Source organism: Anomaloglossus baeobatrachus, chromosome 1, assembly GCF_048569485.1.
Source record: "Anomaloglossus baeobatrachus isolate aAnoBae1 chromosome 1, aAnoBae1.hap1, whole genome shotgun sequence".
Classification (NCBI taxonomy): domain Eukaryota; kingdom Metazoa; phylum Chordata; class Amphibia; order Anura; family Aromobatidae; genus Anomaloglossus; species Anomaloglossus baeobatrachus.
The window spans coordinates 96775655-97064012 of NC_134353.1; the positions used below are offsets into that span (position 1 = coordinate 96775655).

Sequence of the window (288358 nt, forward strand, 5' to 3'; positions counted from 1 at the left end):
ACACTATAGCCTGGGAATCAGAGGTCTGCTCCCAAGATACAGTGAGTACAGAACAGGAAATGGTCTGCAGTGATGCCCAGAACCTTTGTGACTCTGATTCAGGCCGTGAGGACCAAGTTTCTGAGCATAATGTTGACCCTTTGTCACAAACTGTAACACCTGTGGTTATAGACAATGAGGAACATACTGATGAAGATGAGACTCAGATACCCGATTGGGATGACAACTTAAATATTCGGTCAGGGCAAGAAGAGGCTCAGTCTGAGGGGGAGGGGAGTGCAAACACAACAATTGATGATGAAGTTCTAGATCCCACCTACTGTCAACACGCAGTCAGGCACTCGAGGAGGTCAACAGAGGTGGTGGAGGAGGATGCAACTGATGACGAAGTTACCTTGCGCCTTCCTGGACACAGTCGGAGTACTGGTAGCACGTCTACAACTGCATCCTCAGCCACCACTCTGCCTCTGAGCATTATTCGGGGTGGATCAACAGGTCGCATGGCCTCTAAGCCTTGCCTAGCCTGGTCCTTTTTTGACATAGAAAAAGATCGCCCAAATTATGTGATCTGTAAAATTTGTCATGGTTCTCTTAGTAGAGGTCAAAACCTCAGCAGTTTGACAACTTCTTCCATGAATCGTCACATGAATAAATATCATATGGCCCGGTGGGAAGCTCACCGTGCTGCAATGCGGCCTAGCGGAGCGAACCATCCACCGCCTGCCCCTTCCAGTGCATCCGCGCGCTCGTTATCTTCTAGGACTGTGGGGACAGCTGTCACACCTGTTTTTCCACCCACAACTTCCACCACTGTAACCGCAACAGGCAGTTTGCTTGGTAGGTCGTCAGTTGGTTTGGAAGGGGAAACAAGTGAGTGTGTACAGCTCTCTCAGACATCGATAGCACCAACGTTGGATGAAGGCAACATCATGTCTCCGCCTGCACTTTCCTCACAAACCTGCATTTTTCCAGGGACACCCTACTCAACACCGTCTACACACAGCAGCCAGATCTCTGTCCCTCAGATGTGGTCAAATAAAAGGCCATTTCCTGCGACCCATGACAAAGCTAAGAGGTTGACTCTATCCCTCTGTAAGCTCTTGGCTACCGAAATGCTGCCTTTCCGCCTAGTGGACACACAGGATTTTAGAGACCTTATGTCTGTCGCTGTGCCCCAGTACCAGATGCCTAGTCGCCACTACGTCTCTAAGAAAGGTGTGCCCGCGCTACACCAGCATGTCGCACACAACATCACCGCTTCCTTGAGAAACTCTGTGTGTGAACGGGTGCATTTCACCACCGATACTTGGACCAGTAAGCATGGACAGGGACGTTACATGTCGCTGACTGGGCACTGGGTAACTATGGTGATAGATGGTGAAGGGTCTGCTGCACAAGTCTTGCCGTCCCCACGACTTGTGTGTCAATCCTCTGTCTGTCCAAGTTCCGCCACTGCTTCTGCCTCCTCCACCTCATTTGGATCCTCCACCTCCGCCCCAAGCCTGCCTGGTCAGGCCACCAGCGTTCTCACTGCGCAGAAGGAATCACGCACCCCTCATTACTATGCTGGCAGCAGAGCGCAACGGCATCAGGCGGTCTTTAGCTTGACATGTCTTGGGAATAAGAGTCACACAGCTGAGGAGTTGTGGTCAGCTCTGCGGTCCGAGTTTAATAAATGGTTGTCTCCGCTCAACCTGCAGCCTGGTAAGGCCGTGTGCGACAATGCTGCAAACCTGGGTGCGGCCCTTCGCCTGGGCAAGGTGACACACGTACCTTGTATGGCTCACGTGTTGAACCTTGTCGTCCAGCAATTTTTAACACACTATCCCGGCCTAGATGGCCTTCTGAACAGGGCACGAAAACTGTCTGCTCACTTCCGCCGTTCAAGCGCCGCAGCTGAGCGACTTGCATCGCTCCAGAAGTCTTTCGGCCTGCCGGTTCATCGCCTGAAATGCGATGTGGCGACACGCTGGAATTCAACTCTCCACATGTTACAGCGACTGTGGCAGCACCGCCGAGCCCTGGTGCAATACGTCATGACGTATAGCCTGGGCCAACGAGATGCAGAGGTGGGGCAGATCACCCTGATGGAGTGGTCTCAGATCAAGGACCTATGCACCCTTCTGCACAGTTTCAACATGGCGACGAATATGTTTAGCGCTGACAATGCCATTATCAGCATGACGATTCCAGTCATTTACATGCTGGAGCACACGTTAAACACTATTCGGAGTCAGGGGGTGGGACAACAGGAAGGGGAGGAACTACAGGAGGATTCATATGCGCAATGGACAACAACATCACCAAGGTCCAGACGTTCATCATCACCAACGCAGCAGGCATGGGACCATGGGGGACAGAGATCAACAAGGGCGCATAGTAGCAGGCGAAATGTTGAGGAAGGTGCAGGAGAACATGAAGAAATGGAGGACGAACTGTCCATGGACATGGAAGACTCAGCGGATGAGGGAGACCTTGGTCACATTTCAGTTGAAAGAGGTTGGGGCGAGATGTCAGAGGAAGAAAGAACGGGTAGCACCTCTATGCCACAAACACAGCGTGGACTTGGTCTGCATGACTGCGCAAGACACATGAGTGCCTTTTTGTTGCACTACCTCCAACATGACACTCGTATTGTCAAAATTAGAAGTGTTGATGACTACTGGATTGCCACACTATTAGATCCCCGGTACAAGTCCAAATTTTGTGACATAATTCCAGCCATAGAAAGGGACGCACGTATGCAGGAGTATCAGCAGAAGCTGTTACTCGATCTTAGCTCGGCTTTTCCACCAAACAACCGTGCAGGTGCAGGGAGTGAATCTCCCAGTTGTAACTTGACAAACATGGGACGGTCTCGTCATCTTCAACAGTCTACCCGTACCAGTAGGACCGTATCTGGTGCTGGTAACAGCAATTTTATGGAATCTTTTCATAATTTTTTTAGACCCTCTTTTGCAAGGCCACCAGAGACAACAAGTCTGACACATAGTCAACGGCTGGAGAGGATGATACAGGAGTATCTCCAAATGAACATCGATGCCATGACTTTGCAAATGGAGCCTTGCTCATTTTGGGCTTCAAATCTAGAAAAATGGCCAGAGCTCTCCAGTTACGCCTTGGAGATTTTGTCGTGTCCAGCTGCCAGCGTTGTCTCTGAACGTGTCTTCAGTGCTGAACAAGTCATGGATCCAGAAGGAATTTACTACCCCTGTGTCATCCTGGAGAGAGTAAATGCTTGTGGATTTTGAATGTGCTTGATGCAAATCAAAACATCCTGTTTGCAACTAGGGCACAACTGCTGCCACTGAAGGGGTGGGTGTGTGTGGGGCCCAATTTTTTGAAAAAAAGGGAGACTCCGCTTGGAGTAACCCTTGCTTGCTGTGTTTTTAAAAGAAGCCAAGATGAACAGAGCTGGGATCAGGAAAGACTTTGCTACCTACCCTGGTGTCATCCTGGGGACGGTTAATTATGGCGTATTTTTGAATGTGCTTGATGCAAATCTAGCTGTGAAGTGTACAACTGGGGCACAACTGCTGCCACTGAAGGGGTGGGTGTGTGTGGGGCCCAATTTTTTGAAAAAAAGGGAGACTCCGCTTGGAGTAACCCTTGCTTGCTGTGTTTTTAAAAGAAGCCAAGATGAACAGAGCTGGGATCAGGAAAGACTTTGCTACCTACCCTGGTGTCATCCTGGGGACGGTTAATTATGGCGTATTTTTGAATGTGCTTGATGCAAATCTAGCTGTGAAGTGTACAACTGGGGCACAACTGCTGCCACTGAAGGGGTGGGTGTGTGTGGGGCCCAATTTTTGGAAAAAAGGGAGACTCCGCTTGGAGTAACCCTTGCTTGCTGTGTTTTTAAAAGAAGCCAAGATGAACAGAGCTGGGATCAGGAAAGACTTTGCTACCTACCCCGGTGTCATCCTGGGGACGGATAAGAATGGCGTATTTTTGAATGTGCTTGATGCAAATCTAGCTGTGAAGAGTACAACTAGGGCACAAGTGCTGCCACTGAATGGGTGGGTGTGTGTGGGGCACAATTTTTGGAAATAAGGGAGGCTCCGCTTGGAGTAACCCTTGCTTGATGTGTTTTTAAAAGAAGCCAAGATGAACAGAGCTGGGATCAGGAAAGACTTTGCTACCTACCCTGGTGTCATCCTGGGGACGGTTAATTATGGCGTATTTTTGAATGTGCTTGATGCAAATCTAGCTGTGAATTGTACAACTGGGGCACAACTGCTGCCACTGAATGGGTAGGTGTGTGTGGGGCCCAATTTTTGGAAAAAAGGGAGACTCCGCTTGGAGTAACCCTTGCTTGCTGTGTTTTTTAAAAATGATCCAAGATGAACAGAGCTGGGGTCAGGAAAGACTTTGCTACCTACCCCGGTGTCATCCTGGGGACGGATAAGAATGACGTATTTTTGAATGTGCTTGATGCAAATCTAGCTGTGAATTGTACAACTGGGGCACAACTGCTGCCACTGAAGGGGTGGGTGTGTGTGGGGCCCAATTTTTGGAAAAAAGGGAGACTCCGCTTGGAGTAACCCTTGCTTGCTGTGTTTTTTAAAAATGATCCAAGATGAACAGAGCTGGGGTCAGGAAAGACTTTGCTACCTACCCCGGTGTCATCCTGGGGACGAATAAGAATGGCGTATTTTTGAATGTGCTTGATGCAAATCTGGCTGTGAAGTGTACAACTAGGGCACAAGTGCTGTCACTGAATGGGTGGGTGTGTGTGGGGCACAATTTTTGGAAAAAAAGGGAGACTCCGCTTGGAGTAACCCTTGCTTGCTGTGTTTTTAAAAGAAGCCAAGATGAACAGAGCTGGGATCAGGAAAGACTTTGCTACCTACCCTGGTGTCATCCTGGGGACGGTTAATTAGGCCGTATTTTTGAATGTGCTTGATGCAAATCTAGCTGTGAAGTGCACAACTAGGGCACAAGTGCTGCCACTGAATGGGTGGGTGTGTGTGGGGCCCAATTTTTGGAAAAAAAGGGAGACTACGCTTGGAGTCACCTTGCGGTGTTTTACATGATTTTAGAAGGGCGTGCCATGCCTATATCTGTGTCTTCTCTTTTTCCTTGTCCTGCTCTTTTGTTTTCGCATGAGTATATGTCCTTGTCACTTTCCCATGTGTTTGTGTTGTGTTGTGAGTTGTTTGTCACCTTTTGGACACCTTTGAGTGTGTTTTCTAGGTGTTTTTATGTGTTTGTGATTGCCTGCCATTGTTTCCTATGCAGTTCGAGTTCGGTTCGTCGAACGTTCGACGAGCCGAACTCGAACGGGACCTCCGTTCGGCGAACCGACCTCAAGCCGAACCGGGACCGGTACGCTCATCTATAGTGGTCAGCTCGGATGTTTAGGTTTTGAAATCCAAGAAAGTGTAGTTTGTAAAATGAGCAGCTTCTTGACAGTTGCACTGGAGCAGATAATATATTCATAGTTTTCCCCTCCCTGTGTTAGAATTAGCATAAGCATTATAGAAACGACTCACTTTGTCTAGCAGGACCTGTGGTGAGGTCATACCCTATAAAGAAATGTGTTTTTTTTTCTCTGGACAGATTATTCATTCTCAAAATTTTTAATTCATGTTTAAACGATTTTTTGTATTTCTGAGATAAAAGATGACAGCTGGTGCTCATAAAGTTCTATGGAGAACTATAACTGTCATTTCAGTAGAATGTGCAGAAAATTATCTGTGGCTGCATCTAGCTCCTCCCTCCAAAGAATTTAAAAAATTCTACCTGTCATCTACCTATATCAGTAATGGGGGAATCTGTCTTAGGCCTGTGCCACACATCCGTGCCTCCGGCACGTGTTTGTCATTTTTTACACGTACCGGCGGCACGGAGACACTTTAACCAATGCTACCCTATTGTAGCAGGCACACACACGTAAAACCACACGGAACGTGTGTCCGTGTGCGTTTGTACGTGTGTGCGTTTTTGAAAGCGCTGACATGTCAGTGTTTTCTCCGGCAGCACGGGTGTTACACGGCCCGCACCCGTACCACACGGGTGTAGTGTGGATGCGGTCCCGTGTGACACGCGCCGGAGTAAACACACATGTCAGGGAAAAAAATAAAAAACATTAACTCACCTTCTCCAGCACTCCTGTCTCTGCCGCTGCTGCCTCTTGCTGCCGACCGCCGCTCATTAATCACATAGAATATTCACTTCACAGCCTGGCAGCAGCAGCAGCGGGGAGACGGGAGGGCTGGAGCCTGAGGATCAGCACCACGGACAGCAGCGCGGACATCAGGAAGGACCAGGTGAGTATAATAATTACTGATTCTACGTGTGCTATCGCGGATAGCACACGTAGAACACACGTGTCACGCACGTACCAGAGACACGTACTTACCTGCACACAACACGCAGGGAAAATACGTGTCTCTCGGCACGTGCGTGAAATTCACGTGAGTGTGGCAGAGGCCTTAGGCCTGTGCCACACATCCGTGCCTCCGGTACGTTTTTGGCATTTTTTGCACGTACCGGAGACACGTGCTGATGTTGACATACTATTTTTAATCTAAAAAGCCTCACGTCAGTGTTTGCGCACGGAGCGTGTGTCCGTTCCGTGCGTACGTTTGTGCGTGTCGAAAAAGCGCTGACATGTCCGTTTTCCACCGGCATCACGTCCTCACGGATCCATTAAATCCTATGGGTCCGTGTTTACACGTACGTGATACGGATGGCCTCCGTATGCTATCCGTGTGGTCCGTGTCCGTGTTTTAATTAGAAAGTTTGTTACACTCTGAAATACTTTCAGGTGGCGTTGCTAACATATTTTCTTGCACAAAACTAACTGTGCATTTGCAGAAGGAGTGAGCAAGCAAGAAGTTGGAGTTCTGTGTATTGCAAGATCTATTTTGAGCAAACTTTCGTCTTCGAAATATAATAATGGCACCACGGGTGGACACGGAGAAACTTATAACAGCTGTCGAGACTCACCCACCATTATGGGATACACGTGTAGATGGTTACCATGACCGACTGACTGTTGATCGCCATTGGAATCAAGTAGCTGAGGAAGTGTACCCCAATAATGCATGGTCTAGATGTTCTCCTGCAAAGCGTGCTAAATATGGTAAGTTGTTGTATTTTTTTATATGTTTTAATTTAATATCTATATTTGGATTTATTCATACTTTCAAACTGTGATTGTTTTGGCATAGTTATGTTGTCTTTTAGTGTAAAATCCTATGAGAAGATTTGGTGTATGTACTACTCAATATATTGAGTTCCTGTACACTTTTTTCATAGTATCACCAAACTTTCATCAGTGTAAAAAATCGAAGTATACTAAAATTTGTAATCTGACTTGGAATTCCTCATGAATTTACTTAATTAACTGATTAAACTGTCATGTGTTTTAAAATTCCCTGTTGGATTAGTCAAAATTTAGTATCACACTTGAAAATTTTTTTTTTTTTTTTTTTTAAAATAATTGATTAAAATGACATGTCAATATCATTACCTACATGTATCAAATAATATTTCGAGTAATTTTTAGCCAAATGTCATTGCAAAAACACCGAATTATAATTTAAATATAGATGACAATGACTTAAAATATAATTATTCAGAAATATTATTTGGTTTTGTGTGAATGTCTAAACATGTTTTTGAATGAAGAATATCTAAATAAATTATATTTCATCCTAAGTATTTGACCAACATAATTGTGTTAAATTGTATATTAAATTTCGCAAACATTATTTAAATTAATGTGTGCAGATTTATGGAGAATGTTGCAAGTGACATATTTGTTAATTTTCCCCAGTTGACTTGGTAAAAAGGCGTTGGCGTTCAGCCCGTGATCAGTACCGAAGGGAGTACAACCCTATGCCATCCTCATCCAGCCAAGGCCGCAAACGCAGATATGTCTACTATGAACAAATAAGCTTCCTAGCACCCATCTTAGAAGTTACACAGTAAGTTTTTTTTTTTTTTGAATAAAAAAAAAAAAAAACCCCTGAAGAAAATTGGACAAACATAAATGTTAAGATTGTAATATGTTTTTACATTTCTTATAGAACGGAGGATAATCTTGACGAATCTGATGATGAACCAACAGCAGGTCCCTCTGCTACAGCCACCTCAGCATCAGAACAAGAACCTGCCAGAGAAGACATTGAAATTCCTGAGACTCAACAAGATGCAGCAACTGAATCACATGAGGGTGGGACAGAGAGTGCACAAACCAACACCCAAGGCTCATCAACGCAACAAACAACCACACCAGCTACACAATCAACACAAACAAATGTACTTCCACGTTTTGCACCACAACCTCTACGTGCAAGAAGAATCCGCAGACCTGAGGAAATGAGATCCTTACCGGAAATAATTGACACACGCATTATTCACATAATGAACACTTTAATTCCAGAAACAGATGCCGAGCGTTTTTGTCGCTCTTTATCAACTAGCTTAACCAAAATTCCTTCAGATAGACAGGAACGTGTAAGAGCTGCTATGCTGACCCTACTGTCAGCTAGTCAGGCAGAACAGGAACCAGTGAGAGTGTATGAGGCCATAGAAAATTGGCGTACCATTATGCAACAACATACAGTCCCAAACACAACAGACAATCAAAACACAATTTCAACACAAACAACAATGGCAACTGTAATAGTCAATAATCCACTATTACAACAATCTGGACAACCTTCAATGGCTTCAAGTACGTTATTCCCAACACCAATTAGACAAGGGTATGTTGCAACCAATACTGGTGCCTTAAGCACAGTACAAAGTGCTACCTCTCAGCAACCCTTGAACTTTATGAATTTACAACCAACTCAAACTACTAGTTACTTTACTCAACCCACAAATATTGGTGGTTTACCTAATTTGTTTCCAGGTTCAACATACCCACAATCATTCATGATGCCTCATTATCCAATCTCAACTATGTTACCTACACCACACTTACAAACCTCAGTCAACTATCCTCAAGGTCAACAACATACACACACACAATACCCAATTACCCATGTAGATCCACAGGTCTACTCAACCACAGGCAATGTGTTGGGACAAACCAGCATGCAACAGACTGTTCCACACACTACTGTAGCTAGTAATAGGAATGTTGTTCAGCAAACAACTGTTTCCATTCCTGAAAATACCATTTCTGAGGCCACACAAAACAACATACTCAGCAACACTCAGGTTACTTCACTAGAAGATCTTGTTGACTTGTGATGCACATTTTTGCTAATCTTAACAATCAAACAACAAATCTGATGAATGTGTCAAAATGTTAAAAAAGAGGGATTTCCAAAAATGTGCAAACTCAGAGTTGAAAAGATTTCAAAAAAATGTGTGATTATACTTAGTGACGGATCACATATATGTTTTATGGCCTTTATGTTTGGAAATGTATTAACACAGTTTTACCCAACCAATTTGATGGTTAGATTAGTTCTAATATTCTGAAAACACAGCTTAGAATTTTTTGGTCTATGTCAATGTCCAACATGATAGCAACTTAATTGGCCGACATTTTTGAACATTGTAAGCAATGCACACATTTTCTTTACAATGACTCTTGTATGTAAAGTATATTTTGTATGTTATGAAGATTAGCATTAAAATTTTCGTTTTGAAAAATTTAACACAAAATGAACAATATGTACATTTTTAATGTGGATGTGAAAAAATAACATCCTTAATTTATGGATTAATATGCTTATTCGTAATAAAAGATTATGTTTTTGAAGAAAAAAAACATGTTTTTTTTGGATATTTAATAATAATATAGCATTTTTTCAATAGACGATTAACATTATTAATGTTGTAAGTTACAAATAAGTTTCCTAAAACATGATATTAACACAGAAATGTACATACACATACATACAACATTCAGAAAACCATGTTGCTAACAGAAATGTCAGTTTATGATTAACGCATTTGCCCTTTAATCCTAGTTTGATTTAAGCTCAGAGATGTTGAGAAAAATTAACCAAGTACCTATAATAAAATAATTTGATATTTTTATCAACAAAAAACCATCACAATCTTAACAATCATCACTATTATTATTATCATCAAAACAATTAAAGTAATCAGTAAATACATTTCTAATTTGTAAACCAGATGTCACGGAATTATGAGACATAGGTTCACCTGTGGGATTAACAACATGGTTTATCTGAAATTCATCATCCACATAAGTTCCTCCTTCATGTATCCGACAGTAATTGTGAAGCACAATGGTAGCCTTGAGTACAGATGTGACAAAGGTTGGCTGCAACTGAATCGTTGTCTGATAAATGCGCCATTTGTTAGCTAAAATACCAAATGCACACTCCACATAACGTCTTGCTTTAGTTAGCCGATTATTAAAGTACTGTTTCCTGTCATCAATGGATCTCCTTGGATATGGTCGCATAACATGTTTGGATAATGCAAATCCTGCATCTGCTACCATCACATATGGTGCCAACGGTCCAGATGTACCAGGTAGGGCAACTGGAGGGGGGATCAATAATGAATTTTCTTGCAGGCGTTGGGCTAATCTGGATGAACGGAAAATACGGGCATCTGAGGCACTACCATAGGCCCCAATGTCTGCATAAATAAATCGGTATTCTGTGTCAACCAATGCCAAAATAACAACGGAAAAAAACTTATGAAAATTGAAATAACGTGACCCAGAGTTTGGTGGCTTTTTAACTCTGAAATGCTTGCCATCCAAAGCTCCTATGCAGTTAGGAAAGTCAACAGAGTCCTTGAAGCCCTTAGAGATTTTCAACCAATCTTCTCTGTTTGGCTGAGGCATCATTTGTTCTTTTAAATGTTGCCATATCATGTCGCATGTGTGACGTACTATAACGGCAATGGTTGATCTCCCCAACAAAAAATCAAAATGTAAAGCACTAAAAGATTGACCAGTCGCCAAGAATCTATGAAAACAAGACAAAGAATGATTTACAATTAACACTATTTTTTTAAAATTAAAACAATCATAAGAAAACACAAACATTGAATCAAAAATGAGATTACATCAATAAGGATCAATTACACATTTCACTGTGAAAAATAACACATTTACACAAATTACAAAAAAAACAAATATATTACCTCAGAGTCACCATAAATCTCTCCTCTGGGGAAATGGAAAGCCGCATCCAAGTGTCCTGATGTTGCAAATGAGGTCGTAAAATATTTAGTAAGTAATCAAAACTCTCAACTGACAACCGGCAGTATGAAAAAAACTTATCTGGGAAATTCCGTAACTCAAAAAATAAAGTATGGAAATGACCATGCATAGGCCGCATCATCATTAGTGGATGCACCCACAATCTGGTTCTTCTTACATTATCATAATGCAACATGTGCCGTCTAACGCCAAAACGACGAGATATAATCCAACATAAAAACACTAAGGCCTCCGTGGATAATGGCATTGCCACAATTTTGTCTCAACACATAGGTGCTCCAAGACATAATACAAGCAGGAAAGAGCTTATAGTTAACTTATATTTATGTCCTAATCACATACACCTATGTGTCATTTAATTCCAAGTAATCACCATTATCTCAATGTGTGAAACATGTGAAACACGCACAAAAAACGGACTGCACACGGAACACACACTGACGTATTTCACGCACAGGAAAACGCACACACGTACACACGTATGACACACGATATGCATACGGACACCACACGGAGGGGAAAAACGGACTGCAAATACGGAACACGGACACAAAAAACGGACTACAACAAACGTACGTTTTTTACACGTGAGTGTGGCAGAGGCCTTAAAAGCATTTTGTCAGCAGGTTTTTGCCCCCTCATCTGAGAGCAGCATGATGTAGGCAAAGAGATTCTTAATCCAATGCTGTATCACTTAGATTACTGGGTGCAGCTGTTCTGATACAAACAGAATTTTTAGTTTTAGTCATGGAGCTGTTCCCAGCCACACCATATACTTTATTTATATATATATATATTATTTTTTTTAATTTTTTTTTTCAGACAGAAATAGCAAATATTTGTATAGCTTCCGTCTAAAATGTCACATGTGTATTACAAAAAATCTGTCAACTGGATTTCACTCTCTCCTTATCTCTCTCTCTCTAAATCTATCTACGGTATATCTGTCTATATATATATATATATATATATATATATATAATGTACACATTATACATGTATATAATGTACACATAGCCCTTTCAAAGACAAATCCAGTAACAGGCTGTTCCTCCATTACTGAGAAATCAGAGTCTGAATTTATATGTAAATTAGGCTGTAGATCTGAAGCTTCTGTCACTCCAGCTCTATTCCCCTCACAGCTCTGCCTTCTCCTAACTGACAGTCTCTATGATGTGTGATTTCAAGCAAAAGAGCCATCAGTCAAGCAGCAGGAGGAGGAGCGTATTTTGGGGAATAGAGTTGGAGTGACAGAGGCTTCAGATCCACAGCCTCATTTGTGTATCTACTAAATTACTGATTTCTCAGTAATGTAGGAACAGACTGGCAATTTAAAGACATTGCTGGACTTGTCTTTGAAAGTGATACTTGGGCATATTAGTAGATTGTGGGTATGGGCATAGGGGCAAGTGAAATACTGTTGACAGATTCATTTTAAACAGTTAACTGCTATAAGAGGGCAGATTCAGGAAAGTGTAAGGATGATGCTGCTTTAAATCTACTTCTGTGGAAAAGCCATTATGTATTTTACAAGCTCATATTAGAAGTTACAATAATTATGAGCTAATTACGCGTTATGTAAATGCAGTGGTGCATGCTAAGAAATATTGCGGGATAAGCTCAGCTCCTCATTCTGCATTTATAGGTTGTTAGAACCATAATTGTATACTTATTCCAGAGTCGGAACCACTAGCAAAAAATGTGTTAGGGTTGGAAATTACCTTGTGTGTAGAGTTAAGCGATGTTCGAGGTTCGCCAATTTCATGTTCGAGTGACTTTGGGGGGTGTTCGAGAGGCTCGACGAACTCGAACTTTTTACTAAAAGCTCGACAGTTTGAGTTACGTTTGAAAACGGTTCGAGCACCAAAAAGCCAAGCTAGTTACTAGCTGGCTTTTCACTGTAATAGTGTGAGTCACTGTGTGAATGACGCTATTATCAAAATTCAGCATATAGTGTGCAGGTGGGACGAGGTTTAGATCAGTGCTGCTGCAGAGTGCTGAGATAATGCCGATCGACATTTTTTTTTTTTCCCTAACCGCGCGTACAGTGGGGCGGGCCAGGATGTCAACAAATCACAGAGACACACACTGCACAGTGGATTTTTGCCAGACAAGCAAGGGCTTCTGTCATAGGCTGTGCATGTCACATGTCTTTGCTCTATAAGACACGGCCATTTTCCCCGTCGCCGCCATTATCTGTGTGTGGGTGACAGTCACTGCTCCCGCTGCTACTGCTGCTGTGTGCGCTATAGAGATACAGTGCAATCTACACAGCGCTTTAGGGATTAGGGACTACTGGTTATTTAAGCCCTTTTCAGGGCTGATTTAAAGGCGATCATAGCCATAGCTGCTAGGCAGGTCTGTGCAAACGCTGTGCTGGGCTTTGCTGTCCTGCTACCTACAGCACCCGTGCATTCTACCCACCTGGCCATTTTTTGCCACGCTATTTTATTTCCCCAAAGAGCTGACACTTTTTGTGGCATCCTAAAAGTGTCTGGAATACTAAGTTAGTGTTCCTTTGCTGTCCACTGATCCACAGCACTCGTGCATTTTACCCACCTGTCCATTTTTTGCCACGCTATTTTATTTCCCCAAAGTGCTGACACTTTTTGTGGCATTCTAAAAGTGTCTGGAATGCTAAGTTAGTGTTCCTTTGCTGTCCAATGACCCACAGCACCTGTGCATGCTACACACCTGTCCATTTTTGCTACGCAATTCTAATTGCAAACTGTGCTGCCACTGTTAGGGGCATACTAAAATTGACCGGGATACTCAGTGTTGGTTCTTCAGCTGTCAATAAAGCCAGACCACCTCTGCAATTTACACCACCTCTCCATTTTTGCTACCACATTTTAAGTGTCCAATCTTGTTGCTAACAAAATGAGTGGCAAAAGGACAGATGCTGGTGGAAAGGGGAACAGGCATGTTGGAAAAGGAAAAAAAGTTTGTGTCCGTGGGGTAGGTGGGAAACCTACATTAACATCACAGTTTGGAATTTTTAGTGCTTAAGTGCACATTTAGTGCTGGCTTTTTGTTTTTTCTTCATTGAATTGGTCGGTGGCTGACCCCCACCTTGCTATGCACCCCAATTTGGGATGTATTCCACCTGTCTAGATTTTGGCGGTTGGTGACTGTTCACATTCAGTCATCAGGCCCTGTCCACAGGCTATTTACTTCATGCAGCATTTGCTTGGACCTGTCCCGCCCACAGCCATGACTCAGTCATGGGTACGGGATTGAAATAGACCAGGTGAGTGCTGCTAAGAGCAGTTCTACTATTCATATGTGAGGCTGTATGGCACATTTTATAAAAATATTTTAGTGTAGGACTGCCCCAAATAAGATTTGCCGTGACGTGGTGGGGTAGCTCAAGAAATTGTAATTTTTTGCCAAAAATCTCAAAATTTTTATAAGCACAGTTTGGAATTTTTAGTGCTGAAGTGCACATTTAGTGCTGGATTTTTGTTTTTTCTTCATTGAATTGGTCGGTGGCTGACCCCCACCTTGCTATGCACCCCAATTTGGGATGTATTCCACCTGTCTAGATTTTGGCGGTTGGTGACTGTTCACATTCAGTCATCAGGCCCTGTCCACAGGCTATTTACTTCATGCAGCATTTGCTTGGACCTGTTCCGCCCACAGCCATGTCCCAGTCATGGGTACGGGATTGAAATAGACCAGGTGAGTGCTGCTACGAGCAGTTCTACTATTCATATGTGAGGCCGTATGGCACATTTTATAAAAATATTTTAGTGTAGCACTGCGCCAAATGAGATTTGCCGTGACGTGGCGGGGTAGCTCAAGAAATTGCAATTTTTTGCCAAAAATCTCAACATTTTTATAAGTACAGTTTGGAATTTTTAGTGCTGAAGTGCACATTTAGTGCTGGCTTTTTGTTTTTTCTTCATTAACATCTGCTGAAGAAAGGCCATCTTCCAGCAAAAGTAAGATGCCTACTACTTTCCGTGGCAAATCTGATGTGCTCCCTTTTTTACGGAACCGAACAACTCTAACAAAGGTAGATGATGCACCAAAAAAGAAAATGCTTGAATGGATCGCAAGTGCTCCAACAAGTGGCCTCTCCTCCACCTCAACTTCAACATCCAAAAAACAACAGTCCTCTGAGTTGTCACCCCAATCGCACTTGCTTTCTCCCAGCTCTCAAGTCCCACCCGCCCTGCACAGTATGGTGTAACAGAGATGGCTGAGTCTGCAGAGCTGTTCAGTCACACTATACCATGGGAATCAGAGGTCTGCTACCAAGCTACAGTGAGTACTGACCAGGAAATGGTCTGCAGTAATGCCCAGAAGCTTTGTGAGTCTGATTCAGGCCCTGATGACCAAGTTTATGAGCATAATGTAGACCTTCATTCCCAAACTGTAACACCTGTTGGTGGAGATAATGAGGAACATACTGATGATGATGAGACGCAGATACCTGATTGGGATGACAACTTAACTATTCAGTTAGGGCAGGAAGAGGTTAGGTCTGAGGGCAAGGGGAGTGCAAACACAACGCTTGATGATGAAGTTCTAGATCCTACTTACCGTCAAACCACATTCACACACTTGAGGAGGTCAGCAGAGGCAGTGGAGGAGGATGCGACTGACGACGAAGTTACCTTTCGCCTTCCTGGACAGAGTCGGAGTACTGGAAGCACGTCAACAACTGCATCCTCAGCCACAACTCTGCCTCTGAGCACAAGTCGGGGTGGCTCTGCAGGTCGCATGGGCTCTAAGCCTTGCTTAGCCTGGTCCTTTTTTGACCTCGCAAAGGATCTCTTAAATCATGTGATATGTAAGATTTGTCACTAATCTATAAGTAGAGGCCAAAAGCTCACTAGTTTGACAACTTCTTCCATGAATCGTCACATGAATAACAAGCATAAATCCCAGTGGGAAGCTCACTGTGCTACAATGTGGCCTAGCGGAGCGGGCCAACCACCGTCTGCCCCTTCAAGTGCATTCGCGCGCTCTTCTTCCTCTATAACTGTGGGGACAGCTGTCACACATGTTTTTCCACGCAGACCTTCCACCTCTTTAACCGCAACAGGCAGTTTGCTTGGCAGGTCGTCAGTTGTTTTGGAAGGGGAAACAAGTGCTGGTGTAGAGCTCTCTCAGACATTAAGAGCACCAACTTTGGATGAAGGCAACATCATGTCTCCGCCTGCACTTTCCTCACAGACCTGCAGTTTTCCAGGGACACCCTACTCAACACTGTCTCCACACAGCAGCCAGATCTCGGTCCCTCAGGTGTGGACAAATAAAAGGCCATTTCCTCCGAGCCATGACAAAGCTAAGAGGTTGACTTTCACCCTCTGTAAGCTCTTGGCTACCGAAATGCTGCCTTTCCGCCTGGTAGACACAGAGGATTTTCGAGACCTTATGTCAGTCGCAGTGCCCCAGTACCAGATGCCCAGTCGCCACTATTTCTCCAAGAAAGGTGTGCCTGCGCTACACCAGCATGTCGCACACAACATCAACACTTCCTTGGGAAACTGTGTGTGACAGGGTGCATTTCACTACCGATACTTGGACCAGTAAGCATGGACAGGGGCATTACATGTCGCTGACTGGGCACTGGGTAACTATGGTGGGAGATGGAAAAGGGTCTGCTGCACAAGTCTTGCCGTCCCCACGACTTGTGCGTCAATCCTCTTTATGTAGAAGTTCCTCCACTGCTTCTGCCTCCTCAACCGCATCTGGGTCCTCCACCTCCGCCCCAAGCCTGCCTGGTCAAGCCACCCGCGTTGTAACTGCGCACAAGAAATCCAGCACACCTCCTTACTATGCTGGCAGCAGAGCTCAACGGCATCAGGCGGTCTTTACATTGAAATGTCTTGGAAATAAGAGTTACACAGCTGAGGAGTTGTGGGTAGCTCTGCGTCCGAGTTTCGTAAATGGTTCTCTCCACTAAACCTGCAAACCTGGGTGCAGCCCTTCACCTGGGCAAGGTGACACACGTGCCTTGTATGGCTCACGTGTTGAACCTTGTTGTCCAGTAATTTTTAACACACTATCCCGGCCTAGATGGGCTTCTGCACAGGGCACGGTCACTCTCTGCTCACTTTCGCCGTTTAACCATCGCAGCTGACCGACTTGCATCGCTCCAGAAGTCTTTCGGCCTGCCGGTTCACCGCCTGAAGTGTGATGTGGCAACACGCTGGAGTTCGACTCTCCATATGTTGCAGCGACTGTGGCAGCACCGCCAAGCCCTGGTGCAATACGTTATGACGTATAGCCTGGGCCAACGATATGTAGAGGTGGGGCAGATCCCGCTGCTGGAGGGGTCTCAGATCAAGGACCTATGCACCCTTCTGCACAGTTTCAACATGGCGACGATTATGTTTAGCGCTGACAATGCCATTATCAGCATGACAATTTCAGTCATTTACATGCTGGAGCATACGCTAAACACTATTCGGAGTCAGGGGGTGGGACAAGAGGAAGGGGATAAAGTACAGGAGGATTCATATGCGCAAGGGATACCAACATCTACAAGGTCCAGACGTTCAGCATCACCAAGGTGGCAGGCATGGGACGGTGGGGGAGAGGGATTAACAAGGGCACATGGTAGCAGCCAAAATGTTGAGAAAAGTGCAGGAGACCAGGAAGAAATGGAGGACGAACCCTCGATGGCCATGGAAGACTCGACAGATGAGGGAGACCTTGGTCAAATTTCGGTTGAACGAGGTTGGGGGGAGATGTCAGAGGAAGAAAGCACGGTTCTCACCTCGCCGCCACAAACACAGCGAGGACTTGGTCCACATGGATGCGCAAGACACATGAGCGCCTTCTTGCTGCACTACCTACAACATGCCCCTTAGATTGTCTGAATTAGAAGTGATGATAACTACTGGGTTCAACCAGCGACCAGCACGCTGCGCCTGAAACCAGCGCTACACGATAACCATCAGCACGTGAGCCACTGAACCTAAAGGTAATTTGAGGGCAGGCAGTGCAGGACTTGTTCTCGTTTGTCTGCATAACTACTGGGTTGCCACACTGTTAGATCCCCGGTACAAGTCCAAATTTGGCGAAATAATTCCAGCCATAGAAAGGGACGCACGTATGCAGGTGTATCAGCAGAAGCTGTTACTCAATCTTAGCTCAGCTTTTCCACCAAACACCAGTGGTGCACAGAGCGAGTCTCCCAGTTGTAACTTGACAAGCATGGGACTGTCTCGTCATTATCAGTCAAACCGTACCTGCAAAACCTTATCTGGTGCTGGTAACAGCAATTTTATGGAATCATTTCATAATTTTTTTAGACCATTCAATGCAAGGCCACAAGAGACAAGAAGTCTGACACATAGTCAACAGCTGGAGAGGATGATACAGGAGTATCTCCAAATGAACATCGATGCCATGACTTTGCAACTGGAGCCTTGCTCATTTTGGGCTTCAAATCTTGAAAAATGGCCTGAGCTCGCCACTTACGCCTTGGAGATCTTGTCGTGTCCCGCACCCAGCGTTGTCTCTGAACGTGTCTTCAGTGTTGCTGGGTGTGTGCTGACAGATAAGCGCACGCATCTGTCCAGTGACAATGTGGACAAACTAACATTCATCAAGATGAACAAGTCATGGATCAGCAAGAACTTTACTACCCCTGTGTCATCCTGGGGAGAGAAAAGGCTGGCATATTTTTAACTGTGCTTGATGCAAATCTACCTGTCAAGTTTGCAACTGGGGCACAAGTGATGCCACTGAAGTGGTGTCTGTGGAGCCCAATTTTTGGAAAAAAGAGAGACTCTGCTTGGCGTACCCTTGATGTGTTTTTAATAATGAGCCAAGATGAACAAGTCGTGGTTCAGCAAGGACTTTGCTACCTACCCCAGTGTCATCCTGGGAACAGTTAAGGCCGGCGTATTTTTGAATGTGCTTGATGCTAATCAAAATGTCCAGTTTGCAACTGGGGGACAACTGATGCCACTGAAGTGGTGTGTGTGGCCCAATTTTTGGAAAAAAGGAAACTCTGCTTGGAGTCCCCTTGATTTATTTTTAAAGATGAGCCAAGATGAACAAGTCATGGTTCAGCAAGGACTTTGCTACCTACCCTGGTGTCATCCTGGGGACAATTAAGGCAGGCATATTTTTGACTGTGCTTAATGCAAATCTACCTGTCAAGTTTGCACCTGGGGCACAAGTGATGCCACTGAAGTGGTGTCTGTGGGGCCTAATTTTTGGAAACAAAGGAGACTGCTTGGAGTCCCTTTGCTGTGTTTTTAACAATGAGCCAAGATGAACAAGTCATGGTTCAGCAAGGACTTTGCTATTTACCCCAGTGTCATCCTGGGGACAGTTAAGGCTGGTGTATTTTTGACTGTGCTTGATGCAAATCTACCTGTCAAGTTTGCAACTGGGGGACAACTGATGCCACTGAAGTGGTGTGTGTGGCTCAATTTTTGGAAAAAAGGAATACTATGCTTGGAGTACCCTTGATATGTTTTACATGATTTTAGAAGGGCATGACATGCCTATATGTGTGTTTCCTCCTCTTTTTCCTCGTCCAGCTGTTTTGTTTCCGCATGAGTATATGTCCTTGTCACTTTCCCATGTGTTTGTGGTGTCTTGGGAGTTGTTTGTCACCTTTTGGACATCTTTGAAGGTGTTTTCTATGCGTTTTTATGTGTTTGTGTTTGCCTCCCATTATTTTCAATGGGGTTCGAGAAGTTTGTCGAATGGTTCGCCAAACCGAACTCGAACAGGGCCTCCGCTCGACGAACCGAACCGAACTCGAGCCTTTAGAGGATGGCTCATCTCTACTTGTGTGTGTCCTATTGATTTACGTCCATAAAAAAATGTTAAATATTTGATGATTTTATTTGATCCTAATGTGTTTCAATATGAAATTATGAATTGCATGTTGTTGTTCTTTGTGGGTGGCACTTTATCCTGTGATTGATGGCCACAGTGATATTCAGGTACTATGTCTAGTACCATTTGGGAAAATTGGGACTTTTGCCATGTTACTTATTGGAAAGTAAATTTGACATCATGTTAGAGAAGGAGCAGCTTTGCTGGCTGGTTGTGAGCCTGTAATGTGCAGCGTCCCCTCTTTCCTGAGTGAATTCTTCGGGGATCCAGAAACCAAGCCATAATATATTGTTTAATGTGATGACGAATGGCGATTGACTTCTTTTTCGTGTGAAGACGAAAGATGAAGATGTGTGCTGCACTAGTAGTGCATGCTAGATGACACCTAAATATCTACAAAAGAAGGAAAAAGCTAGCTCACCCCTAAGTCCATGAAGTCCAGTGTGCACAGAACCACAATCTGTTGAAACGTAGAAAGGACATGGAGAGTAGAAAAAATTGTTCCAGCTCCTGAATGGAATTAAAGCGCACCAATCACCAGGAATTTCCTATATACCCTAAAGCCAGTGCTATACTGGCAATATCATGCTGATTCTCGTCATACCTGTAGTTGTCAGCTCGGCTGTTCAGTATAGGTTTTAAAATACAAGCAAATAAAGTTTGTAAAATGAGCAGCTCCTTGATTGACAGCAGCTGCCGATCAGCTGATAGCTGGGGTTGGTTTCATAGTTCATTCTATTATGCAATAATTTTACTTTGTGACTAGTAGGACCTCTGATGATGTCATACCCATGTAACCAGAAGGGGGTGGGGCCTCAGCCAACATAGCTGATACCATGAAGCAACATTATTTTTCTGTTGGCTGAGGCCCCACCCCTTCTGGTCACGTGGGTATGACATCAGCACAGGTCCTGCTAGTCACAAAGTAAAACAATTGCATAATAGAATTAGCATAAATAACAGGGGGAGGAGATAAGTATGAATACCCACTACAACTATCAGCTGATCAGCAGCTGCTGTCATTCAAGGAGCTGCTCATTCTACAAACTTTACTTGCTTGTGTTTCAAAACCTATAAATCCGGGATGACAACTAAAGGTATGTATAAAATCAGTATGATAGTGCCAGTATAGCACTTTAGGTTATATAGGAAAATCCTGGTGATTGGTGTGCTTTAAAATTAATTGCCCTTTATTGAAAAATTCTTTAAAAACATGATAAAGTAAGACATAGGGTGAGAGGCAACAAAGTGACGCATTTCGAACACTAGTCTGTGTTCTTTGTCCAATCTTGAAAGAAATGTAAATAACCCTGTATGGTGATCATGATGTCTGGCAAGTGGGAAAGGGGATAACAAGGGCTCGTGCAAACTACCGTATTTTCAATTCGAGTGCTATTCATTGGAAAAATTGGATCGTATTTGGACCAATGTTATTCAATGAGACTGCGCATGTCGGATTTTTTCCTTGGGTCACATTGTCTGAAGGAAAGAATTGCAGCGTGCACAATTTGCCTCCGAAAATCAGATTGTTCTTGACCATTCAAATCTATGAATATGATTTTCATGGACTGACAGAATGGAGAAACGTTTTTTTTCTTCACCTCCAAAACCGATCCCACTCTGATAAAACTCTGATCATAGTCTGATTAGTATTGTAGTGTGCATGTGCGGGTGGTCACAATATAGTTCTTTGCTCTGCCCGCAGCAGGACAAAGAGAAGTGTGCGTGTGCAGGAGTGCAATGGAGGACACTGTGTGGATGATGTAGGACGTGTCATCCACATGAAGCAGGGAAAGAGGACGGCGATCACAAGCAGAGAAGAGGTGACGGATCAAGAAAAGCGATGCCCATTGGACTGGACCACACCACAGGTGGGTATAATAAAAGATGTTTTTTATGTTATACAGATAGGATTGGGAACTTATATACAGACTTCTAGAATGCTATATATATAAGAGCTTACTGGTGGTGGCCGCAGTTTATATGGAAAAACCTGGCAACAGGTTGCCTTTAAATGTCCCAAAACTACTGTGAGAAGGTGACCAGGTTCCTGCCCCTGAAGACAGAAGCCTATTGATATAGAGTATAGGAATGTATGTGATATGTAGGAATGAAGGTATGTATAAGATTATACTGTAATGTAGAATGAGATAGTACATAGTATATGTGCCGACCCCACGTCAGTAGTCCGGCTGCGATCTGGATCCGCAGTGGCTCGAGGGGTCGCATGGACACTCAAATAAAAGGGGGCGATATGTGTACGGGGATTGTTGTAGATACTTTGTGACGCCACACACGGTGCGTGGTAAGAGGGAATACCACCGCTGCTGTTGGGGAGCACCCAGGGGTGATGGAGTGGCAGCTGGATGTTAACCCCTCCGTGGGTAGGGGTGGATGTCCCGGGGCTCAGTGTCCAAAACACAGGAGGTGATGGCTGTTGGTGGTGATGCACCGGGCTGGACCGGGGGATGTTGGTGTATTCACGATTGAATAAATGCCCATGAGTCTGCTGGTAAACCAAGGTGTCAGTGGCCGGCTGCCATGGCCGGGTGTACTCGGTTCCCACACCGGGCTGATGTACCAATGTCCCTTCCTCCGTCACTCTGTACTTTCCTTTGATTTTAGACAACCTCGTATGGAACGGGGAAGTCCACTCCCGGTTTGGTTTTGGTTGGGAGACATGCCTGCAAAAACTGACACTCGGGATCTCAGTGGGTGTTTGCGGATACCCTATCCCCCACAGTGGGCTGCCGTTTCACTCTATCTGGGCTAACACTTCGGAACAACGTCTGGAACCTTGCTCCCGGCCTGGTGAATTAGAGAAGGGGCATGCAACCGTCTTCTAACTAGGGTTCAGGTACCCCACCTGTGCACGGTTTCCGGACCAGATCTCCGCGGTTGGTACCGGCGGGCTCCAACCCTGTCCCGGTCCACTCTGGATTTCCCGCGACCAGACTTCCATCGCCTTTGGACACGGTCCACTGCTTGCCACCTAGCCAGTAGACCAGGGCCACTACCCTGGCTACCCTGCACTAGGCTCAGCCTTGACCTGCACTGTTGCTAGGACTTGAACTTAAGACCAACTGACTGGTTTCCTCCCCCGGATCCTCAAGACCCCTAGGTGGGCATTCCCAATCCACCTGGTCCCGCCCACTGGTGTGTCCTTCTTAAGCTGAGGGGGGTGGCTAGGATTTTATGGCTGATGGAACCTGGTGTGGATGGTGTTGCATGGGGTGTAGTGTTTCTCTGTGACCACCTGGCAGCGCCAAGGCGTCACATATAGGTCAAAATGTAGCAGTTAAGAATGTAAACATTAGGTTTTTGTTATGATAGCAACTGCTCAGTAATTAGGTGATAGCAGGGCAAGAAGTAGTTAAGTTGTGGTATTTTTCCACAGGGGGAGGAGCCAATGACTAGGGTACAGGACTGACTCCATTATAGATTCAGATAGGGTTTGACTTGAGTTTAGAATGAATGTGCAGATCAAGTTACACTAACATGCTGCAGTTAGTTGGTAAGTACGTAGCTCCAAAGCAGCAGAACGATGGTGTGGAAGTGTGAAGTTCTCCGAGAGGTAGCAACTATTGACAAAAGCCATGAGAGCTAGAAACGGACTAATGGCCCTAAATCTAGAGACTGTGCTAGTGGACATACTGTAAGCTAGGCCTCTGACCTTTCCTGGCAGGCGTTAGCACCAGCTCCGATAATAATGCAGGGACCACCTTTGTGTCCAGAACCTTCAGCAGCGACTGTGAGCTTATAGCTCCTTGCTGGAACTATGGCATTCCACTGGCCCTTGTCTTTTCTGGAGATGAAAGACACTCTCAACAAAGATGCTGAGAGTATACTGTTCATTCAGTCCCCTCCATAGTTCAGAAACCCCTTGGAGATTCTCTAAAGAAAAGGGAAGTGAAGATAGTCTCATGGGTAAAGAACATTATTTGAGATATTTTATTGTTATCTATCTGAAGATGTACAATGAAGAAGTTGTGCTAAAGATATGTGTCCGCTGCCATGTTTGTAAATTTGTTTGGCTTGAACTTAAATGTTAAAAAAGAACTTTGTGCCTCATTCCTTCTCTTTATTGTAGGGACGTCCTGGGTCGCCTGAGTCATCAGCAACATTAAGAGTTATGACCTACATGACACAGACCTATTCACCCAACTAGGTCCACACCACCACCAAACACAATATCCAGGGCGTCCGAAGACTGAGCCTCGACAATGGCTAAGACCCCAGGCCACCCTCACACCACAATAAGGGATATTAAATTTGTACAGAAACTATTGAAATTTCTAAGGTTAAAATAAACACAACTAGATGAATTCAAATTTTACTTGATACACTATTATTATTGTAGTGCTGTGTCTGATTTAAAGTAAAATACATTTCTGATCAACCCTGAACCTCGTTAGAGCCCTATCGGTGTTGCTCCGAGATTAGAGACTTCAGCATTGTCTTCTGACATGTTTATGACATATTTTATCAGAAGATCATTTTACTTCTATATAGAAAAATAAATGACTTGTTTTATGTAACAGAATGAAGTGGCTGAGACTGAACACATATAGGAAAGAACATTGTCATTACGAGGTTTCCATAATGGAAATTTATTTCAGAAGAATGTGAAAAATGTGGATATTGTTAGCGGGAGGATTCTCCAGTTGTTAAGATTTGTGGGGCTCTATTGATATAAGAATAACGTGTGGTGACATGTTTTTTTATGTGCATAGCTTTCAAAAATTAGAGTGAATTCTAATTTTTATATATTTCCTATATATCAATGCAGATAAAACATCCATTATGTTGACAGGTCCGGACATACAACGCTGTATAACAGGTCTTTGTATTAACCTTGTAGGAGTGTGTGCAGTAATGAAGTTTCTTTGAAAGCTGTGTTTAGAATAATTTTATTTGCCTTGATCCAATGTGATACAACCTATACTGACAAAACGTTTTCCATACGGATTGCATTGATTTGTGCTTTCAAGCATGCAACTATCTTCAAAGGAGATCTGAAAAAAATTGAATTACTAGCAATATTAGTAACAATTACTTGTTAACATTTGTTTTTCACTCCTAACTTTATGGTCGCACCCAATTACATAACATTTCCCATGACATTACCCTATATCATTAAAGGGAACCTGGCACCAGATTTGGCGACTATAGCAGCAACCATTCTAACATGCTGTATATAAGAGCCCAGGCCGCTGTCTACAACATAAAAAACACTTTATAATATTCACCTGGAAGGTTGCTTCGGTGCAGACTGGTCGAATGGGCATCTCCGTTCTCCAAGACCGGCACCTCCTCTTTCGCCTATCTTAGTCCTCCTTCTTCTGAAGCCGGTGTGCATGATGCCGGTATTGAGGTCCTGCACAGGCGCACTACAATACTTTGATTTGCCCTGAGCAGGGCAGTTCAAAGTGCACCTGTGCAGGACCTCAGTGCCAGCGAGTGTGTATGACGTAGGCTTGAGAAGAAGGAGAACAAAGATGGCCAAAAGGGGAGACGCTGGTCCCGGAGAACGGAGACACCCATTCGACCAGTTTGCATCGGAGCGACCTCCTAGGTGAATATTATAAAGTGTTTTTTATGTTGTAGACAGCGGCCTGGGCTCTCATATACAGCATGTTAGAATGCTGTATATAAGAGCCCGGTGGTAGTGGCCGCAGCTTATAGGCCCCAAATCTGGTGCCAGGTTCCCTTTAATCTATTGATTGTCTTTATGTTATCTGAAACTGAATCTGTCAAAAGCAGAGTAGCTTATTAATTTATTTTACTCGCTTTTGTAGAACTATTAATTCCACAGCGCTTTACAGACATCATCATTGTTGTTCCCGTTGGGGCTCCCAATCTAAATTTCTTATCAGTATGTCTTTTGAGTGTGCCATATAATCCTCCATATTATTGAGCTCTGTAAGGGCTGGTTCACACTAAGCGACAGCGACAACGAGGTCGCTGTTACGTCACCATTTTCTGTGACGTAACAGCGACCTTGTAAGTCGCTGTTATGATAGCTGCTTAGCTGTCAAACACAGCAGCTGAAGCAGCGATCATAACCGCGAGAGCAGGGAGCCGCGCACACTGCTTAGCGCTGGCTCCTTGCTCTCCTAGCTACAGTACATATCGGGTTAATTAACCCGATGTGTACTGCAGCTACATGTGCAGAGAGCAGGGAGCCGCGCACACTGCTTAGCGCTGGCTCCTTGCTCTCCTAGCTACAGTACACATCGGGTTAATTAACCCGATGTGTACTGCAGCTACATGTGCAGAGAGCCGGAGCCGGCAGCACAGGCAACGTGAGAGCTGCGGAGGCTAGTAACTAAGGTAAATATCGGGTAACCACCTTGGTTACCCGATGTTTACCCTGGTTACAGCTTACCACAGCTGCCAGATGCCGGCTCCTGCTCCCTGCTCGCTTCATTTCGTCGCTCTCTCACTGTCACACACAGTGATCTGTGTGTCACAGCGGGAGAGCGCCTTTGAAGAAAACGAACCAGGGCTGTGTGTAACGAGCAGCGATCTCGCAGCAGGGGCCAGATCGCTGCTCAGTGTCACACACAGCGAGATCGCTAATGAGGTCACTGTTGTGTCACCAAAACCGTGCCGTAGCAGCGATTTCGGTAGCGATCTCGCTATGTGTGAAGCACCCCTTAAACTCATCTCAATAATGATAGAAAGCTTTCTTCCTATGCAAAGTGTACACAAAAAGCTGTGGTCGGGGCTATACAGAGCTCAGCATTTAGAGAACTGGTAGATCTACAGCAGATAAAAGTGATTTTTATCAAAACTGCAGCAGGCAGCCCAGTAAGTGATGCATCACTGAAATCAAGGACTCTGCCCCTATATCATGCTGCTCTCAGTTAGGGTAAATTAAACCTATTGACAAATTTCCTCTAATAATTAAAATGCCAATGATTCATAACCTTAATTATCTGTTCACCCCCCCATATAATCTATGCTGAACAGCCAGACTCATATACAGTGGGTACAGAAAGTATTCAGACCCCTTTAAATTTTTCACTCTTTGCTTCATTGCAGCCATTTGGTAAATTCAAAAAAGTTCATTTTTTCTCATTAATGTACACTCTGCACCCCATCTTGAAAGAATAAAAACTGAAATGTAGAAATGTTTGCAAATTTTTTAAACAAGAAAAAACTGGAATATCACATAATCATAAGTATTCAGACCCTTTGCTCAGACACTCATAGTTAAGTCACATGCTGTCTACTTCCTTGTGATCCTTCTTAAGGCTATGTGTCCACGTTGCTTTTTACCTGCTTGTTACCTGCTTTTTTGCTGCTTTTTCAACTGCAGCGTTTAATGCCAAAATGGATGTGTTCTGCTTTTCAAGCAAAGTCTATGGGATTTTGGGTTTCTTGTGCCCACTATGCAGTTCAAACTGCAGCCTTTTTGTGGCAGAAATTTGGGCAAAAACTCTGCTTTGCAGTTCAAAACGCAAATGGCAAAAACAATTGACATGTCAATTGTTTTTGCCATTTGGGTTTTGCACTGCAAAGCTGAGTTTTTGTCCAAAGTTCTGCCTGAAAAAAGGCTGCAGTTTGAACTGCATAGTGGGCACAAGAAACCCAAATTCCCATAGACTATGCTTGAAAAGCAGAACACATCCATTTTGGCATTAAACGCTGCAGTTGAAAAAGCAGCAAAAAAGCAGGTAAAAAGCAACGTGGACACATAGCCTGAGATGGTTCTACTCCTTCATTGGAGTCCAGCTGTGTTTAATTAAACTGATAGGACTTGACTTGGAAAGGCACACACCTGTCTATGTAAGACATCACAGCTCACAGTGCATGTCAGACCATATGAGAATCATGAGGTCAAAGGAACTGCCCAAAGAGCTTAGAGACAGAATTGTGGCAAGGTTCCTAAGAGCACAGTGGCCTCCATAATCCTTAAATTGAAGAAGTTTGGGACCACCAGAACTCTTCCTAGACCTGGCCATCCAGCCAAACTGAGCAATCGTGGGAGAAGAGCCTTGTGAGGTAGGTAAAGAAGAACCCCAAGATCACTGTGTCTGAGACCCAGAGATGCAGTAGGGAGATGGGAGAAAGTTCCACAAAGTCAACTATCACTGCAGCCCTCCACCAGTTGGGCCTTTATGGCAGAGTGGCCCGACGAAAGCCTTTCCTCAGTGCACGACATATGAAAGCCCACATAGAGTTTGCAAAACAACACATGAAGGACTCCCAGACTATAAGAAATAAGATTCTCTGGTCTGATGAGATGAAGATAGAACTTTTTTATGATAATTCTAAGCAGTAAGTGTGCAGAAAACCAGGCACTGCTCATCACCTGCCCAATACAATCCCAACATTGAAACATGGTGGTAACAGCATCATGCAATGGGGGTGTTTTTCAGCTGCAGGGACAGGACGACTGGTTGCAATTGAAGGAAAGATGAATGCGGCCAAGTACAGAGATATCCTGGAAGAAAACCTCTTCCAGAGTGCTCTGGACCTCAGACTTGGCCGAAGGTTCATCTTCCAACAAGACAATGCCCCTAAGTACACAGCTAAAATAACAAAGGAGTGGCTTCAGAACAACTCTGTGACCATTCTTGATTGGCCAGCCAGAGCCCTGACCTAAACTCCAATTTAGCATCTCTGGAGAGACCTGAAAATGGCTGTCCACCAACATTCACCATCCAACCTGACGGAACTGGAGAGGATCTGCAAGGAAGAATGGCAAATGCAAATCCAGGTGTGAAAAACTTGTTACATCATTCCCAAAAAGACGTATGGCTGTACTAGCTCAAAAGGATGCTTCTACTCAATACTGATCAAAGGAGCTGAATACTTATGACCATGTGATATTTCAGTTAATAAATTTGCAAAAATCTCTACATTTCTGTTTTTCTTCTGACAAGATGGGGTGCAGAGGGTACATTAATGAGAAAAAAAATGAACTTTTTTGAATTTACAAAATAGCTGCAATGAAACAAAGAGTGAAAAATTTAAAGGGGTCTGAATACTTTCTGTACCCACTGTATATCAAACAGCTACACGTTGTGTCCATCATGTGCCAGCCACTGCATTGCTTGTCCATTTTATTCATCGCCCTCACCTGACTGTGCTGCACACTCCTACTAAGGAATGGAGCTGTGAAGAGGTTTGAGCCCACAGAACATAGGGTAAAACAGTAATGGAGGAAGATAAACAGACAATCGGTGTTATTCACCTGGACGAGATTCGTGAGACACAACTACTGAGTGACTATAAAATGCCAGCTGTGGCTGTCTCATGGCTGGGGAGGACATCCACCAGAAGAACTTAACCAAGGTGGACGAAGCTTATAAAAGGCTATATTGCTGGAGTAACAGTCTCTTGATGTGGTAGAATAGAAGGCTTTTATTAGTATTATGCATTTTGACGCTGAATTTCACGTGAAAAAAACATTAATCATTGTTTTTTTCACTTGAAAAAGATAACAGTTTGTTGTTAAAATGCATAATATCAATTATAACTTTATATTCTACCATGTCAAGAGACGTTTACTCCTGTAGCACAACATATTTAAATGTGTTTCCTTCCATCTTGGTCAATCATCTAGTAGTAACATCATCCATAATGCAAATCTCCCACTCCTGCCGCCAAGACTTTCCTCAAGCTGCACCAGCTCTCTAGAATACACTCTCTGGCCAATCAAGTTACTTCCGAAAGTCCAACATTTTAAATGTGCCGGAATAATACATCAATTGGGTAAGTCAATCACAATTAGAAAATTTACTCCTCCTCTTTTATCACCATTACTCATCAGAAACCTGTGTGTAATATCTCTCACACTCATGTAATTCATTTTTGTGGACACAAAGATACCGACCAGTGACCTAATCATACTTATTGAAGTCACCACAAACTTCTTAATAACATATATACAGTATATATATATATATATATATATATATATATATATATATATATATATATATATATATGGATGGTCAAACAGTTAATGGTGAGGCAGAAAAAGATCAGTTCTCAGAGCACAGATACAAAAGGCTGACTAGCACCACTGAGCAGAAGACTAAAGGCCCCGTTACACACAATGACATCGCTATCGAGATATCGCTGGGGTCACGGAATTCGTGACGCACATCCGGCCTCATTAGCAATGTCGTTGCGTGTGACACCTACGAGCGACCGCTAACGATCCGAAATACTCGCAAAATCGTTGATTGTTGACACGTTGTTCATTTTCCAAATATCGTTGCTCGTTCTGGACGCAGGTTGTTCGTCGTTCCTGAGGCAGTACACATCGCTACGTGTGACACCCCGGGAACGACGAACAACAGTGTACCTGCGTCCTCCGGCAACGAGGTGGGAGTGACGTTCATATGGCTGATCTCCGCCCCTCCGCTTCTATTGGTGGGCCGCTGTGTGACGTCGCTGTGACGCCTCACTAACCTCCCCCTTAAAAAAGAAGTTGTTCGCCGGCCGCAGCGACGTCATTAGGAAGGTAATTTGGTGTGACGCGTACCAGAGATATTGTTCGCCACGGGCAGTGATTTGCCCGTGACGTACAAACGACGAGGGCGGGTGCGATCGCTTAAGACCCACAGAAGAAATCGTGACAGTGAGATAGAGAAGATAGATAGCACAATGTCTGGATAGATGGATGGATGGAAAGATAGATGGAACGATAGATAAATGCGAAGAGAGATAGAAAAATAGATACATGGGAAGATAGATGGAAGGATAGATAGATGATAGCTAAATAAAAAGAAAAATAGATAAATAGATGGAAAGATAGATAGGTAGATTATTTTCACTGCTTGTTTCCATGTTTGTAGCGTTTTAATTGGATGTTACGGATACAGTAATGATTTCTTATGTGCTGGTGCTCCGAGGTTGGGATCATTAGCACAATCATGAAATAATTAATCATGTTTCTATATCTGAAACAAAAACCTCTTTTTCTAAATCACTCATGACCGTATTGTAAATTGACGGAAAGTGCCTTAATACATTAGCGCCATCAGAGGCGTTAGGCATCCAATTAATGAGAAGGCAGCTGTTTGTGATTCTAGATATGGGACATGACCACTATTAATCAGTGGGAAGAAATCTACGTTCAGTGCTTCTAGGAATGGACAAGATTCTGAATGAGTTCCACTGTAATTCCTTCTGCTGCCTATTTTGTGATTGTAGTAGTGGTTTTTTATTTACAATTAGCTACATTTTGAACAAAATACTTTTTTTTCAAGGAAAATTAGCTTAAATTAACTCATCATGAAAAAACAAATAAAAAAAACTAACAGATAGACTTAGCGATAAATGTCTACATGTCAGTTTTGGCTACAGCAGATGAGACACATCATAAATCCATGTTTAGTATTATTGGGCGTCTATGTGACCATTCCACACCAAATTATCTTGTATTGTGTATTCTACTGATGGTGGTGATGGAAAAATTCTTTTAAGTCTACGAATATCATAAATGGAAGGAGAGTCCCATTCTTAATTATAAGCTGGACTGTCCGAAAAAATTGGGCACTTTTTTTACGCTGTCCTTAAGTTGTTCATGTTTTTTTTATAAGATGAAAAATTCATACAGATTATTTTCACTGTCACTTTTAATCATCATTTTACAGTTTACAGTGAAAGCAGCTGATGTGCTCATATCAGAATTATGGGCTGTACAGTCATGGACAAAAGTTTTGAGAATGCTACAAATATTAATTTTTACAAAGTCTACTGCTTATGTTTTTCTAATGGCAATTTGCATATACTCCAGAATGTCATAAAGAGTGATCAGCTTAACAGCAATTACTTGCAAAGTCAATATTGGCTTGGAAAATGAACTTTAACCCCCAAAACACATTTCAACATCATTGCATTCCTGCCTAACATTGTTTTAGTGATTGTTCCATTAACACAGGTGTGGGTGTTGATGAGGACAGGGCTGGTGATCAATCAGTCATGATTAAGTAAGAATGACACCACTGGACACTTTAAAAGGAGGCTGGTGCTTGGTATCATTGTTTCTCTTCAGTTAACCATGGTTATCTCTAAAGAAACACGTGCAGCCATCATTGCTCTGCACAAAAATGGCCTAACAGGGAAGAGTATCACAGCTACAAAGATTGCACCTCAGTCAACAATCTATCGCATCATCAAGAACTTCAAGGAGAGAGCTTCCATTGTTGCCAAAAAGGCTCCAGGGCGCCCAAGAAGGACCAGCAAACGCCAGGACCGTATCTTAAAACTGTTTTAGCTGCGGGATCGGACTACCAGCAGTGCCAAGCTAGCTCAGCAATGGCAGCAGGCTGGTGTGAGTGGTTCTGCACGCACTGTGAGGCGGAGACTGCTTGAGCAAGGCCTGGTTTCAAGGAGGGCAGCAAAGAAGCCACTTCTCTCCAGAAAAAACATCAGGGACCGACTGATATTCTGCAAAAGGTACAGGGAGTGGACTGCTGAGGACTGGGGTAAAGTCATTTTCTCAGATGAATCCCCTTTTCGATTGTTTGGGACATCTGGAAAACAGCTTATTAGGAGAAGAAGAGGTGAGCACTACTACCAGTCTTGTCTCATGCCAACTGTTAAGCATCCTGAAACGATTCATGTGTGGGGTTGCATCTCAGCCAAGGAAATCGGCTCACTCACAGTCTTGCCTAAAAACACAACCATGAATAAAGAATGGTACCAGAATGTCCTCCAAGAGCAACTTCTCCTAACTGTCCAAGAGCAGTTTGGCGCCCAACAATGCCTTTTCCAGCATGATGGAGCACCTTGCCATAAAGCAAAGATGATCACTAAATGGCTCATGGAACAAAACATAGAGATTTTGGGTCCATGGCCTGGAAGCTCCCAAGATCTTAATCCCATTGAGAACTTGTGGGCAATCATCAAGAGACAGCAAAACATAACGGCGACCACTCTCTGCTTATTCTTCTTGACCTTTCTGCCGCCTTCGACACTGTTGACCACTATCTCCTTCTCTCTATGCTCCATTCTATCGGCCTAAAGGACACTGTTCTTTCCTGGTTCTCTTCCTATCTTTCTGGCCGCTCATTCAGTGTATCATTTGCTGGCTCCATATCTTCTCCTCTTCCTCTCACTGTTGGGGTCTCTCAAGGTTCAGTCCTTCGCCCTCTTCTTTTCTCCCTCTACACTGCCCCAATTGGAATGACCATCAGCAGATTTGGCTTCCAGTACCATCTTTATGCTGATGACACACAGCTATACACCTCATCCCCTGAGCTCACCCTCGCTGTACTACAGAACACAAGTGACTGCCTGACTGCAGTTTGCAACATCATGTCTGCTCTCTATCTGAAACTTAACCTTTGTAAAACTGAACTTCTGCTTTTCCCTCCATCTCCCAACCTTCCTAAACCTGACATCTCCCTCTCTGTGTGTGGCACAACGATAAGTCCTAGGCCGCAGGCCCGCTGTCTGGGTGTTATACTTGACTCTGATCTCTCCTTTACCTCCCACATACAATCTCTTGCCCGCACCTGCCGCTTGCACCTCAAGAACATCTCTAGAATCCGCCCCTTTCTCACAATGGAAACGACAAAAACCCTCACTGTGGCCCTTATCCACTCTCGCCTTGACTACTGTAACTCTCTATTAATTGGTCTCCCCCTAACTAGACTCTCCCCTCTACAGTCCATCCTTAATGCAGCAGCCAGGGTCACCTATCTGGCTAACCGCTACTCGGATGCCTCTGCTCTGTGCCAGTCATTGCACTGGCTGCCCATATATCACAGGATCCAATTCAAATTGCTTGTTCTCACCCACAAAGCTCTCCACAGTGCAGCACCCCCCTACATCTCCACCCTCCTCTCTGTCTATCATCCCACCCGTTCTCTACGCTCTGCAAATGAATTTCGAGTAACATCCACACTAATTCGAACCTCCCACTCCCGAATCCAAGACTTCTTCCGAGCTGCACCAAACCTCTGGAACGCTCTACCCCAAGAAGTTAGGACAAATCACAACTTACTCAGCTTCAGACGCTCCCTAAAAACGCATCTTTTTAGGGCGGCCTATCACACTCCCTAGCCAAACTAATTTCACCTAATCCCTCTATAATTTCTCAGAGCATAACCCCACGTCAAACTCCATGGCACCCAAATGCATCTCAAGGCTCTGGCCAACTGGTCCAGGAAGCCATTATCTATCCCCCATGAGATGGCTAGATTGTCATTTTAAATAAGCACTTGTACCTTGCCCCTCCCCCCATATCATTGTAGATTGTAAGCTCTCACGAGCAGGGTTGCCATTTTTCCCTTTAAATATTGTATCTTCTATAATTGTTACTTCTTTGTATAGGTTTATGTATATGATATGTATATGTATATGAGCCTCCTGAATTGTAAAATTGTGGAATATGTTAGCGCTATAGAAATAAAGATTATTATTATTAGACAGGTGGACAAACAAAAACCAACAAATTCTGGCAAAATGCAAGCATTGCTTATGCAAGAATGGACAGCTATCAGTCAGGATTTGATCCAGAAGTTGATTGAGAGCATGCCAGGGAGAATTGCTGAGGTCCTGAAGAAGAAGGGTCAACACTGCAAATATTGACTTGCTGCATTAACTCATTCTAACTGTCAATATAACCTTTTGGTACTCATAATATGATTGCAATTATATTTCTGTATGTGATGTAAACATCAGACAAACACAATTAAAAACCAGAGGGCAACAGATCGTGTGAAAATATAATTTTGGTGTCATTCTCAAAACTTTTGGCCATGACTGTAGACTTGGATCACTTATAATGATTTATTTTGGTTTTCCAATGTGTCTGTAAAATATATTGTCTGTCTGTCAGTTTTTGATAAGCTGTCAGGAAAAAATAAAAAGTTAGGTTGGCAACCCTGGAACCATTCAGGATCCTCCTCTATAAACTAGAAGGGGCTCGCCTCTGTATGAGAGAAAGTTTCTCTTATATTACATATTTGAATGGCTGTCAGATGTTTGATTAATTATGGCATCCCCTCATAATATTACATTATCTGTTTGTTAAAGGGTTTGTCCACTGTCATGGTTCATACATGGCTCTGCTGCCACTGAGCCAGTCTAAGCATCCTCTTTCCGAGGTTTTAGGTCTCATGGGAGGGGCTTGTTCCATCCTGCCTCGTTCCGGAGGTTGTGCCACCATATCTTGGTGCTGCTACCTCTGGGACGCTGCTAATAATATTTTCTGCTTTGCAGCGTGCACAGTCTGACACTTTTTCATCCCATCTCCCAGCTACCTCATCCTGACCTGTGTTCTTTCTGTACCGCTTTTGCTTCCTGACCTTCTGACCCTGGTTCGATCCTGTGTCCTATCTGTCTGCCCCCGATCTTGTCCTATGTCTCCACCTCCTCAGTACATACTTTGATCTCCCGGCTATTGACCCTGCTTTCTATCCCTGACTTCGGCTTTGTTTTTTCCCTTCTGCCTCTGACGTTACTTCCAGGCCTCCGACCCCATTGCTTCCACCTGTTAGTGGCTTGCTTTCTCCCCGGTACTGGTGAGACATCCTGGTATTAGACTTTGGCTAGCTGACTATTCTTTTGTGTGCTCATTCACCCTCTTGTGGGTTTTTTGCTAACTGCACCTTGCTGCCTCTCAAATTTGCTCTAGTGTTCCCTACAAGTGGAGCGTAACATCCACTAATTGTACATTGATGGCCTAGCCTTAAGGCCCCGTCACACACAGAGATAAATCTTTGGCAGATCTGTGGTTGCAGTGAAATCATGAACATATTGTTCCATTTGTACACAGCCACAAACCTGGCACTGATTGTCCACAATTTCACTGCAACCACAGATCTACCACAGATCTGCCACATATTTATCTCTGTGTGTGACAGGGCCTTTAGGATTGGTCATCAATGTCTGATTGGCTGGGGTCTGACATCTCGCACCCCCGCTTTTGGAGCTGCTTCATCTTCTTATAGTGGCCAGACCCGGATAATATACATCTGCCTTTAATGATTTGAATAGGAGGCGAATGTGCAGCCACCACTATCAAAAGACGGGGCAGCTCCATGATTAAGCATTTCTGTCTGCCTGATGCAAGTAGAACAGGTAACAGCTGATCAATGGGGGTGTGGGATGTTTGACCCCGGCTGATTAGACATTAAGGACCTATCCTAAGGATAGGCCATCAATGTAAAAGTAGAGGATAACCTCCTTAAAGACTTCTATCGGTGGTCTTCCAGATCAGACAACTATGTTAACTAACATTAAGTTTGATGATAATATACATAAAATGCATTAGGTCTTATGCAAATGTGACGCCCTGGGCAAGCCAGGGGTCACAGGTCACAACATCACACGCACCCCACATTCCCTGCAGGAACACCAAGGCTAACCCAAAATCCTTGTTGCCTTCCTCCAGGGGCTGATGTCCACACCAAGGGATGGGCCAGGCGGTTGGCTCCGCCCACCGAGGAGTTCACAGCCCTGGAGGCGGGAAAACCAGGCAGTTGAAGTCTAGCTGAGGGCTAGAGTGGAGAACAGAGAACAGCTAGGGAAGTGAAGGAGTAAACAGTGAAGTGGTAAAGGAGGACAGTAAGAGTGGCGACAGTAAAGAAACAGTTAAGAAAGCCTGAAGTTAGTCCGGGTGTGTGCCCCGGACTGTGACAGCAAGGTCAGCAGACAGCGGTGATAGTCTGCAAAGGGACTGCTTGGAGGTTGCTGGAAGGACCGCGGACGGGTGGTGACCCGGCGGTACTGGAGCAGTATACGAAGAACAGTCAGCACCAGGGCAGGGGCCTTTCGGATCCCGGCAAGGCTAGGAGTCGCCATAATTTGCTAAATCCGTCAGTGAAGGGGACCTCTGTCTCCTAACAACCAAGTCCCGATTGAAGGCAACAGCCCGACCATGAAGGGGAGACACCGCCACCGCCAGGGCACCAGTTTCCCAGGGCCAGCGCCTGCGGGCAAAGTAGGGCTCCTTCGGCCCAGATTGAAGCCGAGGAGTGGGTAACCGGTGGGGACCCAACGCTACCAAGAGACTTTACATAGGTGCAGGGAAGAGACCGTCACCGCTAACTGCAGGGAACCGCAGCACCGTAACCGTCCGAGGGACCCGTCCAACCAGCCGTTTGTTTACTGAGAACTGTGTCGTGTTTACTGTCTGAGTGAGTACCTCCGTGCCGTGCGGCACAGCGCTGCCCCTGCGCCCCTGCACCTCCACAGGCCCCATAACCGTCTGTCCACCATACCAACCCCATCACTGGGCCCCGGGAGCACCAAGACCCCTACCCACGGAGGGGCAAATCAACAACTGGCTGCTCCATACCAGCACTCCCGGGCTTCCCAAACAGAGCAGCGGTGGTGTCCACTCAATCACCACAGCCGTGGGTGGCGTCACGGACAATAAACTATCCCACAACCCAATCCCCTTTCACTCACGGGCGAGGAGCGCCGCTCGAGTCCCCGGGATCCGGCCCATCGCTCGAGCCACCGAGCAGCAGCAGGCCGCAGCAGCCACGGCAGCCGGACCTGAGCAGAGGGAGAGCGCGGCGTCCCCTCCTCCGCCCGCGACACACACTGTCATATTGAGACTGCACAAACTCAGAGCCATAATACTGTAATATTATCTGGTTCTTTGTACCTTTTTGTTTCCAATTTTTTGCAATTTTTTTTCTGTGAAATTTAGGCCCCTTTCACACGTCAGTGATTCTGGTACGTTTGTGCTTTTTTTTAAACGTACCAGAATCACTGACATACGCAGACCCATTATAATGAATGGGTCTGCTCACACGTCATTGATTTTTCACTGCACATGTCTCCATGCGGCGTACCCGCGTGTGCGTGTTTGCCGCACGGAGACATGTCCATTTTTTTATGGCATCACTGATGTTCCACGGACCACGCAGTGGTGTGGTCCGTGAAACACGTGCCAGAAAAAAACGTGCTTTTAAAATAAAAAGCATTTTTACTCACCCCGCTCCAGCGATGCTCTCTGCAGCCCGTTCTGCCGGCTGCTTCTAAGCCGGCTGATTACTGTCACGCATATTCATTATGCACGACAGAGCCGACCCGGAAGCAGCTGCTGCGGGGGTCAGCGCCGGCCGGATGCTGCACCGCGGGAGCTATCAGCACCATGGAGAGCGGGAGCGCGCACAGGTGAGTTAATCTCTAAGTGCAATCACGGGTCACGGAGAACGGAGCCCGGATTGCACTTAGACAACCCACGTGAGCCATGATTCACGGCACACGCAGGGACATGTGCGTGTTTTACACGCCAGTGAAAAACGACTGTGTTTTTCACTGACGTGTGAAACGGGCCTTAAACAAAATCAGACATTTAAAAATTGGGGCATGGGTTATTGAATTCCTTAGTAAGAGATATTCTGCCTTAGTGTCTACATCTCCATAAGCCATAGTACAGACATTGGTGTCACAGAGCAGTCTATGTGCATGAGCCCCTGAATGAAGAAATGCTACTAAATTAATCCAAGTAATGAATATATTTCAAGAATTCTGTATTACCATTGTGGTTGTTTATTTTTTATTATTCCAATTTCTTTATATGAATATGGGGGCAGCCTGTTTAAGGCCATGAATGATCACACATAGCGTAAATACTTGCTGTTATTTCTGCTGCTTTATATTTACATTTTCTGCAGGTGATCACTCAGATCACACAATAATAATCTGCTTTGATTATTGTATTTTTTGCTGTGTATTTTTTTAATCTGGTTTCTGTTTTTTTTTGGATGAAATTTTTAATGCAAATTCTGAGCAGTGTTTTTAATGCTCATTTTTAAAGCTTTGAGTCTGCACTTAAAAACTCAACTTGCTTTTATCAGATATATATTTTTATGTAAAAGATTACATATATATATATATATATATATATATATATATATATATTTACCGTATATATAGAAGAGCACCAAATAATGCACAGATGAGCAGTGTCTTAAAACGAACAGAGGACAGGAGTTTTCAAGAGATCACATCCCTTAACTGCCCTACTGCAGAGGCTCCCCCCCATTGGCTCAACACCAAACAAAACCCCCTTTATCCCACCCACTAATAAACACGCAACACCATTATTTGGATAAATTGGCCAAATCGGCCCGGTTTATTAACAAACATTATAACAAATAAATAACTATAAATAACCATTTATACCAATGCAAGCGCGGTTTCTGGAGTCTCAAAACCTGGCGGACACCAAGTATTGTTACCAAACCATCCGGCATATTTTGCCACCAGCTGCGACCACAAGCTCGGGGGCACCACCTTTTGCTGGAAAACAGTGTCCCTAACCGACTCTCAGGAGACCCCACCCCTGGAGAGCCACCCAAGTCCACCAGGCAATTACCATATCAGAATAAACAAGGGGGGTGGTCCCCCATCTATCCGATGTACCACCCCCCACCCCGACATTACCACCGACTCCAAGAACCCACCTTGCCGAAATGACACACATTATAGGAAGGTAAATTAACTTCAACTCCTCCATCATCCCCTGACAAAGATTAAACATAGGGCGGGAGGGCGGGACCTTTCTCTATAGGTACCTCGCGCCGAAGTGGTGCCCCCCCTCTCTCTCTGGACATATATATACAGTCCCCCCCCATTCCCTCAACTGGCCCTATAAATCCACCCCTTAATCTCCTGACCCAGCAGCAAGCCCGCTCTTTTCCCAGAAATACAATTAACCCCTTGGTTGCCCTGCAAAGGTGAGTCATGGGTCACTACGCCCACGACTCTGCCCTGGCTCCGTTCAGCCTTTTGCTTCGACAGTTTAAGGCTCTGTGTACATGTTGCATTTTGTGTTGCGTTTTGATGAGTTTTTTTATTGCAGATCTGTCACAAAACTGCATTCAAATCCTGATGCCAGCAAAGTCAATGAGAATCCTGTAGTGCAGTGCAATTTTTTTTCCATGCAGATTTGGAACAAAAAATAATCTGTAGCATGTCAATTCCTTCAGCATTTTGGTCTGCTCTTTTCACCATTGAAAGCAATGAAAAAAGAACGCATGCAAAAATGTATCAAAAATGTTGCAAAACCCCGTACTATTACGCTGCCGTTTTCCTGCCAAGAGATGCGGAAATGGTGCAGAAATTTCTGCAACCGAATACTCAATGTTTGCATATACCCTAATGCAACAGATCTTCTAAACAACAAAAACACATCAGAAAAAAAACAATATTTACTGTATGCTACCTGGGAATTTGCTCATAAAAACTAAGCAACATTATAATATTTATTTCACAAATCAATAATAGTTAAGAAAATAAGAGAGTTTGTAATATATCTTATTTGAGAATTCTGCTTCTTTTTCTTTCTGGACTGAACTTTCATTTTCTTTTCATGTGTAAAATCTTTATACAGTTAAAGGTAATCTGTCAGCAGGTTTTTGCTATGTAATCTGAAGACAGCATGCTGTAGGGGTTAAAAAACAAAAATCAGCTATAACTCTCTTATCAGGCTGTGTGCTCTTGTTTACTTAAACTAAAGGCTTTATCACTTGGTGATTATTATTGCTGGATCTAGCTGACCCCCAAATCAGACTGACACCTCACAGTAAATACACAATCTCTATTTTCTAGATCACTTATATATAAGTGATCTAGAAAATGGATAACCATGTTACAATAATTTACAACAATCAAGACTGTATATACCATGGAGGAGACCGGTTGAATCCATGAAGATAGGCTGCCCCTGCCAAGCCCTGATGGACCTAACCTAACGTGCTCTAAACTGCAAAATTCAAACATTTTATATTATCTTTAAATCTTTCCCACCCTGAAGCTTTTTTGGCAGTTTTACTTTTCTTTTTTTATCTTCTGCCAAAAGTCATAACGTTTTAATTTTTTCTGACTAAAGGTTGCTTTACACGCAGCGACATTGCGAGCGATGTCGCTCGTGAAAGCACCCGCCCCCGTCGTTTGTGCGTCACGGGCAAATTGCTGCTTGTGTGGGACAAAATCGCTAGTTCCTGTCACACATATTTATCTTCCTACCGACGTCGCTGTGGCTGCCGAACAGCCTGTTTTTTAAGGGGGCGGTTCATGCGGAGTCACAGCGACGTCACACGGCAAGCGTCCAATAGAAGCAGAGGGGCAGAGACCAGCCACATTAGCGACATGCCCACCTCGTTGCCGGCAGGACGCAGGTATCTTGTTGTTCGTCATTCCCGGGGTGTCACACGTAGTGATGTGTGCTGCCTCAGGAACGACCAACAACCTGCGTCCTGCACCAGCAACGATATTTGAGAAATGAACGATGTGTCAACGATCAACGATTAGGTGAGTAATTTTGATCGTTAACACTCGCTCATAGGTGTCACATGCAATGACGTCGCTAACGATGCAGGATGTGCGTCACGAATTCCGTGACCCCGACGACATATTGTTAGCGATATCATTGCGTGTAAAGCCCCCTTAACTCAATTTACTGTATAATGGACTGGAAAGTAAAAAAATATTCCAAATGTGGTGCAATGGCTAAACCTCCCCCCGGCAATGCTACCATAAATGGGGTTTTTAAGGCATTCATTGTATAGTAATAATGACTTGGCAACATGATTCTCCACATGTGGCTGTGACAAGCCTGTATAGATCTTTCTTGTTTCATGGTGAAAAATAATATTTTCTGAGACCCAGAACTTACTTATTTTTCTGTCTATGCAGCCAAATAAGGACATGATGTTGGTGTGGAAAGACAATGTTTTTATTGCTACTATTTTTAAGGTAATACAATGTTTTGAATTTTTTTCATTGCATGTTTTGTAAGAAGAGCGACAACCGAGAAAAGGAAATCTTGGCATTTCATTTTTTTATTTTTTTTGTTTTATGACATTTACTACATGTGTAAAATAAAGTTATATTTTGATAGATTGGCCTTTTTCACATTTTGTAATGATTAATCTGTTTAATTTTTTAATATCTTCATCTTTAATAGGGAAATCAGGGAAGGGAGGGTGATTACAATTTTAAAGTTTATATACTATATGTTCTTACATTTTTTTATTTTTTTTTTAATTTCAGTACTTCAAAGGTGCTTAAAGGGGTCATCCACTACTAGGACAGCCCCTTCTGATTCCACATGTTTTCCCCAGGTGATATATTAAAGCCTATACTCACCTCCTATGCCAGTCCCATTCCGGCGGTGACGCAGCTTGAGGTATCATGGCTCACATGTTGTTGTGACATCACGCGAGCCTTGTGTCCAATCAGCACAAGCTTCTGTCTCTCCTCCTTCGGACCAAACAAGTTAATCAACAGGAAGTGACTGTGTTCACTTCCTGTTGATTGCGCGTATGGTCTGAAGGGGAGAGAAGGAAGCCAATGCCGATTGGATGCAGGGCTCACATGACGTCACAAACCCACATGAGCCCTGGCATCCTAGAATGGGGCGAGCATAAAAGAGCAGTATAGGTTTTATTATTTTACCTGAGGGAAACGTGTGGAATCAGAACGGTTTGTCCTAGTAGTGAACAACCCCTCTAAACCTGCAATTGTCTAATTGCTTGTTCTACCTACTGCAATACCAGAAAATTGCATTGTCTAGCTAAAATCACAGCCTCTTATAAACGTCACAGTAATAATTCATATAGTCTAATAATATCATCTTTTATGCTCGCCCCATTCCAGGATGCTGGGGCTCATGTGGGTTTGTGACATCATGTGAGCCCTGCATCCAATCAGCATTGGCTTCCTTCCGCCCCCCTTCAGACCATGCGCGCAATCAACAGGAAGTGAGCGCAGTCGCAGCACTCACTTCCTGTTGATTAACTTGCTTGGTCTGAAGAAGGGGAAACAGAAGCTTGTGCTGATTGGACACAAGGCTCGTGTGACGTCACAACAACATGTGAGCCCTGACACTGCAAGCTGTGGCACCGCTAGAATAAGGCTGGCATAAAAGATGAGTATAGGTTTTATTATTTTACCTGAGGGAAACATGTGGAATCAGAAGGGTTTGTCCTATTAGTGAACAACCCCTTAAAACCTGCAATTGTCTAATTCAGTGTTTCCCAAACTCCAGTCCTCATGGCCCCCAGCAGGTCATGTTTTCAAGATTTCCTTCACATTGAACAGGTGATGGAATCATTGACAAGATATCAACTGTGCTATACTAAGGAAATCCTGAAAACCCAACCTGTTGGGGGTCTTGAAGTCTGGAGTTTGGGAAACACTGGTCTAATTGCTTGTTCTACATATTGCAATACCAGAATATTGCACTGTCTAGCTAAAATCACAGCCTCTTATAAACTTATAAACTTCACAGGCATAATTCATATAGCAGTGCTGGGGGTCTTCAGTATCATAGCATCACAAGGGTACTGGTGGGTGCCTGGAATGGTGCAACACTGGGATTGCGTGCCTTTTTATCTAAAATTTATAGTGGCATTTAAGTAAATTCCAGCAGCGATTGTACTTAAAGCCGTATACATATTAGACGAATGGCAATTAAATCTACGAATATTGGAGGCTATGATGGTTTAATATGTATAGAGGTGCTGGCCAACTGATGTTTGGGAGAAATGTCTATCGTACAAGTCCAATTTTGGACTTCCAATCAAATTTTCTTCAGAATGTTTCAGTCAGCAGATTTCTCATAGAGAACACAACAGTGCTCGGCTAAGCGCTCGAGTGTATGGGAGAGTTCGTATGTGTATGGCCACCGTTAGATTTCCTTCTTGCTGTTACAGGCACTAGCTGACTGTATTAGACAGCTGGCATCTGACTAGTATGGTGCACGTTTAGCACATGAGCCCACTTCATAATCTAAATACACTTATTATTGATTTATTTTTTTAGAGCACAATTGATTCTACGGTGCTGTATATCGGAAGGGTTAATGAAAAAATGGAAATATAAATTGCAATCAACAAGCTAACATTGAAAAGCCTGAAAAAGAGGAGAGAGGATCCTGCCCTCATGGGCTTACAGTCTATAGGATAATAAGGAAGGAGACAGCAAGTTTAGGCGTTGTGGCAGCTCCGGTGGTCCTGAGATGACAGTGGGGTCATTGCAGGCTCTAAGCTTTTATGAAGAGATGTGTTTTCAAGTTGTATTTGAAAGTCATCAATATAATGGATAATTGGGGAAATCTTGGAGATGATTGGGAGATGAGCGTACAATTGTGGAAGAGAGAAGGATGTCTTGGGAGGACTAGAGATTGTATGTGGGAAGATATCAGGAGACTAGTTTGGAGATATATGGAACAGATTGGACAGCATTGCAGGTCAGTGTCAGTAGTTTGGACTGGATACGTTGGGTAACTAGTAGTTAATGAAGGGATCCGCAAAAGGGAAAAGAGGACTAGTGAGGGGATTAAGGATGGTATGGAAAGGTGCAAGACTGTTAGCGGCAAGGTCACAGAGGAGGATATTGCAGTACTAAAGGCGAGAGTTGATGAGGGCATGAATAAAATTTTAGTTGATTCAATGTTGAGGAAATTACGGATTCTAGAATTGTTTGGTGCAGTTTTAAAGATATTATTTGAGATTTTCATACATCTTCAATACCTATTGGCCAAATATCTATTCCTATCATTCCTATCGATCTACTCCAAAATGTACATATAGTACAGTCTATAGTACGTGTGTGTGTGTGTGTGTGTGTGTGTGTGTGTGTGTGTTTTAAAGGGGATAGAGTGGCAGCTTATCTACTGCCAAACATATATTGGCTAAACATGTTATTCATATTAGAACCAGCCAACATATGTAGTTTAGGACAACATTAGCCTTATGTGTCTTGCCACTTTTAAAGGGAATCTGTCAAAGAAATGTGAGTAAAATTATACATTGATATGTGCGATCTGATGTCTCGTTCCAGAGGAATCTATATGTTTTTTAATATGTAAATGAGCTATTAAGGTCTTTGGGCAAGACAGAGATCTCCCTGTGAATCTGCCTCCAGAGTGATACCAGTGCGAGCCATGTAATGACTGACAGTCTGCTCTCGTTATCTACATGTCTCACACTAGTAATGCCCCATTTTATTTAAAATAAACACTGAATTCAAATTCTAAAGGAGATCTATGTTCAGCTTAAAGGCTCATTTTCATATTAAGAAAATTTTGGATTTCTCTGTTATATGATATAGCAGAAAACAAGCTATAACCAGCTTAGGAGGGTATAGGTCACTTAGGTGACTGCAGACTTGATATTCCTTGCATTGAGCGTGGCTGTGCACCTCTAGTCAGATTCTGGACAGAAATATGCATATCGCATAATTGTGGCCACATGACCGCTATTCCCAGCTCTATCACCAGAGAATCCTGACAGTGGACAGTGACACACAGAGTAACTGCAGACATATCATTTTAGACTAGTCTTTTGTGTATACATTTGGAAAATCTAAAAAAAAAAAATCAGAAATACCAAAGTGCAGAGTTATCATCTAATAGTAAATTCTGCGACTGTTTGTAGAACTGGGAGCCACTCCCTGTGTGTGGGAGTGTTTGAGAGTGTTTGAAAAATTGAGTGTCAGGTTCAGATTGCATGTAGCTACCGTATTTTTCGGATTATAAGACGCACCTTTCCACCCAAGAATTTGGGGGGAAAATGAGGGGTTCATCTTCAAATCCGAAGGTAGCTTACTGGGGATGGTTGAGAGGGGTGACAAGAGGCAGGGGCAATGTTGTGCTACTCTGTGCAGCTTGGTATGGCAGGCGGCACTGCTCTGTATGGCAGCCAGCGCTGCTCTGTATGGCGGCCGCTCTGTACGGTGGCCGGCGGCTACACTGTGCAGTTCTGTATACCAGCAGGTGGCTGCTCTGTGAGGCTCTGAACGGCGACCGGCGACTGCTCTGTGTTGCTTTGTATAGCGGCCGGTGGCATTGTGCGGTGGCCAGTGGCACTGCTCTCTGTGGCGGACAGTGAGATACAGGCCATTCTGATGATTTTGGCGGTGAGGACTTCAACTAATGGCGCCCAGAGTCCGTGCGTGCACAGATGGAGCTCTGGGCTCAAGATCTCACCTGTGTACGTGCCACCTATAGGTGTCATTTCTTTGAAGGCCTCACCGTCATCATCTTCAGAATAGCCAATGCCTCACCACCCGCCACACAGAGCACAGCTGCACAGAGCAGAGCCACACAGAGCAGAGCCAGCACGGTGCAAAGCCAGCATGGAGCAGGTACAGCACAGAGCAGAGGTGCACAGAACCAAGCCACCACAGAACAGAGCCGCACAGAGCAGAGCCAGGACAGAGCAGAATGGCAGAGCAGAGCCAGGACAGAGCAGCGCCTGCAGCCCCAGCACAGCGGTAAGACACCACCAGATTATAAAACAGACTCTATATTTTTTTTACCTTTTTTTTCCTCTAAACTTGGGGTGCGTTTTATAATCCAGTGAATCTTATAAAATAAAAAATACGATACATCAGTATTTGGGTTTTGGATATTGCTCTTTTGCAATCTTTATGAATCTATATAGTGTGAACAATATGTTCATAAAAAAAGTTGTCCAGATTAAAAGAAATATTCACGTGGTGATAAAATCTAGAAGTCATAGTTAAAAATTCTCCATACACATAAAATATGGAAGAAGTAGAACAGTTTCCAGAGCCTGTACTTGTGGTAATGTTATATCAGTTTCTGCATGAGTAGAACTAATTAGCGTTGTGGCTTCTGAGTTCATATACTGTGAAGTGGATCTACTAATTGTTGTACCAAGTAATCAGATCTATCACGTATTTAAATTTTTCTCAGCCCACGGGAGAAAGGCTAGAAGTGTCTACACGCTAACCTTTACAATGTAGTCATAATTAACTTTTACAAGTGTTGAAAGGCCTCCACAAAATGCCAATACAATCATTGATATATTAGGTATCGTTAGTCAAGCAAGTCTTTATTACACATAGGTAGTGGTTTTATGTCTTACCATGTCCTATTAATTTAGTTGCTGAGTGGGTACAATTCAGTATGTAGTCTTCAGTAAAACCTTGACCTGAATAATGGCCATTCCTAGTATTTTTTATACTTAACCGTTCATAAAAATGTGGAATGTCAATTTCAGATCTTTGATTTTTTTTCTGCCCTGCGTAATAATGGAACTGTGTAAATCAGGATAGGTTGGGTTCACTAACCTTTTCAACTTGTACTTTCTATTACTAATGTTAATTTTTATTTAAATTGACTTTAATTAGTGTCATCTCTGAAATGCGCTGCCTGGGGCCTCTATTGTGATTTGCAACTCACCTCGTAAATGGTGGCCTTTGTAATGAGCTGTTTAAACAAGTAAATTATGCAATCCATTGATGACCCTATCTAAATGTTATTGCATCGAAATTTTAAACTATTTTATTCTTTTGGCTGTCAGACAGGATAACCACAGCTTAATAGCTTAAAATATTTGTTAGTGCAGAGCCAATAAGAAATTCTCTTTCATTTTTCTCATGTGAGCTGGCTGGTTGTCACGATGACTATGAAGATAGCTAGAAACTGAGGCAACTAATCTGACCCTCAGACTAAGGGCCCCTAGTTATCTCTAGTCTCAGGGATACCCCTAAAGGTCTTGCCTTTCTATTTTTGTCTTGCTTGAATGGAATATTTTTATTATCAATAAAGAATCTGTTTTTAAGAAAATTCTACTTTCTCCTGGAGTTGCTGGAATTTCTCCTTTACCCCTAAAGGTCGGGATGCCTGAGTCTCCTTCCTGGTCCTGCTCCTGAGCAGTCCTGATCTGATATCCCGTCCCCCAGGGGGACCAGGACAGAAATGAAATGAAATCCACAAAAATAGACAGACATTGGAAACCAAAGCTCTGTCATACAGCACATGCTCAAAAAGGTATAAAGCAATAAAAGATAAGGAGGAAAACAAATGCAGAGAGGAAATAAGACGTCAGATAAACTACACAACCACTCCAGGCAAAAGCGCAACTTTCCAGATAGTCTGGGATACCTAAACACACAGACCAACACATTATAACCTATAGCTTGCATAGGTAGAACATTTCATCCAGCTTAGATATGAGAGGAGCAGATGTGATTGACTTCTTCACAACATGTGATTAAAGGGGCCCAACAATCAGGCTAGCAGAGGTTAACTAAGGCTAGCCTGACTATGACTGAGCACACAGCAGGTCGATGCCTGAGTCTACTTGTCTTGATCAGAGACACCAGAGAAACCATTCTGTGGAGTGTCAGAATCTGCAATATGAAAAGAGCCTGATGCTGCCATGACAGTTGGCAAAGTCTGTGCAAAACTCCATATGACACTGGTTTATACAAGAGACCAAACCATACAAGAGACCTTGGATGATAGCTAAATGTTCGTTTGGCTGACAACTATTCACGTACTTCTTCACCGTCCCGGGTCTAATGGCAGGAATTGTCCCAAATCTGGAGAGCTTCCTCACCATCTCAGGATATCAAAGATATGTTCAGACTTCAGCTGTTTCTGTCTCCTGAGGATAAATATCAGAGCTGACTGTGTATTGATATAACAAAGTCGAATGCGTGTACACATAATGAATATGTCACATTGGGGCGAGGGAATGCCTGGTGTGTGGCACGAGAGGAGGGGTGCACCAGTGATGATGTAAAGTTGGACCCTAAGGACAGGGAGAGAGGAGAGGAGTCACCATCTAATTCACCTGTGGCTGATCCCTAATGTTCTTGTTTTTTTGTGTCCAGCCAAATACAACTGGACAGCTGGGGATTGGAATCCACAGCGCAGGTTGGCCCCAGCTTTCTAGGCCTCTCCGCTGCGAATTTCAGTCCGCAGCTGCCCCAGAAAATAGCGCGTTCATAGAAGCACCATCTTCTGGCGCTGTCCAACTCTTCCAGCGGCCCTGGTGCCGGGTGGCACGCTGGGTAATAAGGGGTTAATACCAGCGTTGTTTTACTAGCTAGTATTAAGCTAGAGATTCTTAATGTCAGGCAAGTTTGACCCGGCCTTAACGACAGTGGGCAGTAATATTATGTCCTAGCAGTCATAATGTTACTGCCCGCGGTCTGCCGACGACAGCATGCCACGATCGGCGCACAACTCAGCTGATTTTCACAGCTGAGATGTGTGCCTGCTAGGCACGAGCAGAATCGTTATCTGCTTCTGCCATTTAACCTCTTAAATGGTGCTGTCAATATGTCACAGCGCCATTAAAATGGCATCCGCGGTAAACTTTTACTTACCAGCCGATACCGGAAGTTACGTGATGTGATCACATTACTTCTGGTGGTTGTCATGGTAGCACAGGGTCATGTGATGACTCCTGTACTACACATGAATTGCTTTCAGTTTCACTCGGCCTGGAGCCGAGTGAAGAAGAAAGTGAGTATATCTGCTGTTTACAGCTGTATAGCTATGATCAGCAGATAGGGCAGAGCGATCAGATTGCTGATCGCTATAGCCCCCTAGGGGGACTAGTAGAATAAAAAAAAAGTAAAAAAAAAAATTTTTTAAAAAATTAAAAAAAAAAACAAAAAAAACTAAAAGTTGAAATCACCCCCCTTTCGCCCCATTGAAAATTAAAGGGTTAAAAAAATAAAACAATATACACACATTTGGTATCGCCACATTCAGAAACGCCCGATCTATCAAAACATAAAATCAATTAATCTGATCAGTAAATGGTGTAGCGGCAAAAAAATTCCAAACGCCAAAATTAAGGGGTTTTTTTCGCCACAACTTTTTGCGCAAAATGCATTAACAGGTGGTCCAAATGTAGCATCTGCACAAAAATGGTACCATTAAAAACATCAGCTCGAGACGCAAAAAAGAAGCCATCACTGAGCCATAGATTCCAAAAAATGAGAATGCTACGGGTCACGGAATTTGGCGTATAAAGTGCGCCACTTTTTTCGGACAAACTTCCGATTTTTTTTTTAACCTCTTATATAAAAGTAAACCTATACATGTTTGGTGTCTATGAACTCACACTGACCTGAGGCATCACACCCACACATCAGTTTTACCATATATTGAACACAGTGAATAAAGTATCTCAAAAACAATAGTGCTATCACACTTTTTTTTGCAATTTTTCTGCATTTGGAATTTTTTTGCCATTTTTCAGTAAACTATATGGTAAAACTTATGGTTTCATTTACAAGTACAGCTCGTTCCGCAAAAAATGAGTCCTCACATGACCATATTAACTGAAATATAAACAAAGTTAAGTCTCTCAGAAGAAAGGCGAAAAAAAAACGGAAAGCGAAAAATCGGCCTGTCGTGAAGGGGTTAAGAATCTCCAATAAAGGGTTAAAAATAAGACACCACACAGAGAAAAAATACTTTATTAGAAATAAATACACAGACACTTTATTAGAAATAAATACACAGACACACTCAGGGGCTCCATGTTAATTACTCCCTCTCACCCTTCCACGATCCTGATCTTCTGTCTTCTTTCTACTTCAACCCATGCAGCTCTGCTATATCAGACAGCACAGGGGAGGAAGACTCTTCTGCTCCCCCGTGCTGTGTAAACACTCAATTAGTGAGCAGAAGCTGCGGGTTGGTAAGCGGTGACATCACCGCTGCCACCGTTGCCATAGCAACCTGACAAGCAGGTTACTATAGCTACGGTGATCTCCGATCACCTGATTTCCGGCGCCGCTATTCATCACTGGCTGTGGAAGCCAATCCCTGCATGTGGGCTGACTCTGTAAAGAGCGCCGACATGCAGGGATGGGGAGCCAGCCATGTGCCCAAGCATCTCGCCAATACACGGCACTCGCCGAGTATACCGAGTACTGAGATGCCTGGGTGAGCACCGCATACCAGTGAGATAAACTGGCAGAACCTAGCATGACGTCATAGCCATGTGACCAGTCCAGTCTGTAGCCAATGAGATAATACAACATTCACATGTGACTGGTCACATGCCATGACGTCATAGAAGGTACTTTGGTTACCGAGCGACACATTGATGATCGTACTCGGAAAGAGAAGTGACGGGAAACAGAGTCTGCAGGACGCGTCACGGGACCAGTAAGTATAATGACAATGTTTATTATTAGGCCGGGACCACACGGGGCACTAGTGCAATGCTCGAATGACACTCGGCTCGCACTGGCAGCACAGCAGGAGCCAAGTGTCATGCTAGTATCCCTGCGTCTGAGGTCCGACTGTGCGAGCGGACCTCAACTGCAGGGGGGGGAGGAGGGCCGGCTCTGAGGAGGGGCGGGCCGGCACGTAGAAGGGGAGGGAGAGATTTCTCTCCCGCTCTCCTCCGTAGCCGGCTATTGCGATTCTCGCTCTGCACTCGTGGTACACCGGTGTACCATGAGTGCAGTGCGATTTTTCTCTTGTCCTATTCACCTGAATGGGTGTGGGAGAAAAGAGTCTCGCAGTACAATCGCAGCATGCTGCGATTGTTTTCTCGGTCCGATTAGGGCTGAGAAAAGAATCGCTGTGCACTGACACACAGGCTAGAATTGGTCCGAGTGGAATGCGATGTTTTATCACACTCCACTCGCACTGATTTTCTCACCGTGTGGCTTAGGCCTTAACTGTATTCTTTATTTTACAGCCCAGCCACCCTATCACATAACTGTAAAGCCCAAGTTTGGGGTTCGGACGCAAGTTCACGTTATATCAGAACCCGAACGCGAACTTTACAAAATGTTCGGGAGAAGCTGCCAAACATTGGGGGGTTCATCCATCCCTAGTGATAACACTTGAAAACTGCTGTTCACAGATGGTCTCCTTCCAATCTTACTGAGCAAGAGCAACTTTAAAAAGAAGGAAAGGCAAAAATTTCAGCCTTTCGATGTGCAAAGCTCATACACATATACCCCAAAAGACTCTTTGTTAACCAGTCATGATGAAACACCAAAATAATAAAATAAAGAACTTCATTGTCTTGAAGTAATAATATAGTAAAAATTATTTTTTTAAAATGACTAATCTAATAAGATTAAGATCGGCATATCTGAAAAAACAATCTTCTTAGCTCAACATACAATATATCTGCTTCTAATTCTTTTCCATGGCTCGAAGGAGATGCTACAAGGTCTGAACGAAGTGTAAACCTAAAAAAATATTATTATTATTATTACAGAACTCATTAACATCTATGTCCAAGTTGAGTTTATTAACCTATTTGTGAATGTGAGCAGAAAATACCTAGAAAAATATATCCCTTTCTAATGCCAATATTCAAAACTACCGAGAAACAATAAAGACTTGTAAAGCATACATGTTAGTTATTATTACAGACAGGTACAAACAAGTATTTGTAATATTGTCAGCACATCGGTGATGAAACTCTTCGCACATTCTTCTATAACACTTTTGTTGCCTATGTATATTAATATTGTTCATTTAGATTACATGACAAAAGAGTTTTCACAATATTATCATAAATAGGGTGGTATACAATTAAGTCATTGTCTAAAATTATTTTTTGTTTTCCAAATATTATGAAACAATTGATCTTCAAAGTGTTTTGTGATCATAAAGATGTATAACATGTCAGTTATTTTGGGTGCTATGTCGAGCTCACATAATTTTGTAGCCAACTCTCTCATGCATTAATGGGGGCAGCAAACCATTCTAATAGTTGTTGGGTCCTTCTCTTAGAAACTGTTCAATGAATCCATTTTTGACAGTTAATTTAATCCTTCAGCCCCCAGCCTGTTTTCACCTTAAAGACCCGGCCATTTTTTGCAATTTTGACCAGTGTCACTTTGACAGGTTATAACTCTGGAACACTTCAACGGATCCTGGCGATTCTGACATTGTTTTTTCGTGACATATTGTACTTCATGTCAGTGGTAAATTTAGGCCGATATGTTTTGCGTTTATTTGTGGAAATTTGGCGAAAATTTTGAAAATTTCGCAATTTTCAAAATTTGAAATTTTATGCCCATAAATCTGAGAGATATGTCACACAAAATAGTTACTAAATAACATTTCCCACTTGTCTGCTTTACACCAGCGCAATTTTTGAAAAAAAATTCCGTTAGGAAGTTAGAAGGGTTCAAAGTTAATCAGCAATTTCTCATTTTTCCAACAAATTTTACAAAAAAAACTTTTTTAAGTACCACATCACATTTGGAGTGATTTGAGAAACCTAGGCGACAGAAAATACCCCAAAGTGACCCCATTCTAAAATCTGCACCCCTCACTCTGCTCAAAACCACATCCAAGAAGTTTATTAACAATTTAGGAGCTTCACAGTAACCAAAGCAATGTAGAAGAAAAAATGAAAATTTTACTTTTTTAACACAAAAATGTTACTTTAGCCATAAAAATAAGTATTTTCACAAGGGTATCAGGAAAAATGCATCATAAAATGTGTCGTGCATTTTCTCCTGAGTACGCAGATACCTCATATGTGGTGGAAATCAAATGTTTGGGCACACGGCAGGACTCGGAATGCAAGGAGCGCCATTTGAATTTTTGAGTGCAAAATTAGCTGCACTCATTAGCGGACGCCATGTCGGGTTTGAAGACTCCCTGAGGTGCCTAAACAATGGAGCTCCCCCATAAGTGGCCCCATTTTGGAAAATAGAGCCCTCAAATATTTTTTCTAGATGTTTTATGTGCACTTTGAACCCCTGGGGGCTTCACAGAAGTTTATAACGTTGAGCCGTGAAAAGAAAACATTTTTTTTTTACCACAAAACTGTTGCTTCAACCAGGTAGCTTTTTTTTATCACAAGGGTATCAGGAAAAAATGCACCATAAAATGTATTGTGCATTTTCTCCTGAGTACGCAGATACCTCATATGTGGTGGAAATCAAATGTTTGGGCACACGGCAGGACTCGGAAGGCAAAGAGCGCCATTTCACAGCAAAATTGGTTGGAATTATTAGCGGACGCCATGTTGCGTTTGGAGACCCCCCTGAGGTACCTAAACAATGGAGCTTCCCCACAATTGACCCCATTTTGGAAACTAGAGCCCTCAAATAATTTTTCTAGATGTTTGATGTGCACTTTGAACCCCTGGGGGCTTCACAGAAGTTTATAACGTTGAGCCGTGAAAAGAAATTTTTTTTTTTTACCACAAAACTGTTGCTTCAACCAGGTAGCTTTTTTTATCACAAGGGTATCAGGAAAAAATGCACCATAAAATGTATTGTGCATTTTCTCCTGAGTACGCAGATACCTCATATGTGGTGGAAATCAAATGTTTGGGCACACGGCAGGACTCGGAAGGCAAGGAGCGCCATTTCACAGCAAAATTGGTTGGAATTATTAGTGGACGCCATGTTGCGTTTGGAGACCCCCCTGAAGTGCCCAAACAATAGAGCTCCCCCACAATTGACCCCATTTTGGAAACTAGACCCCTCATGGAATTTATCTAGCTGTTTAGTGAGCACTTTGAACCCCTGGAGGCTTCACAAACGTTTGTAATGTTCAGCCGTGAAAATATTTTATTCTTTTTTTTACCACAAAATTGTTTTTTCAAACAGGTAGCTTTTTTTTCACAAGGGTATCAGGAAAATATGCACCATAAAATGTATTGTGCAATTTCTCCTGAGTACACAGGTACCTCATATGTGGTGGAAATCAATTGTTTGGGCGTACGGCGGAGCTCAGAAGAGAAGGAGCGCCATTTCACGGTAAAATTGATTGGAATTATTAGCAGACGCCATGTTGCATTTGGAGACCCCCTGAGGTGACTACACAATGGAGCTCCCCATGTGATCCCATTTTGGAAACTAGACCTCCCCCCCATACAAAAAAATTAGTTTGGCGAAATAAAAAATACAAACATCAGTAAAAAAAAAAATGAATAAAAAAAAAAAATGTGAGCGCCTGCCACTAAGACCAGTGCCAAACGTGAGAGCAATGCACGAGTCTCGCATCGCATCATCCACTCCAGTCTGGAAGCGAGCAACTGCGCTGGATAATGCGATGCGAGAGGGCGGGGCGGCAGATGAGAAAGGGCGCAGCGGATGAAAGATGAGAAAGGGCGCAGAGGATGGAAGATGGGAAAGGGCGCAGCGGATGGAGGAGCGGCAGAGGATGGGAAAGGGCGCAGCGGATGATGGGAAATAGCCCAGCGGATAGAGGATGGGAAAGGGCGCAGCGGATGGATGAGCGGCAGAGGATGGGAAAGGGCGCAGCGGATGATGGGAAATAGCCCAGCGGATAGAGGATGGGAAAGGGCGCAGCGGAGGATGGGGGGGAGGGAGGTGAGATGGGGATACCTACCTTACAGGATGGATCTAGGCAGCAGGATCACAGCAGACAGAAGAGGCAGCAGATGAAAGAGGCAACAGATTGAGGAGTGTGAGAGGGGGCAGTAGATGAATAGGATGGGAGAGAGCAGGCAGCAGATCGGGGAGGGGGGCAGAGTCTGATGGGAGAGAGAGATGGCACATGGAGGAGGGGGGCCCCAGGGGGTGGGGGGGCCCCAGAACATGGAGGGGGAGGGTGGCCCCTAGAACACGGAGGGGGGAGGTTGGCCCCCAGAACATGGAGGTGGGAGGGTGGCTTGCAGCACATGTGGGGGGAGGGTGGCTTGCAGCACATGGAGGGGGAGGAGGTGTAGTGGTGATGGAGAAGGGGCAGCCGATGAAGGAAGCGGCGGCGGCCGATCGGGAACAGTGGGGGCCGATTCGGGGGCAGTAGCGGCTGAAAAAGGTCAGTGCAACGGCGGCGGGGACAGTGGTGAGCGTGGCGGCGGGGACAGTGGCGAGCATGGCGGCGGGGACAGTGGCGAGCATGGCGGCGGGGACAGTGGCGAGCGTGGCGGCGGTGACAGTGGCAAGCGTGGCGGCGGGGACAGTGGCGAGCGTGGCGGCAGGGACAGTGGCGGGCGGGGCGATCGGGGAATAGCGGTGGATCGAGAGCAGCGGCGGGGCGATCAGAGACAGCGGCGGGGCTGGCGGTGGCGATCGGAAACAGCGGCAGGGCGGGCGGGGCGATTGGAGACAGCGGCAGGGCTGGCAGTGGCGGGCGGGGCGATCGGAGACAGCGGCGGGGCTGGGGGTGGCGGGCGGGGCGATCGGAGACAGCGGCAGGGCTGGCGGTGGTGATCGGGGCCGCGGCGGGGCTGGCGGTGGCGGGCGGGGTGATCGGAGACAGCGGCGGGGCTGGGGCTGGCGGGCTTTGCGATCGGAGACAGCGGCGGGGCTGGCAGTGGCGGGCGGGGCGATCGGAGACAGCGGCGGGGCTGGCGGGGCGATCGGAGACAGCGGTGGGGCTGGCGGTGGCGGGCGGGGCGATAGGAGACAGCGGCGGGGCTGGCAGGGCGATCGGGGACAGGGGCGGGCGGCGGGGGCAGCAACTTACCGATGGGCACCCTCAGGGACGGAAACAGGTCACCTTGGAGAGATCGGTCACAAGACCGGTCTCTCCAATCAGAGCTGGGGGCGGGTGAAGCACCGATCACCCAGCTCCAGCCAATGGCCAGTGCTACAGCAGCACTGATCAGGGCTGGATTTCAATGTTCCAGCCATTTTCAATGGCTGGAACATTACAGTGACTGTAATTGGCTGAGCGGCGTTCGTCAGCCAATCACAGCCTCTGTAGGTTCGGGGAGGAGGCACCACCCCTCCTGAGGTCAGGCAGAGGTCCCCTCCTTCCCGAATCTACTGTTCAATTAAACAAATTGGACTCCCCGGGGCTGCGGGACCGCGATTTTGCCATGACGTACTGGGTACGTCATGGGTCGTTTAGCACCATGTCACCATGACGTACCCAGTACGTCAAGGGTCGTTAAGGGGTTAAAGAGTAACTAAACCTTTTTTTAAGTTCATTATCTCGATATTCTTAATGGATTTTTTTAGCTTAGCTTGCTTTCTTGTCTTCCAAGTACACTGATGCAGTGTTGTTTTGATGCTCAGTTCATGTTCCTTTAGAGCCTGCTTCCATCTGCTGCTCATTAAGGATCTGTATATTATATTCAAACAGAGTATAGGACTTCGTTGTCTGAACCTCACTTATCCTTGTATTCAAACTGCTCGACTATGGTGTACAAGTTCTTGCCAAGCAGCAGTTAAAAACAACTTCTAAAGAAGCATAAAGTGGAGATTGAAACAGCACTGCAACATAGTGCTTGGGAGATAAGGAAGCAAAATAAGGTAATAAAGTTTAATGCAAAAATGTATAATTTTGTAATGCCTCATTAAGAAAAAAAGAAAAGTTAATCTTTAAAGGGAATCTGTCAGCAGGTTTTTGCTATGTAATCTGAGAGCAGCATAATGAAAGGACAGAAACCTAATGTATCACTTAGTTTAATGAGTGCAGCAGTTGGGAAAGAATCACTGTTTTCTGTACTGCAGATCTAGCAGAGCTCAGAATGCTGAGCTGTATATAACCACTGGACACAGGTTTATTGGCAACTTTTAGTGCACACTGTGTATTGACAGAAAGCTATTAATTAGTGTTGGCGGCTTGGTTTGACTTGACAAGGAGGCGCACAACACCTAGTCCTCTAGTGATAATTTTCTGATAATAAAATACTGACTTTATTGAAGCAGCAAAACATAGTCCAATAAGTGACATCATTGGAATAGAACTCTCTGCCCCTATGTAAGAGTGGTGGACTAAAGTTGTCATGTTCCTGCCCCTGAAGACATCAATTGCATTATTGTCGTGTAATAAGAACAGTATCCTGCGTCTTTTGTAAATATTCTGTTATGTGAATTGCATTGTGAGGCAGAGTGTGATAAGCTATAGGAATGATATGTAGAGTGTAAGGCATAATGTATAGTAAGTATTGTATGTGGTAATGTATTGCATGGCCCTTGTGCAGGAAATTTTCAGACTGTAAAGTAAGCAAAAGTTAAGCATTGGGACTGGGTCCTCATGGGAGGGGTTAAGTGGAAGGGAAAGTAACAGTTCATTCTGGGGAAGTCAGTGAAGACCTAGTGAGCAAAAGTGACTGACGTATAGTTGGTTGGTTTTATATGTCTCATACAGTGGTTGGTTTGTATCAACAAAGGATGAGGAGAAGAGACGGAAAGTGAGATAGCATGAACCTCGAGTATTGACTAAGACATGGAGTGCAAACAGTCATGAAAAAAGAGACTGATCCTCAAAAGAAAGGGACTCAGATCAAAGGAGCCAGACGACAGGACTGTATGGGCCAGGCCCCTTAACAGTCAAGGTACTGGCATAACCTTAACTGGCATGTGATTATAGACCACTACCCAACATTCCGGAGCACCAAGTATTACTCCAGTCATGATAAGACCCTTAACCCTTATGGACAGGGTCATTTTTAATTTTTGTGCTTTCATTTGTTCAAATAGGCAATATTTGGATAACCTATTATTAGATTTTTTTCTGTTGTTTTGGCTGCCGAAAAACTGCAATTCTGTCTTTTTAATTTTTTTTTCATTCCGCTGTCTAACGATCTGATTAATTTATGTTTATATTTTGATCGATCGGACTTTTAAAAACACAGCAATAACAAATATGTGTATTCTTTATTTCTTCATTTTCAGAGTGGTGAAAGGGGGGGTGATATCAATTATTTATTTTTTTTCATATTTTTTTAAAACATTTTTTTCTACAGTACTTTGTTTTGTATTTATTAGTCCCTTTACGGGTCTTGAACTTGCAGTAGCCTGATCAATTGTTGTCGAGTTGAAACAACCAGAATTTTATATACAGTGGGTATGGAAAGTATTCAGACCCTTTTAAATTTTTCACTCTTTATTTCATTGCAGCCATTTGGTAACTTCAAAAAAGTTCATTTTTTTTCTCATTAATGTACACTCTGCACCCCATCTTGACAGAAAAAAACAGAAATGTAGAAATTTGTGCAACTTTATTAAACAAGAAAAACTAATATATCACATGTTCATAAGTATTAAGATCCTTTGCTCAGACGCTCATATTTAAGTCACATGCTGTCCATTTCCTTGTGATCCTCCTTGAGATGGTTCTACTCATGCATTGGCGTCCAGCTACGTTTAATTAAACTGATAGGACTTGATTTGGAAAGGCACACCCGTGTCTATATAAGACCTCACAGCTCCCAGTGCATGTCAGACCACATGAGAATCATGAGGTCAAAGGAACTGCCAAAGAAGAACAGAGAGAATTGTGGCAAGGCACAGATCTGGCCAAGTTTAAAAAAGAATTTCTGCAGTACTCAAAGTTCCTAAAGGCACAGTGGCCTCCATAATCCTTAACAGGCAGAAGTTTGGGAGCACCAGAACTCTTCCTAGACCGGGCCATCCAGCCAAACTGAGCAAGCTCCATAGATGCAGTAGGGAGATGGGAGAAAGTTTCACAAAGTCAACTATGACTGTAGCCCTCAGGCCTTTATGGCAGAGTGGCCTGAAGGAAGCCTCTCCTTAGTGCAAGACATATGAAAGCCTGCATAGAGTTTGCAAAAAAACACATGAAGGACTCCCAGACTATGAGAAATAAGATTCTTTGGTGTGATGAGACGAAGATAGAACTTTTTGTTGACAGTTCTAAGCGGTATGTATGGAGAAAACCAGGCACCGGTCATCACCTGCACAATACAATCCCAATAGTGAAACATGGTGGTGGCAGCATCATGCTATAGGGGTGTTTTTCATCTGCAGGGACAGGGCAACTGGTTTCAATTGAAATAAAGATGAATGTAACCAAGTACAGAGATATCCTGGAAGAAAACCTCTTGCAGAGTGCTTTGGACTTCAGACTTGGCTGAAGGTTCACCTTCCAACAAGCACACAGCTAAAATAACAAAGGAGTGGCTTCAGAACAACTCTGTGACCATTCTTGACAGGCCCTGACACAACCCTGACCTAAACCCAATTGAGCATCTCTGGAGAGACCTGAAAATGGCTGTCCACCAAGGTTTACCATCCAACCTGATGGAACTGGAGAGAACCTGCAAGGAAGAATCCCCAAATCCAGGTGTGAAAAACTTGTTGCATCATTCCCAAGAAGACTCATGGCTTTACTAGCTCAAAAGGGTGATTCTACTCATTACTGAGCAAAGAGTCTGAATACTAAGTTATGACCATGTGATATTTCAGTTTTTCCTGTCTAATAAATGTGCAAAAATGTATATGTGCCGCCCCAGCAGCGGATCGAACTACTCGGATCAGGGATGAGTGTCCATTCGTGGCTCGAGGGTCTCCAGGCCCGGGGGCTTACTGGCCACACTCTAAAGTAAAAGGAGGGTATTTACTGGAGATTTATAGTTCGTGATGCCACCCGTGGTGTGCAGAAACTGGGAGTACCGCCGCTGCCATTGGGAGTACCCGGGGTGATGGAGTGGGACAGCTAGGTGACGTTGCCCTCCACGGGTAGGGGTAGGCCCCGGGACTCTGGATGGAGATGCGGGGACACAGTGCAGGGGGGGTCACTCAGGTACTTACTCAGCACATAAGCAGACGCTAACAACCGGGTAAACCAAGTCTCTGGGTGCCGCTGCCTCTCAAGGGGGAGCTCATCTGGGTCCCATCCCCTGCAGTACTGCCTGGTGATCCGTGACCTGCCTCCTGGAACAAAGTTTAGATTCTCCGTAGTGGCATGGTAGCTTGAAACTTGCCAGGCCCCGCTCCCCACTGTGGCTAAGTGAGAGAGCCTGCTCTCAGGGGCTCATGCTTGGGATTTCAGTGGGCCGCTTGTGTGGAAAGCCCTATCCCCCTCGTTGCGCTAGTGCCCCCGATCTCTGAGCTGGTGGGAACAGTCCATAAAAGCCCTGTTGTCTGCATGTTAATTGCCGGGTTGCCTGAAGCTTCTCCCCAACCTAGGATACGTGTACCCCGCCGTGCCTTCGGTCCCAGAATGGAGATAGGACCAGGCTGCTGACAGTCCTCTTTGACAAGTCCCTGGCACCTAGTCTCAATCCCCTGCAATCGGGGGTCCGACTCCTCTAGGTCCAGACCACCATCTGCAACCTAGTCAGATTCCCCTGGGAGCCACTACTCCCAGCTTCCTCAGAGCTCCTCTCAGCTTGAAGGCTACTACACTTCTCTCCGTTCACACTCCCCACCTCCCTTGCCTGACCTCTAGGTGGGCGACCCAATTCCGCTTAAGCCATCCACTGGTGTGCCTGGTGGGTGTGGTGCAGGGTGTATCTAGGATTTGATTTGCTGTTGGAGGCAGCACTGCAAGATGGGGCCCCAGAACCATGAGGGATTTGAATACTGCACGGGAAGGACAGTTTGTGCAGTACCCTGTGACGACCTGAATAGTCCAATGGCGTCACATTTATACATTTCTGTTTTTCTTCTGTCAAGATGGGGTGCAGCGTGTACACTAATGAGAAAAAAAAAACTTTTTTGAATTTATTAAATGGCTGTAATGAAACTAAGAGTGAAAAATTTGAAGGGGTCTGAATACTTTCTGTACCCATTATATACTATTTAAAAAAGTTAAGACTTACACTGTGTGAATTGGGTCAAACATTTTGAATATCCTTCCACAAGCTTCTCACAACAGTTGGAAGGAATTTGGGCCCATTTCTACTGACAGAATTGGTGTAACAAAGCCATTTTTGTAGGTTGCCTTGCTCGCACCTGCTTTTTCAGCTATGCCCATACATTTTCAATAGGATTGAGATCAGGGCTTTGTGATGGCCACTCTAAACCAGTGACTTTGTTATTTTTAAGCGACTTTGCGTCCATTTGGAAGACCCATTTCCGCCCAAGTTTTAAAGTCCTGGCTGATATTTTCAGATGTTGCTTCAGTATTGCCACATAATTTTCTTTCCTCATGATACCATCTATTTTGTGAAGTGCACCAGTCTCTCCTGCATCAAAACAATCCCAAAATATGATGCTACACCCCCGTCTGTCACAGTTGGGATGGTGTTGTTATTCTTCAAAGCTTCTCCCTTTTTTCTCCAAACATAATGATGGTCAATTTTAGTTTTTCTCAGACCACCGGACATGTCTCCAAAAATTAAGGTCTTTGTTCCTGTGTGTATTTTCAAAGAATTAATCTGGCTTTTAATGTTTCTTTTGGAGAAATAGCTTTTTCCTGGCAGAGTGGCCTTTTAGCCCATGTTGATACAGTACATGTTTCACTGTGGATAATAACACAATCATACCAGCTTCCGCCAGCATCTTCACAAGGTCTTTTGCTTTTGTCTCTTGGGTTGATATGCACATCTCTGACCAAAACATGTTCACCTCTCCTTACTGAGCGGTATGATATCTGCACATTCCCATATTATTTGTACTTGTGTCTAATTGTTTGCACAGATGAATGAGGCACCTTTAGGTATCTGGAAATTGAAGCAAGAATGTGTGAGGCACACATGTCTGCTGTTCAAATCAGCAGACGTGTGGGGATTGCTGCTGGCTCACCAAAGCAGCCAGCGGTGATCATCCCTTTAGGATGTTTTGTTTCTTCCTAGGTTATAAAGGGGTTAAAGAAAAAATGTTTTTTCCTTTCAATGGGATCTTTAAGGGGTCTTCTGCCTTCCACAATCCCTATGTGTATGAAAACTCTCATGATACTTCTTCTACATTTTTTCCCTGCAGGGACCCATAGAAATAAAGCAGTCGGCTGTAATCTGTGGAGAAACCTCATTTCCAGTGTTCAATTTCTTGGTAGCGCCACCACAGGGTAAATTAATCATCATACAATGTCCATTCCAATCAATGTGTGTAATGCAGGACCGGTCTAGTCTTCAAAAGGGCGAGATACTCTTTACTTAAATTAAAAGGTGATCTTGAAAAGTGAATCACCCTCTATTAACCTAAAATTCCCTAAAAGGTATATGAAAATGGATTTTTGAAGGAAGACAATGCATTTAACTACATATTGGTCCATTATGTCCAATCCGCAGACTTTTTTTAATTAGCAAATTGAACTCTTTCTCATGCAACCCTCAAAAGGTTGATGTCTTTTTATTTTGCTGTTATTATTATTTTTCTTTTAGAGCTTTTATCAATGAATAAAATCTAACTCAATAATTTGGTTAGATTTTTTCAATCCTTCAGTAATTACCTTTAGATTTTTTCTGAAATGAAGCACGGTTTTATTGTGAAGACTTGTACTCAGAGAAAATTCAAATTAATCAAATCCTCATATTTAGCAGCTTGTCTTAATGCACATCTAAAGGTTATTATAGACAAGCCCATTTGTCAGTATTCAGTACAATGCGCTCAATCACTCTGCCACTAGATCAAAAAACTCGTGGGACTGAGAGTGAAGAATGACAGAAAGATCCAGTTCTGGGGTGACAGGCAATATAGGTGCCTCTGAAGGCCTAAAAAAAATCTAGTACACAATCTAAAATTCCTTTTATTCCTGTGATTTACCAGTAAACATGAGTGATGAGCACGGCAGTGATGAAGAGAATTGTAAATCGGCCTACATTAATCATGAATAGGTAATTAACGCTCTAATTATAGAGCAATTATGACCAAGGTAAACCTTAACCTTGGCCCCTTAGAGAACAAACTTTATGGTAATTAGTACCATATATTAGTACTAATGGGCATCTATATATTTGGTCTATACTGTGAAGATTTCTATAATAGAAGCTATTCTTCAGAGACATGAGATTTGTATGGATGTATATATTTACATATACATAATGTCAAGGATATATGCAGGACTTTGCAAAGGTGGAGGTTAACGGTCATGGATGTGCTTGATATTCATAAGTACTTACAATCTATAAGGAAATAGTGTGTGGTGCAGCCATCAATATAATAAATGAGGGTATTCATAAGTTTATAGGTTTACAAACACATATATACAAACTGTGACACATACACATACTGTCACGATTCAGTTGGGACTCTGCTGCTGCAGAGTTGTATTTGTCACCTGGTCCTGTGGTCGGTGATTCCCTGTGCTTCGCCGGTGGGAGGAACCTATTCTTCCATGCCTCGTTCCCGGCATCATGCAGCTTTATCAGGATCTCTCCTCCATCAGTGCGGCGCTAGTTATAGCCCTGCTCTTCAGCGTGCACGTCTGGTCCCTGTAAGTTCTCTTGATTCTACCCCCTACCTCCTCCGACCTCCCTGACTTCTGTCCTCCCTGTTCAGTCCGACCTCCCTGACTCCCGTTCCCTCTGTCTTGTCATACCTTCCGGTCTTCCTCTCATGCTCCCTCTTTGTTGTTCCATCACTGCACCCCCCTCCTATGGCTTGCTCTCCCAGTTCCCGACAACCGGGTCGCTCCTGACACTTACTCGGCCTACTTCCTTGTACTGCATGACCTCCTAGCTCTGACCCTACTTGTACGACTTTTCTGAGTAATTAATTTGTGATTACTCCTGTGACACCTTGTGAATCCATAGTCCTGTTACACACACCAGTGTTCTGTCTCTCCCTAGTGGTGACTTTACCCATACATGCAGTGCCTTGAAAAGGATTAATTCCTTTTCCATTTTTTTGTTATGTTACACCCACAAACAAATTTATTTTATTGAGATTTCATGTGACCTACAAATACTAATTAGCAAGTATTTGTGAAATAAAAGGAAATGATGCATGGTTGTCTACATATTTTAAAAATAAAAATCTGAAATTTGTGACACGCAATTGTATTCAGACCCCTGTAGTCTAATACCCTTAAGTAGAATCCTAAGTGAATAAGTGCTACTAGATGTCACAAATTAGTAAATTGAGTCTAATTTCTTTTCACTATAACTACAGTTGTTCTCTGAAGGCATTAGAGATTTGTTTGAGAACATTAGGGATCAAAAAGCATCATGAAAACCAAGGAACACATCAGACAGGTCCGGGATAAAGTTGTGGAGAAGCTTAAAGCAGTGTTACTTTATAAAAAAAAAAATAGCCCGAGCTCAGAACATCTCACAGATCACTGTTCAATCCATCATCCAAAAATGGAAGGAGTATGGTTCAACTGCAAACCTGCCAAGACATGGCCGCCCACCTAAACTGACATCCTTAGCAAGGAAAGCATTATTTAGAGAAGCAGCCAAGAAGCTCAGGTGTCAGAATCTGTCAAGAGAATAACGATTAGTCGTCTATTCCTGAAATCTGGCTTTTATGGAAGAGTGGCAAAAAGAAAGAAATTTTTTAAAGCAAGCCAAAAAAAGTCCCTTTTGCAGTTTGCAAAAAGTCATTATATACACACAAAGCACCGTGGTTTAAATTAGTGTCAAATGGGTAATTCTGATGGTACTCAGGAAATGAATAAACTCGGGGGACAAGCACTCTCCTAAGGCATATAAATTAAGGAAAAAAGGGGAGATTTAAAGGTGCAATACATATAATCTTTATTAAATATTCATAAAAATCAGAACATATATAGACAGTGGTTAAAGGTTAAGAAAAGGGCCACAATGCCAGCACCTCACCTATAGTAGCAATAATAAACCTAAATAGTCAAAGGAGACACTAGAAAGTGCTAGTGTGCAAAAAAGTGCAAAATGCAGTAACAATTTAATGCAGGCATATTTAGAGGTGTCCTACCCAGTTCAGCAGGGGCAGGTGGTAGGGCACAGGGGACCCAGGTAAGGAACCTGACAGTTGTTTCGTGAGATGTCTGCCCGCTTCCTCTTTGAGGCATATAAATGCAAAAACTCATGTAGGGGACACAACTGGCATGTGGAAAAAGGTGCTCTGACAGATGAGACCAAAGTAGAACTTTTTGGGCAAAATGCAAAATTCTATATTTGGTGGAAAACTAATATCTCACATCACCCTGAAAACACCATCATCCTCACAATCAAACATGGTGGTGTCAGCATCATGCTGTGGAGATGCTTTTATGCTCTGTGATAAGACTTGAATATTTCTGCTCAGAAACGCTCTTCATCCAATCTCACTGTACTGAGTTTAGGCGCTGTCTACTGACAGTGAAATGGCCAGGATCTCCACCATCACTTCCATACTGGAGTTGATGATTGACTTAAGGACATGTTAGTACAGTTCCATCTCTACTTCTATTGACTCAGCAATGTGCCTGCCAATCAATCTAGAAAGGCAGTTGCATGAATGCAGACAAAAATCCACTGCTGACCACAACTCCACTCAAAAATCCTGAACTCAATAGGCAGCCAATACAGTTTGGTGTAACTCAGTTCTATGAACAAGCTGTCAAGCGTCTAAAGCTAGATCAACTTAACTATTGTGAAAAGTAGGGATTAGGGATGAGTGGACCTGTGGAAATTCAGGTTCACTAGGTTAAGGCAGTTTTTAGATAAAGTTCAGTTCGGGACACAGATTTGACTTGATCTTGATCCTGAAGATCGAACCCCATTGTAAGTGACTAATTGGGCAGTTTTGCTCTCTGTCCACATACAGTCAGCTATAAAGATGGGATGGCGGGGTTTGTTTTTTTTCTGGTACACACTACATTTGGAAACATGTTTTTTACCCCCATGTGAGCCATTTTATGGGTGAAAAAATGTGGCAAAAATGCTGAAATAACTGAAATTCTTCAGATTTCAAAAAGCATTTCAGTTCTTAAATTCAGTCAGAAAAAAATGTAGCAAAATATACTCTAAAAACGCAGCATGTGAACATAGCCTTGCAGTAACATAAACCTGTAAAGGAATGTTAATAAAATACATACCAGTAAGAATGCACAGTAGAAAGGTCTGACTTCTCGCTTTATGTATTGGAAGATGTGCTAGTGGAAATTCTGATTAGAGATGAGCGGTGTTCGAATCGAACTGTTCGCCAATCTCAAATTCGACCTGTTTTAGGCGATGTTCGAGTCGTTCGACGAACGCGAACAATTAGCTTCAAGTTCGAGGTTATGTTCGATAATTGTTCGATCACAAAAAGTGTAACTGGCTTTTCACAGTAATACTGTGATTCAATATTAATACAGTGGAACCTTGGTTAACGAGAACAATCCGTTATGGGAGTGTGCTTGTTAACCAAGTTACTCGTTCAGCAAAGCAAGATTCCCCATAGGAAATCATTGCAATGCAGACAATTCCTTCCACAACTTGTTAAATGTCCCATCCTGGTCCCCTACTGTGCCATTCCACACATGCACAAATACACACAAAAATGTACAGTACAAACACACACAAACATACACAAACACGAACGCACACACACATATTATGCTCACCTTACCTTCCGTTCCATCGTCGGCCTTCTGGGACTTGCAGTTCACCGGTACAAGATGTTTATCGGGTAACCATCGTGACTGATGCCAGAACTTCCGCTGCCAGAGCACTGACGTCAAAGGCAGGAGCCGCTTGCCTCTGATTGACCAGCACGCTGCCTTTGAGTAGCGTCTGACAGAGGAAGTTACTCCCTCGTCGCGATGGTTACCCGATACACGTAGTTCGCCGTTACAGGATGTGTATCGGGTAACCATCGCGACAAGGGAGGAACTTCCTCTGTCAGAGGCTACTCAAAGGCAGCGCGCTGGCCAATCAGAGGCAAGCAGCTCCTGCCTTTGACGTCATCGCTCTGGCAGTGGAAGTTCCGGCATCGGTGCAGTTGACTTGCTGAATGGGAACCAGACAGCTGAGGAGGATTGGCATTCAGACCAATCGTATTGGGCCTATTTAACTGAGTAGTTTCCTTCTGTTCCTTTTTGGTGCTCAATGTATCTCCTGTGTGCTAAGGACATTCTGAAACCAGCCCTTTTCTCTGTCAGATAAGTTGGTCTTTGTACCTCTGCTTATGGTTTCCACGTTCTTGTTATTTTGCCTGTGTGGAGTTCTTGGTGGAGTTGGATCATTCCCTGCCTGGAGTATCTGTGTACCTTGCTCCATGTTTTGCTATGTATTGTGTTTTACCATGCTTGGTACAAAATTCAGTCCCTCCTCTATATCAGTCTTTTTCTTGGATCCCAGTAATACCAGAGTACTGATATAGTGGGGGAGAGCCTGTGTAGGCTCAGTATTTTTCCATATCAGGCGTGCTGGTATTTACTAGGGTTTTTACTGCTGTAGTCAGTGCTCTTTCCTATCCTTTCCTATTCAGATAGTTTGGGCCTCATTGCTGAATCTGTTCTCTAGCTATGTATTATGTTTTCCTATATTACCATAGTCTTTATATGTGGGGGACTATCTATATCTTTGGGGACTGCTCCGAGGGAGATTAGCTTTTCTACATTTCGCTCTGTAAGAATATTTAGTTCTCTGGCTGTGTCGAGGCGACCAGGTCATCGTAGGCATGCCCCAACGCTACTTCTAGTTGTCTGTCAGTATTAGGTCCGCAGTACGTTAAGGTTCCAGCCACTCTGGTTATTTTTTGGGTTTCCGAGGTTTTGTCCTTTTTCTGATCCTCCTCGGTCACTGAATCATAACAGCTGTCCACTCGGTCTTGCTAATCTAATACTGGAGATACCAAGAATTTTGAGATAAGAGGGCACTATAGTAATAATCTAGGACAGGTTTCTGTTAGTGTTAGGCCTAAGCGACATGGCATGAAAATCAGTGCGAGTGGAGTGCGATAAAAAATCGCATTCCACTCGGACAAATATTAGCCTATGTGCCAGTACCCATGAGCGATTATTTTCTCAGCAATAATCGGACCGAGAAAACAATCGCAGCATGCTGCAACTGTAATGTGATCCTGGTTTCTCTGGCACCCATTCAAGTCAATGGGGCGAGAGAAAATTCGCACTGCACTCGCGGTACACCACTGTACCACGAGTGCAGGGCGAGAATGGCAATAGCCAGCTATGGAGGAGAGAGAGAGAGATAAATACCTCCCTCCCTTCCACAGCACTGGCCCGCCTCTCCTCAGTGCCGGCCAGCCCTCCACAGCTGAGGTCCGCTTGCACGATCGGACCTCAGTCGCAGGTACACTCGCATGACACTTGGCTCTGCTGTGAGCCGAGTGTCATGCGAGGGGATCACAGTAATTTCCGTGTGGCCTGAGCCTTACAAGATGATGCCTATCATAATTTTATAATGATCACCTTTCTATACTAAACAAGAGTGATTTGCTAATTCAATGTAGTTAGATATTTCTTTTTTTCCTTTACTTTTTTATATTCCTGGAGAACTCCTTTAAACTAACCTAACTTTTTTAAGTATGTATTATATTGAGAATGTCAAAAGCGGAAATGCTGATGACACTCATATTTTGGTGAGTAAGACCACTTGGTTATTTCTTAGTATTAGATCTTCTGACTCAAATAGTATGCTGTCATTGATTTGTATATTTTACCGTATGCCAAGATAATCTGGAGCATTGTAAGTAATACAGCTCTAAAATAAGAAGCCATGCCTGATTATAGCAGATTTGTTTTCACATGGGAATATTAGTCCAGGAAAGAAGTGAAAATAGAATAGAAGGAAACTATTATTTGCCATTCACGATATCATGTCTTATACTGTATCACTGCCCACAGCTTCTGTCATTTCTTATGTCCGGTCTATTAAACTATGGTATGATAATATAATTAGTCAATAAGGTAAAAAAAACCCATATTTTATCCATTGATTCTCTGTAAATAATACAATAAAAAGAAATCAAAATTCATTTACCCCAAATTTTAAGCGGGCTTTACATGCTACAACATATCTAACGATGTGTCGGCTGGGTCACGTCGTAAGTGACGCACATCCGGCATTGTTAATGGTGTTGTAGCGTGTGACAGCTACGTGTGACTGAGATTGAATGTAAAACCGTTCATCGCATACACGTCGTTCAGTTCCTAAATTTTACACGTCGGATTGTTCAATGTTCCCGAGGCAGCACACATCGCAGTGTGTGACACCCCGGGAACGATGAACCGATCTTACCTGAGTCCCGAAGCTCCCGCCGGCAATGAGGAAGGAAGGAGGTGGGCGGGATGTTTACGTCCCGCTCATCTCCGCCCCTCTGCTTCTATTAGCCGGCTGCCGCGTGACGTCGCTGTGACGCCGAACGTCCCTCCCACTCCAGGAAGTGGATGTTCACTGCCCACAGCGAGGTCGTATGGAAGGGTAACTACGTGTGACAGTTTTTAATCGTTTGTGCGACACGGTCAACAAATTGAACACGCCGCACATACGATGGGGGCGGGTCACATCGCATACGATATCATATGCTAAATTGCAAGGTGTAAAGCAGGCTTTAGTCAGTAAAACCATCATCTCACTGCCCAAAAAATAAGCTCAATTGACAGAAAAATAAAAATTTATGGTCTCGAAAAATCACAAAAGAAAAACATATTTTTACAAATGTTTGAATTTTTTTAATTGCTTAATTAATTCACCATTTGGCCTGTTTTCATCTTCCTGACCCGGCCAAATTTTACAATTCTGACCAATGTAAAATTATGTGGTAACAACTCTGGAACGCTTCACCAGATCCATGTGATTCTGTGAATGTTTTTTCATGACATATTGTACTTCATGTTAATGGTAAATTTAGGATGATATTTTTTGATACTCCTGTAGGGAAAATAATGATACACTGCCTATTTTGCAAGTTTTCCCACCTACAAAGAGTGGAGAGGTCTGTATTTTTTTATCATAGGCAACTATGTAACTTCAACTGTGGCAGATAGAATACAACCAAAAAAAATCCCGAAAATCCCATTGTATGATACTTAAATAATTAATTTGCATTTTATTGCATGAGATGAGTATTTGATACAATAGAAAAACGGAACTTAATATTTGGTGCAGAACCCTTTCTTTGCAATTACAGAGGTCAGACGTTTCTTGTAGATCTTGACAAAGTTTGCACACACTGCAGCAGAGATTTTGGCCCACTCCTCTATACAGACCTTTTCTAGATCTTTCAGTTTTCGGTGCTGTCTCTGGGCAACATTGAGTTTCAGCTCCCTCCAAAGATTTTCCTTTGGGTTCAGGTCTGGAGACTGGCTATGCCACTCCAGGACCTTGAAATGCTTCTTACGGAGTATCTCCTTAGTTGCCCTGGCTGTGTGTTTCTGGTCATTGTCATGCTGGAAGACCCAGCCATGACCCATCTTTAATGCTCCTACTGAGGGAAAGAGGTTTTTGGCCAAAATCTCCCCATGCTTCATGGTTAGGACAGTGATCTTTGGGGATTGTACTCCTCCAAACACCGCGAGTGGAGTTGATACCAAAAAGTTCTATTTTATTCTCATCTGACAACTTGAACTGGATTCAACTTGACCTGGATACTTGACCTTGACATGCCTCTTCTGGATCATCCAGATGGTTATTGGCGAACTTCAAATTTGCCTGGACATGTGCTGGAATGAGCAGGGGTACCTCAGTACCCTGCAGGATTTTAATTCATAAGAAAAGGGAGCCAGCACGATCTAAGAGTGGCATTCATCATATAAAAAGTGAAAATTCACGGATTTATTCCAACTGCACGATAATACAAAATGAGATTTTTAGCAAATAATTGATCAATTCTTTGAGCCACCCCTGTCAAAGAATTGATCAAATTAAAAATGAAGTGAACCAATTCTGTGGTGGCCGCGCTCCCCGTAGTAATGATTTTAAAAACTCTTGTCCTCAAATGGAATTTATTACTCAAACATACGGAAATAAAAACCGGATACAACGCGTTTCGGCGGGAACAACAGCCTTCCTCAGGTATCTAAATAAAAATGCATCTCACTCTACTTTATAGATAAAAAAATAATTACAATTTACCTGGTATTCAAATAAGGGTGTGGATATAACCACAGCTGTATAATCAGTTTCTTAGTTCACTTCAACTCTAGTGGTAAATTAAAAACAAATCCACAAACAACAAATCACTTAGAAAATCATAAAACTAAAAACACTGTAAGCATTTATCAATAAAATTACTATCAATAAGATTTATCAAATAAAAGGTAGTACTAAAAAAAAAATTAGATAAAAATTCTTTAAAAAACAAATTTAATTTTTTTTTTCTTTTTCATTATATTTAGACAGGGATGTATACTATATTCTTTCTACAATATCATTAAGGCCATTAGGATGCAATGTTTGAAGGCGGTAAATCCAATATGTTTCTTTGCGATTGAGCAAAGAATTTCTATTGATCGTTTCCATAGGTATCTGTTCTAGAGGTGTCACCCTTACATTAAAATTCTTTTCATACTTGAGTAGTATATGTCTTGATAAACTATGTTTTAAAAACCCATTTTTTGCTCTATTTCTGTGCCCGTTCATACGAGCATGTAACGCCTGTGTCGTGCATCCCACATACTGTAGCCCACAGCTACAAACGCGTTGTATCCGTTTTTTATTTCCGTATGTTTGAGTAATAAATTCCATTTGAGGACAAGAGTTTTTAAAATCATTACTACGGGAAGCGCGGCCACTACAGAATTGGTTCACTTCATTTTTAACTTTTTCACCTGTGGGAATCCGAGGAAGGACCATACACAGGATCAATTCAAGGCAAGCAGCAGACCCGGATAAGGAGACTTTGGAAAAGTCATATATGCCTGAAGTTTTGTGGCAAAAGGTGAGTGCATAAAACTTCAGTAAAAAAAAAAAAGGGCACCCGAGAGCCGCTTTGATAACGCGCTGAGATTGGCGCCGCGTGTTTCTTTTTTATTATATACCCTGCAGGGAATCACCTTACTTCAAAGAATTGATCAATTATTTGCTAAAAATCTCATTTTGTATTATAGTACAGTTGGAATAAATCCGTGAATTTGCACTTTTTATATGATGCATGCCACTCTCAGATCATGCTGGCTCTTCTTTCTCTGATAGGTTGTAGTTATGCTGCGTTGGTCAGGTGGCTGACCACCACCATGCCATGCATGTCTGACTTTGGTATGCGATATATTCCTTCTGTTGGTATCTGTTCACATTCAGTTGCCTCATCCTTTTTCCACAGGCAATGTTAATTAAGCACCATACTTAGATCTGATCCATCTTGATTTATAGTTGCGGGTCTGGTACTGGGAAGGTCAGTTCTGATATTGTCCTGGCGTGTGTGGTGTCTGCTGCGCACATTGGGACCTAGGCTGGTTTTTATTCGCAGTGGCCTCTTTTTGCGACATGGAAGCGTTTATATATACAGTAGGTTACAGGTATGTGTGCTGTAATATGGTTCTGCTTTTAATTTATTTATCTAGGAGGACGCATGGCACATGAAATACATAATATAGCGTAGGACCCCCCTATCAAGATTTGTCGTGAAGTGGGAGGGGTGGCTCAAAGAATTGATCAATTATTTGCTAAAAATCTCATTTTGTATTATAGTATAGTTGGAATAAAACCGTGAATTTGTACTTTTATATGATGCATGCCACTCTCAGATCATGCTGGCTCCCTTTTCAGGATTTTAATTCATAACAACTTAGTGTTTTACTAACAGTATTGTTTGAGACTGTGGTCCCAGCTGTCTTCTGGTCATTCGCCAGGTCCTCCTATGTAGTTCTGGGCTGATTCTTGACCTTTCTCAGAATCATCCTTTCATCCACTAGGTGAGATTTTGCATTGAGCCCCAGACCGAGTAAGATTGACAATCATCTTGTGTCTCTTCCATTTTGTACTAATTGCGCAAACAGTTGCTGCCTTCTCACCAAGCAGCTTGCCTATTGTCCTACAGGCCATCCCAGCATTGTGCAGGTCTGCAATTTTGTCCCTTCTGTCCTTAGACAGCTCTACGGTCTTCGCCATGGTGGAGAGGTTAGATTGTGATTGATAGTGTATGTGGACAAGTGTGTTTTATCCAGGTAGTGAGTTCAAACTAATGCATTAATACAGGTATTGATTGCAGAGTAGGAGCTTCTTAAAAGAAAAATAACATATCTGTGAGAGCCAGAACTTTTGCGGATTGGTAGGTGATCAAATACATATTTAATGCAATGATATAAATTAATTATTTAGAAACCATACAATCTGATTTTCTGAATTTTGGGGGAGAATTCTGTCTGCCAAGGTTAAAGAGTAAGTATGATAAAAATTACACACCTCTTCATTCTTTGTAGGTGGGAAAACTTGCAAAATTGGACATCTATCAAATACTTATGTTCCCCAGTGTATTTGTGAAAATATTAAAAATTTGGCGAAAATTTTGCAATTTTCAAACTTAGAATTTTTATGCCCTTAAGCCATATAGCTATGCCACATAAAATAGTTAATAACATTTAATAATAGTTAATAACATTTAACATATGTCTACTTTACATCAGCCCCATTTTTGAAAACATATTTTTTTTTTGCTAGGAAGTTAGAAGAGATAAAAATTATCATCAATTTCTTATTTTTCCAACATTTACAAAACCATTTTTTTAGGGATCACATCACATTTGAAATTACTTTGAGGGGCCTACATGACAGAAAATATCCAAAACTGCCACCATTTTAATATCTACACCCCTCATACTGGTCAAAAAAACCCTCATTAATAAGTTTATCAAGCCTTTAGGTGCTTCACAGTAATTAAAGCAATGTGGAAGAAAAAAAAATGAATATTTTACTTTTTCCAGCAAACATTTTGTTTTAGCTACACATTTTGCAAAGGTAACAGGGAAAAATGGACTATACAATTTGTTCTACAATTTATCCTGTCTGTGCCAATGCCACATATCTGGTGGAAAACTACTGTTTTGGAATGCAAATTGGGCTGGAATTTATAGCAGACGCCCTGTCATGTTTGCAAAGTCCCTAATATGCGTAAACCGTGTAAACCCCCACAAGTGCCGCATTTTGAAAACTAAAACCCTCATGGAATATAAATAAATGTGTGGTGAGCACCTTGAGCCCCCAGGGGCATCACATAATTTTATAAAATTGAGCAATGAAAATAAAAAAAAATCACATTTTGCCCACAACAATGTTGCTTTAGCCCCAATTTTTTGTTATTTTCACAAAGGTAACAGGAGAAAATGGACTATATAATTTCCTGTGCATTTTCTTCTGAGTACGCTGATATGTCATATGTGGTGAAAAACTATTGTTAGGGAGCATTGCAGGGCTCATAAAAATATGACCACCATTTGATTTTTAGAATGCCAAAATTGGCTGGAGTCGATAGTAGATGCCATGTCACGTTTGCACAGTCTCTCTCATGTAATTTAAATAGGTGTGTGGTGAGCAGCTTAAAGCCCCAGGGGCTTCACAGAATTTTATAATGTTGAGCTGTAAAAATAATCACATTTTCTGCACAAAAATATTGCTTTAGCCCCAATTGGTTTATTTTTACAAGGGTAACAAGAGAAAATGGACCCCAAAATCTGGTGTACAATTTCTGATATCCCACATGTGATGGAAAATTACTTTTTGGGTACACTGCCAAGCTCCAAAAGGAACAAGTGTTTTTTAGGAGCACATACATTGAGGGAATTGTTTGTAGGCACCATATCACATTCACAGAGCCCTTGATGTGCCAAAATAGGAGAAACTCCCCACAAGTGACCCTATCTTGGAAATGATCTAGGGTTTTTATGGTATGTGAGTACATTAGGTTGCCATATGTGACTTGTGTAGAGTGCGTCTGATTGGCATATCTGCCTTATAATAAATTATGGCATTGATCGCTACCTCCTAAAACTGAAGGAATGTGCCAGTCTGGCTTGCACATCATCAAAGCATGTAAGCATTACACAATGCCATCTGTACAATGTGCACAGCCAGCTTCTGGTACCACACCTTAGTGTGTGCATGTCACTGTAGGGTTGGAGGACTTGATAAGAGAGATCAACTCCCTTTATATTGTCATTGTACTCCAGGATGCAGTGTTGTTTGTGGACCTGTGTAGCGGTACCTCATACAGCGGTGGGGGTGCTGCTATTACCATGTATTGTGATCAGGTAAAAGGACATCCCTCATGTTCTTATACTTGACCACCAGCATGTGGTTGCTACATTGGGCTCTGCTCTCAGCCTTTCTGAGAAGCTGCCTAATATGAGCGTGCAGGTACATAGAAACACAACAGCCAACACGCTCCTGTTAGGAGATTGTGCGGCTCTGCTGGGTGATGCGACGCGAGACTCATACGAGTCCCTGGCAAGTGTGCTTCCAGCCTAAGAGAAACCACACTCGACTTTTTTTATTATTATTGAAGCAAAAAATTAAAAAAAAACAACATGCGGTCCCCACAATTTTGATACCCAGCCAAAATAAAGCCAGCTTGGGGCTGGTATTCTCAGTCCACATCCATCCATTATTTAATGTGACAATCCTGGAGCTTCACCAGCTCCTCTCGATTGCCCTGGTGGCAATCGGGGTAATGAGGGGTTAATAACAGCGCACAGCTGCTACTAAACCCTAGGTTAGTCATGGCAGGCGTCTATGAGATACCTGCATCACTTACCTGTAAATTAAAGTAAATAAGTACAAACACAGAGAAAAAATCCTTTATTGGGAATAAAATACAAAAAATCACTCTTTCACCACTTTATTTACCCCCAACACACCCCTCCAGGTCCGGCGTAATCAACACGAGATCCCACGCCGCTTCCAGCTCTGCTACATCTCACAGCGAGTGGCCATAGAACTTGACCGCCATTTGTGAGCACAGACAGTCACTAAGCCGCGATGCATAATGAGTGCGGGCAGACACTGTCACAGGCTGGGGGCGCGTCTGACTGCAACCAATCACAGACGACAGGATGGCCGGTGGGCGGGGAAAGCACGGAAGGCTGTGTGTAAGTCTTGAGCCTAATGCGCAGTACAGGAAGGGAATGCACGACCCAGAAGTAGTTTGCTGCTATGTCTCTGTAAGTATAAAATGCTCGCTTAATTCTTTTTTTCTTTATTTTCTTTATTTTTCCTTTAATTTCCCCAGTGCCGAATCTGGATCGTACACTTAGAATCCGGGGCCTGGGTCCGGCACCCAGGCATCTTTGAAACCGAGTGGATTCGGTCTATAACAGTCCGGGTTCGCTCAGCCCTAGTAGGAATATGTGGATCGGGTTTTGATATCTATTCCCACTCATGTCTGCCTTCCTGGTTTATATGTAATACACTTTGGAATAGATTTATTAATGCAAATTTCCTAGAATTCTGTCTCAAATTAATCCCAAATTTTTGTGAACATATAAAGACAATAAGGTTTGGTTTAGTCAAGAATAGAAAAATGGTTTAAGATGCTCAAAACTCCTGAACATATGGCAAAAAGCATTGTCTAAAAAAAGCCAAATTAAACTCTGGTATTAAGATAAACATGTATAAATCTATGTCAAATTCATCTTCCAGTATGAGTAACTCTGATACATTTGCCTAATTCTAAGTTGTCTAATTTTAGGACAGAATTAATAAATCTGCCCATTAATTTTATTTTAACCAATTTTTCCTTTTCAAGCATTTTTTTTCTGAGTTATCACCGACTTGTGATTTTATCTGAGTTATAAGATATACAGTATAACTTTCAAAAAAATAAAAATCTTTTTTTTTTCTATTTCAACCCGATTTGTTTTCACATAAAAAGGATCCCAACATTAAAATTCATTGACCTCATCAGATGGTAGACACTGGGAATATTCACTAAGTAACATGATTATTGCATTGCTTAGCTGCAAAACCTTCATTTTCATGTTGTCTCTTGAGAGAAGAACAGTAACTAGCCAGCAGATGTTAAAGGATGAGAAGAAATATGAAGAAATGCGGAGACCGAGCAGGTAAATATTCAGTACAAACCATAGAGAAGTACCATATCCTCTGCAGCAGTGTATCATCCTGAGTTAAAGGTCTACCCCGTGCAGCGGTCAATCGGATCAATAACCGTAAACCCTGTTAGCACTTGAGTCACAATCTAAGAGCTTTAATCTGCCCAGTTAGAGTAGAGGAGTATGGGAAATCTATGGCACTGCTAGTGCGGATGATTATAACTGGAAAATGAATACACTCAAGGCTTACATTTCCCAATCAATGTCAAAATGGAATTTTTGTTTTCTGATCCTGCTCCTCAGATGCTAATCCCTTTCAGGATATATTCAGAATATGTGCAAAGGTAAGGATCTAACAGAACCAAGAGAAAGTAAGGCACTGCTGTGTTTGCGTCTCCCAATTTTTTTTTGTTTTATAAATATGCGGCAATTTAAACTGTAGAACATAACGCTATGAGATATAGAATTAACTTCAAACTATTCTTTCCACTGCTGTATATCAAATGCACAAATCTATACATATGTGTCCTTCCTTACCTTTTCATCCAGAAACACGTGGTGAGATTTAACAAAAAAGAAAAAAAAAATCAGAATTTTATGATACTTTGTCAGGAAATGTTTACGCAACATGCATATATATTTGTCCATCCAGTGGTTGTAATGGTCATTGCTTCTCATCAATGTTTAAAAGAGAACATTTACTTTTTTCTGTAAAGTCTTGTGAGCAAATTGTTTTTTTAAACCCTTTCATTTTCTGCCATTCGTTTTGAGCCAAGAGAAAAGATAAGAAAGGACTAGGGATGATCGGATACTTTGATTATTCGGCTTCGCGAATACTTTTCGAATACCTCACCGCTATTCGACTATTCGATGCGCAATGTAAGTCTATGGGAAGCCCGAATAGTTCCGAATAGTTGTTATTCGGGTTTCTCATAGATTGACATTGCACATCGAATATTCACGAATAGTCGAATAGCGGCAAGGTATTCGGAAAATATTCGTGAAGCCGAAAAATCGAAGTATTCGATCCTCCCTAGAAAGGACTCATGTATAATTCCCTCCAGAAGCAAAACTGTGATCAGTAATAGATGAATAGAGATGCTCTGCTATTGTCATTACTATCTTAAAGGGAACCTGTCACCAGATTTGGTGACTATAAACTACGGCAACCACCGCTTGGCTCTTATATACAGCATTCTAATATGCTATATATAAGAGCACAGGCTGCTGTGTAGAACATAAAAATCCCTTCATAATACTCACCTAAATGGTCGCTGCAGTGGAGTTGGGTCATATGGGCGTCTCCGTTCTCCGATGCCAGCGCCTCCTCTTTCGTCCATCTTTGTTGTCCTTCTTCTGAAGCCTGGGTGTATGATGTGTTCTACGTCATCCACAGTCGCCGGCATTGAGGTCCTGCGCAGGCGCACTTTGATCTGCCCTGAGGAAAGCAGATCAAAGTATTGTAGTGCGCCTGTGTGGGACTGGCAAGTGTGTATGACGTAGGATGCGTCATGCAGACAGGCTTCAGAAGAAGGACAAAGATGGCCGAAAGAGGAGGCGCCGCCACCGGAGAACGGAGACGCCCATATGGCCCAACTCCACCGCAGTGAGCGTTTAGGGTAAGTATTATAAAGTGATTTTTACTTTCTACACAGCGGCCTGGGCTCTTGTATAAACCATGTTAGAATGCTGTATATAAGAGCCCAGTGGTGGTGGCCTCAGCTTATAGGTCCCAAATCTGCTGAAAGGTTCCCTTTAAACTGTGTATAGAGAGGAGCACAGTAGACAAACTGGGAAGACCATGGTGCCAATAGGCAAAAAAGGAAAATTCCCGCATCACATTCTACTTAAGAATATAATTCAATAATATTCAAGATTTATTTACAGGTAAAATATATCTTTGTACCGTGTTAGCCAGTAGAGATTGCTGGTATTGAAAGGGAATTTCAAATCCCAGAGAGACAGAAGAGTCTGGGAATACAAACTTATGATGACCTTTGACACATTCAGAGTAGAAATGAATGTATCACATGGATTTATGTCTTTTTACATCAATTAAGAAATGTGTTCCTCAGAGCATCTGGGGGCATCACAGCTCTGGACCAGACTTCAATCAGAGGTCAATAAAACTTTCACACTCCTTATCTATGAACTGCTGTAATATTTACAGCCACAACAGTTTGTCCTCTTGCGATGCTGATAGTTCTGCTTCACATAACTTGATTTATTTACTGCTCCATTCTATGCTGTTGTGTATAAATATGTGACTCTTTAGATTTTGTGTTATATTGAGCCTGATGAAGAGACCTGAGTAGTCTCAAAACCTTGCTATTATTACCATCTTTTCAGTTAGCCATTAAAAGATATCAACCACTGAGTTCTTTTAAACAATTTTTTTTAAGATTTATTTATTAATTTAAAAGGCTAGCATGTGGTCAAAATTATGGGAACATCTTACGCATTTCTATGATTAAGAACCCCTTGAGAGTTTGAAATGCATAAGATGTTCCCATGGTTTTAACCACATGCCATCCTTTTAAATGAAAAAACAAAGCTTGAATTTTATTCTTAAGTGGGACATGATGCTGGAATTTTCCTTTTTTTTGTACATGGATTTCTGTGCCTTTTTGCACATGAGGCTCCTACCATGCACCACCCCAGATTGATTGAACGTCCAAGTATACCATCAGATGGGTGAGCTGAAAAAAAAATGACCCTTTATTAGATGACACCAATAGGGTCTTTTCTGGGTTAGAAAGTGCACAGAAGACACAATTGTGTGCTCACCTTGTGTGGTTGTGTCACACACATCCACTGTAGAAGCATAGAAATGGCTGCAGGACCCCCATGTAGAGAAGTAGCTAGAGTGGAAGAAAAAGGGTTAATCTGTGCTGCTGTGTAGGAAATAAAATGGCGCCTGAAATCCTGGCTTATTTGATTTTAATGTCAACGCGTTTCAGAGTATAACACACTCCTTCATCAGGACAAATCACAGAAACAGCTATTTCTTTGATTTGTTCTGGTTAAAGAGTATGCTATACTCTGAAATGCATTGACATTACAATGACATTGTACTGGATTCCAGGCTCCATTGTAATTTCTACACGGCAGCGTGCATTATCCCCTTTTCTTCCACTCCCCACATATGGAAAGGAATGGGCATAGGCAACCAGCTGTGCCATTTAAATCCTCCTGGCAGCAGTCGTGTAGCAAAGGTAAACTAGAGGGAAACATGGATATGATCCCTTTCTGATGACTGGTCCTAGAGATTCGAATCATACTAACCTAAATAGTATCATCTATCCAGTTGATCAGGTTCTCTGTGCAGGTACCATCACTTCCCTAGTTGCCACCAGGGAAGTACAGATATTTCATTTATATAGGCAATAGTATTAAAACACAGAATGTTTTGTCAAACTGTACATTTGTCTAAGAAAATCAATATTTTTTTAAGACAGTCACCATAAACTGGATAAACTGCTGTCACGTGAAAACTTAGCAGAATTGGGCAGTTGTACATAGACTTCACAATATGCGGAAAAAAATAGCATGTGCTTACAATTAAAGCGCACCAATCACCAGAATTTTCCTATATAACCTAAAGCCGGTGCTATACTGGCCGTATCTGGCTGATCCTATACATACCTTTAGTGGTCAGCTCGGATGTAAAGGTTTTTAAACACAAGCAAGTAAAGTTTATAAAATCAGCAGCTTTTTGAATGACAGCAGCTGATAGCTGGGGTGGGTATTCATAGTTATCTCCTCCCCCTATTATTTATGCTAATTCTATTATAGAATGCATTTACTTTGTGACTAACAGGACCTGCGCTGATGTCATACCCATGTGACCAAAAAGCTGCTGATTTAACAAAGTTTACTTGCTTGTGTTTCAAAACATATACATCCGAGCTGACCACTACAGGTATGTATAGAATCAGCATGATAGTGCCAGTATAGCACTGGCTTTAGGTTATATACGAAAATCCTGGTGATTGGTTCCCTTTAAGAACAAAGAACCTCCTGGTGATTTAACATTTAAAAGCAAGATGTAAATGAGCAGGAATTTCTCTGACAACAAACAATGATATTGTAAATAGCAAAGAATTGAAATAAAAATATATTAGAAAGTTGCAGAAATTGCACTTTCCACTAAAGCAAATTATTAATTTTAATAATTATTAATAATCATCCTTAGCATGACCCACTATTACAAATGTGTCTAATTCTTAACTGATGATATTATATAAATATTATGTTTAATTATAATTACATTTGTAATAATACAGTATTTATTTAATAAAGAAAATGAAATGATAAATTATGGAACTTTCCAACTTTCGAGTTCACATTTTCTTTTACCTCAATATAGAATGTAAATGTCTCCGATTTTTCCTTTCTGCCTTTAACTTGTAACATCTACATAAATTAAAGTCTGAAAGTTGTATCTTAATCGCCACAGCTTATCCCGCATTACCCAGAGGAATAAACAGCGCGGTAAACAACACCTTGCATTCAGCATCTGGTGATTTAAGACATAAATCAACAAAGCGCCATTTAGAGAAAGGACTTTATTTCTGCTTTCAAATATTAATATTAATATAGAAAAGCTTCATTGTGTGTTACCTTTTCTTAGATTAAATAAAGTCAAAAGAGATTAAATAAAAAAACTTTAGGATTCCTTCTAAAATGTGCGTGTCTTTGAAAATAATTTCTATTCATTCCATGCTGTTCTTCTCATTTATCAGTTAGTAACGTGAATGCTTAAGTATATCCACCCAAAGTGTAATATCTGGAAATATATAGGTAACTCGAAAGTTAGTTACAACCAAAGTTTGTTAAAGAGAATTTGTCACCACGAAAATGCAGTTATATCTGCAGGCCTTAAGCCTGCTTTACACCTTTCAATTCTGCATACGATCTCGTATGCGATGTGACACGCCCCCATCGTATGTGCGACACGTTCAATTTGTTGACCGTGTCGCACAAACGATTAATTGCTGTCACATGTACTTACCTTCCATACAAACTCGATGTGGGCGGCGAACATCCACTTCCTGGAGTGGGAGGGACGTTCGGCATCGAAGCGACGTCACACGGCAGCTGGCCAATAGAAGCGGAGGGGCATAAATGAGCGAGACGTAAACATCCCGCCCACCTCCTTCCTTCCGCATTGCCGGCGGGAGCCATGGGACGCAGGTAAGATCTGTTCATGGTTCCCGGCGTGTCACACACTGCGATGTGTGCTACCTCGGGAACAATGAACAATCCGACATTCAATTTTAAGGAAATGAACGACGTGTATGCGATGAACGGTTTTACGTTCAATCGCAATCCCATGTAGCTGTCACATGTTAGATTTGTTGTAGCGTGTAAAACCCGCTTTAAATTTCAGAGCAGCGAAGTTGAGTATATTGATATATAGTTTTTTGAGGAATAATTAGATATAACGAGTGTCTTAATAAATTAAAACAAAATAAAGACAAAAGGAACAGCTCACTGTTTTGTCTTGAAGTAAAAACTGCATATGCTCAGAGCCACTCTGGCCAAGGTCAGAAGCAATACTGAAGCAAGCAAGAAATTTCCAGCAAAGAGGCAGCAGATAATGAAAAAATCCATTTTATTGTGATCCATTAAAAATGTATGCACAGGTAAACTGCTAAACCTCAGCTGAAGTAGACCTACGTGTTTTAACGTCAGGCCTTAGTCATGGTCTCGTGCCACTGACTGTCCGAATAGACCATGCATGCATTTATTCATGGACTTCATTACTGACCTGCCTTCGTCTTCGGTAAAGACTATGATTTTTTTGTACATATACAAATATGTTTGTAGATAGGTTCAGTAAGATGACGCATTTCATTGTGTTGCTAGCATTTCTAAATGCCAAGACTCTAACTCAGGTGTTAATTAATGTGATCATGGGGTTTCTTCCAATGTGGTCTCAGATCGGGGAACCCAGTTTGTTTCTAAATTTTGTAGAGCCTTTTGTGGTTGACTGAGGGTGCAGTTGTCTTTCTCTTCTGCCTTGCATCCTCAGTCGAATAGGCAGACCAAGTGTATAAATCAAAATTTGGAAACTTACCTTTGGTGCTTTGTCTCCGAGAACCAGGAGGATTTGGCATGTTATTTACCATTGTCCAAATTTGCTTTAAATAATCGTCATTGACAAGTCACCATTCTTTGCTGCATACGGTTTTGATCAGAAATTTGTTACCTTTAGTTTTAGGAGTGCTTTGGGAGTTTATGAGGAGAAGCATTTTGCCTCATTGCTCTATTCTGTATGGCAAGGGATTCAGAATACTTTTAAGCTCATTGGAGACAAATACAAATGTACAGCTGACAAAAAATGCTTGCCAGGTCCAGACCTAAGTGTCAATGACTATGTATGGTTGTCTACCAGGAACATAAAGTTGAAGATTCCTTCCTGGAACTGGGGCTTAGGTTTATTGGTCCCTATAAAATAACCGCCATCATTAACCCAGTAGTAATTTGTCTCGAATTACCTCAGGCTTTTAGGATCCACAATGTGTTCCACAGGGCACTACTCAAAAAGTATGTGGAACCTTTGGATCTATTCCCCTTTCCACTGGCCCCAATCATGGTTGATAGTAATATGGAATTTAAAATAGCTAATACTATTGACTAATTTTTTATGTAGTTCCCTTCAATACTTGGTGCTCTGTAAGGGTTAAAGACCAGAAGAGAGGATGTGGGTTCCAGCATCAGATATGAATGCCAAGATCAGTTCATTAATTTTGTGCTGCCCATCCATATAGGCCTGATCCTGAGTATTTGGAGACCACTCGTAGAAGTGGGAGTACTGTCATTGGTGACAGACAGTCATGTGATTTCTGGCAATAGAATGTCACAGCATTTGGCTGCACAAAATGCTCCCTGATATTCCATTGTTCTTGCTGTTAGTATTCATTGTATTAGGAAGCTTTCCTGCTTGGTTTTAATCTCTATCCCTTTAGGACAGAGCAGAGCCCTCCTTCCAATCAGATGCTGATTATCAGTTTTCTCCATGTGCTTAAATACTGCCATCTTCCCTGGACTTGTGCTGGTGATATTATTCAATTAATTCAAGCTCTGGTCACATGAAGGTAGCTTGTACTCATCTGTGATATCACTGCTGAAACTTGGCTGAACTTCTACCTGAGTCATCTGTGGATAAGTAGTTCATGCATTTTTAATCCTCCTTTAGTCCTCCTTGTGTCTTCTCTAGTATTTAGTGGGGTTGACGAAGAGCTCATCCCAACCATTTTCTATTTATGGTCAAGCAGTAGGGATACCTAGGACCTATCCGGACAAGCTTTCATAGTTACATAGTTACATAGTTACTTAGGTTGAAAAAAGACCTAGGTCCATCTAGTTCAACCTTCCTCCACCAGTTCTACATTTAGTCACTAAGTCATTTATAACCAACAATGTTTTGTGTACTGAGGAAATCATCCAGCCCTTTTTTAAAAGCTGTTATAGTATCTGCCATTACTACCTCTTGTGGAAGGGCATTCCACAGTCTGACTGCTCTAACTGTAAAGAACCCTTTCCTATTTAGCTGTTGGAATCGCTTTTCTTCCACTCGCAGTGAGTGCCCCCTGGTCCTTAGTACTGTCTTTGGAAGAAATAAGTCATGTGCCAGTCCTTTATATTGACCACACATATATTTATACATATAAATGAGATCTCCTCTGAGACGTCTTTTTTCTAAGCTAAACATATCTAACTTTTTCAACCTGTCATCATATGGGAGGCCTCCATTCCTTGTAATAGTCTAGTTGCCCGCCTTTGAACTGACTCTAACTTCTGAATGTCCTTTTTAAAATGTGGAGCCCAAAACTGGATCCCGTATTCCAGATGTGGCCTTACAAGTGATTTATAGAGGGGTAACAATACGTTGGGATCACGGGATCTAATCTCTCTTTTTATACACCCTAAAATCTTGTTTGCTTTAGCAGCTGCTGCTTGACATTGAGTGCTGCTGCTCAGCTTATTTGTAATGAGAATACCCAAGTCCTTCTCCTGTTCTGTAGTCGAGTTTACTTCCATTTAATGCATACGCAGCTATAGGATTACTCCGTCCTAGGTGCATTACTTTACATTTATCAACATTAAATCTCATTTGCCAAGTATCTGCCCATTCTGACATCTTATCCAGATCTTTTTGTAATATTGTACTATCCAGGTCAGTTTTTAATATCCTACATAGTTTGGTGTCATCGGCAAAGACTGACACTGTACTATCAATTCCATCCGAAAGGTCATTAATAAAGAGATTAAAAAGAATCGGTCCAAGCACAGATCCCTGCGGCACCCCACTGCTGACTATAGCCCATTTAGAGAATGTACCATTTATGACTACTCTTTGTTTCCTATCTTTTAGCCAATTCCTTACCCAGTTGCATATTGTGTCCCCTAGTCCTTGCTTCTGGAGCTTTAGTATAAGGCTATTATGTGGTACAGTATCAAATGCCTTTGCAAAGTCCAAATAAATCACATCAGCTGCATTACCAATATCCAGGTTTGAACTTACCCCCTCATAGAACCCCAACAGGTTGGTTAGACACGACTTATCTTTCATGAATCCATGCTGTTTGTCAGTTATTATATTATTTTCTGCAATATATTTTTGCATGTCATCCCTTAAAATGCCCTCAAAAACTTTGCATACTACTGATGTCAGGCTTACTGGACGGTAGTTGCCTGGATCTACCCTCTTACCTTTCTTAAATATCGGTACCACATCAGCAATCCTCCAATCCTGAGGCACCAACCCTGTTACAAGTGAGTCTAAAAAGATGAGATACAGCGGTCTGTCGATTACGGAGCTCAATTCCCTCAATATTCGTGGATGAATGCCATCTGGCCCTGGGGATTTGTCAATGTTTAATTTACTCAGACGTAGGCGTACTTCATCTTGTGTTAAATTAATTATATCGGGTGGTGAACTTTGATTTTTCACTTGTTGAATGATCCCTGGTACAGTCAGTTCCTTGGTGAATACAGATGAGAAATGCCTATTTAATATCTCAGTCTTTTGTTTGTCCTCTATAACTAACTTGTTATTATATTTTAAGGGGCCGATACTATCCTTTGTTTTCCTTTTGGCATTAATGTATTTATAAAAGATTTTGGGATTTATTTTAATGTCATTGGCGATTTTTGTTTCAGTAGCTAATTTTGCTTGTTTGATTTCTTTTTTACATTTCCTATTGATATCTTTATACTTCTGAAATGCTATTTCTGTATTCTCAGCCTTTAAGATTTTAAATGCCCTTTGTTTTTGTTTTATTATACTTTGTACAGTCTTATTTATCCATAGTGCTTTCTTTTTATTCCTGGACATTTTATTACCAGAGGGTATACGTTTTTTACAGGACTCTAGTAGTATATCCTTAAACGTACCCCATTTATGTTCGGTATCCCCAGTTATTATGACTTTGTCCCAATCTACACATTTAATCTCTTCCCTTAATTTGTTGAAATCAGATTTCCTAAAATTCCAGGTTTTAGCATTCCCCCTTTGAAATGTTCTATTGAATATTATGTTGAAGCTTACCATATTATGATCGCTGGTGCCCAAGTGCTCCCGGACCTGTAGATCTGAAATTGTATCCGGTCTATTTGACAGGACCAGATCTAGCAAATTATCTCCCCTCGTCGGTTCACCTACCATCTGAGAGGAAATGGTCTTGAATAGTAGATAAGAACTTACAGCTTTTAGCAGAACCAGAAGATTCTATGTCCCACTGAATGTCTGGATAGTTGAAATCCCCCATAATAAGAACCCGATTATTATTATTAGCTGCCTTTTCAATTTGTTCCAGCATTTCACCCTCTATTTGTTGAGGTATGTTAGGAGGCTTATAGCAAACTCCAATTAGCATTTTTCCATTATTCCCCTCCCCATGTACATTTACCCATACTGACTCTACATTGTTGCTGTTCCCCTCAATGTCATCATACAACACAGGTTTTAGGTTAGATTTAGTAAATATACACACCCCACCACCTTTTTGGCCTTTCCTGTCCTTCCTAAATGTACTATAACCCTGTATGTTTGTCACTCAGTCATGGCTTTCATCCAGCCAGGTTTCCGTAATGCCCACCACATCATAATCCATGGTTGACATAAGAGTCTCCAATTCATTCATTTTGTTTGCAAGACTTCTTGCATTTGCCAGTAGACATTTAATCCTATTAACACCTTTATTACTCCTAGCCTCCCTACATTTCTTGCATGTCCCATCCCCCCCTAATCCTTCATTGACCCCTACCGTCTCCCTGTCTCTATCTGCTCTATCTATCCCCTTATTTGCTCCACTACCCTCCCTCCCCCCCGATCCTAGTTTAAAAGGTCCTCCATCCGTCTGACCATTTTCTCCCCCAGCACAGCTGCACCTTCCCCATTGAGGTGCAGCCCGTCCCTACCGTAGAGCCTGTAGCCGACTGAGAAGTTGGCCCAGTTCTCCATGAACCCGAACCCTTCCTTCCTGCACCAATTTCTAAGCCACATATTTATCTCTCTAAGCTCCCGCTGTCTTTCTAGTGACGCTCGTGGCACCGGTAGAATTTCTGAAAACACCACCTTGGAGGTCCTGGACTTCAGCTTCTCTCCTAGTTCCCTGTAATCATTTTTAAGGACCTTCCACCTGCCTCTAACTTTGTCATTAGTACCAATATGCACCATGACCGCTGGGTTTTCCCCAGCCCCACCCAGCAATCTGTCTATCCGATCCGCAATATGCCGAACCCGAGCACCCGGCAGACAACACACTGTTCGGCATTCACGGTCTTTCGGTTTGGTAAGGGCTCACTATTTTCTCTACAGTTTCAACGTTCACTTGGTACTTACCTGTAACTACATGACAATTGCATGTAATAAATATTTGATCACCTACCAACCAGCAAGAATTCTGGTTCTCACAGACCTTATTTTTTTCTTTAAAAACCCTCCTACTATGCAATAATTACCTGTATTAATTGCATATGTTTGAACTCATCAACTGTTTAAAAGATACCTGTCCACAAAATCAATCAAACTACAACCTCTACACCATGGCCAAGACCAAAGAGCCGTCTAAGGACATCAGTGAGAAAAATTGTAGACATGCACAAGGCTGGTATGGGCTACAAAACAATAGGCAAGCAGCTTGGTGAGAAGTTAACATCTGTTGGTGCAATTATTAGAAAATGCAAGAAACATAAGATAACTGTCAATCTTACTCGGTCTGGGGCTCCATGCAAGATCTCGCCTCGTGAGTTAAGGATGATTCTGAGAAAGGTCAGGAATCAGCCCAGAACCACATGGGAGGACCTAGGTGGCCAATAACCTGAAGAGAGCTGGGACTACAGTCTCAAAAATTACTAACACACTATACCATTATGGATTAAAATCCTGCAGGGCACACAAGGTCCCCCTGCTCATGCCAGAGCATGTTCAGGCCTGTTTGAAGTTCACCAATGACCATCTGGATGATCCAGAGGAGGCATATGAGAAGATCATGTGGTCAGATAATCAGTGTTTGGAGTATGAAAAAGGAGGAGTACAACCCAAAGAATACTGTTCCTATCATAAAGCTTGGGCGTGGAAACATCATACTTTGGGGGTACTTTTTTGAAAATGAGGCAGGGTAACTACACAGTATTGAAGGGAGGATGGAGGGGGTCATGTATTGTGAAATTTTGGCCAACAAATTCCTTCCCTCAGTAAGATAATTGAAAATGAAGAAGGATGAGTACAACCCCAAGAACACAATCCCAACCATTAAGCATGAGGGGTCAAAACATCCTATTATGGGAGCTTTTTTCTGCAAACGTAACAGGTTGACTGCACCATATTGAAGGGGGGATGGATGGCAAGATTTTGGCCAACAACGTCATTCCCTCCATAAGAGCATTGAATATGGGTCGTGGTTGGGTCTTCCTGCATGACGATGACCCGAAACACAAAGCCAGCACAACTAAGCAGTGAGAAGTAAGAAGCATTTCAAGGTCTTAGGTGCACTTTGCACATTACGACATCGCAGCTGCGAAGTCGGTGGGGTCAAATCGAAAGTGACGCACATGCGGCGTCGCAGTCGATATCGTAGTGTGTAAATCCTTTTTGATACGATTAAGGAGCGCAAAAACGTCCAAATCGTATCATCGGTGTAGCGTCGGTCATTTCCATAATTTCGGAAGGACCGATGTTACGATGTTGTTCCGCATTCCTGCGGTAGCACACATCGCTGTGTGTGAAGCCGCAGGAGCGAGGAACATCACCTTACCTGCATCCTGCGGCTCACGCCGGCTATGCGGAAGGACGGAGGTGGGCGGGATGTTTACCTGAAAGATCTGGAGAAGGTCTGCATGAAGGAGTGGGCCAAAATCCCTGTTGCAGTGTGTGCAAACTTGGTTAAGAACTACAGGAAACTGTACTAAATATTAAGTTCTGTTTTCTATTGTATCAAATACTTATTTAATGCAATAAAATACAAATCAATTATTTAAATATCATACAATGTGATTTTCTGGATTTTTCTATTCTGTCAGTCACAGTGGAAGTGTATCTACGATGAAAATTACAGACCTCTCCATTGTTTGTAGGTGGAAAAACTTGCAATATCAGCAGTGGATCAAAATATTTTCCCACTGTACGTATATGTAATTATAGCAGTTTCTTAGACCATTTTCAACATCTATACATAAGGCATTCTGTATGTGTATTCCCCTATAGCAAACAGTTTTTGACTAAGAATTACACTTGAAAAATTGATTTTAGAAATAAAAATAATGAATGACTTCTTTTAGGAAATAACATGCTTTCTAAGGTTTAAAAAATATTTGTGCTAATTCCTTAACTAGGTCTTTAAAGGGAACCAGCCCGGCGCCTGCACATAAAACCTCGCTGCCGGGAGAAAATGAACTCTAATCCACCCTACAGTGTTCCGATTTCATTCACAGGGGTGTCGCCTGCACAATTCAGTCACCGCTCTGTTTATAGAGAATGGCAGCTGTAACCGCACCCTGCACTTTCTGAAAGCTGTACAGCATTACAGGAAGCTGTCAGTCAGTTACCGGGAGGATTGAAGTTCATTTCGGGCAGCGGTTTTTAATGTGCAGGCGCAGGGCAGGTGCAGAATGCGATTAACTGCAATTAAGTCTGTGATTGGCTGCAGCAATAAGGTGACTAATTTAGGATGTCAGGAAATAAACATGATTTTCAGAGAATCCATGTCCCCGGTAATATTTTTATTAAGTCTACCCAACCCTTTAAATGTTCTGTATGTGAAGGTTTTAGAGTAGATTAAGAATTTCTCAGGCACTGGAAATCTTCTTTAATGCTGTTATTTCACAGTAGAGCGGGGTTTACATGCAACGACATCGCTAACGAGATGTCGTTGGGGACACGGAATTCGTCACATCCGGCCTTGTTAGCGACGTTGTTGCGTGTGATACCACAGGGACGACCGGTAACGATCAAAAATACTCACCATATCGTTGATCGTTGTCCAGTCGTTCCTATCCCAATTATCGTTGCTGCTGCAGGTATGTTGTTTGTCGTTCCTGCAGCAGCACACATCACTATGTGTGACACCGCAGGAACGAGGAACAACCTCGTACCTGTGGCCGCTGGCAATGAAGAAGGAAGGAGGTGGGCGGGATGTTTGTCCCGCTCATCTCTGCCCCTCCGCTTCTATTGGGCGGCCGCTTAGTGACGTCGTTGTGACGCTGAACGAACCTCCCCCTTAGAAAGGAGGCGGTTCGCCGGCCACAGCAACGTCGCTAGGCAGGTAAGTATAGTGTGACGGGTGTTAACGATGTTGTGCACCACGGGCAGCGATTTGCCTGTGATACACAACCGATGGGGGCGGGTATGCTTGCTAGCGATATCGCTAGTGATATCGCAGCGTGTAAAGCCCGCTTTACTGGTAGAAAACATTCCCTTATACTTTATAATTTAAAAGGAATGTGTCATCAGAAAATGATCTATTATTTAAAGCAAGTTGAGTTAAGTGTATTTTTTTAATATTTTTCTTCCAATAGCAATGTGTAGTTAAAAAAAATAGAAATCTTGAAGTTTTCATACTGATCACTAGGGCTACTTTATTATCTTTTTTTTCCTGTTATTTAAGGAATTGTATATGTATTTTAGCAGCAATAAATGGACATTGACTCTGTCTTTTAGGGTTAGGACACACGGAGAGTAAAACAGTCAGTGATATGCGATAAAAAAAAAATCGCATTCCACCCAGACCCATGTTATTCTATGGGGCTGTTCCCATCTGCAATTATTTTCTCAGCCCGAATCAGACTGAGAAAACAGTCACAGTGTTCTGCAGGTGGAATCCTATCTACTTTCACTCTCACCCATTCAAGTCTATGGGTGCGAGAGAAACATCGCATTGCACTTGGATGACACCGGAGTGCAGTGCATTAATCACATCAGCTGACAATGGAAAAGATAGGGAGATTAATCCCTCCCTCTCCACTGCAGCACTCACCTTCTCCTCTGCAGCTGTGATCCGATCGCAGGATTGAATGACAGGGGCTTGACACTTGGTTTACACTAGCGGGAGCCAAGAGTCGCATCCAATGCACTCTCATCAGATGCCATATGCTCGTGTGGCCCTAGCATAAAGGTGATTGTGAAGGGAAGAGGAGCAGATGAACTGTGATATAACCTACTGGGAATGGTGAATCCCATGTTATCTGCTAGAGGAGGTATTACCTTCTTGAAAATACTTCTTGATAGAACAGGAAGTATGAGTACAAGATAATCTTATTGGTTAAAGGAAAAAATGCTAGGAGATTGAGATAGATAGATATATATATATATATATATATATATATATACTAGAAGGTGGCCCGATTCTACGCATCGGGTATTCTAGAATTTACGAATTGTGTAGTTCATGTATGATTTTTGTTATAGATATAGATATATATATATATATATACATATATATATATATATATATATATATATATAGATGTTGTTGTGTGCAGTTACCAAGTGTTTGTGTAGGGCGCTGTACATGTTCTGGGTGTTGTCTGGGTGTGGCGGGGGGTGAGAGCGGTGTTGTATGTGTGTTGCGTTGTTTGTGGAGCGCTGTGTGTCTGTCGCGTTGTGTGTGTGTGTGTTGCGTGGTTTGTGTGGGTGTGGTGTGTTTTGGGGGAGGTATGTTTTGTGCAATGTGTGTGTTGCGCGGTATGTGCGTATATTTATGTATGCCGCGGTGTTTGTGTGTTGGGTGTTGTGTGTGTGCAGCGTTGTCTGTGTGTGTGGGTGTCTGTGTATGGCGGTGTTTGTGGTTCCCTGTGTGTGTGTGTGTGTGTGTGTGTGTGTTGGGGGGAGGTGTGCACCTCCCATCGTGCTCCATCCCCCATGCTGCGCACCCCCCATCATGCCCCATCCCCTATGCTGCGCATTCCCCATCGTACTCCATCCCCCATGCTGCGCACCCCCCATCGTGCTCCATCCCCCATGCTGCGCACTCCCCATCGTGCTCCATCCCCCATGCTGCGCACTCCCCATCGTGCTCCATCCTCCATGCTACGCACTCCCCATCGTGCTCTATCCTCCATGCTGCGCACTTCCCATCATGCTCCATCCCCCATGCTGCGCACCCCCCATCGTGCTACATCCCCCATGCTGCGCACCCCCCATCGTGCTACATCCCCCATGCTGCGCACTCCCCATCGTGCTACATCCCCCATGCTGCGCACTCCCCATCGTGCTACATCCCCCATGCTGCGCACCCCCCATCGTGCTACATCCCCCATCGTGCTACATCCCCCATGCTGCGCACTCCCCATCGTGCTACATCCCCCATGCTGCGCACCCGCCATCGTGCTCCATCCGCCATGCTGCGCACTCCCCATCGTGCTCCATCCGGCATGCTGCGCACTCCCCATCGTGCTACATCCCCCATGCTGCGCACTCCCCATCGTGCTACATCCCCCATGCTGCTCACTCCCCATTGTGCTACATCCCCCATGCTGCGCACTCACCATCGTGCTACATCCCCCATGCTGTGCACCCCCCATCGTGCTACATCCCCCATCGTGCTACATCCCCCATGCTGCGCACTCCCCATCGTGCTACATCCCCCATGCTGCGCACCCACCATCGTGCTCCATCCGCCATGCTGTGCACTCCCCATCATGCTACATCCCCCATGCTGCGCACTCCCCATTGTGCTACATCCCCCATGCTGCACACCTCCCCGTCGTGCTACATCCCCCATGCTGCGCACTCCCCATCGTTCTACTTCCCCATGCTGCGCACTCCCCATCGTGCTACATCCCCCATGCTGCACACTCTCCATCGTGCTACATCCCCCATGCTGCGCACTCCCCATCGTGCTACATCCCCCATGCTGCGCACTCCCCATCGTGCTACATCCCCCATGCTGCGCACTCCCCATCGTGCTACATCCCCCATGCTGCGCACTCCCCATCGTGCTACATCCCCCATGCTGCGCACCCCATCGTGCTACATCCCCCATGCTGCGCACCCCCCATCGTGCTACATCCCCCATGCTATAATAGTTCTCCTATTATACTCAGAGAGGAGTATAATAGGAGGACTGTAATAGGAGGAGTAGTCCTGGGGGGAGAGGAGTATAATGCCGGCTCCCTGCACATGTGTACCGGGAGCCGGTGTACACTGGTAACTATGATACACATCGGGTAACTAAGGGACCTTAGTTACCCGATGTGTATAATGGTTACCAGCGTTCACGGGCTCCGTCAAGATCCCAGCATCGCAAGGTTATGTCTGGCGCTGCTGGGATCGTGACGCAGCCGGTGTACACTGGTAACTATGATACACATCGGGTAACCAAGGGACCTTAGTTACCCGATGTGTATAATGGTTACCAGCGTTCACGGGCTCCGTCAAGATCCCAGCAGCGCAAGGTTATGTCTGGCGCTGCTGGGATCGTGACGGAGCCAGTGTAGAAGCAAGCGATATCCCAGGATGTTGTGAGTGTGTGGATGTGATGTGTGAGGTGTGTGAGAGTGAGTGTGATCTGATGTGTGTGTGTGTACTCACCTGGGAGTCGGAGCTCCGTGTCAGTTGGGCCAGAGTGAGCGTGCATTGCGTGAGGGGGGCGGGGCCTGCAGAGAGCCGGGGCGAGAGGCCAATCCATGTGGGGGGGCGGGGCCATGGCGAGCCCAGCGGCCAATCAGCTTTGTGTCACCGTAAGGACACAATTTTGGAGCATGACAGACAGACAGACAGACAGACAGAATAAGGCAATTATATATATAGATATACACACACATGCATAATATACAGTATACAGCAGTATGTATGTATTGTATACATATATATATATATATATATACAATGATAAAGAAGAAAAAAAAACAGCTCACCCTTTCAGGAGATTCCTTTTCAGCCAGAACGGTGCACGGACTTGAAGTAGTTAGACCTCACTATAGCCAGATTCAAAAGGGAAAATTATCTAGCATCCAGTTCCAGTATTCATAAAAAATGGAATTTTTATTAAGAAAACATTAAAATTCCAAGTTCCTTGTTTAGATTAAAAAACACATCATAGCAGTTTTTGGAGACGCGTTTCGGACGTGTGCGTCCTTAGTCTAGAAATTGGAATTGTAATGTTTTCTTAATAAAAATTCAATTTTTTATGAATACTGGATGCTGGATAACATTCCCTTCTGAAAATATGTGTGTATATATATATATATATATATATATATATATATATATATATATATATTTATACAGCATACAGCAGTGTGTATGTGTGTCTATATATATATATATATCAGTCATATGAAAAAGTTTGGGCACCCCTATTAATGTTAACCTTTTTTCTTTATAACAATTTGGGTTTTTGCAACAGCTATTTCAGTTTCATATATCTAATAACTGATGGACTCAGTAATATTTCTGGATTGAAATGAGGTTTATTGTACGAACAGAAAATGTGCAATCCACATTTAAACAAAATTTGACCGCTGCAAAAGTATGGGCACCCTTATCAATTTCTTGATTTGAACACTCCTAACTACTTTTTACCGACTTACTAAAGCACTAAATTGGTTTTGTAACCTCATTGAGCTTTGAACTTCATAGGCAGGTGTATCCAATCATGAGAAAAGGTATTTAAGGTGGCCACTTGCAAGTTGTTCTCCTATTTGAATCTCCTATGAAGAGTGGCATCATGGGCTCCTCAAAACAACTCTCAAATGATCTGAAAACAAAGATTATTCAACATAGTTGTTCAGGGGAAGGATACAAAAAGTTGTCTCAGAGATTTAAACTGTCAGTTTCCACTGTGAGGAACATAGTAAGGAAATGGAAGAACACAGGTACAGTTCTTGTTAAGCCCAGAAGTGGCAGGCCAAGAAAAATATCAGAAAGGCAGAGGAAAAGAATGGTGAGAACAGTCAAGGACAATCCACAGACCACCTCCAAAGACCTGCAGCATCATCTTGCTGCAGATGGTGTCAATGTGCATCGGTCAACAATACAGTGCACTTTGCACAAGGAGAAGCTGTATGGGAGAGTGATGCGAAAAAAGCCGTTTCTGCAAGCACGCCACAAACAGAGTCGCCTGAGGTATGCAAAAGCACATTTGGACAAGCCAGTTACATTTTGGAAGAAGGTCCTGTGGACTGATGAAACAAAGATTTAGTTGTTTGGTCATACAAAAAGGCGTTATGCATGGAGGCAAAAAAACACGGCATTCCAAGAAAAGCACCTGCTACCCACAGTAAAATTTGGTGGAGGTTCCATCATTATTTGGGGCTGTGTGGCCAATGCCGGCATCGGGAATCTTGTTAAAGTTGAGGGTCGCATGGATTCAACTCAGTATCAGCAGATTCTTGACAATAATGTGCAAGAATCAGTGACGAAGTTGAAGTTACGCAGGGGATGGATATTTCAGCAAGACAATGATCCAAAGCACCGCTCCAAATCTACTCATTCATGCAGAGGAACAATTACAATGTTCTGGAAGGGCCATCCCAGTCCTCAGACCTGAATATCATTGAATATCTATGGGATGATTTGAAGCGTGCTGTCCATGCTCGACGACCATCAAACTTAACTGAACTGGAATTGTTTTGTAAACAGGAATGGTCAAATATACCTTCATCCAGGATCCAGGAACTCATTAAAAGCTATAGGAAGCGACTAGAGGCTGTTATTTTTGCAAAAGGAGGATCTAAAAAATATTAATGTCATTTTTATGTTGTGCATACTTTTGCACTGGTCAAATTTTGTTTAAATGCGGATTGCACATTTTCTGTTAGTACAATAAACCTCATTTCAATCCAGAAATATTATTCAGTCCATCAGTTATTAGATATATGAAACTGAAATAGCTGTTGCAAAAACCCAAATTGTTATAAAGAAAAAAGGTTAACATTAATAGGGGTGCCCAAACTTTTTCATATGACTGTATATATAATTTATTTTGTTTATTCACAGTGTGCGGCTGGAATTTTTTCTCATATTTATACACCATCCAGATACGCACCTGTTCACATTGTAAAGGTGCTGCCAGTACGGTTTGAACTCAGGTTAGTACCAGCATGGGAAACCAGCAAGGGAACCCCTGTTTCATTCTGTTTTTTTTTTGTTTTTTTTCTATTGTGTAATGCATATAACAGGGAGTGGTGCTCTGTTTGCTGGATTTGCACCCCAGCTCCTGGCCGCTTCATTAGCCTCCTTTTTGTTCACCAGCTGATCTTATAGGTTTTTAAAACCCAGAGAAGATGCAGTGTAGTGTAGGACCCAGCAAAGGAGGTTGCCATGAAGGGGCACTGGGCTGGTATTGCAATGGCTATTATAATATTCTAAATACCTCCATTTATGTGTAAGGTAGAATTTATTTTGTTTTTTTTCAGTGTGCAGCTGCAATTTTTTCTCATATATATATTATTATTTTTTTTTTACTTATTTTATCATACAGAACATGCTTTAAAAAAGACCAAAGTTTGAAAAATAAATTTAGCACAAGAACCTGATTTAAGCAATGGGTCATTTTCTGATTCCCTTCAAATGGGTGCAGAGAAGTGCCATGAGATAAAAGAAAGTATTCACGTACGCAATATATTACACTTCAGGAGTCTGCAGGTAAGGAATCAAGGAATAAAGCAAGGAAGTAATATGTGGATATGGCTGAAAATGCATCCACGAGACCAGTTTTCCGAGAGCTAGGCTATCATTGTCAAATGTAACCTGACAATAGCATTGAAGGTGGAAGGGAAAGGTGCTTGTCTCATCCATGAGGGACACCGTATCTAAGGTAGGGAATAGCGAGTGTGAATAGTTTCACGTTTCAGATGTGAAAGATAAATGGATCACTGCACAGCAGGCAAGAGAACAGAGCCAGATAGTCTTTGTAATATAGAAAAAGGCCGGATAGCACCGAGGTCTAGAGGTGACACGATACACTGTTAAAACAAATCCACGTTTGTCTCTGACTCCCTCCCCACTAGCCTCTGACTTTGCTCTTTCTTTTTGATATGTCATTGAATGGTCTCTGGTCACAAAAGTCAAACTTAAGGAAATACATTTTTTTTTTCATCTGGTGCTTATAATCTCTGACTCCTAATACATTCTTAAAACACAAAATGTATTGTTATATTTTATGATTATGAATAAAGAATAGAACAGTGGACTTTTTTTCTTGAACTCCAGGTCAGCCAGCGATGGCAAGCCTGTTAGACCATGCTAACAGTATGGTCTAAGAGGCTTCTGTCAGTGCAGCACTGACAGGTATAATTTATTTCAATGCTTGTGCATTCAAATATATTAAACCACCGAGCAGAGCAATAAAAGTTAATGTCCCATGTAGAGACTGTGTAAAAAGGCAAAAAAAAAAAAGTTAATAATAATTGTAATGATATTTTTTAAAAAAATCAGAAAATAAAGAACAAAAATAGGACACAAATATATTTGTGTCCTATTTTATAATCCATATATTTATGTAAAAACAAAAAAACCCAACACATTTCATATTACCCTGTCCACAATAACGTAATTTATAATCCTGTCAAACTAATTAACCCATTCAGTGAACACTAAAAAAAATGAATACAAAAAGTTGCAAAAAACTGTCTTTTCATCATATAACTGGCAAAAAAGTGGACTAAAACGTGATCAAAAAGTTATATTTAAATAAAAATGATATTGCTGGTAGTGATGGGCGAACTTGTAGCTATCCAATCTCGGGGGGAATAACCGTACAAAAACAAATAAATCGTCTCCAACCCAGAATTGATCCTGGATATCTGACCAGATGCCAGTCCCCATATGCGTCTATGGAGACTCGGTAAGTATAGAGCAAGTGCACTATACTTACTGAGTCTCCGATGCAGCTGTAACTGCCTCCAATCCAAGCAGCTCACTCTACTTCTGGGGCCACTCATTGCTGCTTATCCATATTCACTGGCTTGCATTCAGTCATGCGCCAAGCCTATGGGACAATGTCTGACCCTGTCTGCGACTCTGCGTGTCACTATCGTAGTAGAAAATTAAATACAAAAAAATTGTCATAGGGTCCCCCGTATTATGGTACCCAAGACAGATACCCAGCTACAGGCTGCAGCCCATAGCCATGCACTTATTTTAACTGTGTATCAAAGTAAGAGGAACTGAATGCGGCTTTTATTTTATTATTATTTAAATAAATCATTTTTAAAAAATGGCTTATGACCCCTCAATTTTGATACCCAGCCATGGTAAAGCCCGACTGTTGGGGACTGGTATTCTTAGGCTGGGGAGACCCATGCATATTAGGCCGTTCCAGCCTAAAAATAGTAGCCTGCAGCCACCCATGAATGTCGCATCCATTAGTTGTGACAATCCTGGAACTTTACCGACTCTTTCCAATTGCCTTACTGAGGTGGCAATCAGTGTAATAAGGGGTTAATGGCAGCTCACAACTGCTACTAAGCCCTAGATTAGTAATGGGAGGTGTCTATGAGACCCCCCATTACTAATCTGTAAGTGAAAAGAAATAAAAACGAGCACTGAAAATCCTTTATTTGAAATAAAATACAAAAATTACCCTCTTTCACCAACTTATTAACGGTCCTACGTAATTCACATGAGGTCCCACGATGATTCAGCTCTTCTACATCTGAAGGCACAGTGAGTGGCCATAGAACAATGACTGCTCTCTAATAGCTTCAGCTGCAGTGATGAGCGGACGACACTCAGGTTATTTCCAGTCACAACTGTAGGTTCCCACGGTCCTTCACCTTTGATTGCAGGTAATTTGACCTCAGGTGACCCCATTAAACTGAGTGAACTCACCGTCATCTCCTAGCAGAAAACAACTGCACCCACTCTACACCTCCTGGAAAAAAAATGGCATCACTACCGCATCATACCTAAATAATAATAGTAATAATAATAATAATAATAATAATACCTCATGTGGTTTTGATGCATTTTTTTGCCAGGAGGTGTAGATTGGGTGCATGAATACTGTACAAAAACTTAATCACGAAATTTGCATCTCTTGGCCCAAAAATGCAAAAAAAACGGTTTTGACGCCATTTCAGGAGGTAAAAATAGCAGGTTACTGCAATCACAGGTGGAGGGCCGTGGGAACCTCCAGCTGTGACTGCCTATAACAGTGGTCCCCAACTCCAGTCCTCAAGGGCCACCAACAGTGCATGTTTTCAGGGTTTCCTTAGTATTGCACAGGTGATAATTTAATCACCTGCACAGGTGATCATTCCAACACCCATACAATGCTAAGGAAATCCTAAAAAACATGCACTGTTGGTGGCCCTTGAGGACTGGAGTTGGGGAACTCTGGCCTATAACCTGAGTGACATCTGTTCATCGATGCGGCTGAATCTCTGCTTGAAGCTCACAGCTGACAGTCATTGTTCTATGGTTGACTGCTGTCACTTCAGATGTAGCAGAGCTGGAATTGTCCTGAGACCTCATTTGGATTACGTCTGACCTAAGTGTTTTGGGGGTTAATAAATTGATGAAAGAGGGTGTTTTTGAATTTCATGTCAAATAAAGGATTGTTTTGGTGTTTATTTCTTTTCAATTACAGATTAGTAATGGAAGGGTGTCTCAAACTCCTCCCATTACTAATCTAGGGCGTAGTGGCAACTGTTAATAACCCCTTATTACCCCACTTGCACGGCAATTGGGAAGAGACAGGTAAAGTTCCAGAATTGTCACATCTAATAGATGTGACAATCCTGGGTGGCTACAGAATGTCTTTTTAGGCTGAAGGGAGCCCAATAAGCATGTGTCACACCTAGCCTGAGAATACTAGACCCCAGCTGTTGGGCTTTATGATGGTTGGGTATCAAAATTTGGGGGGACCGCATGCCATTTTTTAAAAATTATTTATTTAAATTATAGAAAGAAAGCCACATGCGGTTCCTCTTATTTTAATGCACAACCCAGATACGCGCATGACTGGGGTCTGCAGCCTGAAGCTGTATGCTTTATATAAGCTTGGTATCATAATACAGGGAGACCCTATGCCAATTTCTTTATTTTTATACCACAATAGTGACCCGTAGACAGTCTGTGATTGCAAGCAGTCAGACGCTATCACACAGGCTGGGGGATCGTCTGACTACAACCAATCACATACACCAGGAGTGCCAGTGGGTAGGGCAAGCAGTGAACATTGATGGGCAATAATACATGGCCCTGAAAGAAGAGTGAGCTGCCTGGAAGAAGTTACATCTGAGCTGGAAACTCAGTAAGCATAGAGCGCGTGCTTTATTTTTCCTCTATATTTTTTTATTTCCCAAGTTGCTGGACCCTGATCATTAGCCGGAATTCCCTGAGATCTCTGAGTCCGGAACTAGCACCCGGATAGTTTTGAAACAGCGCAGATCCAGACTTTTACATTACGGATCCGACCATTTCTAGTCGCTGGTAATGTCAATCTTATCCAGCAAAAAGGAAGCCATGATACAGCTCCATCAATTAAAAAAAGCCATAGACCTCAGAATACAGTAATGCAAAAACTTTTTTTCCCAATAAAATAGTTTTTATGATACAAAAAAGGCAAAACATAAAATTTAAATGTGTATCGCTGTAATTGTACTGACCCAAAAAATAAAGATGTCATCACTTTTACAACACGGTGAACGGAGTAAAAACAAACAAAAATAATTACTGAATTGCCATTTCTTCTTGATCCTGCCTCACAAAATGCGTAATAGAAAGCAATCAAAAAATATTACGTGGCTTAAAATGGTATCAATAAAAACTCCAACTGATCCTGCAAAACAATAAGCCCTCACATAACTCTGTTTGGCAGAAATATAAAATAACTATAGCCTTCATAATTTGGTGACGCAAAAACCTTTATTTTGTAAAAATGCGTATTTTAGTGTGATAGTGGCCAAATCTAAAAAAAAAGACTATATAAACCTTGTATTGCTCATAATCATACTGACGTGAGAAATAAAGCCACCCTATCACTTATATCACAAGGTGAATGGTGTAAAAAATAGTAATAAAGCCAATTATTCAATCGTTGATTTGTTTATTCTGCCTCCCAAAAATTGCAGTAAGGCCCCTTTCACACGTCAGTGATTCTGGTACGTTTGTGCTTTTTTTTATACGTACCAGAATCACTGATATACGCAGACCCATTATAATCAATGAGTCTGCTCACACATCAGTGATTTTTCACTGAACTTGTCTCCGTGCAGCATACACCCATGGCTGTGATTCTGCACGGAGACAAGTCAGTTTTTTTTCTGGCATCACTGATGACCCATGGACCACACTATGGTGTGATCCGTGTGTGATCAGTGAAACACCAGAAAATTACGGACATATTAAATATTAAATATTTTCAACTTACCTTGCCTGCAATTCGCTGTGCAGCCTCTGTTCTCGGCAGCTCCTGCCTGGATCATGAATATTCATGAGAGCAGGAACAGCCGACCAGGAAGTAGGCGCAGAGAGTGGTGGGCAGACGCTGCAGAGCTGGAGACTTCAGCACCATGGACAGCAGGAGCGAAGGCAGGTGAGTATTGTCCATATGCAATCACGGATCACGGATTGCACATGGACAACCCACGTGTGCCGTGAATCATGGAACACATGCGTGTTTTACTGACGTGTGAAACGGGCCTTAGACTCACATTTATCCTGCCGAGTGCTTCTACTTGGCGATTACATGTAAATCTCTGAAAAACATGATTCAGATAAAATTCCCCATGGAAAATTCACTGTAACTAGGCAGAGGGAGTCATTTTGACCTCCTGTCTTGCAAATGGTCTGGCAGTGTCCCTCTTTTTACGTGCCTTTTTATGCGTCTTTTTATGCATGCACAAAAATGCTGAGATCAGCAGTTTTGTGCACATTTGAAAAGAAAGACATGGCTGAACAGAGGCCAAACCAAGTCCAGAGAAACTCTGCTGCCTCATTAGTGAATGGATCATTCAGGGGTTTTACATGTATCATGTATTTCAGAGATGTATATAGAAACTCTAATGTATGGGATCAGCATAGAGCACAGGAGAAATGTAAACTTATCTAAAGTGTTCTGTACCCCAACCAATAGCATGCAGCTCAACCCACTAGAAAAGAAGTCCCCACTCAGGTCTGTCATCTGTTAAAGGAGTTGTCCGACATTAGCTTACCAAACATTTTTGAGTTTATCTGTGCTGTATTGTCATATAAATCACCCCTACATTATTTTTTGTTTTCTAACTTTTGTTCCTCTTGAATTCACCCTTTATTCTCTGCAGCTCCTTGTTTACATTCAGCTCCAGCAAACTGACCTCTTCCTGTGCCACACCTCCCAGTCACAGCTGGCACCGCCCGGCCTCAGTGTCCAGGCTCACCCCCTGCCCGCCCTCACTGTCCAGCCTCACCCCCTGCACACACATTCCCTGTCAGTATTCTGCCCCAGCACCTGACCTTTTATCACTCTAGCATTGGAAATAACAGCCCCACATCGGGCTCTGCACCCCCCACCACAGCGGGCTCTGCGCCCCCCCACACACATTGGGCTCTGCGCCCCCCACACACATTGGGCTCTGCGCCCCCCACACACATCGGGCTCTGCGCCCCCCACACACATCGGGATCTGCAACCCCCACACACACACACAAACGGCGCTCTGTACCGACCCCCCACCACCATCGTTCTATACCGACCCCTACCCCCATGGGGAACACATGTGGGCTACATTCACATGACCGTTCCGTTTTTGCGGTCTAAAAAAAAGGTCCTTTTTTTCAGGAATGCATCCATTTCATCCGTGTGCCTTCCGTTTTTTTGCGGACCACAAAAAACGGAAGCAGCAAGAAAGATAAATAGATGAGTAGATATAGAGATGGATAGATAGATATAGAGACAGAGAAATAGAGGGATGGATGAATGAATGAATGAATGAATGAATGGATGAATGAATGAACAGAGGGATAGATAGATATAGAGACAGAGAGATAGACGGATGAATGAATGGGTTAGATAGATAGATAGCTAGATAGATAGATAGATAGATAGATAGATAGATAGATGAGAAAGACCTATATAATGTCCCACCTCCCTGCATATTCTAAGCTGGCACCCTTTAGTGACTTTCATGTGGCACTAAAGGGTGCTTAGCCTTGTATTTAGCCAAAAAATAAATAATTAAAAAAAACGACGTGGGGTCCCCCCTATCTTTTATAGCCAGCTAGGGTAAAGCAGACGGCTGCAGCCTGCAGACCACAGCTCACAGCTTCACCTTGGCTGGTAATCCAAAATAGAGGGCACCTCACACTGTTATTTTAAATTATATAAATAATTTAAAACAAAAAACGTGGGGTCCCCCACATATTGGGTCACCAGCCAAGGTAAAGCGGACAGCTGTGGTCTGGTATTCTCAGACTAGGGAGGTCCACTGTTATTGGACACTCCTCAGCCTAAAAATAGCAGGCTACAGCCGCCCCAGAACTGGCGCATCCATTAGATGTGCCAATCCTGGCGCTTCACCCCAACTCATCCCATTGCCCTGGTATGATGGCAAACGGGGGAATATACGGGGTTAATACCAGATGTGTAATGTCACCTGGTATCAAGCCCAGCAGTTGCCACGATGTCACGTGTCTATCAGATACCCGACATCACCAACCCAGTCAGTAATAAAAAAATAAAATAGACAACAAAAAAAGTTTTATTTGAAAAAACACTCCCCAAAACATTCCCTCTTTCACCATTTTATTGAAAAGAATAATAAAATCAGGGTCCGGCGTAATCCAATAAGGGGGTCCCACGACATCCATACCATAGTCAATGTCCCAGTCAATGAAGAACAGAATGTTCCCCATTAGCTGGGAGACCAGTGCAGTGACCTGAGCTAACATCAATAGCCCAAGTCACTGCAGGGGATGACGAGCAGGGCTGTCAGGAGGTTAGATGAGATCATTACCTGCTGTGATGATCTCCTGCACTGCTGACGTCAGTGCTGTCACTGCCTGCTATGCCCGCCGCGTTCTCAGCAGTATCGCGAGAGCCCGTGACGTCACCGCTAGTGACAGTCTCGGGCCGCCCGCGAGACATGACGTGAGAACGTGGCAGGCATAGAAGGCAGTGACAGCGGTGACGTTGGCAGAGGAGGAGATCGTCACAGGAGGTAATGATCTCCTTTAACCTCCTGCCAGCAGCACTCGTGATCCCCGCGGCTGCACGCACTGTGAGAAGCTGCTGATACACTGCAGTGCGAGCAGCCGTGGGGCTGGAAGGGAGCGGGACACAGACTGCACGGGCACTCCTGCTATCCTAAGCACTGTAAGCAGGGGGCCCGGTGCTGGTGGTGACACCGTGGGCGGGGAGAGTACGGGGTGCGGGGGAATGTGTGGGAGGGTGCAGGGAAGGGGGCGAGGACTCACGCACTGTACAGCCCAGCAGGGCGGCAACACGCTGTTCCAGATTTGCATGTCAACATGGTCCTGCCCATGTTGACATGAAATGACCGGAAGCAGCAAAATCGCGGCAGGAGCGGTCACATGATCGCTCTGAGCTGGGGGAGAGAGGCTGACAGCAGGGCAGGTAAGTGCTCTCTATCTACTTACCTGCCTCAATGTAGCCCAAAAGGGAAATAATAAAAAAAGTCAAAATAAGCCGGATAACCCCTTTAATGGAATATAGGGGAATTCCACATAACTTGTAGCACAAAGGCTCTGGAAAAACACTATGGCTCCCCGCAAAAAAGAAATCCAGCAAAATCTGCATTCCCCAATCCAAATGCATATTTCACTTCTGAGCACAACAATGTGTCTAAACCACAGTTAACATTCACATGTTTGGCATCATTGTAGTGAGGAGAGCCCACTTAACATGCAGGATGTGGGTCTTCAGAGGCAGTAGTTGAGCACAATATATGGGCACTACAATGTACTGGGTACTACAAGGGCTTATATGTAATTTTTAATTCTGCAACATTCACTGTGCTTGACTCAATGGTTGTCTTCTAGAGACAAAAATACAAAAATGTCACTAAACTGTATAGGAACTCCAAAAGGGGTGTAATTTCCAAAATGTGGTCATTTTGAGGATGTTTCTGCTGTTCTGACACTTAAGCGGGCTTTACACGCTACGATACCGTTAATGAATTATCCTCGGGGTCACGGTGTTTGTGACGCACATCCAGCGTCATTAACGATATCGCAGTGTGTGACACTTATGAGCGACCTTAAACGATCGCAAAAGCGGTCAAAATCGTTTGCCGCGGAGAGGTCGTCCTAAAACAAAAAATCGTTTTCTGCTTATTAGCGATGTTGAATCTCTTTCCTGCGGCACCACACATCGCTGTGTGTGACACTGCTGGAGCAATGAACATCTCCTTACCTGCCTCCACCTGCAATGCGGAAGGAAGGAGGTGGGCGGGATGTTACGTCCTGCTCATCTCCACCCCTCCACTTCTATTGGACGCCTGCCGTGTGACGTCGCTGTGACGCCGAACGAACCGCCCCCTTAGAAAGGAGGCGGTTCGCCAGCCAGAGCGACGTTGCAGAGCAGGTATGTGCATGTGATGCTGCCGTAGCGATAATGTTCACTACGGCAGCGATCACCACATATCGGCCGTACGACGGGGGCGGGTGCTATCGCGCTCGACATCGCCAGCAAATGCTAGCGATGTCGCAGCGTGTAAAGCCCGCTTTAGGCTATGTGCGCACATAGCGTAATTTCATGCATTTAAGCTGCGTTTAGCACTGCATAAATCGCAGGGCAGGTAAGTCCATGTGACGGGGTTAAGCGAAGTTGTGTGCCACAGGCAGCGATTTGCCCGTGTCGCACAACCGACGGGGGCGGGTACGATCGCTTGTGATCTCGCTAGGGAGATCACAGCATGTAAAGCCCGCTTTAAGGGCTGTGCAAATAGATTTTACATATGCGTCTAGGGGAGTCTGCTGTATCCTCTGTAATTATATATATATATATATTACAGTACAAAAGTTTAGGGTCACTCAGATACAGTATTTCCTTATTTTTTGAAAGAAAAGCACATTTTTTTTCAATGAAGCTAACAATAAACTAAACAGAAATACACTCTATACATTGTTAATGTGGTAGATGACTATTCTAGCTCCAAACGTCTGGTTGTGAATGCAATATCTACATAGGTGTATAGTGGCCAATTTCCAACATCCACCACTCCAGTGTTCTAATGGTACATTGTGTTTGTTAACTGTGTTAAAAGGCTAATGGATATTTAGAAATCCCTTGAAATCCCTTGTGTAAGTATATTAGCACAGCTGAAAACAGTTTTGCTGATTAGAGAAGCTATAAAACTGACCTTTCTTTGAGCTAGTTGAGAATCTGGAGCATTGCATTTGTTGGTTCCATTAAACTCTCAAAATGGCCAGAAAAGGAGAACTTTCATGGGAAACTCTACAATCTATTCTTGTTCTTAGAAGTGAAGGATATTCCATGTGAGAAATTGCCAAGAAACTGAACATTTCCTACAACGGTGTGTACTACTCCCTTCAAAGGAGAGCACAAACACGCTCTAACTAGAGTAGAAAGAGAAGTGGAAGGCCCCGCTGCACAACTGAGCAACAAGACTAGTACATTAGAGTATCTAGTTTGAGAAATCAATGCCTCACAGGTCCTCAACTGGCAGGTTCATTAAATAGTACCCGCAAAACGCCAGTGTCAATGACTACAGTGAAGAGGCGACTCGGATGCTGGCCTTTATGGCAGAGTGGCAAAGAAAAAGCCATATCTGAGACTGGCTAATAAAAGGAAAATATTAATAGGGGCAAAAGAACACGGACATTGGACACAGGAAGATTGGAAAAAAAGTGTTATGGACAAACAAATCAAAGTTTGAGCTGTTTGGATCACACAAAACATTTGTGAGATGCAGAACTACTGAAAAGATGCTGGAAGAGTGCCTGACGCCATCTGTCAAGCATAATAGAGGTAATGTGATGGTCTGGGGTTGCTTTGCTGCTGGTAAAGTGGTAGATTTGTACAAGGAAAAAGGGATTTTGAATAAGGAACTTATCACTCCATTTTGCAACGCCATGCCATACACTGTGGACAGTGCTTAATTGGAGCCAATTTCATCCTACAACAGGACAATGACCCAAAGCACACCTCCAAATGCAGGAACTATTTAGGGAAGACGTCGGCAGCTGGTATCTATCTGTAATGGAGTGGCCAGCCCAGTCACCAGATCTCAACCCTATTGAGCTGTTGTGGGAGCAGCTTGACCGTATGGTACGCAAAAAGTGCCCATCAAGCCAATCCAACTTGTGGGAGGGGGGAAGCATGGGGTGAAATATCTCCAGATTACCTCAGCAAATTACCAGCTAGAATGCCAAAGGTCTGCAAAGCTGGAATTGCTGCAAAGGAGCATTATTTGGTGAAAGTAAACTTTGAAAGAAAAAAATATTATTTCAAGTAAAATTCATTATTTCTAACCTAGTCCTTGTCTGGACGATATTTTCTATTCATTATGCAACTCATTTGATAAGTAAAAGTATGATTTTTCATGGAAAAGACAAAATTGTCTGGGTGACCCCAAACTTTTGAACTGTAGTGTATACTGTATTATATACTGTATTATATACTGTAGTATATACTGTATATATTACATATAGACGCATATGGCTGACTATTCTGTTTGGGGCTCATCATTTTGATAACCCAAAAAATGGTGCATGTAGCTTTTTTCGGGTTGTTAAAAATGACTACTAGCGGTTAATGTTTGATTGGTGAGGACTGTTTGCAGAATTGGAGATTTTCCAAGAGTGATGGTGAGACTGTGGAAGGTTCGAGGCAAAGCTGAAGAGGAAGCAGAGTCTCAAGGGGACCACAAAATTTTGGCAGTATGGGTTCTGAAATTCCTGGTGGCAGTCGTTAGCAAATAGCACAAACACCTCCTCCAATGGCATCAGCCATTCAGACAGTAGTACTAGCAAATGCATGTCACAACTGGTCTTCTTTGCCATTTGCAAGGGTACCGGTACTCTTGGGGAAGAAATGGAGGACGTTAGGGAATAAATAGCACATTACTCATCACATTAACAGATAAGTGATGTTATCTCTGACAGTGACACCATCAGTTTGAGTTAGTGTTCTGCCCTTAACAGTCTGTCTGATAAAAAGTAGCTAATTTTCTTAATTAAAAACAAACATGAAATACCTGTCAGTGCTCTGTGTTATTAGCAGTGCTTGAGTTGTAGAGCTTGAGAACAGGTGAATTCAGTCTCAGGAGACCTCACAGTATTACAAATGTCTTCTCAGGGCAATTGAAGACTTTGCAGTATTGCGATTAGCGACAAATCGATTATTTGCAATTTCACATTTTTGAGAAAAATTAAGCAAACTTGGAAAATTCAAATTATAAGAGATTTAATCATCTCTAATCAACAGGATAAGTGATAACTGTATGATCACAAGAGGTCTGCCTGCTAGGATGCCTACTGATTGGAACGGAGGTCCCAAAGTTTCCTGTGTGGCTAGAGAACACAGTGCTCAATTGACTTCTGCAAATACTGACAGTGCACCTGTAATAAGTGGGCAGTTTCTCATAGTTTCATAGTTTTTAAGGTTGAAGGGAGACTCTAAGTCCATCTAGTTCAACTCGTAGCCTAACATGTTGATCCAGAGGAAGGCAAAAAAACCCCAATGTGTCAAATAAGCTCCAATGGGGAAAAAAATTCCTTCCTGACTCCACATCCGGCAATCAGACTAGTTCCCTGGATCAACACCCTGTCATAAAATCTAAAATACATAACTGGTAATATTATATTTTTCAAGAAGAGCATCCAGGCTCTGCTTAAATGTTAGTAGTGAATCACTCATTACAACATCATGCGGCAGAGAGTTCCATAGTCTCACTGCTCGTACAGTAAAGAATCCTAGTCTGTTATTATGATTAAACCTTCTTTCCTCACGACGTAGCGGATGCCCCGTGTTCCAATCATAGGCCTAGGTGTAGAGAGATCTTTGGAAAGGTCTCTGTACTGTCCCCTCATATGTTTATACATTGTGATTAGATCCCCCCTAAGCCTTTGTTTTTTCAAACTAAATAACCCCAAGTTTAATAACCTGTCTTGGTATTGCAGCCCACCCATTCCTCTAATAATCTTGGTCGCTCTTCTATCTACCTGTAACATTATGCTATTTATAACCTTCTATACTTTTGCTATCAAGAAAAGCATCCATTCCTCTCTTAAATTCGTTCAGTGAGCTGGCCATCACCACTTCCTCAGGAAGAGAGTTCCAGAGCCTCACTGCTCTTACCGTGAAGAACCCTCTTCTATGCTGATGTAGGAATTTTCTTTCCTCCAATCGAAGAGAATGCCCCCTTGTTCTTGTCATAGTCCTTGGTACAAACAGATCATGGGAGAGATCTCTATATGGCCCTCTGATATATTTGTACATATTTATTAGGTCTCCCCTAAGATTTCTCTTTTCTAGAGTAAATAGCCCTAATTTTGATAACCTTTCCGTGTATTGTAATGCACCCATTCCATTTATTATTTTAGTAGCCCACCTCTGAACCCTTTCAAGTTCAGTAATGTCTTTCTTGAGCACCGGCGCCCAAAACTGCACACAATACTCCAAGTGTGGTCTGACGAGTGATTTGTACAGAGGGAGAATGATGTTTTCATCTCGTGCCCCCAGACCTCTTTTAATGCAACCCATCACCCTATTTGCTTTAGTGGCTGCTGCCTGACACTGGGCACTCCAAGTTAGATTCTTATTGACTAAGATGCCTAAGTCTTTTTCCATGTCTGATTTCACCAGCGGTTTCCCATTTAGTAAGTAATCGTAGCATCTGTTTCTCCTTCCCACGTGCATAACCTTACACTTATCTGTGTTAAACCTCATTTGCCATTTTTCAGACAAATTCTCCAATTTACTCAAATCCATCTGTAGTTGCAAACTGTCCTCCTTTGTGTTAACTACCTTACATAGTTTTGTATCATCTGCAAATACTGATATTTTACTCTGTAAACCATCCACCAGATCATTAATAAATATATTAAATAGTAGGGGGCCCAATACAGACCCCTGTGGCACCCCACTAGTAACCCTCGCCCAATCTGAGTATGCACCATTAATAACCACTCTTTGTTTTCTACCACTAAGCCAGCTACCTACCCATCTACACACATTTTCCCCGAGCCCAAGCTTTCTCATTTTACTTAGCAGTTTTTTATGTGGGACAGTGTCAAATGCTTTACCGAAGTCGAGATAAATGACATCCAATGATTCTCCTCGGTCCATGTGAGAGCTTACATCCTCATAGAAGCTGATCAGGTTAGTTTGACAGGAGCGATCCTTCATAAATCCATGTTGATATGGAGTTAAACAATTATTAACATTGAGACATTCCATAATAGTATCCCTTAAAAACCCTTCAAACATTTTACCCACAACAGATGTTAAGCTTACCGGCCTATAGTTTCCAGGTTCCCTTTTACACCCTTTTTTGAATATTGGTACCACATTTGCTAGCCGCCAATCCAGTGGAACAGACCCAGTTTCTATAGAGTCTTTAAATATAAGGAACAGAGGCCTGTCTATCACACTACTTAACTCCCTTAATACCCGAGGGTGAATGCCATCAGGGCCTGGTGATTTGTCAATTTTAATGTTACTAAGTCAGTTCTGCACTTCTTCCTGGGTTAGGCAGGTCATACTTAATGAAGCGTTTACATGATCACTCTGCATTTCCCGTGGCATATGCTTTTCCTGTGTGAACACAGTTGAGAAAAAAGTATTTAAAACATTTGCTTTTCCCACATCGCTTTCTATGATTTTACCCTCATTATTCTTTAAAGGGCCAACACCATCAATTTTAATCTTTTTGCTGTTTATATAATTAAAGAATAGTTTGGGATTTGTTTTGCTTTCCTTAGCAATGAGTCTCTCAGTTTCTACTTTTGCTAAATGTATTTGTTTTTTACACATTTTATTTTTTTCTCTATATATTTTTAATGCTTCTTCGCTGCCTTCTTGTTTTAGCTTTTTAAATGCCTTTTTCTTATTATTCATTGCCCCTTTTACATCCTTATTTAGCCACATTGGTTTTCTCCTGTTCCTAGCCCTTTTATTTCCGTATGGTATGGCTCGCTCGCAGTGGGTGTTTAATACCGATTTAAAAATTTCCCGCTTATTTTCTGTGCTCCCATTTTTGAGGACATTGTCCCAATCAATTTGGCGAAGGTCTTCTCTAAGCTGATCAAACTTTGCTTTCCTGAAATTCAGCGTTTTTGTAACCCCCCTCCAAGGCACCTTACTGAAGGACAAGTGGAATTGTATTATATTGTGGTCACTGTTCCCTAGGTGCCCATCCACTCGTACGTCTGTTATTCTATCTGGCCTGTTGCTTAAAATGAAGTCCAGAAGGGCTGCCCCTCTAGTTGGGCCCGGCACAAGTTGAGACAGATAATTATCCTTAGTTACTGACAGAAGCCGGTTTCCTTTCTGAGATACGCAGGTTTCAGTTTCCCAGTCTATATCGGGGTAATTGAAGTCCCCCATAATAATCATCTCATTGTGATTTGCTGCTTTGTCTATTTGTTTCAATAATACATTTTCAGCAGTTTCTGTTATATTTGGTGGCTTATAACAAACCCCTATGAGGATTTTATTAGTTTTCCCTCCTTGTATCTCCACCCATAGAGACTCCACCTCTTCATTTCCCTCTTGAATATCTTCTCTTAGTCTGGGCTTTAAACTGGACTTTATATATAGACAGACTCCACCCCCTTTCCTTTTTTTACGATCCCTCCTAAACAATTCATATCCTTGCAGGTTAGCTGCCCAGTCATAACTGTCATCTAACCATGTCTCAGTTATTCCTACTATGTCGTATTTTTCCTCATACATTACCAGCTCCAGTTCTTCCATCTTATTGGTCAGGCTTCTTGCATTGGTCAGCATGCAGGAAAGAAGTTTTGCTCCCCTTTTCTTAGCTTCCTTCTTAGTACCCTGTCTTGGGTCCTCTTTACGGCATCTAGTATCATTGATTAGTTTGTCCTTCTGCTGCATGTTCTTGTCTGCTGTTTTTTCTCCCATCCCCTCTTCTTCTAGTTTAAAGCCCTCCTGATGAGTGTGGCAAGCCTTCTGGCGAACGTGTGTTTCCCAGGTTTCGTGAGATGTATCCCATCTCTTGCGAGAAGTCCATCGTAGAGGTAATTCACTCCATGGTCCAAGAATCCAAATCCTTGCTGCCTGCACCATCATCGTAGCCAGTTGTTCAAATCTAATATCCTATTCCATCTTCTGACACCATGGCCATCGACTGGGAGGATTGATGAGAAAACAACCTGTACGTTCCGTTCCTTTATTTTCTTCCCCAGAATTTCAAAGTCTTCACAAATAGTTGGTAGATCATTTCTTGCCGTGTCGTTTGTTCCTACATGTATCAATAGGAACGGGTATTCGTCCTTGGATCCGAGGATAGTTGGTATCCTGTTGGCCACATCCTTGATTTTTGCTCCCGGGAGGCAGCATACTTCTCGTGCGGTTATGTCCGGCCTGCAGATAGTTGCCTCCGTGCCTCTTAGTAGTGAGTCGCCCATAACTACCACTCTTCTTTTCTTTCTGGACGCACTGCTTGTTGCTCCTGAGTGCTTTTGAGTGTCTTTTGTTTCTGCTTTTGTTGACAAAGTAACTTCTTTTGATGATACTGTGTCTTCTCCTGTAGATATGGTATCATCCTGAGCTGTGCCATTTTCGTTCTCCAGCATAAGGGCTTAATATTGGTTGCTAAGCTGTGTGGGTGGTGACGACCACTTGATACGCTGGCTTCTTTTGGTCACATGTGTCCACTTTTCAGCCTCTGTATGTGTTCTGAAGCTTTTCTCACTTTCCATATCCTGAATGGTTGCTTCTACCTCGTCCAAGAAGTCCTTATGCTCTTTAATTAGCTTCAAAGTTGCTATTCTTTCTTCCAGTCCCTGCACCTTTTCCTCTAAAAGGGCAACAAGTTTGCACTTTTGACAGGTGAAGTTGGATTTATTGTGCGGCAGATCCGTAAACATGTAGCATGTGTTGCAGGTGACCATGTGGATTTTCTTCTCTTCCATATTGCTGATGTAGTGTATGACAGGCGAAAGGTTTTGCGATGTCCTCAAACAGCATACATACATGATCTAAATATGCTATCTATGCCTTATGTGTATACTGTTGAATAATATAAATGCATGTGTTAGTATCTATGTGGCTTTTAGAGAACACATTCCAGGTACAGCAGAGTTAGAATTGTCTGTCAGGTTACCAAATGCTCTCATCTAGGCAGGTTAAGCCAGTGGTAGAGTAAGTTTTAGAAGAGATGTTAGATAAGATAGGGTTAAGGTAGTGAAAGGGAAGAGTAACAGCTGGCAGAGGAGATGGCTAGAAGAGGGAATTTCAGAGAAGGGCAGTCTAGAAGTGGGTTTGAAATAGATGGGACGTAGCCTTGGGGCAAGGGCCAGTCTGGGAACCCAATGGTAACCTCTAGAGGTCCAGAGCCTATAGCTCATCCTGGTGGGCTTAGACAGTCGTCTGACTAGAGAAGCCACTGGGGCCTAGAAGTGGATGATGGTGTACAGCATAAGGTGAAAAGAGGTACAGACCCCGGAGTATCGAGTGTGAGGTCTGAGATAGTGGGGGGCAGAACAAAGAATAGTACACAACAGAAAGTAAAAGGAAGGCCATGTGAGTCATAACGATGTGAAGAATACAAGTAAATAAAAAGTGGTTGGCTATGCAAACTCTGGTGTTGCGTGTCTCACCATCTGTCGGTGTCAACGATTGGCAACACGGGTGATGGACACCGGCCCGAAACAGCAACTAAGTGTCATGCATCCTGCCCAAAGCATCTGCCGGAGCCTCCTTGGCGGAGGAGTGGCCAGTCACCTCCTTCTCACCCATACCAGAACAGTGATTAGAGTGGCGAACTAAGGCTTTATTCACATTTCACTTTTGTGTTCACAAGGGAACCCCAGCTCTCATATATTTGTGGATAGTTAATAAATATATTTAGTGGGAATATCCATTTAAGAGAAACCCTTCTTAGAAGGCAGATACTTATATTAGCAGCTAGAGGTATCAGTTTCTTAAAAATGGCTCTGGTTGATGAATGTGAACTTCACTAAGCAGTTTTCAGACAACCACATCATAAGAAATCCCATCCTGATGAAGAGCTAATCTTTGAGAATGTTCCACTGTATATATTAATGTGACATCCAGCCTTCTGCAAATATTGAGCACTGCAGTATATAAAGCTAAGCTTACAGCATATAAAGCACACAAAGTTTCTACATTTCAGCAAGTATCAATTACTTCTTCAAGGAGACATTGTACATTGTTTCATTGTTCAGGGAAACCAATCATCTCGTGGGGCAGGAGACAATAATGGAAACCAGCTTTGAGTAGTGTAAGTGGTTGGCTACAGTGACAGAAATTTGTGTGAACGGATAAAAAGCAATATTAAGAAGCAGTGATGCCTAAACACTATAATCATTTTTGGACAGCGAGCTACACCAATATTTTTAATGGGAAACAGCTGAAGTTAAAATAAAAAAAGACTCTTCAGTGGATGTGAAAAAAAAAATAACAATGAGGGGGACTTGTCAAAATGGAGTACAAAAGGCTAATATCTAAATGAACAATTACAAGGGGAAAAAAGTGAATGTGCGATGTTTGTTTAACTAATGTCGCGTTTACTGACTGTGTAAATACAAAAAAACATGATGGTATTAGTTCATCTAGCGCCTATCTCTGCAATTACCAAGGCAAAGCAATCTGAAATTCCACAGCTAACGACAAATCAAACTGTGTTATGCTATCTGCCCAGACACAAATGGAAAATAAATACTGTTAACTGTCACTTTCCATTAGGTAACAGAAATTCAATTATTTTTCAAACAAGCTTCCAAGTCAACAGAATAAATCTGTTTCATAAATGAGCAGGTAACCATATTTGATTCCAGTTTCCCAAAGGGAGGGAAAAATCAATATTAATCACAATTCTTCACTCTGCGTGTGAATGTTTCGGAGATACATAAATCACTTTTGCCCAATAAATATTATTCTGATGGGAATAAATAAATAAATACGCGAGGAGGGCCCTATGTCATGAGGTTATGACGCTGTAAATCCTTGAATGAGCAATACAGGAGTTAAGCAAAACCGAATACACAGACACAACTAAAGTTGTATGCAATGTATGTATATCTACGGTAATATAGCGCCTTATAGATGATTTACAATGGAATTTCATGGGCATGGATATAAAATATCAATGCAGTCTGAAATCCGTAATTGAATCCTCATTGGAGTGAATGATTAAGGCCCTGTGCGCACTTGCCGTTTTTTCCGCGGATTTCCTGCGGTTTTGCTGCATGTTTCGCTGCAGAAAATGTTCATAACATCTGTGCAGTGATTCCCCAGCAAATCCTATGGGAAAAAAAAATGCTGTGCGCACTATGCGGATTTTGACAGCTGCATGTTTTGCTGCGGGATTCCCGCAGCAAAAAAAAAATTGCATGTCACTTCTTTTCCGCAGGTAGCTGCGGGATTTCACTCCATTGACTGTAATGTAATCGTGAAATCCCGCAGGGAATAACAAGAGGTAGCAAATTCTGTGCGGTTCATTGCGTTTTCCTGCATTATTCCCTGCGGTATTTCACGTTTTCGGGACATAATGTTCATTACTGCCTGCGTTTTGCAGGGAAGTGATGTCACTATGACAGGAAGAGGAAGCGGAGCAGAGTAAACACACACATCCCACTCACACACAGACAGGGACATATAGAATACACACACACATATCACACACAGATACTGACATATAGAATACACATAGAAAGCAAACGTACATATTACAAATAAAAAAAACAAAAAAAACCCACGGGCTCCGCTGTATTTTGACCGTCCAGCTGAGGTAAACACACAGCGGCGGCCCGGTATTCTCAGGCTGGGGAGAGCGAGGGCCAGAGTTATGCCTCCCTCCCTCCCGCAGCCGAGAATATCAGCCCGCAGTTGCCCCGGGACTGTCGCATCCATTATCGACAGTTCAGGAGTGTCCCCAGCTCTTCCAGATTGCCGTGATGTGGTGGCAATCCAGGTAATAAGGAGTTAAATGGCAGCAGATCTCTGCCATTTAAGTCCAGTCTTAATCATGACAGCGTCTATGAGACAGCTTTCATGATAAACCCGTAAGTAAAGTGAATAAACACACCACGAAAAATCCTTTATTTTAAATAAAACACAAAAAAGCCCCTCTTTCCCCCCTTTATTAACCCCCCCAACACACAGCTCTGGCGTAATCCACCGAGGTCCCACGACGCTTGCATCCAGCCGCGACTGAGACACTGGTCTGAATGCAGCTTCGTAACGAGACTGCAGAGAGGTAAACACAGGCCATTTCTCATGGTCAGTAATGTGAACACACTACCGCTCGGGAGAACTGCAGTGAGTCCTCACAGGACTCTATCTATTGATTGATAGAGGACAGATCGATCTATTGATTATCTATCCATCTATCCTTCTATCTATCTATCTATCCTTCTATCTATCTATTTCTCTATCTATATCAGAAGGAAATTACCTTTTTTTTTTTCAATGTGCTTTATTGCATTAAATGCATTAAAACACATGTTCCAACCCACAGAAAAACCGCACCGAAACCGCACCGAAACCACAATAAAATGCAACAAAACGCATGCGGATTTCAGTGCATTTTTTTGCGTTTTTTTACCGTGGGTGCGGTAATCTTTCAGTGCCTGTGGAATTTTCTTAAGAAAATTCCATTTTCTAGTGCGCACAGGGTATAAAGCAGATCTCTCATCAGACTGCATACATTACTAAATACATCTATTTAAACTTAGGAGGCTGATGTACTTACCGTGGTCTAATAATGGCTCCCTGTCATGTGTATAGGGACAGGCTCAGGGCTAGCATTCACCTTACAATCTAGACCATGCACTTTAAATGTTTTTTTTTCCTTTAGGCACTCGTGGGTTTAATGCACTTTCTGTTGCAGCAGCAGACTGGTTCAGCTGGCAGCAGTTAAACAATTGCCAGCCAGAATTTATGCCCACTGCTTCCTAGACTTGTTACTAGTTATTCTATTCAGTTAGGAGCTAGCCAGGGAGCAGAGTGGACAAACAGATAGTATCTGAGTATCTGCTGTTTGCTGTAAAGGCCCCGTCACACTAAGCAACATCGCTAGCAACATCGCTGCTAACGAACAACTTTTGTGACATTGCTAGCGATGTTGCTGTGTGTGACATCCAGCAACAACCTGCTGTGAGGTCGTTGGTTGTTGCTGAATGTCCTGGGCCATTTTTTATGTCCCGCTGTGAAGCACAGATCGCTGTGTGTGACAGGGAGACAGCAACAACTAAATATGCAGGCAGCAGGAGCCGGCTTCTGCGGAGGCTGGTAACCACAGTAAACATCGGGTAACCAAGAAGCCCTGTCCTTGGTTACCCGATATTTACCTTCATTACCAGCCTCCGCCGCTCTCACTGTCAGTGCCGGCTCCTGCTCTGTGCACATGTAGCTGCAGGACACATCGGGTTAATTAACCCGATGTGTGCTGTAGCTAGGAGAGCAGGGAGCCAGCGCTAAGCATTGTGCGCTGCTCCCTCCTCTGTGCACATGTAGCTGCAGGACACATCAGGTTAATTAACCCGATGTGTGCTGTTACTAGGAGAGCAGGGAGCCAGCGCTAAGCAGTGTGCGCTGCTCCCTGTTCTCTGCACGTGTAGCTCCGTGCGCTGGTAACCAAGGTAAATATCGGGTTGGTTACCCGATATTTACCTTAGTTACCAAGCGCAACATCTTCCACGCGGCGCTGGGGGCTGGTCACTGGTTGCTGGTGAGCTCACCAGCAACTCGTGTAGCGACGCTCCAGCGATCCCTGCCAGGTCAGGTTGCTGGTGGGATCGCTGGAGCGTCGCAGTGTGACATCTCACCAGCAACCTCCTAGCAACTTACCAGCGATCCCTATCGTTGTTGGGATCGCTGGTAAGTTGCTTAGTGTGACTGGACCTTAAGTTGTTCTCATATCTCCCGTTATTTGTACCCCTATCCCTACACCTTATGTTATCCACTGGTGCAGGTTTTTTAGTGTGTATGTTTTTTGTTACACCCGTCTGTTGTTCTGTGTTGGTGGGTTGTTGGGCTCTGTCCGGATAAAACCCCTGGGTGCTGGGGGCATAGTGATTAGGGCAGGGGTCTCAAACACGCGGCCCGCGGGCCGCATGCGGCCATTCAGGTGGCTTCTTGCGGCCCGCAGGCCCGTGGACCTGGTAAAGATGGCGACCACTGCAGGGGCCGCAGCTGCCAGTTATTTATTTCAGCCTACAGTTTTGTCTTTGCCGCGCACAGTGAAGTTCTCGCTGCAGAATGCAATAACAGCCGCCTGCCAATCAGAGGCAAGCACCTGCTGCATATGACCTCAGATGATGCCTGTGATTGGCCAGTGGCTGTTGTGCAGTGAGAACTGCTCTGCACGTGCCGGCCAAAAGTTCAGCGATGACAGCAGCTGTGATCATTACCGGGTCCACGTGCCTGCGTACCGCTGACAGCAGGTGAGAAGAATGTTTTCGTGTGTGTGGGGTTCTGTGTTGCTGGCTGAGGCTGCACTGTGTGTGTGGCATGCCGTGTGTGTGTGTGTGTGTGTGTGTGTGTGGTTCTGTTGCTGGCTGAGGCTGCACTGTGTGTGTGTGTGTGTGTGTGTGTGTGTGTGGTAGCTGAGGCTTCACCGAGTCCACGTGCCTGCATGCCGCTGACAGCAGGTGAGAAGAATATTTTCGTGTGTGTGTGTGTTTCTGTTCCTGGCTGAGGCTGCACAGAGTGTGTGTGTGTGTTAGCTGAGGCTGCACAGGGTGGGGGGGTGTGTGTTAGCTGAGGCTGCACAGGGTGGGGGGGTGTGTGTTAGCTGAGGCTGCATGGGGGGGGTGAGCTGAGGCTGCACAGGGTGGGGGTGTGTGTGTGTGGGCTGAGGCTGCACAGGGTGGGGGTGTGTGTGTGTGTGAGCTGAGGCTGCACAGGGTGGGTGTGTGTGTGTGTGAGCTGAGGCTGCACAGGGGGAGGGTGCGTGTGTGTGTGTGTGTGTGTGTGTGTGTGAGCTGAGGCTGCACAGGGGTGTGTTTGTGTGTGTGTGTGTGTGTGAGAGCTGAGGCTGCACAGGGTGTGTGTGTGTGTGTGTGTGTGTGTGTGTGTGTGTTAGCTGAGGCTGCACAGGGTGTGGGTGTGTTTGTGTGTGTGTGTGTGTTAGCTGAGGCTGCACAGGGTGGGGGTGTGTGTGTTAGCTGAGGCTGCACAGGGTGTGTGTGTGTGTGTGTGTGTGTGTGTGTGTGTGTGTGTGTTAGCTGAGGCTGGGGCACATTGCTACAAGGGGACAAGGATGCACACATTTTTACAGAATGGGAAACAAGATGGGGCACATTACTACAAGATGTTGGCCAAAATTACTATGCGGTGGTTATTGTAAAACTGTATTACTTACAAAAAGGGAAAAAAATGTAAAAAAATAAAAAAATATACACACACACACTCTCTACACATTTGTTATAATGGACAAATGAAAAATGTTCAAAAACAGTGATTCAAGGGTGTATAGAAAGAAAAAATGGTACCACTACCAATGTCACTTTGTCCTGAAAGGAATGCGGCCCCTCAAATTATTTTTTTCCTGTGTGCGGCCCATACACCCAGCCGAGTTTGAGACCCCTGGATTAGGGCCTGGACAGGAGACAGGGCCATGTTGGATGCTCAACCCTGACTACCATAACATCTACCATTGGGATAAGGGATAGCTCAGGGTCCCAAGTTGTAGGGTCAGCCTTGGAGCCCTGTAACATCCAATCCACTGCCTGTTACACTCCCAGACTGCATGAAGGTCTATCGGTGACCAGAAATACTTTTAACTAAATCTGCATCCTCAAGATGCAAATCCACCTGAAAACTATGGCTGTTGAGAGAAGGACATTCCCTCCCTTCCCTGGCACTTACGATAGAAGCCACAGGCAAGCATCTGCAGAGGATGTTGGCCTACCATTGCAGGTGGCACTTTAAGGCAAGTGTAGGAATCCGACCTAGTGTAACATCTGTGTTGATGTTCTGCTTTGGCCTCTAGGTGGCTTCACACTGTTGTTGTAGGTGATGCTTGATATAACAATCCTATTTTATTCCTGGCACTTGTGGTTCTGTCCAATCTGGACGCTACGAGGTTAATCTTGTTGTTTTGATTTCTGTCTGCTGTCAGCACTGGGTGGGGCTGTTTTATATAACCCCCAGAGAGTCAGCTCCCACTGTTAGTCACTAGAGATTCTACCCTGGTTTGTGCCTCTGTCCGGAGCTTCTGTATTTTGACCTGATTTTCCTATTCATTAACCTTGGCTTTACATTTGACTACCTATATGTTGTTGATTCTATTCCTGACGTGACATTCTGGGTCTCACCCAGCTTCCTGACTTTCATTGCCAGCTTCTGCCACCAATCAGCAGCTTATTTTGTGGCCTTTACCCAAGGGAGCTCTGTTTAAATAAAGATCCCTATACAGGAGTTAGAGGGTGAAGGCCAGGGCAACCCCTGGTTTCTAAGGCTTTTTTTCAGTTGTAGGTATAATTGGGGCACTGTTAATGGAAGGGAAAAGACTACTAAAGTGGATGTCTAGGTGGCACATTATTAATCAAAGGGGAATTGAGAGGGATTTATTATAGTGTGTAGGGAAAAAGGAGGAAATAGCTTTGGTGTCAACAAAAAGGGACATTGCTGCTGTATAAGAGCTAAAGGAAAGGGTATTGCTATGTTACAGAGGGAAATATTACTACTGAATGAAGGCTACAAATGGGGGCACTATTACTATCTAAGGCTATAAAAAGGAGAGGACTTAAACAATTGTAATTTTTTTTGTGTGTATTTGTGAAAAATGAGCACTATTGCTAATTTTACTATATTAGGGTAAAAGAGGACTACTACTGTGTAGGAGAACAGAGTGTGCATTGTCCCACTGTTGAGGCAAAAAGAGGGGATACTATGACTGTGTTGGACACTAGGGAAGGGATTAATATTGTATATGACACTATTGATTGTGGTTATAGCTCTTTGAAGTTTGTGTAGAGGTGGCGAGGAGATTGATCATGGTGCTGGTAAAGTGATAAGACCAAAATGTCTGCATGTTACACTCTGCAGAGATGAGTCATGGAGATACTTTGGGTTACATAGAGAAGAAAAGGGAAAAAGAACAATTGCAATAAGAGAAGTCACCTGTGAGTCATTTGATTTATTTGTGCAATATAAACTTAAATGGCCTCCTGTGTAGAATTGGTATAACCTCTATATTGTCACTGGTGATGATATTGTTCTCAAGATAGTGTATCATCATACTGATCATACTGGGTTCTATTTGATATCATTCATGATACATACAGTGCCTACAAGTAGTATTCAACTCCCTGCAGATTTAGCAGGTTTACACATTCGGAATTAACTTGGCATTGTGACATTTGGACTGTAGATCAGCCTGGAAGTGTGAAATGCACTGCAGCAAAAAAGAATGTTATTTCTTTTTTTTTTTTTAAATTGTGAAAAGTTTATTCAGAGGGTCATTTATTATTCAACCCCTCAAACCACAAGAATTCTGTTTGGTTCCCCTAAAGTATTAAGAAGTATTTCAGGCACAAAGAACAATGAGCTTCACATGTTTGGATTAATTATCTCTTTTTCCAGCCTTTTCTGACTAATTAAGACCCTCCCCAAACTTGTGAACAGGACTCATACTTGGTCAACATGGGAAAGACAAAGGAGCATTCCAAGGCCATCAGAGACAAGATCGTGGAGGGTCACAAGGCTGGCAAGGGGTACAAAACCCTTTCCAATGAGTTGGGCCTACCTGTCTCCACTGTTGGGAGCATCATCCGGAAGTGGAAGGCTTATGGAACTACTGTTAGCCTTCCACGGCCTGGACAGTCTTTAAAAGTTTCCTCCTGTGCCGAGGCCAGGCTGGTCCAAAGAGTCAAGGATAATCCAAGGACAACAAGGAAGGAGCTCCGGGAAGATCTCATGGCAGTGGGGACATTGGTTTCAGTCAATACCATAAGTAACGTACTCCACCGCAATGGTCTCCGTTCCAGACGAGCCCGTAAGGTACCTTTACTTTCAAAGCGTCATGTCAAGGCTCATCTACAGTTTGCTCATGATCACTTGGAGGACTCTGAGACAGACTGGTTCAAGGTTCTCTGGTCTGATGAGACCAAGATCGAGATCTTTGGTGCCAACCACACACGTGACGTTTGGAGACTGGATGGCACTGCATATGACCCCAAGAATAACATCCCTACAATCAAGCATGGTGGTGGCAGCATCATGCTGTGGGGCTGTTTCTCAGCCAAGGGGCCTGGCCATCTGGTCCGCATCCATGGGAAGATGGATAGCATGGCCTACCTGGAGATTTTGGCCAAGAACCTCCGCTCCTCCATCAAGGATCTTAAGATGGGTCGTCATTTCATCTTCCAACAAGACAACGACCCAAAGCACACAGCCAAGAAAACCAAGGCCTGGTTCAAGAGGGAAAAAATCAAGGTGTTGCAGTGGCCTAGTCAGTCTCCTGACCTTAACCCAATTGAAAACTTGTGGAAGGAGCTCAAGATTAAAATCCACATGAGACACCCAAAGAACCTAGATAACTTGGAGAAGATCTGCATGGAGGAGTGGGCCAAGATAACTCCAGAGACCTGTGCCGGCCTGATCAGGTCTTATAAAAGACGATTATTAGCTGTAATTGCAAACAAGGGTTATTCCACAAAATATTAAACCTAGGGGTTGAATAATAATTGACCCACACTTTTATGTTGAAAATGTATTAAAATTTAACTGAGCAACATAACTTGTTGGTTTGTAAGATTTATGCATCTGTTAATAAATCCTGCTCTTGTTTGAAGTTTTCAGGCTCTAACTTATTTGCATCTTATCAAACCTGCTAAATCTGCATGGGGTTGAATACTACTTATAGGCACTGTATATATATATGTGTATATATATATATATATATATATATATATATATATATATATATATATATATATATTCTTACGTGGACTTGCCTGTCTTTATTCAGCATTACTGAATTAGCACGCAATTAATATTGATCTATGTTTGTAATTGATAACCCTTTACTTTAATGCACCCTGTGCAGTACCCTGCCCTATGTGATACGCATTCACGTTGAGGTAGGGTCCTGTATTTAACATGTATTTACTGGATTTTCACCTTATTTAATAAAATGTGTACCCCCCCTTTTTTGCACTTAAAAAACTCTCTCCTTGTGTTCTTAATATGTATGTACATATATATATATATATAAATGACTGAAAGTGTTAGCCCCCTTGAAATTGTTTCAGAAAATGAAGTATTTCTCTTAAAAACTTATTAAAGTTACACGTTTTCTTATGCGCGTTTATTTCTTTGTGTTTATTGGAACAATAACAAGAAAAAAATGAAAAAAGGCAAATTAGACTCACACAAAGCTCCTAAAATGGGCTGGACAAAATTGTTGGCACCTTCCCAGGATTGTGGGTAAACAACTTTGTTTCAAGCATATGTTACTGGCTCAAACTCACCTGTGCCAAGTAACTGGTGTGAGCAATATCAAAATCCAACTTGAAATCAAATAGAAAGGTTAGAAGTTGGTTGAAGCTTTGCATTGTGTCTGTATATGCCACACTAAGCATGGAGAACAGAAAGAGGAGAAGAGATCTGTTTTAGAAGCAAAATTGCTGAAAAATATCAGCAATCTCAAGATTAGAAGTCCATCTCCAGAGATCTTGATGTTACTTTGTTCAAGGTGTGCAACATAATTAATAAGTTTACAATCCATAGCACTGCAGATAATTTCCCTGGATGTGGACAGCAGAGAAAAATGGATGAAAGCTTGCAACACAGAATAGTCTGGATGGTGAATAAGCAGTTCCAGTCAAGTTCCAAAAAAATTGAAGCTGTACTGCAGGCTCAGGGTGAATCAGTGTCAGCACCAACAACCAGTACACATTTGAATGAAAAAATATGCTATGGCAGAAGATCCAGGAGGACCCCACTGCTGAGACATAAAAAAGCAAGACTGCAGTTTGCCAAACATACTTAAACCAAAATTTGGTGTCTTTGGTGTCTTGTGGACAGATTAGACCAAGAGAGCTTTTTGGAAAAGCCCATCATTCTGCTGTGTACCAAAATTGGAATAAGTTCTACAAATAAAATAACACCGTACCTACAGTCAAATATGGTGGAGGTTCAAAGATTATTTTGGGTTGTGTTGTTGCCTCTGTCACTGGGTGTGTTGACTGTGTAAAGCATAATGAAATCTGAAAATACCAAAGGATTTTGGCTACCAATGTAGTGCCCAGTGTCACAGAGGTGGGTTTGCATCCTAGGTCATAGGTTTTCCAGCAGGACAAGGACCCCAAACCTACTTTAAGAAGCACTCAGAAATGGATTGAAACAAAGCAATGGAGAGTTCTGATGTGGGAGCAATGAGTACAGATTTAAATCGCATTGAACACCTGTGGAGAGATCTTAAAATTGCTGTTCAGTGAAGGTGCCTTGAAATATGATAGATCATGAGCAGTTTGGAACAGAAGAGCCCAAAATTCCATTTGAGAGGTGTAAGAAGCTTTTTCATGCTTATAAGAAGCGATTGATTGCAATTAATTATTCCAAAGGGTGTGCAACAAAATAATGAGTTGAGGGTGGCAACAATTTTGTCCTGCCTATTTTTGGAGCTTTGTGTGAAATTATGAACAATATGCCTTTTTTTCTCGTTTTTTTGTTGTTGTTCCAATACACACAAAATAGAATAAACATGTGTATAACAAAACATGTGTAATTGCAATAATTTTCTGGAAGAAATACTTCATTTTCTGAAACAATTTCAAGGGGATCAATCAGTCAGCAATCAGCTATAGTATGAAAATGACCAACACTGCTTAAAAAATAATTTCAGAACGGCTGTATTTTACTGGTTTTACAATGAGCATTTTATGTATTCAGCTCTAACTAATATAACAATTAGACAAACTAATTTACTGTACTAAAATGAAAATATCAATCAATTCACCTCCATCATGTTCATATAATAGTTTTTACATTTGGAGTTGGAGTTAATATATTTCTACAGACTCCACAACTCCAACTTTACAGCACTTCTAAAAAAAAGTCATAATTTGTCATGTCATCAATCAACTAATTGATATAGTATAAAGACTGCTTTACACGCTGCAATGTATCTTACAATGTGTCGGTGGGGTCACATCGTAAGTGACGCACATCCGGCATTGTAAGGTACATTGCAGTGTGTGACAGCCATGTGCGATTGCGATTGAACGTTAAAACGTTCATCACATACACATCGTACCTTTCTCTAGAATTGCACGTCAGATTGTTCATCGTACCCGGGGCAGCACACATCGCAGTGTGTGACACCCCGGGAATGATGAACAGATCTTATCTACATCCTGCGGCTCCCGGCCCACAATGCGGAAGGAAGGAGGTGGGCGGGATGTTTACGTCCCGCTCATTTCTGCCCCTCTGCTTCTATTGGCCGGCTGCCGCGTGACGTCGATGTGACGCCGAACGTCCCTCCCACTCCAGGAAGTGGATGTTCGCCGCCCACATCAAGGTCGTATGGACGGGTAAGTACGTGTGACGGGGGTTAATCATTTGGCGGCACGTTCAACAAATTGAACGTGCCACACGTACGATGGGGGCGTTGCAAATCGCATATGTCGCGGGCGGGGTGGACGCGCTCGCCAAGCTCGGGTCCCGGGTTTCTGCTGCTGCTGCTCGGTGGCTCGAGCGGTGGACCGGACCCGGGGACTCGAGCAGCGCTCCTCACCCGTGAGTGAAATGGGGGATGGTGGTTTGGTTAGGGAGATTGTTCGTGACGCCACCCACGGGTCGTGGTGATAATGGCACCACCGCTGCTGGTAACGGGGATCCCGGGAGAGATGGTAGGGTGCAGCTGAGATGTTGTCCCCTCTGTGGGCAGGGGTTGGTGATCCCGGGGCCCGATGGTGTAACGGGGAGGCCGGATGGCTGGGGTGCAGGGTTGCAGGGACAGCGCGGCGCGCTGCCTGACGCCACTGGTGTACTCACTCAGACAATCACTGACAAAGTCTCTGGTAAACCAAAACGGCAGGATGGACGGGTCCCGCAGCCGGCTGCAGTGTTGTTGTTGTGCTCTCCCCGGACGGCTGATGGTGGCTGTCTTTCCCTGCACCTTTTAGAATGTTCTGACTCCTATGGTTGCCCACCGGTAGTCTGCTCCCCAGGGTATAGGTGCCCATTTTGCCCGCAGGCGCTGGCCCTTGGATCTCTAGCCTGTGGCGGTGGCTGTATATCCTCTCTGGGTGGACGGTTGCCTTCAATCAGGACTTGGTAGTTGGGAAACCCCTGGGGTTTCTGTCACATTCAGATGTGACTATTGACGGTGGCTCCAAGCCTGGTCGGGGTCCGATGGCCCTGCCTGTGTGCTTAGCTTCACTCCGTTTCCCGGTCCGATACCGGCGGGCCGACGCCCGACCTCGGTCCTTACGGCTTTGCGGAGTTCCACTAACTCCTGCAGATGGCCACCACCGTCTGCCAACCTTGCTGTTAGTGTCTGGGCTCCAACCCAGACACCCAAGTGTTCACTCCTCTCACTTTCACCTCCAAACTCTAACTGACACTTTTCCTGCCTCCAGGCCTGTGAACTGCTCGGTGGGTGGGGCCACCCGCCTGGCTCCGCCCCACCTGGTGTGGACATCAGACTCTGGAGGGAGGCAATAAGGGTTTTGTGTTTGGCTGCTGTAACTGCCTAGGGTGGGGTGTTGGTATGTCTGTGACTACCTTGCTAGTCCAGGGCGTCACACATACGATATCGTATGCGAAATTGCAACGTGTAAAGCAGGCTTAACAGCTAGAAAAGTTTCCATGAATTGTACAAAAGATAACTTTCTTTGCTGCATGAGAGGTCAATAGACTACCCCAATTTTCTAAAATGGACCAAGTAAAGTCATATTTGCATTTAGCTCAGTTCAAAGTTATATTGAATTTGCGAACACCTGTTACACCAGTAATAATTAGGGAATGTTCATGCTTTTTTTCAAGCTTACATGAAGACATATGTACTATAGGAACAAACTAGGCCACTATAGGCTCCAGTTAGAATGGACTCAGAACAGTTTGATTGCATTCCTTTTCTTAATGGCTAGTAGTGAGATGGGAAGATAAACTTCAAGATATTTTACACATACAGTTGTTATGGACAAGATTATGAGTATATAGGAGTATATGGAGATATCCATAAAGAATAGGATTTAAGATGCTGTTTCAGACTGTGTACCCCACCTAGTTCTGCATTTGGACATAAGACTCAGACAGTCTGGGCTATTCATATGATTTGTGAATCATGCTGACATTGCTTAATATAAATGAGGAAGCAAGCACATTACAGTAAATTGTATATCACAGAATAAGCTGTTCTACTTTATCCAATAGGAGACATGTTACGTATTCTTGGCACCTAGCCAATAAGCCCGGTTATATATATTTGTACAACTTCCGGAATAAAGCAGTCTTACTTTCTATTCATATCTGAGCACGTCTCTGGTGTGCATGAAAGAGAGTGGAATGCATGCTACCACGAGTGACTCATAATTTGGACTGCAGACAGTTTAAGAGGGATGCATGACTGAATGGCATCAACCTAAATTAAGGCCTTATCATTTGGCGCCCAACGAACCTTAGGACGGAGCTCTGGATGGCGGACAGCCGTGCTGACACCTTCAGTCGGACGGCAACTACGCGACGAGGACTGGAGATGCGCACTCCAAATGCAGGTGAGAAAATTTGTATAATCTCACCTTGCAATCCTCATGCGTGTACTTGCATTTCGAAGGGGGGGTTGGGCTGTCCCAGTCTAGACACCTAATGACCGCCATCTCGCATGAGATAAGCCGTCCTAAGAGATCCCACACCAAGGTGGTCAGGTTCACCTTAAGCTGTCTGTATAAATGTAATTGTAAATCACATGAAATGTAATGTGGTTTGGGGGTTTTTGTCTGCTCTTTGAGAAAAGCAGAAGTTCTATGTTATTTTTCTCTGACTCAACTGCAGGGGAAAATGAGGAAGTTGTTATATACGCTGGATATATGGATATATATGGTTATATCTGCAGGTGAGATCAGCCACTTGGATGGTATATATAGTGTCCTTATTGTTATGTCATTGTGTTGACCTGTGTCTACCTGTTGAAATGTCTGTCTATTTGCAGCAGGTGGAGTACTTGCTGGTTACGAGAAACGCGAAGTTCTGTGTGGTTTGTTCGTACGGCTGCCAAAAAGAGGAAGTGTCACGAGTGTCACGATAATGTAGTGAGAGCTGTCTTTGAGTGAAGAAAAAAAACTCTGAAGCTGTACTTTGAAGTTAACTGTTTATGTATACTGCGAGATACACTGGTGTGTGACGTGTCCGGTCGATAGTTGATGTTTCATAAGGCCTTGGACGGACCTGATCTTCGGGAATAGAAGATTTGGAAGGGTTTTCTATGTACAGGTGCAGTGTGTAAAGTGGGGGACGGACCCTGACTGTTACCTGGTACGGTTTTCCTGCTAAGCAGTGAGTTGAATGTGGCATGCGTACTCATTGGTCTTGTTTTAGTGGATGTCAGTGTATTCTTACCTAGGATTGAATACATTGGGGAAAACCATTGATTTTAGGCTTAATCATTGAGTATTGATGTTCTGGACGGACTGTTCAAATAAGGTGTATATAAGGTGAACAGAGGTTACTAGTACTTGAAGTAAGATATAGTGAGGGTGAATTTAGTTTCTCTCACCCACGTGACACTTCTTCCTGGTAGGACAACCCGTTTGTGTTGTGGTTTTGTGGATAGAAATCTTGGTATTCTGTGGATATGTATAGTCACTGGCCCAGGAGAGGAAGTGCACTACGGCACAGACCAGACATCCAGGTTGACGTGTTAGTTTTAGGTCGTGTACCCTTTAAGCATGGGGTCTAATCAGTCCACACCTGTCAAGTTAACGGTAGATGAATTAGTAAGCGAGCAAAAAGGTAAAAAAAAAAAAAAAAATATGAAGTCGCTCCTCAAGGTGGCAGGCATCACTGCAAAGAAAGGGAGATTAGAGGAGCAAGAATGGAAAGATGTTTTGTTAAATAAGCGAGGGATTAGAACGTCAAAAGATGTTAGAAAATTGGCATGAAAATTGGCATGGAAAGAGGAATGGGATGGAGATAGTAGATATTTCTATATTGCACCAGCTCAGAAAATGGCACCTCAGGAAGTGGCCAAGCCCATTAGGAAGCAACGCCCCCCTCCTCATAACAGTCCCGTCATATTTTTTTTTTTTGAATAGAAAATGAAAATGAAAATGCCATTCAGTCATGCATCCCTCTTAAACTGTCTGCAGTCCAAATTATGAGTCACTCGTGGTAGCATGCATTCCACTCTCTTTCACCCACACCAGAGACGTGCTCAGATATGAATAGAAAGTAAGACTGCTTTATTCCGGAAGTTGTACAAATATATATAACCGGGCTTATTGGCTAGGTGCCAAGAATACGTAACACGTCTCCTATTGGATAAAGTAGAACAGCTTATTCTGTGATATACAATTTACTGTAATGTGCTTGCTTCCTCATTTATATTAAGCAATGTCAGCATGATTCACAAATCACATGAATAGCCCAGACTGTCTGAGTCTTATGTCCAAATGCAGAACTAGGTGGGGTACACAGTCTGAAACAGCATCTTAAATCCTGTTCTTTATGGATATCTCCATATACTCCTATATACTCATAATCTTGTCCATAACAGTCCCCCCTTTGGAGATAGCCAAAAAGTCTTTCCTTACTTTTCCCGAGTCTATTGATCTGTCCTAATGCCGATGGTTGCCTCACTCACATACGAGATACCCCATCCCTTGTGGATGAATCTCCCCACCCAATAGACTATGCATAGGAAGCCAGATCCTGACCGTATTCTCTAGACTGTCCTCATGGCTATGTTCCGCTGGCACACATTATTCAGGAAGGGGGAACATGACAGTAGTCCTCTAATTGGCTAATATTTATCAGGGTTGGTTTCACTCAAAGTCTCATGCTCCTCAGTCCTCAGGCGGTAATGGTGGGACATCATCAAAGGTGGGATGCACAGTCGTCTTCTGGTCCACATGCTTAGATATCATCGTCCTGGCACAAAGTATCGGGTAGAAGAGGAAGACAGCCCTCTTCTGGTCTCAGGCAGGTCCGACATCTCTTTGTAGTGGAATGCATGGATCTTTGTCCGAAAGAAAAAGAGTGAGAGAAGAGAGGAAGAGAGAAAGATTGAGAAGAGAGGAAGAGAGAGAAAGATTGAGAAGAGAGAAAGATTGAGGAAAGAGAGAGAGAGAAAGAGAGGAAAAGAGGAGAGAGAGAAAAAGAAAAGAGAAAAATCTAGATCTGGTTGGATCTGGAGGAGAAAACTCAAAAACGTATATTAGGCAAATGTTTAGTTAAACAAACAACAAGCTTAGTTGAAGTATCTGGGGGTACTTCTAAACAGGATTTCATAGGGTCTCAACCTAGTGGTCCCTGCTGGGGTGTGTCTGACACTGAACAATTCAAGGGGAAGACTCTCATGCCCTTGCTTTCTACACTGCCCCATCCTCCCAACCTTCCCTCTGTTCTGTGGCTGGTATGGGGTGTGTAGAATCAGTTCTGTGTCTAAGGCCTGCCATATCTCTTTGGCTGGCAGTGAAAGCAGGTCACTAGCCACTTTCTATGGTCTCCGGGAGCCCACAGCTGCACCCTATCTCAGTCCTCTTCTTCTTCTGAGACTTGCTCTTGTAGGGTCAGGACAACGTTTTCTCAAGACTTTCCATCTTTCCTTTCTTCTTCACATCGGGGTCATTCAAAGAACACAGATTGACTGACTGTTTCTCTGGTAAGTGGTCTTGGGGCTTCGTTGGATGTTCTGTCAGTGAGGGCACTTCTTACTGCTTCCCTTGACTCCTCCAATGTAGTCCTCAACCCTGCTCACCGTGACTCTGTCTGGCAATAGCAAAGCATCCATCCGTTCTTCTATGGCCTCATGGCGGCGTACAGTTCCATTGGCAGTGATCAAGTCTCTTGTCCTCCACAGAGTAGATGCTGGCTGCCATCTTGCAGGCTTCAGCGAGAGCACATACATCTGCTTCTTCACAGACAGGCATGCGGGTAGCGACTGCTCTATCAGCACAGCGTCTTCTGCTACCAGCACCATACCCATGTGGAACCGTCTTCTTGATGCACATCTTGATCCATCCGCAAAGGGGTTAAGTCAGGGTCCAAAGGTGTATCCGTCACTGTATCGAATCCAGAGTTTCCTCAGCTATGCCAGAGTCGACTACCTCTTCCACCAAGGTGTGAGAGGTGGGACACTCCCCCCTTGGAAGAGGGAGAAGTATAGCAGGATTAAGGACCCCACACCGGGAGATGGTGACTTTGTCAGGGAGCAGTGATGTCATACGGGCACTGATCTTCAACTGGTGCTTTAGGTAGGTGTTCAATCTGGCTGAGTAGTGTTCAAAGGGCTGCTGTCCCTTAGATGTCCGGGGCTGCTGTCTTCCTCCATGGCAAACAGGTAGAATGACTTCTGGGCTGGAGATGACGTGATGATACTCTTCAGGTGACTGTGACTGTAACTCATCTGTATGTGGGGTGATCTTGTAAGCTGCTAGATTCATCTCCATACGTCTTGCCATTTGAAGGAGGGTGTCTTGGTCCTTACCAGCTGTAGTTTGCATGTGGGCTCTCGGAGACCTGATACAAAGGACTATACCCAGGTTTGTAAGAAAGAGCAATGGGTGTAACTTGGGGTCAGGAGAACACTGAAATTCTAAAAACTAAGATCCCCTAAAACCCCGGGGAAAGAGAAGAGCACAAGAGTGTTTGGAAACTAGCAAGCAGCACCCCCTGACTACATATACACAACTAGGAAAAAACAGTGGAGCTTATCTACTCTACCTCTCCTGTGCTGACCCTGTAACTGGGGGCCCTGCACTCTCCCTCATCCCGACGGTAGACCTGATGGTGGTCAGGGTCGGGCCTCCAGCGTATCCCTCTCTCCTGTCAGACCCTGCAAACTAAGAAACAAAGGATTACTGGGTGCTGCCAACGAAAAACCCTAATATATGTCAACTCCTGATGATCAATGTCCCCTTGGGACCACATGAACCTCCACCCTCTCTATCAGGGAACTCTTGTGCAAGCTACCGGCAGGATAACATACAAGTGAGAATATCTCAAACCAGGCTAAGCATCAACTGCCATAGGCAGAAAAATATTCACTGTCCACCAGGACTAATAGTGAGCAGTCTATATGGTCTACTAAACTGTATACTAGATACAGCAAAAACAAAACAAACATGCAAAAGTGAAGGGAAAAGGTTTCCACAGGACTATCAGCAATAACCTCTGCTAAGGTTCATTAGTGGGAACACAATGGGGAACAACTGCATATATGACCAAAAACGGAGTGTGTGTTTCAGGTCCCTGTCTCCCCCCTCTGCAGTCCCTGCTATGTCAGCAATAAACAGAGCAGTGGCTTTGGTTGCTGAAACAAAAATGGGGAACTGGGTGTCGGCTGGACTAAAATGGCGTCGAAAGATGAACTATGTAGTGTCTGAGTTAAAACGTCCACTGAAAATAATTACCGATAAGAAACAGCCGCTAAAAGAGGAAGTAGGTGTTGGCCAAAAATGGCGTCTGAAGAGTCCTGGGAGGGAGTGACATGTATTGTGACATCTACATTCAGGAGGTATTCAATCTGTCACTGGGAATACGGATTATATAGAGACCCCTGGGCTGACCCTGTAACTAAGGACCCTGTGCTTGCCCTCATCTCGATGGTAGACCTAATGGTGGTCAGGGCCGAGCCTCCAGCGTATCCTTATCTCCTGTCAGACCCTGATAACTATCCCCATACCATACCCCACCCAGGGCTGAGCAAAACACAGAGTGACAGAAAGAAATCTACATTCAGGACAGAAAATAATGGGGTGGGCTTACGTGGACACAGTGCTCCACAGACAGCACACAAGTCCACCCTATATATCAGCTTATATTTCTAATAATGGGCTTGGACAAGCCATTTTCACAGGCAGGTACAATACACATAGTGTAGTTGCTAGATTCAGAATTATTCATCAATTCTCATCTAATCTCCCCCCTTTGGGAGAATTCTCCATTTCCCTTCTCGACATACGTGTGTCACTTCCAAGTAAACTTCACAGAACTTTATTCACAGAACGAGCTCCCATGAAATAGAAACTAACACTTCTCTCTTTTTTTTTTTCCTCTCCTACGGTGTTCCACACCAGAAACTGTGTACATTATACATAAAACATCTTCCAGTGTCACTTGGGTGATAAGGTAAACGCACCCTCACTGTAAACCTGGCTCCATTACTGGCCAGAAAGAATCCCCAGATTTAATCTGGGTGAGCCCATACAAATCAGTTTTGGTGGTGGGGTGAATCATTGTTAAATCATTGTCATCTTCCTGCCCCCCCTCGGTGTCTTATGTTGCTCCAGCAACAAATAGGCCAGTGGCCTTGGGACTTAAGATGACTGGAAAAGTAAGGAAAGACTTTTTGGCTATCTCCAAAGGGGGGACTGTTATGGACAAGATTATGAGTATATAGGAGTATATGGAGATATCCATAAAGAACAGGATTTAAGATGCTGTTTCAGACTGTGTACCCCACCTAGTTCTGCATTTGGACATAAGACTCAGACAGTCTGGGCTATTCATGTGATTTGTGAATCATGCTGACATTGCTTAATATAAATGAGGAAGCAAGCACATTACAGTAAATTGTATATCACAGAATAAGCTGTTCTACTTTATCCAATAGGAGACGTGTTACGTATTCTTGGCACCTAGCCAATAAGCCCGGTTATATATATTTGTACAACTTCCGGAATAAAGCAGTCTTACTTTCTATTCATATCTGAGCACGTCTCTGGTGTGGGTGAAAGAGAGTGGAATGCATGCTACCACGAGTGACTCATAATTTGGACTGCAGACAGTTTAAGAGGGATGCATGACTGAATGGCATCAACCTAAATTAAGGCCTTATCACAGTTAGGTCCAGAAATATTTGGACTTTCACAGTTTTTTTTGGGTCATTGTCCTGCTGTAAAGTGAAGCACCATCCAATCAACTTTGCTATATTTGATTGAATCTGAGAAGAAAATATTGCTCTGTACTAGTGATGGGTGGACCCGGATTGTAAAAGTCAAAAGTATCAGAGCACTGGCATTGGTCCACAGCTCTCAGGGAACTCTGGGTAATGATCTGCAATTCAGGTAATAAAAAAAATAAAGGAAATATAAAGAAAATAGGGATAAAGTAGGTGCACTGTACCTACTGAGTCTCCGGCGCTGCTGAAACTGCTTCCAGGGCCGCTCATTCTACTTCCATGTCCGCTAATTAACTTCATACATATTCACTGCTTCCCCTGGCCACGGGCAGACCTGGCATCACTGATTAGTTGCAGTCAGATATGCCCTCAGCTTGCGTGACAGCCTGTTGGACTGCTGCAATCAAAGACCCTATCTGCACGTCTTTATCATGGTGTAAAAATATGTAAATATTAAAAAAAGCATAGGGTCCACCCATATTATGATATTCAGCACACCTAAAACTTATGGCTACAGGCTGCAGACCCCAGCCGTGTGCTTATCTTGGCTGTGTATTATTCTGTATCTGAAGCTCACAGCAGCCAGTCATGTTCTATGCCCACCCGCTGTCACTTCAGATGTAGCAAAACTGGAATCGTTATGGGGCCTCATGTGTATTACATCATACCTGGGTGTTTTGAGGCTTCATAAAGGGGTGAAAGAGGGTGGGTTTTTTTCTATTTTATTTCAAATAAAGGATTTTGTGTTTGTGTTTATTTCTTTTCACTAACAGATTAGTAATAGGGGGTCTCATAGATGCCTTCCAGTATTAATCTAGGGCTTAGTGGCAGCTGTGAATTGTTATTAACCCCTTATTACCCCAAATGCCACCTCACCAGGGCAATCGGGATGAGCCAGGTAGGTAAACTTCCAGGATTGTTGCATCTAATGGATGTGACAATCCTGGATGGCTGCAAGCTGCTATTTTTAGGCCTGAGTCCAATAAGCATAGGTCTCCTCAACCTGAGAATACCAGCTCCCAGCTGTCAGTGTTATCATAGCTGGGTATCAAAATTGGGGAGGACTGCACTGCAACCAATCAGAGACATGGGGACTGCTGGTAATATGTATTAAGAATAGTGAGTGGCCCCGGAAGTAGTGTTAGAGCCCCTTGGAAACTTGAAAAGAATAAAGCTTGTGCTCCAATCCCCCTATCCCTTCTACGACCATTTTAAAGCATCAGATTCTGGTCCCCATAGACTTATAGGGGGACTGGCGTAGGGCCAGATATCCAAGATCAATTGCAGGCCCGAACTGGGTTGTTCTTTTTTAACCCACTTGGACCTGCCGATCCAGGGTATCTGCAAGTCCACCCATCACTACTCTGTACACTTCAGAACTCATCCAGCTGCTTCTGTTTCAGTCACATCATCAATAAACACTAGTGACCACCAGGGCCACTGGAATGCATGCACACTCGGCCATCACACTGCCTCCACCATGTTTTACAGAGGATGTAGTGTGCTTTGAATCATGATCCGTTCAGCCTTCCTAATTTTTTCATCTTCCCATCATTTTGGTACAAGTTGATCATAGTTTCATCTGTCCAAAGAATGCTTTCACAGTACTGGGCGAGTTCTTTAGATGATTTATTGGCAAAGACTAATCTAGGCTTTATATTTCTATGACTGATTAATCGTTTGCACCTTGTAGAAAACTCCCTGTATTTGCTGTTATTTGCTTTCATGAAGTCTTCTATTTGTGACTTAGATACTGAAACACCTATTCCTGGAGAGTGTTCTTCCCTTGGATTTATGTTGTGATAGGGTCTTCAGCATGTTAAGGATTCTTCGATTATCCACCACTGTTGTCTATTGTGTACAGCTAGGCATTTTTGATTTCCCAAGCTATTTTTTGCAGAAACTACAATTTCTAACATTTTGGCTATCTTTCTAATTGTTTTCTTCTATTTTCAGCCTAATGATTTCTCTTCTTTTGAGAGCTCCTTTGACTGCATATTGTGTTTTTCCTGCAACAGCTTCCAAATGCAAACGCCTCACCTTGAATCAGCTCCAGACCTTTTACCTGCTTAGTTGTTGATGGATTAATGAGAGAATAGGCCCATCCAGCCCATTAAAGAGCTTTTGAGATAATTGCTGTCATGATTCACCTTTGGTTCTGATTCCTGCAGAGCCACTAAATTTTGTCTATTGTGCTGTTGTTTGTATTCTCCAGGACCTTGCCGGTGAGTGCGGCTTGTTCGGTGCCTCATTCCAGTAATCGCCTTAACTTATCTTTGGGTTGTTTCACCTGGAACGTCGCCAGTGACAGTTCCTGCTCTACAGTGTGCATTTCTGGTTCTTGTGAGTTCATCCTGATCCTCATCCCGTTACCCCGACATCCCCTCCCTGTCCATCATATCTGTGCACCCTGACTCCTTGACCCTCCGCTTGTCTTGTTCCCTCAGTCCCGCTTCCCCCCTTTGTACTGAAGCTCCCCTTCGGCTTCTTACCCCGGCTTGCTCTCTGACTATAGTATTGCTCCCCACCTGTACCTAACATTACCTCCCGACTACTGACTTTAGGCTTCCACGTGACTTCGGCTCCTCTTACCCCTTTGCACTGACGTGATCTCCCGGCTCTGACTCTAGTCGTGTTTGACCATTCTGCTACTTCCCCGTCTAGCTTCCAGTGACATCTATTGGACAGATGCCGCATTACACCTATTAGCTCCACATCTCTCCTGTATACCTGTGGCCCCTGGTGGTAGCATTACATTTGCCCAATTACTTTTGGTGTCTTGAAAAAGAGGCAGCTACATACTAAAGAGCTGTAATTCCTAAACCCTTTCCATATTGGCTATGCATACCCTCAATTTATAGCTGAAAGTCTTCACTTTAAGCCTATATTCATTATATACAGTGGAAAAAATAAGTATTTGATACACTACCGATTTTACAATTTCCCATTGTACAAAGACTGGAGAGATTATATCATAGGTACACTTCAACTGTTGCAGACAGAATAAAAAAAATCCAAAAAATCACATTGTATGATTTTTAAATAACAAATTTGCATCTTACTGCATGAAATAATTATTTAATCACCTGTCAACCAGCAAGAATTACAGCTCTCATAGACCTGATATTTTTTATTTAATAAGCCCTCTTATTCTGTTCTGGGATGAGTTACAAGAAATAGGCAAGCAACTTGGTGAGAAGGCAAAAATTGCTGGTGCAATTATTAGAAAATGGAAGAAACACAAGATGACTGTCAATCTTACTTGGTCTGGGTCTCTGTGCAACATCTCACCTCTTGGGGAAAGGAGTATTCTGAGATAGGTCAGGAATTAGCACAGAACTATACTGGAGGACCTAGTCGATGACCTCAAGAGAGCTGGGACCACAGTCTCAAAGATTACCGTTAGTAACAAACTACACTGTCACGGATTAAAATCCAAGGTTGTTCAGGAAAAAATGGGTGTCATGCTGTACTTATCACCATTCCAGAAGGCAGATGTTTAAAAATCCATGTCTTTTTATTCAAACAGGAGATACAAGTCTATGCATTTCAAGGGTCACAGCCCCCTTCCTCAGGACAAATATCAAATGACAGTTTATCCTGTCATTTGATATTTGTTCTGAGGAAGGATATCCTGTCATTTGATATTTGTCCTGAGGAAGGTTATCCTGTCATTTCATATTTATCCTGAGGAAGAGGGCTGTGACCCTTGAAACGCGTAGACTTGTATCTCCTGTTTGAATAAAAAGATATGGATATTTAAACATCTGCCTTTTGGAATGGTAATAAGCACGGCATGACACCTGGTTTTTCCTGAATAACCTTGCATCTTCAACCTTCGGGGCTGCAGCTGTCTTCACATTGTGACCACGTTATTATAGGAGTTGTGACTTTCACAACCCCTATAGGTGAGTGGTCCTACATTCTTTCTTATTGTTGATTATCAGATAAGACCCTATTGCGCTGTTTTTCCACACTCTTTTTGTAAACGGATTAAAATCCTGCAGGGCACTAAGGTCCTCGTGCTCACTCCAGCAGATTTCCAGACCTCTTTGAAATTCGCCAATGACCATCTGGATAATCCGGAAGAGGCATGGGAGAAGGTCATGTAGTCAGATGAGACCAAAATAGAACTTTTTGGTATCAACTCAACTCACCATGTTTGGAGGAAAAAGAAAAATGAGTATAACCTCAAGCACACAATCTCAACCGTGAACCATGGGGGTCAAAACATCATATTATGGGGTCTCTTTTCTGCAAGTGACAGGATTACTGCACCAAATTAAAGGGAGGATGGATGGGGTCATGTATCGCAAGAGTTTGGCTAACAACCTCCTTCCCTCCATAAGAGCTTTGAAGATGGGCCATGGCTGGGTTTTCCTGCATGACAATAATTTGAAAAAGAAGGCAAGAAACAAAAAACCAGCTCACCTGTCACAGTGCACGGACCATCAACCCAGGAAAACAGAAAAAATGTAGCAAGTCCTGCACTTAAAAAAGACTCTTCCTTTATTACAAAAAGTTTTTTGATAACATTTCCAAAAACAGTCATACAAATATATGAAATACCAGGTTTAGTTGGTCCGGTTTATACATTTCGAGATAAATATCTTAGTCTTAGGTTATGACTAAGGGGCCCATTGCGCACTACGACATCGCAGGTGCAATGTTGGTGGGGTCAAATCGAAAGTGACGCACTTCTGTCGTCGCTCTCGACATTGTAGTGTGTAAAGCATTTTTAATACGATTAACGAGCACAAAAGCGTCGTAATCGTATCATCGGTGTAGCGTCGGTCATTTCCACGAATTGGGAAAGACCGATGTTATGATGTTGTTCCTCGTTCCTGCGGCAGCACACATCGCTGTGTGTGAAGCCGCAGGAGCGAGGAACATCTCCAACCTGCGTCCCGGCCGGCTATGCGGAAGGAAGGAGGTGGGCGGGATGTTTACGTCCCGCTCATCTCTGCCCCTCCGCTTCTATTGGCCACCTGCCGTGTGACGTCGCTATGACGCCGCACGACCCGCCCCCTTAGGAAGGAGGCAGTTTGCTGGCCAGAGCGACGTCACGGGGCAGGTGAGTGCATGTGAAGCTGCCGTAGCGAACATTATCACCATGATATCGCAGCTGCGACAGGGGCAGGGACTATTGCGCTCGGCATCGCAGCATCGGCTTGTGATGTCGTAGTGTGCAAAGGGCCCCTAAGAGATTTCTCTCAAAATGCATAAACTGGACCAACTAGACCTGGTATTTCATGTATGTCTCTGTTTTTGAAAATTGTATTAAAACATTTTTGCAAATAAAGGATGTCTTTTTTAAGTGCTGGACTTGCTACCTTTTTTCAATAATTTGAAACACCCAGCCAGGGCAACTAAGGAGTGGCTATGTATAAAGCGTGGCCTAGCCAGTCTCCGGACTTGACCTCAATAGTAAATCTTTGGAGTGAGCTGAAACTCAATGTTGCTCAGTGACAGCCCCGCAACCTGAAAGATCTGGAGTAGATCTGTATGGAGGAGTGGGCCGAAATCCCTGCTGCACTGTGTGCAAACTTGGTCAAGAACTACAGGAAATGTCTGACCTCTGTAATTTCAAACAAAGGTTTCTACCAAAAATTAAGTTTTGTTTCTTTATTGTATTAAATACTTATTTCATGCAATAAAATGCAAATTGATTATTTAAAAATAATACAAAGTAATTTTTTTGATTTTTTTTTTATTCTTTCTGTCACAGTTAAATTTTACCTACGATAAAAATTAGAGACCTTTCCATTCTTTGTAGGTGGGAATCTTTGCAAAATTGGCAGTGTATCAAGTACTTATTTTCCCCACTGTTACTATATATTGAATATGTCTTGGTAAACAGGTAAAATGCCAAAATATATGTCCCTGTCCAAATGGACATACTTGTATGCAGGTGATGTTCTGATGTTAACCAAAAGTTGACTTATTTTAATTTCCTTTATAGGGGCCCTTCACCTTCATATATGATCAGTCTACATCACTTAATGGTAACTTACTTACAATAACATTTTCTTAGAAAAGTATTTAAAGAAGTTGGCCACATCCCCCTTCCCATTCAATCCAATAGGAGGTAGATGTGCAGTACCAAGCTGCAGCTACTATCAGATGATGGGGCATCTCCGGCGCCCACCAAGAACAGCTGATCAGTAGCGGTGTAGGGAGTTGGACCCCGGCCGATCAGACATTAATGACCTATCCTAAGGATAGGTAATCAATTTTAAAATAGTGTCCAACCTCTTTAACCATTCAAAACAATATTATATGTAGGAAGGACACTCTAGTGTCAGAAGAAATTCACCAAAGTAAAGGGAAAACAAAAAAACAGTATAAATATATGGTGTACTGGTCGAAACACAAAGTATGACCTCAACACTAACAGCATCTCTCTGTGCATATTCTATGGCAAGCCGTCCAAAGTTTAGGATATTCCTTACAGTGCAGTTTTATTTTCAGCAGAATTTAGTTGGTTTCTAATTTAATCACATTATTTTGCTATCCTTTCCACTCAAGAGATGAAAATTCTTATATTTACACAGTAGCATCAATCTCTGGCATGAAATGCTGAGGAAGAAGATGCACAGATTCAGGACCTCTACTTCTATTCTATTATATAAATAGCACTTTTACATTTCCCCGGTGAATAGTAAATGGCTCATTTATCCCCTAAATATAGCCAGAGGCAAGGTTCCTCAAATGACGTACTATCATACACCAAGTGGGAATCAAAACCTAATTTCAGTTTAAAACGGAATTGGTGGCAAATGGGCTGTACCAAAGCGTGGCCGGACCTAGTCTCACTGCAATTTTTTCCTTATGCCTTTGTGAAAAAAAAAAACCTTTAACAGCTGGAATTCAAGAAAATGAGAAAGTAAAAACCTTCAATGTGCCAGTTGTAGGACATCGAATTCTATCTACACAAAATGACTTTGTTGCAGAGCACGATGATGGACATTGGTCTGAATTGTTCAGCAAAAGGTCACCACGAGAGAGAACTGGGTTCTTTCTGACTGAATCGAATACAAATGAACAGAGACGTTACGAGATAGCAAGAAATCAACAGTAAGCTGTCAGTGGGCTATGTAACCACTTGACATGAGCAGAAACACTTGGCCTTTCTCATCTAGTGCACTGTAAATTTTGTCGTAGCAGTAGTCAAAGGAAAAGTCTTCTATGTTTAGAAAGAAGAAATTGATCCGGTGAATGTGACAGGTTTACCTTTCATGGTCAAAGAGATTTGTCTTCTGCGTTGTCTGTTGAATAATAGATTTCAATGATGTTTTTTTTTTATTTCCCCCGAAAATAAAAAAAAAAATTTCTTTTCTGAAAAGTTATCATTGATTCAGCCATGTCAATTTTGGTGAAAATGAACATGGCAGCCAATACAACTGAAATTCTCTGTTCTACTTTTCTAAAGTCAAATCAAGATGATGGCGACCATTGGTCTCATGTCCACATATAAACTTACCTGTGCCACCACTCATGTGGCCAAATCAAGATGATGGCAGCCTTTGGTCCCATGTCCACATACTGTATAAACCCCCCCTCTGCACACTTCTTATCACAGCCCCCGAGGAAGATTGTAAAACGCGCGTAGGGGCGTGTTCCCACCCCCCAGTGTACCCAGTATGGGTAAGTTGAACCAGCCATTTGAATCTATCTGTGGCAGTTTGGTCCCTGTTAAAGATCGCTCTATTATTATTTTTTTGTTCATCGGATTTATTGAGCTGATTCTTCAGGACCTCAGGCACCATCTTGTGTTTATTTGGTATTAGGCTATGTGCGCACTAGAAAAGTGATTTTTCTCAAGAAAATTTCTTGAGAAACTTCTGGGAGTTGAAGATTACCGCACCTGCGTTAAAGAAACGCACCAAATCCGAATGCGTTTTTGCCGCGGGTTTTCCGCAGGTTGGTCCCTGCATTTTTTTCTACTGCAATAAATAATATAGATAATAGATAATCAATAGACAGATAATGGATAGAGGGAAAGATGGATAGATGAATAGATAGATAGATAGATAGATGAGAAAGACCTATATAATGTCCCACCTCCCTGCATATTCTAACCTGGCACCCTTTAGTGACTTTCATGTGGCACTAAAGGGTGCCTATCCTTGTATTTAGCCATAAAATAAAGAAATAATTAAAAAAAAAAAACACGTGAGGTCCCCCCATCTTTTGTAGCCAGCTAGGGTAAAGCAGACGGCTACAGCCTGCAGACCACCGCTGGCAGCTTCACCTTGGCTGGTAATCCAAAACAGAGGGCACCTCACGCTGTTATTTTACATTAAATAAATAATTTAAAACAAAAAACATGGAGTGCCCCCCAAATTGGATCACCAGTCAAGGTGGACAGCTGTGGTCTGATATTCTCAGACTAGGGAGGTCCACTGTTATTGGACACTCCCCAGTCTAAAAATAGCAGGCCGCAGCCGCCCCAGAAGTGGCGCATCCATTACACGTGCCAATCCTGGCGCTTCGCCCCAACTCATCCCGTTGCCCTGGTGCGTTGGCAAACGAGGTAATATATGGGGTTGATGCCAGATGTGTAATGTCACCTGGCATCAAGCCCTGGGGTTCGTGATGTCACGCATCTATCAGATACCCGACATCACCAACCCAGTCAGTAAAGCCCGCTACACACGCTTCAATATATCTCACAATCCGTCGTTGGGGTCAAGTTGTAAGTGACGCACATCCGGCATCGTTTGTGTGGTATCTGCGTGTGACATCTACGTGCGATCAGGATTGAACGCGAAACCGTTGATCGCAAACACATCGTATCTTTGTCTAGAGTTGAGCGTTTTGTTGCACGAACCTAGTCAATTGTAATGTGTGACATCCCTCATACGATTTTGGTGTCTGTGGCTATGTGCGCAGGTGTGCGGTCTGCACCGCAGCTTAAAAAAGGTCCGCTTCAGAGCGCAGCTGAAAAGCTGCGTTCTGAAGCGCCTCACAATGTCTGTCATTCACTAATCTGTGTCAGTAGGTCACTATCTCTGTCCCTCACTCTCTGTCCATGTCAGTCTATCCCCCTCTCTCATACTCACCGATCCCCGAACCCCGGCGCTGCAAGGCGTTCACACTGCTCCGGCGGCTTTTACTGTTTTGAAAAAGCCGGCCGCCCATTAAACAATCTCGTATTCCCTGCTATCCCCGCCCACCGGCGCCTATGATTGGTTACAGTGAGACACGCCCCCACGCTGAGTGACAGGTGTCTCACTGCACCCAATCACAGCAGCCGGTGGGCGTGTCTATACTGTGTAGTGAAATAAATAATTAAATAATTTAAAAAAACGGCGTGCGGTCCCCCCCAATTTTAAAACCAGCCAGATAAAGCCATACGGCTGAAGGCTGGTATTCTCAGGATGGGGTGCTCCACGTTATGGGGAGCCCCCCAGGCCTAACAATATCAGCCAGCAGCCGCCCAGAATTGCCGCATACATTAGATGTGACAGTTCTGGGACTGTACCTGGCTCTTCCCGATTTGCCCTGGTGCGTTGGCAAATCGGGGTAATAAGGAGTTATTGGCAGCCCATAGCTGCCAATAAGTCCTAGATTAATCATGTCAGGCGTCTATGACACCTTCCATGATTAATCTGTAAATTACAGTAAATAAACACACACAGCTGAAAAAATCATTTATTAGAAATAAAAAACACAAACATATACCCTGGTTAACCACTTTAATCAGCCCCAAAAAGCTCTCCATGTCCGGCGGAATCCAGGATGCTCCAGCGTCGCTTCCAGCGCTGCTGCATGGAGGTGACAGGAGCTGCAGAATACACCGCCGCTCCGGTCAGCTTCACACAGCAACTGAAGACAGCCGCGCGATCAGCTGAGCTGTCACTGAGGTTACCCGCTGTCACTGGATCCAGCGGTGGCCGCGGGTAACCTCAGTGACAGCTCAGCTGATCGCGCTACTCACCTCAGTGAGTAGCGCGATCAGTTGAGCTGTCACTGAGGTTACCCACGGCCACCGCTGCATCCACCGCTGGATCCAGTGACAGCGGGTAACCTCAGTGACAGCTCAGCTGATCACGGGGCTGTCTTCAGTTGCTGTGTGAAGCTGACCGGAGCGGCGGTGTATTCTGCGGCTCCTGTCACCTCCATGCAGCAGCGCTGGAAGCGACGCTGGACAATCCTGGATTACGCCAGACATGGAGGGCTTTTTTGGGCTGATTAAAGTGGTTAACCAGGGTATATGTTTGTGTTTTTTATTTCTAATAAAGGATTTTTTCGGGTGTGTGTGTTTATTTACTGTAATTTACAGATTAATCATGGAAGGTGTCTCATAGACGCCTGACATGATTAATCTAGGATTTATTGGCAGCTATGGGCTGCCAATAACTCCTAATTACCCCGATTTGCCAACACACCAGGGCAAATCGGGAAGAGCCGGGTACAGTCCCAGAACTGTCGCATCTAATGTATGCGGCAATTCTGGGCGGCTGCTGACTGATATTGTTAGGCTGGGGGGCTCCCCATAACGTGGAGCTCCTCATCCTGAGAATACCAGCCTTCAGCCGTATGGCTTTATCTGGCTGGTTTTAAAATTGGGGGGGACCGCACGCCGTTTTTTTTAATTATTTAATTATTTATTTCACTACACAGTATAGACACGCCCACTGGCTGCTGTGATTGGGTACAGTGTAACACCTGTCACTCAGCGTGGGGGCGTGTCTCACTGTAACCAATCATAGGCGCCGGTGGGCGGGGAAAGCAGGGAATACAAGATTGTTTAATGGGCGGCCGGCTTTTTCAAAATAGTAAAAGCCGCCGGAGCAGTGTGAATGCAGTGCAGCGCCGGAGATCGGGGATCGGTGAGTATATGAGAGAGGGCTGCTCAATTCAGTTACTCAGGAGTTTAGCGGTCACCGGTGAGTCCTTCACAGGTGACCGCTAATCGGGACGCGACAAAGACTGAGCCGCAGCATGACAATGAAGTCGGGTGAGGTTCACCCGAGTTCATTCTGACAGTGCGGCTCTGTCTGTGTCTGCTGTCATCTGCCATTCACCGCTGCTACATGGCTGTCTGTGTCTGCTGTCAGCGGCCATGTAGCAGAGCTGAATGGCAGATGACAGTAAAAACGCATCCCTACACATTACACACGCTTGGCAAGTCAATAAATAAAAAAAAAAAAGGTGCCCAATGCATACGTCACAGAACACATGATCTAAAGGATCGCACATAAAATTGATCAATTTAACATAGACTACTAATGCTCGTGTGACAGCAAATGAACGACCTATGTGCAATCTCATAAGATCCCGTATGCAACCTGGGCGTGTCACATCGCATATGCGATTGTACAACTAATTGCAACGTGTAAAGCAGGCTTAAGAAATAAAAAATAGACAACAAAAAAAGTTTTATTTGAAAAAACATTCCCCACATAGCCTCTTTCACCAATTTATTGAAAAGAACAATCAATTCCAAGTCCGGCGTAATCCAATAAGAGGGGGGCGTCCCATGGCGATCCATACCATAGTAACTGTCCCAGTCAATGAAGAACAGAATGTTCCCCATTGGCTGGGAGAGTAATGCAGTGACCTGAGCTAACATCAATAGCCCAGGTCACTGCAGGGGATGACGAGCGCTGCTGTCAGGAGGATAGATGAGATCATTACCTGCTGTGATGATCTCCTGCAGTCCTGCCATCAGCGCGCTGTCACTGCCTTCTATGCCCGCTGCGTTGTCAGCAGTATCGCGAGAGCCCGTGACGTCACCGCTAGTGACAGTCTCGGGCCGCTCGCGAGACGGGCATAGACAGCAGTGACCGCGGTGACGTCAGGAGGCAGGAGATCGTCACAGCAGGTAATGATCTCATCTCACCTCCTGACAGCAGCGCTTGGCATCCCCGCGGCTGCACGCACTGCTGAGTGTCAGTGTCTGCCTGCGCTGCAGCGTGACAAGCTGCTGACACTGCGGGCAGACACTGACACTGCATGGCTGGCAGCGGCGGGGCTGGAGCGGGACACAGACTGCAAGGGCACCCGCCGGACGTCACACGGAAGCGCTTCTGTGCGGCGTCCAGGGAGTGTGACGTCTGTGTTTACTCTGCTCCGCCTCCTCTTCCTGGCATAATGACATCTCTCCCTGCAAAACCGCAGGAAGCGATGAGCATTACCGCAGGTAAATCGCGGCTATACCGGGGGTATACCGCACATCATTTGCTACCTACGGTATACCCCCGGAATTTCGCGATTACATTACAGTGAATGGAGTGAAATTCCGGGGTATTCCGCAGGTACCTGCGGAAAATAATGGACATGATCATTTTCTCAAGAAAGTTTCTTGAGAAAATTTTCTCAAGAAATTTTCTTAAGAAAAATCCGCAGTGTGTGCACAGCTATTTTTTGTTCCCATAGGTTTTGCTGGGAAATGTCTGCAGAAAGATTTCAAACCTTTCTCAAGAAATTTCCGCGGGTAAATCCGTGGGTAAAATGGCCCAGTGCGCACAGGGCCTTACTGTTAGCTTTAATGATGTGCATGGCGCGAGAATCATATATATCTGTAATATTATGCATGATTTTTGTCTTAAGACGGCTTTACACGCAATGATATCTCTAACGATATGTCGTCGTGGTCACGGAATTCGTGACGCACATCAGGCGTCGTTAGCGACGACATTGTGTGTGACACCTATGAGCGAGTGTTAACAATCAAAAATACTCACCTAATCAATGATCGTTGACACGTCATTCATTTTCAAAAAATCATTGCTGGTGCAGGACGCAAGTTGTTCATCGTTCCTGAGGCAGCACACTTTGCTATGTTTGACACCCCGGGAACGATGAACAGCAGCGTACCTGCGTCCTCCGGAAATGAGGTGAGTGAGTTATTAATGCGGCTGGTCTCCGCCCCTCCGCTTCTATTGGCGGGCCGCTGTGTGACGTTGCTGTGACGGCACACTGACCTCCCTCTTAAAAAAGAGGTTGTTCACCGCCCACAGCGAAGTCGTTAGGAAGGTAAGTACGTGTCACGCGTCCTAGCGATATTGTGCGCCACAGGCAGCGATTTGCCCGTGACGTACAAACGACGGGGGCGTGTGCTTTCACAAGCGACATCGCTAGCGATGTTGCTGTGTGTAAAGCAGCCTTTACATGGCCTGTATTCTACCCCTGGGTTCACTGATTGATGGTGGATCTCTCTGGAACTCTTAGGGGTACTTTGCACACTACGACATCGCAGGTGCGATGTCGGTGGGGTCAAATTGAAAGTGACGCACATCCGGCATCGCAGGCGACATCGTAGTGTGTAAAGCCTAGATGATACGATTAACGAGCGCAAAAGCGTCGTAATCGTATCATCGGTGTAGCTTTGGCGTAATCCATAATTACGCTGACGCGATGGTCCGATGTTGTTCCTCGCTCCAGCAGCAGCACACATCGCTGTGTGTGAAGCCGCAGGAGCGAGAAACATCTCCTATCGGCGTCACCGTGGCTCCCGTAGGATATGCAGAAGGGAGAAGGTGGGCGGGATGTTTACATCCCGCTCATCTCCGCCCTTCCGCTCCTATTGGCCGCCTGCCGTGTGACGTCGCAGTGACGCTGTACAACCCGCCTCCTTAATAAGGAGGCGGGTCGCCGGCCAGAGCGACATCCCAGGACAGGTGAGTCCATGTGAAGCTGCCGTAGCGATAATGTTCGCTATGGTATCTATCACAAGGATATTGCAGCTGCGACGGGGGCGGGGACTATCGCGCTCGGCATCGCAGCATCGGCTTGCGATGTCGCAGCGTGCAAAGTACCCCTTATACTCACCTATGTCTTCATTGTAACTGTATGTTTATTGTGTTGTTATTTTATCCTTCTTATAAAATTTTGTAATCAATAAAGGTTTTTCTACTTTTTAGTAAAGAGGATTTTTGTGGATTGTTCTTTTCACTCTATATGGGCTGTATTGTTCTCCCTTTTCTCTTTGTGTGGTATTCAATAAAATTTGGGAGTAGCCAGTGCTACTTATTCATTCTTAATATGGCCCCTTGGGTTGTCCATGTTCGTGTCTCATATTTCGGAAGGTCATAGGCACAACGTTTGTCCTTTTACGCAGAGATGTGAGAAATTTATCACTACATAACATGAAATATTTACTACTTGTAAAAGAAATTTGGGTGACCTCTCTTTGAAAGCTTTAATGACAACCATCAAGGTTTTCACCCAACCTTTTTGGAAATAGAGGACTCTAAATCAAAATATTTTGGCAGTGGCAAAACCCCCACTCATTTGCGGCCCACATCCCAACTACTGTAAGTGGCACCAATAGCATAAACAACTCCCTTTATAGCATCACAAATTGTTTGTGTTTTTTCAAAGCTAGTCCACTTGCTCTACATCAAGAGGAAAACTAAGGAAGGAAACATTTGTACCTAGATTTGTCCTTCAGATAAGACTTGGATTGTTATATTATGATTGAAAAAACCCTTTATGCAAAAAGTTTTATAAAATGACATAATAAAGATTTAAAGGGGTTTTCCAGTCGCTAAGATCCTCTCCAAATATGCAGTAGGTGTTATATTAATAATATTAGCAAATATCTCCAATACAAAGTTTCAATCAATGGAGTAGAAGAAGCAGGTTAAAAAGCTGCGCTGCTGGACAAACTTGGGAGAGTTATCAGTAAGATCAGATTTTATTGTTCATAGATCTACACGTTTCGGAGCTAGCATGCTCCTTCTTCAGGAACCAACAATAGCAATGTACCTCTTGAGGTTGTCCAGTAGCGTGGCATTTTAACCTCTTTCTTCTACTCAATTGTTCGACACTTCATCTCGAGCAGCAGTCATTTTTTTTATTCTATCAAGCGCACTACAATAGTTGTGACTTGCACAACTTACCCAGGTGAGTGATTCCCTGCATCTCCTTATACTGGTCTCACCAGGATAAGATGCTAGGTTTGCACCTTTTTGTTTTTTCAGTTTCATCATTCCAATTAGAAATTTAGTATAGTTCTTCTGATCAGCTATGTCTCTTACCTCATGTGCAGGGCATTGCAGTAGCTTAGCTATCCATGGTTATGACCACAAGCAACTAACTGACACTAAATGAGTGGGTTCCTAAGCTTTAATGCCCTGCACATGAGGTAAGAGACATGGCCTTATCAGGATAACTATACTACATTTCTAATTGGAGGTTTTTGCTAATATTATTATTATACCTACTCCATATTGGGATAGGATCTTGGAGATGGGAATACCGCTGTAATCGATAAATCTAATGAATCGTAGATTAAAATAACTGTCAGTCACATGGAAGTGAACAGAGTGGTGCTCACACCGATGTTCAACTGCTCACATGAGGGACTTTGGAATGCAGGTTTTGGGCTTGGTGTGGGTTTTAGTGGTTGAACCCCTATGACTTAAAGTTAATAGGATTCACAGGACTCGGTCAGTAATTAGTGACCATCACACAGGAGTCCTAAGGACCACCACCTACAACTATATATGGTTCTTTTTTTTATTAGCTAGTGAGATGTCAAATGTGAATTATGAGGTTGAGCCAAGCTGGCTAAGAGCCAAGTATGCTGGGAGGCATTTTTAAGCACTTTTAGGGTTACCGTCTAATGGCCAACAGATTACTGACCAGGTTGATGGACCAGGTCTTGCGAATCGATTTACTGACCAGGTTGATGGACAAGGTCCTGTGAATCGATTTTCACGAAATTTTCAGAAAAGATATTTCCATTATGAATTATTTTGAGTAAAGCTCCTTTAATTTTTTGGAATATTTGCCAATAGTCTTTTAGTGAGAAGCTTGTTAGCCCGATACAACATTTTTCCTCTAATTGGATATCACAATTGATTAAAAAGTTAAAATGATTTATTGTTTAGTTCAAGCCTATGGTCTGGCTTTACATCGAGACAGACAAAAGCCTCTTTAGTGGTTGCCCAAGAAAGATCAGCCTATTGCAAATACTACGCAATAGGTTTAGTGAACCTAATTATCTCTGTGGGAGTAATCAATCCTTCTAGGATTTTACCAGTTTTTGACAAATGATGCAAATATACTTATTATGGGTTAGAGGCACATCAATGCGGATGTTTCCCATTCCCCAGTATAAGTCTCAGCAGAGTGATTCCATCTAACGCGAAGAAGCATCTGGAGCGCTGAAGGCTACTCTTGAATTAAAGATACTCATCTTACATTTAAATTAATTTATTTCCCTTCGCTACTGCTGTCATGAATTAGAAATCAATTCTTAAGGATTGGGATTTAGTCTTTGCTGGAATCATATGGATAATACTGCAATTAATGTCAGCATGGCTTAAAAATTGACAAGAATGATTATTCCACTGGGAAAATCCCATTTAACTATTCTCATAGGATAATATGTGCATATCAAATCAGACCGCTTACTAGTGTTTGTGTATGAAATTATGCACTATGATGGTTGAAAACATTGGCTTGCATGTATAAAAAATTGCAAAATAGCTAAGATCTGAATAGGATGTACAGTGTTTGGTTATAATTTTCTTTATTAAATATTCAAATCACTTAAGAAAGATAATAATAATGTGGCAAAATACGTTTTCACTCCAAGCTTCTTATTGGAAAATTGCAATACACCTGCAGAAGAGGAAACAAAAAAGCACCTAACTTTCCTGTTTTCTAATAGACCGCCATTTTTTCCACATTTTAATTGGTGTCCATATGGACCACTTTTCCGTATACAATTCTCATTAAATCAATAATATCCTTTGCTAATTTTATCCACTCTTTCTTAGTGCAAAATATTCCAATGAAGATGAGATGACTCAGTCAATGCTGTGATCAAGTATAATCAAGAATCACCATATTCTTCTGAATTTTTTTTAATTTTTTTCAAATATAGAAATTGTACCACAATCAACAGAACCGGAATGGTCCGTTCCTTAAAATGAAAATACCAATAAAGTAAAAACTGACAAAAACGGAAGTGCGGTGAAACGCGCGTCGAGGTGGGGTAGCTAACTGGAGGCTTGGATGGACACATATGGCTACAGGTACAGTTGTACTGTTGCAATAGTCTTTATTATGGGGCACATGTGTTAGTTACCAGACTATTTAAGAGAAATTTATATCCACACTTGCTAGTCACTCCATCTATAGGGCAATGTTACTGCACTTTAACTAGTTTTAGATCTGAGTATGACCCTATTGATGTGATACTATTGTTGTAAGCTATACTGTTTTTTACTTAAGGCCATGTGAATACTTGTGTCCCTATACAATTTTCCCTGTCTACCCTTATGTAGTGCAAACGTTTCTCCTTATCTCTCCTTGTGAACTCCTATGCATAAAGTGTTTTAATGTATTTTTCTACAAATTCAATAAATTATTATATATGCACAATTTGTTTGTGGCCCTAAAAGTTTTTTAGTTTGTGTAAAGTAAAAACCAGTGTTGGAGCCAAACAGTGCTCCAACACTCTTTTTTTGGTGTATCTTATACTTAGGAATTGACCATTCCAATCCCATGACATGTTGATGGTGTTACGCCTTCTATTTTAAAAAAAAATGAAAAAGACACTAACCAAATAGTTGCTGGATATACTAGAATGCACAACTCTAACCTTACAGCGATTTATTTTAGCCATTAGTTTCTTCCCTCAGCACGTTATATAGAAATGCTTCTCAATCTGACAATACGCCTATATTTCCCCTATTAGAGAACAAGGGATGGGTATTTCCCTAGATCAAATTGTTTCAAGTATTATGCCCCTGACCTTTACAACTACTTGTCTTTCCCACAAATACAGTCTTTTTGGACAAAGATACATGCTTTTGTATAAAATCACTTGACCAATTTCGCCCCTTTGGTCCTATTTAGGCCATTTTCTGATATCTGGATTAGAGATGGGCAAACCTTTGGAAGTTCGGTTTGGAGGGCACAGTCAAACCTTAGATAAGGTTCGGTTTGTGAATCTGACTTGACTCAAACCTCAATGGAAATGAGTAATTGCGCAGTTCATTTCTCCAGCCACATGTAGCCAGCCATAAGCAGAACACTTCTGGGGGAAGGTGGACGGGGTTCTTCACATTTTTTTTTTGTGTGTGCATATGACATCTGATGGGATCACCGGTCATTAAACGACTACTGATCAGTTTCATATAACTAACCGATAGACAGTCATTTAAAGGCGGTGATTGTTCAGTATAAATGCACTTTAGATCCAGGTACCTTATTGGTGACTTCTTCTCTGATTAGTTTTGTCTCACCTCATTGTTCTTCATCTGGTCCAGATGCCATGATGGCTTTTCACATCCACGGCTCATCTCCGCAGACTTCCATCTTCTCTGGTCTTCTTCAGCACATCCCAATGCGATGACCTAAAAAATAGTTTTTATAATTACACCCAAATAAAAAATATACGCACATGCTGTGCAGTAAATAACCCATATACTGTGCACCTGAAAAAAATATTTGCCCCATTATGCTCCCTGCCTAAAAAGTGACCCCCACACCGTCCCCCTCATATACTGACCACTACACTATCCCTCCACCATGAATTATGGCTGCCACACTGTCTTTTCTTATGAAAAATATCAATCAAACCATCCCCCCTTCATAACCATGGCCTATATGATGTCCTTACAACATAATGTACCTGTGATATGAACAATGGCCTCCACAGTCCACATAGTCTGTGCCCCTCACCACACTGCCCCCTTCCCATACTGTGTGCTCCCTTTCCTGCCACCTGTACAGCCTCTATAATGTGCCCACTTGTATACTGCTCTCCTCACACTGTCCTTACTGCCTCCCATAATGCATGATCACTCTGTATATTGAGTGAACACCCCTATTTCCCCTCCCCCACTTTACTGTAAAAGTTCTTCGCATCTTCAGCTCCACGGTGGAGCACATATCTTATCCCTCATCTTCACCTCCTTTGTGGTGCTCTCTCTCACACACGTTGCATCCCCATATCTCACACACTGCATTCCTATTTCTCACACACCCTGCACCACACATATCCCACACACACTACAACCTAATATCCCTCAAACCTTACAATCCAATATCCTCTGAAGACCTTGCACCCCAATATCCCACACACCCTGCACCTCCATATCCCTAACACCTTACACTCTCATATTCCCTACAGAGCCTGCACCACCACACCCCACACCCTGACCCCTGTCTTACATATCATGCCCCCATCTCACACACTGCCCCCCCATATACCACGCACCCTTCACCCCCTTACACTTCTCTCAAACACGCCTCTGTCACAGTCTGCACTCCCATATGCCACTCACCCTGCACTCCCCATGTCCCCCTGTTCTCTCATTATCTGTCACACATCTCCATATCTCCTACAGCTACTCCTTCACTGCCTGCTGCACTTATTAAAAAGGAAAATTCTGTATCTACTCCCATTTAGGTCACATGTGCATGACATCATCGCAGGTCCTTTACCAATAGCAGGTATTGTCTTCCGTCTGGGCAGGAGCTAATTAATTCTCCTCTGCCCCTGCAGCGCTCGTACAGCGAATTGCTCCAATTAAGCCCTGAGTAGCAATCACTCCGGGTGGGCCCCTCTAGGTCTGGGGTAGCTATGCTACTGTGCAGTAGTGCGGTGAGGTCGCAGGGTGATGATCTCATCACACTGCTGCACGCAGAGCCCTGCTCTGCCCCACTGACCCTGCCTCCAGCACTCGTGGCTAATTTGCATGCGATGCAAATTAGCAATGTGTAATGGCATAAGCGACACTGCCAGGCCCCTATGCTGTTGCTGTGACTGGAGCCGGTGAAGAGGGGGGCCCCTAGGCCCAGGCTTAATAAATCTGAGTAATTACCCCAGACCTGTAATGCCCTGATGGCTGTCCTTGTTGTGACCAGTGGTGGACTCATTATCGATAGTGCGGCGTCTGATGCTGGTTGGAGGGAACGGGATCCAGAGAATTCGGATGAAACTCCAGATGAGCAGCTTCAAGCAGCTTCAAGCAGGTACCACCTTCACACCCACTCCATACACCTCTCTGCCCCCTGTGTCTGTAGCATACCGGGGCGGGTTGAGGACTATAACCCGACTACCGCCCCTGGCTAAAGGCTGCTTTACAATATCGCTAGCGATCTCGTTAGTGATGTGACACACCCAGGTCATTGTTACGATTTGCCGAGATCGCTCATAGGTCGTTTTGTAGCGGTCACAGGTACACATCTCACAAACGACGCTACATTGGTCAGCGATATATTGTTTGACCAAGGCGGACGAGTGGATGTTGTTCGTCGTTGGCAGGGTGTCAAACATAGCAATATGTCTGCTGCGTTCCAAACGACGAACAATATTTTGAATCTGAATGACGTGTCAACGATCAACGATTTTCACCCTATTTGCGATCGTTCGGAGTCGCACATAGGTGTCACACGCAACGACATCGCTAACGATGACGGAAGAGCGTCATGAAAACCGTGACTCCAACGACATATCGTCAGATAAATCATAGCGTGTAAAGCGGCCTTAAGTTACACATCCACTTACAGCATTCTGCAACTTATTTTCTCAACTCGAATTTGGATGACAAAAACAAATGGTGATCTGCTTTATCTCATTGAGTTACATTGGTCCAAGTGCAATGTGAGATTTTCATACATTCATGTGAGTGAAGCCTTAATTAACTGCATACACTGTGAAGTACTTAAGATCTAAAGTAGCGATTTGTCAAAGTATATTGTGGTTTCTAATCTGACCCAAGATTTGAGCATTAAAAAAACACTAGGGCTTTTAGCTTTTCATACATATTGATACAAATGCTCTTTTCCTTAAACACTGCCCCCTATGCTTGAATTTTGTTGAAAATGTTTATTTAATTTGTTTTACATTCAAGACTGGATAGTATATAATATAATACATAATAAATGACTGCAGCCTTCTACATTCTCTAAAGTCTTTATCCTTAATTTTCGATGTTTATTTATAAAACAGAAACAGGGGCGGGGGGCTTACAAAGCTCATAGTATTTTCCATACATTCCATTATAAAATATCTATTATTCCATGGCCTTGGCATTGCTGTGTGCAATAAAATATAGACATGCAATTTGTTATATAGTAAATCACATTCTACAGAATGGATCAATACTAATAATTTTGAATGTAAAAGACTTCCTTTCTTTCTTATTTTCAAAGCAAAATGTTTCTTAAACCCTTCAGCCCCAGGGCGTTTTCCGGTTTTCCGTTTGTTTTATTTTTGTTCCCCTTCTTCCGAGAGCCGTAACTTTTTTATGTTTCTGTCGATCTTGTCATATGAGGGCTTGTTTTTTGCAGAACAAGTTGTACTTTTAAATGAAACCATAAGTTTTACCATATAGTGTACTGGAAAAAAGCAAAAAATTTTCAAGTGTGGAAAAACTGCAAAAAAAAGTGTGATCGCACAATAGTTTTTGGGATATTTTATTCACCGTGTTCACTATATGGTAAAACTGATATGTGGGTATGATGCCTGAGGACGGTGCGAGTTTGTAGACACCAAACGTGTATAGGCTTACTTGTATCTAAGAAGTTAAAAAAAAACCATAAATTTGTCCAATAAAAGTGGTGCACATTTTGCGCCATTTTCCAAAACCAGTAGCGTTCTCATTTTTCAGGATCTATGGCTCAGTGATGGCTTATTTTTTACGTCTCGAGCTGACGTTTCTAATGGTACTATTTTTGCGCCGATGCTACATTTTGATTGCCTGTTATTGCTTTTTGTGCAAAACTTGCAGCGACCAAAAAACGTTTGGATTTGAAAAATTTTGGTCTTTGGGATTTTTTTGCTGCTACGCCATTTACCGATCAGATTAATTGATTTTACATTTTGATAGGTCGGGCATTTCTAAACACAGCGATACCAAATATGTGTATATGGTTTTTTTAACCCTTTAATTTTCAATGGGGCGAAAGGGGGGTGATTTGAACTTTTAGGTTTTTTTATTTTTTTTTATTTATTAAAACTTTTTTTTTTACTTTTTTTTAGTTTACTAGTCCTCCTAGTGTAGTATATGGATCAGCAATCTGATTGCTCTTCCATATCTGTAGATCTCAGCTACAGAGTTGAGAACTGCAGATATGCTGCTTTACTCTCAATGCTGGCACTATGCTGGCACTGAGAGAAAGTGACTCATGTTAGCTACAGGCATCATCACATTACCCTGTGCTACCATGGCAACCACCGGAAGTCACGTGATCACGCACGTGACTTCCGGTGGGAGCGGCGGTAAGTAAAAGTAATGGCCGCACGCATATACTGTACATCTCGCTGCCAGATTTTGGCAGCGAGATGTAAGGGGTTAAAAGTTGCGGGTGGAAAGCAATTCCACTCGTAACTTGCAGGCGCACATGTCAGCTTTTGAAATCAGCTGATATGTGCGCAGATCGCTGCGGCCTGCCCATGGCAGGGGGTGGGGATTAACCTCACACGATCCACGACAGATATATCCGTCACAGGTCGTGAAGGGTTTAAGAACCTTATCCGAACCCAATCGAACACCTATGGAGAATTCTGAAGAGACAAATTGTCATCACTCTCCATCCAGCATTACATAGTTACATAGTTACTAAGGTTGAAAAAAGACCTAGGTCCATCTAGTTCAACCTTCCTCCACCAATTCTACATTTGGTCACAAAGTCATTTATAACCAACAATGTTGTGTGTACTGAGGAAATCATCCAGCCCTTTTTTGAAAGCTGTTATAGTATCTGCCATTACTACCTCTTGTGGTCGGCATTCCACAGTCTGACTGCTCTAACTGTAAAGAACCCTTTCCTATTTAGCTGTCGGAATCGCTTTTCTTCCACTCGCAGTGAGTGCCCCCTGGTCCTTAGTATTGTCTTTGGAAGAAATAAGTCATGTGCCAGTCCTTTATATTGACCACACATGTATTTATACATATAAATGCAATCTCCTCTGAGACGTCTTTTTTCTAAGCTAAACATATCTAACTTTTTCAACCTGTCATCATATGGGCGGCCTTCCATTCCTTGTAGTAGTCTAGTTACCTGCCTTTGAACTGACTGTAACTTCTGAATGTCCTTTTTAAAATGTGGAGCCAAAACTGAATCCCATATTCCAGATGTGGCCTTACAAGTGATTTATAGAGGGGTAACAATACGTTGGGATCACGGGATCTAATCTCTCTTTTTATACACCCTAGAATCTTGTTTGCTTTTGCAGCTGCTGCTTGACATTGAGTGCTGCTGCTCAGCTTATTTGTAATGAGAATACCCAAGTCCTTCTCCTGTTCTGTAGTCCCGAGTTTACTTCCATTTAATGTATACGCAGTTATAGGATTACTCCGTCCTAGGTGCATTACTTTACATTTATCAACATTAAATCTCATTTGCCAAGTATCTGCCCATTCTGACATCTTATCCAGATCTTTTTGTAATATTATACTATCAAGGTCAGTTTTTAATATCCTACATAGTTTGGTGTCATCAGCAAAGACTGACACTTTACTATCAATCCCATCCACAAGGTCATTAATAAAGAGATTAAAAAGAATTGGTCCTAGCATAGATCCCTGCGGCACCCCACTGCTGACTATAGCCCATTTAGAGAATGTTCCATTTATGACTACTCTTTGTTTCCTATCTTTTAGCCAATTCCTTACCCAGTTGCATATAGTTTCCCCTAGTCCTTGCTTCTGGAGCTTTAGTATAAGGCTATTATGTGGTACAGTATCAAATGCCTTTGCAAAGTCCAAATAAATCACATCAGCTGCATTACCAATATCCAGGTTTGCACTTACCCCCTCATAGAACTCCAACAGGTTGGTTAGACACGATTTATCTTTCATGAATCCATGCTGTCTGTCAGTTATTATATTATTTTCTGCAACATATTTTTGCATGTCATCCCTTAAAATGCCCTCAAAAACTTTGCATACTACTGATGTCAGGCTTACTGGACGGTAGTTGCCTCGATCTACCCTCTTACCTTTCTTAAATATCGGTACCACATCAGCAAACCTCCAATCCTGAGGCACCAACCCTGTTACAAGCGAGTCTAAAAAGATGAGATACAGCGGTCTGTCAATTACGGAGCTCAATTCCCTCAATATTCGTGGATGAATGCCATCTGGCCCTGGGGATTTGTCAATGTTTAATTTACTCAGACATAGGCGTACTTCTTCTTGTGTTAAATTAATTATATCGGGTGGTGAACTTTGATTTTTCACTTGTTGAATGATGCCTGGTACAGTCAGTTACTTGGTGAACACAGATGAGAAATGCCTATTTAATATCTCAGTCTTTTGTTTGTCCTATATAACTAACTTGTTATTATATTTTAAGGGGCCAATACTATCCTTTGTTTTCCTTTTGGCATTAATGTATTTATAAAAGATTTTGGGATTTATTTTAATGTCATTGGCGATTTTTGTTTTAGTAGCTAGTTTTGCTTGTTTGATTTCTTTTTTGCATTGTCTATTGATGTCTTTATACTCCTGAAATGCTATTTCTGTATTCTCAGCCTTCAAGATTTTAAACGCCCTTTGTTTTTGTTTTAGGCTCTAGAAACAGTAATTCTGGAAAACTGGAGATAGATGTTGCAATATATTGCTAACTTGTTCATTCCAGGCCTAGAAGATTTGGTCCTGTCCTTAAAAATCCTGCAGGTCATACAAAATACTAGATGTATTTTTTACTAGATGTAGTTTTTAATGTGAGGTGCATTTAACTTTACATCAACTAATTTGAGTAAAACTGAAGATTTTGTAATGAAAGTTATATTATTAACCTAATGTTCGTGTTATGGGTTCAAAAAATTGTTCTATAAAACTCAGTGTCATCAAATATTTCCAAATGGTTTTGTGGTCAGTGAGATAGTGATCAACAGCTTACTCTTCAAAGAGCATGTACTCATTTATGCTGACCACTATATATATATATATATATATATATATATATACATATATAGAGAGAGAAAGAGAGACAGAGAGAAGGGCAAACTATATAGTATCTAGTAGTCAGGTTCTGAGATTTGGAGATTTGGCACCATATAGAAGTGTCGTGATAACAAAGCATCTGTGACCCTGAATTGCATAGTCGGTTCAATATTTTTTAAAAAGACTTTTGGAAATATGTGGGATCTGTTAGACTGTGAGGAAAGGTGACGAACACTAGAAGAATATTCCAGGTGAATACTGCATGCATACAGCTCCATCAAGTGTAGGGCTTAGGAGCACAGTTAAAATATACCAGAATTTATTCTCATGGACTTTATTTATTTTCCCATCACTACCTCTGATCCAACCATCTATCTGTGATGCCCTGGTCTATCAGGTCGTCACAGGTTATTGTGCAGTCTGCCCTTATGCACAGTATCCAATCCTCCTTGGTTACGGTCCCTGACCGTTTGGTGTTGCTAAGAGCTAAGCTAATCAAAATCCTAGGAACACTCTGCACCACACCCACCAGACACTCCAGTGGACAGCCTGAAGGGAATAGGGCTGGCCACTAAGGGAGGTTGGTAAGGGAGGGTCAGGAGTGTGAAGAGAAGTCAGTGTGTGTAGTGAGACCCTCAAGAGGAGAGGTCAGGAGCTCAGCTCCTCAGTTACTAGGTGGCAGACGTTGGTCTGGGCCTGGTAGGAGCTGGAACCCCTGTCGCAGGGGATCATGACAAGGGGCACGGCATTGCTGAGGAGAGCAGCCAGCAGCCTTGTGCCATCTCCGGGCAGGGGACAGGGCATGACGGGGTACGCGGACCCTAGGCCGGGAAGTAGCTTCAAGCGTTCTGGTAATCTACCCGACGAGAACGGAGCCTTCAAGATCTGTTCTCCTCCTGCTCCAAAATCGGGGTACTAGCGCAACGAGAGGGATAGGACTTTCCCAATTTATAGTCCAGAAAATCCCAAGCGTGAACCCTGAGAGCAAGCTCACTCTGTTAGCCATACGGGTGAGCGGGACCCAACTTATTCCAAACTACAGGGGACAACAAGTAAAGACAGTGCCAAGGAAAAGGCCACAGGCTAACAAGCAACACCAACGAGCACGGGACTTCAGCGTACTCCCTCCTTGCTGCAGCGGTGCTCAGAACTTTGGTTTACAAATTGTCGGTGTTAGCGTTATTGGACTGAGTGAGTACGCAGTGCCCCTTACCTCCCCCATGGGATCCCTACACCACTATTACCGAGCCCCGGGGTATCCCCCCTACTCACGGAGGGGTTAAACACCTGGCTGCCATTCCATCGCCACCGGGTGCTCCCAGCAGCAGCAGTGGTATTCCACTTTACCACATACCGTGGGTGGCATCACGGACTTTATATACACCACCATCCCCTGTCAATATCCCCTTTTCGTTTTGTGTGGCCGCACAACCCTCGGGTCCGGAAACCCCTCGAGCCATCGCGGATCCAGATCCGAGCAGCAGCCCGGCTGCTGACCCAGGGGAGGTACATAACTATCTATATCATCCACAGGTATGTCTGTTTCCCACACTACAGAATCCAGCATCTCCCATCTTTTTACATCCATATTCACACTTCTGTATCTCTATGTTATTAGCATGTGTCTGTTTTAATTTTCTTTCCTGCTGGGTAAACTAGCACCTTATTTGTATTAACCTATTCACCCTTCGACGATTTTCCATTTTTCATTGTTGTCTTTTCTCCCCTTCTTCCAAGAGGCATAACTTTTTTTATTTGTCCGTCAATATAGCCATATGAGAGCTTTTTTTTACATGGTAAATCTGACCTGGCAGTATGATTTCCCAGGTCAAGACGGATTCATAGATACCAAACATACATAGTTTTACTTTTATCTACGTGGTGAAAAAAAATCAGAAGTTTGTAAAAAAGAAAAAAAAAGATTATCCTTTTGTCGTCATTTTCCGAGATCCGTAGCGTTTTCAGTTTTTGGGATCTGAGGCTCAGTGATGGCTCATTTTTTGCGCCTTGAGTTGGCGTTTTTAATTATACAATTTTTAGATCGCCTGTTATTGCATTTTAATGCAATGGAAAAACCAGCAAAGCAAGGTCCAGTGGAAACAGCTCAATATTTCGGAATCAAAAAATGTGTTAAAAATTACTTATTTATTGAAAATCTTTAAAAATACCACTCCAATATGTTTTTGGCAGAGCACGGAGTTAAATCCATGCAATGGCACGACTACGTATTTCGGCGTTATCCATACGCCTTCCTCATGACCATGATAATGCCAAAACACGTAGTCGTGCCATTGCATGGATTTAACTCCTTGCTCTGCCAAAAACATATTAGAGTGGAATTTTTAAAGATTTACAATAAATAAGTAATTTTTTAAACATTTTTTGATTCCGAAATATTGTGAATACGGAATTCTCACCTCTATCTCCATGCGGTTCTGAGGACAAACTACATCCATTCCCTTTTTTAGACTTAAAAGACACATTTACCGGTAAGCTGAAATTTTCTTTTTTGCTTTGTTTTTTCTTTATTTTATTGTAATGTTACGGCAATCAAAAAAACATAATTTTGGTGTTTGAATTGTTTTTCGTTCTACGCTGTTTACCTATCAGATTAATTGAATTTAGATTTTGATAGAGCGGACATTTCTGAAAGTGGCGATACCAATAATGTGCAATTTTTTTGTTGTTAATATTATTGTCTTACTCTAAATGGGGCAAAAGGGGTGTGATTTGAATTTTTGTTTTTTTATATATTTTTTTAAAACTTTATTTTTTACATTTTTTACTGATTTTACTTGTGCCCCTAGTGGACTTAATGACTGCAATGTGTGATTGATTCTTCTGATCAGAGCGATGTTTTAGCTCTGCTGGCATTTACTGGAAACACATACTCAAAGTAACATGACTGACACCCTTTTACAAAGCGTTCGCTGCTGTGCTGTGTCATGGTGGCCTTCACGTCACCCACACAACATGGGGAGGAAGATAGCCTTCTCCTTTCTAACAAATGTACCTTCAGCCTAATCCTACCTCTACCCTCTCTTGTCCTTCCTTCTTTTGAATTGCACACTGTCTTTTTTTTATTCTTCCTCGAACCTCCAAGTGACCATTATATACTGACCTCCAGGCTCTGCCACCGCCTTTATCGACCACTTCTCTACCTGGCTTCTTCATTTTATCTTAAGCTACCATATTCAGTATGGTGTAAAGAATTCAGCAGCCATTAAATGTATACTTCTAAAAGAATCTCATTGTTTGGATATCCATCATCAATAGGCTCCCTAGCATACCACATATTTAACATATATGTTTATTTAATTTATCACGGAAACTCATGCTATCAACAATTGCATCTTCAGCTATCAATGACTTTAGGCTTTTATGTTTAGAAAAAGTAAATCTTAATGGATATTGAATAGTTTCATTGCAAATTTTTAACTTAAAACAATTCAAATTATGTTTAACGAGTAAATTGTAACATATATGTAACTTCTACCTAATCTTAGGCCTAGTGTCTCTATGTTAAGCCTTCTATTGCATTTGTATGTTATTTTAGTTACCACGACATGTAAATTAGACAAGTGCATTGGAAAAAATAATTTAGTTACCATAAAATCATGCTTTTCCATCGATGGGCTTAGCTTACTACCATAGATGAGTCTTGATATTCGGCGGCTTATAAAAAGAAGAAGTCACATTGTCCTCCTATCTATACTACTAATGTTGCTCTGCAATTAGAAAACATTTTCCATGGTAAGAATAGGGAACAGTCATGATTCCTCTGTGCAGAGCACCATGCCTTTGGAGATGCTCTGCTGTACTTTCCTGAGTTACTGAGCTAGGCGTTTGACTGACAACGTAGGATTCCATGTTGGTGCTGATTAGTCAGGTGTTCCACCTTCCTGGTAATTGCAGGCTTCTTAACTGTGTGCCGCCCCCGTGCCAGCAGCCGAGCCGCTGCTGCTCGGATCCGGATCCACGGTGGCTCGAGGGGTCTCCGTACCCGGGGGTCGCGTGGCCACTCGATGAAAGGGGGACTATATACAGGGGGTTTTTTGGAAAGTTCGTGACGCCACCCACGGTGCGTGATAATGTGAGGGACCACCGCTGCAGTTGGGGAGCCCGGTGACGATGGTGTGGCAGCCTGATGTTTCAACCCTTCGTGGGAAGGGGGTTTGTGTCCTGGGGCCCGTCGGACGGTTGGTGAACGGGTGCCGCTGGGGTAGGAACAGGGGTATCTCAGTGTACTCACTCAGTCCAGGAATAACCACACCTTAGCTTGTAAACTAGAATTCTGAGCACCACTGCAGCTTGTAGCGAGCACGCTGGGGTCCATGCCCTTGGTGTTGCTGTTAGTCTGTGGCCCTGTCCCTGGTACCCCTGTCTCTGTTGGACCCGTGGGTATAAAACTCTGCGGGTCCCACTCACCTGTATGGCTAACGGAGTGAGCTTGCTCTCAGGGTTCACGCGTAGAATTTCTTTGGACTGTAGTGGGAAAGTCCTATCCCATCGGTGCGCTAGTACCCCGATTTTGGAGTGGGTTGGGGATGACACTTGAAGTCTTCACTCCCGTCGGGTAAATTACTGGAACGCGTGAAGCTTTTTTCCGGCCTAGGGTCCACCTACCCCGTCGTGCCTTTGCCCCTGCCCGGTGATAGCTCAAGGCCACCAGCCGCCCTCCTTGGCAGTCCGTGCCCCTTGACACTGTCCCCTGCGTCCGGGGTTCCAGCTCCTAAAAGGCCCAGACCAACGTCTGCCACCTAGTACACAGGAGCTCTCCTCTGTGGCCTCTCCTCACGAGAGCCACCACTACACCTCCTAGCTCAACTCTCTAAGCTCAACTGTCACTTTCCTCACTTTCCCCTCACCAACCCCCCATGTGGGCGGCCCTATTCCCTTCAGGTCACCCAATGGTGTGTCTGGTAGGTTAAAGTGGGAAGTGTTCCTAGGATTTTGATTTGCCAAGCTGTTAGCAACACCAAAGGACCAGGATCCGTAACCAAGGAGGGTGGATACAGTGCAGAAGGGCAGATTGCACAATACTCTGTGATGACCTGATAGGCCAGGGCATCACAACTGAGCATGCTCTCCCAGAACCTTGCCAGTTGTATTCCCTGGTTCTGCAGTTGTGCTGTTGGCTTGTGTCTCTGCATGTGTTCTGATCTTTGTTTTCTGACCCCAGACTGTTATTTAACTTCTATCTGGCCACTCCCTGTTAGTGTCTTGACCTCCTGCCTTCTGACCTTGGACCGTTACCTGACCACGTCTCTGCTTTTGCCCTGAACTTATTACATGCTCTCCTGCATTTCTGATCCACAGATATTGACCTGACTATGCCCCTATCTAATCTTTGTGCTCATATGTGTCCTGCCATTACCAGACCCAGCTTTCCTGACTACTCTTCTGTCCATACTTCCTGTAAGTAGTGGCTAGCATCACAAGAACTAGACATTGCATATGTTACTGAGTGTTAAGTCCTTTTCTTATTTGACTGGGAGATTTAATAATGTATACCGTTAAGGAAGGCCTACCCATGAGGCTGATTCTCAAGATAAATATTGCTTCAAATTTAGGGGGATAAATTAAGTTTCTTAAAATTAGTATATTAATCTATATATTTTAAAAAATATATAATTATTAAAAACACAATTAGTTATTGCATACATTTCCATCCAATATTATGTCTTAGTTACAGTAGCAGGTCTTATTCTTCTTAACCTTATCCATTATTTTTGCTTCATTTGACCTTCCCCATACCATGCACGTACATGCAATCTCACTGGTCACACCAAATAAAAAATCAATCAGATAAAAAGTCAGGCAAATAGAATAATATAATTGTTATTCCTGCAAATTAGCTAGGCTTGTCACAGTGTCACAGTCCTGATGTCTGTTTTTAACATTCTTATTGTATAACCTATCTCATAACCAATAATAGACTAGAGGACATAGTGGCATAAATGCAATACTTGTACCTTCCTCAGCAAAAGACAGAATTATTTGTGCTTGTACTTCTAAAATGAAGCTTGGCTTTGCAGCTGAAATATAAAAATGGGTTATTGAAATATAGGAGAAATTCTCTTTAAATTTCCCTCTCATAATGGTATTATCATAAAAAAATCCCTTTAAAGAAGTGGTTCACAACTCTGCAATAGTGGCCACCTCACTGTAAAACTGATAGGGAAGGCTCTTGTCATATACCTTGTTCAGCCAATTCTGCCTGTAAGTGGCGCTATTGCGGTCCACACTATGAAGTGCCCCCCATACCTGGCTGAGATCCGGTGATGTCACGTCAACTTCCAGTTGACCCGACATCAACGAGCCTGGCCCAAGTCTACCTGAGTGATTGTGCTCTGGGCGATGTTTCATCGCTCATCACAGCTTAGCATCTCGTGCGCGCTCTCCTTCAATGCAGAGCACCGCAAGCTGAAGCGATGCTGGGCTGTGATGAACAGTGAAACGCTGCCCACAGCCCGGTCACTCAGGGAGACTGGGGCCCACCTCAGTGCTGTTAGGTCATCTGGAACTTGACGTGACATCACCACATCTCAGGGGTCATGAAGCCCTGGGGGGGTCACTTCATGGGGATGAGCAGACCGCAATAGCGCCTCTCAAAGGCAGAATTGGCTGAACAATGTATTTAGAAAAAGCCTTCCCTATCAGTTTTCAATAGTGGCCACATCTCTGTAAGAGTAGTGAACCACCTCTTTAAATTGAGTGTGACAATAACCTGCATAGCTAAATTATAAGTCATATACCTTACCACTATGCAGCATATGTGATTTGGATTCCATTGACAAATTGCACATTAATATACAAATGTGACTCTCTGGGTTACTAATGAATTTGGTTTTAGGCTAAACCAGTCATCTGAGTCTAAGGGGTACTTTACACGCTGTGACATTGCTCCCGATATATCGTCGGGGTCACGTCGTTAGTGACGTACATCCGGCACGGTAGCGACATTGCAGCGAGTGACACAAATGAGCAACGATCAACGAGCGCAAAAACGTGCAAAATTGTTGCTCGTTGACACGTCGTTCATTTCCATAATATCGGTGCTGCTGCAGGTACAATGTTGTTTGTCGTTCCTGCGGCAGCACACATCGCTATTTGTGACGCCGCTGGAATGACAAACATCTCCTTACCTGCGTCTACCGGAAAAGGAGGAAGGAAGGAGGTGGGCGGCATGTTCCGGCCGCTCACGGAAATATGCAGACGTCCACAGGGCAAGGCGCCGCCCCTGTGATCACATTCCCTGCTATTTACATATGAAATATGAAAGTAATAAAACGTTTTATATTACTTTCATATTATACAAATTCACAGCACAGGGATAGGTAGAGAGGTGTACTTAGGGCACACATGCGTCTGCTGATAGGTCAGAACGCATATTCTAGGTGACAGATTCCCTTTAAACTAAATGACTTATTGAAAAAAAAACCGTTTTCCTCATGAAGCATCTGTACTATTAATAATACGGCAGTAAAACAAGATGGCAGGCATTATATCTCAACAATGATAATGATTACCTTCCTAGACAGAACAAGGGTGATATGCTAATGAAAGGCGCATAGAAATTTATTTATAATGACATTCTGGTTTTATATATATATATATATATATATATATATATATATATATATATATATATACACACATTTCTTTACACCATTGGTTAGCAAATATAGAATACTTATATATATATTATATAAATATATATATATATATATATATATATATATATATATATATATATAAAACCAAAATGTCATTATAATAAGGCATTGATTACAGCGCCAGATATTGTTATTTGTATATATATATATATATATATATATATATACATATATACATGCATACATTTCTTTACACCATTGGTTAGCAGATATAGAATACTTATATATATTATATTTATATAATATATATAAGTATGTTTTTATATATATATATATATATATATATATACAAATAACAATATCTGGCGCTGTAATCAATGCCTTATTATAGTGTGAATTGTGCTTATTAGATGTTGTAAGAATGAAGCTGCTAGTAGGCACGGGGTATCGTGTGTATATCCCCACAATAAAAACAATACAACAATAATTTAAACTGCCCTACTGCGCTAAATATTCACAAACTATTGAATGTATAGTACAATTACCTGTTGTATATTTGAATGCCAATAAGATGAATATAATAATGATGGTGACTGCTGGTGACAGATAAAAAAGTGATCCACCTTATTGTACAAAGCGAAAATTAATTAGTTGATAGGTGCAATGATACTAAAGCAGATATCTTTAAATTGCATGAATAATAATTAGTTTAATATTTGATATGTATATTGTGTAATGTCGACCATAACATAATATACATTTTCGCTTTGTACAATAGGGTGGCTCATTTTTTTATCTGTCACCAGCAGTCACCATCATTATTATTTTCATCTTATTGGCATTCAAATATACAACAGGTAATTATACTATAATATACACTCAATAGTTTGTGAATGGTTAGCGCAGTAGTGCAGTTTAAATTATAATATATATATATATTTCTGAAGACCATCTTTAAACCATTCATGAGAACATTTTTTTCCATGTTTGTGTTTTCCTCTCCTTTTTCCAAGAACCATAATTTTTTTTATTTTTCAGTTTAAATAACCATATGAGGGCTTGTTTTTTGCAGCACAAGTTGTACTTTTGAATGACATTATTATTATTATTATTATTATTATAATTTATTATTATAGCGCCATTTATTCCATGGCGCTTTACAAGTGAGAGAGGGTATACGTACAACAATCATCAACAGTACAAGACAGACTGGTATAGGAGGAGAGAGGACCCTGCCCGCGAGGGCTCACAGTCTACAGGGAATGGGTGATGGTACAATAGGTGAGGACAGAGCTGGTTGCGCAGTGGTCTACTGGACTGAGGGCTATTGTAGGTTGTAGGCTTGTTGGAAGAGGTGGGTCTTGAGGTTCCTCTTGAAGCTTTCCACGGTAGTGGAGAGTCTGATGTGCTGAGGTAGAGCGTGCCAGAGTATGGGGGATGCACGGGAGAAATCTTGTACGCGATTGTGGGAAGAGGAGATAAGAGAGGAGCAGAGAAGGAGATCTTGTGAGGATCTGAGGTTGCGTGCAGGTAGGTACCGGGAGACTAGGTCATAGATGTAGGGAGGAGACAGGTTGTGCATGGCTTTGTATGTCATGGTTAATGTTTTGAACTGGAGTCGTTGGGCGATGGGAAGCCAGTGAAGGGATTGGCAGAGTGGCGAGGCTGGGGAGTAGCGAGGGGAGAGGTGGATTAAGCGGGCCGCACCATTCATTTTATTATGAATGCACTAGAAAGTGAGAAATAATTCCAAGTGCTTCGAAATTAAAAAAAAATGCAATTCCAGAATTGTTTTGGGGGTTTTATTCACCATGTTCACTATACTAAAGTGACCTGACAGTAGGATTCTCCAGGTCAGTTCAAGTACATAGAAACCAAACATGAATACATAGTTCTTAAACCAAAAGTTATCCACTTATTGGTTGATGACAGCTACAATAAACTGCACTGCATCTTTAAAAAACGGAAATCTGTGAATGAGTGTGACTCCAGGAAGAGTGAGAAGATCCTGGATAACAGCAATGGTATGAAGAATGACAATGGGCTCCACAGAGGGTGGAGTCTTCAGAAGTATAACTACCGGTATTGTAACTTATAATCCAAAACCAAAAAGGGATGGAATAAATAAGAAAAGTCTAAACGGTGGCTTATTTTTTTATTGCAACCAGATTTGTATTTTCATGGATGTCACTCTGCTCTCAACCCTAGCTTTGTGTGGGCGGCTTCATCTTAATGAACCTGTTCTTGTGCAATGCTGTTATGATGCTACCACTAGGGAGTGCAGGAACTCAGGGAGGATGGAGTGTTCTTGAGTGCAGTCTACTGCAAGCCAACTAGATGTCACTAGCACCAATGCGGGGATACAAGAGTGGGCAGTAAGTCTAAAGGCCCAGTCACACACAACGACTTACCAGGGATCCCGAAAACGATGCAACCTGATAGGGATCGCAGGTAAGTCGCTGGGAGGTCGCAGGTGAGATGTCACACAGTCAGATCTTACCAGCGATGCAGGAACAATACAGGTTGCAGTAGCGACCTGTATAACGATCTCAGCAGTCACCGTGACCCTGTCACACAGTGTCAAACACAGCGATGTGTCCTGCACAGCAGGACGTCGCCTTTGAAGAAAATGACCTGGACCATTCAGCAACGACTAACAATCTCACAGCAGGGGCCTGATCGCTGGTAAGTGTCACACATAACGAGATCGCTAACGGGATCGCTACTGCGTCACCAAAACGGTGACTCAGCTGCGATCTCGCTAGCGATCTTGTTATGTGTGACAGTACCTTTAGGTCAGTGCCGGGAGGTCACGCCTGTACAGAGGAGCAAGCAAAGAGAGAGTCAGGTAAGAGCAGAGGGTCGAAAGGCCAGGAGGTCATGTCAAGAGCCAGAGGGAAGCAGAGCCAAAGTCAGAGTACACACCGAGGTCAAAAGCTGAGCAGACAAGTAAGTATGGAGGAGGGAGCAGAGAGGGGATTACAAGTGGAAAGCGAGTACAGAGATAGGGGAAGTAAGACAAGACTGGACGCAACAGAGGTCAGGGCGAGAGCAGTACAGAGACAGAAAAGTACTGTAAGAGATGATGGGACAGAAAGGAGGTCAGAGGGAGAGAGTACTTAGAAGCAGGATAAGATCAGAAACTCATAGGAACCAGGAAGCGCACACTGCAAAGCAGGGACTATTACTGGCAGTGTACAGACATAAACAACTCCAATAAAAACCAAGGTGACCCCTGGAATGAGTCTGGACAGAATAAGCTCCTCCTAAATGACCTAACCCCTGGAGGAAACTGACGGAAGGAAATTAAAAACACATACAGTGGTTCTGCACGAGCAGAGCCATGAGAGAGTCATGACAGCCGTGAACAGTAATAACAGTATAAGTACATGTGGAGTTGATTTCTTTTTTAGTTTCTTACCTAAGCAAATATCACTTACATATTATACATATAAAATTACAAATCCCCCCAAAAACATAGCAAATTAATTTTAATTCAAACATTATAAAATGTAAAACATGATATTATTGGCTTTTTTAAGGGATTATCAATTTTACCGTCCCGCTAATGTAACCACTGGGAAAGAAGCTACTGTAATTACTCGGAAGAGTAGACCATTGCATCGGAGGAGCTGTGTACTAGTGGCGTTAAATAAATATTTTTTTCAGTCATTAACATTCACTTGCGTTACACTATGTATAAATTCCTTACATTTATGGCAACACAACTTACACTTTCATCGTAACGAAGCAGTATTTTATTTAATTAACATTCTATAATTACCCTGATTAAACACAGCTAGGAGACCATAAAAACAGATTAAACATTATTGCTACAAAACTTGGAAAAAATTACCATAAAATTACTATTAAGCCTTAGGTAACAAAATTAATATCTGAAGTAGACTTTTATGGTTCTACCTTATGTCTTTTTCTCTTTAAACGGCACAAGAGGGAGCAGGAGCAAAAAAAAAGTACTAAACCCTGTGCAGCATGGGAGGTAACTTGCTAAGTGTCCTTTACAATTAATTATGGATGGAGATGACTGTAATTTGCCATCTGTCTTGGGTAAACTATTTTTATATTAACGCATAAATAAAGAAAACATTCCTGTTGAAAATGAAGTTTTGGCATCCTGAGGCTGTGTATACAAGCTCCAGGCTTATGCAGTGGAGGGACCATCATTAGCAGTCAGCAGATGGCGCTTTGTTGTGAATATATTGTATGACCTCTGTTTGTTTTGGCTTGTTCTCCCTGTAATCCTGCATGTTGTGAACATGCAGATATTAGCTGCTGTATGCCCCAAGTAAAACACTTCATTCTCCAACAATATCAAAAAGTACTGATGAATCTGCAGAAAACTGTGTGTGCAGGGGGAGGATTGTTGCGGTTTTCCAAAATTACAAAAAACTGCAGCATTTCTATAAGTATGTGTGCAAATGTGCCAAAAACATTGTTATTTTGTATATACAGTTAGGTCCAGAAATATTTGGACAGTGACACAAGTTTTGTTATTTTAGCTGTTTACAAAAACATGTTCAGAAATACAATTATATATATAATATGGGCTGAAAGTGCACACTCCCAGCTGCAATATGAGAGTTTTCACATCCAAATCGGAGAAAGGGTTTAGGAATCATAGCTCTGTAATGCATAGCCTCCTCTTTTTCAAGGGACCAAAAGTAATTGGACAAGGGACTCTAAGGTCTGCAATTAACTCTGAAGGCGTCTCCCTCGTTAACCTGTAATCAATGAAGTAGTTAAAAGGTCTGGGGTTGATTACAGGTGTGTGGTTTTGCATTTGGAAGCTGTTGCTGTGACCAGACAACATGCGGTCTAAGGCACTCTCAATTGAGGTGAAGCAGAACATCCTGAGGCTGAAAAAAAAGAAAAAATCCATCAGAGAGATAGCAGACATGCTTGGAGTAGCAAAATCAACAGTCGGGTACATTCTGAGAAAAAAGGGATTGACTGGTGAGCTTGGGAACTCAAAAAGGCCTGGGCGTCCACGGATGACAACAGTGGTGGATGATCGCCGTATACTTTCTTTGGTGAAGAAGAACCCGTTCACAACATCAACTGAAGTCCGGAACACTCTCAGTGAAGTAGGTGTATCTGTTTCTAAGTCAACAGTAAAGAGAAGACTCCATGAAAGTAAATACAAAGGGTTCACATCTAGATGCAAACCATTCATCAATTCCAAAAATAGACAGGCCAGAGTTAAATATGCTGAAAAACACCTCATGAAGCCAGCTCAGTTCTGGAAAAGTATTCTATGGACAGATGAGACCAAGATCAACCTGTACCAGAATGATGGGAAGAAAAAAGTTTGGAGAAGAAAGGGAACGGCACATGATCCAAGGCATACCACATCCTCTGTAAAACATGGTGGAGGCAACGTGATGGCATGGGCATGCATGGCTTTCAATGGCACTGGGTCACTTGTGTTTATTGATGACATAACAGCAGACAAGAGTAGCCGGATGAATTCTGAAGTGTACCGGGATATACTTTCAGCCCAGATTCAGCCAAATGCCGCAAAGTTGATCGGACGGCGCTTCATAGTACAGATGGACAATGACCCCAAGCATACAGCCAAAGCTACCCAGGAGTTCATGAGTGCAAAAAAGTGGAACATTCTGCAATGGCCAAGTCAATCACCAGATCTTAACCCAATTGAGCATGTATTTCACTTGCTCAAATCCAGACTTAAGACGGAAAGACCCACAAACACGCAAGACCTGAAGGCTGCGGCTGTAAAGGCCTGGCAAAGCATTAAGAAGGAGGAAACCCAGCGTTTGGTGATGTTCATGGGTTCCAGACTTAAGGCAGTGATTGCCTCCAAAGGATTCGCAACAAAATATTGAAAATAAAAATATTTTGTTTGGGTTTGGTTTATTTGTCCAATTACTTTTGACCTCCTAAAATGTGGAGTGTTTGTAAAGAAATGTGTACAATTCCTACAATTTCTATCAGATATTTTTGTTCAAACCTTCAAATTAAACGTTACAATCTGCACTTGAATTCTGTTGTAGAGGTTTCATTTCAAATCCAATGTGGTGGCATGCAGAGCCCAACTCGCGAAAATTGTGTCACTGTCCAAATATTTATGGACCTAACTGTATTAAGGAAAACTAAGTTGAAAAAAAAACCCTATAACAGCAAACTCCATCTGAATAGTGGACAGTTTTTTTTATGATAAATTGACTGAAAGACTGAAAGCATAATATGTAGGGATGATCACATACCTCAAATATTCGACTTCGAGAATATCCGACAAATAGGTCACCACTGTGCGAATATTCGATGCGCAATGTAAGTCTATGGGAAGCCCGAATAGTTCCGAATAGTTGTTATTCGGGTTTCCCATAGACTTACATTGTGCATCGAATATTTGCGAATAGTCGAATAGCGGTGACCTAATCGGCAAATATTTGCAAAGCCAAATATTTGAGGTATTCGATCATCTCTAATAATGTGCATTGAAAGAGCTCCTCCTCACTAGAGATGGTCTACCCATTTGAAATTCAAAGTTGGTGGCTTTGCCAAATTTTCACAAAATATTCGAATCACTGAATTACAAAACTTATAACTCTGAGGTCTCCTATGATATGACTATGTTGAACCACTTTGGGCTCTTTATTGCAAACACGGTCTTAGTAATGTCTAAAAGTCCTCAAACTGTCTGGATAGGAAAAAACAGATGGGAACCATCAGTAACCAACAGCTTATTTAACAACACACTGCAGTATCAAACTTTTTAAGCTAATTACATTTTTTTAAATGGTCCAAACATTTTCACTTTTGGGGAAGAAGATACCTTACTAGTGTTTAAACATATACGGTGCAAAAAAGCACAAGGTCTTACTTTCAGGGGATGTCTTACTTTCAAGGAGACATGGTTGGGGGTAAGTTTACCCCCCACAAAAAGCAGCCCCCCCCTTTCCAGGATCGTCCTACTTACCAGCCCTGGGCATCTGTGCGGCTCCCAGATCTCCCTGTGATCTCCCAGCAGGTGTGCTGCATGCTGTCCTCCCCTACGTCAGGCTGACATCAGATCACACACACACTGATACTCATATAGACACACACTTCAGATTCCACATCATTCCTCCCTGTGATCCCCGGGCGCTCCAGGCAGGTATGCTGCACACTGTCCTCCCCTGCGTCAGGCCAACACTCACACATCAGAAAACACACTCACACATCAGAACACACATTCATGAAATCGTACATACCGGTACAATCACACGCACACACTCACCACCACTCATCCAGTGATACCACTTGCTTCTGGCCATGTGATCCTCCCACAGGTCCTGGAAGCTCAATGCACAGTGCAGGTCCTTACGCCGCCGAGAAGCAAGCGATATTGCTGGATGTGGTGAGTGTGTGGATGCGATCTGTAGAGTGATTGTGTGTGTGCGTTCTCATGTGTGCGTGCATATGGGATCTGATGTGTGTGTGTGTGTGTGTGCACTTTCATGTGTGTGCTTTCTCATGTATCAGTGTGTGTGATCTGATGTGTGTGTGTGTGTGTATGTGTTCTGCCACAGGACCCTGATGCACTCCCCTGCTCCTGGTTGGTGTCTGGTGAGTATGATCGCGGGGTCTTCTCTCTTCTTTCTTTTATCTTTTGGGGATGTCTGCTGTCTATATTGAAGTGTCCTGCAGTATCTTTAACTTTTTTACCGCTGAATAGACACTTTGTAAGGTCTTATTTTCGAGGGATGTCTTATATTTAAGCCTCTCTGAAAACTCATGCTAGGTCTTATTTTCAGGGGAGGTCTTATTTTCTGGGAAACACGGTAGCACTACTTTGTGAGCTGTTTAATGTTTGTGTACCCTCAAGAGAGTATGTTTTGCATAAGCAGTACAGTCTATCACTTTACAACAGTGTGTTTTATAGTGATAGACTTTCTTCCTAGGCAAACTAGAGATGTGTGGCTGTGCAGTGGCGAATCCTCTTTTTTAGTGCACCCTGCAAAGCAATTTACATCAACAGTGGATGGAAAAATATGTAATATAAAAAAACTATATCAATTGTAACTCATTCTCCTTGCAGTATGTGGGGTGCACGTCGAGTGCACTAAAAAAGAGGATCCACCGACATTTGTTGGATGCTGAAAATAAATTAATAAACAAATGTTCTGCAACTTCAAAACATTTTATTGAGAATCATGAAGACAGTTTAACATCTTGCAGGTTACAAGGAATAAAAAAGGTTAATATTAGGGATGATTGAATACCTCAACTACTAGGCTTCGCAAATTTTTGCTGAATAGGTCACCGCTATGCGACTATTCGCGAATATTTAATGCACAATGTACGTCTATGGGAAACCCGAATAACAACTATTTAGAACTATTCGGGCTTCCCATAGACTTACATTGCGCATCGAATATTCACATAGCGGCGACCTATTCGTCAGATATTTGCAAAGCCGAATTTGAGGTATTCGATCATCCCTATTTAATATGTCTGTTAGGGGAGGGGACCATATTAGGTTCCTATTAAATAGAGAAGCTTGGTGGATATCTGTATTAGAATCCAGATTCCCAACCGGATAAAACATAACACATGATCTGACATATCATTATACTTAACTTTATAACAAAATTATTTATATATTTGTAAATTTTAGGTCTGTTAGCTGGTTAGTTTCATGCTCAACAGGATATGAATAAAAGAAGCGGCAATGTTTTGGTTTGCAATGTACAATAAATAAGGACTCCCATCCGAAACGCTTTTGTTTTTAAAACCACTTGCTTGTGGAAAACGTTTTTTTTTTCCTGAGATGACTCAATATCTTTTAAAGTTCTAATGGAATAAAGAGGATGTTTTTAGGAAGATACCGATTGCTGGATTTTTCTTCACGGTTTCTACCTCCCTGCAGAAAAAAAAAAGATAACCTCAAAAACAAAAATTGTCTTAAGGGGTTAAAAATAGAGATGATCGAATACCTCAAATATTCGGCTTCGTGAATATCCGACGAATAGGTCGCCGCTATGCGAATATTTGATGCGCAATGTAAGTCTATGGGAAGCCCGAATAGTTCCGAATAGTTGTTATTCGATTTTCCCATAGACTTACATTGCGCATCGAGTATTCTTGAAAAGTTGAATAGCGGCGACCTATTCGGCAAATATTCGCGAAGCCGAATATTTGAGGTATTCGATTATCCCTAGTTAAAAACCAAGGTAAGGATAGTTATTTCATTACTTTTTCTTGGCTTAACGTATCTCAAGATGAGTAATGTAGTAGTTGGGATGTGACTTGCAAACAGTTTTTCTCGCATATTAAGAAGATGTGTTGACTTTCTATAATGGTATAGGTGGACACATTTGTAGTTTTCAAGGGGAAATATTCACTCTAAGATCGCAATATAAACTAGATAAACAATAGGCGATAAGGTGGAAAAACTCAATATTATATACAATTTTTCAAATATTATTTTTTATGGCATTTCTCAGAGTTTCTCATAACTTAGTCTTCACAGAGCAGACGACCATCTCAGATGTCACCACTCTTATTTATGAGAAATGGCAGTAACGCTGGCACGGGTCTCATACAGATTTCAGGAAGACTTCTTTTATATCTATTGTTCCTGAAGATAAAATTAATATCTGAACAGATCATAAAAACACTGGAATATATCACTGCACAATGTTTACTCTCTAAGCTGAAGCTCCCGGTGTCCTGGAGCTCGTAATTCCTGCCTTTTCTTGGCACGAGTCTACAGAACATTATCTGATGGGAAATCCAGTCTGGGCTATTGAATCCCTTAGCTGTAATTATGTATAGAGTAGCAGACAATAGTCAACCCCTTACTCTTTCAATAACATAACAACCAAAGAGCAATTTTAGCTCATAGGAATTATCTACAGAAAATATTTACTCTATTTTACCAATTGAAATCACAAAACCTTTTAGAGACAATAATAACCTGCTAAAATAACGCAGAGTATGTCTAAGGCTATTTCTTGTACCACAGAACAAACAGCGGTAACATCCCAAATTGTGTACGCGAATAGAGTAATGCAAAGCTAGGCACACAAAGTGCAATATTGTCAATAAACAAGAGAAAAAAGGTCTTGCACCACCTAGCAATACCTTTACAGATGCTGCAGAGGAGAAGGTCAGCCCAAGTCCTTTATGTGAAAACTGACAGGGGGGTCTTGAGTAAATAGAATATCCGATGATCAATCCAGTAGAGCAGAAAGGACGGCACTATCCACCACGTAGCCAGAAAGTGTTTTATTTCCAAAAAAGTGTTCAGGTTAAAACTTGCAAGAGACGAGCCAGGTGCAGGCCCTCTATGGACAACAGCCGTTTCGCGCCTGAATACGCTGGACCAGTAGAAGCATATTCAGGAGCGAAACGGTCGTCGTCCATAGAGGGCTGCACCCGGCTTGTCTCACGCAAGTTTTAACCTGCACACTTTTTGGAAATAAAAGACTTTCTGGCTACATGGTGGATAGTGCTGTCCTTTCTGCGCTACTGGATTGATCAAAATGCAATATTGTATTTAAAGGCTCAGATTCTAAAATGCCTGTGAACTTTAGGAACACTCAGTATACCAATATAGATTTATCTGGAAGACAGGGCAGGAAAACCGTCTTATGGTAAGGTGCTTAGAGGGCTCTATTTATATTTGGGGCCAATGTTATTTTTCTTATGAAATAATAAGAGCCTTAAAATTGTGAACAAACTCAGGAGCTGATTCAGCAAAGCCTTAACATAAAGAAACTATTGTCAAAGCTTGAAAAGTTGCAATTTTTGGGAGGTTGCACAAAAATGTTGGAACTTTTGATGTTTTCTTGCCAATTTGATAGCGCTCTTCTGAAATTAGTGGATCTGGAGAGGCGCTGATGCAGAACAGGGAAGGGCAACACTGGACCAAAGGCTGGAGATTCATACTCTACAAATGCTATTCCAGTCTCTAACTTGCATAGAAATGGGTGCCACAAAGAGTATGCATCAAATTCATTAAGTGGCATCCGCCAGGGAGCTCTTTATTAAACCTGATATTGTCACAATGTGACTGTAGGAAGGTGAGGGACAGGGGTTCCTATGCAGTCCCTCTCAATAGAGGTCCCTAGGCTATCTCTAACATCAGGGTTACCCCTAATGGTGGAAATGCCTAGTCCCATGCCTAGTAATTGCCTAGTAATTGATGGAGCTGTGGAGAGAAAGCGCAATAGGGTCTTACCCAATACACACAGGGTGAACACAAATGAGGTCACTCACCAAGTCAAGTTGTGAAAGTCACAACTACTGTACAGGCATGAAAAATAGGCCACGGCAGCAGCAACCCACAGGCTGATTTGAGAGAGTAGTAGAGAATGGGTTAGTTTAACACCGCGCCAATGACCACTGGTAAAGATGATAAGATCAATGTCGCTTTATTTCATGCTTAAGTCAGGTCTACGTGTTTCAGGAGCCTCTGCTCCCTTCTTCAGGACAAAACAGGCACAAGAAACATCAAATCTACAGACAAAGAAGCCAACTGGACATATATACCAGTGGTGTGACGTCATAGGTCCACCTCCTTTACAGAAAAAAACGGCGGGAATTCTATACATTCAATATATGACGTAATGTCGTGAATTCAGTACAAAACAAGACAGTATTCAGTAAGAATATACCTCTGAAGACAAGGTGAAAAATGGAGTATAATAAAATTAATAATGAAGAAAAGTGTGCAGTGTGTTTTTTTTTTTTTTCCCGTGACAGAAAAAAATAAAAATACGAGAGAGGTTATAAACATGTAGTGAATAGTGGTAAAGTCAGCATCGAACTCACAACAAAAGTAGGATTTTACAGAGGTGTTTGTATCTTAGGTGTTTTGACCACTGAACCAGCAGTATGTGCAGATGTGAACAAGGAAAAGAAAAATGCATCAAATAAAGCCCCATCACACCTATAGTGCGGAAAGGAGAATAAGTATGTATCATTAGTATGGAGAAAAGAAGCTCACTACTGTGTGTATTTAGAACAACGAGAAGAAAAAAATGGGGTCATTAGAGTACAAGATCGTGGGAAGAAATAGTACTGCGCATGCGGTGATGGAAAGACAAGGAGCCAGAGTGCTGTGTAGGGTCAATCAAGTTCAGAAGCGTGAGAAAAACATTACTGCGCATTCGGTGACAGAGAAAGACAAGGAGCATGAGCTCCATAGAAGATACAATCATAGAAAGGAAAGGAATTGTAAAGAACAAAATTCCATAAATATGGACGTGATCGGAAATACGTGCATAAATATATATAAATAAATATATTTTTATATATATATATATATATATATATATATATATATATATATATATATATATATATATACAGTGCCTACAAGTAGTATTCAACCCCCTGCAGATTTAGCAGGTTTGATAAGATGCAAATAAGTTAGAGCCTGCAAACTTCAAACAAGAGCAGGATTTATTAACAGATGCATAAATCTTACAAACCAACAAGTTATGTTGCTCAGTTAAATTTTAATAAATTTTCAACATAAAAGTGTGGGTCAATTAATATTCAACCCCTAGGTTTAATATTTTGTGGAATAACCCTTGTTTGCAATTACAGCTAATAATCATCTTTAATAAGACCTGATCAGGCCGGCACAGGTCTCTGGAGTTATCTTGGCCCACTCCTCCATGCAGATCTTCTCCAAGTTATCTAGGTTCTTTGGGTGTCTCATGTGGACTTTAATCTTGAGCTCCTTCCACAAGTTTTCAATTGGGTTAAGGTCAGGAGACTGACTAGGCCACTGCAACACCTTGATTTTTTTCCCTCTTGAACCAGCCCTTGGTTTTCTTGGCTGTGTGCTTTGGGTCGTTGTCTTGTTGGAAGATGAAATGACGACCCATCTTAAAATCATTGATGGAGGAGCGGAGGTTCTTGGCCAAAATCTCTAGGTAGGCCGTGCTATCCATCTTCCCATGGATGCGGACCAGATGGCCAGGCCCCTTGGCTGAGAAACAGCCCCACAGCATGATGTTGCCACCACCATGCTTGACTGTAGGGATGGTATTCTTGGGGTCGTATGCAGTGCCATCCAGTCTCCAAACGTCACGTGTGTGGTTGGCACCAAAGATCTCGATCTTGGTCTCATCAGACCAGAGAACCTTGAACCAGTCTGTCTCAGAGTCCTCCAAGTGATCATGAGCAAACTGTAGACAAGCCTTGACATGACGCTTTGAAAGTAAAGGTACCTTACGGGCTCGTCTGGAACGGAGACCAATGCAGTGGAGTACGTTACTTATGGTATTGACTGAAACCAATGTCCCCACTGCCATGAGATCTTCCCGGATCTTCCTTGTTGTCCTTGGGTTAGCCTTGACTCTTCGACAACCCTGGCCTCGGCACGGGTAGAAACTTTCAAAGGCTGTCCAGGCCGTGGAAGGCTAACAGTAGTTCCATAAGCCTTCCACTTCCGGATGATGCTCCCAACAGTGGAGACAGGTAGGCCCAACTCCTTGGAAAGGGTTTTGTACCCCTTGCCAGCCTTGTGACCCTCCACGATCTTGTCTCTGATGGCCTTGGAATGCTCCTTTGTCTTTCCCATGTTGACCACGTATGAGTGCTGTTCACAAGTTTGGGGAGGGTCTTAATTAGTCAGAAAAGGCTGGAAAAAGAGATAATTAATTCAAACATGTGAAGCTCATTGTTCTTTGTACCTGAAATACTTCTTAATACTTTAGGGGAACCAAACAGAATTCTGGTGGTTTGAGGGGTTGAATAATAAATGACCCTCTGAATAAACTTTTCACAATTTAAAAAAAAAAAAAAAAAAAAAAAAAAAGAAATAACATTCTTTTTTGCTGCAGTGCATTTCACACTTCCAGGCTGATCTACAGTCCAAATGTCATAATGCCAAGTTAATTCCGAATGTGTAAACCTGCTAAATCTGCAGGGGGTTGAATACTACTTGTAGGCACTGTATATATATATATATATATATATATTTATATATATATATATATATATATAATCATAAGACCTTGACGGTCTAATAAATAAAGACCGACTAGGAATTAAACTGATAGAACTACGGTGAACAGTAGTTTGCAAGGTCCAGAACACACGCATCTGGCGTGCGTCCTGTCTCCTCAAACCACCAACAGGCAATGAACAAAGCATAAAAATCACATTATCATATCAGTGTGTGGTAATAAATGTAGAATTTTGATCGTATAGAAAGAAGACTATGTGTTTTAATCTTTCAAGGGGAGTATTTACACAGGACGCTACATTTCAGAATATACAGTTAGGTCCAGAAATATTTGGACAGTGACACAATTTTCGCGAGTTGGGCTCTGCATGCCACCACATTGGATTTGAAATGAAACCTCTACAACAGAATTCAAGTGCAGATTGTAACGTTTAATTTGAAGGTTTGAACAAAAATATCTGATAGAAATTGTAGGAATTGTACACATTTCTTTACAAACACTCCACATTTTAGGAGGTCAAAAGTAATTGGACAAATAAACCAAACCCAAACAAAATATTTTTATTTTCAATATTTTGTTGCGAATCCTTTGGAGGCAATCACTGCCATAAGTCTAGAACCCATGGACATCACCAAACGCTGGGTTTCCTCCTTCTTAATGCTTTGCCAGGCCTTTACAGCCGCAGCCTTCAGGTCTTGCTTGTTTGTGGGTTTTTCCGTCTTAAGTCTGGATTTGAGCAAGTGAAATGCATGCTCAATTGGGTTAAGATCTGGTGATTGACTTGGCCATTGCAGAATGTTCCACTTTTTTGCACTCATGAACTCCTGGGTAGCTTTGGCTGTATGCTTGGGGTCATTGTCCATCTGTACTATGAAGCGCCGTCCGATCAACTTTGCGGCATTTGGCTGAATCTGGGCTGAAAGTATATCCCGGTACACTTCAGAATTCATCCGGCTACTCTTGTCTGCTGTTATGTCATCAATAAACACAAGTGACCCAGTGCCATTGAAAGTCATGCATGCCCATGCCATCACGTTGCCTACACCATGTTTTACAGAGGATGTGGTGTGCCTTGGATCATGTGCCGTTCCCTTTCTTCTCCAAACTTTTTTCTTCCCATCATTCTGGTACAGGTTGATCTTTGTCTCATCTGTCCATAGAATACTTTTTCAGAACTGAGCTGGCTTCATGAGGTGTTTTTCAGCAAATTTAACTCTGGCCTGTCTATTTTTGGAATTGATGAATGGTTTGCATCTAGATGTGAACCCTTTGTATTTACTTTCATGGAGTCTTCTCTTTACTGTTGACTTAGAGACAGATACACCTACTTCACTGAGAGTGTTCTGGACTTCAGTTGATGTTGTGAACGGGTTCTTCTTCACCAACGAAAGTATGCGGCGATCATCCACCACTGTTGTCATCCGTGGACGCCCAGGCCTTTTTGAGTTCCCAAGCTCACCAGTCAATTCCTTTTTTCTCAGAATGTACCCGACTGTTGATTTTGCTACTCCAAGCATGTCTGCTATCTCTCTGATGGATTTTTTCTTTTTTTTTCAGCCTCAGGATGTTCTGCTTCACCTCAATTGAGAGTTCCTTAGACCGCATGTTGTCTGGTCACAGCAACAGCTTCCAAATGCAAAACCACACACCTGTAATCAACCCCAGACCTTTTAACTACTTCATTGATTACAGGTTAACGAGGGAGACGCCTTCAGAGTTAATTGCAGCCCTTAGAGTCCCTTGTCCAATTACTTTTGGTCCCTTGAAAAAGAGGAGGCTATGCATTACAGAGCTATGATTCCTAAACCCTTTCTCCGATTTGGATGTGAAAACTCTCATATTGCAGCTGGGAGTGTGCACTTTCAGCCCATATTATATATATAATTGTATTTCTGAACATGTTTTTGTAAACAGCTAAAATAACAAAACTTGTGTCACTGTCCAAATATTTCTGGCCCTGACTGTAGATATTCAATGAGTCATCCGAGATAAGGTTACCAAGGTTCAATAGCGTGGGAAAAAAACTTCCCTACGCATGCGTAGTAAAAGATGTGAAGTAAGAGCTCCCACAGGTCAGGAAAGTTCATAAGCGTGGGAAAAAAATATTATGTGTGCGTGAACAGAGGAGAGAGCCATTCTATAGTGCACCGAGCACTACAGAAGAAAGGACATCGACATTCCCCGAAACAAGGGGAATCATAAATATAACAGACAACAACATTTCGGACTTGCAATAGAAAAATATAAAAAAAATAATAAATATATAAGACCTGGCAAAAGGAATAAATATATACTATGAACATATATAATAATTTATATTACAAGATAAAAACAGCAACATTAAAGGACCTTTTTAGCTACAAGGTCCTTTAATGTTGCTGTTTTTATCTTCTAATATAAATTATTATATATGTTCATAGTATATATTTATTATATATTGAATGTATAGAATTCCCGACGTTTTTTTCTGTAAAGGAGGTGGACCTATGACGTCACACCAATGGTATATATGTCCAGTTGGTTTCTTTGTCTGTAGATTTGATGTTTCTTGTGCCTGTTTTGTCCTGAAGAAGGGAGCAGAGGCTCCTGAAATGCGTAGACCTGACTTAAGCATGAAATAAAGCGACATTGATCTTATCTTTACCAGTGGTAATTGGCGCGGTGTTAAACTAACCCATTCTCTACTACTCTCAGCAATGATTCCCATGCCTGGCTGTGCTCCAGATCAAAACTAATCTGATTCTCCCCTCCCACTAGGGAAGGAAGGGGCAAGAGTGAGATGGAAACACAGATAAAGACAGAAAAGGAAAACCAAAACTCTCACACACTGCAAACTCATAGAAAAAACAATTAAATACTCAGAAGAAAAGCAAGAGCAGGAAGGTAGCAATAAAAAGACAATATGGGTTAACTCCAGAACCGCACACAGCAACAAGTACTACATTCACCATTTAGTCTGGCTCACAACACCTCACCAGACCAGCTTAGATACACTATAGATGGCATAGAAAGAAGGATCTAGCCAGCATATATAAGAGGGGAGCAGATGTGATTGGCTCTCCCACAACATTTCATCAAAAGCAACTCACAAGCAGACCAGGAAAGATTAACTCTTGCTAGCTGTGAAGATGTAATTTACCCTCTCACTGTATATGCTGTACAGATTCCTATTTCAAGCTGGGTTCATTGTCTTATTTGAACTACTTCTGTGTACATTTCTATTGTTGTAGGTAATCACCCCCCTAAAATGCAAGGTTATATCCTCTTGAGGCACTTCCATCCCTGGGAGTAGGGGGAGGTGGGCCTAGAGTCCAACTAGTGTAAACTCTGCTTACCTGGGAGATTCAGGCAGAGTGAGCTGAAACTTGAAGGGAGCAGGAGCTCCAGCCTGTGTGGCTGTGGACACGGACGGAGCTAGGCCTGTGTGGCGGCCCGTGGGATTGTGTGGAACTCTTTGGACTACTGTAAGGACGATTGCTTTGTAATCCGGTCCGAGGATTGTCGGGAAGGGCCCCCGAATCTGTTTTACGTGGACTTATCGTGTGCTGTTCTTGCATTCCTGTTAATAAACCTGTTGGATCGTCCCTCGGCCTCGTCCATCCTTTGCTCTGTTGTACACCCCCGTCACAAACTGGTTGGCAGCGGCGGGATCAGAGCAGAAGAAATGGAGGACAACAGCCAATCGACGTCTGAAACCAGAACCTCAGGATACAGGAACTGGACTGTGGCGAGTCTACAAACAAAGGCCCGTGAATTAGGTGTCGGCTACAAAGGACTCTCTAAGGAGCAACTAATTGAGGCATTGGAACACGCTTGCCTGCAAGATGGCACCGAGGAACAATTTCCACAGCAAGGGGAGCAAAGACGGGAGCCGGAGGTGAATACCCAAAAAAGTCAATGGGTTGTGTGGTACAAGGAAAAGATGGCACTGCTTGGAGATGAGGCCACCATAGAAGATAAGAGGGAGGCCATGCGTGGAGCTGAAGAGAAGGAGCGCAGGATGGAGGAGATGGCATTGCTGGATAAGCAGCTCGCTGTGGAAGCCGCGAGAGGTTCCAGACAGACTGTAACCCCAGCACCCATCATGAGGGAACTTCCCAGAGTGTCCCGCAAAGACTTCAAGCAGTTTAATGAGGCTGCTGGTGACATTGAGGGCTTCTTCCAGGACTTTGAGCATCAGTGTTGATTAATGGAAGTCCCAGAAAGGGAGCGCGTCCGGCATCTGGTTGGGCTCTTAGAGGGTGGAGCTGCTGCAGCCTATAGAGCTATGGACCATCGGTGGAACTGTGAGTATGCGGATATTAAACAGACTATTCTAGAACATTATGCTGTAACGCCAGACACTTACAGGACTCAGTTCCGTACTCTAGCATGTGATGAGGAAGTGTCCTTCAAGATGTATGCCCACAAACTCAAACATCTGTGGCATCGTTGGTTGGAGGCAGAGGAGGCCTTAACCTTGGAGACCGTCCTCCAGGTCCTCCTAAAAGAGCAGTTTTACTTCAAGTGCCCCGCTGAGATCCGGGAATGGGTGCGTGAGAGAAAACCAGCGACAGTGGAGGAAGCTGCTGCTCTAGCTGATGAGGTGCTCACCATCAAGCCTCAGTGGAGGGTTCTGTTGGAGGATGGAGAGACGCCTAACAGCTCCACAACACCGGATGCCCCCAGTTATTCTGTCCCCATTGTTCCCCGTTCCTCTAAGCCACCACATGTTGATACCCGTGTTAATGTGCCTCCAGTTGCTTCTACTGCACTTTCTGGAATACGCCGGGGAGAGGAAGTAACAGAGCGCAGGTGTTATGTTTGTAGGCATCCCGGGCATTTGCAGGCCTCATGCCCAGCCAGGCCATGGAGGAATCATCCTCCAACCCCTACAGCACCTTCAGGTGGGAGCCGGCCTCCAAGTTCCCCTACCCCTTACCCAAGAGGACGCCTTGGATGGAGGGAGACCCAGCTCAGATGCTATCAATGTGGACAGCCAGGGCATCGGCAAGTCTCCTGCCCAGCTGTTCAAATGAGGACTGATCCTGCGCCCAATCGGATTGTTAATTATTTACAGCCCAGCGCCATGGAGGAAGATGTGGCACCGCTATGTGAGGACTGGCCTAGTGACTCAGCCCATGTTGCACCACCAGGAGTTTACGGGGTGCGACCTGCAGTTATGACGACTTCTGCTCATCGAGGTAAGCACTTGCAGGAGGTTGTGCTGGATGGACAGAGACTTGTTGGATTTTGTGACTCGGGTGCTTTCCTCACACTGGCTGATCCCCGAGTGGTTCGGCCTGAGGCAATCCATAGAGGACCTGGGATTGTCATTGAACTGGCTGGTGGACAATGGAGGACTATTCCCACAGCCACTGTGGATCTGAGCTTTGGTTTTGGGGTCAGGCGATGTGTGGTTGGGGTGATGGGTGGTCTGCCTGCAGCTGTTCTCCTGGGCAATGATGTGGGAGAGCTACGATGCCAATTCGTGGCTGCATGAAGCCACATGTAAGTAACGCTCTGCCTGTGTGTACTTAACCAGTGACCTGTAGAGGTCCCTAGTACGTACACAAGTTGGGAGGGGGAGGGATTGTGAAGATGTAATTTACCCTCTCACTGTATATGCTGTACAGATTCCTATTTCAAGCTGGGTTCATTGTCTTATTTGAACTACTTCTGTGTACATTTCTATTGTTGTAGGTAATCACCCCCCTAAAATGCAAGGTTATATCCTCTTGAGGCACTTCCATCCCTGGGAGTAGGGGGAGGTGGGCCTAGAGTCCAACTAGTGTAAACTCTGCTTACCTGGGAGATTCAGGCAGAGTGAGCTGAAACTTGAAGGGAGCAGGAGCTCCAGCCTGTGTGGCTGTGGACACGGACGGAGCTAGGCCTGTGTGGCGGCCCGTGGGATTGTGTGGAACTCTTTGGACTACTGTAAGGACGATTGCTTTGTAATCCGGTCCGAGGATTGTCGGGAAGGGCCCCCGAATCTGTTTTACGTGGACTTATCGTGTGCTGTTCTTGCATTCCTGTTAATAAACCTGTTGGATCGTCCCTCGGCCTCGTCCATCCTTTGCTCTGTTGTACACCCCCGTCACACTAGCCTGTCTATGAACTACTGTTGGTCAATGATGGAGTCTGCAAGTGTTGATGACAGATATCAGAGAAGTTTTCAGGCAGAGTGTCAGAATCTGTAGTCTGAACAGATTCTGCCACCACCATGTGACAGATATACTCAATGCCAGTCTTAATTAATCAGCAAGATCAATTCTGGGCTCAGCTCTAGCAGTAGTAGAATTTATAATATTTTTTCTTTTTCCATTTACACAGTGTTTTACTATGGAAAATAAATTAGAAGAATAGAAAAACTAGACATCTCCTATTGTTGCATCTGGAATAACCTTAACATAAAATTAATTTGGTATTTATCAGATTTTTCAAAATAAACTATTCTCTATGGATACAGTGTAAGAGGACAGCCAGGAGAAGATACTCAGATTCAGTGCCCCATGGAATTTGTGCACCAACATCACCATCTGCCAGACTATCAAGGTCACCATGAATTAATGTGTCAGGAGTGTGTTCCCTAGAGGGAAGAGTTAGAAGGAGACACCAAGGTAGGTGACTATTATGGCGCAGTTGCCAAACACAAATGGCTGGGCCAGAAGCAGCAAAAACATCAGAAAATAGAATTGCATGCAGTAGAGCAGCCCATGTCATCTGCAAGAGAATCATCTGGAAGTGCACTGACTCCAGAGGAACCTGAAGCCTGCATGCCAGTGCCAGAGGAAACCGAACACCGCATACCGTCACTTGATGAACCCAAAGACTAAGGGGTACTTTGCACGCTGCGACATCGCAGGCCGATGCTGCGATGCCGAACGCGATAGTCCCCGCCCCCGTTGCAGCAGCGATATCCTTGTGATAGCTGCCGTAGCGAACATTATCGCTACGGCAGCTTCACATGGACTCACCTGTCCTGCGACCGTCGCTCTGGCCGGCGACCCGCCTCCTTGTTAAGGGGGAGGGTCGTGCGGCATCATAGCGACGTCACACGCCAGGTGGCCAATCGGAGCGGAGGGGCGGAGATGAGTGGGATGTAAACATCCCGCCCATCTCCTTCCTTCCTCATATTCTACGGAAGCCACAGTGACGCCGGTAGGAGATGTTCCTCGCTCCTGCGGCTTCACACACAGCGATGTGTGCTGCCGCAGGAGCGAGGAACAACATCGGACTGTCGCGTCAGCGTAATTATGGATTACACCGACGCTGCAGCGATGATACGATTACGACGCTTTTGCGCTCGTTAATCGTATCATCGAACCTTTACACACTACGATGTCGCGTGCAATGCCGGAAGTGCGTCACTTTTAATTTGACCCCACCGACATCGCAACTGCGATGTCGTAGTGTGCAAAGTACCCCTAAATGTCTTTGCCAGAGGAGCCCAAAGACAGAACACCATCGTCAGAAGAGGATTGATCAACATGGTCAACCAGCCAAGCTTGGACATTGAAAACCAGAGACTGAGAAACAGACATTTGTTTCAGGGCAGTATCCAAGAGAGCTGAGTCTCCTGTGGGACCCTGATGCCTTCTACTCTCAAGAAGCATTGAGCACTTTATTTGGTATGTATGGGAAATTATTTTCCCTTCAAACTGACCATTTGTTTTTTGCACCAGGCACTTTATACAAGGGACAATAGATGTGGGATGGGATACTTTCCCCATATACTGTATATTCACCCTCTTAGTACATGCTCACTCCCTTTGATAAAAGTAATTCTTGTACTTTATGCCGGATGCATGACTGTGATATCTAAATACATTTACCATAGGCGTGTTTGTCGTGCCATGTTACCATGTGTCATCAACTTTATCAGATATTAGTGTCCCTTTATGTCTTTTAGATCTTATGTAGCTGGTAATTTTATTTTTTTTTTTGTATTATCGAATACCAAAAGATCTAGTGAAGAAATAAAATAATCCTGAACATTATTTGTGAGTAAATAGCAGAATGAGTCTATTTAACAAATAAAGGTATAAAATAATTCGTATTACCATAATATGCATTTATGCCATACTAATGCAATACAAAGCGCTCCTATATATCGTCATTTTATGGAGCACATAATATTAATTCATAAATGTGATAATTTATGGCTTTTGACGATCCATGTCAATGAGGCATGTCCAAGGCCTTATTAGATCCCTGTCCTATATATTTTGGTTTAGTCTCGAATAATTGGAGAGCCTCTGGACATAAGCACCAGTCATGTAAAATGACAAGTAGAACATCCACATAAAGCTGTTCATGCTGACCAAGGGGCGATATAGCTGAGCTGTAAACACACAGCGATCATGCATGACCAGTTATTACAAAGGAGCATTTGAAGAGCATATAGATGAATGTAAGGATGGAGAGGACATATATTGTGTATATTTCTATGGTTTAACCTTTCCATATTGTACATCAAATTTTGGTTTTTGATGGCCAAGGACATTTATATCCATATACCCATCTAGGACTTTATAAACTAGCACAGTCCAAATGGCTTCCTTGTAATGCTACATTTAGTCCCAGAATAGGTTGTAATTGATTTCCATTGAGTCAATTTGTGAATACAATACAAAAGCTATCTTGTCCTGATTGTGAGATATTTTCTCTATTGAAGATCCTGGCAGTTTAGAATCATAGAATGGTAGAGTTGGAAGGGACCTCAAGAGCCATCAGGTCCAACCCCCTGCGAGTGCAGGTTTTCTTAAATCATCCCAGCTATATGTTTATCCAGCTTCCGCTTGAAGATTTCCATTGATGGAGAGATCACTACCTCCCGTGGTCGCCTGTTCCACTCCCTGACTATCGGCACTGTCAGAAAGTTTTTCCTAATGTCTAATCTGATTCTCCTTCCTTTTAGTTTCCTCCCATTGCTTCTTGTACTTCCTTGTGCTAATGAGAATAGCGTGGTTCCCTCTGCACTGTGACTTCCTTTCAGATATTTGTAGACGTGAATAATAATAAGTTTTGTTGTTTCAGCAAATGGAAAGGGGATTTCAAGACATCATTATCTGAGCACCTGTGATCCAGGAATCATTGTTCTACCAGCTGATTGAAGTGGAAAGGGAAGTTTTGCTTTTAGATGAAGATTAATATTGGGGCTCCTGAGCCCCAGTTCCTTAAGACTCACTCAGTTCCTTAAGACATTGTCCATATAGGATAACCTTCTTAAAGGGAACCCATTAGGTAGGGATTTTAAATATGTACCAAGAAATGCTTGTGACTCTGGGTGCACTTGGGACCTAACCGTCCCAGACTATAGTAGCATACATAAATAGATTTTTAGAAAAAAAGTATTTCTAAAGATCGTTTATGAGATGCTCATGAAGCCAGCGCATAGTCGCAGGGGCGTTAGTTCCCTGGCTAGTTGGCCCACTCAGATTGTTATCACACCCATTTTGGTGTGATAACCTGCTTTACCATGGACATGGCAAGGCTTTGTACCCATTAGCATTGAGTTCCTTTGACACCAGGTATATGCACCCTGGAATCAAAGATGCTCGCTTCCCATGATTGGAAGTTGTATGCACTTACTGTCATGCGTACTACTCCTCTATGAAGCCGGAATACATTCACCTGGCTTCTGAGTAGAGCACATGGCCGAAAGTCCAAATTACTTCTGATCATGGGCAGTGAGCGTCTTTGAAGCTAGAGTGCATACACCTGTGACACCCTGGACTAGCCAGGTAGTCACAGGTAGACCCCCTGCACAAACACCAGCCCCTAATAAGGTGACAGCAGCCAACCTACAAAACCCTTGTCACCTCTCTCAGTGTTCATTGGTCACACCAGGGGGTGGAGCCAGGCGGTTGGCCATGCCAACCGAGGAGTCCAGAGGGCCTGAGACAGGAAACAAACAGTTAGTTAGTTAGTTCAAGTTGAGCAGTGAAGTGGAGTGGAGTTCAAGTGCAGAAGGCCTGTGGCATCAGGTCTGCAGTAACAACACTGACCGGTGCCGGGGTCGTAGCCCTTGTACCATGGCAAGGAGGCAAATGGTGGTTGCCGCCTGCAGGAGCCGGGAAGACAGCTAGTAGAACCGTAAGAGACCGGGACAGGGTAGTGACCCACCGGAACCGAACCGGGGAGCCAACTGGAAACCGGAGCACCAGGAGGGGTACTCAGACCCAGAACGAGGTCCAGAAGCCACTGGACCACGTCGAATTCACTGATTGAGGTCTGGACCTTAGGTCCTTTCCCGTCCCAAGATCCGAAAGATAGCAACAGCCCACCGAGGGGGATAGAAAGCCACTGCACAGGCAGAGAGATCCCACGGGCCAGCACCTGCGGGCAAACAGGTTCCCTGACACACATCAAGCCGGGGAGCGGACTACCGTTGCTGAAGCATAGGCAGTCAAGTTCTGCAAAGAGGCGCAGGAGAAAGGCGGGAACCACCAACCTGAGAAAGGGGCAAAGCGCAGCCGGCTGCGGGCACCGACCACCATCCATTTTGGTTTACCAGAGACTCCGGTGTATCTGTCATAGTGAGTACAACAGTGCCCTCGGGCCGCGCACCGCACCACACCATCTTGCACGCACCTCACAACCACCGGGCCCTGGGACCATCACCCCCTGCCTACTGAGGGGTCAACACGAGGCTGCATAACACCGTTCCCGGGAGCCTAGTTAACAGCAGCGGTGGTGTCCACTTTCACCACAACCCGTGGGTGGCGTCATATATTTACATCTTTGAACTCCACGGCCTCAGCCGTGAACCTTCCCCACTGAAGTCCCAACACATAGCGCCAACTCCCTTTCAGAGCGACATGACCCCCGGGTCCGGGAGGAGCTCGAGCCACCCATGATGAGCACGGACCCGAGCGGCTCGGCAGCCAGCGTCACACCCGGCGTCAAAGGAGCTCAATGCTAGCAAGCAAAAAGCTGTGTATTGCATTGCCATGATGCTGTGCCTTGTAAAACAGGTTATCACACCCACAAAGGCATGATTACAAGCTAAGTGGGCCGACTAGCCTGGCAACTAATGCCCCTGCAACTAGTCACAGATTTCATTAGAATCTCATAAATGTTCTATAGCAATAGTTTTTCTAAAGATCTATTTATATGTGTTAGAAAATGCTGGGACAGTTATGCAGAGATTCTAGATATGCACCCAGAACTGCTCGCGGTTCTGGGTGGACTTCGGACCTGACAGGTTCCTTTTAAATGAAGGTTCGTCTCTTAACCTAAAGAGGTTTTAAAGTTTGCTAAAATACAGAAAAACACTTACATATGTACAGTATATCATAATAGTGAGTACACCCCAAACATTTTATTGTATCTTTTCATGGGACAACACTGAAGATATAAGAATTTGATATAATGTACAGTAGTCAGTATACAGCTTGTATAATAGTGTAAATTTGGTGCCCTCTAAATAACTCAACACACAGCCATTAATGTCTAAACTGCTAGCAGTATAAATGAGTACACCCCTAAGTGAAAATGGCCAAATTGTGCCCATATGTAAATATTTTGTGTGGTCACCATTATTTTCAACTTTTTTTTGGCATGGAGTTCACTAGATCTTCACAGGAGCCATTGGAATCCTGTTGCTATATTTCATGATGATGTTAATGTGCAATAGTCCAAAATGTCGCAAAATATCAAAATAGTCTTTGATCAAACCAGTTGAATGATCCCTGACCACTGTTTACATGGTAGTTTTAAATACGTTCACTATATGTTAAGTGTCTATATACAGTATATATACTTATCTCTATCTATCGATCTGTCTATATATACACACACACACACACACACACACGCATACACACAGCGGGTGAAGTAAAGGGTGCTTTACACGCTGTGACATGGCTAGCGATTGCTAGCGATGTCGCAAGCATTAGCACCCACCCCCGTCGTTGGTGCGATATGTGGTGATCGCTGCCATAGCGAACATTATCACTACGCCAGCGTCACACGCACATACCTGTTCTACGACGTCGCTGTGCCCACCGAACAATCTCTCCTTCAAGGGGGAGGGGCGTTCGGCGTCACAGCGACGTCACAAAACAGCCGTTCAATAACAGAGGAGGGGCGGAGATGAACGGCCGGAACATGCTGCCCACCTCCTTCCTTCCTCATTGCCGATGGACAGAGGTAAGGAGATGATCGTCGCTCCTGCGGTGTCACACATAGCGATGTGTGATGCCGCAGGAAAGAGGAACAACCTCGCTATATACGAGACAACGATTTTTGGTAAATGAACGACCTCTCATATACCAACGATTTTTGTCTCTTTTGTGATCGTTTAAGGTCGCTCCTGCCTGTCACACGCTGCGATGTCACTAACGGCGCTGGATGTGCGTCACTAACGATGTAACCCCGACGATATATCGTTAGTGATGTCGCAGCGTGTAAATGGCCCTTAAGTATTGAACATGTAATCAATTTTCTAAGTAAATATATTTCTAAAGGTGCTAGAGATCAAACCATTGTTTCAAAGAAAACAATAAGTAATGCATTCAACCTCTATGGTCTGTATGCACGCTCACCACACATGACTATTGCTGAATATAAAGCATGTTCAATTGCATTTAAAGGGAACCTGTCATCAGAAATTTTGCTTTAAACCTAAATGTTTCACCTTCTGCAGCTCCTGGGCTGCATTCTAGCAAGGTTCCTGTTGTTTTTTTGCCCCCTTTTAGACCAAATATAATACTTTATAAAGTTGTACCTTTTGGGATGCAAATCTTCTAAATTATCCATGGGGGCGGGCTCTCTGGTGTCTGTTACTGTCCCTCCTGCCAATTTACGCCATCCCCCAACGCTCCATTTCATACTTCAGGACGCCGCCCAGTGCGCCTCAGGTCCGGCGCATGCGCAGTGCCACTGTAGTGACGCTGGTGACGTGTTGCGCAGGCACGAGATTATGGGCAGCGCTGATTGTCATCGCAAGTGCCCGCCCATAATCTAGTGCCCGCGCTTTCCCCTCTGCCTCCAGCGTTCTGCGCAAGTGCTGGCAAGATGACCGCACGTCCCCTCTTTCCCATCTTTCCCTGGAGCAGGAAATAGATGGGAAGATTGGAGCAGGACACCATTGGATACGGCCAGTGCTTGCGCAGAACGCTGGAGGCAGAGGGGAAAACGCGGGCACTAGATTATGGGCGGGCACTTGCGATGACAATCAGCGCCGCCCATAATCTCATTGGGGGACGGCGTAAATCAGCAGGAGGGACAGTAACAGACACCAGAGAGCCCGCCCCCAAGGACGATTTAGAAGATTTGCATCCCAAAAGGTACAACTTTATAAAGTATTATATTTGGTCTAAAAGGGGGCAAAAAAACAACAAGAAACTTGCTAGAATGCAGCCCACAAGCTGTAGAAGGGGAAACTTTTAGGTTTAAAGCAAAATTTCTGTTGCTCAACAACATTTAGACAAGCCTGTGAAATACTTAGAAAATATAGTCCAGTCATATGAGACTAAATTTGAACTCTTTGGATGTCTTAATACACACTGTTTGGAGGCCAAAAGGCACTGCATATCACCCCAAAACACCATATCAACAGGGAATTTTTGAGGTGGGAACATCATGGTGTGGGGCTGTTTTTAAGCATATGGTACTGGCAAACTGCAAATAATTGAAGGAAGATGAATTGACATTCTTGATAAAATATCTACTGCTGCCATCTACCTGGATGATAAAGATGAAATGAGGCTGGACATTTCAGCAAGACAATAATCCCAAACACACAGCCAAGGAAACTCTCAATTGGTTTCAGAGAAAATAAGGAGGCTAGATTAGCACAGCTGATCACCTGACCTGAATTCTATAGAAAATGAATGGAAGGAATTAAATCTCACAGTTTATAGAAGAGGCCCACGGAATCTTCAGGATTTGAAGAGTATTTGGGTGGAACAATGGATCAAAATCACACCTGAGCAATGCATTTGACTTGCTTCTCTATACAGAAGGCGTCTTGAAGCTGTCCTCATGAAGAAAGGCTTTTGAATGAAGTATTAAATGAATGTCAGTAAGCATGTTCAATACTGTTTCCTGTGTAATTTCTTATAATTGCATATCTCTAAATTTATGGAAAACTATGGTTTGATTTCTTTGCCTGTGTGGATTGGATGGGTTGTTATTGATATCTGGTGACAAAATTCATGTCAATAGCACCTTTAGAAATATATTTACTATGAAAATTGATGACATGTCATTATTTTACCCATATATATTTGTACATTACATTTATATACAGTACAGACCAAAAGTTTGAACACACCTTCTCATTCAAAGAGTTTTCTTTATTTTCATGACTCTAAAAATTGTAGATTCACATTGAAGGCATCAAAACTGAATGAAAACATTTGGAATGAAATACTTAAAAAAGTGTGAAACAACTGAAAATATGTCTTATATTCTAGGTTCTTCAAAGTAGCCACCTTTTGCTTTGATTGCTGCTTTGCACACTCTTGGCATTCTCTTGATGAGCTTCAAGAAGTAGTCACCTTAAATGGTCTTCCAACAGTCTTGAAGGAGTTCCCAGAGATGCTTAGCACTTGTTGGCCCTTTTGCCTTCACTCTGCGGTCCAGCTCACCCCAAACCATCTCGATTGGGTTCAGGTCTGGTGACTGTGGAGGCCAGGTCATCTGGCGTAGCACCCCATCACTCTCCTTCTTAGTCAAATAGCCCTTACACAGCCTGGAGGTATGTTTGGGGTCATTGTCTAGTTGCAAAATAAATGATGGTCAAACTAAACACAAACCGGATGGAATAGCATGCCACGGCAAGATGCTGTGGTAGCCATTCTGGTTCAGTATGCCTTCAATTTTGAATAAATCCCCAACCGTGTCATCAGCAAAGCACGCCCACACCATCACACCTCCTCCTCCATGCTTCACGGTGGGAACCAGGCATGTAGAGTCCATCCGTTCACCTTTTCTACAAAGACACAGTGGTTGGATCCAAAGATCTCAAATTTGGACTCATCAGACCAAAGCACAGATTTCCACTGGTCTAATGTCCATTCCTTGTGTTCTTTAGCCCAAACAAGTCTCTTCTGCTTGTTGCCTGTGCTTATCAGTGGTTTCCTAGCAGCTATTTTACCATGAAGGCCTGCTGCACAAAGTCTCCTCCTAATAGTTGTTCTAGAGATGAGAAGGTGTGTCCAAACGTTTGGTCTGTACTGTGTATATATATATATATATATATATATATATATATATATAAAAAATAATACAATAAGAACATAATAAAGCCATTGGCCGTCTAATCAGTGTGTAATATCTTAAATTGGAGGGAATATTAAATTAAATAGAAATTAACAGTTTTTTGGTTTGTTTTTCAATTTTACCATAAAACCCCAAAACCTTAAGGTTTCTTTAAAAAAACCTGTATTGTTTTCATTTAATAACCAGCCTGGATCATGTTTGAGTTAGTTGGGTATTTTTATTAGCTTTGACTTCCTTAATGAAGAACATTTTCCGCTCTATTCGCTGACCAAGAAAGTGATGAGCTCTGTGACTAATTTTTGCAGTTTGTCTAATAATGGGTTCAATTCTTTCAGAAATCCCAAGCGCTCCAGTCTTGGCTATAAATTAGAATAAGAGGAGTCCTGTTTCCATTTCCTACAAGAAGCTACAGCCAATTAAATAACCTCTTAAACTGCCTTATGGGTTTCCCAATTTATGGCTGAATTGGTGTCAGCACATAAATTTACCTGAAAATAATTAGTAATTTCTTAACTAATTATGGCTCTCTCTATGGTAGATGCTAAGATACATTTCCATGTTCCCCAATTAGTGGAGAGTTATGCGGTTCATCATCAACCTTGAGTGAGAGCGCTGATGACATGTTCACGCATGGAATAATCTTCAGCTTCACTCATCACACATCTAAAAAGATAAACATCAGCACATTATGATGAACCACGTAGGAATAACTGAAGAATGTAGTTAACGCAGCAACACATTCAATGATATGAACAACAGCGCTGTAGGATTATTTTATGACGCTGATTCGTGACAACGCTACTAATATCCAGGTTTGGACTAATGGTCATATTAACTAATCCTTGAAATGTAGTAACTCATCAAAACACCAAAAAAAAACTAAACAGGTATTTTTACTTTTAATAAATTCAAAAAAATCACAAAGAAAAGAACTGCATAAATGTAAGAACCTGAGCACCACCACCCACTGCTGATATCAAGGCTCACAGTGGGCTACTCTTGAAAAAAACACTTTTCATGCTGAAAGTGAGAACTGATCATTTTCACCAATTAAAGGGAACCTGTCAGGTCCCATATGCGTTCTGACCTACAAGCAGGGTGATGTGTGGTCTAGAAACCTCTTCCTACTCATCCCTGTGCTGTAATATTGTGTAATATGAATGTATAAAAAAGTTTTATTACTTACATATTCCCTATGTAAATGATCAGAGGGTCTAGTCCCCTGGGCGTCGCATCGCCCTGTGGGCGTTTGCATGCTTTCCCCCTATTGTACGATGGTATTTACATGAGTAACGTCACCGTCAGTTCTTGAGATCCCGTGCGTGCTTGCCATTCCCGCAGTCTTGTTATTCGGGTGCTCGCTTGTCGGCTTCAGACATGCCCTGCGCATGCTCAGAGGACTTCTACGGTTCCGAGCATGTGCAGAGCGCATCTGAAGCCAACAAGCAAGCACCCACATAACAAGCTGCGGGAATGGCAAGCGCACGAGCAGGATTACAAAGAGCTGACGGTGACGTTGCTCATGTAAATATAAGGTATCACGCCCACAGGGGCATGATACCACGGAAAGCATGCAAATGTCCATGGGGCGCTGCAACACCCAAGGGACTAGACCTAATGATAATTTACATAGGGAACATGTAAGTAATAAAACTTTTTTATACATTCATATTACACAATATTACAACACAGAGATGGGTAGGAAAGGGTTTCTAGGCCACACATCACCCTACTTGTAGGTCAGAATGTATAAGGGACCTGACAGGTTCCCTTTAAGGATGTTTGGTGACAATTTGCACCACCAAAAAAAACTTGCATTAATTTTTGGGATGCACCATTACTATTTATACCTTAACAAATGTTTTCTTTGTTTGGAGTCCATAAATAGATTATTATTAGTGATGGGGGAATAGTAAGTATTTGTGTTTGGATTATTCAAAGCAAGAATTCCTAAAATCACAATTTTATTCAATATTCTTAAAAACTGTCATAGGACATAAACTCACAAAATGCAGCCAGGTAGGGTGGTCTATTAGAGACAGTAGCAGGGCAATTGAGGCCTATTATTGGTCCAGACCGGCAGTGCTGTCACCTACCTCCTACCGTCAGTCCCGTTCTCACTGTGTGGTAACAGTTTAAGGGAAGTGTTTTGTGAGTTTCTGTTCTATAACAGTTTTTAAGAGTATCTAATAAAATTGTGATTTTAGGAATTTTTGGTTTTGTTAACTTTAAATTTGGAACTCCTGTACTAATACCATACAGTTAGTATTTGGATTCGGATTATTCGTAATGAATCCCAAAGTACTATTCCGGTATTCATCACAAATAACATACCTAATGCAAGTCAGTGGGGAACCAGAGCATTTTTCTTATCATGACAAATACTGGAATAGTTCCCGGTATCTGGTAAACATTATCCAAACACGAATAGTCACTATTCGCCCATCACTAGTTATTGTCAAGAGCATATGGAATAGAGAGATGTGCCCAGGTCTGGTTGGTGGTCTACTTTCCTACATGCTGATAATAAACTGGTCTTCTCTCTATGAGAAACTAAATTGTATTTGCTAATAAGGGGAATTGGCTCTAGAGCATTAAAAACAAACCTTCTGTCCTGGCTGGCAAAATATGTTGCCTATGATCGTGGACATAGTTTGGCTTTCACTATTGGATCTGCTCTGCTCTGTTTATGTCTCAAGTAAAACTAAGGATTTTTATTGTTTTGCAAATTGAGTATCTTTTGTGTATTTATGGATCAGCTGGAAACAGTCAAAGAAACTCCCTTTAATTTAGTAAGTTTTTATTTAAGTTTCTCAAAGTTGAAATATACAATTGATAGATATTTCCATTTTACATATTTCCTGCGCGTACAATGCATTTGCTATTAATATGTCATGTGGATCTGAACTCTGGAACTTACTTTATATCTCTCCAAAATGGGGTTTGTCCAACCTTGGCCTAGTCTTTGTCCATGACTAGAGATGAGCAAACCTGAGGTTTGATTTTTGAACTGAACAAGAACTTAAAAAATTAAAAAGTTCACATACTTGAAGTGCGAACTTCACTCACGAAAGCAGCACTTGTTGCTCAGCCCAGTGTGAGCCGCTTGCAGTGTTTGAACGGCTCGCACTGGGAGTAACAACAGCACGGTTACAGATAGTGTGCAACCCAAAAAATTTTTGAAAAAGCCTGCCCTCCCTCTCCCGGAAGTGATCCGCTTATGGTTGGCTGTATGTAGGAGGAGACCCGAATTGCCAATCAGTTACTTTCTCTGGGGTTCGGGTCAAGCTCAAGCCAGGGGAGGCTCAGCTAGTTTGCTCAAACCTCTGAACCTATGAAACCGCTCATCTCTATTCATGACGTCCAGGTGGGGAGTAAAACGATTGGTCGCTGGATAAAAGGATTTTTCCAAAGAATAAAAATCCCATTTATCATATTAAAACTTCATATTTATAATCCTACTTGTAGCATTAAAAATGTTATTTAAGCCTGCTTTACACGTTGCAATTTCGCATATGATATCATATGCGATTTGCAACGCCCCCATCGTATGTGTGGCACGTTCAATTTGTTGAACGTGCCGCACAAACGATTAACCCCCCGTCACACATACTTACCCGTCCATACGACCTCACTGTGGGCGCCAAACATCCACTTCCTGGAGTGGGAGGGACGTCGGCGTCACATCGACGTCACGCGGCAGCCAGCCAATAGAAGCGGAGGGGCAGAGATGAGCGGGACGTAAACATCCCGCCCACCTCTTTCCTTCCACATTTCCGGCGGGAGCCGCGGGACGCAGGTAAGATCTGTTCAATGTTCCCGGTGTGTCACACACTGCGATGTGTGCTGCATCGGGAACATTGAACAACCCGACGTGCAATTCGTCAGAATTCAACGACGTGTATGCGATGAACGTTTTAACGTTCAATCGCAATCGCACGTACCTGTCACACACTACAATGTAACTTACGATGCCAGATGTGCGTCACTTACGACGTGACCCCCGCCGACACATCGTAAGATATATTGTAGCGTGTAAAGCGGGCATAACTTTTATTCTTTTATGGCTCCTTATGAGGACCAAAAGTGTTATAGTTTCTTTTGTCTTGACACAGCAGGAAACACTTTGGATGCCATAAAGACATATGAATGAGGGGGTTTTGCGTTCTCTACTGAGCTCAAAACTGCAACCCTTCAGTGCTGCCCCCTCAGCAAGTTATGCCTCCTACACTTCCCATCCAGATCATCCCACATAGGTGTTTGTCCCACTATCTTGCTCCCATCAGTGTTTGTGTGCCTGCAAAGGCAAAAATTGACTACTGGTTAGACATTCACCCTACAGCAGTGGCAGACAATATAATGCATGGTATCGATGGGTTTACCATAACAGCTCGCCATTCTGATGTTGCTACTTACCTATTGTGACCTTGTTGACCCCCCTTCGCTTGGATCTGAATATTAGCAACAGGTGTGAAATTCTGTGCCATTTTTTTCTCAAATAGTCAACTTGTAGTATTTATGGCCATGCCTGAACCTCTTCTCTAAACCAACCAACAGGGTGCAGGTTTACAATCAGGTGGCTTTACAAAGCTGCTTCTAAAACCAACCTTTTCTAATTGACCTTCTGTGCCTTGCCATTGGTCATTATACTATGAAACTATAAAACAATTAAATATATGGAGATTTCTAGATGCAACATCAAAAGATCCTGAAATCCTTCCAGGGGAAAAACTACTTCTTTATACAGGCACAATGTAAGCTTTACTGTTCAGATAAAGTCTCACCATTAGCATACACTCACACGAGCGTATGACTCAGACAAGTGCAATGCGCTAAAATCTCACATTGCATTGGGACCAAAGTTATTCAATGAGGGAGAGCAGATGGTCAGCTTTTTTTCATACAGATTCTGGATGAGAGAAAAACCGCATCATGCTGTGATTGTCAGCGAGAGCCATGACACTTGCACCCATACAAGTCTATGGGTGTGAGCGAAACATCAAACTGCACTCGGATGACAGGAGCCAAGGGTCATTGGCACATCACTCACATCGGATGCCATACCATCATGTGAATTTAGCCTTAATCAATTGTTATTGTTTAAAGGAATCGGTCACCAGATTGTTGCCACCTAATCTGAGAGCAGCATAATGTATAGACAAAGAGCCTGATTCCTGCAATCTGTGACTTACTGGGCTGCTTGCTGTACTTTTTGTAAAATCATTGTTTTATTAGCTGGAGATTATCACTAGAGGACTAGCAAAACTTCTGCCAGGTAGTCCAACCACGCCCCCTCCACTGATTGGCAGTTTTTTGCAGACTCACAGTGTACAGCGATGTGTAGGTGGGGTTATACAGATCTAAGCATTCAGAGAAAAAAAAAACAGTTTTCAATGAAAACAGCAGCAACTATGAAAATAAGTGATACATGAGTGGAATCTGGGTTTCTGCGCATTCATCATGCTGCGGCGCTCCGATGAGCGAGCAAACATTTGGTGACAGATTCACTTTAACAATTTCCTGTAAAGTATAAGACAAAAAACAGTTGAATACATGATATTAAATATACATAAACATATCTTGCAAGACAATACCAAGAATTCAATAGCTCTAACAATGAACATAAACTATTGGAATTGTGCTGTGATAATTGAAATCACAATGACATTAAGGGATATATAAAAAACCACGCACACACATACCAGCTAGAAGTTACCCTCCGTGAAGCAAATCATCTTTCCACCAAAAATACAATAATTTCATTAGGATTCTATTGATTCAATGTAATTATTTCAAGAAATAAACATATTTATCGCCATCATTATTACATTTTACGCATCGAGGGCAATAAGGCAGCTAAATGGAATAACTTTTCATTATCCGCTGTGCTATGAAGATGTAATCAGTGATTATAGGTGTAGATCAAGAGGTGATAAAGGAACATTCATAATATGATAATGATTATTTATACCATATGACACGTACCGAACGCAGTGTTAAGTGTTTATGATAGGATCATGCTGAACAAGCAAAGTATTTTCACCCTGTTTAAGGCCTCCTTCACATGTCCGTGTCTCCGGTACGTGTTTGGGCCAATTCCTCGCGTACCGGAGACACGGGCACATGTAGACTCATTAAAATCAATTGGTCTGGGCTCACGTGCGTGTTTTGCCATGGACCGGGTGTCCGTGTGGAGCATACGTGTGTCCATGTGCTACACACATAGACATGTCCGTTTTTCTCCAGCATCATGGGTGTCACACAGACTGCACACGGACCATGTAATCCGTGTGACACGCACAGGAGAAAACACACGTGCCTGTGGAATAAAAAGAATTTCTAGTCTCACCTGTCTCCAGCGCTGCTGTCTCTGCCGCTGCTGTCACTTGCTTCTGACCCCTGCTCATTATGCTCATTGCATATTCACTTCACTGCGGGTCGGAAGCAGCAGCAGCAGCGGGGAGTCGGCAGGACCGGAGACCGAAGATCAGCACCACGGACAGCAACGCGAGGGACAGGTGAGCAGAAAGTTTCCATTCTCCATGCATTATCACGGACGACACACAGAGAACACACTTGTGCCATAAACATGGCACACAGAGGGCAATACACACCTTTGATATGTCCGTGAAAAACGTGCATGATTTTCACGGACGTGTGAAAGAGGCCTAAGGGTTAATCCCAGATAGGAAGAAAATCCACATTTATGAGTGGTTGTGAGCACAAATGGGCTCTGTTTAGCGGCTCCACTTTTCTTAGGTTTCCATAAAGAGATTTTTATAAAAATTAATAAATAAACATGTGTAATAATTTATATATTGTTTTATTTTCCTAGGACCAAAATGAGCATTTAGGGACATATTATAACTAATAACCTTTGTCATTTGGCTATTGTCATGACATGGGTGATATAGTTATCACATTTTCTGGATTAGTAGTCTAGAAAGTGTGTGAAAGCTTATTTTCTGGTTTGGCTTTTTTATCTTAAGGTTCCTTAAAAAGTTAATATTGACTTTTAGGATTGCAACATCCAATAAAAGTTGCCAAAGATCAAGTCATCTTCCTTCATTGACAGCCTATCTGCATATTTACATTCCCAGAGGAGCATTCTATGGCCAACAAGTCTCCTTAAACCAGTTTGGCACTCTTCATATGGAGAAAAGTTGCCCCCTTAGAACACCAGTCTGAGGCCTCTCAAACAGCCAAATCAGATTTCTTGCTTTGCACTGAGGAGAGGCTAGAACCCAAAACATGTCTGCAAATGGACTTTTTGGTTTCTTATCCTAAGTCATGTGGCAAGGCTCATTAAAGAATCAATATTGACTTTTAGGATTGTTACATCTAATAAATGGTGCCAGAGATCAAGTCCTCTTCCTTCTGAAAAGTATCACAGTTTTTTAAGGTTGAAGGGAGACTCTAATTCCATCTAGTTCAACCCGTAGCCTAACATGTTGACAATAGACAATTTGCATATTTAAATTCCTAGAGAAGCATTGCATGGCCTAAAAGTCTCCGTACACTGGTTTGGCACTCTCCACAAGGAGAAAAGTTGCCCCTTAGAACACCAGTCAGAGGCTTCTCATACAGTTAAATCAGATCTCCTGCTTTGCACTGAGGAGGAGCAACATCCCAAAACATCTGCAAATGGAGGTTCTAGTTTGGTTTCTTACTCTTAAGGTACCGTCACACTAAGCGACCACCAGCAACCTGACCTGGCAGGGATCGCTGCAGCATCGCTACACGGGTTGCTGGTGATCTCACCAGCAACCAGTGTCCAGCCCCCAGCCAGCAACGACACGTGGAAGCGATGCTGCGCTTGGTAACTAAGGTAAATATCGGGTAACCAACCCGATATTTACCTTGGTTAAAAGCGCACACCGCTTAGCGCTGGCTCCCTGCACTCCTAGCCAAAGTACACATTAATTAATTACCCGATGTGTAGTCTGGCTATGTGTGCAAATGTGGCGCCCCTGACCTGGTCAGGCACCACTGAGTACTGCACCCATACTGGGGACAGTACAAACAGGTAATCCCGAAGGCTGACCGAGGTGTGACTACACAGGCGCATAGTGATCAGGTCTCACACATGTACCTTTGAGAGGACCCCTGGGGATCCCAGGAGGGGGCAAAGCCTTCACCTCCACTGGAATAGTGGAGGGGGCCAAAAGCCTCCATCTCCACTCAAGGGGTGTGGTAAGAGAGCCTGGTTGCTAGGTGGCGTAGGCAAGAACAGGAGAGGAGGAGCAGTGAGCCGGCTCAGTGCAGAGTCCAGGGAGCTCAGAGAGGAGCAGACCCCTAGGGCTGTTGCAGTCTGACAGCGTCCGCGCAGTGGCTACCGACGGGGGAGAACGGTCACCTAGGAGTGCTACCCGAAACCCATCTTCAGCTAGAGAGAGAGCACGGAGTGGGAAGTAAGGAGACTGCTAGGGAGAACCAGGCCCAAACGGGCGGCAGATCCCGGAGCGGGGATAGATCCACCTTTCCCTGCTAAACCTGCCGGTGTGGGGCCCTCAAAGCCCACACCACAACACCCAAAAGCCGCAGCCACGTAGCCACAGTTAGGGCCCATAGTTCACAGGAGGCAAGCAGCTGGAGTGATCTGGTCCAGGCGACAAGCAAACGGCAAACGAAGGGGAGAGAGGCTTCAGCAACTTCTCTGGGTGACCCCCATAGGGACTAAAAGTCGGGGTTACCCCAAACCACCAAGGGCTAAGGAAGGCGAGTTGGTAGTCACCATCAACAGTCAGCCTGAAGGATACCTGGTTCCAGCCTGGTTCATCCTAGCTACGCCCGGGTTACTCACCCTGCCATCTGAAGTGAGTAAAACCCCTGAAAGACATTCTGCGTGTGTGGAGTTATTCTGCGCCTGGTGGTCCTACGCACCTACACAGGGTCCTGGGGCTTGCCTCACTTTCAGGAGGCAATTCCAACTAACTGCACTCACCATCAGCCCCAGGCATCCCTTAACCTGCAGTGGCGGTCCCCACTGACCGCAATACTGAGAGTGGCGTCACGACAAATAGAAGACTTCCTACCGGTGACAAGATCCAGACTGAGCCAGTGGAGTCCCTGAAGGTAATGCACCGACACAGCGTTCTCGGGGCTTCACATCTGGCGTCACGAACAGGATAAGGACTAGACCTGTTCAGACAGGTGACCATGTGCCTGGGCGGTCCGCTTGAAAAATTGGAAGCGCCGCCATATTGCCACCATGAAAAGCGCGCTGAAAAACAACAGCAGCCCGCGCTGGGAGAAGTTACCGCCCACGAAGAGGTGTGGCTACCCAGAGATCCCCTGCAGAGTTCTGACCTCGCTTGTGAAGAGAGCGGAAGCGTCCAGAGACGGCGGAACGGAAAAGAAGCCAGCAGCTTGTTGTTAGAGAAAATGGCGTCTTAATGCAGAGACCCAGAGCCAGGCTCCGCTGCCTGGTGGTGTCGGGAGCTCGCCGAGTTCTGCGATCAACTGGAGGCCAGGGTCGGAAGGCTGATCAGAGAGGGACGGGCGGAATTCCTGGGATTGACCGCGGCGGTTCAGGCCTATGAAGAGAGAGCCGCGCGCCGAGTGCCAGACCGGGCGGTGACGACTCAGACCCCGATGCTGCCAACGATGGGTGAGTCCAGTGTTGCCCCTGCCAGCCCGGATGCCCCGACCCCTGCTGCCACGCCCGCGGTCCCTGAAGAGGCGCCCGGCACGGCGACGCTGAGCCAGGCCGCAGCCACTCCAGGTGCGGCCCGCCAAGCCCAGGCCGCCGCAGCGATGCCCTGCTCGGCCCGCAAAGAACCGGCTGCCACCGCGACCCTCATCCATGCCGCGGGTGTGACGCTGACCCAGGCCGCCGCCTTGCTAGGCCCGGCCCGCCAAGACCCCACCGCAGCAGCGACGCTCATCCACGCCGCAGGCGAGGTGCTGAACCAGGCCGCAGCCACGCCAGGTGCGGCCCGCCAAGCTTCGATCGCTGCAGCGACGCCCAGCCCAGCCTGCACCGATCCCATCGCGACAGCGACGCCGATCCAGGCCGCCGCCATGCAGGGCGCGGCCCGCCAAGCTCCGATCGCTGCAGCGACGCCCAGCCTGCACCGATCCCATCGCGACAGCGACGCCGATCCAGGCCGCCGCCATGCCAGGCGCGGCCCGCCAAGACCAGGCCGCCGCCATGTCAGGCGCGGCCCGCCAAGATAAGATTGCATCACCATTTACCCCGGCCTGCAAGGCCAGAGCAGACACCGCTCCCCAGTCCAAGGAGGTCCCTGCTAGGAAGCCCACGCTGGGGGAGGACCCCGCATACTGGCAGCTGAAGGCTGACCTGGAGGCCAAGTTCCCACAGGAGATGGTGGACCGGTACATGCTCCCTCCACATACCCCCAAGAGGATTCCGGCAACCCCTGCAGCAACCACGCCAAAGAGTCCCCTGCCTGGGCCTGCTGAAGAAAGTCCATCCCCAGCACTGCCACCAAAGGAGTGCTCAGAAGAACTAAGGGGGAGGGGAGGCCAGGAAGCTGAGGAGCTGACTCAGGAGCCATCAGCAGTGGATCCATGCCCAGAGCCGGAGATGTTGCCATATTCCCGCTGGGATGAAGAAGACCTGACACCGTCTGCTGAAGAAGATTTGCCTAAAAGCCTCACCTGGGAGCTTGTAAGCTGTACTCCGCAAAATCCAGCCCGCAAGACACGGCGCCGTAGCAGAACCCAGTCTTTCCCTGCACCGCAGTCCCCAGAGCAGAAGGATGAAATAACGGCCAGAGACCTACAGGAGAAACGGTTCCTGAGAAGAGCCAAAGCCCAGGTCAGAGGACCCCTTTGTAGAGGAGTAGTGGAAGATTTCAGCCTAAAATCAGGATACGGCTTCATAGTAGCACCTGGTATGAAAGAAGGCATCTTTGTCAATAGAAGGGACGTGAGAGCTCATTTGCCCAGAGGACATCCTGGAAGAAACCTAAGAATGGGAGACACAGTGCAATTCACAATGCATCAAGGAGAAAGAGGCTGGTATGCACTAGATGTAACACCATGTCCTAAAGAGAAAGAAACAGACACGGAAGAAGAAAGGAAAGACAGAGATAGAGAAAGAACAGAGAAAGAAACTACTGGTGAGACCACCACGGATGATGAAAGAGGTCAAGGAAGCAACAGGTGCCGCAGCCCTACAGGCCCAAGCCCTGGTAAGGAGGAGTCTGCATAAAGTAAAATACACCAAGTTACTGTTTTGACCAGTTTGAAGTTTGCAACGTTTTCAAGTTTAAGTAATGTGCCCACATAAACTAATGTGAGAAATGAACCTTAAGGCTATGAACTGGCTATAGCCACAAACTCTCGCAGTGTAAATAGTTACACCAGAGGCACCACCACCAGAGCCAGCCTGTTTAGGGGCTTGGCTCGTCTGCAACCAGGGAGCACGTCCGTATATAGGGCCTTGGCTTACCTGCAACCAGAGAGCATGCCTGTTTATGGGGCCTGGCTCTCCACCACAAAGAGGGTACCTGGTCAGCACCAACTGTGGAGGCCGCCTCTACATCCTGCCAGAAGAGGCTGAAGGCGCGGCTCCACCAGGCCAGGTCTGCCCTGAAAACCACCAGCCCATGAAAGCCGCCTCTACATCCTGCCAGAAGTGGCTGAAGGCGCGGCCAACGTGAAAGGGTTTTGGGTGGGTTAACGGACTTGTGGGTGGAGGGTGGTGATGTATAGTACCTGGTGCTTTTAAATGTTTTACATGTTTTAACGTTTTATGCATTTTAAAATGTTGTCTTGCAGCCCGAGGACGTGCTGGTGATAACTAAGGGGGAATGTGGCGCCCCTGACCTGGTCAGGCACCACTGAGTACTGCACCCATACTGGGGACAGTACAAACAGGTAATCCCGAAGGCTGACCGAGGTGTGACCACACAGGCGCATAGTGATCAGGTCTCACACATGTACCTTTGAGAGGACCCCTGGGGATCCCAGGAGGGGGCAAAGCCTTCACCTCCACTGGAATAGTGGAGGGGGCCAAAAGCCTCCATCTCCACTCAAGGGGTGTGGTAAGAGAGCCTGGTTGCTAGGTGGCGTAGGCAAGAACAGGAGAGGAGGAGCAGTGAGCCGGCTCAGTGCAGAGTCCAGGGAGCTCAGAGAGGAGCAGACCCCTAGGGCTGTTGCAGTCTGACAGCGTCCGCGCAGTGGCTACCGACGGGGGAGAACGGTCACCTAGGAGTGCTACCCGAAACCCATCTTCAGCTAGAGAGAGAGCACGGAGTGGGAAGTAAGGAGACTGCTAGGGAGAACCAGGCCCAAACGGGCGGCAGATCCCGGAGCGGGGATAGATCCACCTTTCCCTGCTAAACCTGCCGGTGTGGGGCCCTCAAAGCCCACACCACAACACCCAAAAGCCGCAGCCACGTAGCCACAGTTAGGGCCCATAGTTCACAGGAGGCAAGCAGCTGGAGTGATCTGGTCCAGGCGACAAGCAAACGGCAAACGAAGGGGAGAGAGGCTTCAGCAACTTCCCTGGGTGACCCCCATAGGGACTAAAAGTCGGGGTTACCCCAAACCACCAAGGGCTAAGGAAGGCGAGTTGGTAGTCACCATCAACAGTCAGCCTGAAGGATACCTGGTTCCAGCCTTGTTCATCCCAGCTACGCCCGGGTTACTCACCCTGCCATCTGAAGTGAGTAAAACCCCTGAAAGACATTCTGCGTGTGTGGAGTTATTCTGCGCCTGGTGGTCCTACGCACCTACACAGGGTCCTGGGGCTTGCCTCACTCTCAGGAGGCAATTCCAACTAACTGCACTCACCATCAGCCCCAGGCATCCCTTAACCTGCAGTGGCGGTCCCCACTGACCGCAATACTGAGAGTGGCGTCACGACAAATAGAAGACTTCCTACCGGTGACAAGATCCAGACTGAGCCAGTGGAGTCCCTGAAGGTAATGCACCGACACAGCGTTCTCGGGGCTTCACACAGGGAGCAGGGAGTCGGCACTGGCAGCGTGAGAGCGGCGGACGCTGGTAACGAAGGTAAATATCGAGTAACCAAGGAAAGGGCTTCTTGGTTACCCAATGTTTACCGTGGTTACCAGTGTCCGCAGACGCCGGCTCCCTGCTCCCTGCACATTCAGTTGTTGCTCTCTCGCTGTCACACACAGTGATGTGTGCTTCACAGCGGGAGAGCAACAACTAAAAAATGGTCCAGGACATTCAGCAACAACCAGTGACCTCACAGCAGGGGCCAGGTTGTTGCTGGATGTCACACACAGCAACATCGCTGTTGCGTCACAAAGGTTGTGCCTCAGCAGCGATGTTGCTAGCGATGTTGCTTAGTGAGACATGGCCTTAAGTTATAAGGCAAAGCTCATTAAAGGGTTAATATTGACTTTTAGGATGGTTACATCCAACAGGTGGTGGGATAGATCAAGTCCTCTTCCTTCTGAAGAGGATATTTGAACATTTAAAACCTTAATTGTCATTTAATATATATTTAGCAGAAGATTTGGCTGAATTTTCCGAAATGTGATTCTGGCAGATTTGGTCATTTCTTAGGGAAGATGTGATTTGCATCAAATAAATTTGTTGGCACCTGCCAGAACATCAGGGTTGGAGGATGACTGAACTGAAGAAGAAGACGATGAATGGTGTGCTGCAGCAGAATACGTATCGGGAAAGGTGAGGAGAAGTGAGTATAGTAGTTGGTTAGGATTTTTAACCTCTTCTCAGTCCTCAAAATCAATAAAAATGGCACACAATTATGCAGGAATTCTGCATATTCAAGGCACAGATATTCATTTTAGAATAAAAATAAAAATAAAAATTAAAGTGAACCTAAAAACCATCCGTGGGCAGCCTGTATCAAGAACTGGCTGGTATGTTTGATTCTAAAATGCTGAAGCAATTCAAAGAAAAACATACTTTGAATGGCCACCGAGGACCGAGACTGCTCTATAGACTAGTCAGACAGGCGGGTCCTCAGTGGTTTCTACCTACTTGCTGCTTCGGATTGAAAGATCTCTACCTATGCATGCACATAGGCAAAAACCTGTCAATCTAGGCAGCGAGTGAGGAGAAGCTGCAAGGAACTTGCCTGTGCAACTAATTTGCTGTGCAGGTTGGACCCTGGTGGCTATTAAAAGTATGTTAAGGCCGCTTTACACGCTGCGAAATCGCTCAAGTGATCTTGTTGGGGTCACGGAATTTGTGACGCACATTTGGTCGCTTTAGAGATGCCGTTGCGTGTGACACCTTTGAGCGATTTTGCATCATTGCAAAAACATGCAAAATCGCTCATTGGTGACATGGGGGTCCATTCTCTAATATCGTTGCTGCAGCAGTAGCGAAGTTGTTCCTCGTTCCTGCAGCAGCACACATCGGTACGTGTGACACCGCAGGAACGAGGAACCTCTCCTTACCTGCCTCCCGCCCGCAATGCGGAAGGAAGGAGGTGGGTGGGATGTTCAACCCGCTCATCTCCGCCCCTCCGCTTCTATTGGGCGGCGGTTCAGTGACGCAGCTGTCATGTCGCTGTGACGCTGAACGAACCGCCCCCTTAGAAAGGAGGCGGTTCGCCGGTCACAGCGACGTCGCAGGGCAGGTAAGTAGTGTGACGGGTCTGGGCGATGTTGTGCGCCACGGGCAGTGATTTGCCCCTGTCGCACAACCGATGGGGGCGAGTACCCACGCTAGCGATATCGGTCACGATATCGCAGCGTGTAAAGTGGCCTTAAGAGACAGCACAGAAAAATGTGTCTTTTTCCATAATATAGAGATATAATGGCCGAATAATATTATTATTTGGCTTTTCTATGCACTGTGTGACATGTGAGAAGACACAAACCAGCTCACACTTGTACCTGTTGCAGCTCTGCCTGGATTTCAGTCAGTCAGCCGCTTTAGTCTATGGGAAACCCGAATAACAACTATTCGGAACTATTCGGGCTTCCCATAGACTTACATTGCGCATCGAATATTCGCATAGAGGCGACCTATTTGTCAAATATTCGCAAAGCCGAATATTTGAGGTATTCGATCATCCCTAATCATTAATGCTGTTTGTAAGACACAAGTGGTCAATGTTATATTACATTTCTTCCTGATCAATATAAATAAAATATCCCTTCCAGCTCTACATTACACCGCACACACAACTTGACGGACATAAATGTCTCTGTTGGCCCCGGCTCTGCTTTATTGCTGCACAATTATAGGATGAATGTTAATTACATCGGGACAGTGTGTGGACACCGAATCTACAAAACTTTAACAATAATCTGATATTTGCTTTAAGTAAAATCTCTGCAGAAAGCCTTTATGATAATTAGCCATGCATTAAATAATGTCTCTAAAGGATAAGTAGTTTTATCAAAAAAGACATTATTACTAATTATTTTTTAGTCATGCTTGGTATTTTCATTATTGTGATAAATTGACAATACCTTAAGGCTCTACAGATTCCTAAAGAAGAATACAATTTATAGAGACAAGGACAAGGATTTCCCCAAGAGCCGTCATACTGGTCGCGATGCATGCAAATGTACTGACAAGGTGATTTCAGGAAAAATGCTATCATTTTTATTCATTGGAAAAGTCTCATTTTTACAGATTTACCTCCCATTGACAATTGGACCAAGATATTTACTCTTTACAGTTCTAAAAAAAAAGTTCTCAAAAATACTTCTAGTTTCTTTAGTAGTGATATTGTGCTTTTAATATAAGTTTGTATGCCACAGCTGGTTACCTCTGTAACTTGCCATCTAGTTTTTTTGAGTTGTTGATTCCTGCCCATCAGTATTCTGCCAAAAGTACTTAAACCTAATTTTCCTCAATTTTCAGTATGCATTCAAACAGTCTTCTTGAATCTGAAAGCCTGCTGTCATGAGTCCTCTGTGCAGAGCATCTTGCCTTTGGAGATGCTCTGCTGCACTTTCCTGTGTTACTAGCTAGCTGTGTTTTTGATAGCACAGGATTCAATGTTGGTGCTGATTACTCAGGTGTTCCACCTGTCACGATTCCTCTATGCAGAGGATCTTGCCTTTGGAGATGCTCTGCTGCACTTTCCTGTGTTACTAGCTAGCAGTGTGTTTGATAGTATAGGATTCCATGTTGGTGCTGATTACTCAAGTGTCCCACCTTTCTGGTAATTGCTCAGGCTTCTTTAGTGAGCATGCTCACCCAGGACATAGCCAGTTGTATATTCTGGTTCTGTAGTTGTGCTGTTGGTTTGTATCTCTGTTCTGATCTTTGTTATCTGACCCCAGACCGTTATTTGACTCCTTTCTGCCTGCTCCCTGTTCCTGTCATGACCTTCTGCCTGTTTGATTTTGGACCGTTACCTGACTACGTCTCTGCTTTCTCCCTGAACTTATTACGTGCTGTTTTGGACTTCTGAACCTTGGATATTGCCCTGACAATGCCTATGTTTTCTCCTTGTGCTTATACGTGTCCTCCTGCTATCAGACCCCAGCTTTCCTGACTACATTCCTACCCACACTCCCCGTCTGTAGTGGCTAGCATCACATCTGCCAATTGGTAATGACTGGATACAGATGATAGACAGGAGATCAGGAACAGATAGAGACAAATACCCTCCTCCAATTCCTGATATCAGTTTTTGTATCTCTGCTGCTGGATGCAGATTGCACTTGACAACAGACGGGAAAATAAAGCTACCAGACTAAAACTTAGCGGCTGGCATTTTGAAGATTTTTTTTTGGTAAGGCACCAGAATTTTTAAATATCGTGATTTGTGGCCTACACGATCTTGACACACCACTTACTATTTCAATGTTTCAGCGTTTAGGTTGGGAAGGAAAATGTTGAAATAAACAGTAAGTCAAGTTGTAAAACTTTAATAGCATCTTTTCCTTTTTTGGAATGGATTCTCACATTTTTGATCTGATTCATTGGTTTGTTTCACTCACGTTTACTCATATGCATCCGCATGGTGCTACGTGCCTCTAATACATGGGTTCTCAATTTGTGGCTCAGGAGCCATATGTAGCTTGTGAGTCTTTGAAGTTTGGCTCATGATTGTTTTCCAGCTTGGTGCATTAGCACCAAGTCTAGTAACCAGCTATGGTAGTAATATATACAATGCACTCCTGAATTCAGTAAAATATGATGATTTTTTTTATTTCATACTCAGAATAGTCAGACGTTGCGGCCCAAACATGGCCTTCATCACTAACTGAAATATATTAACAAAATAACCAAAATTACATAAAAAAATAATAAAAATTATAAAAATAAAACAGAAAATGTATACATAACAGATTAAATATCTGTATTAATAGTACCAGAAAATGTAGATAGAATAGACCTATACAATGAATGATATATCATAAGTGTATACAGTGCTGTATAGCAAAAATACTGGATCCAAAAGATCTTCCTTTTGGATCCAGTATTTTTGCTATACAGCACTGTATTCACCTATGATGTATCATTCATTGTATTGGTCTATTCTATCTACATTTTCTGGTACTATTAATACAGATATTTAATCTGTTATGTATACATTTTCTGTACTTACTGTTTTATTTTTATAATTTTTATTATTTATTTTTTTTATGTAATTTTGGTTATTGTGTTAATATATTTCAGTTACTGATGAAGGCCATGTTTGGGCCGCAACGTCTGACTATACTGATTATGAAATAAAAAAATCATCATATTTTACTGAATTCAAGTTGCCTTCTATATATTACTACATTAAATGGTTTGGAAACCTACCTGAGCACCCTAGCAACTAAAAATTTGAGGTAGAAGTGCCTTATCCTATTGAATAGCAACCAACTATGAAGAGAAGGTCTCCAGATGATGACTTTTATGAGTAGCTTCGAACAGAAGAGCAATGCTCCTCTGGGAAATATGCAGGGTCAATTTTGACTTTTAGGATTGCTACCTCCAATAGGTGGAACTAGAGTTCATCTTCTTCCTTACTGAAGAGACAAATTGCAAATTTCCCAAAAGAGAATTGCGGCTTAAAGTCTCCTCACCACTGGCATGCTGGAATGATGCGTCAGTCTCTGTAAAGAGAAAAACTTCGCCTTTAGACCCCACCTTAGCCTCACATACAGCCAGATCAGATCTCATACTTTGCACTGACGAGGGACAACAATCCCGAAAGACCGTGTCTGCAAAGTGAGGTTCCGATCTGGCATAAATCTTAAGATATATGACAAGGTTCATGAAAGGGTCACTTTTGACTTTTAGGATTCCTACCTCCAATATGTGACACTAGAGTTTGTGTACTTCCTCACAGAACAGACAATTTGCACAGTTCAATGTGGCATTCAAGAAAGTTTGTGGACCACTGCTCTAATACAAAATTAGGAAGAAAGGGGGGAAACAAGCCAAGGGCTGCTGTGTAACACTGGAGACCCCATACACATCAGAACAACATTTTCTAAGCCTGATGACTTTGGCAGGGCAAAATGACAAATTAATCCAATTCATTCAATACAGTTAAGCGGGCTTTACACGCTACAACAAATCTAAAGATGTGTCGGCGGGGTCACGTCGTAAGTGATGCACATCCGGCATTGTTAGTGTTGTTGTAGCGTGTGACAGCTACGTGCGATTGCGATTGAATGTAAAACCGGTCATCGCATACACGTCGTTCATTTCCATAAAATTGCACGTCGGGTTGTTCAATGTTCCCGAGGTACCACACATTGCAGTGTGTGACAACCCCGGGAACGATGAACAGTTCTTACCTGCGTCCCATGGCTCCCGCCGGAAATGCAGAAGGAAGGAGGTGGGCGGGATGTTTACGTCCCACTCCTCTCCGCCCCTCCGCTTCTATTGGCCGGCTGCCGTGTGATGTCGCTGTGACGCCGAACGTCCCTCCCACTCCAGGAAGTGGATGTTCACCGCCCACATCGAGGTTGTATGGACGGGTAAGTACGTGTGACAGCAATTAATCGTTTGTGCGACACGGTCAACAAATTGAACGTGTCGCACATATGATGGGGGGCGTGTCACATCGCATACGATATCGTATGCAGAATTGAAAGGTGTAAAGCAGCCTTTATTCATGGCTTTAGACGGAAGACCTGATGGAAAAACTGATGTGTACCAAACGCACAATGTGAACCCTGCCTAGGTGGATAATTGAGGAACAGATAGACCAACATAACCCACATATAAGAAGACAATTCAGAAACTGGTATTTTGTATTACACTTACATCTTCAGGGGAGTTTTCTTTTAGTCTTCCACTGTTAAGGTTTTCTTGAGTTTTTTTCATTACTATGTCTTGCAGTCAATTACTAGAGACATCGCTTCAGCCGTTATCCTTTATGTAGTGATTCATGTATACAAATAACTCTGTTATGTGCCATGTTAGAGACGGTCATGAAATCATTTTGCTGCATGATTTGGGGAACGGCATAAGAACGTTCTCTCGCTATCTTGAGTCGAGCGCTCTATCGCAAATGTTTTGGCCTTTGAATCTCTTTTAAGTACTGATTGTTCCCAGCTGAACTTCACTGCTGTCAAATAAAATCTAATCTGGTTGGATGTGTACAGTCACAAATGACATTTTAAAGAAATCGATTTCTTAGTAATCCACACTTTCTGCTCAGTATAAAGTAACACATAATTCCATAACATTTTGATGAGGTCAATTTACCTTATTAGAAAACAGGGTTTTAAAACAGGGACAGAGGAAGACCACGGCTCAGTAGCTGCATCAGGTTCCCCGCAGACCTTCTGAACACTTTTCTTATGTTTTCCTTGTTTTCACATTGTTTTCCAATTGTCAGCATTTTATTGCTGTTTTTATAAGCTACAGTACCCACAGAGAGTAAAATGTCTCGTTCACAAAACCAGAGGAAAGTACAAGAATATTCCCATATATTAGTTTATATATTTTTAGATAAAGTGCAGTTTGTCACTTTAGGTAACTTATTAGAATAAGATATACTGTATGTGTACAGGTACACAAGGAATAACACTATTTCTTGATTTATATGACTTGTATCCTGCATATATCACCAGTTCCCTCTCTACAGGTTCTAACTTATTTTTTTTTTAGTTGTCTCTGAGCTAGTGAATGGAAACTAGCTGCTTTGATGCAACAGAGACCAAGAGATTTCTGCTCTCCTGTCTCTATGTAACATGCATTCTGAAGAATGAACAGCTTGGAGGACATTATACAGTAATATTGAGTAGTGTTGCTGTGAAGCCAGCTTAGCACTACCTTTCAAGCAGCAGAATGTGTGTCTTGATGCTTCCGATTTACACTCCTTCCTCTCTTCCATTTTCAAAACCATTAATATGTAATATGATCCTTTAGGGAGCTGCCAACCTGCTTTAGCTTAAAAGGAATCTGTCAGCAGATTTGGGGCCTATAAGCTGCGGCCACCACCAGTGGGCTCTTATATACAGCATTCTAACATGCTGTATATAATAACCCAGGCCGCTGTGTAGAGCGTAAAAATCACTTTATAATAGTTGCCTAAACGGTTGCTGCGGTGGAGTTTGGGCATATGTGCGTCTCTGTGCTCCAGTGCCGGAACCTCTTGTTCCGACCATCTTCATCCTCCTTATGAAGCCTGTGTGCATGACGCATCCTACGTCATACACACTCGCCGGTCCCGCGCAGGCACACTACAATACTTTGATTTGCCCTGTCCAGAGCAGATCAAAGTGCGCCTGCACAGGACCTCAATGCCGGCCTGTGTGAATGACGTAGGACACGTCATGCATCCCAGCTTCAAAAGAAGGACGACAAAGTTGTCCAAAAGAGGAGACGCCGGCCCCAGAGAACGGAGACGCCCATATGACCCAACTCCACCGCAGCGACCGCTTAGGTAAGTATTATAAAGTGTTTTTTTTGTTCTAGACAGCGGCCTCGGTTCTTATATACAGCATGTTAGAATGCTGTATATAAGAGCTCACTGGTGGTGGCCGCAGCTTATAGACCCCAAATCTGGTGACAGGTTCCCTGTAAGTGTCATGAGTTTAATACTTTTTCCAGAGTAAATGATGAGTTCAGGCAGAGGGCAGAAGAGAAAATGTGGCTCATTAATGTAGACAGATGCATGTTTGTCTGGTAAAATGTAAAATTTGTTATAGCTTTTTTTTGTACTATTGATTTATGCAGTTTGTTAAAACAAGAGTGAGTATTTCAACAAAATAGAAAAGGGGTTTACAATGTCTGCAATGACCTGGGCACTTATCATAGGGCACATCCATGATGCAGAAATAAAAATAGGTTCTTTCTTCGCTGAGGTGTCTGTTAATGGGAGGGTCGGGGGCCGTGCTAGTCATAGCAGAGACTGCTGTTCGGCTGCAGCACAGCCCGATGTAATTTCTCTGCGCCCCAATAACCGCTTTAGTGCAACTCAGTGTTAGGAATATTTTCTCTTGCTGCCACACAAACTGACACTTCCACAGACTTCTTCATCAAAACTTCTTTAATGACAGCAATCAAATGAACAGATTCTTCATGCTTTAAGCAGGTACACTCTTGTTCCCTGAAGGGGTTTCCATTAGCAATGGGTATTACATATACTATGCGGGCTGACAGCTTCCTTGGTACTCCGACTTCCGATGGAGCCCCTGAACCCCTCACCCTCTCTCTCCGCTTCATTTTACACAGCAAAATCAAAAAGTCCTTCCGGTCACCCCTTGTCCCACCCACAGGGTTTTAGATGGAAACTATTGATGGGGCCTTCTGTGCCAGTACTCCTCTGCTCATTTTTGTTAGGACCTACTCCTTGCTTTGGAGCCCACTGACCTTCCGCCGACTGAGGGGGCTCTTTGGGTACCCGCCAGAGAACGGCTAACACCCGGGCCGCACGAACTCGACCAACACCTTGGGACACAGTTCATATAGTCCTCTCCTCCCCAGAACCCTGCATGTCCAGGACCCGGATTCGACCCAAAGGTCACAACAAATTAAAGGTAATGGGGTTCTCCTCTCACCACATCTCTCACAGACAGTCTGTTACTATCCCCTGGTGACTATCTTCCTATTTCTTTTCTTCCTATCTTTTTTACTATCTAAACTCCTCCCTGCTATTAACTCTCTCTAAGGAGTGCTTCACACACAGCGAGATCGCTGCTGAGTCACGGTTTTTGTGACCTCATTAGCGATCTCGCTGTGTGTGACACTGAGCAGCGATCTGGCCCCTGCTGTGAGATCGCTGCTCGTTACACACAGCCCTGGTTCGTTTCTTTATTGTTGCTCTCCCGCTGATAAGCACACATCGCTGTGTGTGACAGCGAGAGAGCAACAATCCTGAATGTGCAGGGAGCAGGAGCCGGCGTCTGGCAGCCTGCGGTAAGCTGTAACCAACGTAAACAACGAACAACCTCGCTACTGACCAGACAACGGTTTTTAGTAAATGAACGAAGTGTTACAGACCAACAATTTTTAACTCTTTTGCGATCGTTTAAGGTTGCTAATAGGTGTCACACGCTGCGATGTCGCTAACAATGCCAGATGTGCGTCACAAACACCGTGACCCCGACGATATATCGTTAGCGATGTCGCAGCGTGTAAATGGCCCTTTACTGTATGCTACCATTATATCATGGTAAAGGATGGTGTACCTGGGTTGCCAAACATCCAGATATTTTAAGACACTCCATACAAATAGGGCACTTTTTTGCCCTGTCCTTAAAAAAAATTAAAGAGAACCTGACAGGTCCCCCATGCCCTCCCACCCAAAATCATTTATATATTTATTACTAAATACCCTGCCTAACAAGCCCTTTATATGGCCAGACACCTAAACACTTATTGAAAAAGGGGATTTTCATATGTAAATTAACCCTTTGACTAATTGATGGGGCAATCATTTCCAAAACAAGTCGTTCCTAAGCACAAGTTATGCCGCTGTGGGTGTGATAACATGATTTCCAAAGAATCGGCATCATCGCCAGCTCTCTAACAATCCTGTGCATGCGCGCCTTTTTTCACTAACATCATTGCACCTCTAAAGTTGGGTGTACGTTCCCGGATTCAGAAAAGCACTGAACATGTCGAAATGTTAAGAAGACAGTGGTTTTACTTCTGGACATGTACAGTGCACCTCTCTGAATCCGGGAAGAATACACCTAGCTTCAGAGGCGCAATAATGTTAGGGAAGAAAGCATGCGCATGTGCAGGATTTGCAGAGAGCTAACGAAGACAATGACTCTTTGGAAATCATGTTATCATGCCCCCGTGAGAGGGAGGGCATGCTGGACCTCTCAGGTTCCCTTGAAGGCGTCCGTGATTTTTTTGAAGTTAAAGAAACTGCTGCAGATTATTTTGAATGTAATTATCATCATGTAAAGCGGGCTTTACACGTTACGATGTATCTAACGAGATGTCGGCGAGGTCACGTTGTAACAGATGCACATCAGGCATGGTTAGTGTGACAGCTACGTGCGACGGTGAACGAGCAGAAATACTCACCTTCTCGTTCATCGTTGACACGTCACTCATTTTCAAAAAATCGAACGTCCGGTTGTTCATTGTTCCCGAGGCAGCACACATCGCTCCGTGTGACACCCCGGGAACGACGAACACAGCTTACCTGCGTCTCGCCGGCAATGCGGAAGGAAGGAGGTGTGCGGGATATTTACATCCCACTCATCTCCACCCCTCCGCTTCTATTGGCCGGCCGCTGTGTGACGTCGCTGTGACGCCGAACAAACCGCCCCCTTCAGGAAGTGGATGTTCACCACCCACAGCAAGGTCGTTTGGAAGGTAAGTACATGTGACGGGGGGTTATAGCATTGTGCGACATGGGCAACAAATTGCCCATGCCGCACAAATGATGGGGGCGGGTGCGATCGCAAATGCGATCGCACGATTAATTGCAGCGTGTAAAGCGGGCTTAACAATTTATAGTGAATGTAGCTCATGTCTTCATATCAGATGTAGACATTATCACTTATAATTATAATGATTTATTATGGTTTTACAATGTGTCCATAAAAAATATTGTCTGCTCATGATTTTTTTTATGATAAGCTGTCCAGAAAAAAATAAAAAATGAAATTGGCAACCCTGCAGTGTACCCCATTTCCAAGAGGTGGGTTGCCAATGTTGAGCTGCAACCGTGTCACATTGTTTACAACCATAAAGGCCCCGTCACACACAGAGATAAATCTTTGGCAGATCTGTGGTTGCAGGAAAATCATGGACATATTGTTCCATTTGTACACAGCCACAAACCTAGCACTGATTGTCCACAATTTCACTGCAACCACAGATCTGCCACAGATTTATCTCTGTGTGTGACAGGGCCTTAAGTTTTAATGGTTCTCTATTACTTTTACCTTCCTGTAAAACTCCACAAGCTTTAGCAAACAAAGTAAAGATCTGATCAATAAAAAATGAATATTTCCTTGTTACCTACAGTGTATAAGAAAACGATCTATCACATTAGGTAAGTGTACACAGCGTGTCCATACTTAATGGTGCATTAGCCGGCATCAGCCATACACCGTATGTGTATATAATTAACTCAAATTACACATTCTGCCTATCTGTTCTTGAGGCAATGAGCTGTATCCATGTACACATTACCTTTTCATTAAATATGGGAACATTTCCTGTCATTCCTTCTTAATGGCATGTCCCAATCTCAGCCTCTTCCCCTTGGGCAGCCCATTGGTAATAGGAATGTTCTGTGTGTACAAACCCCCATGAATTTCTAATAAGGCAAAAGGCTGCCTGTAAGGGAGAAGTAGCCACCTGTAAAACAAAGTTACAGATTAGTAGTGACAGAGATCAAGCTCTCTCTTTATTCCGCAATGCTTGAAGGTCTATGATGAGAAGAACAGCATGAAACTTCTTGTGACTGATATAAATAAAATAACACTGGCTTTTTCATTAAAGCTGATAAGCTCAAAGAAAAGTCTTGTAAATGGATTCAAACACTAGTAAAAATCCAATCTGGGTGCTGACCCGTTAGAGAGCCCGTGACTTTATCACTTGACATGTCATGTTCCTGCATTAAAGCGACTGTATTAAAAGTGAAATCCAGTTAAAGTCAAACAGTGAAAGTGTCCATGAACTAAAAAACGGGACTGTGCTCCACAGCCTTGGTGTAAATACGCACAATCCTTATCTTGCTATACAGGCTAGTCATTTTGTTACACAGAATCTAAAAAAGACTCATAGGCTGCCATGCACATTGCATTTAAGCTGTCCAATCACTTTACTATGTATGAATGTGACACCATAAACTGTCATAATGATTTAGCATTGGAGTACAGGCTGGTGAGAAGAACCGAACCGAACAAAGGGTATGTTCGTCGAATTTTTATCGAACCAAACTTCGAACCTTATACCCAACATCTCAATTACCTTCGATGATTAATCATTACCCCCAAGTGGCATGCTCACTGTCTTGGGTTTATATTTGACTCAGATCTTTCCTTCACTCCCCATATACAACCACTCACTCACACATGTCACCTGCATCTTAAAAACATCTCTAGAATCCAACCATTTCTAACCTTCGAAATAGCTAAAACCCTTACTGTGGCTCTTATTCATTCTTGTCTGGACTATTGTAACTCTTTACTTATCGGTCTCCCTCTGACCAAGCTTTCTCCTCTCCAATCCATCTTGAATGCAGTAGCCAGGGTCATATTCATGTCCAGCCGCTTCACTGATGGCTCCATCTTGTCCCAGTCACTTCACTGGCTACCTATCAGCTACAGAAAACAATACAAACCCATATCTTTCACCCACAAAGCTCTCCACAGCTCTGCACCACCATATATCTCATCCCTCATCTCTGTCTATCATCTTACCTGCCCCCTTTGTACCGCAAATATCTTAGGCTAACATCCTCCATAATACAAACCTCACACCTCTGTCTCTAAGCCTGCTTTACACGTTGCAATTTGCAACGCCACCCATCGTATGTGTGGCACGTTCAATTTGTTGAACGTGCCACACAAACGATTAACCACCATCACACGTACTTACCTTTCATACGACCTCGATGTGGGCAGCGAATGTCCACTTCCTGGAGTGGGAGGGACGTTCGGCGTCACATCGACATCACGCGGCAGCTGGCCAATAGAAGCGGAGGGGCAGAGCTGAGCGGGACGTAAACATCCCGCCCACCTCCTTCCTTCCACATTGTGGGCCGGGAGCCGCAAGACGCAGGTAAGATCTGTTCATCGTTCCCGGGGTGTCACACACTGCAATGTGTGCAACCCCGGGTACGATGAACAATCCGACGTGCAATTCTAGAGAAAGGTACGCTGTGTATGCGATGAACGCTTTACCGTTCAATCGTAATCACATGTACCTGTCACACACTGCAATGTACCTTACGATGCCGGATGTGCGTCACTTACAACGTGGCCCCGCCGACACATCGTAAGATACATTGCAGCGTGTAAAGCAGGCTTAAGACTTTTCTCATGCCGCGCCAGTTTTCTGGAATGCACTACTCCTCAAGAATGCGACTAATATCTAGCCAACAAGTTTTTAAGCATGCATTAAAAACACATCTCTTCAGGCAAACTTATAATAACTTACTAACCTAACTCTCCCCTGTCCCACCTTCTAAATGGAATTCATATCCTTCTCCCTCCTATTTCTGTCCTCATATCCTCCATACTACCAATAGCACATAAGTGCACCTAAAAGGTTCAATTTTATATGAAATCAATAAATTATCATAACAATGGCCAGACCAGATACTGCAAGTATGCTTTACCTTTTGTGTCCCCCTCTTTCCCCATAGATTGTAAGCATTCGAGCAGGGCCCTCATTCCTACTGTAGATGCTGAACTGTGTGCTGTTTTGTTTTGTTTTTGTCTATACAAGCCACTACCTGATTGTAAAGTGCTGCAAAATATATTGGCACTATAAATATAAACTTTTTAATTATTATATTATTATTACCTTAAGTCAAGAGACAATTTTGAGACCTATCTAGCAGTCTGGACATTCAAAATCCTTTCAGGCACGCAGCAGTTCAGTAGCATCAATTGCCCCCCTCCCTATAGGGTCTTAAAAGAACTGGGGGGGTACGGTTCATGCAACACACAGGCTGTGGGCCAGCATTATAATTTGCAAAATTAAGACATGCTACAGTAACTAGTGTAGGTCTCTTGATCCCAGAAGCAGGGCACTACCCACAAGACATAAGTTTTAATTCCATTTTTAAGTCTCGACATTCAAAAGCTTTTCAGGCAGACAGCAGTACAATAGCAACAATTGCCCCCCCATAGGGCCTTAAAACAGCAGGGAGATAAGGTCCATGAAACACACAGGCTGTGGGCCGGCATTATCATTGCAACATTAAGACATGCTTCATTGACTGGTATAGGCTTCTCGATCTAAGAAGCCTGGCAATGCCCACAAGACATACAAGACATAGGTCTTCGACTCATTTTGGAGTATCAACATTCAAAATCCTTTCAGGCAGACAGCAATACAGTACTATCAATTGCCCCCCTCACAATAGGGTGTTAAAATAGCAATGAGATATGGACCATGCAATACACAGGCTGTGGGCTGACATTTATATTTAAAAAATGAAGACACGCCTGAGTGGCAGGTGTAGGCCTGTCCCTCTCGGAAGCCTGGCATTACCCACAAGACATACGTTTCAGACCCATTTTCGAGTCTCGACATTCAAAATCCTTTCAGGCAGACAGTAGTACAGTAGCATCAATTGCACCCCTCCCTATAGGACCTTAAAACAGCAGGGAGGTACAGTACATGCAATTCAAAGGCTGTAGGCTAGCATTAATTTTCCAAATTAAGACATGCTATAGTGACCGGTGTAGGTCTATCCTTCCCAGAAGCATGGCACTACCCACAAGACAGAAGTTTGAGACCCATTTTGGAATCGCGAAATTCAAAATGCTTTCAGGCAGACAGTTGTACAGTAGCATCAATTGTCACCCTCCCCATAGGGCATTAAAGCAGCAGGGAGTTACAGTCCATGCAACACACAGGAACAGCCAAATGGTGCTGAGGCATTAGCTGCGATCCGACCCAGGCGGCGTTTGTCTTGGTTGCAAATGGGTTGCCATGAAAGACAGGAGCCTGCTAACAGTCAGGAGCCTGCTGGCAGTCATTGCGCCTGTCATGTTTATTCTCCTGTGATGTCCAGTTAAAGGCTAGACATCATAAGAGACCATGATTTTGACATTTTTTAACCACCTAGGGGACTAAAACATTAAAAAAAAAAAAAAGTTTGAACTATTAAAAAATAAAAATGTAAGTCCCATACTATATCTTTTCCCAAGTAAGAATCTACACATATGGTATTGCAGTGTTTATAACCATCCAATCTAAAACAATATATAAAATAAAGTAGGCTGACAGGTAAATGCTTTAAAGAAGCAAAAAACAACTAAAATTTTATTTTTTTAGTTGCCACAACACAGCAGAAAAAAGCAATTAAAAGTGATCATAGCCACCACAAATTGGCATAAATTAAAATATCAGAATTCCACGCAGAATAACAAGTCTCCACACAAATTGATTGACTGAAAAATAAAAAATCATGGCTATTTTAAAAAGGAAATGAAAAAAGACAAACACAAATTTCAAAGAAAACACACAAACTGTATCTATAAAACCTCAATTTCAAAAAAGTTGGGACGTAGTGCAAAATGTAAAGAAAATGAGAATGCAAGGATTTGAAAATCTCTGTTTTATCCCATGTTTTATTCACAACAGAATAATTTTAATTTCATTTGAAACATTTAGCTCATTATTGATGGCAACAACAAATCTCAAAAACATTGAGACAGTTTATGAAAAGCTGTACTATTGAAAAACAGCTGGAGAGCCATTAAATTGTGTATAAAAAGAGCATGTTAGAAAAGTAGAGTCACTTAGGGGGTCTTTGCACGTTGCGACATCGCTACTGCGATCTCGTCGGGGTCAAATCGAAAGTGACGCACATCCGGCGCCAGTAACGACGTCGCAATGTGTAAAGCCTAGAAGCACCAATAAACGATCGCAAAGGCGTCGAAAATCGGTGATCTGTGTAGTGTCGGTCATTTCCATAATTTCGCTGCAGCGACAGGTACGATGTTGTTCCTCGTTCCTGCGGCAGCACACATCGCTGTGTATGAAGCCGCAGGAGCGAGGAACATCTCCTTACCTGCGTCCCGCCTGCAATGAGGAAGGAAGAAGGTGGGCGGGATGTTTATGTCCCGCTCATCTACGCCCCTCCGCTTCTATTGGCCGCCTGCCGCGTGACGCCGCTGTGACGCCGCACGACCCGCCCCCTTAGAAAGGAGGCGGGTCGCCGGCCAGAGCGACGTTGCAGGGCAGGTAAGTGCGTGTGAAGCTGCTGTAGCGATAATGTTCGCTACGGCAGCTATCACAAGATATTGCATTTGCGACGGAGGCAAGGACTATCGCACTCGGCATCGCTATAATCGGCTAGCGATGCCGCAGCGTGCAAAGTACTCCTTAGAAGCAAATATGGGCAGAGGTTGACCAATCTGTAAACAACTGCATCTAAAAATTGTTCAACAACTTAAGAAAACTGTTCCTTAACATGAAAAATTATAATAACTAAATATTTCCCCATAAACTATACATACCATATTTTTTGGACTATAAGACGCACCTGACCATAAGACGCAACCTGGTTTTAGAGGAGGAAAATAATAAAATAAAATTTTAACCAAAAAATGTGGTCATGATACACTGTTATGGGGCGAGGATCTGCTGCTGAAACTGTTATGGGAGTAATGTCCCCAAATTCTCTACTAAGGTACCCCATTCTGGTAACGATCCTCCTGCCTTGTATATGATCCTGCTCATATACCCCCATCCTGCTCATATACCCCCATCCATCCTGCTCATATACCCCCATCCATCCTGCTATATACCCCCATCCTGCTCATATACCCCATCCTGCTCATATACCCCCATCATGCTCATATACCCCCATCCTGCTCATATACCCCCATCATGCTCATATACCCCCATCCTGCTCATATACCCCCATCCATCCTGCTCATATACCCCCATGCTGCTCATATACCCCCATCCATCCTGCTCATATACCCCCATGCTGCTCATATAAACCCATCCATCCTGCTCATATACCCCCATGCTGCTCATATACCCCCATCCATCCTGCTCACATACCCTCATGCTGCTCATATACCCCATCCATCCTGCTCATATACCCCCATGTTGCTATATACCCACCATCCTGCTCATATACCCCATCCATCCTGCTCATATACCTCCATCCTGCTATATACCCCCATCCTGTTCATAATATACCCCCATCCTGCTCATAATATACCCCCATCCTGCTCAGAATATACCCCCATCCTGGTATATGGCCTGTATCCTGTGGCACAGAAAAAAAAATAAACATTTATACTCACCTTTCCTCACTCCATGCAGCACCAATCATCTTCCTCTCTGTCTCAGCTGCAGTGCCGCTGAGTGGAGCCGTCACCGTGTGTGGCGCCGTCCCCCTGCAGCATCGCGGTGTCTTCCTGTCTGTCCCAGTCAGCTGATCTGTGTGGACACTAGCGGCGCGCACAATGATGACGTCATCGCTGTGCTCACCGCTTTCTACACAGATCAGCTGACCGGCACAGACAGGAAGACACCGCGATGCTGCAGGGGGACGGCTCCACACACGGTGACGGGTGAGTGTACTGATTCACTGCACCCCACGCTGATAATGATGCACGGGGGTAGTGAATACAGCCGCACATGATCACTCCAGGCTGTAGTTGCCAGGGGTGATCATGCAGGCAGGTTGTTTAATATGCGTGCATTCCCCGCCCATCACCCCGCCCACCTGTCAGCGCCGGCTTCACCGCTGAGAGATGATGGGCGGGAGGATTGGTGTGCATATCTAATGAGCGGGCCCACGTGGTCACGGCAGGCGCTGCTACAGCCTGCTCGTGCCCCCGATGACCCGCTCCACCGCAGCACCCTCATTCCCCGCAGCCACATTTAGACAATAAGACGCACCCCCCACTTTCCCCCAACATTTGGGGGAAAAACGTGCGTCTTATAGTCCGAAAAATACGGTAATATCATCAAAAGATTGAGAGATTCTGGAGAAATTCATGTGCACAAGGAACAAGGCCGATGGTCAATATTGGAAGCTCTTTTTCTATGAGCCCAAAGGCAGCATTGCATTAAATATAGGCATGATTCGGTCAATTACATCACTGTATGGGCGTAGGAATATTTCCACAAATTATTGTCAGTTTACACTGTTTGCCCTGTTACTAGCAAATCCAAGTTAAAGCTCTATCATTCACTGAATATACTTATCCTGAAACGGTGCCTTCTTCTCTGGGCCAAAACGTATTTAAAATGGATTTAGGAAAACTAGAGAACTGTTCTGGAATCAGGTGAATCAAAATATTAAATTATTTATGGAAACCATGACTGCTGTATTCTTTAGAAAAGTGGGGCCATCCAGCTTGTCATCAGCACACAGTTAAAAATACTGCATCTATGATAGTATGGGGTTGCATTTCTGCATGCCCCTTTGGCATGGGCAGATTAAACAACATGGATGGCCCTATCAATACTGAGTATTATATAGAGATTTTAGAACAACATATGCTCTCATCTAGATAACATCTAATTTAGTGAAGGTTGTGCATATTTTAGTAGGACAATGCTAAATCCTTAGTCCTTTTTGTTTTTTCCCCTCTGGTCCGTTCCTCATTATTACCTCTTGTTGTTTGGAGTGTTTGTACAATTGCTGTTTATTTTACCCTTGTCTGTCTAATCTTTTCTGTGTCTTTAACCTAGAGTGGGACTAGCGTTTCTGCTGCCCTGTGCACTATGCAGAACTGAGTCCAGGGAAAGACAGGGATAGGAACATGATCGGCAACGGGGTGAAAGAACCCGTATAGGGACCTTAAAAAGTGTATGGATCAGCCTCAGGTGAGTTTAGGAAGTGACCCTGCTCCCTTTCCCTAGCCCCTATGGCCAGGGGTTCCCGTGTACCTTGTGGAACTTCGGTAGTCACTGCACAACAACTGAGAATGTTATATCATCTATAGCTGTATAACTTTCGGCTGTTGTCTGTAGTAAAAGCCGACCTGATTCACTGTTTAACTATCTCCTGTCTCTCCTGCTTCCCTGCAGTAACGTAAAGGGGCACGCCACTATAATCTAGCTAGAGGGAAACAGTAATGTCCATGTTAACTCCTTGCCTATCCCCAGCCATGTGCTTTTCACTGTCATTGGAGCACCAGGTACTGGGCAGAACCACCACCATGCGTGACACTTCTAGAATATCCAACCAGTACCCGGCGTCCTGGGTACACTGCACACCGGATGTCACAACAGCTGTCTGCCATCTGCTGGTGAGAAATGAGTGACAGTATTACATCCAGCCTGTTTCTAAGAATTGGAGAAGAAGAGCTACAGAGACTAGTCAGGCGTAAAGAAGGCAGAGGGACATTTTAACTCTCCCGCCATACTATGTATATACCTCACTGAAATATGGTTCAGACTCACAAACGCAGATTATGTACAGTATATCCAGACTGTTTCCAAGACTAAGGCCGGCGTCACACGGTACGATATATCGGGTAAAATGTCGTCGGGGTCATGGATTCCGTGACGCACATCCGGCATCGTTAGAGATATTGTACTGTGTGACACCTCCGAACAACTGTGAACGAGCAAAAATACTTACCTTATCGTTGCTCGTTGACACGTCGTTCATTTTCAAAATGTCGGTCCTCCTTCTGTGCTCCGGTTGTTCATAATTCCCGAGGCAGCACACATCGCTCCGTGTGACACCCCGGGAATGACAAACACAGCTTACCTGCGTCCCGCCGTAAATGCGGAAGGAAGAAGGTGGGCGGGATGTTACGTCCCGCTCATCTCCGCCCCTCCGCTTCTATTGGGTCGCCGCTGTGTGACATCGCTGTGACGCCAAACGTCCCTCCCCCTTCAGGAAGAGGATGTTCGTCGCCCACATCGACGTCGTCCGGGAAGTAAGTACGTGTGACAGGGGGTGACCGACTTTGTGCGCCATGGGCAACTAATTGCCCGTGACACACAAACGACGGGGGTGGGCACGATCGCTCGTGTGATCGCACGATAGATCGTACCGTGTGACGTCGGCCTTAGAGAAGAAGAGCTACAGAGACTAGCCAGGAGGAAAGAAGAGACAAGAGGGACATTTTAACTCTTTAACTCTTCCGCCATCCTATGTACACTGTGTGCAGAATTATTAGGCAAATGAGTATTTTGCTCACATGATTATTTTTATACATGTTGTCCTACTCTAAGCTGTATAGGCTTGAAAGCAAACTACCAATCAAGTGAATCAGGTGATGTGCATGTCTGTAATGAGGAGGGGTGTGGTGTAATGACATCCACACCCTATATAAGGTGTGCTTAATTATTAGGCAACTTCCTTTCCTTTGGCAAAATGATTCAGAAGAGAGATTTGATGGGCTCTGAAAAGTCCAAAACTGTGAGATGTCTTGCAGAGGTATGCAGCAGTCTTGAAATTGCCAAACTTTTGAAGTGTGACCACCGAACAATCAAGCGTTTCATGGCAAGTAGCCAACAGGGTCTCAAGAAGCGTTTTGGGCAAAAAAAGCGCAAAATAACTGCCCATGAATTGAGGAAAATCAAGCGTGAAGCTACCAAGATGTTATTTGCCACCAGTTAGGCCATATTTCAGAGCTGCAACGTTACTGGAGTATCAAAACACACAAGGTGTGCCATACTCAGGGACATGGCCAAGGTAAGGAAGGCTGAAAAACAATCACCTTTGAACAAGAAACATAAGATAAAACCTCAAGACTGGGCCAAGAATTATCTTAAGACTGATTTCTCAAAGGTTTTATGGACTGATGAAATGAGAGTGACTCTTGATGGGCTAGATGGATGGGCAAAAGGCTGGATCAGTAAAGGGCAGAGAGCTCCACTCCGACTCAGACGCCAGCAAGGTGGAGGTGGGGTACTGGTATGTGCTCGTATCATCAAAGATGAACTTGTGGGACCTTTTCGGTTGAGTATGGAGTGAAGCTCAACTCCCAGACCTAATGCCATTTTCTGGAAGACAACTTCTTCAAGCAATGGTCCAGGAAGAAGTCGGTATCGTTCAAGAAAAACATGATTTTCATACAGGACAATGTTCCATCACATGCATCCAACTACTCCACAGCGGGGCTGGCCAGTAAAGGTCTAAAAGATGAAAAAATAATGACATGGCCCCCTTGTTCACCTGATCTGAACACCATAGAGAACCTGTGGTCCCTCATAAAATGTAAGATCTACAGGGAGGGAAAACAGTACACCACTCAGAACAGTGTCTGGGCGGCTGTGGTGGCTGCTGCACGCAATGTTGATCGTAAACAGATCAAGCCACTGACAGAATCTATGGATGGTAGGCTGTCGAGTGTCATCATAAAGAAAGGTGGCTATATTAGTCACTAATTTTTCGGGGGTTTGTTTTTGCATGTCAGAAATGTTTATTTCTAAGATTTGTGCAGTTATATTGGTGAAAATAAACAAGTGAGATGGGAATATATTTGCTTTTTATCAAGTTGCCTAATAATTCTGCACAGAAATAGTTACCTGCACAAACAGATATCCTCCTAAGATAGCCAAATGTAAAAAAAAAACACTAGAACTTCCAAAATATTAAGCTTTTATATTTATGAGTCTTTTGGGTTGATTGAGAACATAGTTGTTGATCAATAATAAAAAAAATCCTCTAAAATACAACTTGCCTAATAATTCTGCACACAGTGTATATACCTCACTGAAATGTGATTCAGACTGAGAAACGCAGATTATGTACAGTATATCCAGACTGTTTTCAAGAATTGGAGAAGAAGAGATACAAAGACTTGCCAGGAGGAAAGAAGGCACAAGAAGGACATTTTAACTCTTTAACTCTCCCGCCAACCTATGTATATACCTCACTGAAATATTGTTCAGACTGAGAAGCGTAGTTTATGTACAGTATATTTAACTGTAGATTTTAGAATTTAGCTTCAGATACAGTGATTGCTATTAAACTACAATACTGTGCTAAATCATTTTAACACCAAATATGTTTCATTAGGCTCGTTATCCTCCCGCTTACCATTGGATAGATATATTTACTGTGTTATTGTTTATTAACCGTAGGAGTTTTTTCCATTAACAAAATTGAAAAATTGGAGATGTGTTTTATCTATTCATCGTGCCATCATTGTTTTATCTCCTCTCAGTGACAAGCCCCTGAGTTATTCCCTTGAATAGAACATTTGTTTGATTTGAAAAGAAAATATTATCATGGGAGTGTGGTAATATATAGCAGTCAGCGGCTGACAAATATATATATATATATAGTGTAGTGGGTGGGCAGACCCCTACAAAGGAAACATAGTCATCCGGAAATGTTAATGTTGTTTTAATAAAAGTGTTTTACTGATGTTGTATTGTGTTAATGCACCCCCTAGTGGCCGGGTGGGACGGCTGTCGCCACAGGGAACGAGGAGGAGCCGGCCGAAACCAGGGGAAGATAAAAAGTGTGTGTGGGGTAGAAAGTGGCAGTTGGGCCCGGGAGGAGCGAGTGAACAACAAGGGGGCAGAGTGTGGGAGCTGATAGGGGACGCCGGAGAAGACAGGAGGAGACGGAACCTTAGCGAGTGAAGCAGCCGGTGTGGGTCCGGCCTGTGGGTAGCTGTTAGTGGGAGCCCGGCGAAGTGGAGTAACCGGTCACATCCCCACTGGAGGGTACGTCAGGGCAGGTTGTCCCCCAGCTCAAGCAAGTGTACCCGGTATCTGTAACTGCACTGTTTATTTTCTGAAGAAGAAGTGTGAAAATAAAACATGTCGTTTATTTGCATTGAACCCTGCGTGGAACGTGTTTATGCGCCGGATGATCGTTACACCACCACACTCTGCCCCACTGAGTCATCTCCCGGTCTTGAAGTAACGGAGGAACCAGGGGTAAGCCTTTCAGCAATGGCCACGACTACAAGCCCAGAGGCGCCCCTGGCACCCCGTTACATATAGCGTTAGAGCACAACAGCTCATAAAGCTGCGGCACCATTCACGTGAAGAGACGACCTGCTAGGAGAGCAATAAGGAAAGGCGGTGAGTCATGGCCCACCGGTAACAATCGCAGGTTGTAATAATACAATAACTTCACTTCTCTCTGTTAACTCCCATTTCAGGGAATCCCATTTTACCATTTTTTAATTTTCTTACCTGCGCTCGAATTGCTGTTCGATAGCTTAATTGTGTACACTGTATGTTCAGTAATGTATAGGAGAGATCCTCTGAGGGTATTGAAAACTTTAATTTATGGGTTTTGATTTGATTTTATGTAGCTCCAGAGGTTAGACTTTGATATATTATAGGGCAACTGTAACTTTCGACTTTTGGATCAGACTATGCACTTATCTGATTTTCCTTTTCTCTTAAAGGGACCAAAAGCAGTTTGTATTAGCTTTCATTAAGCTCCTTAAAAAGGACCTATTAGTTCTGAGGAAACTGCAAAAGGTGACAGTGGATGATATTATATGACTTTTTTTCAAATTCATGTCATCATTACCAAATTAAATATTTTTTCTTTTCCATTCATGTTATCAGAGTAAGCTTTATAACACCCTGTTTCTACAGAATATGTGAATGAAAAATTATGGTGACCCAACACAATATTGTGATCCCAACTGTGACCCTCACACAGCCCTCCTTGCAGTATAATGGGATTATATACATTATAATGGCCCCTACACCTTTTCACACTGTAAAATAGCCCCAAATAGCCCTCCAATCAGTGTAATGGGCCCCACACAACCCTCTGGACAGTATGATGGACCCCCCAGAAACCTTCACATTGTACAATTGTTTACTTAATGTGTAATTACCCTCAAGTAGACCTCTATAAAGTATAATGACCTTCACACATTATAAAAGACCCCATTAGCAATCCAAATATTATATTGACCCCCACATAGCATTCCATATAGTAAAATTAGCCCCACATAGTCCTTCTTATAATATTATATACCATCATAGTCCTCCATATAGTAAAATGCACCCCATACTCCATCATATAGTAGAATGTACCTCCCATAGTTCTCCATATATTATAATGTATGCCCATAAGTCTCCATACAGTATAATGCACCCCCATAGTCCTCCATATATTAAAATCCACACCCCATAGTCCTCCATATATTATAATGAAGACCCCATAACTATAAACCTCTATAACGTCATATAGAATAATGCATACCACATAGTCTTCCATATAGTTTAATAAACACTCCATTGTCCTCCATATGCACCCCCATATTCCTTCATATAGTATAATGCAACCCCATAGTCCTCCATATAGAATAATACACATCCCATTATCCTCATATAGAATAATCAACACACAATAGTCCTCCATATATTATAATGTACCCCATAGTCCTCCATATATTATAATGCACCCCATAGACCTCTACATATTATAATGCACTGCACAGTCCTCCATATATTATAATGCACCTACATAGTCCTCTAAATATTATAATGCCCTAAACTCCTCCATATATTATAATGTACACCTATAGTTCTCCAAATAGTTTAACACGCCCCCATAGTCCTCCATTTATGTTAATGCACCCACTTAGTCCTCCGTATAGTAAATGCATCCAATTGTCCTCCATATAGTATAATGCACCCCATAGTTCTCAATATATTATAATGCACCTCTTTGTCATCCATATACTATAATGCACCCATTAGTCTTCCATATATTATAATGCACCCCATAGTCCTCTATATAGTAGAATCCACCCCCATTGTCCTCCATATGGTATAATGCACCCCCATAGTCCTCCATATATTTTAATGCAGCCACATAGTCCACCATATAGTATAATGCACTCCATAGTCCTCCATATAGTATAATGCACCCCATAGTCATCCATATAGTATAATGCACCACTCATAATTCTCCATATATTATAATGCACCCACATAGTCTTCCATATAGTAATATGCTCCCAATAGTCTTCCATATGTTATAATGCACCTCTTAGGCTACTTTCACACTTGCGTTCAGCGCATTCCGTCACTATGGAGAATAGCGCAGTCTGTTAACGCACTGCGCTATTATCCATAGACTTATATGGACGACGCACTGTAACGCAAGTGTCTGCGTTGCATCCGCTGGACGACGCAGCGTCATTATTTTGACGCTGAGTCGGACGGATGGAACGCTGCATGTAGCGTTTTTCTGCGCTTGGCGGAGTGTCAAAAAAACGCAACCTGCAGGAATCCGTTTGGCGTCCGTTGTTTTTATAATGGACGCCTATGGTGGCGGATTCCGTTAGAATGCGTCATTTGACGGATTCCGTTAACGCATCCGTCTTTACACAACTGCGCATGCCCAGATGTGTAAAGTCAAGGAAAAAAACCTATAACGGATTGCGTTATTTTGTACGATCCGTAGCATCCGTTGTGCCACTATATGCAACGCATCCGTTGCATGCGTCACACGACGCAATGCTACGGATCCCATCCAACGCAAGTGTGAAACTAGCCTTATAGTCTTCCATATATTATAAGGCACCCCATAGTACTCAACATAGTATAATGCATCCCCATAATCCTTCATATGGTATAATACATCACTCATAATCCTTCATATATTATAATGCACCCCGGTAGTCCTCCATGTATTATAATGCACCCCCATATTTCTACAAATAGTATAATGCACCCCATAGTCCTCCACTAGTGTACTTACTGACTTTAGAAAAAAATCCCTCTCATCTTTTCCCCGCTGCTTTGGTCTCCTTGTCAAGAAGTCTGCAGCCCTGCCTATGTCAGCACACCGGGCATGCAGTAGTGATGTCATCACACCCGCTGTGCTGAGATGTCAAAGCGCAGACATAGAGGAAATGATGGAGGCGGGAGCATCAGTAAAGCACCCCCTTTGATCATTGCTTTCCACTGTATCAGCATCCCTGATGCCGATAAAGGTGAAAGTGAGATGCCGGGCATTGAGTCCCCCCTGACATTGAGTCCCCCCCCCGGGGCATTGAGTCCCTATAGCTGACATGTGGTCTGCCGCCATTGGAGTTACGCCTCTGTCATGACGTCATGACATGCATTGGCGAAACCCTAGCCAGGTCCATGGGCAAGTTGTGATGTGATGATATTATGATGTGCGCTGTGACATCAAAGATCTACTTGGCATCAGAAGCCTCAGTGAAGATTGAAGATGAGCATAGACTATGTTGGGTACTAGAGGAAGGAGGATTACAGAGGCTGGACAGAGTGGAGGACCAGAAGATGGGCTTCGGCAATAGCAAGACAAGTAAGTGGTGAGGTGAGTAATAATGTTTTCTTATACCTTCTTCATTATGGTCTGCCGTCTGGAGAAACCTAAGTATATGAAGCAACAAATAACTTTCATTCAAATCCAATTTCCATGCCGAATTGTAGTTTTTAAAATTTCTTTGTGTTTCAAATCATTTGTTTCCCTGTTTTTGGAGAGGTGCTGGTTTGTCGCATATAATGGGAAGATTAATTCATCTATTTTTCTCACAAATAATGCTGAACAGCTATACAAATATGGTGAATTAGCAAAAAACAAATCAGGTAGAACTTTTCCTAACCTCCATCCAGACGTCATACAGATTATTCTTATTTACTAGCAAAATAATCTGATTTTCTGTGTATTCACCAGCCTGCCTAAAAAGGAAAGACATAACCATTTTTAAAGGCAGGGTGTCATGATTCACTCCTGGTTCAGCTGCAGCTGAGCCTTTTTTTCAGTTTCACGTCTGATACAGGTCACGTTAGGGGTTAATCCTTCCTGCCTCATTCTGGGGGTCAGGCTACTTTATTAGGGCACTGTTTCTCTGGGACTACGCCAGTGATATTTCTAATGTGGCGCCCCTGACCCGGTCAGGCACCACTGAGTACTGCACCCATGGTGGGACAGTACTTCCAGGTAATCCTAAAGAATGAGGTGTGTACGCACAGACACATAGAAACCAGTTCTCCCACACCATTAGATGGGACCCTTGGGCAGTCCCTGGAGGGGTCTGGCCTTCAATTCTTATCAAGGGGTGTAGTGGAGGGACTGGGAGCTAAAGTGCAGAGGTTGTCAGGAAAGGAGAGGAGCAAGTTAGTCTGGCAGTGGTGAGCGGCAGTTGCTAAGGGATACGCTCGCGGCCACTAGTCAGACCCTGCCCGGTGTAGTGACAGTTGGCGGCGGAGAACGGTCACGTGGTCAGTCAGTCAGACAGTCAGTCAGTACAAGGTTGCCAGTGACTAGACACGTACGGGGAACAGGTCCCTAGAGCAGACTTCAGTTTTAACTACCTGCTAAACCTGCCGGTGAGGGGAACTACAAGTACCTCACCAACCTTACAGAGTCTGAGCCTCAACAGCAACGCAGGGACCCATAAGGGGACAGAGCTTGAAGCCGTCTCACCTGGTCCACGCTGCCGGCAAATGGTCCAAAAAGGGGAGAAAAGGCAGTTGCGACTCCCTGGATAGACCCCACGGTACTTCAAGTCAGAGGTTATCCGAACACAGAAGTGCTAAGAAGGCGAGCTAACTAGTTTCCCTCAGACTAGTCCGAAGGAGCCATGGTTCAACCTGGTTTATCACAGCATCGCCCGGGTCAGCTCACCATAACACCTGAGTGAGTAAAAAGCAGTTGACTTTTGGACTGAGCCTGAGTTATTCTGGGACCTGTTGTTCTACACACCTGAGCCCCTGGGGCCTGCCTAACTCACGGGAGGCCACACTATCTGACTGCAGACCCGTAGGAGTAACTGATGAATAGCATGCGCCATGCCAGAAATTTTATGTAGATGGGATAAACTGTCTGCCAAAAGTCGCAACATTTTTCACAAATCCAAGTTGCGCAAACATTTTGCAGCTTTTTAAAAAAGTTTCCACCAGAATTCTGGCGAAATTGCTTTGATAAATCAAGGCCAATGTATCTAGAATCCCAATGCACTACGGAGATGTAAAGCAAATTGCCACCTCGCTATAGTTGGATGCGGTCTATCATGATGTCAGAGGTGCTGGTCATTAGGAATCAATGGGAATCTCAGGTGAAATAATACATTTAAATATAATCCCCTTGAACTAGTGTAAAACTATCTTACTATCTAGAAGTATCCTATGTACAAGCAGCCTCTGCAGATTGCAGATTAAACTGTGATTCATAAGTAAAGAGAACATACCAAAGCAGAATTACGAGCCTCAAGCTAGTTATCTTAGCCCCGGGCACTTTTATGTCTATTTAGGAAATTAACCACACACTTTAATAGCTTTTGATTAATGAGCCTTTTTAACTTATTGTAGAGGAATAATGCTTTCCCACTGATTTTAATGAACGCCAAATGACACAGTCAACGTTCCTCAAAGGACTGCGCAAAAATGAAGTATCCCTCTGTATTCATTAGCAAAGTGTCTAAGAAAATAGGATGGAGACAGGTGGCTGGAGAATATCTATCTATCTTCCTATACACACATGGTCTGTGTTCTTAGCATGGACTGAAGGTTTTAGACAAAGTCACCTTAACACCCAGTGCATTCAGTCCTTGCCGGAATGATTTGCTCATGTTTTCCAAATGTCCTTCATAAGCTGAGTAAATAATAGCTTTACATTATACTTGTTCTTAATAGCTAATATTTATCTTCCTCATTAAATCCTCTGGGCAAAACCATAGACCCTGAAAACTTGTCCTCAATTACAATGCGCAATTGTAAAGTGTATTTGGATCAACCCTACATATCTACATATGCTTTCCAAAAAACTGCAGTACGACTGTAAAGCTGATTATATGGTTCATAATTCACATGGGATTGGATCCTGTTCACAAGCAAATAAATAGAATAGTTTGTCCTTTAAAGAAGCACTCCGATAAAGAAGCTCTACCGGCTGACACGTACAACGTATTGTAATCCAACAAGTTGGAATAGAAGTCAGGTGACCAGGTCCGGTATACACATGATACATGTACATTCACACAGGTTTAGGCAATAAAATGGTTTGTGGTAGTTAGTGATGGGCAAGTGTGATCGACTCTGCTCAGTATTCAATCAAGCATCGGGGCGCTCAAGATGCTTGATACTTGATTGAGTATTCTGGTACTCGAGTGCCATACTCAAGTCCTTACCCTGCATGTTTCACGGCTTTTTTTTAACCACTAAATATGCGGGGATTGCCTGACATTCATGGTAATACTGTAGCCATGTTGGCTACTGGCATCACAGTGATTAGCCAGCCGCATAGCGTCATCAGCTCTATATGAGACTCAGTGATGTCATGCTTGCCGCCAGTGTTTAGCAAGTAGTTACCTATTTGTACTCGTTATGCTGTTAGCGAGTACTGTCCATTACTTACATATTCGCTACAAGTAGCGGGCGCAATGTAAGTCAATGGGAAATACTCGCTAAGTAGCGAGTAACCCGAAAGACGTACTATTCGCTACTCGCACGAAAAGTATGGCTTTGAGATTACTCACTACTTAGCGAGTATTTCCCATTGACTTACATTGTGCCCGCTACTCGTAACAAATATGCGAGTAGCGGACAGTATACGCTAGAAGCATAGCGAGTATGAATAGTCAACTACTCGCTCAACACTAACAGCAAGCATGGCATCACTGAGTCTCATATAGAGCTGATGACGCTATGCGGCTGGCCAATCACAGTAATGCCAGTAGCCAACATGACTACAGTATTAGCATGAATGTCAGGCAATCCCCGCATGTTTAGTGGCTGTAAAAACCAGTGAAACATGCAGGTTAATGACTCGAGCATGGCACTTGAGTACCAGAATAATTGCCACACTGTATAGTGGAGGGACTAGTGGGGAGATTCTGCTGGAGAAGGGACAGTGGGTTATAGTGGGACAGTACCTGCTGGTGCTACATTAAACCAATAGTGCTTTTCATGGCTAATTGAAATCTTTTCTATTCTCCAATCATACCGTTCTTATGCTGCAATTAGTGTAGGGTGAGAATCTTGAGTAGGGAGGGTGTATTAGAAGTAATTAAGGAGGTATTCTAGCCTTACAGATCTTGCTGCTGCTACCTAAAGTATCTATTCTATTCTCTAATAATATTGTTGTTAGCTGAATATAGTTATAGTGTAGACAAAGCTGCTGGAGAATGGCTAGTTTATTAGATGCTTATAGTCAGGGATTCTAGCATTCAGACCTTGCTGGTGCTATCTAAAAAATCTATTCTCTAATAATACCACTCTTGGGTGCATTTAGCGTACGGCAAGCTAATTTAAAGGGGATAGTGTATTTGAGGCCTGTAGGCAGGGATTGTAGCCTTCCAGACTTTGCTGGTGCTATGTAAGAAAACTATTTTATTTTCTAAGAATACCGCTCTTCATCCGCAATTAGTGTAGGGTGAACTTCTGGAGTAGGGATAGTGTATAGGCAGGGATTCTAGTGTGAATATAACCCGAGGGGTGGAGTAAGTGGTTTTCTCTTTTTTTGAATTTGCCTGTTTTTTTACTCAGCATAAACTGACCTGCGGTGCGTGTTTCAAATCCACAAACTGTCAATTTATCTTGTGGGTACGCCGGGTTTTGTGTGCAGATTTTCCCCATAGGCTTGCATTAGATGTGCAACCTCTGCAGGTAAAAACGCACGTATTTTCAGACCATTTTCGTTGTGGAAATGCATCAAAACCGCATGTAATTCACACATAAATAAATCAATATATTGTAGTCAAAACCAATTACCAGAAAATATCAAAATCAAAACAGCTTTGTTTAAAAAATGATATACCAAAAATAGGCAAAAACTGCAATGTCAAAAATGTGATAAAAACACATACAAAACATGCACACAAAAATGCATCTAAAGAAATGCAAGTAACATAATTTACATATTTGCAGAAATGATGCAACATCAAAAACTCACAAAATACTTATCATGGAGCTATTAATTTCAGAAATGAGGGATATGGGTAAGAGTTCTTCAATCAATGCTTAATCATTCCTAGACTTTGTAGACATTTACAAGGGCTCACTCTGTCTATATTATATTTTGGTTTGAGGATCACAAACCATTCTGCTTGACAAATATGCAATAATTGGCGATATCCAGAAGGGAGGGAATACTTTTTCATACCACAGATAAGATACCAAAATGTTTCATATTGATTTTTCTCTTCCGCATCCTGTTCTGACAGGGGAATAATTATACGGATCTGCAGCTATTGCAATATATCTTTTTTAGATCCACAACTCCAACATTATCTCATAACAACATTTTGGTGTTATTTATTTCTCGGCGGACTAATATTTATAGTGGAAACCCAACACTTTCTTCATATTGTCATTTATATTCAATTTGTGTTGTTATTGGAGTATTTATCGTGAAACTTTATGTCAACCACACAACATGGTAAATCATTTTTTGGACTTCTTTGTGAAAATGGTATCATACAGTATTTAATGTCTACAATAGCTAGTCAACCCCAACTAGACCCAGTGTAGCATCCTTAAAGAGAACCTGTCAGGTCCAATATGCACCCAGAACCACATGCAGTTCTGGGTGCATATTGCTAATCGTTGCCTAACCATCTCTGTATCTAGTAGCATACATAAAGATATATTTAGCAAAAGTATTTCTAAAGATCTTTAACTGTATGCTAATGAGCGAGGGCACTAGTCCCCTGGGCATTAGTTCCCCTGGCCAGTCGCCTCCATTAGCATATTAGTACGACCCTGTGGGTGTGCAAACATGCTAATGAATACACAGCATCACAGGATGATCTCACTCAACTCTCCGGCTGCCATCACGTCCAACGGGGGATTTCAGCTAGTGATGGACAGTCTGGCTCTTTTTGGTGATCCAGTTCCCATGGCTCCGCTCACCAAAAAGAGACGACTCTTTTGGATCGTTCCTGGCTCCCTATTAAATATGTGTTCACTGCAGGTGAACACATATTTAAGCTTTTGTTAAAGCCGCCGAAACCATGCCCACCCACGGCTAAACCCCGACCACCCACAACAGGCCAATTAATTTGCTGAGTGGGTGGGGTTTTGTTCTGTTGGGCGGGGTTTTGTCGACCAAACACTCATACTTTATGCCCAGTGAGAGCCGTTAAGAGAATTTAGTGGCTCTCACTCGGAATACGGCTCCTTTCAATCACAGCAGGGAGCCGGATCTTTGTGTCGGATCATTCACGACCAACACATCACTAATTTCGGCTCAGTGCGCATGACCCCGGAGTTTGGGTCATGCGTACTATGAGTATGCATCCTGGCTTCAAACTGAAGTAATGCACATAACCAAAACTCTGGGGGCATGCGCACTGAACCGAAATCCAGTGTCGGATGCGATGTCAGCGGAGAGGTGAGTGAGATTATCGTGTGACGCTGCATATTCATTTGCATGTTAGCACACCCACAGGGACTTACTAATTTGCAAATGAGGGGCGATTGGCCGGGGAACTAACGCCCAGGGGGCAAGTGCCCTTGCTCATTAGCATACGGTAAAAGATGTTTAGAAATACTTTTTCTAAAGATCCCTTTATCTATGCTAGTGTATACAGGGACAGTTAAGCAGGGATTAGCAATCTGCACCCAGAACTGCTCATGGTTCTGAGTGCATATTACACCTGACAGGTTCCCTTTAAAGAGTTTTCCAGGTTCCATTGAAATTTCTTCAGTGTGTGTGTGTGACTACAGATTGCCGAATCGGGAGAGTGTGTAATGTGCGCACTTTCAACATTCCTCTCCATATTTTCAGTACAAGTGGGCAGTAGCAATGAGTTGATCAAGCCACTGTGGATTGACTTTAAGTGGCATTTCCAGAAAATTCCAGTTCCATGTGAATTTTAACACTTTCAAATTCGCATTTTGGCTATCAGATCAGCGGGTCCCAGGAAAGCACAGCAGTGTGTACCGTAGACTTGTATTCAATCTCTAGATTCACATGCTAAGTGGATTCATATTCAGATCATACTGAAACGAAAGGGTTCTTTACACACAACGATGTTGCTAACGATATATCGTCGGGGTCACGTTGTTCGTGACGCACATCCGGCGCCGTTACCGATATCGTTGTGTGTGACTAAAAGGAGCGACGATCAACGATCGCAAAAACATCAAAAATCGTTGATCGGTGACACGTCGCTCCTTTTCATAATATCATTGGTGGTGCATGCCGCTGGTTGTTCCTCGTTTCTGTGGCTTCACACATCACTATGTGTGACACCGCAGGAACGACGAACATCTCCTTACCTGCGTCCACCGGCAATGAGGAAGGAAGGAGGTGGGCGGCATGTTTCGGCCGCTCATCTCCGCCCCTCCTCTGCTATTGGGCGGCTGCTTAGTGATGCGGAACGAACCGCCCCCCTTAAAGGAGAGATAGTTTGGTTTCTCCAGCGACGTCGCTAAGCAAGTATGTGCGTGTGACACTGCCGTAGCGATATTGTTCGCTACGGCAGCGATCACCCCCATGACGAAACAGTGACGTGGGCGAGTGCTATCGCGCATGACATCGCTAGCAATCGCTAGTGATGTCGCAGCGTGTAAAGCACCCTTAAATCTCTCTTATTTCAAGTAATCACAATCTTTCCATTACATTTGTGGCCAAAATTCTACAAAATCGGCAAATTAGAATTTCAAATTATCCACTAATCTAAAATTGTCAGTTAAGTGATTGAAGGTATGTGATTTGAATTCTTGCAGTAACACGATGACTGCTTTCTATTGTCATCCACTTCTATAAATGTTTTATTGAGAGACGTGGATAAGAATCTAGTCGAAATATGAGAATTCCCCTCTATCCCTGAGTGGGCTGTTAGATTACAGACTATTGAGAAAATTAAGATAAGTTGATGAGAATCTAGTCGCCATGTGACTGCAAGTATGGAGATCACATTCAGAAAAAGAAAATTTTGTATGCTCACCACAATACTGAATGCATGAAATACCCATTGCATATATCCGTCTGTAAAAGACTCCTAACTGTTGGCCGTGGTCAAACACCAAAAGGAAAAGGGAGAATTTGTATCTCGATAAATAAAATCACCTTTTATTGATGTGCATTAAAATCCATGTTACAACAGAAAAACATATCCAAACATGTTTCAGGCTTGCACCCTTGATCCACACACTATGTTACGGTTATGACTCCTGACGAAACCGGAAGTGCGGTGAAACGCGCGTCGAGGTGGGAGTGGCATTTGGGATTGTGGCTATCTATGCACACATGGCTTCAGGTATTTATATACACATATATGCTCACTGGCAATAGATGTGCTATTTACTTGGTTTATGTGGATGCACTTATTATGGTGTTCCCAGTGTGAGCTATAGGCCAGCACACTATGTTTGTATGGTGGCACATTGTATTTGAACTATGATCTGTATTAAGCATAATAGGATGACTGAGTGATTCATTTATTATTACATCTAAAAGTTGGATTTATTGTTGCATGAATTTGAGCCCAGTCCTCCTTGTATCCATATACCATGCAGTTATGATATAGTATGCTTGTTTATACATCTGTGTGTACTTTTCTGTTGCATTCCCATTTTGCCACTCTATGTAGTGCGACATATTTCCCCTTGTGTCATATTAGTTGTAGCCTATGAATAAAGTATATTAATATTTGTATATATTTTGTATATTTGCATATTTAATACATTTTCTATGAATGACCTTTTTGTTGACCTGAATTGTTTGTTGTAGGTTCTTATAGAATTGTCAGGGACATATATTGTTGAGGCTATATATAGGTTGTGTAGAGCTTTCTCATGAGCCTGGAATACTCTTTTAATTTCTTGTTGTAATTGTTAGTAAAAGAAGTATGAGATGTCTCAAATGCATATTTATGGAAATGGACAAACAGTAGTATCAGTGTGTAGTAGGGTTCAATTGATCCATCCATTTATGGGTTCTTCCCATTGAGCCGGGATCTGACAATAATGACAAGAAACACCCTGATTTACAGTTGACTTTGGAGACAATTACTTGCCTCTCGGGCTGATTCACAAATAACATATTAGACATTGTTATGCATATGTCAAGTGTGTCCTGTCACAACAATAATTATCCATTCGAGTCCAGGGCTAGGCTACTCCCCCCCAACCATATAATATGGACGAGGGCTATCTAATGTTTTATCTGATAACCCTAGGACCAAGGTTATACTATGTGGCAGTGCCGATTCGGCATGCGAAAAAACATGACAGTATGGTGCAATTCACAGCATTTATCAGATGGCTTGCACCCATTAAAGTCTATGGGTGTGTGGAAATCATCGGACTGCACTTGGATGTCATCATGACATGATTTCCATGGACTCATAGAATGGAGTAGATGGATAACTTTTATTCTCCTTCTCCTCCTGAAAGTGCATTCCGAAAGATTCGGATCACACCCTGGCAGATGCAGTTTGATATGAGTCTCATTAGCATAATTGGCCCGATTCTCTTGCATGAGAAAATGGATGGCCATGTGAGCACAGCCTTAGGCCGGTTACAGATGTCCGTGATTCAAGCTGTATTTACACATGGACTGTGTGACCACTTGTGGCCCCACATGCAGACACGGAGACATGTCCATTTTTTCTCCAGCAGCACGGGTGTCACACGGATCGCACACTGATGTGCTCCATGTGTCATCAGTGTGACAGGTATCGGAGAAAACACAGGTCTGAAATAAAAAGATTTTCTATATTCAGCACTGTTTTCATCTGCTCTGCTGTCTCCTTCTTCTGACCGCCGCTCATTATATTTATTGATTATTCACTGCACTGAAAAGTTGGAAGCCGGAGCATCGTGGGGGCAGCGCCGGGCACAGCATGAGAGGGTACAGCATCGCTGGGGACAGCGCCAGGGACAGTGCCAGGCACAGCATCACTGATGACAGGTGAGTATTCAGCAAGCAAGCAGTGTGTTTGCAGTGATGTCCAGGAGGTCATTGGAGTTCATTTTCACTATTCTGACACCCGCTATAGCACGGGCGTCGCAGGGGGTGTCATCAGAAGGTAATCAGAGTTCATTGGTAAATCCAATGACCTCCTAAACTCACTGCACTTACACTGCTTGCTGGATACTCACCTATCACTAGCAATGCTGTCTCCGATGCTGTCACTGTGATGCTCTCACTGCAATGCTCCATCTTTCAGCTCCTCAGTGCAGTGAATAGTCAATGAATATAATGATTGGGGGTCAGAAGTGGAAGGCAGCAGTGCCGCTGGACGAGCTGGGTAAAGCACCTTGAAATGGCGCTAAGAAACAATGCACCATTTCCAGGGGCAGCTGCAGGCTGCGGTGAATCTCACCCCCCAGCTACCTGGTTTTACCTGACTGGTGATAAAAATACGGCGAGACCCCACGCATTTGTTTTTTTTCATTTATTTTATTAAATAATTAATAAAAAAAAATAATGGGCTTCCCTGTATTTTGATTGCCAGCCAAGGTAAAGCCAGGCAGATGGAGGTGGCAGCCTGTAGCGGTCCGCTTTATCTGTACTGAGAATCAAAAATACCGTGGAGCGCTATATCTTTTTTTTAATGATTTATTTATTTTTACAGTACAAGGATATCAAGCAATCACAGACCCGGCACAGAGAATGGGCGTCTGTGATTGCCACACGCCACATCACATGACAAGTTACCTCATACCTGTCAGAAGCCCATACATTCTAGCATCTACCTAAGCTTTATGGCTGTGTGCAGTTCCTGCAACATACAAATGCATGAGCTGCATTGAGGTTACTCCAACAGGCAATTCTGGTGCAATTGGCTGAAAAATATCTTCTCAGTATGTGAGATCCAGTCGATGTCAATTTGTAATAATAGTTATGGAATTTAATATATTGGAAAAAAATCAATTTTTTGAACAAGCATTTTCTTTTTACTTTCCATCCGTTCTGTGTTGTCCCGCTCCTGTTTTACCACACTGCTGCTATGTTACAGACAACTGCTCCCTCTGCAGACAGGCACAATGCGAACGCTGCAGACAATTTTTGGACGTGATACCTCTGTCTGCCAACATCACATCCAGATTTGTGGCATAAGTAGCCTTCTAGCGTGAGTCCTACATGCATTGATCAGTTTTAATTATCAGCTTAATACCCTGAAGGACTAACAATATTGACAAGCAACTAATGTGTAATGGCTGTCTGCTACGTGTAAGCAAACTTCCAACCGCAATGTCTTTATACCTGGAAAGTCTAGAAAAGAAGCTCAACTTTTACATTATCTATCTAGCAGCAAGCACAGAAACACTCTGAAGGTAAGAAGAATACAAAGTCCCTGACATTTCATTGATGTTATTTACATTAATAAATCTAGTACTTTTTTGTATATATAAATATATGTAGGTTGCAGACGGTGGTCTGGCGCTAGGTCGGGGAGTAGCTTCAAGCAACCCGACAATTCACCTGAGGAGAACGGAGCCTTTATGATCTGTTCTCACCCGCTCCAGATTCGGGGCATTAGCGCAACTAGAGGGAGGACTTTCCAACCCAGAACGGTCCAGAAAATCCCAAGCGTGAGCCCTGTGAGCAAGCTCCCACACTTATCCACAGTGGGGAGCGGGGCCCGGCAAGTTCCATACTACCGGGGCAGGATTGTAGCCCGCCGGTGCCGACAGCGGGAATCCGGTTCGGAGGCCGCGCACAGTCGGGGTGCCTGAACCCTAGGACGAGGAAGGCTGCAAGCCCCTTGTTAATTAACCAGCCGGGGACAAGGTTTCAGGCCTGTTAACACAGTAAGCCCAGAGAGCGAAACGGAAGCCCAACGCTGGGGATAGGGTGTCCGCCAGAACCCACAGAGATCCCAAGGGTCAGATTTCGTGGGCCACAGCTCCCAAAATACAAAGTACCAGGAATGGACTTCCCCGCTCCAAGCAGAGTTGTCCCATTGAAGACACAAACACTGAGTGCAGGAGGAAGGGACCTCTGATTGCTACACCCGGGTGTGGAACCCGAATACACCCGCCAGAGGCAACCGTTCACTGGCAATTTGGTTTACCACTGGACTTTGTGTGCAATCCTTTGAAACTGTGAGTACACCATTCATCCCTGGTCTAACCCTGCATGTCAGTCTCTGCAGCCATTACTCCTGTTCCCCTGGGCCACGGGACTACACCTCCCCTACCCGTGGAGGGGATTCCATCCTGCTGCACTGCTCCGTCAGCCCCGGGCGTCCCATCACCAGGCAGCGGTGGTGCTACCAACTCTCACCGCAACCCACAGGTGGTGTCACTGACAAACCAAATCCCCTGTAAATACCCCCTTTCCTACGGTTGTGAGGACGGACGGCTGTATGAGCCCGGGTCCGGCTACCACTTGAGCCGCAGTAACGAACCCGAATCCGAGCAGCCCCTGCAGCGGCCCGGCCCCCGTCCGCAATACAATATGCTTAGTATAAAACATACCTTTAGTAGTACAAGTAGACGACATACAGCATAAAACAGTGTAGGGACATGACCACTTCTTACAGCTGCATACAGATTACATTGAAATCTAACTGGAAAAATGTGTGTAACTTGCTGTCATGGTCGTCTCTCTATTTTTGGAGACAAGTGGCAGATTTAGGGTTGGTATACCTCATTTCCTCCTGATAATCTACATTTCAATATGGTTTCATTTCTTTCAATACATCATGAGTTAATGTCAGTTTTGTTGTCCAATAGTTCCTAGCTGAGTGTTTCAGCTGCAGCTGCTTTGTAGCCACACCCCTTCAGGTTTATTTAGAGGTGTATCCCAGCAATCCTTGCTGAAGATGCAAATCCATTATGTTCTAGCTTCCTTGATGAAACCTGTGAATGAGTGTTCCAGAAGTCGGTCTCTAGTGCCGAGCCCCGGTCCCGGCGTGGCACCCCTGCACACTCACACTCTCATGCCTCAGTGGTGGCACCATTCTCCTCACCTGTCCCAGACTGCCCTGGAGCCTGCTGCAACCTCTCATGCTTCTAGGCCACACGCATGCCATCTGTGAGTACCCACATCTCCTTTTTAAAAGGGCCGGAATCCTATTACGTGGAAGTGACCCCTGAGGTCAGCAATAACCATGTGAGTATTTAAGGCATTCTCTCCTTAGGATAGATGCCTGAGCAACATTGCCTATTCATAGTGCGCTGCTAGTGCTTAGGTCCTGTACCCGTTACTGTGTCTAGTTCTATGTGTTTTGTCCTAGTACCAGTTTCTCATACCCGCTAACTTGTGTCTTTTCCTATAGCCTGTTTGCAATCACCACCCCCATGCCACCATGTCTGAGTTACCACCTCCGTGCCACATCTGAGCAAATCCATATCGGACTTCAGAGACTCTCCAGTCCGTCTGAGCCGATACCACTGGTCCTGGCTGCCATGCATTTAGGCCTCATGTATCTGCGCCTAACAATCCCTGTATAGAGGTTAGCTTGAGATTAGCTCCTCCAGGAGAGTCCGGTGTACGTCCCAGTGGGTCCACTCCCGGACGCTTGCCACCCCTTGGCGACTGTAACATGGACTTTATCCTTTTGTGTTCCTGTTTTCCCCTGTTTGTCCTACCTTTTCTTGTGTTTTATTAATGCAGTGATAGGGCTAGCATCTCCCACCTGCCAACGCACTAGCCAGGCCATCTATAGGGTTTCTCAAGGTATCAGATTCTGCTCGGTGACAGTTGCAGAGACTGTATTGGACCTGGCTAGGAGAGTAATGATAGCTGCAGGTGAGGATAGGAGGTGTTCCATCTACCCCTGTACCTAGAGCCAGGGCCCATCATTGTTATTGTGTCTCCGGTGTTCCTCCATGCTTGTATTGTTTGTTGTACTTTTGTCGTGCATCAGGTTCCTCTTGATCTGAACGCTCGTGCCACTCTTGTCATACCCAGAAGTGTGACACTTGCGACCTGTAACCAGCTTAATTTCTTTGTGACTATTATGGGATGGTCAAATTGGGTCATGGGTCACAACTCAACCCTATTGGCAAATATTAGATGCGATGTCATAATGAGACATACCTTTTCATATTGTATAACACATACAATTAGCCGTGGCCTGAAGAAATCCTTGTAGAACCATAAAATATGTTAAATTATCCCATCTAAGCCTAGCTTCACCTTTTCCTGTGATAGCCCCCTGATCTTAATGCAACAACTAACACCGCGCATTCAAAGCGAAATGTGATTGGAGCAGCAATCTGCTCCCAATTAATCTATGCCTTCATAATATAACCTCACCAGTCGCATAAACCCAACAAACACCATATATTGTACAAATTAAATTGATTCTAATTTTACATTTTACCTAAGACATTATTGCATATTACGGTACATACAGAAAATTTATTACGTTTAACCTATAAGGGCAGAGTAAGCCTAAGGGAGAAATTAAAATTACAAAATTACAATGTAATGTGAATGAGGATAAGCTGTGTAACTTGAATCTCGGCCAACACACAGAATTAGCAATTAATAATCTATTGTTTGAGATACAGCAATTCAGTGTATCTAATTCCCACTTAAAGCGAGCAGCATCATTGAATTTCAGTATATGAAGAAATGCTGTCACCAAACACATCCCCATTCTATATATTTGGAGGAAGACTTTTTCATATAGTGCCAAATTTGTTCTTTTATTAAATTATATCGTTAAATGGTATTGGGCTTGACATGTCATATCCCTTATTCAATAATGTGGGAATCCATGTCTTAAAGGGAACCAATCACCAGGATTTTCCTATATAACCTAAAGCCAGTGCTATACTGGCACTATCAGGTTGATTCTCTACATACCATTAGTGGTCAGCTCGGATATATAGATTTTGAAATCCAAGAAAGTAAAGTTTATAAAATCATCAGCTTCTTGAGTGACAGCAGCTGAAGATTAGATAATATCTGAGGGTATTCATAGTTATCCCCTCCCCCTGTTAAAATTAGCATAAGTATTATACAATTGATTTAAGTTTTCACTAGCAGGACCTGTGTGACAACAAACAGAAAAATGTTGCTCCCTAGTATAAGCTTTGTTGGCTGAAGCCCCGCCCCTTCTGGTCGCATGGGTATGACCTCACACAGGCCCTGATAGTGAGAAGTTACATCGATTGTATAATAGTTTTGCTAATTCTAACAGGGGGAGGGGATAACTATGAATACGCCCCCAGATATTATCTGATCCTCTGCTGCTGTCACTCAAGCAGCTGCTGATTTTATAAACTTTACTTTCTTGGATTTCAAAACCTAAACATCCGAGCGACCACTAAAGGTATGTAGAGAATCTGCATGATAGTGCCAGTATAGCACTGGCTTTAGGTTATATACGAAAATTCTGGTGATTGGTTCCCTTTAAGTTCCCCCACCTATTTCTCCAAGGGGCAGAAGCAATATGCATATTATTGAGTATCAGTAGAAACATCTAGGCAATGATTCATCATTTGTAGCTTTATTAGGTCACTTTTCTTATCTATTTTTACTCATGGTCGTTATTTTGTAGCAAATTCCAAAAACGGTGCATGTGGTTCTTCCATTTCACGCAAAATTAAAAAATGTTCTTTATTTTTGTCTTTTACCTTTTTTGTCTCCTTTTCAGAGCAAAAAAGTTGCCAAAATTTGGGCATTGAAGAGCATTTGAGGAAAAAATGTTGCAATTGATGAATCAGCCAAAATATTTAGAAACTAGAGACTCCAAACCCTGTCCATGATCACGAACGTAAAAAAAACCCCTGGAGATCATATATTATTAGTGCAAGTTAATGGGAGAATTTGGTGCAAATCAAAAACAAGCTAGAGACACCAAAAACTAGACAAAAAGAGGAGCAAATGCAATGACGATTCGATCCCATAGACTTTATATGAGGCTTCCCTCACATGTCCGAATCTAGAGTCTACGGTACATTTTGCCACAGATGACACATGTTAGACTCTATGGAGCTATTCACGTCTGTGATTTTTATGGACTGTGTGTCTCTGCAAAACACAAGGAGACATGTCCATTTTTTCCGGCACCAAGGAGAACAAGGGCAAATACAAGTCCATAGATCCGTAAAAAACATGTACAGCACAAGGATGGCATCTGTGTACGGTTGTGTGCTCTACGTGTTTAACATTGAAAGTATAGGAGAAGCTTTGTCATTTATTTAGTTAATGGTCATTCCTTGAAAAACACAGATGACTGATGGGACTGATGGTAATAACGGACCGTACACTGATGACACCACCACCATTTTTAATCACAGACGTATGAAGGAGGCCTTAATCCGGTACCTGCTCTGCTCACACTTCAGGTCAGCTGGGTTCAAACCTTAGGACTTATTCAGACGTCAGGGTTTATATTTACATGGAGTGAAATTCAAATTGAATTCAGCCTACCCCTTAGTTGTCCACAGCTCCACTAATGCACGGCCTGAAAACGGAGATCACATCCGGACAATAACAAGAAAAAAGGGGAAAACAGCCAGCACCAAAATTCTCAAGAATAAAAAACTTTTCTTTAGTTTTTCATTTTAAAAAAGAGTGTTCAAAACTGGAATAAAAAACATGGCAGTACCCTTACATGTTTCGGACTTCACAAGACTAAGGGGTACTTTGCACGTTGCGACATCGCTACTGCGATATCGTCGGGGTCAAATCAAAAGTGACGCACATCCGGCGCCAGTATCGACGTCACAACGCACATCCGGCGCCGGTATCGACGTCACAACGTCTAGGAGAGAAGATGAACGAGCGTGAAACAGTCAAAAATCGCTGATCTGTGTCACGTCGTTCATTTTTATAATGTCGGTGCGTCCGCAGGTACGATGTTGTTTGTCGTTCCTGCAGCTCCACACATCGCTGTGTGTGAAGCCGCAGGACCGACAAACATCTCCTTACCTGCGCCCGCCGTCCACCGGCAATGCGGAAGGGAGAAGGTTTACATCCCGCTCATATCCGCCCCTCCGCTTCTATTGGCCGGCCACTTAGTGATGTCGCGGTGACGTAGCTGTGACGCCGAACGCACCTCCCCCTTAAAGGAGAGATTCTTCGGCAGTCACAGCGACGTCGCCGACCAGGTATGTGCATGTGAAGCTGCCGTAGCGATAACGTTCGCTACAGCAGCTCACACTACATATCGCATGTGCGACGGGGGCGGGGGCTATCGTGCTCGGCATCGCTAGCATTTGCTAGCAATGTTGCAACGTGCAAAGTACCCTTAAGGTCTTATAATCTTGGAAGTTAAAAACAATTGAGACTATTGGGTAAGGTGGGAGATGGGATGCAATGCCTGTCCTAAAGGACATCACAAAAAAAGAGAAGACTGGCAGCATGTCAATAGTGTGAACAGGTGCGTATCTGTTCATAATGCATAACACCTGTAAATGTTTTTATATTAATTTTTTATTAGTTGGCTATTACAGTGTGGAACTGTTTTTCTCTTACTTATATCATGCACTATGAACAGATATGCACCTGTTCACACTAGCGGGAGTGCTGCCAGTATCTTTTTTTGTTAGATAGATAGATAGATAGGTAGATAGAGATAGACAGGTAGAAAGATAGATGGATGGATAGAAACATAGATAGATAGATAGATATGTGACGCCCTGGCCTGGCAAGGCAGTCACAAATAGGCCCCTACACTACACCGTTCCCTCACAGGTGACATCAGCCAACCTTTAAAACCCTAGTTACCCCCCTCAGGGCTAGATAGACACACCAGGGGGCGGAACCAGGCGGTAAGAAGACGCCCACTAAGGAGTCTCGACAGCCCGGGGGCGGGAAAGCAGTCAGTCAAGTGTTAGAGTTCAAGTTGGAGAAGAGTGTGTATATGAATACCCCAAATTGAACGGCGCTAGGGTAGGAGCCCTGGTGCCAGAGACTAGGAGGCAGATGGCGGTCTCCGTCTGCAGGAGTCGGGAAGACAGCTCGGTGGAACCAAGGTGGACTGGGACAGGGTAGCGGCCCGCCGGTACCAACCCGGGGAACCGACTCGGAAACCGGAGCACATAGGTGGGTTACTCGGACCCTGAAGCCGGGACCAGAAGCAAATGGAACCGGTTAATTTACCGATTGAGGCCAGAACTAGAGGTCCTGTCTCACCCAAAGTCCCTATTAGACGACAACAGCCCACCGAGGGGGATAGAAGGCCACCGCCAGGGCTCAGAGATCCCACGGGCCAGCGTCTATGGGCAAGGGCTCCTTAGGCCACATCCACCCGGGAGCGGACTCCTGAAGTTGCAAGCACAGGCAGTCCACCATCTTACAAAGGTGCAGGAGAAAAACAGAGACCACCAGCCGGGTGGGGGACCAGAACGCAGCCGGCTGCGGGCACCGACCACCATCACCTTGGTTTACCAGAGACTCGTGTGTTTCCTTCAATAGTGAGTACACCAGCACCCTGCGGTCGCCCATCTCCCTTCACCAAAAACCCCAACGGGTCTCGGGGTCACCATCCCTGCCCATGGAGGGGTTAACAACTTGCTGCATAACATCTCACCCGGGTGCCCCCGTAGCTGCAGCCATGGTGTCCAACCTCACCACATACCGTGGGTGGCGTCACGAACTTAATACGGCTCAACCCGTACATATACGTCCTACATCCACCACTATAACCCCCCTTTTTGATCGGAGTAACCGCGAGACCCCCAGGTCCGGAGACCCTCGAGCCACCCACAGAAGGTCCGGATCCGAGCAGCTCGGCTGCTGCGAGCAGGGCGGTACAGATAGATAGATAGATATAGAAAGATGGATGGATAGATAGATAGATAGATAATCAGAGGGTGCAGGCAAAAGGATAGAAGACATAAATTGGAAGAAATCAAACCACTGAAAACAAGGTCAATCAACAGGTTGGTGTGCTGTTTCTGCTCCATCACAATCCCTCTTTGCAGTGATTTCCCCCAATACCACCCAGTAATAAATACATCACAGTACCTTCCTCTTACAGACTTTAGTACCTTTGGTGAACACCGCAGTAAGTTTATCTCATTGTGCGACCATAGAGACAAAAGTTTGTCTAGATCTTTGCAGCCTCATAAAAAATACACAACCTGTACAGAAGGTAGCGGCGCAGAGAGGACGGGAGCTGATCTCCGTTCCTGCCGGATAAAACACTGATCCATTATTGAAGGCTATGGCCATTTTTCTCTTTGTTCCTTTTCCTAGTGCCGTTCTCCGGCTGCTCCATGCATCACCCCATGAGCTGTAATTCTTTTCTAGTCTGAAATCTATCTGACAACAGAGACCATTTCATGTTTATGGCACTGATTAGTCCAATTCATAATGAAAGCTGAGCACTGCTCCCGAGCGCTGGAACAGCTGTGCGCTGCTTTTCACAAAACCTATATTTAATACACAGCAATTTGGTGGTCTATAAAATCCAAATTGTGTTATTGCGCAGAAGATAATACAAAGGATTTAAACTTTTTACAGAAGTCTATTTTAAGGCTCAGTAATGTTATGTAGGGGGCTTAGATGTAGCACAATGATTACGCATAGGAGAAAGAACAAGAATTATGGTTAATGTGAGCATGAGGTCGGTGACTAAATAAATTAATTTGATTAATTTCTGATTTTTGCAAACATCAAAAATTAGCGTTTAAGCTCCACCCTCTATGTTCCCGCCAGCGCTGTTCCTCAATGGTGGATCGGGAAGTGTAAGAGGAAGAACAGAGCTCCTGAGCGCCATGTTTGGGAGGAGAAGCTTAAAGTGTAGTGATGAGCGGACCCAGACTGTAAAAGCTCCTATCCCCCCAATCCCTTCTACCAAAATTTTTAATCGCTGGATTCTGGTCCCCAAAGACTTATATAGGGACCGGAATCTGGATCGGAACCGAATTTTAAAAAACAGATAACACGATCGCGTCGGTCACGGTTATCTGCGAGTTTGCTCATCACTGTTAAAGGGGTATTCCTATCTCCAAGATCCTATCCCAATATGTAGTAGGTATAATGAGAAGAATATTAGCAAATACCTCCAATTAAAAATGTAGTAGAGTTCTCATAATTAGCCATGTGTCTTACCTCATGTGCACGGCATTGCAGCTTAGGTATACACTTTTATGACCACTCATATAGTGACAGTTTCTTGCTAGCGGGCATAACTATAGATATCTAAGCTACTGCAATGCCCTGCAGATGAGGTAAGAGACATGGCTAATCAGGAGGACTATACTACATTTCTAATTGGAGGTATTTGCTTATATTATTATTGTTACACCTATTGCATATTTGGATAGGAAGTTTTGGTAATTAGAGTGGCAAGAAGGTGCGGTTTGATCTCCGAGGACGCAAGAGACAATGATCAGGAGGTGTAGTGTGCCAGAGCTATGGTTGGCTATCTAGGTCACACACATACTGCCTGGATTAACCCCCTAACAGCCAGAATACTGATTAATAAAATTATCCCATCCCATTTGCCCCGTTCTGTATTTGATCCTTTCTGGTTTCTTACCTCTCCTCCAGAAACTACATAATTATAGACAAAAAGGTACAAATAGGGTTTTATCCTGGTGGTTCCAGAACAAACTGATTTCAAAGATCACTCACCTGGGGTAATTGTGTAAGTCACAAGAACTGTAGGAGCATAGATCAAACCACAATGGTTGCTTCAGACCCCTTTGATAGATTAATGTGTGTAAGCAAGAAGGAAAGAGGTTAACCCGCGCTGACATGTGGGACAAGAAGACAAAAAAATTGAAGATAAAAATATGATTTATTTTTCTACGCGTTTCGGAGTATTACAACTCCTTTTTTAGGAACCAAAATCAAAGTTGTGCATCAGTGATTTTGTCTCCTGAAGAAGGAGTTTTAATACTCTGAAACACGAAGAACAAGAAATTATATTTTATCTTCAATTCATCATCTTCCTGTCCCACACGACAGCGTCTCAATTGGATGTTATTTCTATTCCTGGTGGTCCTGATGAAGGGGGCAGATGCTCCAGAAACGCGTCGACCTGAATGACAATAAAGTGACACTGATCTGAACATCTTCTGAAGTGATCTATTGGCGCGGCATTGAACTCCTCTCTCTTGTGCTTTCTGTTATCACACTGCAGAGCTTGACATGCAGCCTGGTCTCTCTTAAGCACTCAGCTCAACTGGGCTTCGGCTGAGTTGTTTCACTGCACCCAGCCGTGCAGGAGTTAATCCTTTTTGGAGCAGTGTGCAACTCTTCTTAGAGCCAGGCTGCTAATTACCATCAGCTGGTCTCTTTCTATTGAAGGCTGGGGAGGGTAGTAAGAGGCCACCGAAGATAGCTTCAGTGATCCCGGTCTCAGTGGTTCTCCATGCATGGTGAACAACAGTTGCTTTGTGTTTGAGTGCAGTGTATACGAGGTTTTGTTTTCCCTTGTCCGTGTCTTTTCTGTGGAGTTTTGTATTGAGCTTCCGGCCCGTACCCAGGGTTGGGGTGAGTAAGATCAGGGCTCGTACAGGAGGTTGGGCCAGGTCAAGGATCCAGATCTTCCTACCTTCAAGGGTACCTCCGGGGTGAGGATGAGCCGGCCCGGGCGGTGTATAACTGGGGAATGTCACTTTGTCACCAACTACGGGGAACCGCCACTGCTGTGTTGGTTACCCCTAGGTTTGGTGGTAATGGCAGCTGTGGTGGTAGGCCCTCCGCAGGTAGGGCTGAGCCCGGTGAGATGTATGATGGAGACTTTCGCCGTCAATAAGGGAGGCCACACCATGGGTTGTAGTTAATAGTCTCTACTCACGCTTGACCCTCGGATGGCTGGTTCAGGTCCCTGTAGTTCCAGTGCCAGTTGATGACTCAGTTGCTCAGCACCCTCAGTGTGGTTTGTTCCCCGTGGTGTGGAGCAGTTTGTGGCCCAACTGACCCTTTTTGTGGTAGTCTCCTTGTCCATACGGCGGGCAGTGTGGACACTGTAGGGCTGATCTATGTCCCGAACCCTGATCCTTGCTTTACTGCTGGTGCCCCTGGATCTGTAGGTCAGTGAGGTCCGTGGAGGTCCCCTCATTGTGCAGGTAATTGCCAGACCGTATGAAACTGACGTTTGACCTCCGTCGGTGCTCTGGTCCCAGCGGTACTCAGGTGTACCTGCACTGGCGACCACTCTCCTGTGCCCTCGGGTCACCGTTACACGACCCAGCTCTAGGCACGTCTCTCTACTTTCACTCGCTACTACTGACTACTGACTAACTGCTGTCCCCTCCCACCAGGCTGTCTAGTCCCCTGGTCTGGCTCCACCCTCTAGGTGGCCATCCCCTTGTGTCCGACTAGCCAATTACCCCTGGTGTGGAGTGGATACTGGGATTTTGGCGTGTCTATGTGTTGCTGGCACTGATGTTCCAGGTTCCTGGGGGTAGGTCCTGCATCCTGGTGAGGATGCAGTACCTAGTAGTGCCCTCACTGGCTCAGAGGCACTACATGAGCGTAGGAGACCTAGTCTTATGGCCAGCTTAGGAACCCTGGTCTGTCAGTACCATCCCCATGACACTTTCCTTCTTACTTCCACACATCAACCAGAAACTACATAAACTGCAGCACAGATTATTTCTGTCCTTTCTATCCCTCTTTCTCCTCTCTGACTAATGTTAGCAGGCATCAAAAAAATACTTAATATGAAATCAGCATGATCAGAAATTAATTCTATGGGTATATTTCTTCTATAATTTAGGTCAAAGCTCTGGCGCAGATTACATTAAATTTGATGGGCTGCAGAGGGTCACTCCTTCCTACTACGTACCCACATACAGAAAAAAAAAATCTGAGATTGTAATCAAAGATCATATTTAAGTTTAGGGGAAAAAATGAGATTGAACTAAGCATTAGGGTAAAATTGTGGCATTCTAGGAGCCGGTGAGATGATGTTTGAGTTCATTTTTTGCACACAAAAACTGTTTTCGATGCAGCAGACGTGCCCAGTTTTGACTCAACTTCCAAAAAATTCAATGTTGAAGTATTTACTTATGTATTTCACAAATATTTTTTTTCCCTGAATTTCCTGTAAGAGAGATAATTTAGTAATGCACCTAGTTAGGAGAACAAAACATTTTTTTTATACATTTTTGTTTTGTTTTTTTTTTGCATTTGGATTTTTTTTCATAAATATATTTTTTATAACTAGTTATCTATTGGTGTTTAATAGCATGAGCTGTGTTCCACCCAGATTGTTTTATCCAATGGGAAATTCCAATCCATAAATGTTTGTCCAATTTTATCCCCAACAATTAAATAATTGGTCACAAACTGAATAATGACATTATGTATGAATTAAATAATACTACTACGCATGTAGATCAGAGTAACACCACCATACATTGGCAATAAAATAGTAGGACCATATACTGAGTAATAAAAAATACATCAATTTCCTGATAATTAAAGTGACTGATATGCTCCATATAATGACATATTATTAACTTCAAATAATGACTGAATAATACCACAATATGACAAAGTATACATCAATACAGTAAGTGAATAATACCTTCATATTATACTGTGACCGCACAGTGGTAAAATATCAGTTACACATTGATGCAAATATAGATGTGTACTCAGGTCAGAGGCAGAATAACAATAACAATTAATGACTCACTGGTGCTTTCTTTCCTAATTGTAGTCTCTTGCTTTCTTTTTCTTTTCCATCCTGCCCAGACCACTATGGTGACCTCCAGTCCAGTGCCAGGGTCAAATTACAACTATGGAAATCAGGACATCAAGATGAGCAATTTTCATGCCCCTCTTGATGAAGGAAGCGCCTAAAAACGAAGAGTGGCATTCACCTTGTCAAAAATCCTTCTCTGTTCAGTGACTGGAGTAAGATTTTTGGCATAACATTCCAAAACAAAAAAAGAATTAGTTTTGGCATCACACCCAGCCGTCTTCCCTTGTCCTGCCCAAGCTCAGCCCGAACTGGTGTGAAAATGCCAAAAGTTGCAACTTTTCAAAGCAATTTATGCCAGGATTTTTAACCTTTGTCCAGCTGAATAGGTACAATTGTAACTATTCTGTTTTAAAATTTCAATACATTTTTTTTCTCCAAAAGCCGTAGAGGGCTGAAATTTCATGACATCTCTGCAGTTTTGGTCCAGAATATATTTGCCAAATTTCAATAAAATATCTCCACCCCCTTCCGAGATAAGGGGTCGCTGTTAACGTTGTAAAATTATTGAGCCTGACGAAGGTTAAAGGGAATCTTTCAGCAGGTTTTTGCTACTTGATATGAGAGCAGCATAATGTAGGCAAAGAGATTCTGAATCCAACGATGTATCACGTAGATTACTGGCTGCAGTCATTCTGATATTATCAAAGGATTGAGTGTAGCAGAGCTGGGAGAGCTGTCCTTCCCACACCAGGCTCTCAATAGAGATTGTGCATTGGCTGTGATGTGTCAGTTACAGCAGGGGATGTGCTGGACAATGTGGCATGAGCCTTCCTAGTCCTCTAATGCTAATCACAGGGTAATAACCCCTTTAAGGTACCGTCACACATAACGAGATCGCTAGCGAGATCGCTGCTGAGTCACGGTTTCTGTAACACAGTAACGATTCCGCTATGTGTGACACCTACCAGTGATCAGGCCCCTGCTGTGAGATCTCTAGTCGTTGCCAGATGGTCCGGGCCATTTTCATCAAAGGCGATGTCCTGCTGGGCAGGACACATCGCTGTGTTTGACACTGTGTGACAGGGTCACAGTGACTGCTGAGATCGTTATACAGGTCGCTACTGCAACCTGTATTGTTCCTGCATCGTTGGTAAGGTCTGACTGTGTGACATCTCACCTGCGACCTCCCAGCGACTTACCAGCGATCCCTATCAGATCGCATTGTTTTCGGGATCGCTGGTAAGTCGTTGTGCGTGACTGGGCCTTTAGTTTAAGTAAACCATAGCTGGCACACAGATAAGAAAAGCACAGTTGTTTTTTATCTTTTAACTCTTGCAGCATGCTGCAAAATCCTGTTGACAGATTCCCTTTAAGTAATCAATTTCATGATCCAGGGTCTCAGTCTCCTTCTGTCCTTGATATTCCTTTCTTCTCTTATATCCCCCTGTAATGCAACATCTATTTTTTTATTCAGTGTAGCAAAAAATCTCCATCTTATATCGTCATGTTGCATAGGACAGGCCATATCCAACAGCAAAGAGTCCAGGAAGATGTCGTTCTGCGGTGGTGTCGTTGAAGAGGAGAACAGCGGCAGGGCTCTACTTTGATTTTTTTTTCTATTGCAATGTGTGCATAAATTATTTAAGCCCACATCCTAGAATAAAGGCACTAAAAACACAAGCAAAAAACACAGGATATGTCGAATATTAAATCAAAGCGACTGTAATGCAATGCACTCTTAATATATGATGTGGTATATCAGTCTCGATACGGTTGCTGGGACCGCCATCAGAATGTTATGCCCCCGTCTTATTAAGAAACATGGATGACATGAAATTGTTCTCAATGTTCTGCTGAGTCTGTTGGAAAAGTTTTTGTTTTTTTTATGTCATTCGGCAAAGGACACAAAGATCCAGCTGGTGCCAGAAAATCTATTGATAATGCATCTAAAGACATCACGTTTTTTCCAAAAATAAAAAAAACCCACATAAACCTGTAAACAAAAGTAAGTGAAGCTTATTAAAAAGAAAGTGGAAAAACCCTTCAAGTTTTTCGTTTCTAATCTTTATCCTCCCACGTTCCATTTTCTGCTGTTCTGCATTGAGTCATATATTATAATCCATTTCTACTCTAAAATCTCTTTGACAACAGAAGCCAATTCATGTTTATGTCACTGATTAGCCCGATTCATAATAAAGGCAGAACATTCGGCGCGCTCGCTGGAACAGCTGTGTAGTGCTTTCCACAAAACCTACATTTTATACATAGCAATTCACCAGGCAATAAAACTAGATTCAAATCCTGCTAATGCTGATAACATAATAAAAGCAATAAACCTAGTTCGTTTTTTGTCTCTTTTTGTTCTTTCTTTTTTATATCATTCTGCCGGAGGATTAAAATTGCTGGGTAGTTATTTACATGGTAGACGCCATCATTGGTAGTCTATTAATCAACAGTGTCCCATGCACCACTCAACAATTCGTACTGCTTGGTACACCTCTCCACTAGCTACAACTTTGTAGAAAATCCAAGAAAATCCAAAGCACTGAAAACCCCTCTCCATTTATAATTCTTTATTTGTTCCAGCATAAAAAAGAAAAAAATGCAGTAACATCGTTTCAGCCAACACAGGGCCTTTTTCAAGCCATGTAATTTTTATGGCTTGAAAAAGGCCCTGTATCGACCGAAACGGTGTTACTGCATTTCTTTTTTCTTTTGTATGCGGAGACAAAAAAGATTTATAAATGGAGAGGAGTTTTCTGTGTCTTGGATTTTCTTGGATTTTCTACCATCAGTGGTTTATATGGCGATTACCAGTAATATATAGTTGCTTAAGTGACGATCCCTCTGAAAGCAGCATGGTCCTCCTCCAAAATTCAGTATATGTCCAGAATCACTCCTTTATACCTTGGATAATAAAAAGCAGGGCCTAATAAACTTCCCACGTTAGTCTATCAGCAGTCCATATGCTATTTCATAACAATCTGTGTTGTATCTAATTTTTAGGCCGCTGTTATAATTTTTAGGCTACATTCAGAAATCCATGTGAGTGCTACTAGAGAAACAGTGTCCTAGTTGCTTCCAGGTTTTTTTTCTCATCTTGTTTTTTCACTAAAGCAGATAGATTGAACATTTTTTAATTGATTGACTCAAAAATTAGGCAAGGACCCAACAATAAGAGGTCACCTTGGCATTGACTGTTGGGCTCACATAAAACTGGCCATTTTTGTGTGCTAAGTATCTCAATTTTTATAAGTTTTCCATAGCAGTAATGCATGTCTATATTCCCATATTCATTGTTCCACATATTTTAGCACTACAGAATGCAACTGTCTCCTTCTTGTTACGATGTTCCATGCTCAGTTTACACCTGTTCTCATTAGAAAGTTAGGATGTAACATCAGACTTTTTCTTAGATTATAGGGTCATGCCTTCTAATTGAGCTCTCCTGCTCTTCAGCCTCAGGCGCTTTTAGTTCTATATTTGCAAGTTCCTGTCCATCCATAAAATTGGAGGGGGGTTTCTTTTAACCCAAAGAGTGGCATTAGAGTAGTCAGGGACCCAACAATAGGAGTTTGACTTGACATTGGCTGTTGGGCTCACTTAAATCTGGCCATTTTTGTGTGCTAAGTATCTCAATTTTGTATATGATTTTCATAGCAGTAATGCATGTTCATATTCCTATATTCATTGTTACACATATCTTAGCACTACAGAGTGCAACTGTCTCCTTTTTGTTACTGTTTCATATTCAGTTTGCACCTGTTCACATTAGAAAGCTAGGATGTGCCATCAGACTTTTTCTTAGAATATTGACTCTTAGCAATGTAACAGTTAAAAATGGATGCAACTCAAAGTTTGAAGTACAAACTACACGGACATCCGTAGACCTTAAGGGCCACATTTCATGAGAATAGGATATGGTCTGAATCTCACAAACCGGAGTCAAGAATCCGTTTTAAAACTGATGTGTGTATGGATCAATGAAACTCTATGGTTCTGTTGTCTGTCTGAGAAAAAAGTGGAAAGTGCTAGGATGTGTCACATGGATGTATGGATGTAGCATAGAGACTTTTAGAAAAACTCTTTAAAATAATGCTTTGTTTTTCATTTAAAGGGGTTCTCCACTACTAGGACAACCAATTCTTATTCCATATTGGTCCAGGTAAAATAAAAAAAACCTATACTCCGCTCCATGGCCGGCACAGTTCCAGCGGTTGCAGGGCTCATGTTCCCGGGGCTCACATGACATTGTGATGTCACACGAGCCCTGCGTCCAATCTCTCTTCCCACCAGCAAACAACAGGAGGAAAACGGCAAATGTAACGCTCACTTCCTGTTGATTAAATCATCTATCTTAAGGCGGTAAGACACACCAGGGCTGATAGGATGTGGGGCTTGCATGACATCACACTGTCATGTGAGTCCCAGGAAAGCGAACCGCGGCACTGCTGGAAATACACTGGCCACGGAGGTGAGCATGCACTTTTTTTTTTTTACCTGGGGTGAACAAGTGATATCAGAAGGGATTGTCTTAGTAATGGACAACCACTTTAATGAAGACGTGTCCCTTATCATAAAAGTGTAAATTTCGGGTGTGGCGTACTTTGCTTTCCTCCTGAATCTGGCAATGTATATATTTTTAAGAACTTCCCCTCTTTATTCCTGAGATATGGCCTCCTCTTTGACTTTTTAAATGAAGTATTCTTAGCCAAGGAGGCATGATGTGCAAAAAGACACCCACAGAGAAAAGTTAGAGATCACACCCACTTGGCTAAAAAGACTAGATTTACATATGAGGGGAAGGATGGAATATATATCAGTATTAGAGAGGCCCCCTAAGGATAGGTGATGATAACTACTGAAAATGGGAATAACAGTTAAGGGTATCATCTAAGAATAGGATCCATGGTAACAAACTAAAGGCCCCGTCACACACAGAGATAAATCTTTGGCAGATCTGTGGTTGCAGTGAAATCATGGCCATATTGTTCCATTTGTACACAGCCACAAACCTGGCACTGATTGTCCACAATTTCACTGCAACCACAGATCTGCCAAAGATTTATCTCTGTGTGTAAAGTGGCCTTAAGACCACAAAGTAAGACTATGTAGTATATTGTGTGCAAAAAGCACAGCCTAATCTTCTTGTTGTCTATGACTATGAAACCATTCCTAAGCATTTTGATACTGCATGTAACAAGTATATATCCTGTATAAAAGAAGAAAAGTAATGGTCAGTGGCTGATTTTAATTGTTTGAACCCACAATTTCAGGTAAGGGTAATACAATCACATATATTGACATCTTAAAAAGCTAAGCTAATGTAACCACATTGCAAGTTTTAGTAGAGGTTTTTCTCAAAACAGCAGGGTCTGGACTATAAGCAGGGGCTGGACTATAAGCTGGGGCTGGAATATAAGCAGAGACTGGACTATAAGCAGGGGTTAGACTATAAGCAGAGGTTGGAATATAAGCAGGGCTGGACTATAAGCAGGGGCTGGACTATAAGCAGGGGCTGGACTATAAGCAGGTGCTGGAATATAAGCAGAGGCTAAACTATAAGCAGGGGCTGGACTATAAGCAGGGGCTGGACTATAAGCAGGGGCTGGACTATAAGCAGGGACTGGAGTATAAGTAGGGGCTGAACTATAAGCAGGGGCTGGACTAAAAGCAGGGGCTGGACTAAAAGCAGGGGCTGGACTAAAAGCAGGGGCTAGAGTATAAGCAGGGGCTGGACTATAAGCAGGGGCTGGACTATAAGCAGGGGCTGGACTATAATCAGGGGCTGGACTATAATCAGAGGCTGGACTATAAGCAGGGGCTGGACTATGATTATAGTCCAGCCCCTGATTATAGTCCAGCCCCTGATTAGAGGCTGGACTATAAGTAGGGGCTGGACTATAAGCAGGGGCTGGACTATAAGCAGGGGGTGGACTAAAAACAAGGGCTGGACTAAAAACAGGGGCTGGAGTATAAGTAGGGGCTGGACTAAAAGCAGGGACTGGACTAAAAGCAGGGGCTGGAGTATAAGCAAAGGCTGGAGTATAAGCAGGGGCTGGAATATAAGCAGGGGCTGGAATATAAGCAGGGGCTAGAGTATAAGCAGGGGATGGACTATAAGCAGGGGCTAGAGTATAAGCAGGGGCTGGAATATAAGCAGGGGCTGGAAAATAAGCAGGGGCTAGAGTATAAGCAGGGGCTAGAGTATAAGCAGGGGCTAGACTATAAGCAGCGGCTGGAATGTAAGCAGGGGCTGGAATATAAGCAGGGGCTGGAATATAAGCAGGGGCTAGAGTATAAGCAGGGGCTGGAATATAAGCAGCGGCTGGAATATAAGCAGGGGCTGGAATATAAGCAGCGGCTGGAATATAAGCAGGGGCTGGAATATAAGCAGGGGCTGGAATATAAGCAGGGGCTGGAATATAAGCAGAGGCTGGAGTATAAGCAGGGGCTGGAGTATAAGCAGGGGCTGGAATATAAGCAGGGGACATCTCAATGCCCGAAGCCCATTATTTTGTAACGAGATGTTTGACCAACACACATTCTTAATTCTTACACACAGCTACTACAGTAAATGAGTATTTTCTTGATCTGACAGCAGAAGTGAAAACAAACAATCCACCATGAAACACCCGGCCCAGTAATTTTCTCTCCTTATGCCCTAATGTTCAATCAATATATTTTTACAAAGGCAACTACTACAGAGTGAAGATTATTCCTGTTACTTTGAACCGCTGCTTATGTAAAAACCTTTGAAACCATATATTTTTTTACTTGATTGATTTTCACACAAAAGATTTCATACCCATTTCCACAAATCTCCTCTGTGTTAATGTGCACTGGTAGGCTTCTAAAATAATCTGATTTCGATAACCTTTAACTGCCTTAGGGGTCTATAACATGACTTGGCAGCGCGGAGGCCACACAGGCAAACACATAACTAGAGTCGTTTACCTGTCTCTTCATAGCAGCAGATGACTCATAGCACTCTGGAGAAAATGAGACGAGTCCACTCTGAAACAATGGAAAAAAAAGACTAAATTATAATAATATCAGCTACAAATGTAAAGTATATAGTTATTTTTATATATACAAGATAAGGATATTAGGATATAAGTAAAGATAACCCTTGATGGATGCATGGATGGATAGATTTATGCATAGATAGATGGATGGATAAATGTATATTTAGATGGATGGATTGATTGCTGGATAGATGAATGAATGGATAGATAGGTAGATAAATAGTAGATAGATGGATTTATGGATGGATTGCTAGATGTATAAATGAATAGGTGAATGGGGCCTCCCTTCTAACAGTCTCACACCCCTACAATCTATTCTAAACTATGCTACCCAGCTAATCCACCTGTCCCCCCGCTACTCCCCGACCTCTCCTCTCTGCCAATCCCTTCACTGGCTTCCCATTGCCCAATGACTCCAGTTCAAAACCCTAACCGTGACATACAAAGCCATCCACAACCTGTCTCCTCCATACATCTGTGACCTAGTCTCCCGGTACTTACCTACACGTAGCCTTCGATCCTCACAAGATCTCCTTCTCTACTCCCCTCTCATCTCCTCTTCCCACCATCGCATCCAAGATTTCTCCCGTGCCTCCCCCATACTCTGGAATGCTCTGCCACAACACATCAGACTCTCGCCTACCTTGCCAAGCTTCAAAAGGAACATGAAGACCAACCTCTTCAGACAAGCCTACAATCTGCCGTAACCCTCAGTCTGATACAGCGCCGCACAATCAGCTCTACCCTAACCTACTGTATCCTCACCTTTCCCTTGTAGACTGTGAGCCCTCGCGGGCAGGGACCTCTCTCCTCCTGTACCTGTCTGTGTCTTGTATTGTTTATGATTATTGTACTTGTCCCTATTATGTATACCCCTTTCCCATGTAAAGCACCATGGAATTGATGGCGCTATAATAATAAATAATAATAATAATAATGGATGGAGGGATAGATAGAGGGATAGATGTATAGATGGATGGATGGATAGATGGATGGATAGATGGATAGGTGAATTGATATATGATGGATGGATAGATGGAGGGATAGATGGAGGGATAGATGGATGGATGGATGGATGGAAAGATGGGTAGATGAATGTATGGATTGATGTATAGATGGATGGATTGATCGCTGGATAGATAGTTGGATAGATAGTTGGGTAGATATGTTGACAGATAGATAGATTTATGGAAGTATGGATGGAGGGATAGATGGATGGATGGATGGATGGATGGAGGGATAGATGGATGGATGGATGGATGATTGCAGTTTTTCAGTATATGATTCATATATTCAATTTACCAGTATATATCTTGTTGCACACAGTGTGCTGCTGTATTCATTGATTTGTAGATACATAAATGATGGATGGATAGATGGATGGATGGATAGATAGAATATTACAAAAAGAGTTAACATCTTAGCTTTAGGTTGCATTTCATCCCTGCTTTAATAGGTAATTGCTATAGTGGAAACATAATTCTATTATTTTGTAGACACAAGGAATCTTATACTGATGTAAATGCATGTCTGGACCTTTCTTAAACCATATTTGTTTGTTGCATGATGTGTAAATCCCCACTGTGTGGTTGACATTTCTCAACAATTGGCAAGTTCTACAACTTTCTTCTTCTTTGCTCGGGTGCGTTCTGATTTGTAACCTTATTAAACCAAGGATTCTGAGCATGGCGGCTAAGATTAGAAGATTGGTTTATTAACTCATTGCTTAATCAAGGGAAACAAGAAAGATGAAATTACGTATATCTCCAGTTGGTTAGTTGTGCATATTTATTTATTCCTGCTGCTCCTCTGATTATAGTTATTTCATTTTTAAGCCTAGAGATACAGTTTCTATAATTAAATTACAATTTATAATTACGAGTCAAGTATCACAAATTCAAGCAACGAGGAAAGCCTTTCACTAACAAGTACTCATGATAGCTGCAACTGGTTAAGGGTTTGATGCCAAGAAGTTTCCTTAAAGGGTTGGTCTTAAAAGTAACAATCTTTTACAAAATACTTATAAAAATATATAATACATTAAGCATGAATCACATTAGAAAATGTTGAATCGATTTGACAGAAATTGAATTTGAATTGAATTTTATGAAAGATCTAAAGAATTTAAACAATTTTAAACTATCTTACACTAATTAATTTACCAAGGACGGACATACCATTGGTGCAATCAACTCCAATGGCTCATCATAATGCACAATTCCACCTTCTTTGGAGGTAGAAGTGGCCTCCTTACCTCTTTGGTTTTTATGTGGCTCCCACATAGGGACCAAAGAGGTATGGAGGCCACTTCTACCTCCAAAGAAGGTGGAATTGTGCATTCTGATTGTGATGGTGGGATATTGTGGGTCATGTACCATTTTGTGTGGGTTAATGTTTAGGCATGGCTCACTGTTCATTATTTGTATTGCTTGTGTGTACATTGTATTGTCTGTAGGTAATCACCCCCTGCAGTGTTCCTGGCCCTAAGTCTGGGGGAAGGGGCCTGGGATCCACCTACTGTAAACTCTCTGCTTACCTGGGGGATTTGTCAGTCTGTTTGAGAACTTGAAGAGAGAAGGAAGGAGATTGAACCTCTGAGGGAAAAGCTGTGGCTCTTCACAGAGATCTGGACAATTACCGCTTATTGGATTATATTCATATTTCTGGACTAATTTTACCCTCTGTATGGTGGATTATGTTATGGACCATTTGATTTGCTTGGAATAAATGCTTATTGGATTGTACAGCCACCTCTCGCTCTGTTGATTATGTGATATGGGACAAGGACCCCGTCACAATGATGAGCTATTGGAGTGCAAAGGGCCTATAAATTGTTCTTGCACAGGGGCCTCTTCAGTCTGTATCCGCTCCAGCTTGGCTTGTTACACTGGTGGCATCCAATTACAGAACCAAGCTAGTGTCTGTGTGCACTAAACCATAAGCCATTATGTTACGCATGTTAGTAAATGCAGATTGCATGGCAAAGGGCTGTATTTTATACACTGAGAGCAATGGGACTGAATATTTATACCAAAACTGAATGTTAAAAAGTAGAGATGAGTGGATCGCTTCTCGCAACCTTGATTCATGGTCCAGGTCGGTGCCCTCTGGCCGTGGGCAGAACCTACATGAATTTCCTGAGCATACAGGTTCCCCAGCACGGTAGTTGCTTTGTCGGCCTTGCTTAATATCCCTTTTCTAGAAAGTGCTGCACAGTCAACATTTTTCCAACCCAGGAAATTATAAACCATTTATGGGATCCTGAAGGGTAAAGGGGGCTTTACACGCAGCGATATCGCTAGCGATATTGCTGGTGAAAGCACCCGTCCCCATCATTTTTGCGTCATGGACAAATCGCTGCCCGTGACGCACAAAATCATTAGGAGCCATCACACAGACTTACTTGCCTAGCGACGTCGCTGTTGCCGGCGAACCGCCTCCTTTCTGAGGAGGGCAGTTCATGTGGCATCACTAAGTGGCCGCCCAATAGAAGAGGAGGGGTGGAGATGAGCGGCCGTAACATCCCGCCCACCTCCTTCCTTCTTCATTGCCGGCGGCCGCAGGTAAGCTGTAGTTCGTCCTTCCCGAGGTGTCACACGTAGCGATGTGTGCTGCCTTGGGAACGACGAACAACGTCTGTCCTGCAACAATCAACAATTTTTTGAAAATGAACGACGTGTCAACGATCAACGATAAGGTGAGTATTTTTGATCATTAACAGCCGTTCGTTGGTGTCACACGCAACGACGTCGCTAACGATGCCGGATGTGCGTCATGGAATCCGTGACCCCGGCAATATATCGTTAGATACGTCTTTGCATGTAACAGGGCCTTAAGGAAATTCGTGCAACTTCTGACTGCAGATTGAAGATGCAGGAAGCGATCTGCTCATCTCTAACTAAGATGTGTATCCCAATACATTGTCCACATACTATACTGTATATACCAATTTTTTCTTACAATCTTACATTACATTTATATAATTCATTATATAAATCATTTCGTGTTAATCTGTACAATTCGTAATACCAAAGAATAAGGTGACTAATAGAATAAAATCTGCAGCTCCTACAATGTCATAGTTATTTTATTTTGTGGTATTCTGCTCAGATGTAATGGAGATACACGGAGACAGATGGAATTGTCCTTTTTAAGATTCATTAATAACCATTTTTAGTTCTGGCGCTGTCTGAATATCCAGACAATCAATGTGAATAGGACCTTAACAAATGAAAACCAAGTAGCTGGAGCGAAGGTGATTGTTTTTAATGATGTAACATACATTTGGGTCTCAGTAAATCTTTTAGACTCTCGGGCTTCTGCATTTTACCCAAGTGCATATCCATCTATATTGATTGAAAAAGAAAGATGGCCCCGGCGTGAGCTTACAAAATTATTGAGCAGGGAGGAAGGAAGTGAAAGAGTTGTTTGAAAGCAGTCTATTCTCAGCCATGCCCAAAATATAGCGAGCATGTCAAAGGGTACAAAAAGAGATTAGTCACAGTGGAAACTCTCCTGTCCGCACGCCTCAGACCTTTTGCCCCTTGCTGATTACTAATGATACATCCATTATTTTACTGATTGCGATTTCAAAACTCTATTACACTGCAAGGTCCGGCAAATCTACTGTAGAAATAACAATGTGATTCCCTCGTACTGTAAAATCAATGTTTTACATCAAAGGAAAAAAGTGGATATGTTCATCCTTATCGGGCAAGGCCAGGACAAGGTGGGACTGTAATAGTATGTGAGCTTCGTATAACGAGCCTTTCAGAGAACTAAATATGTAATTGCTGATGACCCATATTATAATTGCTACAGTATGTGATATTATAATTTATATGTTACGTGAAACTGGAAATAGTGATCATATTATCATCAGCAGAGGAGCTTTTACTATTATATAGAGGGCCAGATAAAGGTAAGTGGAAGTCTTCATCCCTTGCCTGAGTCCTACACCCTTCCTGACCATAGAGAAGAGGTAGCCTCATAGGTATGTTGGTCTCCTCAAAGAGGAGCTGTCTCCTTTTTGTCCTAAAAGGACAAAAAGGAGACAGCTGCACTCTGTAGTGCTAAGAAATAAGAAACAATGAATATGGGAATAGAGATGTGCCGCCCCAGCAGCACATCGAACCGCTCGGATCCGGGGGTGGTGTCCGTTCGTGGCTTGAGGGTCTCTAGACCCGGGGGCTCAGGGATACACTATAAAGTGAAAGGGGGTATTTACAGGGGAGTTATAGTTTGTGACGCCACCCATGGTGTGCGGTAACTGGGAGTACCGCCGCTGCTGTTGGGAGTACCCAGGGTGATGAAGCGGGGCAGCAAGGTGTCGTTGCCCTCCACGGGTAGGGGTAGGGCCCGGGACTCTGGATGATGCTACGGGGTGCCGTGAAGGGGGGGTCACTCAGGTACTCACTCAACAAATAAGCAGACGCTGACAACCGAGTAAACCAAGTCTCTGGGTGCCGCTGCCTCTCAAAGGGGAGCTTGTCCGGGTCCCGTCCCGTGCAGTGCTGCCTGGTAATCCGTGACCTGCCTCCTGGTACAAAGTTTAGATTCTCAGTAGTGGCCCGGTAGCTTGAAACTTGCCGAGCCCCTCTCCCCATAGTAGCTCTCAGGGCTCACGCTTGGGACTTCAGTGTGCTGCTTGTTTGGAAGGCCCTATCCCCCTTGTTGCGCTAGTGCCCCGATTCTGGAGCTAACGGGAACAGTCGATAAAAGGTTCCATTCTCCGCAGGTTAATTTCCAGGTTGTCTGAAGCTTCTCCCTGACCTAGGGTCCGTGTACCCCGCCGTGCCTTCGGTCCTGGACCGGTGATAGGACCAGGCTGCTGACCGTCCTCCTTGATAGGTCCCAGGCACCTAGCGTCAATCCCCTGCGACTGGGGGTCCAACTCCTCTATGTCCAGACCACCGTCTGCAATCTAGTCAGCTTCCCCTGGGAGCCACTACTCCCAGCTTCCTCTGAGCTCCTCTCAGTTCGAGGGCTACCCCACTTCTCCTTTCCTCTTCTCTTCTACACACCTCACCTCCCCTACCTGACCCCTAGGTGGGCGACCCTATTCCGCTTCAGCCGTCCACTGGTGTGCCTGGTGGGTGCGGTGCAGTTTGTAATTAGGATTTGATTTGCTGTTGGAGGCAGCACTGCAAGATGGTGACCCAGAGCCATGAGGGATTTGACTGCACGGGAAGGTCAGTTTGCGAAGTACCCTGTGATGACCTGAATAGTCCAGGGGCGTCACAGAGACATGCATTTAAACTATGAAAAAACATGTAAAAATTGAGATATTTAGCACACAAAATTGGCCAGATTCTATTTGAGCCCAACAGCCAGCCGCAAAGCGACCTCATTTTTGTTGTGTACCTATCTAACTAATTGCCTCTCTTTAGTTGAAAAAATGTACCATTTACAGTATGGGTGCACAAGAACCTGAAAATAGAGAATCGCCTGAGGGTGAAGAGCAGGAGGGCTCAATCAGAAAGCATAGCCCTGTAATCTAAGAAAAAGACTGATGGCACTTTCTACCTTTTTAATGTGAACAGGTACAAACTGAAAATAAAACATAATAACAAAAAGGCGGCAGATTGCAGCTCTCTTTTTGTTATTATGTTTTATTTTCAGTTTGCATCTGCCTCCATGAGAAAGGTAGGATGTGCCATCAGTCATTTTCTTAAAGTATAAGGGAGTTACAGAGCTAGACGAGCCGCCCTTATAAACTTCAAAGAGAAAACCGATTGCACACATGGCCACTTCTCCACTTAATTTCTGATATCAGAAAGAGAGGCATGTGGAGGTTTTATAGGTTCCTAAGGTGATATAAGCCAAGGGCACATGCCCCAAGTATCCTACCTATAATGCCAGTCTAAATTTTTTTAGCAACGGTTAAAACTCTGTTCTCTTTAACTGGAGCACCAGTGTCCCATATATCTGAATCACTTGTTCAACTTGTCCAATGGTAAACAAGGATTAAATATGTTAAAAACTAATGTGCATGGTCCTTGCTCTGGCCATGTTGAAAAGTAATGCTGTACTTAACAGAGACATGTTGAAATCTAGGGGTCCTTGCTTGGTCCGTGTTGAAATCTAATCTGCATGGTGTCACGCTAGGTACGGGGAAGTACAAAGCAAATGGTCGAAAGGAAGGGAAGGAAAACCATCACCATCAGCATCCTAGATAGGTTCCTCACCTATGCGCCGAGCTGGATACCTGACCCTGAAGTAGGCCCTAGGTAGGGAGCGGATGGGGTGAACGCTTAAAGACAAAGAGATAACAAACAGGGGGAAATTAAATGAATAACTTATCTTCAGATGACTCAGGAAGAGGAACTGCAACAACAAGAAAGCTTCTCCAAATGTATACAAGCCAACTGCTTGTGTACCGCCCCCGTGCCAGCGGCCGAGCCGCTCGGATCCGGAGCCGCGGTGGCTCGAGGGGTCTCCGGACCTGGGGTTTCGCGCGGTCACTCGAGTGTAAAGAAGGGGGCATATACAGGGGAGTTAAGAGTTTGTGACGCCACCCACGGTGCGTGGTAATGTATGGTACCACCGCTGCTGTTGGTAGGAGGGAGAGCCCGGGTGGCAGTGTTGTAGCAGCAAGATATGTTAACCCCTCCGTGGGTAGGGGATTTGTGCGCCGGGGCCCGGTGGTGCGCTAGATGAGTGGGGTGCCGTTGGGGATAGGAAGAGGAGTTTTCCAGTGTACTCACTCAGTCCAGGAATAACAACACTGACAGCTTGTAAACCAGAATTCTGAGCACCGCTGCAGCTTGTGGAGAGCACACTGGGGTCTGTGCCCTTGGTGTTGCTGTTGTGGTCTGTGGCCCTTTCCTTGGCATCTCTTTTCACTTGTTGGACCCTAAAGTATAAAACTCTTCGGCTCCCGCTCACCCATATGGCTAACGGAGTGAGCTTGCTCTCAGGGTTCACGCGTAGGATTTCTTTGGACAGTATTGGGAAAGTCCTATCCCATCGGTGCGCTAGTACCTCGATTTTGGAGCGGGCTGGGGATGACACTTGAAGTCTTCACCCTCATTGGGTTAATTACCGGAACACGTGAAGCTACTTCCCGGCCCAGGGTCCATGTACCCCGTCGTGCCATGGCCTCTGCCCGGTGATGGCTCAAGGCCACCGGCTGCCCTCCTCGGCAATCCGTGCCCCTTGACACGATCCCCTGCGACCGGGGTTCCAGCTCCTACCAGGCCCAGACCAACGTCTGCCACCTAGTACTTCTCCTCTCGAGAGTCACTTCACTACTCTCCTCTCACTACTGTTTTTCCTTCTCCTGTCACATTCTTACCTTTCCAACCAACCCCCCCAAATTCCCTATTCCCTTCAGGCCCCCCAATGGTGTGTCTGGTGAGTTCAGTGTAAAGTGTTTCTAGGATTTTGACTGGACAAGCTGTTAGCAACACCAAAGGACCGGGACCCATAACAGAGGAGGGTGGATACTGTGCAGAAGGGCAGATTGCACAATACCCTGTGACGACCTGATAGGCCAGGGTGTCACACTTGCATTAAAGACATGTGAAAGGTATTAGACCTATCACCAGCACACAGTAAGGGGAAATGAGGGTATATAAAGACATCAAGGGAAGTGCTAATGAACAACAGCTGAAAGGATGAGGAACTCCACAGAGTCTGAAAGGGAAAAGGATTAAAACCAAGCAGTGGAGATACATAGGTTACCAAATACACCAAGCACGAATAATAGAAGGTCAGGGAGGAGTTTGCGCAGCCAAATGCTGTGACCTTCTATAGCTGGATACCACAGGATTATCTGTTACCCATAACACACCCATAACACATGGTCCTTGCCTTGATCCATGATGAAATCAAATGTACTTGGGCGTTGCTCCGTCTATGTTGAAATCTAATCTGTATAGTCCTTGCCTGGTCCATGCTTAAATCAAATCTGCAAGGTCCTTCCTTGTTCTATGTTGAAATCTAATCTGCATGGTCCTTGCTTGGTCCATATTGAAAATTAACGCACTAAGTCCTTGATTGGGACATGTTGAAATCTAATTCATTCGATCCTTCTCTCATCATCTCGTGGAACAGCTTTACAATTATTTAATGTGTATGGTAAGTTGTAAGGATTGTAAAAGCCAATATTTTTGTAAAAATTCTTGGAACATTACACATTTTAGACATACCTTCACAGATTCCTTGCCCTTCGAGTTCTGATGCTCCTCAGATCTCTGCTTAGTGGTCCCTTTTGACATCCCGAAAACAATGCTTTTCCAGTCACTAGCAGAAAGGGTTATCACTGTATTTAGTGACTGACTAAGCATGGACTGCTGAAGCCTGAGCTGGACATAAGCGGGCTTTACACGCTACGATATCGCTAACATATTATCGTCAGGGTCACGTTGTTTGTGACGCAAATCCGGCGCCGTTAGCAATATCACAGCGTGCGACACGTTTGAGCGACCTAAAACGATCGCAAAAGTGCACAAAATCGTTTGCCGTGGAGAGGTCGTCCTTAATCAAAAAATCGTTCTCTTTTTATTAGCGATGTTGTTCGTTGTTCCTGCGGCACCACACATTGCTGTGTGTGACACCGGAGGAGCGACGAACATCTGTCTACCTGCCTCCACCGCCAATGAAGAAGGAAGGAGGTGGCCAGGATGTTACGTCCCGCTCATCTCCGCCCCTCCACTTCTATTGATCGCCTGCCGTGTGACATCGCTGTGACGCTGCACGACCCGCTCCCTTAGAAAGGAAGCAAATCACTGGCCAGAGTGACGTCGCAAGTCAGGTAAGTGCATGTGACGGGGACTAATGAGGTTGTGCGCGACGGGCAGCGATTTGCCCGTGATGCACAACCAACGGGAGCGGGTACGATCGCTTGCGATCTCACTAGCGAGATCGCAGCGTGTAAAGCCTGCTATAGAGTCCAACTGGAGAGCATCAGAAAAGGAGCGACAGAGGATTACGAATTGTCTTCAGCATGTGAAGTCACCATTATTAGCAGAAAAAAAAGGAAAAAATTATAAAATAATTTTAAAAGGGTCTTTTTCATATAATTTACTGTACTGATTTGTACAAATTAATTGTTTTGAAGCAGAAGATGTCTAATGATTGTAAGATAAAATATTGATACGGTTCAGAATCATTGTACTCAATTGTTCTGCAACATTAGGAATTTTTATTACAATTTTCAATTATACCACCCATGGGGATGGCTATACGGTGATACAGTGCAAGATTCAATAACTTCTTATATGTCAGCTTGAAAACCCTTAAAAGTTTGGCTTTGTGCAAAAATAAAAAACTTGGGTTTAACTCCCATAGTCAAAATGTATTTGGATCTCTATAGAGCTCCAAATTTCATGTAGTTTATTGATAATATTCTGGCTGCTTGTTGGCGCCACTAGAGGGCGCCTACTGTATACTGGTTAAATATTGTGTGTAATGCCTCTAATGAACTCCATCTAATAGTGACTGCGGTGTAGATGCTCGCTGTAGACTTCCACAAACAATACGACGTTAAAGGCAACCTGCTAGTATGATTAAAGGGGTGATTGAGAAACTACTAATCTCTTAAGGTTGTATTTAATAATTTTAATACTGTATTTCATTTATCAGATTTTTTTTGTCACCTAAGAGGAAAATGATTATGTCATTGTGTTGCATCCACTTTTATATCCATTTCCTCTGTTTCTGTCATTGGTCCATGCTATGCCTACATTACAGATGCTGCTGGACAACAATAAAGACATTTTAGTTGGAATTCTGGGACTAGTGATCTTATCCAAATATGGAACTCAGGGAATAACTCAGCTGGAGCTGGTTGACACCCTATGATTCTGGCCTGCCAATCTGTCACAGTGGTCTCTCAGCATGTAGAGACTTGTGAGAGGATATAATCCAGAGTCTCAGAGTGCTCTGAGACTCTTAATATTAAACTAGTTTTCTTTCCTTTGGTGAATGAAAGATTAAGATCAGTTTTATTGCCAACAGCTTTCTAGCAGTCTATTTCAGATGCATCCACTCTGTGACCATGCCCAGCACCTTAAAATATTCACATTTCCCATCAGCCTTGACTGGTGATAGAATTACATTCTGTTCAGGCCGCCTGGGTGGAAGAAGCTGCTGGAGTTCTGACAGGTCCCCAGCTTTCTGCAGCCTCGGAGTTTGGCTGCAGCTGTGACGTTTGTGTTGGTATCCTTTTTCCCCTGTCTTCTTCCTTTTTTGTTGATTAGTGCAGCGGTGGGACTAGTGCTCTCATCACTCATCTCACTAGTAATGGTGAGTCCGGGACTAACGAGGGTTCTAGGTATACTGCTTGGCGACAGGGTGAAAGAACACATATAGGGCTTGCTAGGGAGCGCACGGTACAGCTGCAGGTGAGTACAGGAGGTGTCCCATCTCCTATTCCCCTAGTGCCATGGCCCACGTTGTTTAAGTGTTCACTTACATGATATTTGTTGTGTAGTGCCTTAGATGTCCATAAGTCTGAGTGCAAATGTCACACTGTGGATTCGGACATGCCAGTCTCAGCGAAACACAACTATCCTCATTCAGCCTGCTACTCCATCTATTATCCTGGTCCTTAAAACCCTTTTAACAACTACCTGGCTACCACGCACAGGGCCTCCATGAAAGATTGCTGTAGGAATGCATTTGTTAGGATATACTGGTTAGAAGACAATTAAAGGTTAGTTAGAAGGCCTTGAAACAGGAAAGGAGTTTTGCTAAAGGGGATGTCCAGTGAAAAGAAATTATCACCTATCCACAGGTTTGGTGATAATTTATTGATCGGTGAGAGCTCACTGCTGACCAACACCAATCGGCAAAACAGGACACTTTTACCTTCATTAAAATGGAATGGCAATGTGCATGCTCCACGGCCGCTTTATTAATGTTCTATTAGACCGTTGAGTGCTGTGCTCAGCTTTTTACAGCACCCCTGTGGAAAATCAGTGGAGCTGCAGGTGTGCATCCATTCTCAAGGTGGGATAAATGTGCACCATGGGGGATAAAAATTCACTTTGGTGACAATTGGTGCAAGTGTACCGAATGAGGCCGCTCCCATCTAGTCGGATTCTGGCTGGGAGTATGCACATCACATACTTGTGGCCACGTGACCGCCACTACCCGTAAATCTTTACAGTGCACAGTGTGTGATGTGAGGATTCACAAGTCTGCAGTCACAGAGGAACACATAGACTGACTACAGACTTGTCTTTTTAGACTGGACAACCCCTTTAAGTATGGGATCACAAGATCATTGCCATGTGAAGGTTTACAACCCCTGGGAAACCTTCTGCAGGGGGCAACACACACTCGCATGCAAATTACTTGTTTTTAAGTGATGTCTAGGGGTATATGTGTATCATGCACCTCTTGTTGCTTAGTTCTTAGTACAATAAAAGTGATACCTGTATGTAGTAATGTCAATGTATCAGATAAATCAAGCTTTACATGCCTGCAACTGCAATGTACCTCCAGGCTAATTTGCATCCCAATGCCAGCATATCAGATAATGGTTGTTCTAAGATCTATACCTTCATACCACCTGTTTAATTTGTAAAATCATCCAGACAGGTTCTATTTACCTGCTTTACCCTTGTTCTGTTTAGTTTGTAACAACCCAACAGTTCATACATAAAGTCCAGTTGAACCTGTTGCGTGCAGCCCTTTCTACATATCAATGCCTTCACGTACTGTAACTTTAGCCTTTGAATGTCAACTAAAATATCTCATACATATTTCACGACATTTAGAAAGTGAGCAACATGTACAGGAAATACGGGAGAAGACCTTTGATCTCTCAAACGTTGTAGCCTGTATAAGGTCAAACTTTGCCACTCCATGTGTCTGCCATGTGATGGTAACATAAATCTGCAGCTATCTGCAACTTTTTGCTGAACGCATATTATATGACAAAAAGGCAAATAAAGTCTCACAGCACAATTTCTTGATCTTCTTATTAGCAGCCATTAGAGGTCTCTGGATCCTCCTGGACATGGTGAACTTCTGGTAATTGGCAGTGTGGCCTAGCGGCATGGTTGAACTGGCCCAAAGTGTGTGCTATCCAATGCTTGCAGAGGCACTGAAGCTGGACATTCTCAGAGCAGTGCTTACAAGCTGCTTTGCAAACAACTTCCAAGCCCTTGCTCTGTGACGCCCTGGCCTATCTGGTCGTCATAGGGTATTGTACAATCTGCCCTTCTGCACAGTATCCACTCCTCCTTGGTTACGGATCCTGGTCCTTTGGTGTTGCTAACAGCTTAGCCAGTCAAAATACTAGGAACACTTTGCACCGAACCCAGCAGACACACTATTGGGGGGGCCTGAAGGGAATAGGGCCGCCCACATGGGGGGTTGGTAGGGGAAAGGGGAGAAAGTGATGGAGAAGTGAAACAGGGTGTGAGAGAGTAGGAGGTGGAAGGTGACTCTATGAGAGGGAGAGGTCATCGGTCCGGAGCAGGGCTCCTGAAGTTTACTAGGTGGCAGACGTTGGTCTGGGCCTGGTAGGAGCTGGAACCCCGGTCACAGGGGATCGCGTCAAGGGGCATGGACTGCCGAGGAGGGCAGCCGGCGGTCTTGAGCCATCACCGGGCAGGGGCCAGAGCACGACGGGGTACGTGGACCCTAGGCCAGGAAGTAGCTTCACACGTCCCGGTAATTTACCCAACGGGGGTGAAGACTTCAAGATTCATCCCCTACTCGTTCCAAAATCGAGGTACTAGCGCACCGATGGGATAGTACTTTCCCAAATTACAGTCCAAAGAAATCTTACGCGTGAACCCTGAGAGCAAGCTCACTCCGTTAGCCATACGGGTGAGCGGGACCGAAAAAATTTGAAGCTTGAGGGTCCAACTAGTGAGAAGGTGCCACAGAAAAGGCCACAGGCTAACAGCAACACCAAAGACACGGATCCAGGCATGCTCCCTCCATGTTGCAGTGGTGCTCAGAATTCTGGTTTACAAGCTGTTGGTGTTATTATTCCTGGACTGAGTGAGTATGCTGAAAAGCCCCTTTTCCTCTACCCAACGGCACCCCAGTCACCAACACCCAACGGGTCCCGGGGCACAAACCCCCATGGAGGGGTTAAACATCCTGCTAATACACCATCGCCACCAGGCTCCCCAATGAACTTACACATCCCCTGTACATACCTATCCCCTCTCTTTTGATTTTGAGTATCCGCGCGAACCCCCCGGGTCCGGAGACCCCTCGAGACACCGCGGCTCCGGATCCGAGCGGCTCGGCCGCTGACACGGGGGGCGGTACAGCTCCATGCCAAGGTAGCCAGCAAAATTGATAGACTGCAGTGATGGCCAGTAACCTATTTAATGAGCGGCAAACTATAGAATGTATCTTCCCTGCGAATCCTGTAGCATCCATAGGATGTAAACGCAACCAGCATACGGTGAAGCCTCATTAATGTAACAATGCATTTACGTAGATGCATAGTTGAAAATTACTGATGAGCGAACCCTACCATGCTTGGGTGCTTGGTACTCATAAAGAGCAGCCAGTACTGTAACAAGCAGTTGGACGCTCAGATGGGCTTGATTTCTTTACCAAGTATAGTGGAAGTCAAAGGGGAATTTGAGCATTTTTCCAAAAGATCTTCAGGAAAAATGATCACCTTTCCCATTGACTTCCAATACATTTGGTACTCGAGTCATGCCCATCGGAGTATACACCTGCTAGCTACGAGCACCTGAGCATGGAAGTACTCGGTCATTACTATTGAAAATGTAACAGCTAAAAAGATTATTGGAGGGGTTTTTTTTACAACTTAAAAAAAACCTCATTTTAACCCCTTAAATTGTACAGTCAAACTCTGACAGAGCAGTTGCACATGGGGCCCCATGGTGTTGCCCTGTCGCTGTTATGACTTACTTCCTGTGCATGCCGATACAGCACCGACATTCACAGGTGAACAGCATTTCTGCTGATCAGAGTGATGCTGAAGCATCGCTCTGATCAGCACAAGCGATCAGCCTACGCAGGCATAAAGTTCCCTAGGGGGACTAGTAAAATCGGTGTAAAAAAAGTTTTAAAACTGTAAAAAAAAAAAAAAGTTCAAATCATCTCTGTTTTGCCCATTCAAAATTCAACAATAATAATAATAATAATAATAATAATAATAATAATAATATTAATAATAAATACACAGATATGGTATCGCCATATTCAAAAATGCCCGATTTATCAAAATATAACATTAATCTGATCGGTACACGGCATAGTGAGAAAAAAAATTCCAAACCCCAAAATTATGGTTTTTAGGTCGCCGCAACATTGCATTTAAATGTAATAACAGGAGGTCAAAACATCACATCTACCCAAAAATTGTATAATCAAAAAGACCAGCTCAAGACACAAAAAATAAGCCCTTACACATCCCCAGATCTCGAAAAATTAGAACTCTTCGGGTCTCAGAAAATGGTGACAAAAGCATAAGTTTTTTTTGTTTGTTTTTTTTTTTACAAACTTCAGATTATTTTTCCACCATATAGATAATAGTAACACGATACATGTTTGGTATCTTCGAACCTGCACTGACCTAGGAAAATCATAACACCAGGTCAGTTTTTCAATATAGTGAACACGGAAAATGAAATCTCCCAAAGCAATCATGCAATTGCACTTTTTTTTTGCAATTTTACTGCACTTTGAATTTTTTCCCATTTTCCAGTACAATATGGGGTAGAATGAATGATGTCGTTTAAAAGTACAACTCGTCCCACAAAAAACAAGCCTCATATGGTTTTACTGATAGAAGAAGGGAATTTTGTTTACTTACCGTAAATTCCTTTTCTTCTAGCTCCAATTGGGAGACCCAGACAATTGGGTGTATAGCTACTGCCTCCGGAGGCCACACAAAGTATTACACTCAAAAGTGTAAGGCCCCTCCCCTTCTGGCTATACACCCCCAGTGGGATCACTGGCTCACCAGTTTAGTGCAAAAGCAAGAAGGAGGAAAGCCAATAACTGGTTTAAAGACCAATTCAATCCGAAGAAACATCGGAGAACTGCAACCATTCACATGAACAACATGTGTACCGAAAAAAACCCTAAGAAAACAGGGCGGGCGCTGGGTCTCCCAATTGGAGCTAGAAGAAAAGGAATTTACGGTAAGTAAACAAAATTCCCTTCTTCTTTGTCGCTCCATTGGGAGACCCAGACAATTGGGACGTCCAAAAGCAGTCCCTGGGTGGGTAAAAGAATACCTCGTGGTAGGGCCGTCAAACAGCCCTTTCGTACAGGTGGGCAACCGCCGCCTGAAGGACTTGTCTACCTAGGCTGGCGTCTGCCGAAGCGTAGGTATGCACCTGATAAGCTTGGTAAAAGTGTGCAGACTCGACCAGGTAGGTACCTGGCACACCTGCTGAGCCGTAGCCTGGTGCCGTAATGCCCAGGACGCACCCACGGCTCTGGTAGAATGGGCATTCAGCCCTGAGGGAACCGGGAGCCTAGCAGCACGGTAGGTTTCAAGAATTGGTTCCTTGATCCACCGAGTCAGGGTGGATTTGGAAGCTTGCGACCCTTCACGCTGACCAGCGACAAGGACAAAGAGTGCATCCGGGCGGCACAGGAGCGCCGTGCGGGAATGTAGATCCTGAGTGCTCTCACCAGATCCAACAGATGCAAATCCTTTTCAAATTGATGGACTGGATGAGGACACAAAGAAGGTAAGGTGATATCTTGATTGAGATGAAAATGGGATACCACCTTAGGGAGAAAGTCCGGAATCGGACGCCGAACCCCCTTGTCCTGGTGAAGACCAGGAATGGAGATTTGCATGACAGCGCTGCTAGCTCGGACACTCTCTGAAGAGACGTGACCGCTACTAGAAAGGCCACTTTCTGTGAAAGACGGAAAAGGGAAACAACTTTCAAAGGCTCGAAAGGTGGCTTCAAGAGAGTCATTAGAACCTTGTTCAGACTCCAGAGCTCTAATGGCCGCTTGTACGGAGTGATGAGAAGACAAACTCCCTGCAGGAACGTGCATACCTGCGGAAGTCGGCTAGGCGTTTCTGAAAAAAATACAGATAGCGCTGAGACGTGTCCTTCAAGGGAGCTGAGCGACCAACCATTTTCCAACCAAGATTGTAGGAAGGAAGGAAAAATAGGCGACGCAAATGGCCAGGGAGAAACTCCTTGAGCAGAGCACCAAGATAAGAATATCTTCCACGATCTGTGGTAGATCTTGGCGGACGTTGGCTTCTTGGCCTGCGTCATGGTGACAACCACTCCTGAGATAATCCTGAAGACGCTATGATCCAGGACTCAATGGCTACACCGTCATGTTCAGGGCCGCAGAGTTCAGATGGAAAAAAGGGGCCCTTGAAACAGCAAGTCTGGTCGGTCTGGCAGTGCCCACGGTTGGCCTACCGTGAGGTACCACAGATCCGGGAACCCCAACCTCCTCGGCCAATCTGGAGCGACGAGGATGGCGCGGCGACAGTCGGACTTGATCTTGCGCAGCACTCTGGGCAACAATGCCAGAGGTGGGACACATAAGGTAGCCGGGACTGCGACCAATGTTGAACTGAGGCGTCCGCCGCCAGAGCTCGATGATCGTGAGACTGTGCTATGAAGCCGGAACAAAGTTGTTGTGCCGTGACGCTATTATGTCGACGTCCGGCATCCCGCAGCGGCGACAGATCTCCTGAAACCCGTCCGGGTGAAGACACCATTCCCCTGCGTCCATACCCTGGCTACTGAGGAAGTCTGCTTCCTAGTTTACCACGCCTGGGATGTGAACTGCGGATATGGTGGATGCTGCGTGTTCTTCCTTGGTGGTTGATGTATGCCACCGCTGTGGAGATATCCGACTGAATTCGGATGTGCTTGCTTTTCAGCTACTGCTGGAAGGCTTGTAGGACAAGATACACTGCTCTGATTTCCAGAACATTGATCTGAAGGGTGGACTCTTGCTGAATCCACGTACCTTGAGCCCTGTGGCAGAGAAAAAACTGCTCCCCACTCTGACAGACTCGTGCCTGTCGTAACTACCGCCAGGATGGGGGTAGGAAGGACCTTTTCTCTGACCATGAGGTGGGAAGAAGCCACCACCGTAGAGATTCTTTGGCCGCCTGAGAAGGGAGACGTCTCTGCCGATGGGCGTCGACTTCCCGTCTCATTGGCGGAGAATGTCCCATTGTAGTGGACGCAGATGAAACTGCGCGAAAGGGACTGCCGCCATTGCTACCATCTTACGTGAGAAGTGCATGAGGCGTCTCAAAGTGTGCGACTGATCCTAAGGAGAGATTGCAGCCTTGTCTGTAGTGAACGCTGTTTGTCTAGCGGAAGCTTCACTATCGCTGAGAGAGTATGAAACTCCATGCCTAGATATGTTAGTGATTGGCCCGGGGTCGGATCTGACTTTGAAAAGTTGATGATCCACCCGAAACTCTGGGGAGTCTCCAGCGCAACGTTCGGCTGTGTTGGCATGTTCCTTAAGAGGGTGCCTTGACAAGTAGATCTCCCAAACACGGGATCACAGCGTGACCTTGAGATTGCAGGACTGGTACTACTGCTGCCATGACCTTAGCGAAGACCCGTGGGGCTATCGCCAGCCGGAATGCAGAGTTACGAACTGAAGGTGTTCGCGTGTTATAACAAAGCGTAGAAACGCTGGAGCTCTGGATCAATCGGCACGTGGGGATAAGCATCCTTGACGTCTATCGATGTTAGGAAATTTCCTTGAAACATTGAGGCGATGACGGAGCGGGGGATTACATCCGGAACCGCCTGGTGTTCACGAGCTGGTTGAGCCGTGTTAGATCCAGAACGGGACGGAAATACTCATCCTTTCTTGGCATCGCAAATAATTCGGAGTAAAACCGTGACCTTGTTCCTGAAGAGGAACGGGGGTCACCACTCGTTGTGCCTTTAGAGTGCCCACCGCCTGCAGAAGAGCATCGGCTCGGTCGGGAGGTGGAGAAGTTCCGAAGAATTGAGTTGGAGGACGAGAACTGAACTCTATCCTGTACCCGTGAGACAGAATGTCTCTCACCCAACGGTCTTTGACCTGTGACAGCGAAATATCGCCAAGGCGGGGGAGCCTGCTACCGACCGAGGATGCGGAGAGAGGAGGCCGCAAGTCATGAGGAAGCCTCTTGGAAGTGGGTTTTCAGGCTGTCTTTTTTGGGCGTGACTGAGCCCGCCAAGAAACTGAGCTCCTCTGATCCTTTTGAGTCCTCTTTGGACGAGGAGAAATGGGACCTGCCCGAGCCTTGAAAAGACCGAAAACCCCGACTGTCCCTTGGTATGTTGGGGTTTGTTTTGTCTGGGCTGAGGTAAGGAAGAATCCTTACTCTTGAACTGTTTAATGATTACATCTCACGCACACTAAACAGTCGGTCAGCAGAACAAGGCAAACTGGTTAAGCCCTTTTTTGGAAGCAGAATCTGCCTTCCATTCAGTTAACACCCAGGCCCTGCGTAAAACCACGGAGTGAGCGGACGCCACTGCCGTACGGGTCGTAGAGTCCAGGACAGCATTAATCGCATAAGACGCAAATGCAGACATTTGGGCGGTTAAGGATGACACTTGCGGAACAGATGTACGTGTGACCGTGTCCATCTGTGTAAGACAAGCTGAAGTAGCTTGGGGTGCCTCTACGGCTGCGAATGCTGGAGCTAACAGCGCGCCGATAGCCTCATAGATGGATTTCGACCAGAGATCTCTCTGTCTGTCAGTGGCATCTTTAAGTGCAGCCCCATCTTCCACTGCAACTATGGATCTAGCTGCAAGCTGGAGATTGGAGGATGCCCCTTGGGACACTGGGTCCAGCCATTGCCCACGTCAGGGGGTAGGGATAACGTGTATCCTCAGCCGTTTGGAGAAGCGCTTAACTGAATAAGCGTGGTGTTCCTGGACTGCCTGTGTAAAGTCAGGGTGGTCAAGGAAAGTATTTAATTTACGCTTGGGATACGTGAATGGAATTTCTCCTGCTATGAAGCTGACTCCTCCACTGGAGGAGCTGGGGGAGAAATAACTAACATTCTATTGATGGACGCTATGAGATTATTGACTATGGCGTCACCATCAGGTTTATCCAGATTGAGAGCGGTCTCAGGATTAGATCTTGAGCAGCTACCTCCGGCACATCACACAGAGAGTCCGCTTGCTGGGACCCTGACTAGTGTGATGAAGTCGATGGCCGCTCATAGTGAGCCTCTCAGACTATCTGGAACTGTCGTCCGTGTCAGATCACTCTGGGAAGCACATGACCCCTCGGAGCTCAAAGTTGTTCCCACTGAGGGGGACCATGGATAATGATGAACAGTGGCCATGGGTTTGAGAGACTTGTCTGAACTGCAAGGCTTCTAGTCTCACAGCCATAGTCTCAGAAAATCTGTCAGTAAATACTGCAGGCTCCGTCCCCATGTCCTGGACGGTTAGCAGAGACTCCGTAGTATACAATGGGGGTCTATGTACACTGCCGGCCATATAGCCGTACATGCTGTACCGGCTGCATAGAAAACATGTGCTTCTGCACCTCTGTTTTACACAGACAATATGCTGTTATGTCCTCCGCACAATCAAGGAGGGTATATACAAAAATGCCACCAAACAGTGCAATGCATAGTGAATAAGCATATATGTATATGTGCACTTCGGCACTAGTGGAGTCAGCCCCACAGGTGCTGTTTAACGCCTGGTCACAGCGGTTGTGTGACTATCCGAATCCCTGCCAGGGATTCCTAAACTTGTCTCTTCTGTCGCTACAGAAAAACACTGACAAGAATGGCTGCCGGCGTCCTGTGTAGAGGAGGGAGCCGTGGGCGTGCCTGCGAAAGTGCGGGAATCCGGCTTCACAGTGTACACAGTGAGAGGGGTGGAGTATGCAAAGCATACTCCAGCTCTCAGCGCTGCCGGTTTCACAGTGCACACAGTGAGAGGGGTGGAGTATGCAAAGCATACTCCAGCTCTCAGCGCTGCCGTGCTGTGCAGCGTCACGCCCCTACCCTGACTGGCAGGTCTGTGGGCGGAAACGAAGTGAGACTAGGCCGCGCAAGCCGGGGACTCGAGTTGATAAGCGCGGCCGGCATATAAGCCTTGGTCGGCGCGGAAGTCCCCGGCGCACCACAAGTCCCAGCCGCGCCCGAAATAAAAATGGCAACGGCGGTTAGCGCGGTAGTCCCCTAATACACTAACACACCCAGCAAGCTGTAGTGTGCGATGGCACTAGTGCGGGCAGCACCGCCGTCCCTGGCGCACTAACACACCCAGCAATGCTGCCGTGTGTCTGCGCGGTCCCCACAGGGACACAGAGTACCTTAACGTAGCAGGGCCATGTCCCTGAGGATACTCCGCTCCATGTCCAGCAGATTCCCAGGAGCTGTGGATGGAGCACGGCCTCTCTCTTTTCTTCCATCCGATATAGTCAGCAGCTACTGCTGACTAAACAGTGGAGCTATGCGTGGATGTCTGACCTCCTTCGCACAAAGCACAAAACTGGTGAGCCAGTGATCCCACTGGGGGTGTATAGCCAGAAGGGGAGGGGCCTTACACTTTTGAGTGTAATACTTTGTGTGGCCTCCGGAGGCAGTAGCTATACACCCAATTGTCTGGGTCTCCCAGTGGAGCGACAAAGAAAAATAATAAAATGTTATGGCTCTTGGAAGAAGGGGAGGAAAAAACGAAAAATTGAAAATTGCCCTGGGGAGAATGAGTTAAAGAAGCACTTCCATTAAAATATATATGGGTGAAACCTGTTTTAATGTATATGTAGTATAGATATATTTATATACTCACCGATCACTGTCTTCTCGGATTACATTGCTGCTCCGGTCCTTTTCTGGGTCAATTCTGACTCACCAGCTCGCACTGCATTTAAGTCATAATTTTATTAATGTAAAACCAAGAAGCGACTTCTGGCTCACACCAGGGGTGGATATTAGTGCAACTTGTGCAGCCGCACAGGAGACCCAGGTGGTAAGATGGCCAATTTCCACCTCCAAAAGGGGCAAGTAGCTTCTGTCAAAGACACATGAAGGGGTGAAGGTTTTTGATGCATTTTTGGTGCAGTTTGGTGCCCAAGTCTGCATTATTTTCCTTATCCCAGTAATGTCTATGAGAAATCAGAAATGCTGTGTGCACGCTGTGTGCACGTTGCTTCTTTTTTCCTTACAGTACAAGGTGCAGAAAAAAAGAAGCAGCATGTCAATTGTTGGTCCGTTTTTTTCCTGTTTTTTTAGCCCTTCCAGCCATTGTATTCACTAAATAAAAGCACGAAAAACGTTTGAACTGTAGTGTATATATATATATATATATATATATATATATATATATATATATATTATACAATAGAAAAAAACAGAATGAAGCAGGGGTTCACGTGCTGGTTTCCCGCGCTTGTACTAACCTGACTCCAAACCGTACTGGCAGCACCTTTACAATGTGGACAGGTGCGTATCTGGATGGTGTATAAATATGAGACAA

General features: G+C 43.6%; 1 protein-coding gene across 1 annotated transcript; it reads left to right on the forward strand.

Moving 5' to 3' along the window:
* The first annotated feature begins 7015 nt into the window (after positions 1-7015).
* LOC142303152 (uncharacterized) lies at positions 7016-232948 on the forward strand. Its single transcript, XM_075344313.1, has 7 exons — positions 7016-7090; positions 7787-7937; positions 8040-8845; positions 141709-141922; positions 154688-154795; positions 169269-169418; positions 232849-232948. The coding sequence occupies exons 2-7, from the start codon at positions 7849-7851 to the stop codon at positions 232946-232948; spliced, it is 1467 nt and encodes a 488-aa protein (XP_075200428.1). The 5' UTR covers positions 7016-7090; positions 7787-7848.
* Positions 232949-288358: the final 55410 nt, after the last annotated feature.

What these genes read in the sequence shown, in the direction of transcription:
- LOC142303152 (XM_075344313.1), top strand. Translation starts at nt 7,849, where the DNA reads ATGCCATCCTCATCCAGCCAAGGCCGCAAACGCAGATATGTCTACTAT. An exon ending in GAGATAGCAAGAAATCAACA is followed by an intron (nt 141,923 to 154,687) that starts GTAAGCTGTCAG and finishes TGTTGTGACCAG; the next exon opens with TGGTGGACTCATTATCGATA. An exon ending in CTTCAGAAGTATAACTACCG is followed by an intron (nt 169,419 to 232,848) that starts GTATTGTAACTT and finishes TTTCTCTTAAAG; the next exon opens with GGACCAAAAGCAGTTTGTAT.